This window comes from Catharus ustulatus, chromosome 1 (assembly GCF_009819885.2).
Source record: "Catharus ustulatus isolate bCatUst1 chromosome 1, bCatUst1.pri.v2, whole genome shotgun sequence".
NCBI lineage: Eukaryota > Metazoa > Chordata > Aves > Passeriformes > Turdidae > Catharus > Catharus ustulatus.
Window position 1 is genome coordinate 45,737,610 of NC_046221.1, and position 270,819 is coordinate 46,008,428.

The window sequence follows — 270,819 nt, forward strand, 5'->3', positions numbered from 1 at the left end:
AGTAAGTCTTTGGTATCTACCTGTTCATGTTCTAGTCATAAGAAGAAATGAGTCCTTTGTGTCCCCAAGCCAGGAAAAATTACTAGTTTCACTGCTGCTTTTTCTGTCTTAAAACAGAAGCCTCCACAGTGGGAGTTTAATTATTGAGCTGATTTTCACAAACTATTTCATTTGATTTGTTGCTGTCCTTTGAAGTAGCTGCTGGAGAACAGCACAAGATCTGCACAGAAAAATGGATGAAGGATATTATTTTGATTATAATTCCTCATATGAATACCCTCATGAAACCAACGTGTGTGAAATGGGTGACTATTTCACATTTAACATCTATCTCACTGCTGTCCTCTACAGTCTGGTATTTTTTCTCAGTCTGCTAGGAAACACTTTGGTGTTATGGATCCTATTGAAATATGAAAACCTTACATCCTTAACAAACATCTTCATCATGAATCTCTGTATCTCTGATTTAGTCTTCTCCTGCATGCTGCCTTTTTGGGTAGTGGACCAGTCCTTTGGATGGATTTTTGGTGAGTTCCTTTGCAAAGCATCAAATGCTGTTTTCTCTATTGGCTACTACAGCGGTGTTTTCTTTTTGACGCTAATGACTATCCTGAGGTACTTGTTTGTAGTGAACCCCCTTTCAACTCTGAGATCCCAGACACAGTGCTGTGGTGTTCTGGTGTCCTTGGCTGTTTGGACTGTTAGCATATTAATTGTGGTTCCTGAGGTGATTCACACCACTGTGCAAGAAGCCTCGGAAGAGCACAGGTTCTGTGATTATGCTGATGGGAATTGGAAAAAGGTGGACATTTATGTGAGAAATGTACTCTTCCTGCTTTCCTTTGGAGTCATCGTATTCTGTTACTTCAAGATACTCATAATCCTGCTTAGAGCAAGATCTCGCAGAAAACACAGAACTGTGAGACTCATCCTCATTATTGTGGTGGCTTTTTTCCTGTGCTGGGCACCTTACAACATCCTCAGCTTTCTGACTACTCTTCCACCACCTACCTGTCAGTATGCGAAAGACTCCGACCTTGCCTTTCACATCAGCCGTAAAATTGCCTTCTCCCACTGCTGCCTCAACCCTGTGCTCTATGTATTTGTTGGAGTCAAGTTCAAGAAGCATTTGGCACAGTTATGCAGTCTGTGTTTACACTGCAGCAATGGTCAAGCCTCCAGCCCCAGGACCTGCTATGAAGGCAAATTCCATCATGAAGTGACATCCGTCTACTGAAGCAAGATCTAACTATTAGGACTAATCCTGTATGAACTCGCAGATTTTGCATGCCATGGATAGCCTCTAATTCTTAGAGGCACTTCCCTGAGAAAGACACACAAATTTAACCTTTGCAAGCATGCTGTGTATGGAAAATAACAGAATGTATTTAGAGTGGGATGAAGAGATGAGAATGCCAAGAAATTACTTCACTGGCCTGAAAATCTGAAGTTCATAATTTTTTGCACAGTGAGATGGATTTTCTCTCATTTATACTCTCTTTTGAAAAGAAAAAAAATAATTTTTCTTTTGGGCATTAAAACATCAGGTTTTAACATAAAAGTTGTTACCTATCTCTTTCTTACCTGACTTCAAATATTTGGACTGTATACAGCAATGGACACATAGGTATTTTTGTAAATTTTAATGCTTTTCAGTGTTTATCAGTGTTTATCAGTTTACGCATTGGTCTTTTCTTTGTGGGGGGGTTATGTCTCTGGATTAACTGTCATGACAATAGCTACAAGAGTTTCTGAACTCAGAAGTTTCTCAGAAAAGTTCTCTGGGCAAATGTTCTTTCATCTTTTGGCAGATAAATATATATAAAACTAACTTTGTGTAAAAGTAGTCTTTTGGGTCAGAAATGGAAACTTTGTGAGAGCCCTAGAAGGAACACAAGCTGTTAAACAGATACTTCACTAGGATATCAGTTTTCCATCTGTTACTGCTCTTTGCCACAGGATTCTTCCAGTCTTTGAATATAATTTCAGTTGATTGCAGCAGATCAACAGTTCATCTCCCAAGCAGAGTGGGAGCATATTTGCCTCTAATTGCTCTTTCCTTCCTTTTTCTCCCTTTGCCATGCTGCTGAGAACACTTGAACTTATATAGTGCAAAAACAAATGGTTTTTTAAATAGCAGGATAACAATGGCTTGGTTTATTTGTAAAATTGATGTTTGGGTGCCTTTTTTTTAAGATAAAACTGATATCCTTCTTCATTCTAGCTCAATAGGTATTTTTTTCCCCAGGCAGTGTAACATACAGTGCATATTCCAGTGTAGCTGAATGACAAAGTCCCTGGAAAGCAGAATATTTAATTTCCCAGCATTTATATAGAGAGCCAAGGTAGTTTTCCAGTGGCAGCAAGCAATGGCTTAGCAATATTTCTAAGCAACAATTTGGCTTTTTGTGCGTCTGTCTTAAAATGTCTATGCTGTTTCCACACTATTTTATTTGATCTCTAAAGATTATCTGGAGCAGACAACAGATTCTTCACAGCTGCTGTGTAGTTTACAAAAAGCAGAAACTCAGGCCCACAATACAATATCCTATTTCTAACTATACCCAGAAGCAAGAATATCTAAGGAAAAGTGTAAGAATAGGGTGAGCATATATGACATAAATCCATACAGTCTTTCTAGGGCTTGCTTATAGTTTCTAGTTTGTGCTTTGGTTTAGTTGCCAGAACAAAGAGTTCGTATCATGTCTCTTGTCATCAGATGCACCTTTGAACAGATCAGTCCTGGTATCTCATTTACTACAGTCACTGCCTAAAATGTAAAAAATTTAAAAGGGGACTTATTCATTCTGAAGGGTTCCAATTCACTTGTGTTCAGACAAACCATGAAAAGAGAGAAGTTGTCATTTTTCCTGGTTGTGGTGGAGACCAGCCTGGCTATTGCTTCCTGACAAGAAACATTTGAAATTAATCTGGCTTCAAAAGACTTTGGGCTGGGGAATACTGTCAATTGTTGAAGAGATAACTTATTGAAGGACAAATTAGTCCAATATCTTCTATTTTGGTAAGCCAGGACCACTTCATAAGTGCCAGCAAATCTACACAAGAGGAAAATACTGTGACCATGAGTACCAAGAAGGTCTTATGCACCTACATAATTTCAACAAGCTGTCATTCAACTCATTGTCCTAGAGCCACATGACTGTGAAATCTTTACTGTTCATCTATTTAACATCTGTCTAAAATGAAGTGGAGAGTTATAATAGAAGCACAAAAACTGAAATGATCCTGCTCTGCCCAGTTTTTAGCAAATTATTTAAATCTGTTTGTAACTTCAGCAAATTTTGTTACAGTGTATCTGAATATGTAAAAAGAATTCTCTATATTACCCAACTGTATTGCTGCCATAGCCAAAGTAACTCAGAATGTAAATATGCTGCCTCCTGATATAATGAAGTTGTACTAATAAACATTCACAAATTCAATGGAATTCTATCCTGTGACTATCGTTCTCAACCTCTGATAACCACCTATTAAGGTATTTTCAATTGAAGAAATAATTGTGATCCACTGCTCCGTGCTGCTCACAGAACTTTTATCTTCCTGGTCAGACAAGGTCTCTCAGGGCTTTATCTGGTCAAACTGATAATCTGTAAGAACTCCTCCAAGTCCTTGCTGCAATGCTTAATAACTCTTATGGTGGATGTTTTTACTTCTATGCAAACAAAATTTCTTTTGCTGTAACTTGGTGATGCTGCTTTTTCCTTTCCTTCTCTGTGTCTTCACATTACAGAATGGAAAAGAGGCATCAGATCTCCCATAAACCTTGTTTTTTCCTGGGGCTAAACATATTCCAGCCAAGTTAGTGTCCTCATAGGTCATGCGCTCCAACTCCCTGTCCATCTCCGTGATCCTCCATAGGGCTGACTTCAGTCAGTCAATGGATCTTTCTTACCTTGGAGGCCCCAAAACTAGATACGCTACTGAAGATGTGACCACAAGAATGTCAGGCAGAGGGGAATAAAGGTTTCCTCAGCCTGATGGTAGCACAGGCCCATAAAGAGTTAATCCTCACTGTTGCAAGGACATATGCCTGTGCTGTGTTCAACTTTTTGTCCACTCGAAATCCAGTACCTTTTCTGGCAAAGCTGACCTCTAACCACACATTTAAGGAAACACCCTGTTTCCACTAAAATCAATGATAATTTTGTTTCTGATCATAATCAGAGCAAGAATCAGACTCATAAATGTGTGCAATTTTGGCAAAGCGTAGCCTGTACTTCTTAACTGCCAGAAATGTTTTCACTGAGAGCCAGGATACCTTCATATTCTCAATGTTTTGAAATACTGAGTTTACTGAAATCATAAAAAAAATTCTATTTTATCTTCTTGTGGTTACTCTGTAGCTATAAATGCCCTTGCTCATTCAGAGAAGCAAAATACTGAGAAGGACAAAGAAAAGTGTGAGGAGTGGAATACTCTCTCCATATTTAGGAACTGCTCAGGTAACAAAACCAGAACACTTGTTTCATTCCTCCAAACAATGCTGCTTTCTTCCAATAAAGAGAAGCAGAGATAGTATGCTCTTTATCCCTGTGCTGCTCATGTAGATATATATAAAAGACTCTTTTTCATTTAAACTGCACAATCCAGACCTATGTCTTGGCTCTGCCACATTGTTGCTGGAACAGCTGAACCACCAGCAAACCAGACAGAATTCTTGGTACCTATTTTGTCCACACAGGAGTGAAATACAGCCAATTCAGGTTAGTGATACTTACTAACCCTGATATACTCTGGTGGAAGCCAGCCTCAGAAGCTGACCTGATACTTAGCAGAATATTCTTCCAAGCTCCTCAGCCACTTTGTTTAAAAGGCCATATTTGCTTCTAGATGTTTTCCAGAGCTTTGCTGGTTCTTTTTATGTTGCCTAGTCCCAGCTTTATACCTACTGACAATTATTTGTCCACCTATTCAAAACAGAATGCAAACAAATGCAAAAAGTGCTTCCAAAGCTTTCTCCCCACAATCACAGAAGGTTTCTGATGATGAACAGCAGCCTGTTGTTCAGCCTAGCTACAATGGTACGTTAATCCACTGAGGGTGACCAGGGAAACTGGGAGTTAGCTACCCTCATAAAATACCTCAAGTGCTAGTGGAAGCAAAGCCCTTCCAGTCATTATATAATATCAATTAACTCTTGCAAAAAATTTAAAGAAAACACGTAGCACATATAACACTAACATCAGACAGATGGGAGGAAGGCATTCTATGGACACATACTCAGACACCACCATAAAATACTCATCTACTATGCACAGGAGACCACTAAGCAGCAATTTAGTTCTTTTAGTTGATTGAGTTGGCTATCTCTCTTACACAGTGTAAAGACTTTTCTCAGAAAAGGCTTTCCTTTTGGTGGGGTGACTGACATTGCCTTTCCTGGCTAGTAAAATTGAAAATAATTCCCATCTAGCCCATCATGGTTTATGAAGAAGTTAATCAACAAATTTTATCAGAGTAAACATACAGGAAAGCAACATGCATGGAGCAGACAATGTGTGGTTTTTTGGGTTTTTTCCTACTGCAGCTTCCAAAAAGGAAAGATCTAACATCTTCTACTGCTAAGAAATGAGGAAATATGGAAAATTCTAAGGAAGTGTTGGTCAGCTATGGACCTAGTTGGAAAGAGCCTGTTTTTCTCTGAAGAAACTGATGCGTACATAAACAGGCAATAATTCAGTAATTAACATAAATAATTAAATATTTCTGAACGTAGCTTGTTGCTACATAATTAAAAAGAAGAACAATCCATTCTAATCAATTATTTTTGAGTGAAAAGTAGAATTTCACACAGACTTCTTGAAAATTTGTAAAATAAAATCCATTGTAGTGAAATTACATGGGATTCGATTTACCATTATTTGTGTCTGATGACCCTGAGATTACTTTTGGAAGACACCCAGTTGCCTAGAGATCAATGGAAAACAAACCCTCATTTTCAGCAGATGCTGTTGGCACTGATGCATGATTCAGCAAAGTGTGCCAAGAAAGTAAGCCTGAAGGTTTCTCCCAAATGGTGTAAGACATCCCACTGCATTTTACAAGTCATGTGCCTGCAACATGCATAGCCCTATAACCTTCATTTCTGAGGGCACTAAAATGCTTTCAAGCTATTAAAAAAACACACATTAGATGACGATGAATCACCAAAACTTAAGGTCACTTAGTCATTCTTATGTGTGAAGGAAGATGGAGACATGTCAGTGACTACATACTACACATATTTTCTCAAGACTCTTGAAAATTTGATGCTTTGATCTTCAGCTTAAGATGATGTTTATGACGCTAACAAAGTCACAAGCATTGTGGTGAGAACTGATGGCAAACTGCTTGCTCACAAGTTTAATTTAAAATCGTTTATTTACCAAAGCAATGTGGGAAAAGAAGCAAAGGAAGTTTTTCAAGTCTGAATTTCAAGTGCAAAACAAGCCTATTTCAGGCACTGAGAAAGCAATGTCCTTTCAGAGAATCATACGCATTATGGGAGAGACAAAAACCTGAAAGGAGGAAATAGCCTACTTATAGAAGGGGCCTGGTGCTGGGAGTATTAGGAACCCTGTGCCTCTGTACTCCCCCACACCCTGCATCAGGAAGCAGCCTCTTGTTCCAGTTTCACACTTGCTTTCTCCCAGTCTCTTACTTTATGTGGACATACTAATCTCTCCCTATGTCTTTCATGGAGTCACAGAATCAATTAGGTTGGAAAAGACCTCTGAGATGGAGTCCAATCATGACCAAACAAACCACCGTGCCAACCAGATCATGGCACTGAGTGCCACATCCAGTCCTTCCTTAAACACCTCCAGGGATGGGGACTCCACCACCTCCTTGGGCAGCCCATTCCAATGTCTAATCACCCCTTCTGTGAAGAAATTCCTTTTAATGTCCAACCTAAACCTCCCCTGGCACAGCTTGAGACTACGTCCTCTCATCTGTTCAGTTTAGGGATGAGGATTTTCCTTTCATCAACTGGCAGGAGCAAAGAAGGGAAATCTGCTGCGTTCTGGATTCATCATGCCTGACTTTCACATTTGCCTCAGTTGTCTGTGCAAAGAGCTTGATGAACTGATGTGCAAACGAGAAAGAAAAGGAAAAAAAAAAGTAAAACACCCATATAGAATAGTCCTAAACGCAACAGCCAGTACAACGTTAAAACGTATTAAAACAAACAACAAACATTTATTAAGTTGTTTTGGTTTTTTTTCAGTGGTGCCCAGCAACAGGCCAAGGAGTAATGGCCATAAGCCAAAACACAAGGAAGTTTTACCTCAGCGTGAGGAAAAGCTTTACATTGAGGGAGGCAGAGCACTGAACAAACTGCCCAGGGAGGCCATGGAGTCTCCCTCTCTGGAGACATTCCAAACTCCCCGGGACGCGCTCCTGCGTCACCTGTTCGAGGTGACCCTGCCTCGGCAGGGAGGTGAATCAGGCGTCTCCAGAGCCCGGTCCAACCCCAACGACCCCGTGGTTCTGTAAAAAGCGACCTTGTGTGAGGACACCAGAAACAGCAGCCTACCCGAAAATAAACCCCGCCAACGCTGCAGCTGTAGCCGAAAGCGGCGACTTCTAGCCCAGAGCCGCTTTGTACCCCTCAGTTTTCCCCGCGGCGTCGCCCCCGCCACGTCCGAGCCGCCGGGCACTGCAGCCGCACACGGCCCCGGGCGTGGGGCGGCCCCTGCGCGGCCTCACGGGAGTTGTAGTTGGGCGGGGAGGGCCGCAGCCTCACCCCGGGCCGCCTCTGCGCGACATGGCGGCGGCGGCCGCGCAGGTACTGGGCGACCCCTCCCGCACACCCCCGAGGGAGCGCGGCGGGGCCGAGGGCGGGGAGGCGGCGGCGGGCGGAGGGAGCTGACGGGGAGAGGGGGAAGTGATTTCGGCGACTTCCACTTGTTGCCTCGCCGAGCTTGGCTTCGAGGGGAGGAGCCCCGGCGGGGAGAGAGTTGTCGGACGCTTTAGGGGGTGCCCGGGTTGGCTCAGTGGTGGGGTGAGCGCGGGTATGCCAGGGGCACATCAGCCCGGGGTGGGCTGCATGCTGACTGTCATCGCCTGGGAACTCCCCGAACAGGGGTCCCCGTCCCTCAGGGCTACCGTCTAGACCCAGTCCCCTGAAGTGTTATCATGTCCCCCGGTGAGCGCTGACTTTAGGCCGACATTAGCACTGCCCTCTGTTTTCGGCCCTCCTGCAGCTTCAGGGGGAGCGGAGTCACCCTGCTGGAAACCAAACACTCGCCCGTGTCCGTGCCCTCACCCCGCTGTAAAGTGCTGACAGGCAAATATTTGCCGCGGCCCTAATCCCACTTTGCCCTTGTGTCGGCAAATCTCCGGCGGGTGGATAGGGAGAGAGTTTTGCTGGCACACGGGACGGCTGGGGCTGTCTCCAGGGCAGATGCCGGGGTTGCAACCGGCCCTCCTCCTCCGGCTTATGTTGATCCTGGTAATCCAGAGTGAGCAAGGAGAAGGAAAAAACCCAAGGTTTTAGTGAAATGGTTGTCTGCCGCCTTTGGACGCTGGATTCCACACGGGCAGAGGTGCTGCGGCGGTGAGTCGGGCTGTGGAGGGGTTGTGCTGTGTTCTGGATCTGGTGAATCCCCTGCAGCTGCCCCAGCACAGGGCCCTGCTTTCTGTCCGGGTCACTGCATCCAGCCTGCTGCTGTTTTTTGTAAGGTTGGTTTGGCACACAGAGTTGGTCAGCAGCAGACTTCACTCTCCTGGTTCTGTCATTTGAAACCAAGCTTCAAGTTTTAAATTTCAAGTTGAAACAGAAGGAGAAGTACCAGGCTTTTGTCTCTTTAATGCTGAAGAGTGAAAGTGGATGATTTTATCCAGCTCTGACTTTGTATGCTCATGAAGGCAAACTAGGATGAAACTTCCAGGGTAAAACATGTTCTCTGTCTTGTCAGTAACATGGCAATATGTTCTTTCTTACTGCCATGCGGTAGTGTGTTTTGTTTTCCAGAATTTACGGTGTGCAAGGCAGTTTCTTGGAGTCTTCCAATGTTCCTCATGGGGATGCTTGAATTTAAAAAATGTTCTAAATGTTCCAAATAGTGTTTCCCAACATTCACATTTAGGAGACTGCACTGCTGTTAAAAAGTTGTATCTTAAGATACTGTGGTGCAAAACAACTGATAGTCAACTTTGCTCTGCTTGTTGTAGCATACATATGTATACTGTAGTATATATATTTGACAACATTTGTTATAAACCTGCTTTCACTGCTACTTTTCCAGAACCTGTTAGTTATTGAGCCTGATTTTCATATGCAGAGGAGTCTCTTACGTACACCAGTGAAAGAGTGTATTATGTTTGCAGTCCCTCTATCCAATGCTAGAGGGTTACATAAAAAGAATAGGAATTTGTCCTAACATCCTGGAGGCTAGGTTCCTTTAAGACTTGTTTGGTAGGTGATCAAGACCTAAAAAAACAACTAGGGAGAGAAAACTAGTCAAGATAGTGTCTGTAATATTGCAGCAATTATGCAGTAGATCCAAGGAAAAGTAATGCTGAAAGTTTTTAAAGCCAGATTGTTATTTGTTTTTCTTAGTTGATCACATTTAAAAATTAACAATTGTTTATTTGGCAGGTAAACACCAAACTCTTCTACTATTCTTTACATGTTTTTGAGATTATTAAACTTAAGGGAACTGTAAGAGCCATATGTGTTTTTATTGTTGCACATTATCATTTTAATATATTTATTTATTTATATTACTTCGTGTTTATTCATTTGGTTTTGCCGATGCAAGGACACTAGCAGCTTGTATCTAGTCTAGTTCATATTTTGATGTAGTAATTCCATTTTGTCCATGGAGAGGTGGCTGTTTGTGTCCAAAAATTCTCTAATAGTTGTAATTTAAAATCCTTTGCCCAAATGTATTCTGAAGAACGTTTTACAGTTTGTAACACTGGTGGAAAGAGTAGAACTTTGTATGCAAAGTGCCTGAGTCTTAGTACAAGCACAGGATCTTGACTTGTATGCCCTTCCTTTGGTTTGATATTTTTGTCCATGTTGGTTGGTGGTATAGTGACCTCAGCAGATATTTACGAACAGTTAACCCCTGAATGAGTCCTGCTGGGAAGAAGGATGAAGACAGGAAAGGTCTTGCTACTGCTACAAGCCAGTTTAAGTTTCTAAAGTGAACTGGTTGGATCAGGATGTCCCAAATAACTGGGCTCATGCCAAGCCTGCGTCATCAATGAGCCTGTCTCCTCCCAGCCACCCAGCATGACAGTCTCATACAGGCCTCTCCTCCAAGTGCTTCTAAATCTTTGGGATTTGTAACTCTGAAATTTCACCTTCCCGCCCAAAATGGTGACCTTCACTGGAAAACTCACAAGAAAAAAGGGAGAGAGGAAATACTCCATGCTTCCTGATACAGAGGGAGGAAAACAAGAATTCTTTCTGTTGATTCTGGGCAGCATGACTCACTCAGTGGCCTGTCAGTTTGGGTGTCTCAGCGTGGTTTTTACTTGCCTCGCCCTCTATTTGGTTGACATGTGTGTGGTCAAAACCTGTAATTTTCAGTGTTGCATGTTGGTATTTCACTGGGAGCTGCATACAAGCTAGGAGTTATTCTGGGGGAGCTGCTGGCTGGAGGGAGAACATGTGAGGCGCTACAAGTGGGCAAGACTCAACACCCATCTGCCAGACTTCCCAAAACCATTAGCTGGAGGAAACCTTTTCAAGTACCTCTGAAACCTCAGCTTGGAGGGACAGTGTGCAGCGGTAGATATAGAGGTAAAAAGGAAAGGTTCTCTTTAAAGCCAGGATGTAATGGTTGTTGCTTTTAATTATCCTGAATTCTCAGACATGGCTGAGAGACTTTAGACAGTTCAAGCTTGTTGGGGAAGTTGACGAGGCTCAGAGACCAGTTTTGGAGACCTGAAAAATATGAGATTTTTTGAAGTCCCCAAGCTTGTACAGTGAGTGAGTTGAGTGTCATGAATTGCCAAATGCTCCTCTGCAGCTAGAAGTCCTCTGTGTTTCTGTTTCTATAGGTGTCTGTGTGGTGCTCCTCAGAGTAGCTTCTGAGTGTCATGTGCCTCGCTTGAAAAATGTGTAAGATATTGAAATAGTTGTATGAGCTGTAGAGAGAAAGAGCAGATTTTGTGGCAGGGAGGGACACAGGGAGAATTGTTTAGGAGAATGAGAGCATGAAGGAGGGAAAAACCTTTTCACTTTTGAATGAATTCTGTCTTTTCAGCTCACCATACAGGCACTGAGACTGCTGGGGTACCTTCTCCCAGAGGGGGTGGAATAGGATGGGAGCAGCCATGGAGAACCAAGTCTCTGGGGGAGTTATGGTTGGGTTAATTGATTGATGTTAGTAAACAAGGTGTAGCATTCCTGACGTGTCCTAAGGGAAAAGGGCAGACAAGTTTGTTAAAAGCGATACTTGTAAAATTCCTGTTACCAGAAGAGAACTCTTCTCTTTGTATACTGACTGCTTCCTCAAACAGGGAAGTTATGTCATCATGAGATAGGACTGAGACAAGGTTGTCTTTGTGAGATATGTACTAGCTCATCCCTGTGGTGTTGTTTGCAGAAAGTGGTCATTTGAGTTCATGTTGTTCAACAGTTACTGATGTGAAGGAATATCAGAGACAAAACACTGTTCTCCAAGTCAGAAATCTGTGTCCCTGGTCTGATGCATCTGGTCCAGTTTGGCAAAGTACAGCGTAAGGTTTTAAAAGGTTTCAAGCCAGGTGTTAGAGTGGAGATCCAGTTCTGTAGGTGCAGCATTAAAAGAATTTGTTAGGGTGCCAGTTTTGTCCACTCAAGGTTAAAAATTAACTCTGTCTCATGGAGTTCTTATTGTGCCACTGTATGTTGCCTAGTTTTCATCTTTGTCTAAGAAGAGGTTGCAAATACAAGGAATAGGGGTGGAATGTAGGTAGGTCAGTTGTCCATAGAATAAGGAAGATTGCTCAAAAAGACCTTTAAAACTTTACTGATTATTTTGTGTCAGTCTCTTCTGTCCAGTTAGGGGTACAAACAGTATTTTATGAATGTCATTAGTTTTTGTTCTTATGCTGTAAAATGCAAATATTCTGAGAGCACAAGAGCCTTCCCATGTAAGGCTTTACTGTAAGGAGTCCTTAACTATAAAAATACTCAATCTCTGCCAAGCATTTGTGAAATGTGAATGTTTTTATGCACTTCATCTAGTTACCCTCTTCCATTGTGTTATGGTACTCTGAGAATTTGTTTTTCTGGGCATGTGTTTTCTGTAAGATGTCTTTTATTGCTAATTGTTTATATTCCCAAACCATGTTTTGTCACTGAAATGTGAAGGTTTGTTGGTATAGAAAATAAAGGGGAATGATTAATTTTGAAAGAAAATTTCACTTCCCAGAATGGAAACCCTAGCTGCCTTTCAGGCTGTGCCTGCCTTTTGCTTTCAATCCTCCTATTTAATATAGTCCAGTGTGTGTTTTTATCAGTCACGTATCTTTGTAGGCAGTGTTAAAGCACAAAAGGGTGAGGTGCCCTGTAAAAAGCACGTGTGTGCATGACAGAAGAATCATGCTGTCCTTTTTATACCTCAGACCTTTACTTCCAGCAAATAGTTCTTCAGCTTTATGGATATGCAGCTCTATGTGCCTGCACAGTACAAAATGAGAAAAGCTGCAGCACAGCTACTGTGAATTTCACTGAGGCTCTATGTTTGCTGCAACAGCAAAGTATGAAGTAGTTTTTTCAGGCAATTACAGGAATGAAATTATTTAACTAAATCATGCTGTTACCATGTTGAGACTTAGCTATTTTCTTTTCCCAGTTCTTCTTTTATCTTTGCCGTGAGATTTGCATTCAGTGTCTTTTGTCAGTGTATCTTGTAGCCAACTGGATGACCAGGTAGGTTGTTCGGGGTTTTTTCCCCCCAGTGTGCTTTGCAGTTATCAGTCAGTATTTGCTTTTATAGAACATACATGTTCACCCTACACAAAGGAATAATGCAGTTAAAGTTATGACTCACAAATGTAGGATTTGTCTCAGTGTACTTACTTGCCTATTTTGTTTCATACAGAATGTTAGAAAGGCATAGGATTGTGGGCACAAAATAATTAAAGGTCTTGTGATACCATTTGGGGCCATGTGATGAAGTGCCCTTGTTTGGAATGACTAGACCAGAGTAATCATATTAACAAGAAATATTTTCCTAAGGAGTAGAAACTACTGGATCTTGGTTTTCAATGAATATTTTTTGCAAATCTGATTTACTTTTTATCTGAATTACACCGAGTCTGCAGTGTGAGCTCTGCTCTTACTGCACACTGAAAATGCACTTGGGTGGATTCTCTGGTATCAGTCTATAATGGAGGTCTCACTGTAGCATTTTTAACAATGCAGAGACACTCTGCTCATGGACATCCTCCCTGCTTCCTGTTTTCATTTCATGGAGAAGTGTAATATTTTGAAGATGTAATATTTTGACAGATACCTTCTGTCAAGGCTGGCTAAAATTGACCAATTAACAGAAAAATAAAAAGCTAACTGCTGGAGATGCAGATATGATGTAGAAAATGAAGGTAAATTTTATAGGATCAGATTAAATGTAGGTCATTGTAGCTACTTCACTAACCAGCTTAATTACAGTCATTTTACTTTGTTGCCTGTTTTATATGTGTCTCACTCCCCTTCAGGTAAATCTTTCTTTTTCCTGTATGTGGGCTATTTCCTTTCTGCTTCTTTCTTTAATCTCCAGGATATCCTCCTCTGTAAAGAAGATTGCCACCCCCACACTAGCACTTATGTCAGCAGAGAGGGCAGGAACCACCTTCAGAGATCAGCAGGCAGGGCCCAGGAGAGCGAGGAGGGACTGGTGGCATGGCCTGTCTCGCCTTCTCTGTGCCAGGTCCTTAGTGTAGCTGCACTGGTGTCATTGCAGCTCAGCAGTTCTGGGCAAGTTAATGCCTTCAGCCTTAGTCTAGTGCTGTTATATAAGAGGTAACAATGCATCATCTAAAAAGCTGTCAACCCACAGCAGGTCACTCGTGCCTGAGGAATGTATCATGCTGTTTTCAAAAAGCAAGTATTTATAAATGTGCACAGTAGGATAGGAAATGCTGGAGGAACAGGGAATTCTGGAGGAACTAAAGAATTCTGGGCAAAATGTTCTGTGATCAGAAAGGACTAGATCAGGTGTTTAAAGAAGCTCTTCCTGTTTTGAAATTTTGGAAAACAAGTTAAGATACATTATCAGTTTTCTTGGCCATAGGAGGTGAGAACTCTGTACCTTACTGTGGGATGAACTGTATTTTCTAAGAAGTGCCAGAGTTGTTCTCTGGAAGGACCACAGAGGGGAGAAGAACCTTTCTCCCCATTTTGTAGAGGAGAAGGCAAGTAGAAATTGTTGCACCACATTTGCTCTATACCATAGCCCAGGACAAAAGATCCCCTTCACCTCTGGGAAGAGAAGGGGATAAATGTGTGTCTCCTCTATGGGAGCTGATGCAAGGAAGGGGGAAGCTCTGAGACCTTGCTCCAGGTATTGAGGAAAGAGGTGACAAGGGAGTAAGCAGAGGAGTGGGCTGTGCAGCTTCATGTCTCCAGCTGAGTTGTGGTTTCTTTTCACGGTTCTCACATTCTACCTAGGAGATCCAAACAGGAATAAAGATGCATATCTTGGGCTGTTTTGGCACAGCAAGATCAACACACTGGGAGCACAGAACCTTCTCTTGCACTGTGCCACTGAACTGTTGTGCACCCAGCAGTTATTTATTTGGGCATACACGCTGATTTAAACAGTGTTAGTGGGGCTGGGGAAAGTCTGAACAGCCTTAGTCCTCTTCCAGTGAATGTCTGCTTGTGTACCCAGCTGGGAATTAGCACTTGACAAGGTCCGTGCTGTGCCTGGCTGCCATAGGATGCCCGATGTCCCACTCCCTGCTGTTTTTTGCAAAATAAAGGCTCAATTCCCAACTTCCTATTCTCCTAGGCTCTCTGTAGATGCCTGCAGTTGGTCTGGTCACTGTTTTCCTGGCATGCCTCTTGCAAAGCCTTTGCATCTCTGGAGCCTTGAATGGAAGCTTATTCTGGCCTTTGGGAAGCACAGGCAGGGTCCCCTTGTTGGTCCTTGCTCTTTTCCCTCTTTATGTGAGGAAAAGCAGTTGGTTTGGCAGCACTTTTTGGCTTCCATTGCCCTCATGGCACAATCTTCTCACTTGAGCTCCTTTCTGTAACAGTTGCCAAACTGATCTGATACTGCTGATATTACTCCTCTTTCCTAGAAAAGGAAACATTGAATCACTCAGTTTGTTACTCTTGCTTTTTTTCAGTAGTACCCAAACTGGGCAAGTCGCCAAGAAGTGTAGTGCTTTGTGTGGTCTCTGGGTAGCATCGAGATAGGAATCTTGGGTATGTCACACTGTTGATTTAAGGTTAAAAATTGTGTTTGGCACCACAAGGTCAGGTGGTCTGTGCTGTTCTGGTCTTCTGTCCCTGAAGCAACTGGTTGTGATGGGGATTTTGAAGGCCAAGGCCTTTCCCCGGACAGCACATGGTCCACTTGACACTTGTGTCGTAACCTAACAGCTAATCTCAAAGCATGGAAATGGAAACGAGCATGTAACAAAGCACAGTTTATGCAGAGAAACACACGAGTTTCAGCCTTCTCTTTATACTTAATGTGCTTCTGTCTCTACGGCATTGTTAACGTTTGCTTTGTTTCAGACAGAAAAGAATACGAGATCACATCGGGATCACTTCCTAGCAATACCTTAATGCACAGAGTATGAAGGATGATCTGTTTGATTAATTCAGACACCTAGTTCAGCTGTGCCAATTTACCTCTTTTGTAAATGAAAGAATGGAAAGAGAAAGGAGATATAATAATGTGACCTAATCACATTAGATTCAAAAATTTGTAAGATTTTAACTACAATTTAATTTCACTGTAGTTCAGCTTAAGTTATAGGAAAAGCACTAATATGTGACAGCAATTTTTCTAAAGGTTCAGTACTTTGGGTGTTGTTTTTGCTTGAAACTTTGGCTGTACCTCTGCAGACAGAATTCTGAACAACCTTTGAACAGGATGCTTAGTAAGTTCCTTATGTAGTTTCTGTGTGGCTTTTTTCCTTTGAATCATTCCCAGATTAGCCTTGGAAAGATTGCATCCCCAGGCATGGTTGTTTTAGTAGTGCTTGAGGCTTGTAATTAATTTTACCTTAAGAAAGATTTTCTCTGAATGAGTATAACTCATCCTAAGCAAAGAAGGTGGTGCAAGGTATGTTGGTCCAGCCAGGGATGCTGTAACAGAGCTTAAAATAGAGTGGTGTTGTCTTACATGTGTAGGGTACAGTGGGTTCTGAGAAGGAGTTGAGAAAATCACACTCCAGTACTAAAGATTTTGATAGCTCTTGCCCATTAAAAATATGTTCTGGTGTCAGAGAGTCAAACATGCATCATTTTTGATTCCTTGGCCTGTGCCTACTCTGTATCTTGGAAGTCTTTCTGAAATGGAAGAGATGTCTTATCGTTTTACTCTGCAGCCTGTAGGGAAGATCTGGCAGAGGGTTTGGGGAGGGAAAATCACGTGTCATTGGAACCTCCCTCAGGGTCACAAGATAGATTGAGTGAAATGCCAGCCAGAGCTGAGTTGTACTACCAACTGTGTTGTAACTCCAGCCGGAGAAAATTGCTTTCTGAGGTTTGCTTAGTAGTTTTGAAAGATATAAGTGAAGAAATAACTGAAATGGAAAGTGATAACTAGAAGAAAATATTAAGGAGATTCCTGGAAAAGGGTTGGCCGTGGAATTCATTACTCAACAGGATCTAAAATGCCAAAACACCTCTCTTCTACTCATTTGAGCTGATAAAGACTTTCATTTTATTTTTGACTTTTACAATTGCAGGTGTCACAGAGAAAAATAATCAGCGTCAACCCAGTGGTCACCAAGGATATGAGCTCTGCTGTTTTTATCTAGATGGATGAAAAGGTTAACAGCCCAGAAGGGGAGTTCCTTTTGTTTCCAAGATGGCAGCAACTAGTGGTGAAAGCCAGCTGCAGCGGATTATCAGAGACTTGCAAGGTACAGTGAGTACCATGCTGACAGATATGTTCTGGAGCAGGACTGCATCCTCTAGAGTTTAGATAACAGAGTAGGTGTTTTCAATTGTGTAACTCTTTCCTGCAGCATTGTAGCAACATAATTCAAGATGTACAGTGTGACTGATTTTTATGTGAGACAAGAGCTGTACCTTCTGCAGGATCCTGAATTATTAAATCCTGTAAATTTAAACGTACAAGACAAGACATAAGTTTTACTATTTGAAGACAGCTGTGTGTGAGATGTGCATTGTGATCTAGTGCTTCATTGACATGAATAGGGCTGTGCTGCTACAAGACTTCGTGTGAAGTAAGGAGAAAGGGCCTAAAACTCAGCCTTCCTTAATGGGAGGCTGGTGTGGAGTTGATGCTAATGTGGGAAGGCAAAAAATCAGGAGGCCAAACCTAGCTGGGAAAGGAGACCCGGAGGAACGGTGCTGCAGAATTACACCTGCTGCAGTGGAACCTGTCTTCCTCTAGAAGTAGCCAACCTCATTTTCACCTCATTTTCATAAATTCTGTTGCAGGCAGAATTCTATCAAATTCATAACAGTTTTTCCAGTCTCTTTCTGTCCTAATCAGCTGCCTATACCAAGATTCTGATATTTTTCCTTTAAATTTTTACTAAATTAAAGATATATGCACCAAAGCTGAAAATCTAGATCTTCCTTTAACAGAAAAAAGGAGATCTATGTGACTACTGACAAGAAGAAATTTTAATTTGCAAAGGGTTATTGAGTGGGACTGGAAGCTAAAGCTCACTCAGTTACCTGAAGTAAGTGTAAGACCAAGGGGGAAAGCAAGCTCAAAATCAGTAATTTCTGATGCTGAGAAGTACATCCTTTGGGGGCTAGAGTGTCCAGGGAGGCAATAGAGTGTATTTTGACTTGAGATTTCCTCACCCACTGTGGGTGTATGTCTCAGGGAGTTGCTACATTCTTATTTTTTATGTAAATTATTTTTTCATTTGTGTTTGTAACCAGCACAAGCTGAACCTTCCTGAATGAAGCATGGAGAAGATAAATGTGCTGACTGAATGACTGTTCTCGTGTTACTGATCCCCTTTAGCAGATTACATGCTTTGTCCTTTCTAATCAGAATTCTGTTTGTCCTGTGGCAGTACCTTAATGTGCACATGAGACAGCAAAAAGTTATTTCTCTTCCCTCTGCTGAGGTAGCAATTAGCAATTTTCTGTTAGCAGGTTTTGCTAAGTGTCAGAAATACTGGGTGTATTTAAGAAGAAATAATCCATACAACAGACTGACACAGTTTGAACTTCTGTTTTTTTACAGATGGTCTCAAATTGCAAACTATCAGTCATGTTTTTTGTAAGACATTTCAGCTAAAAGAAAATTAATTCACATGCAGAATGCCCGTGAAGAAAGCATTTTAGTTGTTTGTGGATTCAGTGCTGTATGTTCTTTGCATTAGTTAACTATTTTGGTGTCTTGTTTTAAAGATGCAGTGACTGAATTAAGTAAAGAATTTAAAGAAGGAGGTGAACCAATCACAGATGACAGTGTCAACTTGCAAAAATTCTCCTACAAGCTTGAGTACCTTTTACAGGTAAAAAGTGATTTATGTCATTTGTAATCCACCAGCAAAGCTCGGCCTTATTTTCTCTTGCTGACTCTTCAGTATGTGGGGTTTAACTCAAATAATTATAAATATCCAGTTGAGTCTCTCATTCTATTTTATTTTGGTGTAATAAGAGGATTGAAATATGTGCTGCCTATTATACTTACTTCAAGTGAAAATAAATGTAATCAAAATATGGTGCTGGAAGTCTGAGGAATATAAGGCATTTCTTTGCTTGAATTTAAATACATATCTTGCTAAATTATCCTGAAAAAACTGTGGTAATGATATCTTGATATTTTAATGCAAAATAGATATTGGATGTGAGTAATTTATAGAATTTTCAGCAATTTTGCTTTGGAAAGTGTTTTTTATTGTATGGAAGGCTTAAGGCAAAAGGCTAATTTTTAATCTGAAGTGCTGCTTTTTGTCCATCCTTAAGGTTTAGGTAAAATAGGACACTGCTGGGCAAACTGAAATTCAGTTTGCATAGTGTAGTGTCCACATATACCATAATCATGTCACTGATTGCAACAAATGCTAATTTGCAACAAATATTAATGTAGCCTTAATCTAGGTAAGGGAGTTTTAATGAGGTTACAGAGCAGAAACTGAAAAATCCTTTGGGATTTGAATGGTCCAAGGTACAGTCCATACCCCTGATGCATTGTTGCTCTGAACATGATTTAGCTGGAGCAGGTTTTTCTGGTATGTAGACGTGTGCTACTGCCATGCTTAATTGCAGGTCTCTCAGCAACTGGTTGTTAGTGCCTTGCTCTTGAACAGCTGCTGAATCTGCTGCTAGTCTTTGTCTCAGGAGTTTTGAATGGATGTCTGTACTTTAAAGAGACCCAGAACATTATTATCTCTTACTGTCAGTTAAGTAGCTTTTGTAACTGCTGGATTGCATCAGTACAGAGCAGTGTCTCTTTCCTTTGTGAATACATTGGCTAAAGCTAACAGGAGTCATGAAAGCACATGCTGCTGGGAGAGGAACAGGATTCCAAGTAGCTATATATATTTCTATTTAAATTTTGATCATTGTATTTTGTTTTCCTGGTTTAAGTTTGACCAGAAAGAAAAAAGCACATTGCTGGGGAACAGAAAAGACTACTGGGATTATTTCTGTGACTGTCTGGCAAAAATAAAAGGAGCTAATGATGGAATCCGCTTTGTCAAGTCTATTACAGAAGTAAGTATATCAGTTAAGAGTATGTGGTATATCAGAATATGTGGTTTATGTTTTGTCATGTTTTTTCAGAGATCAGTAGCAACAAACAAAAAAAATACATTGTATTCAATATATAGCAAAAAACTTGGGAATTTTTTTTTCTAATTTTCATGTAATGTATAGAAATGCAATATGACCTCTTTTACTAGGGCAGTCAATTATGTAGGATTAGAAAGCCTGATTCCTATTTCAAAGACCACTTACACAAGTGAATTGACCTGTTTGTCTCTGGCTGTGCCCTGCCTTTTCATAAACTTAGTGCCATTTTCTGTAAAAAGAAATGAAAAATTAAGGGTAGAGCATCTTCAGCAAAACTTATGGCAGGATCTGACTCTAAGTGTTAGATGAAAGATTCACCATATTTGACTTTTCTTAAGACTTCTTAAACTGGTCCATAGAGTAGAGGAGTATTGATTGATAACAGCAGTTTAATCTTCTGTCTGAATTCTGTTCGTTGTGTGAAATAGCATGATGAAATGACTAAGGATGATTGTCATTATTCCCTTGGGTAAGCAGTCAAAAACAGCACAAAAAGCTTTGTTCCTGTTAGATTTAGATTAGTAATAAAAGCTTAATGTTGAAAAAACCATGTTATGTCTTCAATGCGTGGGTGAAGTAAAAGCTGTGAGAAGCTTTCTGTGTTGATCCTGTCTGAGTCTTTAGAATCATTGAAGAAGATTTTCCTAGTGGGTAGAAGAGGCGGTGGTGTGGTGGTACTGGCCAGCATTGTCCTGATGTTCACTTCCATTATCTCTGAGCAGTGCCAACTTGCATTGGCAAGTTACTATTTACAGCAGATTTTCCTATTCTCTTTGGAATTCTTCCACCGCAGCTCTAGATAATGTTATTTTGATCCATCTAAAAGGGAACCATGGTACTGTAGTAGAGGTAGGCTCTGGGTTCCCTACCTTCCTTTCTTCTCTTCTCAACCTTGACAGTGTTGAATTTTACTGTTCAAGGTGAACAATCTAAGGAAGGGCTCCAGTTTGTTTTACCAGTGGGAAGGAAAAGAGGGGAGAGGCACAGAAATTTGAGTTGGATTTCCTGCTACAGGACAGCTGGAGAAGCAAGGACAGTAGCTGCTGCTGCTGCCAGAAAAATCCTTTGGCTGTAGATGTTGGCCCCTAAATTCTCAGTAGTAGGAGCCACTCAGATTTCTCTGCAAAGGTGGCTGTGCTGTAGTCTTCAGCAGTCTGTTGCCTGTGGTATCACTTGCATATTGCCACATGTAAAAACTGGACTGCTTTTTCCTTCTTCAGTACCCCTATCGGTTAAATTGTTAGCTGATCTGTTAATATCAGAAATTATAGTTTGGAAGCAGGATATTTTCTACTTCGATGTATGTGCAACCATAGAAATTAGCTTGTGGAAAGCTTCTTTCATCTTTATTAACTTGTGGTTTAGAAATATAAACTCTTAAAAAAATAGTCAGTGGTCTGTTTCAGGTAACTGACATGGCAGCCTTGGGCCCAGATATTAAATGACACATGCCACAAATACATGTTTGTCATTCCCCTTCATTAAAGGTAGAAATCAGCAGCAAATTTTTGAACCTGGCTGGATAGAACATAAAGGTTTCCAAATGTCCTTTATTTGCTTACTGAACAATACTAGTTGACTTTCAAACTTGGAAATTAACAAAAAGGAAAGAGTAATAGCAGTTAACTTAAATAACGGTCAAACATTCAGAAGCATAAATGCCTTTTTTGCTCTACTTGCAGTGCTTCTACTACTAGGCTGCACAATATGCTAGAGAGGTGGAGCAAGGAAGCAAATAATACCCTGGAAATGGTTATCTGTTAATTAAGCAAAAGTCCTTATTCTTGAGAGCAGTAAGTGAACAGTGAGTTCTGGTCACTCTCCTCTTCCTTTCAAAAGGTGATTACACTGAATACACATCTTTTCAAATTTTTACATCCATATACTGCACCTTAGCTACAGTGTTTGCTGTCAACATGGAAACATTGTCAATACCAGACACTCTGCCTCCCTGATTCCTAGCAGGATTCCAGCGGGACGTGGCATGGTTTGGTTTCCTAGTCAAATAGTCTTTAGGTACTTGTAGCTGCTTATATGTACATATTTTCCTCTGGTTCTCATTGTGTACATTTTTTCTGGTGTCTCCATATTGCTTTCAGAAAGTATCGCAATTTAAATTGATAAACCGAGGGGAGTAAGGATAGGATTAATTCTGTGGCTTCCAAGATTTGGGGTTTTTTGACAGCTCTTAAAAACTAAACGTGCCTAGTTAGGAAAAAACACTTGTAAGCTTCTGTGAACAGAGTAGGGATAGCATCTCCCTGAAGAAATGTTCAGATATCTGCAGGTGAATGAGGGTGAAAACCAGGTGGTAAATTAAATTTGCTGTTTCTGGGATGCTTAGGGACCATGGTACTTTGCAGTTTGTATCCTGTAGAATTCAAACCAAAAATCAGTAAAGGGTGTTGCTTTCTATGCTTCACATTTAATTCAGGTTCCATTTATAAGGAACGTTTTTGTATGTAGTGGGTTGCTGAGCTAAATGAAGAACCTATGTTCCTTCAGAGCAGAAGCCCAGTAACAGCAAAAACAGGGAAGCTGAGGGTGTTGCTCTCACTTCACCACAGTGGAATACTGATCAGTGGGAAAGAAAGCTGTGTGACCTTTGAGCCTTCTTTCACACTAACCTTTCAAGCAAAATTTACAGTAACCTACTAACCTGTGCCTCAGACTCTCATATTTGCCTTCTATTATAAATCATAAATGTCCTTGCTTTGTCAGTTGGATGAGCATTTAGGTGAAAAATTCTTTCATCACACTCCTTTTCCGTTTCTTAATTGATTACTGACTTTGAAGGAAAGAAGAAATGAAACACAACTATTCAGTGTTTCACTATTTTGCAGGAAAGAAAATGGTTCAGATGTACAAATAAAGTATCAATTTTTCAAGTCAATGGCTATAAAAAAATTCAGTACTGAGCTTTGTGATCCCCCTTATCTTGATTTAACAGCTGTCTTCATAAAAAGATCTATTAATTTTGGTCATGCAGCTGTTCTTGGTCTGAAGAAAGAATGAGATTTTAATCAACTTAATGGCTAAGTATTGAGAAAGGCTTTTTGCATTGTCTGGGGTTACTGTGTCCATGGGGATGTGTATTTGTATATTTGGACATCTTTGTTGTATGACTAAATCTGTCCTAAAGCTCTACCAGCTGTGGCCGTACACAGTAACTTAAGTTGTCACTTCTGCCTTTGCTGGGCACATTGAGATTTGCCTTACGTTTTGAATTGTCCTTAGCATAGTCTGTGCTTATGTACTCAATATGTTAGATGATTCATTGGTCCTGTGTTGCCTTTTATATTATTATAAAGTGGACAACAACCAGCTGTAGAAACAAATTCATCATTTCATAAAGATTCCACCCAATGACAGACTTAGGAAAAAGTGTTTCTCAGTGACAATTCTTACTGGCTTCCTTTACAACTTTTTCCTTTACAGTAGCTTATTGTGAGTGCTTTTGTGTTGTTTTGCAGGCTGTTCTGGACATGTCTCTACATGATCACAAATGATACTTAACTTTCTTTTCTTGTGGTTTCTCCCTTCCAGCTACGAACCTCTCTTGGAAAAGGAAGAGCATTTCTTCGTTATTCCCTGGTTCACCAAAGGCTAGCAGACACCTTGCAGCAATGTTTTATGAACACCAAAGTGACCAGGTGAATAGCAAAGTGCTTTTTTAACGGGTGTTTGCTCAGTGTGAGCAAGCAACATCACCTAATAGCTATTGAAAGAAATTGAAATGCTTCCAAATGTTTGGCTTAGAGAGCTGGTAATAGGATATGAAGGATCATAGACTTTTTGGCCTGGGTCACTGGTTCATACCTATCTTGGGTTTGTAAAGATTGAAAATTATTACAGCTTAATATTAATATTAATATTCATATTAATATTGTGTGGAGTGGGTTGTGCTAATGCTTCTGTACATCAGTTTCAAAGGTGATGTATTTATAAGTATTGAAGATCCTGGGTTTGATGGCCTTTTCATCATGAGAGAAGATTAATTTGGATGAGTTGCACAAAGTCCCAGAAGCATTTGCATATATCTGTGGATGGTCACACAAAGGAACAATTTGCTCTTGGCCAAAAAATTCCAAAGATAGTTTGTATTTGGTTGGAGGGACGCTAGTAGGGTTTTAAGAAAAAGCCAGCCATTTTCACGATGTATTTAACTCTGTATGCTGCTTTCTGTTCCTAATTTTTGATGTATTAAATGTGTGCTGTAGGTATTTACTGTGTTTATCCAACGTATAGCAAATATTTTGTTTTGTCAGATTTGCCGAAGCACTAAAGGAAAAAAATATTTTGTGCAGGGACTCCTTTAAAGATATTTATGTGGAATTAATTAAATTTGTTTAATTTCATTTACATTGAAGGGATGAGATATTGTTTGGTCGATCTGGTTGTTTTCATTTGTGTTTAGAATACTGTATCATAGTTTTTCTGAGCTAGAATGAATAATGATGTAGGGGTTTTTTTTGTAAGAGAAACTGCTGTTTCCCTTTCGCTTATGAATGAGTATTACTTATCTTTTATTTGTTTGTTTTCAAGTGACTGGTACTATGCAAGAAGTCCATTTCTGAATTCCAAAATGAGTTCTGACATTGTGGGTCAACTTTATGAGCTCACTGATGTTCAGTTTGACTTGGCATCAAGAGGCTATGATTTAGATGCTGCTTGGCCAGCATTTGCCAGGTAAGATGAGCCACATTGTGATTTTGTATTAACAAGTACAAAAAACACCTGTTTGCTAAAGAATCTATAAAAGCTTCTGCTTTTGAGGGTAGGAATACTTGTGTTTGAGCAGGTATATGCTTTTTCCAATATAATTAATCCATGACCAAATTGTCCTGTTTCTCCTTCAGTATACTGAGCACCAGCAATGAGAGATGATGTTCTGTAATATGGGACTTCAGTAGCTGCAGTTTAGGCCCAAATCCTAAGCTGTTCTCATCTATGCACGCACAACAAGAAATGTTTTTAGCTTCCTCTGTTTCAAGAGCTGAGACATGTAGTGACTGTACAGCCAACTAGTGTGCTTCACTTGCAGCCGTGGTGATCCGCCCTACAAGTGGGGGATAACAAAAACTACGAGGTCTGGTCCAGATCCATTTGTATCAATGGGGGTTTTTTAGGGTGCTTTGCTGCCACCATCTGATTGAGCTGCCACCACACAGCAATACAATTCCTTAGAGCAAGGCTGCCTTGGATGAGGGAAGTGACAGCTATCAGCCCCATCACCTTTTATAGATGCCTTGGATAGCCCTCTTTTTTTTCATCAACTTCAGTGGTTGTTGGCTGAGACAGCAGGTGCAGTTATGTCCTTTTTTTATGTGGTAGTTACCACTAGATAAATCTTACATATACAAGTAGAAAGACACATATATATGTGCTTAGACTTACCTTAGATATTGTTTCTCTGTGTGACCAACAGGAGGACTCTGTCCTCTCTTGGATCTTCAGCATATTTATGGAAACCCCCAAGTCGCAGTTCCAGCATGAGCAGTTTAGTGAGCAATTATTTGCAGGTAAGCAAATTGCAAATAAGCATTTATATGTCATGATAGGTCTTTGGTTGGCATAGTTCCAGAGAACTTAATGGTTTTATGATGGTTATGAGTCTTATAATCTAAACTATAAAAAACATTTTTAATTAAAAGTAAAGGGAATTGTCTGTCAGCTCCTTCAACTTAACATGCAAATTTTGTAGAAGAAAAAAGATATGTTCAGAAGACTACCTGCAGATAGATATGTTTTTATTTATCTTTTGGGAAAACAAGCCCCATTTCCTACAAGTTGATATCTTGTAGTGCTATGAAGGCAACACACAATGTCACTGTGCATTAAGAACTTGAACTTGCTCTCATTTGAGCACACCATTTAAAGCTTAAAATTTCTGATTTTCCCTTCTGTTCATTTAGGCACAAGAGTTTCCTTCCAGCCCTGATGTAAATAACTCACTAAATGTTGAACACCTTGAAGGCTACGAAGAGATGCGTTTAGAACTTGACCAGGCTGAGCTGAGGCAGAGGGAGCTTCAAGACCGTATTCACCAGCTAGAAATTGAGAACCAGGAGCTCCAGGCAGCTGTCAGCCTTCAAAAAGAACAAGTACAGGTAGAAAAGGAGAAGAGCAATAACTACAGTGAGGAGAACTCTCGGCTGACAAAGATGATCACAGAGTTACAGAAGCACTGTGAGGTCTCACACTCCACTCAGAGCACTGTCCGTGACCTGCAGAAGTGCCTACAGTCCCTGGAACTGAGTGCAGTGGAGCAGCAGAAGGAACACTCAACAAAGGTGGAGCAGCTGTTGACCAGCAAGGAAGATTGTGCCTCAAAATTGCAGGTTTCGAATCAGGAGCTGGAGACCTCTAGGGCTTTGATTGCTGTGAAGGATCTTTGCATTGATGAGCTCAAAGCCAAGCTGAGTTCCACAGAACAGAAGAACCTCAGCCTCCTTGCAAAAGTCGATGCTGCCTTGGACGAAAAGGGACAGCAAGCCACAGCCCAGTTTGACTTTGCCCTACAAATACGGGCACTGTTAGAGAAGCTTCAGGAGATGGAAAAGGAAAAGGCAGATATGCAAAGACTCAATGATGAACATGCATCTCAGCTGAAAGCAGCAAGGGAGGAGCTACTGCTAAAAGAGCAGGCACAGAAGGAACTGGAATCCAGATACAGTAGTCTCACTGCTAACTCCAAAGAAGAGAGTGAAAAGCTGATTGGGAGCCTGGAGACCATGGCAAAGGAAAAGGATGCGCTTCAGATGGCCCTGACTTTGAAAGGAAAGGAGATGGCTGAGCTGCAGACCCAGGTAATGGGGTCGCTGGCTCAGGTGGGTTCACTGGAAAAAAATCTTGAGGAAGCCAGGAAGGAAAAAGAAAAACTTGAGGAGGAGTATGGTAGGAGGGAAGGAGCACTGAAGCAGGAATCCCAGTTGCAAGCAGAGCAACTTGAACTACAGGAGGGTCGCTTAACAAAGGTGAGTCAGACTGTGTGTAACCTTCAGGAGCAAAACCGGAAACTCTTGTCTGAGAAGGAGCATCTTGGGCAGAAAGTCAAGGAGCTGGAGCAGCAGATGGAGCAGCAAAACTCTGCAGTGAGTGAATTGGATGAGGAGAGCAGGAAACTGAAAGCAGAGAAGGAGAATTTGCAGCAATCTAAGAAGAAGATGGAAGAGAAGCTGAAAAACCTGGAAGCTTCTAAATCTTCCCTAGAAGCTGAAATAGCCAGGTTAAGAGCCTCTGAGAAACAACTTCAGAGTGAAATAGATGATGCCCTGGTGTCAGTTGATGAAAAAGAGAAGAAGCTTCGGAGTGAGAACAAACAGCTGGATGAAGACTTGCAGAATGCCAGGAGGCAAAGCCAAATTCTAGAGGAGAGGCTGGAGGCTCTGCACTCAGAATATGAAGAACTAAAGCAAAGAGAAGAGACCTCCAAGGAGTCTTTTGCCTCACTTGAAGCACAGCTGAAGAGTGCCAAACAGCATAGTTTACAAATGGAAAAAAACTTGGACACTTTGAAGGAAAGCAAAGAGTGTATCCAGTCACAGCTCACACAGAAGGAAGTAGAACTGCAGGGCATGGAGAGCCAATGTCAACAGCTAAGAGCAGAATCTGAAAGATACAGGAAGAAAGCAGAAACTCTTGAGACAGAAAAGCTCGGTGTTGAAAAGACATGCCTTCATCAGACAAAATTTATAGAATCTCTCACATCAGAAAAGGAATCAGTGGAAAAACAGCAGCTACAACAGGCAGCGTCCCTGGAGAAGGAGGCAAAAGAACTGGCCTTCAGACTGACCATGAGTGAAGAGCAGCTGAAGGTCAACCGAGGTGAAGTGTCCAGGCTGCAGGCAGAAGTCCTTGATCTGCGAGTCAAGCTTCAGCAGGCCATTGATGAGAAAGAGAGGATAAGAGGTGAGCTCGCAGTCGCTGAGACTGTCTTGAGTGAGCAGAAGACGCTTGTCCAGCAGCTGAAAGAGCAGAGTGAGTCTCTCAACAGAAATCATGTGCAAGAACTGGTGCAATGTAAAGAAAGGGAAGAAAAACTAGAAAAAGAGCAGGAGAGAACAGCCCATCAAAAAGCTGAGCTGGAAAATAATTTGATGAACCTAAAGGAAGAGCTGTCTAAGGTTAAGCGATATTTGGAAAATGCTAGAGTGGAAAATGAAGAAAATAAAGATCTCCTCCACAGGACCAACACTGATATGGCTGAACTTGGAATTCAGATTTGTTCCTTGACCTCTGAAAAGGTGGATGCAGAAGAGCAGTTGGCCCAGGCCACAGAAAGATTCAAAGAACTGGAAAAACAGGCAGCAGAGCAACAAGACCAGCTGAATCTTGACATCTCTAATCTCAGAGAGGAGAACAAGAGCCTGCAAGAGAAATTAGAGGAGGCTCAAATGTGTGCTGCAGCTGTCCCAAGTCTGCAATTGCAGCTGGAGACACTAAAGAAACAGGCACAGAGTTTCCAAGAGACCAGCCAAGAAGAGCTGTCTGCAATAAAATTTCAAATGAGCACAGAGATTCTAAATTATCAGACAAAATTCAAGGTAAATTAATGTAATTATTATAGCTGAGGGAGCTGCTTTACCATCTGCTGCAGCAATTACTGCATGAAATCCTAAGATTTGTGTGGGTCAGGCTCTGAGACTAACATGCAACTAGCCTTAGCCTGGGAGTCTGAAAATGTCTCTGTGCTCATGACCTAGGCCTATCTGAAGTAAAACAACTCTTCAGAGTTTATGGATGTGTGTAGTGGAGAGGCCAGGTGATACAGAAAAGCAAGTCAGTACTCATGAGGGTGATGATTCCTTACATTGGCATTGAACCCCTCTGGTCACAGCTGTGGTTGTTTCCTTTTTTTGTAGGAACGTTTCAAGACCTGTTCCTCACACCTATAACCCTGCTTATCCTAAGAACTGATTTTGATGAAAGAAAACTTAGACTGACACCAGTTGCTTTTGCATTTAATTCCCTCATGTATTTTTGCTTTCAGCTGCTCGAGGTAGCAGCTGGGAAGATCAAAGTTTTGCTTCCAAAAAGCATGAGTCAGCCCTGCGTATATGAAACAACACACCTAAAGGCTGAAATTTCATTGTGTTTGCTTTGCCATTCTGCAGAAATGTCTAAGATCGGTGGTTGATCAGAGGCTTATGCCATTGCATGGGTTTGACCTTTTTCTTGAGAACTGCAACAGCCTATGCAAAATGACAGTAAAAGACAGTTAATGTGCCACCATAAAGTGATTTTGCTTGATTCCAAGAGTTGAGTGTCTTTTCAGCTGTCTTTCATGAGCCAATGGCGCTGCATTTATCCCATGCATGGCAGTAAAAGCACTCATAATTCACAACTGGGAATTTTGTAGGTGAGGGGGTGGCTGCTGGAGAATTATTAACTACTGGCTCAATCTCTCTGCCAGGCTGTCAGTGAGGAGTGTGGGAAAGTAAGAGAGCAACTTGAGGAGCAGAAGCGACAACAACATGCAGCGGAAGAAGAGATTACAGAATTACAAGTAGGTGCTTGATCTGAATTAAAACCAGAGGTGTGTGTGTCAACATATATTAGTGTTACAACTGGGAAGGCAAGCAGCATTTCTGATGACTGACTGTGAGTCTGAGAATACCCTTGTTTAAAAGCAGGTGCTGCAGACAAGGTGCTTCAGACAGCCACTGAAGCAGAGATTCTGAAAAGCACAATGTCACTTAGGATTTGTCCTGCCTTGAAAGCTGGCCAGGTTTTATGTAAGATCTGGCTGTGTGTTCTCTTCTTAAATGGAGATGTGGTTTTTAAGATGTGTCTTTCTTAGGCCCTCCCTTCCCGTACAGCCACATGGGTAGATCTATCTATTTGCAGGCTGCAAAAGGCTCTGAATTAGAGAATTAATGTGACTGAGAAAGAACCTAGCCATAAAAAAACGGAATTTTTGCAGTAAGTTTATCAAACAGTTGAGTTTGGGTCATACTGAGTTTTAAGGAACCTGGAAAGAAGAAAGTTAAGATTACTGGATGTAGCCTTGCCTGCTAGGAGAAAAATGTACCTTTAGATGCAATTAGGTATGTCCCCTGAGGACTCCAAGTTTGGCAGACTTCTCTGGAGAGTCTAGCTGTGAAAGAAGTTGGATTGTTTCCAACTGTCTTTCATATTCCATATGGGCTTTAATAAACAACATTTTCCTCCTATTTAATTTTTCTCTTTTGAAGCTTTTAGGTGGTGACAAAGCTTTTAGAGTGTATTCTTTTACCATTATTTATGAGAGATTTTTCTTGATAAGGAGGCAAAAACTCAACTGACATGGACTAACAAGAATTACAGGCTTAACACTGTCTTGCTTTAGCATGTATCCCTTATTCAGTGTGACAGAAGTAATCAGTCACTAGTACACAACTAATTACTCCCTGCTTATACAATAATATCTTAATTGGTCATTTGGCTGTAACTGATTCTTTTAAAACTTTGGTAGCTATCTTGGTAATTGTCCTGTTCATGGTGTAAAGTCTTGTTTTTATATGTAAGGAAATACAATAATTCATTTTACTAGGCTGCAAACACGAGTTTGTGTAGAAAGCTGGATGAAGCAAGAGAACAGCTGTCAGAATCAGAATCTGCTCGGCTGCAGAAGGAAGAGGAAGTGACTTCTCTAAGAGAACTCTTGGAAAGGTGAGTTTGGGTTCTTTACAGATGCTGTTAATTTGTAGGCCAAGCAAGGGGACAATAATCAAAACATATTGAAAATTGCCATGGCTTATGAAGTACCATATGTCACAGGCTTTATATAGAACAAATAGTATGTGGGCAGTGGCAGGGAATATCAGATTGACACTTCAGATGATAAACATGGAAATTATCCAGCATATGTGAATGCATAGCTTAGTTTTTACTGTATTGTTAATTTAGCTGATATAAATTCATGAAAGATATTTTTATAACCTGTTTTTACCTTATAGGTTTAGCACAAAATTTAAACAATATTGAGTTTTTTTATGGAATGGAAAATTTTTACTTTTGGACAGCTTGTTTTTTATCTCCTCTTCATGAAGTTTCAGGGAATCAGTAAGAATGATCTGAATGGGACCACATTCTGCATGTCTTTGTCAGGTTTCTTATCAGGTTTAATGATCTAACTCAGGATGTGTTTTCGAGGTCTGTAGTGTGGGCCGCCTGTGTGGTGTGGATAAGCTGACAGTCAGAAATAGATTTTCATGAGGCGTGGGCTCACACAGTCTAATAGGTTAACCAAAGCCTATGTATTTTTATATTTTTGTGCTGATATCATCTGTATTATTCCTAGTTGGTAGTCATCATAAGCTTTACTATAAGCAAGGCATCCAAGAAATTGCTGGTTGCTGGCTGTGTTCACTAGATAATGGATCTATGTGCATTTTCTGTGATGCAAAAAACTGGGGAGATTCTGTCTACCTCTAAAAAATACGCACACTGAGAAGAATTTCACTGAAACTACCTGTTTATCAAGGTGGAGGAGCCCTTCCTTCCACAGGGAAGACTTGAATTTACATGAGCTAAAAATTATTCATAATTGCCTTTGTATTTGATCAGGATCCAAAAAGAGGCTGATGAAGCGAAAGAGAAGATCCTGGATTACACTGAGAAGCTCAGCAAGGTGGCAGCAGACAAAGATAGCAGTGACCAGAAGTTATTTGCTGAACTAGATGACCTGACAAGAACAAAGCAGTTCCTCGAAGAACGTTTGATAGAACTTATCAGGTAGGCATCAAGATAAACAGCAAACAGAAATTAAACTCCTTGCATAGGATGTTTAGGGATACTTCTTAGGTCATTCAGGCTTATATTCTCAAATTGAAGATACAAGTAAAAGCAGTTGAAATTTTGCATTTCCATCCATAATATAGTCAAAAAATGTAATACTCAATAATATCTCCTTAATTTGATGTCTGTTTTGAAAAAATATGTAGTTCTCTGCATGGCATGTGTTCTTCTCCCTGTCTTTGCAGAAGCTTCAGTAGGTTTTCTGATCTATCTTTACATCTGAAAGCTCCTCAGAATTTTAGGAGCAAAAGAATTTTTGCTGTAAAACTTTCATCAGCATTCCAGTTGAGGTTGGCTGACAATAAACCAACACTGACAACCTCTATGTGTTTTTCTTTCTTTTAATTGTGTCACTGCAGAGATAAGGATGCTTTGTGGCAAAAATCCGATGCTCTGGAGTTCCAGCAGAAGCTTAGTGCAGAGCAGAGGTGGCAGGGGGACACAGAAGTTAATCACTGTCTGGACTGCCAGAGAGAGTTCTCATGGATGGTACGCCGACACCACTGCAGGTCAGTTGTTGAGCTGTATTGCACTGTAAACTCAGTAAAACTCAGTATGATCATCTACGTGGAGGAAATATTTCTTAATGTTCACAGTTCAGTGATCAAAATTGTTGATACAGGATGTCATAGAGGCTAAAAGAACACATGAGCTTGTAAGGGGATAAGACATTATTGGAAAGATCCCTTGACATGTATTGAGACAAAGTTTTGGATGCAACTCTGACTTGGCGAGTCTGTTAGTTTCACATTTCTGGAAACAAAAATAATCACACTCTGTATAATGTGTTTCTTTGAAGGACTGTGCACTACTCTGTTCTTGCTCTAAACAATATTAAATAGGATGGCTTTGCTACTGTGAGTATTCCAGAACAAGTTTCAACATACTGTGCAATTATAAATTTGTTTTTTTACACTAGGTGTGTTCAGAGATAATTAACTATTGCAGAGTAATCTTTTTTTAAAAAGTGGATATTAAATTATTTCCCCTACAGTTAGCATTAGTTATCCAATCTAGATTTATTAAAAAGTATTTAAATAGATACCTTTCAGGGTCCTGGTGACATGTTTGCTTTGGCTCTTTACTGTTCCTTGTCCTCATGACGCGATTTGTCATGTAAGGAAAGAAGGAAGTACTGCAACTGTTTCCATTTCATGTGAATGTAAACAACATTCTATAGCGATTAGTGAACGGTGAAGTAATTTTGGGTAACAACTTCTAAATTACTAATTTCTGCTAAGGTCTCTGAAAGCTGCTTGTGTCTTCACCCAGTAATGATTTAAATGACTAAGGAAAACAACACCGTTAAAATTTCCTGAGTAGTAGTCATTCCTGATGGATACTTTTCTTCATGAAAATCTCAACATGCTCATTAAAAAGTAGCTGTCAAGCTTAATACTGTGAGACTTCAGAGTGGAGAGGGCAGGAGGGATGAATGTACACCTATGTGTCCAATACTGGATTTTTTTCCTTTCTGAAGGAAAGAGGGGTTGTTATCAAGCAGAGATATACAGATGTGTTTTGAGAGTCCTTATAATTAAATCGAGTTTTGTTCTACCTGTCTGTGAGATCTGGCCTGTGTAGTATTATGTTCGTTTTCTTCTTATGTACTTAATATAAATATTATTTATTTGCCTTGTATATTTGTGGATATTTTATTGGGGTTTTTTGTTGTAGTTTTTTGGGTTTTCTTTAAAGTTTTTTCTGTTTTACCTGTTTATTAAGGTAGGAAAGTGTGAATGTGAATTTCTGTCCTGTGCTTGTCAAGAAGACTTGTCTCACTTTGGAAATGAGCACAGTCTGTTATGAGTTCTGCCAGTGCGTGTAGCTTTCATGCTTTTGCAGTAAACAAGACCACTTTGAGAGAGCCCCAGACTCTGTCATGGAGATATATTCTGGACGTATGTGGTACTTTTCTAACACCTTTGGTTTTGAATCATTTCTAGAATGTGTGGCCGCATTTTCTGCTACTACTGCTGCAACAACTACATGGTGACCAAGCCTGGTGGAAAAAAGGAGCGTTGCTGCAGAGCTTGCTTTAATAAGCCTAGAGTCATTGTGGACAGTACAGATGACTCTGGATCCAGTGCCAACCAGGAAGGATCACCAGCTTCATTGGAATCACCTGTGTCGCCATCTGAGAGGGCTTTTGGTTAGTTTATAGTTTGCATGCTGTGGAGTATAAGTACAGTTCTTCAACAGTCTCCAAGAAATCCCATGGTCACTTCCTGCTCCAATGATCTGTAGGAGGTCATGGGGTGTTATCATGGTGGGAATGATCCCGTCTTTGAATTTGATTGGTATTGAGAGAAATGTTCATGTATATTAAATGAATGTCAGTCAGACCAAGATTTTCCATTAGTTTGAATAGCTATTTAATGTTTCTGCAAATGATGAGGAATTGCCCAGGCTTCCCCATTAAGGGTTCTGCTTGTTTGTTTTCCAGACAACCAGCTAATAGTGTTTATGTTTTTTCTCTTTTTTTTGGCACAGTTGCAAGTGAAGCCTCTAAACCACCAGATGATGCAGCTTTTGATATAATCACTGATGAGGAACTGTGCCAAGTACAGGAATCAGACTCTCTCCATAATGAAAGTCAGATGGAAAGAGACTCTCTGGATCAAAGCATGACAGATCTGTGAGTAAACACTGCTTCTCAAAGAGGGGCCTCTTTGGGATTTGCTTTAGAGTTTTTTTTCTTTTTTTTCCCCTGTTTAGTCAGAGTAGTCAGCTCCTCTGTACAGTGAAGACCTCTGTTCCCTGGCCACATGTTCATGAGAACAACACAAGATAATTTTGGTCTATTTGCACAGTCAGCATTCAATTTAGTAAATATAAATGACTTCATGCTCTCTCTCTACCTGCTTCACCACATCACAGGGGAGCAGTCCCAGCTCTATGCTGTCATCAGGCCAGCTGTCACCACTAAAGTCAGCATTCAGGTTCTCTTTGTCTATAGACTTCCTTACTACCTTAGAGATGACAACTTACAGAAAAGAACAGTTGTGTAGCTACATCTGACACAAGTTTGGTTTTTTTCTTTCTTAAGAAAATGAGAGTGAGTGCAGATTTCAGTATTTCTGTTTCTACATAAATTTCTGTTTCAGTATTTCTATTTCTACATAAATTACCAATTAAAAGGATTTAAGGCCATCTGAATATCCAAATACAGTAATTTCACAACTATAAGGCACACCCTTTTGACTAAAATTTTAATCGGAACCTGGAAGTGCGCCTTATAATCCGGTGCACCTTATATATGGACAAAGTTCAGAAATTTGCCAACCCGGAAGTGTGAGTCACGAGCCAAGCCGTGAGCAGCAGCAACCGCGCCAGCCGGCACTGGGGGTGGGCAGGAGTGCCGGGGCCCGTGGCATGGGGAGGGCGCCTGGGGCTGCGTTTAAAGGCTACGCCAATCTGTGAAAAATGTTTGCAAACTGAGCACCTGCCAGTAAACTCTGCGATCATGTGATTCCATTACTAATTCGTTACTTTGTTCCATGTGGATCCTTGCTGCAAAAAAAAAGTGCACCTTATAGTCGTGAAATTACTGTACTGGGTTTGCAAATTACATTGTAGTATTAAAGTTTAATGTGTATCCGTTTTCAGGCAAAGTATTGTTTTACTATTGTTCAGATATTTTCAAATGTTTTACAAAAATTCTGTTCTTTAAAAATACATTGTCTTTTGAGAAGAAAAAACCAAAAAAGAGCAATTTCACCTAAATTATGTACTTGCTTTGCTTCCAAGCAGAAAAATAGGATAAATATAAATGCTAAACTGAAAATAGTCACAGAGTAAATAGTCTGCTGCTGTGAAAGCAGAACTAGACTCCTTTGCACTTAGCAGACCCATTTCCGGCATAAACCACAATGACTTGCAGTTTGACTTGAAGACAGACAATACAGACTTGTTTACTTGGTAAAAATATTTTCAAAATTCTACATATTTGTTTCTTGGTAAATACCTTAAATGTATTCTGCCTACTTTGTATACAGTTAACACGGACAGTATATTCCTGCTTATTATGTGCTGGGCAGACATGAATGAGCTGAGCTTCACAGTGCCCCTGTGAATTAAGTATTGCTTTTATTTTGCAAAAGGACAATTTGTGGTGGGGAATTTTTGTTGATTTGTTTTATGAAGAAAGAAGTGAAGTGTACTACTTCTTTTAATTCACGCTATCTGCAGGAGGTATATCTGCAGAAGGTGAATTAGCTCTGGAGTAAACAACCACGAGAAGAGAAATGTGTGGGTCACCATTTGTTTTAATTCAAGATTGGTCTAAATTCATCTTGTCAAAGTATTCAGGCAGGAAGGAAGGATTGCCACTAACAAATACTATTCTTGAAGAGCATCCATGGAACAACTTACAGTAATTTCACGATTACAAGCCGCACTGAGTATAAGCCGCACTTCCAGGTGCCAGCAACTTTTTGTTCTTTGTCCATACATAAACCGCACCTGATTATAAGCCGCACATTACAATACAGAGTGTGATAAAAGGTATCTATTCTATCACCATCTGTTGAGGGTGGGGGCAGTGATCCTTATCTCAACGGCAGATATTCTGCTAATGGTCCATCCACTGAAACCAGGCGGGGCATTGTTCTTTATCTTTTCACAACCCATCCTTCCTCCAGCCAGTCATTTTCTGCTAATGGCCCATTGAGTCCCACTGTGTGACTGATAAAATTACTGCATCCCATTGGAAGTTGCTCCAACCAGGGGGAAGAGCCCAACATTTCTTACCAAGATAAAAACAGAGGTTTTGGGACAGTAAAGGAGCCCCTTTCTCCATTGGACTCCAGAGGAAAACCAGATTTCTCCACATCACCACTGGACCTCCAGAGGGAAACTGCACCTTGTACAGGAGCACTGCTCCAACTGAGCCACATCTGTCACTGCAGGAGGATGCAGCCACCATGGAATGGGACTGCTACCAACACCCTGCCTGACGGTGTCAGGTTGTACTCTGACTGTGTCAGGGTTTGGAGTTTGTTTCTTTGTAGTACTGTATTTCTATTTTAATTTCCCTAGAAAAGAACTGTTATTCCTAATTCCCATATTTTTGCCTGAGAGCCACTTGATTTCACAATTATAATAATTTGGAGGGAGGGCGTTTACATTCTCCATTTCAAAGAGAAGCTCCTGCCTTTCTCAGCAGACACCTGTCCTCCAAACTAAAACAGCAACTTTTCATTCTTTGTCCGTATATAAGCCGCACCTGATTATAAGCCGCACTTCGGGCTCGGACCAAAATTTTAGTTAAAATGGTGCGGCTTATAATCATGAAATTACTTGCACCATGTAAAATTTTAAAGTTTGTCCAGCTTCTGTTGCTGTCAGATTATAAGCAGGATACCCAGGAAATAGTGCTTTATCCTCTGTTGCTTTTTGTTAGCAGTTTCATGTGCAGGTGGGAGAGTCCTACTGTGGTTGTACTTTGAACTTGAGACATTCTTTGCAGAGAACACAAATGACACCTGCAATGTTTGGAAGGTCTCACTAGCCTAAGCATTGGAGAGGAGAATGGCCTTCTTGAATTGCAGATGACTTGAGCATCTCGTGTTGATTGTGGGTTTGTGTTATGGGAGAGATCTAGAAATTGATATGAGTCAAATGGTGGTGCGGTACCTGTGGTGCATGTTAAAGAAAAACAGCAGGGCACAGTGCTGATTGTGACAACACACAGGTTTTCTCACTTGTTTCTGTGGTGAGGAGTACATGTGTACCCAAAGCTTGAGTGTCACTTAGCACAAGAGCAGGAAGTGCAGCATGAGACACTTTGGTTGTTTGTGAGAAATGTGCCAGAGCCCTGTACTGAGTATGAGCAAAGGTTCTGCCGACCCTCTGTCTTATCTCTGACAGCAGCCCATGAGAGATGTACTAAAAATTTTCCACTGTGTTTCCTCCCACAGTTCAAGGACCTGCAGTTCAGTGACTTTCTGAGCTACTGGCTTGACTGCTGCAGATTTCTTGGCTGTACTGGGCTGACCACCTTGAACTTCATGTAGACTTACCATTTTTATTCTTTTTCTTTCTATAGTGTCCAGCTACATGAGGCCTGTTTTCTAGGTGGAAACTTCACACAGTCTCCACTGGTATTCCAATAATGTTCTCTTTGCATGAAGTTGAATATTTTGAGTAGAATTTGCTTAGATATAGTGTCTGGGGAACACACAAAGGATCCAAGATTGTGGTTGCTAGATGCAGTCTTAGGAAGGCATACAAATAAGTCAGTTTTCAGGCTCAACTTCTTTATTGAGATCTGAAAATAATCCAAGCTTTTTTGGTTTTGCCAGAGACTTGAACCAGCTGGTGGAGCTCTAAAAATGAAGGATATGAGCAGCCAGGAGAGGAAAGAGAAGGGAGGTTTGCTCTCCCAAGTAGAAGATTTGCAATTGACATGGTCTCTTGACATAGTTTCTTATGACCTCACTCTGACTGACAGCAGAGATTTTCACACTGACCATACGTAGAATACTAGGTGTGAGTCCTTGCTAGACTGAAGATGCAAGTTGGTCCTCAAAGCGGTGAATTATCTTAAAGGACATTCCTGTTCCTATTTGTCCCCCTTTTGGTACCTACTGTACTTTCACTCTATTTTTCACTTGGCCTCTTCACTTAGCCCTGCCTGTTATTCTTTCCTTGAAGTGATGTGAAACAATTACAACAAAATTATTTCATAACAGCAAATTTTGAGAGGCTGCCTTTATCAGTATAGGTCAATTGAGAATCAGTTAAAACTCACCTTGGTCATCAACTGCAGAGGTGTGTGCCAGGATAAAAGAGATGATTCTACTCCCATAACTCTGGCTGGCCTTGAAGCAGTTCTTTCCTAAAGGTTAAGATTAAGCAGAAGTTACCTTTCAGGTTTGTTATGTGTGTTTGGACCAAGCCGATCAAAATCTTAAATGTGAGAAGCTGAGTTTAATTGTGCAATTGTGATATATCCTGCTATTTCAAGGCTTATGGTTTTCTTTTGAAGTGCTATATTTTTAAACTCTTATTTCTAAAGCGTTCACATTTGCATATTGTGTTCTAAAGCAAAGGGCCCCAGGATAAACCAAGCGCAATATGTTTCCATTTTTATATGTTGTGGGCTAATATGCCTGCAAAAAATGTTGCAGCAGCAAAATCAAGATCAATGACAGCAGAAGAGTGGAAAAACCCCTAAGTTGCCACTAGTCTGCTACAGGAACAAAGAGTTTATTCACACTTTGGTAGTGGTAGAAAGAACATCTCAGCCTGTCTGCACAGTGGTTGCTTTGCTTTGGATTCTTGTTTTTCCTTGATGACTCATAACACTCTTTGCTGACCTAAGTGGCTGGGCAGGGTGTGGTATAGTTGAAAGGGGGAAGTGAATGTGGTCTGAAGCATTCCCTGCCCAGTGCAGAACCAGCCAGGAAGGAGAGGGGGCAGGAACACCTCTTGCCATCCTATGCTGGCAAAGCCTGCATTGCAGCTGTGTTGAGATGGCACCTTTACACATGTAGTCACACCACTTTCCTTCGCAGCTTTGTTTTTAAGGATATTTCACTGTAGAGAAATAAGAGATTGTGTAGTAAGGAAAGGATTGCCTAAGCAGCTGTTTCCTAAGGGGAAAAGTGGTGAGATGGGCACACTGCTGCCAAAAAGGGTCGAGTTCCTCTGAACTGTGGTGCTCTGATAGGAAGGCCTGGGTATTAATGGAGAGTAAAGGAGCACCCAGAGAGTGTGGTCTTTGCAAGAATGGTTTGAAGCAGTTAAAACTGGTATTTCAAAGCTGTAATGCAAAGGACTTTGACCCTTTGCACCAGACCCAACCCTGCCTTTATTGCAAGCAGCCCACAGCTGCATAAAGTCCTCCCTTTGCTCCTCTGCAACAGCCCTTCTTTCTTTCCCCTATTCTCCACACCTTTTCTACTACTTTCTGCAAGAGCTTTTGCACACTTTTCTGCCCCCTGCACATCTTTTTGCCTCCAACTGGGAAGGCAAAAGACCAGAGGTGGAAAGGGAGAACTGGTGGAACAATGTTGGAAAACAGTTAAGGAACCCACAGCTTCATGAACAAGGGAACCAAGGTGCCAGGAAAAAAAGACTGCAAAGATGTTATGATGCGAAGAATATGTGGGAAATCAGAGTTTGAATCTACAGAAGCACTGCTCAATGTTGGAGCCCATGTGTGTGGTATGATATCCCTGGTATTTACAAGGGATCTGGTAATCCAGCAACATGAGCTCTGTTATCAGGTATAAGATGCAAAGATGCATATAGGACATTTAGACTGTGAACCTGATATTAGATGAATGGCAGATGAAAATGCTGCTTTATTACAGAAATGTTAGATGAATGCTAAAGATTTTGTGTACAGACCTTGTCGTAGATGGAAAAAAAACCCCAAAATATCCAAAAAAACCCAACCTCACGTGAAACCCAGCATGAAGATTGAAATATATATGGTTTTAATCCAGGAATTCTCATTAAATGAATGGGCTGAACTAAAATATGTAATATATTTGAAACCAATCAGAAAAGCTTTCATTTACAAACACCATTCATAGAAAACCAGCAGGCCAGAGGTTTGGGAGTCAGGAAATTCAAATTACCTTTATGTCATGAAAAGTGGACCTTTATGTCATGAAAAGTGGAGTTTTATCTCATTGTTTTTTATACTTTTGAAGATCTTCTGCACTCTTAACTCAGTTATCAGCTTGGACTAAAAAAGCAAGAAGCAATGAAGTATCATGATGAAAATAAGTTGGTTCTAAGCTGATCACAGTGTTTTTACTAATAGTATTGTATTTCCTCTTTCACTCAGGCTCCCTACATCAGTATTTACAAACAAAACAAAAAGAAAAAAGAAGCTGAAGAATAGTTGCCAGATTTTCTAGTTTTATAGTGGTTACATACTTGTGGAATCTGTCCTATATAAGCAGTAAAAGATTTAGAGTCTTCCTCTTCAGTGGTTTGCCACTCTTGAGCTATAACTTGTCATTTGGTATATCTTGATTTTTTAATAATTTTGTGCTAGTACTTCCTGATTTTCATACCTGCAATAAGACAGCCATAAAAATAAGCAAGAGCTTTTGTTATAGTAATTGCATATTCAAAGGTACTGTTCAGTTTAAAGCTCCACTCCATGATCTTTATGAATCTGAAGAAAGTATAGGGTATGTGGGTAAGAATAAATAGGACGACTATAGGGAATACTTTACAGATTTGTTCTTTTGAAGACTTTTAGTACACCGTACAGTTTTAATAATTAGTGAGTGACAGATGATCAGGGCTAGCATGGGAATAAAATAAGCAAGAATCACTTCAATCACTTCAAGAACCAGTTCTGTGTGATAACTTGGGTATTCTTCCTGACATGTTGCCTTATCAAAATTAACACCTCATAAAACACAAAGTATGGTGCAGCAAATGCTTGTGAGATCACCCAGATCAAGACAGAGATTAATTTGCCCTGTGTCATTCATTTGGTTTGACACATGGGCTTTGGTGGCAAAAGTAACAGCAATAAGCTGATCAGAGGTGATAGAAATTAGAGTTAACACTGAAGTTTATACAAGCGCCACATAATATGACATGCCACAGTGTCTGAAGTCCACTCTTGAGCAGCAGAGTATGCCCAGAGTGGCAGCATCCAAAGAAAAACCCAGTCAGCTATAGCCACATTCTGCCAGAATCTTCAGTTTCATGTAGAAACTTCTGTGACAAAGACCAGTGCATTTCCAGCTAGGCCAAGGATGAAAACAACAAAATACATATATGGCAAGAAGACTCTTGTTAATATGAAAATTCTCATTTCTGTTTTCATAGGGATCAGTGATGGAGAAGTTATGATAGAAGTTAGCAGTATCTGTAGTTGCCATGTTGCCTTCTCTTTAAAGGCAGCCTGGAAGGAGACATATTGAGATTTTTTTACTCAGCAAATAATTAAATTATAATGCGTTCAGGAGACAGACAAAATCCTAAGTGCTAACAGATAAGAGTTGTAGTAAAGCATCCATGACAGACAAAAGCAAATCTATTTATTTGCTGAAGAGGATTGTCTTGACAGTCAAGACCCAAATGCAACAGCTGGTGGATTTGAATACATCATCTGTTACCAGATTTATACTGATGGGGACTCAAAAGCATAGTCAATTACAAAGAGGCTTCTGAAAACAGCATAAGGATTAAGCTTTCTGATACAACAGTAATTCAGTGCTTGGATTGAGGATTTCTGGGGAAACCCATGAGAGAAGTAGAATTTGTTTTGCCAAATTTACCATTTAGGCTCAGGTTTCCGACTCTGAGCATCAGAGTTGTTTAGCTTGGGTTGGACTTGTCCCAAAAGGCAGAGTTTGAGTCTCAAATGAGTACTTCAGAACTTGTAGTTCACTTAAGTCTCATCTTGTTCTTTAGATGACAGTCACATCATCAGATGACAGCACTTATTCCTTTCCCCATTTCAAGTGACTTACTGAAATATGGAGGATTTTTGTTAATGTACTACATTTGTATTACTCTCAGGGGAAGGAGTGACCAATCCTCTGTCAGCCCCTTTCATCACACTCCCTCTCAAGTGTTGATAGGGTTTTGCAGTGTCAGCTCTCCAAGTTAAGGAGAGGCTTAACCCTAGCCTCTCCTTAACTCAAGAGCCTTGCAATCAGGACTGTTGCCGGCACATAAAAGTAGCACCCCTAAGACTAGCAATCTTTGCAAGCTGTTTACCTGGTAAATTTAGTCTTTTTTGAGATAGGTTTATTGGCTTTTTAAAGATTTAGCCCAAAAGCTAAATGCCCTCCCTCTTGAGCTATAAAAAACATGTTTTTGTGAGATTAATCCTACTACAAGATACTCAGCATAAGATTAGAACTCACCTCTGAATACTAAAAATTGGCTGAAGGGCCTCACCCAGTGAGCAGTTCAAGTGTCCCTTGGTTCTGCAAGAGAGGGAAAAACTATTGAGAGAAACAAGCCCATGCAGGCAGATCTCTGCAGCAACTTGTGCTACTGTAGCTGGAGTGCTTATGGGACTCTGACTTGTAGAGCAGTAAGCTTGTACCTGTGACTACTTGAGTTTGGTACCTGCAAATGGGTATAAAGAAAAACAGCACCAAATTTGACTTATTTCTGCAGCATCACTTATTGAAAGAGCACTACTGACACAAGAAACAGCTGTGTAATGCTCTTTAAAAACTGAGTTCTCACTTGTGCTTCATTGCATGTGCTAGCAATTTCTTTGCCTCTAAGAAACAAACTGGGAGCAAGGGGCTAAATATTCACAAACTGTTCTTGTCAAACAGGGGAGCAATAGGTTGTGATAACCACCTGCTTTTATGAGTTATTTTCAGATGCAGAATAAGGTATGAGGATGACACAGCAGTGGCTAAGCTATGTGGTAACATATGGGTTGTGTGAATTTCTCCCATATAGGGAGTAGGCTGAGAGAGTAACTGTTACTCCGGATGGTCAGTCTGAAGAACATTTGATTGTAAAGCTGTGAAGGACCTTGGGTATAGAAACCACCTGGCTGCAGGGAACCTGCAGGCTCAGGGATGGAGCAGCCTCTGTGGAGGTGCAGGCTGGTCAGGGAGGGCTGGGCAGCAGCTCTGCTGAAAGGACCAGGGGCTCCTGGTGGATACTGGTGTAAAATCAGGCCAGAATCAGGCTCTATCTCTCCTATAATTCTGCCTCAGTTTCCCTTAATAGCCTCTAAAGAACTGTATGAAAAGAAACTTCAAAGGCATCTTAACTAGTGTTACCCACAGAGGTGGCTGTAGCCTTGGTGACCTATAGGCTGCAATATTTGGGCTATACTGGCAGCAGCTTGTCAGTATTTTTAGTGTCGATTTCCAGTCGTCTGTTTGCTGCCTCCTGCTGGAACGGGGACTTGAAGGCACCCTGGTAATCCCTAACTGCTTGTTCTGAACATTTTGCAAATGCAGTGTTTGAAAGCTGTCTTCATCTCAGAGCCTTTGCCAAACTGCTTCCCTGTCACAGTACACAAAAAAAAAAGCCAAAAAAACCCCAAAAAAACCTAAAAAAAAAAAAAATTTGCACACTGTCCCCAGCAGCACAGAAATATTCCTTTGTCATGATTATTTCCCTAGCTTGCTTTCTCTGTGTTGTCTCTTGTCTTGAAGATACAGCATGACCAGTTTTAAGGCTGGGGAGTCCTTTTGTATTGTTTGTTGGTTGTTTTTCTTTGTTTCATACAGGATGTAGCATAGCTAAGTTATGCGTACTTTTTTGAGAAATAGCTGGGTTTTCCTTTATAGCAGTCAGCTGCTCACCCGTAGCACCTAGTGATGGATCTTCAAGTCCATCCATCTTTTTTTGTGTAGTTTTGCAGTTGTCTGTGTGATGCTTTCCCATCTCAACATGTACCAGGGTTTGCCCTTAACACTTCCATCCCTTTCCCACCCATACACCTTCATGTAAGACACTGTCTTGCACCCTCAGTGAGCTCTGTATTCCCCTTGCTCCGTCCCCAGTCATGCCTCTTTTCTTGCCCATGTCAAGGCCTGTTTGTGGTATTCTTCCTTCCGATCCTTTACTGTCCTATTTCTAATTTTTCTACCCTTTGTTGGGTTGGAGAGGAAGGGTAATAACTAAGTTAGGGTGCCTGGGGTGGGTCTGACCTGCTAGATAACAGCAGGGAATCATTGGTGCACTTCAGCATAATGCCTTTGATTGTTTCTTTGCATTTTCAGATGTGTTTGCTGGGCTAAGCAGCTGTTAGGGGCTCTGTACAGCCTCCAGTCTCCGTTTCAGGTTTCTGCCTTTCACACAATTCGGTAAGACTCACACCTGGAAGACAGAAGTTCTCTCCAGAAATCATTGCACTGCTGACAGGCAGATGGCTTCTGGGATTTCACTGCTCAGCCACATGAAGACACCTCAGACACACAGCTATAGCTGTTTGAGCTCAGGTGTTTATGAAACAGAAAATTGCTGAGTCCAGATTTGAAACAGCTTTTTTCAGGTTTTAATTCTAGAAGTGACTTCTAACTTTTAACTCCCCAAGCCATTTATGATGTTGGCCACAGTATTTTTAGTATCATTTGTAAGAAATGCTTTCCATGTATGCACACCAGACCAGACAATCCACCTTAAGGATGGGGACCAACAGCAGGTGACTGAGGAAGTGCATAAGAACAAGACAAGCATGAAGCAATAATTCTTCAAAATGCTCTATCAGCTTCCAACTATCTGTGTCTTGAGTCTTTGCTGAATCAGAGCTGTTCTCTTCTTGCTATAGTGTCTTTTCCATGTTTCATTCTTTCTGCTTTTAGCCCCACTTCATTTCACTTTTAAAAAGAAGGGAAACAATACAGACTGTTTAAATAGATATACCAGAGGGTGCATATTTACAATGTGGGGACCAGGCAAGCTGCAGGAACATCCTTAGTGCTGACACAGAGGGTGAATGGGTCATGCAAGAATAAATTCTCCTGTCAGGTGAAAAATGTTCCAGTTAAATCATGGTACTGTTTCTACCATTATAGCTTTCCAGACTTTAGACTGTTAGACTCAGTGAGATATAAAGAAAAAGGAAGATTTTCTTTGTGATTATAAGGCACTTTTGCTTTAATACACAAATTATGAGACTTAGCATTCCCTTAGCCTTAGATGTGTGGTGAATGTATTGGGTGGAACAGCTAAGTGGTAAGCTAACCACCTAACCATGTACTGGGTTGCAGCAGCAGGTATAAGGAAAATTGTGTGTTAGAGGAGAACGCGGAGCATATATTGGTCCTGGAGTTTAACTTACATTTCAGGTTTCCAAATGAAAGGTGAAATTAATGGATTAAATTAAGAACTCTAATGGCATTGTGTAGTAAATCATGGAGTTTGACACTTCTGAAAAGCCTGCATGAATTCAAGGCTGTGAAATTAAAGCTGTGTAGCTAACCTGGTGGGATGGGAGACTTATGTGCATTGCTGTTCCCACTGTGAAAGCAAAATATATGTGCCGGTTTACAAACTACACTTCAGTTTTCTAGGTTTTTTGGGTTTTTTTTTTGGGGGGGGGTGTTTGTTGTTTTTTTCTTTTGTGTTTTTTGGTTTTTTTTTGTGGGGGGGGTTGTGTTTGTTTTTTGCTGGATTCATTTTTTTCAGAATCAGTTTCCTTATCTGGTTGTATAAAGATAGTTAACAATGAAATTATTTGTATGTATAAGTATTTGTACAGATGTTGTACTAACCTTTATGGACCAACACGTGCTAAGTACTTCATTCTTAGTGTCTGGTTACAGCTCAGGTTTTGGCACTTAATTACAGCTTTCAGTCTCCCATGCACATCCCAGCTGTCTCTTTAGGGTATTAATAGTAGTGATGTGAAGTCCAGAGTTATTCAAGAGGCTGCAAGAATAAAAAAACACAATATTGAGATAACAGTTCAGTAAATGTATAGACAGTGTGTGGAGTTTAATTTGCAGTCATAACAGTAAATTCGTCCTGTTTCCAAACAATAATGTCATTGCACTAAACTGACATGTGTTGACACAGTATATTCAGATACTGCTTGTCAGATACCTGAAAGAGATATTTTCTCCTGCTCTTCTGCTCAGCAGTGCCCCTTGCAGAGCAATGTCCCATTGTGTAGGCTGCTATACAACACCACTGGATTAAAAGAAAATTAAAAGAATTGGTCTACAAGCAAGTGTGTCAAACGCTCTCTTAGGGCATTACTGCACTTGGTGGTTCAGATGCACATATGGTATTAAATTTTATTAGATTTCACTGGTTTTTTGGAAGGAACCAACCAGCTGGTTCCCTGTTTTACGGGAACAGCAGCTTAATTGTCTCAAACTGCTGGAATGCAGAGAAACAAAACAAGAATCAGAGAAGCTCTAATTTACTTGGAAACTATCAGCATTTGTTTCCTGACTCTCAAACTCATCCTTCTCTCTGTGTCCAGCCCTGTGATTCACACGTGGTGCTCACCCAGAGCATATACCTTTTTTGAGGTAAGGAGTTAATAGCAGGTCAAAACATTTCTATTTTAGGAAGGCATCAGCATGCAGATCATATTTGATCACATACTACTCAGAGAGTCATGATGTTCCTTCTTTTCCTTGTTCTAGAAACAGCACGTGTAATTCTTCAACCTTTGATGAATCGGAAGACTGGCAAGTTGCTCAAGATGCTGAGATATGCTTGTTGAAGTCAGGAGAAATTATGTAAGCAGAACAATATCATTGCTGTAGAAGAAAGCATTAAGGCTGAGCTCAGATATCAGCTATGTGAGCACAAGCCTTGTAGGCTTCTGGAAGAGCTGCTCACTTGTGTCCCACAGTAGAATTTGGTCTGGGGAGGATGAGACGGTATAACTCAACCATGCAGAGCAACAGCAATGAGCCAGGTCCTCTCTCTTCAGTCCTAGAAAACTTCAGTGCAGCTGAGGAATAGAAAGAAAGATGTAGGTCCACATAACATGAGAAAATATTTCCTATTTTTATTGCAGGAATCACTGTCAACACAAAGGGAGAAGAGAAGGCTGTGCAGTTCTAACAGTCCCTAAAAGAAACTGCAAGGGCAAATCAGGGATTGCAGCTGTAATTGGACCTTTGCCAAAGGGAGGGAATTCATGGCCTTTTGGAGCATGTATCTGTTATTTATTGGTGGCTTCCCAGAATCTGTTTTGCCTGCTCTGGTTGATACATGCCATAGCATAAAATGTTCATCTAAGCCTCAGCTCAAGTTCTGTGTGTACGGTATGCGCACAATTCTCTGCATGTGTACTCTGAAATTCCTAGTTACATGCAGTAGTGATACAGCATGTCACTTGCACAGCCAAGAAGGGAATCCGATGTGTGGAAATGCTCATGACCTAGAGAAATTCACCTTTGCTCACTGTCCCCTTAAACCTAGCTTTGAAATTTTGCCTTAGTCATGGGAAGGGTTTTAAACTTTTGACTGCAAGGAGATAAATCAGTCCATGTTTCAACCTTGTTGCCGTTGTTCAGAGATCCAGGTAAACAAAGCAGTAACTAGAATCATAGCTGGGCTGTAAGGCTAAACCAAGAATGATATTTAGTTTATTAAAATCAAAGGTCACATGAAACACGGCAGGACTGCGGTTTACTCTGGTCTCATTGATTTGCAAACAGTTTGTTTGGCCTGGAGAGTGACAGCTGAGATTAGCTTTAGTTAGGGTAATGTAGGTGAGATCCCATGGATCTTAGAAATTACAGTTTTCTTCTGAAGAAAGTAACCAGTGTTCTCCTGCTTCAGGGCCTCACTGCTCACAGTCTTAAATAGACACCAAAATGAAGTCAGCTCATCTAATGCTGTAGGACTCTGCATTATCTAGATGCTAAGAATTTCCTTTTTAACTGGAAGTATTTTGAGTCAGTTTTTGCAGCATGGTTGGGTAAAACAGACCCAGATGTAGCATTAAATGCTTCAGAACAGAGCTGCTCTTCACATTCCATCCACCTGTCCCCTCTGTAGTCTGATCCCTCCTGTTTCCTGTGCAAATTTTTATATTCACCTAGGAAGGTGAATAAACCAGATAACTTACTTTTTGTTTAAAAAGAACAGTAGAGGGCAGCACTCCTTTCTTATTTGTAGTAACTCTAAAAGGCTTGATTCCAGAACTGATTTTTTAAATTGAAATTAAATAAATAGGTAAACAAAATCCACTCATGCCAGAGCAGTGAAGGTTCTTAATATCAGTCAGCTTTTTTGTAGTTTTTACCTTCTTCTGAGGCTGAATTTTCATGTATCTTGTGGACCTGTCCCAAATATTTTGTGGAGTCTACCTGAAATGGGTGGAAAGTAAAAATTAATGAGTAGTGGTTTTGTCTGAGTAAGTGGATTGGATCTCTTCAAGACTTGTATATTTCTCCCTCACAGGATGAAATTGCCCCTTACAGTAGAAGAGATAATGAATTTTGGAGAAAGCAACAGAGAGCTGTTTATCAAATCCAGCACCTACAGTATCATTCCCATCACTGTTACAGAGATGGGACTAACAATTAGCTGGATCTTCTCATCAGACCCCAAAAGCATATCCTTCAGTGTTGTCTACCAAGAGTCTGAAGACACGCCGCTGGATCAGTGCAAAGTAAGGCCTTTATCTCCCTGCTTCTTTTGGGATTGTAGGGCTCTATACTCATCCAGCCTACACGAATTGACAAGGATTGCTAGGAGGTCTTTCACCAGAATGCCAGTTGCTATTGCATTAAGGATTTGTTTCTCCAGTTAAGCTGCAGTTCTGCTAAAGGCAAAGCTACGTCTTTAATGTTGCCTGCAAAAGTTAAGTTGAAAAGCCCTGTAGCTTCTATTGGTTGCATCTGAAATTCACCCAGTATTATTAAGCAAAATTAAACGTCCAAGTCTGAATTTTTTTTTCCCCTCATTTTCACTTAGCTTGTAAAATCTTTAAGGCTGTTTTTTCCAGACTCTTGAGCAGAAGCCACAGGGAAACAGATAAATTTTTTGGTCTACCTACAGTTCTTACAATGAAGCATATACTTAAGTGCCTTGACAGTGTGCAAAATCTCTTTGCCAGTGCCCAAGGTACCTGGTTTTATATATGCTGTCCATATTTAATGAAGATAACAGATTAAATGAATCTGTTTTACTCAACTATTTGCAAAGTTTTGCTGAAGACAAGGCAACTGTTGGTTTAATCCACTGTGGTAGGGTAAACTTTATGGTTGTGATTTACTGGGGGAATAAACATTTATATAGCTTGTGTTAATTCACTGCACAGTTATTAACTCCATGTAAAACATCTATTTTTCTTAATCTGAAAGCTGAATTAAGTGTGAATGCTGCTTTTGTCTTGATGCATTTTTTTGGGAAAACTTACTGTTTTATAGGGTCATCCTTGATCTATGTCAGCTGCTCTTCTGACAGCTGTGCTAGGGTTTTACAGCAAGACACACATAGAACCACAGATACACACACTTGTGCTGTAAGCTCAGATAAACAATTCAGATTTGCTAAGAAAGCTTATTTTATAACACAGGGAGTATAAAAACATATATTAAAAGATATATTTAGCTAAATCCTGCTCTTGGATATATGTATGCGTTTAATGTACCACTCTCTAAAGTTTCTTAGCTTAACATTTAAAAGTTCAGGATTTGATTCTATCTCTAAAGCAGAGATGAATAGTCATAGGTTAGTGTAAAGACATAAATCAAAGGAAAACAGATGTCTTACTGTGAGATTTTAGTTTAGGTGAGTTTTTGATGCTAATCAGTTAGATTAATTACTTTTGCAGGCCTAGACGTACTTTGGGAGTTTCAAGGTGGCTGAAATCGAGGTTTTTCTGAAAGAGAATGCCAATTTATAGGGCAAATAGCAAACTTAATTTTGATTTGTATTGAATTCCAGGTTCTTATCCCTATGACTCGCTGCAACTCTCATAAAGAAACTATCAGAGGACAGGTGAAAGTCAGAAATGCTGGAATCTACACCCTGATATTTGACAACACATTCTCTAGGTAGGTCTTAGCCAGGCGTAAAAGGTGAAGTAAGCTTGGTTTTACAGACTGGAACTGATGAGATGTACCATCATTCTGATATTCAGAAGTAAGTATAAGAATTTTTTCCTTCCTTGCCAAGAGGTCTTCAAGACTGAGTTTTGGTTTTTGTTCTTGTTGGGTTTTTTTTCCTACCCCGCATAGCAGAATTCCACTCTTCTTTCTGAACCTCTGGGAGGGTTAACAGAAGTAAGCAAGTCATTTGTGACTCATTCCAAGACAGTTTAGTCAGGATTGTCATCTTTTTAACAACAAACCTGACAGCCCTTGCACACGCATAATTCTTTATGACAACAGTGAATTTTTTTGCCCAAGCATAAACTAAAGACTGAATACATTTTTAAGGCTTCCTCTCTTGTTGGCTTCAGCTAATGTGATCTTTTTGCTCTCTTTCTTTCCTTGACAGGTTTATCTCAAAAAGAGTGTTTTATCACTTGGCTGTTGAGCGACCTGTCATCTATGATGGAAGTGATTTTCCATAGCCTTTACTATACAGTGTATTTTTAATTAAATTTTTAAGAGATGCTATTATTTATGTACATGTGTAAGCATTCTGATTACCACTGTGTTTGAAGACTTTGAAACTATGCAATAGTTCTAATGCACTTAAGAGGAGATGTGTACACTAAAAACGGAAGCCTTTTCAGGAACACTAATGGTTCTGTACTGTGTACAGATTGCTGAAAAGCCATGTTGTTTGGTTTAACAGGTTAATAACCAGTTATTTTTCAGTGGGGAGAAAAATAAGTGTGGGGGTGTCTAAATGCAAACTGAAATTCTCTGCTGAAAATTGAGCTATTTTTCTTCCAAAAATATCCTTCAAAAGGAAATTTAAAGAAAAATGCCTATTTTTGACCTCTTCGCTGAGGTCCAAACATAATCATCTCTGTTCTGCTGTACTGCTCTTACAGTCAGAGCAGCAATTATGCAATACTTCAGTCTTCACAGGCAAATATTTAATCCATCTAGAATTTTTTATCTTTTCCAAGTTTTATAAGCAGCAAACCATAGGAGTTTTATACATTTTGGGCTAAGATGTGGTAAGTCTTAACTGGCTTTTTCCAATGCTTTGGCACTGAATACCAGTTAGAAAATAACAAACATGAAACAGCAACTCCTTTTACTTTGGCTCACCATACTCTGTGCATTGGCCCATGGAACCCAGTTCCTACAGTGAGCACCAGTGGCAGAATGCAGAACATCCCCTGTGGAATAAAGTACTGCTCACTGGGTGATATTGGGAAGAGGAGTATTCCTTTTTCCTGCCTTAGCACCTTAGTCATCAGCATTCACAGGAAAGCACAGTTTCTAATATCACCAGCGTCTCTCTCTCTAGATCATGTAGAAGGCAGCAATAATATTTGAACTAGTCTCAAAACGTCCATCCAAAATGGAATGCATATCCAGGCCTGGTGAGCTCTCCACCCAGTAGTGTTAGTGTATTCTGTCCCTTTCCTAAGCCTTGTAGTTGCCCTATCCAACTGCTAACTTTCCATCTCAGATTTGGGGGCTCTTAACACTGCTTTTTAAAGGAAGACTGGGTTCTCACTTTTACAACATTTCTATGCAAACCATCTGCTTTCTGTATAGAATTTCACCTTCTGGCAAAATACCTGAAAGAAGATTTCTCTGTACAAAAAGACCCTCCTGTCTTCCAATAGAATGGCAAAACATTTGGCAGGAGGAAGAAGAAAAGCTCTTTCTCCCAACCAGCCCTCCTTATAATTTAAGTGCGTCTGATTTCTCATGTTACTGTTCTCCCAAAGAAACCTCAGACCCTGGAGGGTTTTAGTGCAGCAGTTGGTAGTAGACCAGCACACCCTATGAGGAACCCTGTAGAGACTTGGTGGAAGCGGTAGCTGGCATACAGGGGTCGTGGTGGGAGACAGAAAATAAAGCAGGAGGGGAAAAAAGAAAAAAGAGCAAGCGTAAACTGAAGCAAATGGTTTGGGGAGAGGAAAGGGGCAAACTTGTAAATGTAAAAGCAAGGAGAGGGAATTGGAGGAACGAGCTCAGCTAGGGAAAGTGGTCAGGAGAGGCCAGCTGGTGTTTATGTTTTGCTGGTCCAGTCCAATACGCATAAGCGATCTCCGATCCCAAAAGACCGGTTGTTTAAAAAGTGGAGATCACAAACCAAGTGTTGGACATTGACATAGGAGCAGCTGAGGCAGAGGGAAATTTATGATCATAGAAAAGAAATTCATTGCAGTTAAAGCTAAAGGTTTATCATCATTCTCATCTTCATCAATTGCTCCAGTTGTTAACAACATATAATACAGTGATCTTGAAAAAGATTGTGAAAGAATGACTACTTGTCATGGAGCACCTAGGATTTAGGTCTCTGGCTCATTGATAGCGTTCCCTTGCCTTCAGCAGCCTTTTGCCCCATGTGGTGGTTTGCTCCCAACCCTCTGCCAGGCAGTGGTCAGTGGAAGGTGCAAGCTCCCGAAGGCTGCAGTGCAGTTAAGCCCTGACCTAGTTGTATGCATGAAAATGAGATGAAAGAGAGACTGATGTAATAAAAGCAATAAATGGCATAATAAATCCGTTAATGAATTACAGCATATTTCAGTCTTGAAGCTATGTTTTATATTTAATTAGGCAAGAGATTATTTATTGCTTAAAAATGGAGTACTATGTACCATATGCTATGCAATTTCACTGAGCTGTTACTGAAGTCTGCTGCAGTTTTCTCTTAAGCTTTTAGGTGTGGTTTTAAAAAAAATTTTGCTGTTGTTTACTTAGAATACTAATTTTACTGGGATATCTTTCTTAAAATGCCAAATGTAAGGTAAAGGGACACTGTCAAGTATCAAAATACGACATCTCTGTTAAAAAATATTTGAAGTCTCTCTACTAAAAATAATTTCACAGCTTTGCCTCTTGGTTTCCTCTCCACATCCACATCTTGACATTTTTTTATCCTGTAACAAATATTTATAAGCCCCTGTTCATGTAAAATAATTGTCTCCATGTACTAAGCCAGATGTTTCCCTGGAGGTCTCTCAAGTAGACAGTCCTGAGACTGGTTGAAACCTATGTTTGGGAGAAGGGGAGTAAATCCATGGATTGTTCTCATTTAGCATTTGAGCCTTTATGGCCCCTTTTCCTCGGGTTTTCCTGCCCTTTCAGATTAATTTTATGGCTTTTTTTTTTCTTTCTCTGAAAGAGGACTAAGAATGGAAGTCAGAACCTCTAGTTTAAAGATGAAAAGAAAATGTTTGCTTCTGACCAAAGACAGTACTTGAGGAGAAAATGTTTCAAGTGATGAAATATCAGGCTGGTAAGGTTGCAAGTGGACAAGAGTGCAGCTGTTCAAAGAAGCTTCCCAGGAGCAGTAGTCCAGTCATAACAGCGGGAAGAGGCTGTGCAGAGACAGTAAAGAACTTGACATTAGTAGAGACCATTTGTTTAAATATCCTAGACAGTTCATTACTGGAATCGTGGAAACCCAATAAAGGACTTTGAACAAGGGTAGGCTTGTGCAAGAGATTATTTCATTGTGCAAGAGATCATTTCATTCAAGCACCTCACTCTTCCATTCATAAAATGCTTGTTCATGTGAGCTATGCCAGCAATGCTGAAAAATCTGTTTATTTATAGGTGCTTAGGTAATCTGTTGAATTGGGCTTTTTATTATCTGTAGGAAAGCAATAAAGAGAAAAATACTTTACATTGATCATGAAATTAATTGAAGGAGATGTCACATTCATAGGACAAAGAGTGGTCAGCATAAGCAATTAGATGTTTTTCTGGGAACTAGAAAGGGTAAAGAGATATGAAGGGTAAGATTTTTTTGTTACTAAGAGGTTTATGCAAAGGAAAGAATGTAGTTTCTTCAAGAAAATGACAGTGTTCCTTTACTCAACATTACTCAACGTTTCTTTATGAAAAATGAAAGAGGTATTGCACAAGAGTGTACCATGTTACAATATAGCAAAGCTACAAAAGCTTGACTCCTTTCCTAAAACTGAAATTGCACTACAGTTTTAATTATGCTCAATCACTGAGGTTGTAACTTGTTCAGAAGCATCTTTTGGTCTTACCTGCCAAAGAATTGCAATCCCTGTTCACATCAAACTTACTGCTCCAGATATGGAAAAAATCATGTATACCAGTGTCTGTACAGTTACAGAAATGTAAACGGTTGTGTTAGAATGTTTTTCTTGATGCTTTTTTTTTCCTTTTTTAACCTCAGGAATTTAAGAATAAAATTCTTTATCATTGCAAACGTTTCTCCCTTTTTTGCCTTGTAGAGATAGCTTTGAGTGGAAGATAAATCTGATGATTGTATCATCTACTTGCGGTTTTTATGAAATTTATATTGTGCCATCCCCTCATTTCAATGTTACAATTACCAATAGAAATTTCAGAGCATCTCCAGAGGCGTCTGGAGTCCTGGCTCCTCTAGGAGAGGAGCAAAGCCTAGAGCAAAGCCTAATCTGGAGTATGAGGGAGCTGCAAAGAATGAGTTTTACTCATAGCCAGTACACGTGTGAGTGACCATACCTTGCTGTACCTCAGCTCTGCAGGGAAATGCTGCAGCCACTGAAAGTGTTTGTGTCCATTTCCAGTAATGCATTTTTCTCCGTAATATACCCTCCCTTGGTGCTAGGGGAAAGGCTCTCCCAACCTTACTTCTGCCTTACATTTCTTGGTCAGTGCCCCAAGAACGCCAAGGCACCACAATGCCTTGGCACACACAGGCTAACTTTTTCTGTGGAAGAAAACATGGTCATTTCTTCTTATCATGTGAAGCTGCTGCAAGGTTGTGGTATCCTCTGTATTAGTCCTTGAAGTGTCACAGGGATGCTCTGAAGTCCAAATATAGTAATAATTCCTGTACTTTCACACCCTTCTATCACTTTTTTGCTCTCTGAAAGAGGTGCTTCTATAAAGACATCTCTGTTTCAGACAGAGCAGGCATCAGGTAGGCAGGTTTGCCTGCAGAGAGTGAAAGTTTCTCATGGGCTCTCCCAGCTTCCTCCCTTGTACCATAAGCAGGCTGGTGCCGCACTACATGACTGCTACATGACATCATGGTGATAGTGCAGCACTTATGGCAGGAACGAGTCCAGCTGCCTCTTCAAAGAAGAGCAACTGCATGAGAGACTACAGCCCAAAACTGGGAACATCTAGGAAAAAATGCCCTCAAAGAGAAGAGAGGACACCCAAGCTATGGAAGATCTCAGGCCTCTCCCAGGACTTCCAGCAGCTGCTTGGTGCCCATCCTGCTAGAGCTGTGTGTAAAGCATGAGCAGAGTGCCCTGGGACTGCTCATAGGACAGAGGAGGCAATACCTTTTGACTGTGAGGAAACCTCCCATCCTGGAAGACAGCATCGAGGGAAGGCTGGAACACCCTAGCCAGGCACAAGAGAGATTGTGGTAGGATAAATTCAAGTAAAATATCAGGGCAGAGGGACAGAGGAGCCCAAGAAGGGTTTGACCACAAGGAGCTGTGCTGTTGGGAGATGGAGGCCCCCAGCAGATGTAAGAGGGAGTAATGACAGAAAACACCTCCATGGCTGAGTCCCTGCTGTGTACTGACCAACAAGAAGGGTTTGTGATGAGGCTGCATCCAGAGGGAATGCAGGGAGGCAGCTTCCCCCTGAGTTTGTGTGGTAAGAGCAGTTTGGGGAGCCACAAGCAGCTGCTGGACTGCAGGCAGCTGTGGTGGAACAAACCCTAAGAGGAAAAACCGGCCCCAAGGAGGCTGGTCCCCAGCTTCCCCTGGCAAAGTGATGGGAGCAGCACCTGACTCAGAGCAGGATGTGCATGACCCAGGGACAACCCCATCACCCTAAACCACTGCAAGTTCATTGCCATTTCACCACACTCAGCAGTTTCCCCTGCTGCTTTTTTTTTCCCAAGCATGAAAATTTCCCACCGCATTTTGGGGACTGAAGAAACTTTACTTTCTGTGAGATGGCCACGAAGTTCAAGTTCCAGGGGCTGGTGAGATGCAGGGCAGGGAAGAGGAGCTTACAGTAGCTAGGGTTTGCACACTTACTTGTTTGCATAACTCAAGGGCTTTTTGGGGGCCAGGAGAGCCCTCTGTGTAAGAGCACCATCATCCCCAGCCTCAGGAAGGGCTAGTGGGGCTGAGCTGCTGTGGGGAAGCATCTGCCCCCAATGTGCTCTCTCCTTCCCTGCCCTAAGAAACCTGCTTTGTGGGTGCCTGTGGGGCTCTCAGCTGCAGCTTCCACACCACAAAGGTTAGATATTTGAAATAAACCCTCTAAGCAAAGTTTTCCTTTTGGCCTCTTTTGAGAGGGGTAAATGCTGTGATTGCAGATAGGTTATGTGTATGGATCTGAACTGGGAATGATGAAGAAACAACCAGTGGGCAAGAAACAACCAGTTCTTCCCCTTGGTGTATGTGGCAGTGCCTTTATTTAATGTTGGCTTCTGTTTGCTAAGCACAAATCACAAAATCCCCCCACACCCTTCTTATACATATAGTAAAAATATGTACATCTTTGACCATTTTTCTTACTAAGGAAAAAGTTAAAAAAAAATCCTAATAAATTTATATGAAACTTGAACTCCATCTATCCAGGTGTACCCTATTAGCTAGAAAAGCAGCACCAAACTTTTTTGCAGAAAGCTCTCGTTTACCAACATGTTTTAATAATAAATGCACAATGAAAACCCTTTTTCCTTGGAAGAGCACGGTACCAGAAGACAAACCAGGTTAAATGATATTATTTAAAACAAAGCCTCCTGAGCCACTACATCCTGCAACTGAAGAGTGGGAGGTGCAGGCTGTGGTCTGACAGGACAGGTGAGGCTATGTCCCTGTGAGGGGATGAGCAAGGGGGAACAGATAAATGACGCCCTGTGGGCTCAGGTTTTGGGTGCATTACAGCATACCACTTCTGGGAACGGCAGCCTCCACAAAGTGATGTTACATTCCAAATTTCATTAGGTTTGACACTTCATTACTAGCTGTCTTGCCTAGGTTAAATATATTTTCCAAAGATAATGGTGCATAACTGGCAGTCAGCTGAACCATGGGTTTGGTTTTTGTGTTCTGGTTTATGACAGCTTTGCACCATATAGCAAATATCCCTGGGACAGACAGCTCAAAGTCTTTGAAGCCCTTAATTTTTTATTGTGAGGGGTGATTTTGCTTCCAGTATCAAAACAGGAGGCATCGTACCTGACATCACACAGATAAAATACAGGAGAAAGACAGATCACATTCTGCAATGCTCCCTTTATGTACATGAACAACCGGCTTTTCTTTGCAGGAAAAACCACCTATGCAGACGAAGTTACATTTGCCCAGGCACAGAGACCAGCATTTCCTCCCTGCAACAAACCACTGTCAGAGCTGAAGACCATTCTCCCTTACATGAGATGGGATCTGATGTAGGTCACCTTCACAGGGGAACCTGGTATGACAGCAAATGAAGGCTGAAGCCCCTCCTGCTGCTTCCTATGGAGAGAACTTCATCTGCCTCTGTTGCTGCCATAGCTGGGTTTATCACCTGCTGTGAGACTTGTTATTTCAGGTTGTGGTCTGAGCTGCAGATGGGCTAGCTGTCACAAAGATAGTTTTTGACATCTCTCAGTTCTGTTTATAGCAAGTATGGTTCCATTTTGCTCCCATCTGACAAAGGTTTCCTGTTCTCTCAGCCAGCACCCCTCCGTTGGGTTCTGCACGTCAAGGACAGGCCCCCAACACTTTTTGTCCCTCTGGGATAATCTTTGGGGAATATAGATGGTTTCCAAAGAGCTTGGTGCTTCTCTGGAGAGGAGAAGGTGAGGCCTAACTTACAGGATGACTTTGCAAGGAGGGGACATAGTAGAGCAGGTCCAGTTGGTGTTAAGGATCAGGGAGTTCCTAACCCGCCGCCTCCCCAGCATGGCAAAGGACCAGTTTGAGCTGTTCTCCTGGCTATCACATGCAGAGGAGTGCTCCTGGCCCCTGCTCCAGCAGCAGCTACAGCTTTGCATCATCCTGCCCAGCGCCATCCTGAACCGCTCACCAGCAAAGACATAGAGGAAGGGGTTGAGGCAGCTGTGGAGGAAGGCGATGCTCTGGGTGACCTGCAGCCCGATGTCCAGCTGGATGGCAGCCTGACAACTGTACACCACCCCGGTGTAGGTGTTGATGGCTTTGACCAGCAAAACAATATTGTATGGGAACTGAGAGAGGAGGAAAGCAGTGATGATCATGGTGATGATCTTCAGTGACTTCTGCTTTTGGGATCTTTTGGCTTGTAGGAGGGTGTTGATGATAAGGGAGTAACAAATCACCATGACAAAGAGGGGGAGGAAGAATCCTATGATGACTTTCAAGGCCAGGATCATAACTCTGAAGATCACACTGACGTTTGGTGGGTACATAATTTTGCAAACTGTTACATCACCCACCTGTGTGCTCTGGCTGTAAATGATTTCTGGGATGCACAGGCTCACAGATGTCAGCCAGACAGCCAGGCACATGAGCCTGCTGCGCAGGAGCCACCTTCGCTTACAAGTTTTAGCTTTCATTGCTTGGACTATAGTTATGTACCTGTCAAAGCTGATGCAGGTTAGAAGCAAGCTGCAGCCATAGAAATTGATCTTGTACATGCTGTTGACAACTTTGCACATGAAGTCCTTAAAGATCCATCCATCAGAAGCAGCCTTGGCCCAGAAGGGGAATGTGAAAAGGAGCAGCAGGTCAGCAATGGCCAGGTGCAGCAGGTACCGATCCATCATGCTCCTCCTGAAGTGGTATTTGCAATAGACAAGCACCACCAAGGTGTTCCCCGCTGTGCCCACAGTGAAGATGAGCCAGAAAAACACAGGCAGGAAGGCTTGAGCAAACTGCCTGACCTGCCTCTTGTCGCACATGAAGTCTGTGCTGTTCACTGGGTTTTCACAGAGGGACAGCACCATGCTGTCATTCCTGTAGTAATCCAGGCTACTCTTGCCAGGATGTGTGACCTGCAATAGGACATCTAGTAAATTTGTGTTGAGAGGCTCAGTAAAGCATACATCTGCCCCTCTCCACCAGATGCAATTGAAGATGCCTAATGTGTTCCATTTAAATGAGAAACTGCAAAGGCTGCCTGTGAAACAGGTAATTTCAGATTGCTTGAAGAGTGCAGCACAGCAGAGATTTATAAAAATGACCCATTGAGTGAGAAACTTACAAAAGAGCAGTTCACCATGTCCTGCCAACTTCAGTTACTAAAATGACACGTGGTGAAAGCATTATCTATGTCAGATTATCAAAAACATTGTTTGCTTGGCTTCAAATACATAACAAAAGGCAAAATGCCCAACTTGGAAAGAGGTTGAGAAGAAGTCTTTGTGTTACTGCTACATTGAGATGGTACCAGTGGCTCAAAAGAGGCAGAAAACTGATGGAGACAAAGAGGGGGGGAAGGAAAACGAGATGAACAGTGACATAGCTGTATACTCACTACACTTGCAGCTGCCATCCTCAGCCAGATCGCTCCTCAGTCCTGAAGCCTGGAGAGGAAAGATGGTGGAAAACAACTGCTTTGAAACAACTCTGAAGCAGACTGTGACTCTCTTCCTTGTACTTCTTCTTCTACCTTTAATAAAAACCTCAACTCTCAGAAACAATTCTGGCCGGAAGATGAAAAAACCACACAGAAATTGATGTCACTGATTTGAATTATTTAGTTATTTCCATTTAAAAAATTTACATTTAGCCTACATTAGGTCTTCAGCTTCTCTATGGCACTGTGCTGATTAAGTCCTTTTATGTACTACAGTCACTGCAATTTCATTTTTAACAAGCTGTAGACTCCCCAGTGTGCACATATAAAAAGTAATCTAAAAGCACTGTATCTTGTAGAAGATTCATGAGAAAAATTGAAACGTTCCTCTTAAATTATCTAGCAACTAAGAAGGAAAAGCACGTGGCTGTAGTACTTTGCAGTCTTAAATGTTTGCATTCTCTGCAGCAAGTAATTAATCTCTGCCTGCAACTTCTCTTTCTTATCTGTGAGTTTAGGCACAGTGCTTATTGCTGTTGGCCTGCAAATCTGATCACTAGGCCCCAGTAAACTAGAAAATATTGGGTTTTTTCTGCTGCAGATTGCTTGTCTAGTTGGTCCACCATCACAAAAGGTAGCTGAGCCTGGTGGGCTCAATGCAAGACAAATGCACCTAAGTATTCCCCATGTTCTGCACCAGCTTGTTCAAAATAATGCCTGGGGATGAAGCCTGGTGACAACACAAGGTGGGGCGGTGATATTGGGGAGCTTCAACTAGAGCAGACCTTTCCTCCAGACGCCTTCAAAAGCAGCTCATGTAACCGAGAGGTTGCCTTGCAGAGACCACAGCAGAAGCGGATGGAGTCAAACCTCCTCCATGGGGAAATGGCCCATGTTCATGCTCTGACTTCCCTCTGACTGCTCGCTGACTAAAAGCACCTGTGGCTGTGGCTGGCAGCAGGCAGTCAGTGAGCTCCTGATTTCTCCCCACAACTCACTTCTAATATGCCATTGCAGCATCTGATGAAGGGTGCAGAGCTGTGTATCCCCAGGGAGCTTTTTTATGTTATTTTCTTCTAGCTGTCAGACCTACCTTAAATCGCAAACAAAAAAGATCATTGAAACTGGGCCAGTTTGGTGGGGGAAAAAAAAAGGGATCTGTAATTCAGTTTATTTTCCATAGGCTGCTTGTGGGAAAGAGAGACATGAATAGTGGAGGTGTGAGGGGACTCATCAGCACAGTTGCTGCAGGGGGGCCAGCCTGGATGTGGCACCCAGGAGTCACAATATGTTTGCTTTTTACACCACAACTACCCTTTCTGTAGGCTGAGTGTGTGCTCCTGGGGCCTCAGCCTGATTAGACCTTTCAGAGACTGTTTACTGTTTTCATGTTTCAGGTGGCTCAAACACAGGTGGCAAACTTCTCTTTCTTTTATTTTTATTTTGGGTTTTTTTTCCTGGTAAGCTCTTTTGATCCCAAAAGGACAATGTCTCACACCATTAATTCTCTGTTTGTGTGCATCATCTAGCACAGGGCAAATCAGAGGTTGCTCCTAGGCTGTGTCCCTGCTGCAAAACTTTCACTGGGGAGAAAAAAATACCCTTGAAAAAGAACTGGGTGCCTTTGGGCAGCTTCCAGTGTCTTTTGGGGAGGCTGGGACAGGAATGAGGAGCTGGGTCTAGTACTGCCCATGGTCACAGCTTCCCACTGCTGCCTGCCAGGGCTGCCAGCAGGCAGGAGCCAAGATCACAGGGTCTGTCTCACACCCTGCAACACCAGGTGCTTTGCAAACAACAGCATAATGGAGCAAAACAAAAGCATGCCTCCTTCAAAAGGAAAGGCCAGGCTATTCCTGCTGCAGAAAGTGGGGAGATCCAGGGCAAGATGGCAGGCAGTCCCATAAAGTCCCTACTCATGGTACATCTTTATGTGACAACCATCCAGAGGAGTGTGGCAGGGAAGAGTTTGAAAAGGAAGGCAGCGAGAAGTGGTTAATAAAAGCATGAACTTGCAAATCTTATGTCTTCTTTCTGGTAAACTGGCATGCAAATAATGCTGACTTAAGTTCCCCTCTCTGCAGGAAGTCTGAGCACCACGGGGTTTAGCTTTAATGATGGTGTTTAGCTGTGACCATTGCTCATTCGACTCACACTTCAAGGAAATATCCAAATCGCAGTTCAGGCTCAGTTCCAGTTATGAAGAAAGCAGTGGTTCTGGCTAGGTTTTGGGTTGGGCTCTGCTGTTACTGCTTGGCATGCTGCTTGGCACCATGCTCATGTCAGCCGCAAAGCATCTCCTTCCAAGGGAAGGAGCCCTGGATGCTCCACACTCAACTGCCAAATCTCCCCTAAGGTGTCAGCATATCTCTAATAACTGGTTGTTGTATTGAAACTCTTCATGGAACAGGCATAGGTCTGTATTATGATACCACTGTACAGGACTTGGCCTCTTCCACCTCCTGGGCCATCCTGTAGAAAAAGAGAAGAGGGGTATAGATCTCAGTCAAACCCCAAGGTACCTGCTAAGGAAAGAACATCTGAAAGCACAGGCATAGTCTCTGAGATTAGGGATGAGTTACTCTGAGCTTGCAAATGGCTGCCTGACAGTGCATCCATGGTAATTATCCTTAATTCAAGCTAGTTTGGCCCTTGGTATAATGTAAGCTGATTCATCATTGGGAGAGCTACATTAACTGCAGTAGGGCAAAGGCATGTCCATGAGCAAAGCCTCTGATGCAAAGAATCTTCACTTTCTTTGGTCTCTCCTTCATGAATCTAAGCCCTCATGTTCAGGATTTAAGTGACTTTAATCAGACCTAGTTTAATTCTTCCTGGAAGTAAAGTAGTAAGTTTAATTTAATCCACCACTTTACAAAGCCAGTCCCATTGTACTAAAAGCCCCCAGGGTAGATAAACCTCCAAACCAGGACACAGGCAGCTGCTCATCCTCTTCATTACTTTCCTGCCACATGACATTTGTTAAGTGAGTGCTGCTGACAACAGCAGCGTTTTTGCCACCAAGAATGGGAACCGAAGCAGACCAGTGTGAATGTTAGTTCTCTTACCAAATTTCTGCCAAACTGGTTCCTGATTTCTATCCTCACTCAATACCACCCACAGTTAAACCCTTTCAAGCAAAACCAGAGACAAGGCAGTCAGTTATTGCAATACCAGCATGCATTGTGAGATAACTTGTGATTTCCCTTCAGCTCATACTGATGCAAAACCAAGCATATCTGCTTTCCTTACAAATATATAGCTTTCTTGTTCATCAAGAGAACTTGCAAGTGAAACACTGTTCTTTATTTTGTTTAAATCAAGAAAAATAAGACCACCAGCATTTATTCTATGTCTTCTTTTTAACTTCGGGGTGCTTAAGCACAATTTGGGGATGATTTTTAAAGCTCTTCATTTATTGCAGATACTATAGGCAGAGAAGTACTTGGCTTAATGTGTTGATCAGATGTTGAAAAGATTTTGCAGAAACAGAACAAAACTTAGGTTTATATCCTCTGCTGAGCCTGACCATGAAGTTTCCTTTTTTCACATGAAAACTGCACCATGTTTGCAGTAAATCTATCTTTTAATGTATCTATTTTCCTTTCCTTGGGTAAAAGGAGGACATTAAGCTGCTTCATTCCAAGCAGGCTGTTTGAGAGGTTCAATAACTCCTCAGATGGTCTGTTTACAGGAGAGGCTGTGGCTTCAATTCACTGTCCTCTATGAGGAGGATATTTGCAGTCAGTGAGATCAGTGCCTCTGATTGCAATTCCAGACAGGTTACTTGCTTGTGCAGATTACACACAGGGATCCCTGGGGATTTCCATAATGAGCAAACAAAAGGGTCTTCATGTTCCAGCATGGGAACACAGCCGTTAAATTTTTCCTTCTCTTCAGAAAAGTGGAGAGTTAAAGTAAAAAAAAAAAACAGCTTGAAAACTTTCTGAATCGCGCTGGCAATTAGAACATCTATCACAAAAATGTATCAGACCAGGCCTGCACAAGTAAACTCCTAACAACAGACGAAATAACAGTTTTGGCTGTAAGGATGGGTTGCAAACGCATAGTTTGAAGGAAGAAAATAATTATTTACATTACCCTAAGTGTAGCAACACTTTTCCTCCACAAAAACAGGACAGATTTAAAGTCTAGGTACTGAAGATACACAGTTTTCCAGCTTCTACCACTATATATATATATATACATATTTCTGTGAACCCAATTCCTATTCCTTTTTGCTAGAAAGGAATGTTTTAGCAATTCCTGTGCAGAGCCATGTCACCAGCAGCATCTTTTACAGAGCACTGGGCAACAGTGCAACAGACCAGACCCCAAAGGCTGGTGTTAAACTTTTTCATTCCTGTCAGGTCTTCATATTCCTGTGCTGTGTATTCTTAATAAACTGGGAGCTGCCTGTGCCTGCTTGCCTAGTTTGGAGTACCCATTTTAGAGTAAAACATTCTTTTGGCTGCATCTTTTCTCAAGGGATATAAAAACTTTACAGATCTCAGGTCCAACTCCTATTTTAGGAGAACCACAAGCTTTGTTACTCATGCTGTAGGCTGGTTCATACTGTGACTTTTAACTCCTGAGTTAACTCTCTGCAGAAGTGTGCAAGGCAAAGGGATAAAACGAGGCTCACCCGGGATGAGCAAAGGAATCGCACACCAAAGACTAGGAGATTGCACATCAGTGAGATCTTTAATTGACTACAGGAGGCACAGGGTACAAAGAACTGCATTTGAAAGCCTTCTAGCATGAGGAACAAGCAAGAGGAGCTTAGAAGCCTTGGCTCAGCCCCACAGATGCACAGTCACTGGCATAAGTGAGCCTCCAGGTAAGGATTAAGGACAAACAAATAAAGCAGATGTGATTGTGGGAGTCTACTACAGGCCACCCAGCTAGGATGACAACACCAACAAATTAGTGTTTAAGCAACTAAGAAGTACCTGTAAATCAATGTAGTTGATAAAACAAGTCCATAAAATTCCTGAAATACCTGTACCACTTGGTACGGGTACTACGAGAACTGACTGGGAAAGCTGCTCTCCTATTTGTTGATTGTTAAGAGAGAGGGACTTGTGGGCAAAGTGATGATTTGCAACTTCCTTGAGTGATGATTTGTGACTTTCTTGGCCAGAGCAACCATGAAGCAATGAAGTTTAAAATCTCTGCTGACAGGAGGAAAAGTGCCAGCAAAACTTCAAGTCTGAATAAGAAGTGAGCAAAATTCAGGGCACTCGGGAAACGAGTTAGTGAGGTCCTTTGGGAAAATGTCTCTTTCTGCCTTTCTGCCCGGCCAAGGCGGCAGAGGCTGCTGTTCTTGCATTTATTTCCCTGGGGAGCTGGGGCAAGTCCTTGGCCTTGGACCAGCTGGAGTGCGTGTGGTGCTGCAGATGATGGTGTGACCACTGAAGGTAAAGGCCAGAATCAACCTTCTGTCTCGGCATCTTTTGTGTGGGAGCAATCTTTGGAGATGCGCTGAGCACTGGAAGTTGTTTCTTGATTTCAGTGGAGGTTTCTCGAAAGAGGGTGACTGATTTAACAGGGAGAGTGCCCAGGCCCAGTGCTTCCTGTCAGGATCATGGGCTGCTCAGGGGAGGTAAAGGTCAGCAAGACCTTTCCGTCTTGACGACTTCTATGTGGGAGAAATTCTTGGATGTATTCAGTATTGGAGGTTGTATCCAAAAGTCTCCTGTGAGCTCCCGACATTGCACGGCAGTGCCCTAACTCGGGAAGCAGCGCACCCAGCCGCAGGGGCCCAGGCTCGCAGGACGAGCTGCCCACGGGGGAGGCGAGGGAAGAGGAGGCCGGGTTCGGAGGGGTGGAGCGCCACTGCCGCGGTGCCGGTGGGGGGAGGAGGAGGAGGAGGGATGCCCGTCCTGCGCCGGCCGTTTCCCGGTGGAGCTGTCAGCTGACGCCGCCGTTTCCTGGCTGCCGCCCGCCATGCTGCGGCTCCTGCTCCCGCTGGCCGCCCTGGCCGCGCTCCTGCGGGCGGCGGTGAGTGCCCGCCTCGCCTCCGCCAGGGACACCCGGGGGCAGCGGGGGGCGGCTCTGAGGGGCGCGGGTGGCTGGCGTGGCCGAAGGAGGCCCGGCAGAGGCCTCCTCCCGCCGCTGGAGGAAGGCGCTTCACCGCCGTCCTTTTTTAAGCCCTGAGCGACTTTGGTGCTCATGGGCGGCGCGCAGGGCGCCGGTGCCGGGCTTGTGGCTGCGCCGAGGGGGAGATCCCGAAGCTGGGGCAGGGAGGGGTCCGTGCCCTTCTCCCGGGCGGGCCGACCCGCTGGAGGAGGAAGGGCTGGCGGTGCAGCCCTCCGGGGGTGCTGGCCGCTGTGGCCGCCCGGCCGGAGCTGAGCTGCCGGCGCCGGGATTCCCTGCGCGCCTAGAGGAATCGTGGAGGCCTCGCTGGGCCGTGGGGGAACCGGTATCGACACTGCTGGTAGATCCCGTGAGAAAACCTGCTCATCCTGTGGCGTGTGAGAGGAGAGAAAGGGGTTTTTCCTGTTCTCCATAGATTTGTTGTAGTCGCCTTGTCGTGGGAACACAATATCACAGCCTAAGGACGAATCCTCAGGCTCCGCAGGTCTCGTGGTTTATGCCTCGGGTTTGAGGCAGTGTCACTATTACCTAGATGTTGTAGTTGGATGGGGCACAGGTGGTTAAAGATGTATGAAAAGCCGAACAACATCACGTGAGACCTTCTGGAAGGGAAGATTGGGACACACAGTGTGGTCTCTGAGGGGTGAGGTTGTGGCTGAGCCTTCCAAAATTTTGAAAGTGGCAGGCAAGAGGAATGGAGAACAAATACTCTTCAAACTTGGTAGTATTAGCACTTTCGGGGGATTTAATGGGTTAGTTTCAAACAGATAAAATACTGTAAAAATACATAGTTTCGAGAATTTGCTGCCATGGGAGGTTGTAGACCCATACAGTCCTTAACAGATTCTTTAAAAATGGATTTGCCAAATTTAAATACATCAGGTTCATAAACAACATCCAGAAATGACTGTGCAAGGATTTAACCTTGTAACATCGCTGGTGTAGCAGCTTTGTTAGCTGAAGGAGTAGAGGGAGCAGACCACAGACTGTGGCCAGGGTCCTGTCATTTCTTCAAACAACATTTTTTACTGCTGTTGTCCAGACAGAGTATTGCATGGTTCCTAGAGGACCTGTGGACTTGAATTTGTAGGGCATTTCTTAGCTTAGCTTATGCTCTTATCTTCCTAGCTCTGTGTGTTTTCTGTAGATACACGTGTGTAAAATAGCACTATTTCTTAAGAGTAGTTTAGTAACAACTGAAAGGGCTTGAGGAGCTGAGGCTGGCAGGCACAATTTCCCTTATAAGCCCACAGTTCCCTGACACAAGCAATGAGGTTGTGAGCTCCCTTTTTAAAACTTAATCTAGTCCTCAGATCAGGGTCCTGTCATCACAGATGTGCTAATGTTCTTTTAAATTAGTTTGAGAGGGCATATGCAGCAGATAAGCAACCTGGCAAACTGGGGTTTGCAGGCTTCTGGGCTCAGGCTCACTGTTGAGCCCTACAATGCTGCTTTTGTGCCCTAGTTTTGAGATATTTTTGGCTGTAATGATTGCTTGCTTTCTCTAAGTATGGATTGAGACACAGGAAGTGTTTTGACAATAAGTATGCTATTATGGGACTATTATGTCAGACATGGTCTCTATTTTATGTTATGAAAGACTATGCAAACTTTTTTCATCTATGATTAAAATAAAACAGTAGGTTTCTTCTAAATAGAAATGTGCAATCTGAGCATTAATAGAAACACTGTGACTGAGCAAAATACAGAACAAACCAGGGAATTCTGCTGCTATTCAAACATAACTGATGTTTGTTTGTTTTCAGTCTGTGAGCAGACATGCATAAGATTCTGTGCTCCCCTCTAAAGGAGCAGGGTGTGGTATTTTAATCCCTTTTGAACTTGGTTGCATCCTGTTGGACCAGGATATACTAACATGGGTGTTGAGTCTTGAAAAACTCTACATGTAGTGGAAGTGAGCTGGAAGTGAGTAACAAAACACAGTGTGAGTTTCACTGATCCTACTGATTTTCAGGGCTTTGGAGAAATCTGATTCACAACCGCAGGAAAGGATATCTGCTGATCATCTGCAGTTTCTGGGATCACAGTTGCATCTGTTCCAGTGGGGATTTCACTGCTGCTGTAGCATGTGTTAGTAGAACCTCTTGCATTTGGTAAGAATGATGTAGGGTGATGCCTGCTTTTCAGACAGAGACAACTGCTTGGCAAGAGCAGAAATTATGTATTAAGTTAATATCAGAAGCAACTTAGTCTCAGATCATGTATGGTATTTACAAATGCTATAATGGTTATGCCAGGACTCATTGCATTCTGTTGAGATGTATTGTCATCTACTACTAGGAAGTCTTGATGAGAAAAAAGCATTTAAAAGAAAAGGAGGATGCAGGGGAGAAATGATTGAGGGAGGCAGACAGGGAGCTTGGAAAGGGACTTCCAACATCCAGTGTTTTCTGCTGTCTGATTTTACTCCAGGACATCTTCATTGTGCCTTTATGACAGTGATTCTGCATGACCCAGCATCTTGTGTATGTAGAGTAGCAGTCCTTTATTACAGTCTGGGAAAAAGGGAATGTGTGTAATATTTTAAAGCGGCTCATACTGGTTCCTGGTTGCAGGCTTTGTTGACCCAAGGCATCCCTTCATAACCACATTATTGACTACTGGAGACCTCTGCAGAACAGAAGGGAACAGTCAGGAAGCAAAGATGATCTCCTTCAAGCAACTACCCATTGAAGCAAAGGCTGCAGTGGCTGCAGGAGTGGTTTTCTTCTCCATGATGCTATCACGGAGTTACCTGGCAGAAAAACTCGATTTCAGGACACGGCGCTGGCTTCTAAGGCTTCAAATGGCACTATTTGCTAATACACTCATGTTGATGGGGTCTCTTCATGTTTGGAGAAGTACAGTCACCACGTTCACCAGGTCTTCAGCTGCCAACTCCTTCTGTTTCATGCTGTGGAAAATAGCTGTGTTCGTGTTTCTAGCTTTGGCTCATTCAAGCTTCTTTACCTTGCTATTTCTTGTTGCAGAAGAACCCTATTTCTTTTCTTTAGCTGCCTACACTTGCTTGGGGGCTTATATTATTCTCATCTTTTTCCTCTTCACTCTAGGCTCTGTAGAGCAGGCTTACAAGTTCTTGGCTGGGAGAGGTGCTAAGGCAGGCACTGGCAACAAGAACAGAACAGCACTGAAACCAGTTCTGGCAGTCTTACTGACTGTTGTGCTGACTGTTGTTGGGCTGTTAAATGCTTCCCAGCCTCCTACTGTGAATTCAGTGGAGATTCCAGTTCACAAGCTGCCCTCAACAATGAATAACCTGAAAGTGGTGTTGCTTTCAGATATCCATCTGGGGCCTACAGTTGGGAAGACCAAACTTGCCATGATAGTGAGAATGGTTAAGGCTTTAAAACCAGATATCACCGTGATTGTTGGGGACCTATCTGATGCTGAGGCAAAGATCATACGACCTGCTGTTGAGCCTCTTGGAGAACTTGATTCCCCTTTGGGGACTTACTTTGTCACAGGAAACCATGAGTACTACACCTCAGATGTTAGCAACTGGTTTGAGCTGTTAAAATCATTTAACATTCAGCCGTTGCATAATGAGAATGTGAAGATTGTTTCACCAAAGAGCACTTCTGATTGGTTCTGTCTGGCTGGCGTGGATGACATTGAAGCAGATGTGTTGCGCTATTCGGGACATGGCATGGATTTGAAAAAAGCTCTCAGAGGTTGTAGCAGTGAGCATGCAATGGTGCTCTTAGCTCATCAGCCAATTGCTGCAAAGTGGGCCCTTCAGGAGAGACCAGACATAAATTTAATTCTCTCTGGCCATACTCATGGAGGGCAGATTTTCCCTCTAAATGCTGGAGCTTATCTTCTGAATCCATTCTTTGTTGGCTTGTACCAAGTTGGGCAGAATACCTTCGTCTACGTCAGCCCGGGGACGATGTACTATGGAATACCTATGAGGCTGGGCAGCAGAGCTGAAATAACAGAGATTATTCTGCGTTCTCCTTGAGGAGTTTTCCGTTTGATAGACTTCTAATTTTTTTTTTTTTTTGGCCAGTGTATTGGCTCTTCTGCTATGAAAGCAAATCCTTTTTCAGGGAAGCCAGAGAAGATGTGTTGGGCTTCACAGGCTATCTTAAGTTTGAGGAGAAAACACTAACTGTATCTTGGACCTATGAAGCAAAATTGGGACATGTTAAATTGCTGAAGAAATTAGATCTTTGAGGTTCTGCATTTAAAGATAACCCTGATGTCATGGTGATAGTATGTGCATGTTTAGTAATACCTGTGTCCTGCAGCTACTTCATGTTCCGCTGTTTGGTATCCATCAGGCAGCTGCCTTATCAAATCTCAGGCAGGTGAAGTTCTGAGCTGGTGCAGTGAAGTCACACATGCATGTTTTGCAGAAAGGCCTGCAGGAATGTGCACTGAGTATGTAAACTCTAGGAGGCTTATGCTAGAGTTGTTATGGGAAAGGAATAGCTTAATAGTTTAGGTTTTTGGGTTTTTTTAGATTGAGGCTGGATATCTTTATCCTGCTAGCTGTCTGCAGCATGCACCAGGGCTTCCAGTCTGTGCTTCTTACTACTACTATAAGTAGCCAGGCATCAGTTCTGAAAGTAGCTGTCTTTCTCAGGCATTTTCCCCAGAACAGGTGGGCATCCAGTAACTGCTTACTGAAAATAGCTCTAATAATAAAGCAAATGAGGAAAATTCCAAAATTAACTTCTGTTGCTGTCTGAGCCTATAGTACCTCCTTATATGAAGCACTAATTCCAAAACTGAAATACTCAGTGTATTTTGTCTTCATTCTGTATTTTTTCTTTCTGCCTGATTTCTTCTCCATCATTTTTCTCTTGCAAGAGTAAGTAGATGCTATTGAAAACAATGCAAATAAGTTAATGCTTGAAATGTGTTAAAGGCTTTAATATTTAAATAAATTATGTCCTCTTTTAATGAGACTAAACTCCATAGCAGGTGACTTTCCCTAAGAGCATTTGCATGTCAGTGTCCTGGTTCTGATGAGCACATAGCAGAGTAACCGCTATAGGACAATGAGGGATGGAGGATTTCTTCCCATCTTTCATAGAAGGGCTTATCATAAATTAACATAATTATGGGAAATTTAAGGTATTGGAGAATAATTGATACAAACATTCTTGTTTCTTGAAAGCCAGGATGTAAAATAATGTGTGACTTTTGTCCAGGCCCATGGAACACTACTTCTGTACATCTTCTCTCTCCTCCTCTCCCACTTCATTGTTGCTGCATGAAACATCACAAACCATTGGAGCCTGGAATTCTGCCTCTCTACTCTACAGCTCTATCTGCAGGGTTTCCCTTGCTCTGCCCTTCTGGCCACCGGTGCCCATGTTCCTCTCAGGCAGACCCACAGCATGGGGCAAAAGAAAGTGGTTCCATGCTCAGGAGACTGAGGATGGAAGACCAGAGCTGTGGTGTTCAGTCTTTTCCTGCCTTCCTGTGTGATCCTGAATCAACCATAAACACTTGGTTTTGTTCTGTTCTCATAGTGAAGGAGATAGATGGGGGTGTGTTTGAAAAGTACTGTAGTCATTGTAAAGTTGAGGGTTTTTGTAAGTTAAATTTTGAGATTTGACTTCATCCACTCCAGACATCTCCCAGCCAGAGTTTCTAATTCCTATGCTGGTTTTGTATCCTTCTCCTGTGTACAAACATCTTACATTTTTTACTCAGGAATAATGAGAAATACTGTAAATGTGTCACAGAGGCTAATGGAATTGTTGGAGAAGTCAGTCCTCCTTCAGTCTGAAAACTGAATACTTTACTTGCCATGCTCTCTGCTTGCCAAATTAATTAATTTCTGTTTCCTACCACTTGTAATTTTATAAACTTTTTTTTATGATTATGTGATAATATCTGCTTAAGTATCCTAAATGTGTTCAAACACTGCCCACTGTCCGTGTGGGATCTGAGGCTTTTTGCAGTCAGTGACAGTGTCAGATGGTCTTATGAGGAAGGAATTTTGATAGCCTGAAACCCTCTGATTACTTGTCAGCATGCCTTCAGTTAAGAGCTGTGTTCTGGGTTTAGTGGTGCAGAGTATTCTTGCTTGGCCAGTAGTCCAGGAGGATTTTTACACTTGTTGCACTGAATATTCTTGCCATGTTAAGGCTAATTGTTAAGCCAGTTTCCTCAGTGTGAGGCATTTGTGGGACTGATTTTAGATCATGTCAGTTTCTCAGTGAGTTGCTAGTATTGTTTACTTTTCTTTTCTGCCCTTTTTATTTTTTTTCTTTGTTACTTTGCATGTGCCTCTCTTGGAAGATAATTATGAATCCTTTCAAAAGCAGATATGCATCCTTTTAGGAGTGGTCATATTGTCATTTCATAAATTTATTGAGTTCTCCTGATGTAATTTAGTTCTTGCCCGTTTTTTTTTTATCTCTCCCTCTGAAAGGTTGTTTGCTTGGTGATTACTTATTACTTAAAATGTTTTATTTCTGGGCCAAAAGACTTCAAAGCCTTTTCTTATTTTGCTTCTTAGTTATGAATGGAAAATATCCTAGATCAACTTTCTGTTTGATAAAAGGAATGAACTGTTTCTGTAATCTCTCTAATCAGCAATCTCTGTCCTTCAAGGTTCTTTTTACATGTTTTTCAGTTTGATTTGAACAATGCAGACCTGTGTTCAGTATTTCAAATGAAAAAAATGACTGTGCTGCTTATTTTGTAATTTAAATTTTTTTTGCAAATTTTATGTGTGTGTATGTAATATATTTAATCTTGAGAACTAAATGAATATATATTTCATCCCATAAAAGACCAGTTCATTGGGGGCTGAGGAGGAGTTAATGTCAGAATTAATAGCAGAATATAATTGTATCATCACTTTGTGAAAATTATACTTCTTATATAATTACTGTGTAATGGATTGGAATATATGTAAATTGTGGTATAACAAATGCTTTAAATGTTGGGATTTAATAAAACTTTATTCTTATAATCAAGCATGAGGCCTCTAATGACCTTTTTATTTTGTACCAATATGCATTGTAGCAGTTTGTGCTGAATAGTTTTAACACACTCATTTTATTTGCCAACAGTAAACCTGACTAGTTTTGGAAACTCTTACACCTCCACTGCTAAATGAGGCATGGTGTAAAGTGGGAAAGGCAAGGCCACTATTACATTTGCCTAAAGCCTACTAAGAGAAGAAGGTGCAGACAGCAGGGGTGAGGATATGATGCAGAGAAAATGGCCACTGAGAGGGCAGAGAAAGGTTACTAAGAGAATTTTTTGGAAGGAACAAAAGAAAACGAGTGATTTGTGCTTATCAATTTTGATACTTAAGATTTGAGGTTGAGAAAGAGGTGTTCTGTGATTGGTCTAAGAAAGGCTAAAACTCTTCAGAGATGGAGGATTTGTACCCACATTTGTTTGCTTTCTGGATAAGAAAAAACCCCGTTCTGTAGATTTGGAGAATGAGATTTTTGCCACTGACAAACAGTTCTGTGTTGAAGATGGGAAAAAAATCATATGTTGAGAGACATGCACATTACAAAACATTGAAATAGCATTAAGAATGCAAAAATAAACTTACTTGATTTAAACAAGGACAAATTCTTTAATTCTCTTTTCCATGTGAGTATACTCTGAGGATGTGAGGTGCAACATGATACCATTGCCTGTAAGAGTCTGGATTTTCAGCTGGGCACTGATATGATTTAGTATGGAGGAACTGGCACTCCAAACAGTGCCGTCAGTGTGTGTTGCATACCAAATGAGCAGACCCACTACCCCTTCTTCTAGGGAGACAAAGTGGGGACGAATTTCCTGCATATTCACAATGGTGACTATACAGAATTGGCAGAGTCAGACATAAATTTATGAGGAGAACTCTTGTTTTTGTTGCAAGCCCTGGATAATCCACTCACAATGAAGTAATGCTGAGGAATTGGTCATGAAAAAGTCTGTTTACAATGAATGAGGTGAATTCCAAGTGTTCTGGTAGCTTTCTCCCTCTTCTCACTCACATAGTAACCCTGTGTCAGGAAGTGTATATGTTGGGAAGGTGATTTACAGCTAAGGTCAGAGCTTTAAAAACCTGACTTCTAAATGGTAACTGGTTCAATGATACCCATTTTCATAATTAATACCGCCTTTTAATTGTTTTAAGATAGCCATGGCTTTCTGCCAGAAGTGTCTGTCCCTCAGGGTGTGTAAACAGTTTTTTCAACATTCATCATCTCAACAGTTGTCTGCCATGAATGGAACAAGTGTCTTTTCCATAGGCCTCTTGATACGGTTTTTCTGAATGAGGGGGCCTAAAATCGTCTTACGGGGGGACACCATAGCAATTTGTTTTGCTTCCCCTTTTCCCACGGATAATGGTCTTTTAAGGTGCTTCTATCCATAGTGATGCTTTTTTTTTGGTTTCTTCTTTTCTCTGTTGTTGCGTTTGATTTCTGACTTCCACTTAGTCATGATCATTTTGAAGCACTCAGCTTTGCATTAGTGCTGTGACTTGTCACAGTGCCCTAGAGTAAAAACGTTTGAAGAATGTGAAACATCTACTTGGTGTCTCTAAGGGTGAATGGTTTCCTTCATGGATACATGCAGAACAATTCCATCCTAGTACAGCGTGCCCAGCCATCAAGATGCAGGTTATAAATGAAAGAGCAGGAAAAAGTTACATACTTTTAAATTGAATGGGAAGTAAGGAGCTGTAGGTACTTGTGCATTCTCTGCAGCAATAGTTTGCTTGAGGTCTAAACACCTGGAGTTCCTAGAGCATTGTAATTTCCTATGGAGAATCCCAACTTTTGAGTTACATTTGTTCTAGAGCAGTTGGCTTGTATTTCCAAATTCTGTGTGGTCCTGATTTTGGAGAGGCCTGACATGCCCATACCTTTGATGAGTCAAGATTTATTCATCTTAATAAAGTTAAGCAATCTTAAGGATGGGTCCATGTTTGTGGAAACAGCATTAAGAGCCACTGCTGTGCAGCACTTAGCAGCCTTTAGCTTTTCCTTTTCCCTGCCAGCTCCTTGCTGTATCCTCTCATATCTGTTGTTACACGTCTGCCACACAATTTCACTTGTTCACTGTTGGCAGAATGCTTTGAATTGTTACGTGTATCTAGGACATTTTCCACAACATTTTTTAAGTTTTCTATAAAATAATGCCTTTGTTGCAGATGGAACATGCTGTTGTCTTCCTTCTTGGACTTTGTAGCGTTGAAATGATTGTAAAGTGTTATCTCAGTTGCTCTGTTTAATGATAATCTAGGGATAGGCATATTGACTTGGCAATTTTGTCCTCCATTTTTCAGGAGAGAGTGTGTTTTCTTTGAACTGTGTCTGCTAATTTCCTTGTTCTTTTGTCCTGTGACACATTGCACTGACTCCCTTTTGCTGATTTGTTGTGCTAAGACTCAGGTGGGCTATAGATAGTTAGAGGAAAGTCATTCACCATCTCTTACTTTAGGACCATTGTATCTTCTGTTGTTGACGAGCCACAGATGTTGTATAGCCTGTTCTCTGTGTTTTTCAAGGCAGAAAAAATTACAGTGTCTTTTTTTTTTGTTTTGTTTTTGTGTACAGAATGTAGCTGGGAGGAGTTTTGGGATTGATTATGATTCCAACTGCTTTGTTAAGGATGGGAAACCTTTCCGTTACATCTCCGGTAGCATTCACTACTCACGGGTGCCCTCGTATTACTGGAAGGATCGCCTGTTGAAGATGAAGATGGCAGGGCTTGATGCCATTCAAACGTGAGTAGCTGTTGACTTTCCAAGTGATTTGTGGTCCTGGGAGCTATGTGAAAAGTCATTAAGAGGACCTTTAACCACATAAATGGGGGCAGCTGGGCAGGTTATAACCAGCAGTCTGTTTCCCTGATGATAAGACAACACCTTTTGCTTCACAACCCAGGGTGCAAATGTGACCTGAAATAAATTGTTGGACTGTGAACTTTGGCAACTGCAGAACAATTGTACCTGCTCTGCCTCTGCCAGAGACATTGTACTCTCTGGTCAAAAGGCAGACTAGGTGAGAGGAGACCAGCCTGGGCTGGTATCACCCAGAAGCCTTGAAAGTGTTGGTGAAGACTGCAGTAACATTTAAAAGCTATTTCAAGTTATTTCACCAGGAGCATTTAAATTTAGATAAATGGATAGGGAACTAGGTGTACTTATTTTAAAAAAAATGTTTAAACAGCTTTCAGTTTTGCATGTGTGTACAAAACCCTTAGTCCATTTTTCTTGTCTTTTCTACCTGGTTGTGTGCTTAATTCAACAGATGAGGCACAGATTAAAAAAAAAATTCAGTTTACTCTTATTTTTGCCATAGCTTCCTTGACAAGGAAAGTGACAGGGATTTGTAAGGCACAGTCTTTTCAGGCACTGTTTCTAATTCCCAAATAGGTTTGTTTTCTTTTCTTAAATCATTACAAGGCTTAGAGCTTCTCTTTGAAACCACCTGCTTTTGTGCTATAAAAAGTGCAGGTTCTGACACTGCAGAGCCTGTAGGCTCAGTGGGAGTGTTGTACCAGCTCTCCTTTCTCACCCTTGAAATCTGTATTGTTGTTAGACCTGCAAATTGTGTGGTTCCTTTGTAAACCTGGGGATGAGACAGAGTTGGAATGTGAAGAACAGACAGCTGGGAAAGAAAAAAAAGTTGAATTTTTCAAATTTGGGGTTCTCTATATTTTTTTCCATCCTTTAAGACTTTCCTGTGTTGAGATGATGCAGTCACTCTCTGGTAAGTGTTTTTTGTGTCTGTTTTTGGAGTTTTCTATTAAAGAATCAAGGTCTTTCTTTGCTGACATTAATAAGAACAATGGAATTAAGTAACACACTTGCTCAGGTCCAGGTTACTGGATTTTCCCAAGTAGTTATTTTTTGCTGAAATAAAAGTACAGTAATTTCACGAATACAAGCCGCAGCAATTTGACAAAAATTTTGGTGGAAACCCGGAAGTGCGGCTAATAGTCGGGGGCGGCTAATATGTGAATAATTTTCTGACATTTACAACCCCAGACGTGCCAACCAGAGTGCCGAGCCAAGCACCTGCCAGTAAAAGCCGGCATTCCGCAATTGTTAGTGTTACTGTGTTGCCCTGGCTCCCTGCAGGCAGCACGGGGGGCGGGGAGAGAGGCGGGAGAGCTCTCTTCTTTCCTCCTCTGCCGCAGCCCAGGGGAGAGACGGGGGGAGCCTGCGCCGCCATTGCCGCGGCTCGGGGAGCCGACGGGGGCCCTGCGCCGTCGTTGCCGCGGCCCGGGGAGCCGACCGGGGGGGGGGGCGCCGCCATTGCCGCGGCTCGGGGAGCCGACGGGAGCCCCGTGCAGCCATTGCCGCGGCTCGGGGAGGAGGCGGGGTGCTTTGTCCATGCCCGCCGCCGGCGCCACGGGCGCGGGAAAGCTCCGTCCCCACCCGCCGCTGCTGCCGTAGGAGCGGGGGAAGCTCCGTTCCTGCCTGCCACCGCGGGGCAGCGCCGACCCGGGGTGACCGAGCCCAGTGGCAGCGGCGGGTGGCCCCGAGCCCAGTGGCAGCGGCGGCCAACCCCGAGCGGCAGCACCAGGCTGGGCCACCTGACCCCGTCAGCAGCCCCTAGCGGGCTGAGCCTGCACAGCCTTAGCTCAGCCAGTAAACCCCGCCCTCCCGCGGTTCAGTTACTAATTGCACGCGGGTCCTCACTGCGAACGACAGAGCGGCTTATATTCAGGTGCGGCTTATTTATGGACAAAAACCGAAATATTTGCCAACACCCAGAGATGCGGCTTATACCCAGTGCGGCTTGTATTCGTGAATTTACTGTAATTTAAAGCGGACCTGAAAATTATACTTTGGCTTGAAGGTCAGCCTGAGTCCAGACAGTGGCTGTGTGGCTCTTGTGATCCATACTGTCTCATACTTCCCTTATGTCTCTGATTTATTTTCCTCCTCCTCCAAACCCATGTGTTTTCAGTGCCCTTTGTTCATTTCCAGTTTCTTCAAACAATTTCTTTTTTTTTTTTAATTGCCTTTTAATTTCTCTGCTGCATCACTAGCATTTTGAGATAGGAATATTTTTTTTTCCATTGCCCTCGTCACCATTGTTCAATGGCAAAATTGCTGCAAGGCCAGTTTTCTTGTTACTTTCTCCCTCTTCATTTGTGCTCTCCTACTAACAAGGTGGGTTTTTTCATTCTTTCTTTTCTGCTTTTTTCTCTTGTTGAGATCTCTTACTCTGCTTTACTGTTTTGCATTAAAGTGTTTCTGCTGTTCAGGAAGGAGTGAAGATTTGTTTTGCTGGTGCCAGGTGATCTCTGTTGGTCTTGGGAGAGCTGAGCTTTGTCTGTTTTGGCACAAAAGGTGCTGTGCAGCTGGCAAGTGGTTATGGCACCTGTGGTTTTAGGTGTTGTTACTGGATCACATCATAACAGCTTCATTAGTTTCCTTTTGTCTTTCTAAGAGGAGACAGATTCCTTGACTTTCTCTCCCATTATTGCTCACCTCTGAATGTTTTCTACTATGGTGAAGGATAAATCTGAAAGTGTACCTTAGAAGCAGAAAGTGCTCCTGTGCTTTGCATTTTCTACAAGAATCAAATCCATGCATCTTTCCATTTGACACTAATCATCTCTCTTTCTCTCCTGATGATAAAAAAGCACCTCACTGACCAAAAACCCCTTTGTTTTTCTTCAAAGTTTACCAAGAATCAAGTCTTACTGCTCTTGAATATTTGAGATAAAAACTATAAATATTCATATTACCCCAAAGAAATAATCTGTGATTTTGGTAAAAAAATAGAAATTGGTCTATGTGATTGGATTTTTGTTTTCTCTTCTTCTGCATACTCTTTCCTGGATCAGTAATACTACTAGGAGGGGACACAGATACGAAATGTGTGAAGTCATTCTGAAATGAATGGGCACTTTCTGGCAGAATGTGGTAGTTGGACTCCTGAGGTTGAGGCCTCCTCTGAAGACTGTGGTTTTGCTGCTTGGGATTTTTTTCCGTAAGATGGAATGGTCCTGCTATAATTTGAAATATGGGAGCCTTCTTACCAAGCCATTCCCAGTGAGGTTTACCACTTCAAGGGAAACAGGATCCTTATATTATAGGATTGTGCTTGTAAAAACCTGGTGAAAAAAGCAACCACACTTGTTCTCCTTCCTGTTCCCTGCTTTTTCGAAAAGGCTCTCTATGCCTTGATGCATATTCAGCTCATGACTGAGGCAGCAGCTCCTCCTGGACTCTGGAGTAGGTGAAGTCGGTACGTGAATATAACTGTCTGCACGTGGTAGCATCTTAAGCAATAAGAGAACATGAGAAAACAGAAGAGAGTAAGCTTGATCTTATATTAAAGCCTAAGAGATCAAGGCCTACCCCTTTTAAAGAGCAGGATGAAATTTAATGTTGTGGTTGGTGTGACATCCCTGAAGGTGGTGGAGGCTGCTGAGGAGCTCACTCCCCACCTCAGCAGAGGTGTCTGGTCACACAGCTAACTCTCCTTGTTTTCAGTTTTTGAACTGTGTCTGCCAACAGGAAATGGATGATGGCTGGCAAAGATATCTGGAAAACACGGAAAATTTGGGGTTTCCCTTGCACGGAGCAGATAAACAATTAGCCACTAGATGGGGCTGAAGATATAGACAGTATTTACTGATCAGTGGAGATGCTTCCTGGAACAATACGTAATACCTTTACAGACTCATAGAAAATTAAAGAATATTGAGCATTTTCTTTGTTTTACTCTATTTGTTGACTTAACAGCAGAAAGGTGTAAAACTGTACAAAGTTCTTCTATGAAGGAGCTGCTGTTTAAAACATGAAATATTTAAAGTTTAAGCACAAATTACTGTTTCTAAAGACTCATATATGTGTAATTTAACTAGCATGCTCATTTAGGAAAGTAGTACAATTTATTTAATTTTACAGTATTAAAAAATTCCACCCTGCTATTACAGAAAGAATTACAGTAATTTCACGAATACAAGCCGCACTGAGTATAAGCCGCATCTCTGGGTGTTGGCAAATATTTTGTTCTTTGTCCATAAATAAGCCACACCTGAGTATAAGCCGCTCTGTCGTTCGCAGCGAGGACGCGTGTGCAACAAAGTTGCCAATTAGTAACAGAACCGCGACAGGGCGGGGTTTACTGGCTCGGCTCGGGCCATGTGGGCTTGGCCTGCTCGGGGCTGCCGACGGGGCCGGGTAGCCCAGCTCAGCGCTGCTGCTCGGCAGGGCCGCTCGGGGCTGACCACTGCTGCCACTGGGCTCGGTCACCACAGCCCGGCGCTGCCTCGTGGTGGCAGGCAGGGACGGAGCCCCCCCAGCTCCCGCAGTGGCGGGCGGGGACGGAGCCCCCGCCTCCTCCCCAAGCTGCGGCAATGGCGGCACGGGGCCCCCACCTCCTCCCCGGGCTGCGGCAATGGCGGCGCGGGGCCCCCCCATCTCTCCCCCGGGCTGTGGCAGAGGAGGGAAGGAGAGAGCTCTCCCACCTCTCTCCCCGCCCCCCATGCTGCCTACAGGGAGCCAGGCTCCACCTGCGGCGCAACAGAGTAACTATTTGTAACAATCGCGAAATGCTTTTACTGGCAGCTGCTCGACTCGGCACCCTGGCTGGCACTTCTGAGGTTGTAAATGTCAGAAAATTATTCACATGTTAGCTGCTCCTGAGTATAAGCCGCGTTTCTGGTTTGGGAACAAAATCTTAGTCAAAATGGTGCGGCTTGTATTTGTGAAATTACTGTGTACCTTGTACATTAAGAAAGTTGAAGTGTGATTTTTTTTGCCTGTTGATAATCTCTGAAATAGGAGAGGTAAGTTGTGACTTCTAAAGAAAGGAAGATTATAGTATGAAGCTTAGAAATTGTGTGTAAATGGAAACTAAAGCCAGATACAGAAGAAATACCATGTTTCAAGTTTGAAAATGGATGAGAGTTTGCTTTATAAATTCATTGTTGTGTAGCTAAAGCAGTACAGGATTAACAACTGACTGTAAATTTTGACTATGGTATGTAACAATTATACTAATTAAAGGTAACAATTTCAAGTAAAATTATTTCATTTGAGACCATCACTAGCTGTAGAGAGTACATTGGGGGATTAAAGTGTCTTAGTAACAATTATTAGACCACTGTTTAAAATAAATTTTTACCATGATTCATTATATAAAATAGCAGTTTCAAGTATTCTTCTTCCCTTTTTCTCCACTAGAAGCTGCTTTTTTTCCAGTGCTGTGGTCAAGCATGTGATACAAATGAAAATTGTTTCTGGAAGATTTCTTTATCTTCTTCCATCTTGAGCATAAGGGAGCTGGAGAAACACTTTTTATCCTCACCTCAGACAGTATTGAGTGTTTTTAAACCATAAGACTTGTTTCTGAACAAACTTATAAAACTTTTAAATGAGTACGTTACTTTGACTCCATCCTGGCACACAAATTTTAAACTTTATCTCTTCAGACAGAGGCTTAAAATTTTGGCATTTGAGATGCTATAATATTCACAAAGGTTGAAAGATTATCATTTTTGTATTTGGTGTTCAGGTACACGTCTGTCTGTGTATGGCCATACTCATGAGATGTTTCCTGTTGTCTTCTCTATTGATAGCATTGTTTTAGGAACATTCTTTCCCTCTTGGGTAGTTTCTATAAAATAAATGTGGAACGTACTAACAAACCCAGGCAGTAAGAAAAGTGTTGTCTGAGAGGATCTTTGCTTGACTAGACAGAGTTCTGTGAATTTTAGAAGTTTTAGAAGAATGAGTTTTCATATTCCCTGGAATCCTTGCTCAGGTTGTACTCATCCCTAATTTTAGTCTGTCTGTGCTAGACTGCTGCTTAGTACCATGGCAAACAACACATGCAGTTGTCAAGCAGGGATCATCAACTACAACGCTACTCATGGTATTTGTTAGATTACTTTTTCTTTGTTGTCTTGCAACCAAGTATTTTTTTTTAAATTTCTGTGAGAAGTTCTCTGCTGAGATTGTGGTCCTCTAAGTCCTGGAGGCAGGAGAGAGATACTCTTTCGAATGGTGGTCTGCTTGTTTGGCACCTTTCTTACTCAGTTGAAATTAAGCTTTACTTTGTCCAAGCTCTTAGGCCCCTTAACATCTCTCAACTTAATTGTTCGTTCAGTGACGGTTTTCCAGAACTTTCGTTGTTCCTGGTCAATGAAAACTTTCAGGACCTAGATGCAGTGTCATTTGAGGCTTAGGTGTTTTTCCAGTTCTTTGTAATTGCAGCGGCATAGACCTGTCAGCCTGGCTGGTGTTCCCCTATTAAGCTGGGTGATCCATTCATGAAGGGTCATGTACTGTTTTGGGCAAGCTGGTTCCTGGCCTCCTCCTTTACGAGTGGTTTACCACATTCATCTCTTCATCAACCTCCCACCACTATGCAACTGCCGGCTGCCTTGCTTCAAAACTGTTTATTTAATTTTGGAACAGACATCATGGTTTCAAAACAGCACTACCAGAACCTGTTCTTCCTCTGATAGGGACTCCTGCAGACCTGAATAACCGAATTTCAGTATTAATTTTAATACCTTCTCCCATATGAAATACCTGATGGAAGAAAGGCTGTAGAGTTACTCCTGTCTTCTACTGATCCGAAGGATCAGCAGCATTACTGATCTCTGGGGTATATAGTGTAAATAGTTGTTTCTCAGAATTCTGGTTTAGTCTCAGTTTCCTAATGGAAGGTGATTTTCTGTCTCAATAGGTACGTCCCATGGAACTATCACGAACCTCAGATGGGCACCTATGACTTTTTCGGTGGCAAAGATCTAGAGTATTTCCTGCAGCTTGCAAATGACACTGGATTGCTTGTTATCCTGAGAGCTGGACCTTACATCTGTGCAGAATGGGACATGGTATACAACCTTTTGTAACAACTCACTTCTAGGGTAAATCTAGTACAAGTGTTTCTTAAAGTAGACAGACTTACTTGGTGTATCCTTGGACAAGAGTCTTGATTTAGTGTGTTAAAATCCATGCATCCTAAGTGACTTCTTACAATACAAACTTGCTCTGTATTTGTTTTTTTGTTAGGAATTACTACTTTCTTGTAGAAAATCAGTTGTCGTGTCCCAGTGCATGTCTTGAAAAAAGGCTAAATTCTTCTTAGGTTTCCTAAAAATGTTACTGAAGTGTTTCCCTTTCTTTTCCCAGGGAGGTCTTCCTGCGTGGCTGTTGGAAAAGAAATCTGTTGTCCTCAGGTCTTCTGATTCAGGTAGAGACATCAAAAAAGGCCATTAAAAATGCACTCTAACAGCAAGGCAACTTTCTGTTTGAGGCCATTACTAGATAATTCATATTTCAGCTCAATTTTTCTTGTAAAATCTTCAGTACTTTTAATTTTTAGTGTGCATTCAAAAAGTGTGTAGAACAAACATAGTATGGGAGAAAGTTTCTGACATACTGTCAGGTTGGTGCCAAGAGGGGAATCATTGTCACCATTGAGAAAAAGGTAGCTTCAGCTTTGAGGTTTTTGGGTTTGCCACAACCACTCATAATGGGCATCCTTCTTGGCTGGTCAGTGTGCAGTCCAGAAGGAGTTACAGCATTCTCATGTGCTGCTGGTAATGGACCAGACATAGAAGAATAAGATGAGACAGGAGATTAACGTGTTTATTGGAGTACATGTAAGGGATGAAAATACAGATATCATATCCAACTTAAATTCTGCTGATTGTGGTTGAATTATTTTTTTAAAAAATAGTACACAGATCAACAGTTGAATTTGTCTTTCTTTGATATGTATTAGGACAACCTTGAGGCATAATGAAGTCCTGTTGGGAAGGATGAATCAGGAAAACCTTATAAATATGATTGCCTGGCAAAAGATCTTGAGAATATGGAAATCATAAACGAGATTGAAATAAAAGCCATCTTTGAGATACTAAACTTTCGTTACTAAATAACTAGAAAATAGCAGAATGGCGGGGTGAAAGTAATCCCCTCTTGATTGAACAATTCCCTCTGCTTGCAGACAGGTCCAAAGGTCAGGGAAGACCCTACTAGCTTGGCAGAAGGGGTCCAAAGAGTAGTTTTTAGGGTTTAAAGTATAACACAGTATGGTAATGTAATAATTCTTATAGGCTGTATGTAAATGCTATGGGATTTGTATCTTGTATTAAATTAGTTAGTGGAAATTAGAATATTCAACACAGAAGAAAATGTATTGTATTGTAACGGGCACCTCATTCTGTTACTCTCTGCACTCTTAGCTCTCTTAGGTCTTTCTCTTTTACCACCCTCCTACGTCTTTCTCTTACCCCGCAAAGTCCCTTTGATAATTTTCCAAGTTCATCAGTATTTAAATGTTTTATTTTTTAGTAAACTGTTCTGGAAGCATTTATGAGCAAGTAGAAGAGCACATTTGTTCAAGTATAAGAGCAATCTGTTCATTAAATGCTGTTCAAATTTAAATAATTAGAACACTATGTAAAGATGACCCATATTTAATTTAAACAAAAGTAAAAAAAAGCAGAAAAGTTGTGGAACATTTATACTTTGTGTATCACAGATTACCTGGAAGCAGTAGAGAGATGGATGAGTGTCCTTTTGCCAAAGATGAGGCCTTATCTCTATCAAAATGGAGGTCCAATCATCATGGTGCAGGTACTTTCTGAAAATCAGATGAACCCAAGTGGCATGAATGCTTATACTGCTCTTGCAGATACTCCATGGGTCTTGGGTGGTGGTGTCACAGGTATTTCTTAAGTTTCTGGTAGCTGCCAGATTCTGCTGAAATACCTTATCCTAAAGAACTGAATCCAGTGTTTCTAGAACTCAGAGAGCACTCGTCTGCTCTGTCGAAGTTGTTTCCCACAGCTGTATAAAGCAATAGGGCGAACTTGTGTAGCTTTTTAGATCCGAGGTTCATGGGAATTCTGACATAAAGCCAAAATATATTACAGTTACCTGAAACAATCTGACAGGAAAAAGGGGAATAATAATATCCTTGGAAGCAAAAGCAGTATGAAGTAAGCCTAATTTAGCACCTAACTTAAGCTGTAAATGTTTCAGGACAGAATTTTGTATGTTCATGGTGGGTAGCTTCTGTCCTAAACTCCTTCTAGATGTGTGGGAGTGATTATCCTTTATTTGTAGTATTTGATCATAAGAAAGTTTTATTTCAATTTCTTTAAACTCCCTGGCACAAGATGATATAAGAAACCCTTCTTGTAATATACCCAAGATGATTTTGTTGAACAGTGTGTTTTGCCTATTGAGCAGAAGCACTGGGCAAAATTATTCTTTGTCAGGAATAAGATGCATATAACAGGATTTTCAGAAATCACCTTCAGGATTGGAACCTATTGATTCTGGAGCTGTAAAGTTCATCTACTTGGAAAAGGGGCAAGGGGCTACTACCTCTCAGTAGTAGCAGAGTTGTCCTCCCTTAAGTCGTTTTGAGTCATTGCAGGGCTTTGTGGTTCATGTGAGCCCTTTGTGGTTGTCTCTGTTCTGATGTCCAGTTTAGTTGCAGTTTTGATCATTTCACAACCTGTTCTATGGTTTTATTGGTCTGCTCAGAAGGTGGGTTATAGATCTCAAAGTTTAGTAGAGACTATATTATGATCACTGTAGCTAAGTAGATATTTGACGGGGTGGAATTTTGCAGGAAAGTGGCTTAGCTCTGCGTGGTGATAGTTTCACTGTAAAATACAGGTGGGAGGAATGAGTTTTGTCTTCTCTTTCTCCTCACATCTGGAGTTAAAATGACATTTTCAACATTGCTGTTGAAGAAGAGGGTTGGACTTGTGCTTTCTGTTTTATCAGATGTGGACTGAATTGGCTATGGCTTTACTGATTTGCTTTTACTCTGCAGGTAGAGAACGAGTATGGGAGCTACTTTGCTTGCGACTACAACTACCTGCGCTTCCTTCTGAAGCTCTTTCGCCTGCATCTTGGGGATGAGGTGGTGCTCTTCACAACTGATGGTGCAAGCCAGTTTCACTTGAAATGTGGGGCTCTCCAGGGTCTTTATGCAACAGTGGACTTTGCTCCAGGTTGGAGACTGCTGTTTGATTCCAAAAATTCTGAATTCTTTGTGTGTGGTGGGACAATCTGACTTGACTGCTTGTCAAACCTGCCTGCTTTGTTTAAATGGGGTAACAGGCATTTATGTGTGTTTGACATACAGTAATTTCATGAATACAAGCCGCACTGAGTATAAGCCGCATCACCGGGTGTTGGCAAACGTTTTTTGTCCATAAATAAACCGCACATGAGTATAAGCCGCTCTGTCGTTTGCAGGGAGGACCCGCGTGCAACAAAGTTGCCAGATAGTAACAGAATCGCGGCAGGGCGGGGTTTACTGGCTCGGCTCGGGCCATGAAGGCTCGGGGCTGCTGACAGGGCTGGGTGGCCCAACTCGGCGCTGCCGCTCGGTGGCAGGGTGGGCACAGAGCCCACCGGCACCCGCGGCGGCAGTGGGAGGCGGGGATGGAGCCACCCTGCTCCTGCGGCGGCGGCACGCGTAGCCCCCTGCCTCCCCCCGAGCCACGGGGATGGCAGCACGGAGCCCCCCGCCTCCCCCCGGGCTGTGGGGCCAGCAGGAGGGAGCTGCCCCACCTTCCCCACCTCCTGTGCTGCCTGCACTGAGCGGCTCCACCTGCCGCGCAACAGAGTAACCAATTTGTAACAACCGTGTAAATGCCAGGTTTTACTGGCAGGTGCTCGACTTTGCAGTTTGCGCTGACTCATTTTGCACTCCCGGGGTTGAAAATGTCAGAAAATTATTCACATATTGGCTGCTCCTGAGTATTAGCCGCATTTACGGTGTGGGAGCAAAATTTTGGTCAAAACGGTGTGGCTTGTATTTGTGAAATTACTGTACTCTAAAACATACAAGAATCAGCCATAGGCACCCAGCTAGAAAGTCATAAGCACTTCCTTGCTTCTTGAAATCATGGATAACCGATTTATGCTGCTCATAACACATATCTCCTAAAATTAGCAATAATAGTTGGCATTGATTCCTTGTAATTTTTTAATATTCTTTTTTGGTGTTGGGATTCTTTAATGTCCTCGGTGTGTCCTGGGATCCAGCCATCCCAATACTTTTTTTTAAGCCAGATATTATTAGAAAAAAAGTACTGTTGAAGATCATCATTAGAAATGCGCACACTGCTACAATTTGCTGTGATATAGGCCTGAAGAATGGCTAGGCATCAGTACTGTGATCAGAGACTACACTTTTGATAGTAGAATTAAGAATTTAAATGTTTGTATACTGCATGGACTTGACAAAATAGGCTTAAGGCACAAGAAAAGAACTCCAATTCAGGTATTTTCATATTTTTTATTGTACAGGCTCTTCTTTACGTTATTCTCTACAGCCAAATGTGTGCTTAGCAGGGATCTGCTAATGAAATTGTGAATGTCTTCATGGGTATCCTTTATGCAGTGGTGAGCCACTCACCAGAGTGGTTATTTTCAGACACTGTGGCTTGGGCCACTAGGAGTGATCAAAAGTGAAACACCTCTTTAGAGATTGCCTGGTTTCTGTTCTTCCCCGTAGCCTTGGTACTGTAACCTCAGACTTAGACTTTCCAATGATCAATAGCAATTCTGACACATCTGAGACTTCTTTGTGCCAGGATGTCATTTCTGAGAAAAGCTGGGTTTTCAAAAGATTTATCTCAAAAGCAAAGACATGTACACAAGCATGCACATGTGCATGTATATATTTAAAATAAGTTTTGCAAATTAAACATCAGAATCAAAAGTACTGATTCCTGTGTTTGCTGGAGTAGCTTTCTTTATGCTAGGCTGGAAGAGAGATAAGACATCAATTTCAGTAAAATGATGAACCCAGAAAGTCATGGATATAGCAAATCTATTTTATTTCTTTCTGTTTGTAGGTGGCAATGTCACAGCAGCATTCTTAGCTCAAAGGAACAGTGAACCTAAGGGCCCTTTGGTATGTCTTTTCACTTAAACTTTTTGTATCATTTCTCGTTCTTGAAATTGTTAGTCAGAGAGGGGTTGACAGGAGTGCATTGAAAAATTATAGGCATCTGTTGACGAAGACTTAATTTCCAAGTCAGAAAAAGTGAATAGAGGAGCTTCTCTGTGTGTTTATCAAATCCAAATTAACTGCTGATCTGCAAATGCTATTTTAGTCTCAAAAAGTATTGATTTTGTTTCAGTAGTTTTCCTTGCTAAGAAAAATGTTTATAAAGCAGCGGAAACATTAAGGATGGTTAAAGATGAGTTAGTGAGATATGTGTGTAGGTGGAAGTTAAAAGAAAAATTAAAAGGGCAGATTAGAAGTTGCTTCCTGTTTTCAGCTACCCTAGAGGTTTTACACAAGCTGTAGTGGGATGTGAGAGCACTGGAAGCCATTTTGACAAAGGGAGAAGGCTCATTGAGGGTATGAGATTATCTCTGTGCTAAGGAGTTGTTTAGAAAGCAATTTGAAATATTTTTCATTACATCCAGTTTGTGTATGCTATTCTGCAGAGAATATGTTAATTCCATCATTTATTTAAATGCCAAGCGTCTGAAACACATCCTTATTGACAGGTTCCCAGGAAATCCATACTCTGATGCTTAAGCAATTGTTTTCAAAGTGTCCCTATAAAATTATTGAAACAATTCCTTTGACCTGTGGTCTGCTGAAAAGGACTGATTTATTATGTCTTTTGCAGTATTTATAGTAGTTTAAAAATGGCTCAAATTAGTCAAGGTGCCTTTTTTTTCCTTCCCTCTTATAGTTAGGAACCTTAATTCACATTGCATTCTGTTCTTGTTCCCTCTTCATGTTTTCCCTTCCTCTTTTGCTCTTCCTCCTTTCAGGTTAATTCTGAGTTTTATACTGGATGGTTGGATCACTGGGGGCACCGTCATTCTGTTGTGCCCGCACAAACTATAGCTAAAACACTTAATGAAATCCTGGCATGTGGTGCTAACGTTAACCTGTAAGTGTGTGTTCAGTAGAGCTTAATTTTGGGGGGATTGCTTTTCCCAGTTCAGCAAAACCTGATTTTTTTTCTTTTTAGGTACATGTTTATAGGTGGGACTAACTTTGCCTATTGGAATGGTAAGAAATTATTTAAATTATACTAGTGGTAGAGGGGAGCTATTTATGAATTAGATAGTAATGTATTTTGTGAAAGAATAAACTGTGCCTACTTGCACATGGCAAAAGACATGACTGCACTAGCTGTTCTTTGTTTATTGCCAGCATGTTGTGCTAAACCCACATGGTATTTGTCTTTGCCAAGGCTACTTCTACTTCACTCAGTCCTGTGAAACAGTTGAAACATAGATAAATGTGTTTCTCTTTAGAATATTTCACAAGAGTGCTGTGAGCTCACAAGATTATTGTCCTCCATCAGGAACAGTTTTTTATGCCAAATCCCAAACATCAAGGCCTACACTGAATCTAAAAATGTAATAGAGTCTGGCTGTAATCAGAAAGAATTCTGAAAGTTGATACCTTTGAATAAAAACAATCTCTTCCACTTTTTGTATTGCTCTTTTTTTTCCTCTTCCCCTAGGTGCTAATATGCCTTATATGCCTCAGCCCACTAGTTATGACTATGATGCTCCCCTGAGCGAGGCAGGAGATCTGACAGAAAAGTATTTTGCCTTGAGAGAAGTGATTGGTATGGTGAGTGTCCTCAGGACATTTTTAGAATGGTTCTTTGAAATGTCCCTTGTGTACTCCAAACTCTCTTGTTCTTGTGTTGGCGTAAATTACTCCTCAGTTTACTGTTTTTGCAGTTGGGGGAAGTGAAATGGAGCAAGACAATTAGCCCACCTAACTGCTTCTCATTACAAAAAGCAAAAGATGTTGCTCCTCTCTAGATATTCTTTCTGTCCCGATGGCTTCCTCCTTCCTTTTCAGAGAAGAGGATACTGGTGTAGGTCTGACACTGACATGGTTCAACTCTTCTTTGTTTACTGTATTTGTTTTCTCTCAAGGTAGTAAGGTGAATCAGCTCACTCGGATGAAATGCAGTGCTGCATAAGGGGAGCAGAGGGAGGTGGGAAGAATTTGGATGGGTGTAGAGATGGAGAAGGAGTATACAGAGCCTTTTCCTCGCAGCATCAGTCAGACATTCAGTCAGCTTAGGCTCATGACCTGATGTCAACCTGATGTGTGCTGCAACTTAGTGCTTTGGCTGTCTATCCCAAGCTTCATGTTCAGGTTTTGGACCTCTGTGAGAAAGACCAGGCTTGCTCAAAAGAACACATTTTGGTTTTGTGTTTTTACAAACTGCAAGTAGTGGGTGGGACCAGCTTTGCCTTGCTGTAAAAATGCACAGTGTCTCCACAAACTGGAGATTGAAGTAAAACATGGAGCCTGTGTCTGGTTTTTGAGTAACCTTTCATTGGAGGCTGAGATGAGGCTTAAAAAGAGGTTCCATGTGAATCTCAAGGCTCAGGCTTGTAGTCACTATCCTGCTGCATACCAGCAACATTCCTATTCACTATAAGACATTTTTATTCTGAGAGTATATCTCTCAAAAGTGTACTACATTTTCTCTAGGGTTGAGAATGCCTTTATCTCTGTAACTGTGGAAGGCCTGCTGTGGATTTGTTTTCTTCAATTTCACCATTATCCCTAAGTCTAATGGGATAAATTGATGGAATAATTTTGATGGCCTTTCCAAGGGGAGTTTCCTGTCTTGATACAGTTTTTCTCACCAGAGAAATCCACAAACTACCTAATTTTGAGTTTTTTTCTTCAAGGTGCAAGACCCCTCTCTGAGATGTAAGTAGTATTCTAGTGCAGTGAGAGAGCCTTCATAAGATGTATAATGTTCATTATAACCTCAGGTGTATTGGGTCATTTTTTAGGTGTGATTCGTTTGTTTCTTACTTTGCATAGATTTTCAGTGAAGTTTTCCTATCACTGCTGTGCGTTCTAAACCTGTAACAATTGATCTACTCGGTTGCAGTTTGAAGTGAAGCTGATGAAAGAAAATAAAGTTGCCTGTAACAAACGACTGTGTTCAACATGTTAGCTGTGATATACGGATAACATTAAAGTCTTCCTTCACAGTTTTCATTAGTTAAAAAATGTAGTGAAGAATTTCAGTCTACAGATTCTTTCAATTGCTGACAGTATTCTCTTAATTTTTACTATTTGGGCTGAAATTTCCTCCTTTTGACTTCTTATCTTGGATGAATGCAACTTTTGTATACTTTAAACCTGGATATCTTGATTGTTTCCCAATACATAGAAGAAGAAATTAACGTCTTACTGGAAATGTAATTCAGGCTTTCATCCATGCATGACTGAGACTTGACAGAATAGCATTGGGAATTATGCTACTGTGGTCTGTTAAAAACAAAATACAAACCCCCCAACTAAACCAAAAACCCTTTCAGCTGCTAATCAAATTTATTTTAAAATCAACCTGACAAGATAAGCACTCCGAAGTCACCAAATTTGTAGAGGGAGATGCTCTTCAGAAGGGTGGTCTTTTGTGCATGTTTATTCAAATGTAGGCTTAGATTGCTTGTTCACATGGGTATCTCATCTGCAGAAGTTTTTTCTCTGATATGCAGACAGGCTATGTCTAGTTAACAAAAGAACAGATGGGAAGAGTGGCTATTAAGTATTGGCAGGAGAGAGAGAAGGGGATAATGGCAAGAAGAAAAAAAGGTACAGAAAGAAGAAGGCCAATGTACTGGCAGAAGGCCACTGGCTGGTCTGGCACACCTCAAAGGTGTCCAGGAAGGTAGTCAGTGGAGGCCCTTCATCCCTTCTCTGCTGATTTCAGGTGATTCTTCTTAAAAGCATAAGACAAGAAGAAACCAGAAATAGATGGTGGTCAGAGCATTTATTTGTCATGTTTCCCTGTGACTGATTGGACAATTGTCTAGAACAGGAACAGAGCAAAGCTAAAGATGACACCTCAGGGGTTAATGGGGCTGTGGTTTCCAGGCCTGTTTCTCAAAGACCCCAGCCTGGGCAGTAATGGAATAGCAGGTGGTGGTGGTGGAATATCGTAACACTGAAAGGAAAGGCACAAGAGGCTAATAATTCCTGTGAGGAAATGTTGCTGACAAAGGGTCAAGTGGAAATACTGTCCTACAGATTTGGAAAGGTTCACTCAAGCTCCCATGAACTGGAAGAGGACTGCAGAAAAACTGTGGAGGACAGTAACTAAGGCTGCAGCCACAGGAGGGCTCTAAGGGCACTGGGCATTTTGGTAGTTCATTTTGTTCATTATGCTTTTTACCTTTACCTAATGTTGCATAGTTATTAAAACTTGCTCACTGTATGTGATCAAGTCAGATTTTTTTCTTTTTAAAAAGACAAATCTCCATCTTAAGAGTGGATGCAGCTATAATCTTTAGGGAGGTTCTTTACTTTAAACCAAAGCTATATTTTTTAAGTTGTGAAGTGTAAAGTGAGAATTCAGTTTAAGTGTGTTTGTATTTAACTTGCGTGTGTTTTCTCCTTCTCTTTCTAGTATAAGCAGTTACCAGAAGGTCTTATCCCTCCAACAACTCCCAAATTTGCATACGGGAAGGTTTGCTTACAGAAGGTAAATTAACATCTCTAATACACTGTGTATCTTTTCATAATACTCTCTGCTTGCTTTTTATAAAAAATGTTTGTGAGGGTGTCACAACAAGCTTTAGATATCCTACAAAATAAAGAGGAAAATCTTAAAAGCAAACTTTGAGGAAGGAGGGAGCAGAGCTTGGGAGTTAGGAATCATGCCCATATTACAGAATGATCAAATGCGTCTTACCTGGCTGTAAAAAGATAGTGTGGACATTGTGCAGTATGTGCCTGAAGCTTTGCTAAACTGAAATTAATATATTTTTAACATGATAGATTCATAGTTGTTAAAGATAATTCATGTATCTGTAATGCAGATAGGGGAATGTTACCATGAGACTTAAAACAAAGAGTGTTTTGGTTGCTGGTGATGCCTCTAAAGTGGAAGGAAAAGTAGGATATACGTATTTTAAATACTTATTTTTTAAGAATTTAAATTTTGAATGTGGAACATTTTTGATAAATTTGAAAGTCTTATTGTTAAAGTTTCTGACAAGATCTGTAGCTGATGAGAGAAATTAAATCAGTTTCCTGCTGAGGGAAAAGTACACAGAACTAAGCACTCAGAACCCAGCCTTGCTTTGTCCTGTCTGACAGTAGTGGCGTAGCTGGTCAGCTCACAAGTATCTGGGATTTGACTATAGCACCATCGTTTCAGGACCAAGGACAATTTTTTGTGAGATATATTTGGGAACTAGGTTTCTGCAGTGAGTGAAGTGGATGGTTTAATGGGCAATAGAAGAGACAGCAGATATGAACTAGTCTGTATTCTTTCTGCTGGGCACAGACAAGTTTTGAGATGGAGGATTACTGCAGTTGATGTGCTGGATACTGTAACTCCTGATTATTTTATTTTATACTTTGTAATTTCAGTTTGGCAGTTATTTTTCCAGTTAGTGATGTATCTCATTCTGCAACTGAAGCATTGCAAAATTTAGTGGTGATAAGACTTTGCAGGCATTTTCAAGTCATTCAGCTCAAGACATCGGCAGAAGTATTTTTTTGCATAAAAGTGGTTCACCTGTGAAGTTGAAAGAGATCTGTATCACTTTCAACAACCTTTGAGTGTCTTCTTGGCACACGAGATTTCACTGAACTGGCAGTTCAGCATGGCTAATTATAGGCTCTTATCGCTACACCCACCACCATGGCTGTTGTCTTTGATTGCAAGCATTTGCAGCCCAGTTATCAGATATTTGCTCTCCCATCTTCTCATGGGTCTTGGCTCTCAGATAAGGCTGTCCAGTTTCACTAGAAGGAAAAACTTTCTCTTTCATGCCTTCAAGAAATGAACTCTTGCGAAAGAGTCAGATGACCAAACTTGCTCAAATACTGCATCTTTGACTTGATCTGCACCTTCTGCACTGTGATTTTTTGAGAGGAAGTGTTTCACTCTCCAGGCATCAGTTTTAGGAATGCAGATGGCGCGTCTAAGATGCCAGATATAAGGTTCCTGTCATGCCTGTACATATACTGCCGTCTGCACTGAGAGCCTGTGGAACTCTTTTGTGAAGAAGGAAGCCTTTTGCTCTGTGACCCACTGCTTAACTTTAGCAGCAGTTTGCTGGGTTACCCTGCAGCACAAGACAAGTCTCGAATCACAGAGGATTTGTACTGTGCCAGCCCAAAGCCACCTTCCCAACTCCACTCTAACCCCAGCTGGAACCAGTTGTTGTGTGGAGAAGCCTTAATGTATTTTGGTGAATATCAGAGAGGGAATATTCTAAATAATAGCACTTAGCTTTAGTAACAGTAAACTTCCTAGCTATGTCATTTGCAGTGACAATCAGTGCTAAGACAGGTACTTTGTGGATCTTCACTTTGCAGCTGTTCAACAGTCTACCATGGAGAGCATTGAATGTACTCCAGTGAATCAACTCCCTTTGCACTTTTGCAGAAAGGATGAGAGAAAGGAGACTCTGAAGTATTTTCAGGGGTCATGTGATGTATTTTACAGAGGTACATGTAACCAGAGCAGGCTGTTCTCTGTCTCTTTTTTCCTCAAGATATTCTGTGGCAGTTCAGTTCTTAAGTACCAACTCCCCTGATGAGGCATTTTGAGCTATTGATTTATTTTAAAAAATCCTCCTGGGTGGAAAAAATACAGTTTATTAAAAAATGCTGGAAACACTGACATTGCTATGTGAGAGCAAAAGCAGGAAAGCAGGTGATAAGGAAAAAATCTTGTTGCGTAGATGCAAAAGAGAAGTGCTGAAGATGGGGAATGAGGGCAAGCAAAGACAGAATTGTAGTAGATGGGCTCCAGAAGTGTGAACAAGATGATAGGTTTTAAGGATTTGAGACCCAGAACCTGGGAAGCATTCTTTCCAGAGGGTAATAAATTAATCTTAGTTTCTGCAATGTGTCTATGTGGCTGTGCAGGCCTGTGAGCAGGTGAAAATTTCTGGTCACCACTTGCAGGGCCCTGAGAAGTGCTTGGTCACAAGGAAGTGTTTGTCCTAGCACAGTAGCCTGCAGACTTGTAAGTTCTGGAGAAGTACTCAGTTCTTAGGATATGGAGAGCTCAAGAAATAGCAAGTAGCAGGCACTGCTGGTGTGTGTTGGGGCTAGAAAGTGCTTAAGCAAACAGGATGCTGCCTGTAATTGATATTTCTGTTGGAGCTATTTCCTTTATTTTTTCTTTCATGCTTGACCTTACGCTTGGGTTTTGAAGATTCCTTTGGAGGATTAAAAAAATAACAGCTTTTTTTTTAGCAGTAATCTGTTGTTTTACAGGTTGTTTTTAAAAATTCCTGACAATATTTATATTTTTTAAGTTTACTGCTAAATTTCTCTTGTGGTACTGATTGTCCATTAAATAACAGTCTACAGGAATATCCAGCAAGACCAGATCTTGTCTTGACTTTTTTTTTTTTGGTATGTACCACCAAAGACTGAAAACCTGAACAAAAATAAACTACTGAAGTTTCAAAGAAACAAGCTTCTACAAATCCCTAAGTGAATCATACCTCGTTGACCCGTATTCAGAATAGAAGCCCCTTTGGTAGCAGGGACTTACAAAGAAAATTCTTAACGGACACATGTACAAGCTACTCATACTCAGGGCAGCGAGGCACAAAGCAGCATTCATTGCTATTTAGTAGCTCATTCAAGTGAGACCATGTCCTAATGCTGCTTATATTAATTTCTGGTTTCGCTATCCACCTAGGGCTAAGACTATTAATGCCCATAGGATTGTTAAATTCTGTAAACTACCTTTGTCAGTGTTTTTGCATCTCTTGTTTACAGCTCTTGTTGAACACCTGGTAGCTAAATCCCTCCTGTGGCCTGGCAAGTCCTGCATAGTGCTGTAACATTACTGGCTCCCTTGGGGGAGCTCAAGATAAGGAGTGGGCCATGTCTGGAATGTTGGTGAAATTTTACTGTATGAAAGACGATTGCTGTTTTAGGTACAACTTTTAAACTGAAAACATAAGAGCAAATTACTTTCATCAAAGTTTTGCAAGCCATGTTTGACCAGCAGTCTTCTTGCCCAAGTGAACATGCTTAACTGTGGGCTAGTGAGGGTGACCCAACCTCCAGATAGTGTTGGTTGTTACCTTTTATACACTTATGGCATCCTTTTACTTGCTTGTTCCTAGCTAGAGTTAAGACGAGCTCATTTCAGAAGTCTGTTTAGATCTGTGTCTACATTGTTCTTGTGGTTTAATCCTGGTAGGCAGCTGAGCACCATGCAGCCGCTCACTCTCTCCCCCAGTGGGGTGGGGGAGAGAATCAGGAAGGTAGAGGTGTGAAAACTTGTGGGTTGAGATAAGAACTGTTCAGTAGGTAAAGAAAAAACTGCATGCAAAAACAAAGCAAAATAAGGAGCTCATTCACTATCTTTGCAGAGGGGGGTGCTCAGCCTTCCCCAGAGAAGCAGGACTCCATCATAGGATCATTAATGTAGGAAAAAAGCTCTAAGTTTATTGAGTCCAAGCATTTACCCAGCCACTACTCTGTTCTTCACAAAACCATGTTCCAGAGTGCCACATCACACACCTTTTGAACAATGCATGCGTGTTGGTTACTTGGCAAGATAAATGCTGTCACGCCAAACATCTTCCTACTTCTTCCTCCAGCTTTTCTTGCTGAACATGACACCAATGGTACAGGGTATCCCTTTGGTCAGTGGGGGTCAGCTGTCTTGGCTGTGTTCCCTCCCAGCTTCATGTGCATCCCCAGCCTACTCTCTGGCGAGAGAAGCAGAAAAGTTCTTGACTCTGTGTAAGCCCTGCTCAGCAATGACCAAAATGTCCCAGTGTTATCAGCAGTCTTAGGAAGAAACCAAAACACAGCCCCGTGTTAACTACTGTGAGGAAAATTAACTGTATCCCAGCCAAAACTGCAGACCTAATTATGTGTGCGTAGACAATTCATGCTGGCTTCTGTTGCATCACTGCAAAATGCTGTGTGTACATTTTAATATTTCAGTACAACTTTTGTGTAAATTCTGCAAAAATTCAATATTCCTGTTATTGAAGTACCTTCAGAAGTTGTACTGCTGAATACTTTTACAGTATAGTTTTATATTATTTTAACCACCTGTTTTTTTCTTTTTTTTTATTAAGCATTTGAATGTAAGTCTGGTCTATGAGAGGTATTTGAATGTCTAATGTATAGTTACCACTGAACAGTGATGACAATTCTGGGAAAACAGACTGACATGAAAAATTGCGTGTAATTGATTTTTTGAGCTTGTAAGACACTGGGCACATTGTGTGCATTTTGACTATAGCAATTTCATGATTACAAGCCGCACCGATTTTAAGCCGCACATCCGGAGTGTCGACAACATTTCGTTTTTCCTCCATATATAAGCCGCACCAGATTGGAAGCCGCAGTTTCGTTCACAGCGAGGATCCCCGTGCAACTTTCCCAAAGTTGCCAATTAGTAACAGAATCACAGGAATGCGGGGTTTACTGGCTCAGGGCTGTGCGGACTCGGCCCGGCTTCCCCACCGTGGAGCTGCCCCAGCCTGGCACAGCTCCCCCTCCCCCGCCATGGAGCTGCCCCGGTCCAGCTCGGCTCCCCCTCCTCCACTGGGGAATGGCCCTGGTCCGGCTCAGCTCCCCTCTCCCCCGCCGCGGAGCTACCCTGGCCCAGCATGGCTCCCCCCTCTCCCTCCGGCCCTGGCCCCGCTCCCCCACGGCAACCGGGGGCAGCCCTGGCCCTGCTCGGGGCAGAGCAGGCTTGGCTTGGCTTGGCTTGGCTTGGGGCTGCTGTGTGCTCACATTTCCGGTTGGCAAATTTCTGAACTATTTTTCATATATAAACCGCTCCGGAATACAAGCCGCACTTCCAGTTTGGACCAAAATTTTAGTCAAAATGGTGCGGCTTATAAGCGTGAAATTACTGTAATCTAAAACTGATAGTGGTGTTTGAGAAAGAATTGTAGATGGATAGAATATTTCATAATGGCAATAAAAGACAATTTAATTGTACGCGTCTAAGTCCTTATTCAACAAGGTATTTATGTGTGTTACTGGCCTAAACCTTGCTCCCAGTTTCACTGAAACCAGCCCAGCTACTTACATATGACAACTTAACTACAGCCTTAGAGTTTCTAAAATAATTTAAGACTAAATAGGGTAAATTCATCTTGGATGGCTGTTGATGAACTTAAACTGTATCCCTACTTATCTCAGAATGATTCCGGAGTAACTCAGTGGGAATTGAATCAATGTTATTTTCCCTAGTTTGATTCTAAGTATAACTGAGCAAAATTTAGATAATATATTGCTTTGCATTAGTCATCTAGAGCAGCTGTGTTTGTTTATACAACTTTTGTGAGAAGCTCCTGGTGTAGTTCTTAGTTAAATAATAAAGGGCCACTTTTATTTTTATGAATGCATAGCAAAATTAGACCATCTGTTTTTATTAAAACAGTGCTCTACATGTGGCATGTTTCTTTTGGAATTCATTTGTTGTCTCTGCTGTATTGTATTTTGAATGTGTCTGCAAGGATGGTGTAAAGATTTGTTAATTTTTCGTGGAACTAACTGACTTGATGGCTGTTGTGTTTGGACTGAAACTTACTGACCTTCATATATCTGCAGGCAAGCACTGTGTTGGAGGTTCTTGATGGACTGTCGCCTTCTGGACCAGTGAGAAGCACTTACCCATTGACCTTTGTTGAGCTAAAGCAGGTGAGGATTCCTTCAGTAGGACTTTGCAGTAATTTTGGTGGAGTTTATTTGAACAACCCTTTGTAGTATTACTCTTCTTATGTCATGTCTTACACTTTAGCTAGCACACAAGTAATAGCATTATAAAGGTATTGAGAATTTTTGCTTTGGAGGCTTTTTCATATTCTACAGTGCTCCTGTTTTGCATCTGAGGTTTTCTTCCTGTGGATGTAGGTGTCTGTGCTGTCTAGGCTTTAACCTTGATTTCTCTCCTCTCTGAGGTATTAATTTTCAGGTCTTAAGAGACTTTTTTTTTATCATCTTCATAGCCCTCTGGCTGGATCTGCTCCAGTAGTTCAGTGTCCTTTTCCTGAGGAGCCCAGAGCTGAACACAACACTCCAGATGTGGCCTCACCAGGGCTGAGGAGAGGGGCAGGATCATCTCCCTTGACCTGCTGTCCATGCTCTTCCCAAAGATCCCAGGATACAGTTGGCCTCCTTGGCCACCAGGGCACTGCTGGCTCAGGGACAGCTTGTTGTCCACTAGGACCTCAGGTCCTTCTCCACAGAGCTGCTTCCCAGCAGGTCAGCCCCCAGCCTGTCCTGGTGCATGGGGTTATTATTCCCCAGGTGCAGGGCCCTGTGCACTTGCCTATTTTTGAATTTCATTAGTGACCTCCCCACCCAACTCTCCAGCCTGTTAAGGTCTCTGGAATGGCTATGACTTTTCCATTCCTGATGGGGAACTTAGTGAAAACTATTCCAAAATGTTCCTGATGTAAATATGTAGTATTTAATGAATAATTAGATAATGTTGACTTGATGAATATATCAATTTATGGGCACTGGGTGAGAAGTGAACTTAAAAGCTTTTTTATGTAAAATTATAAAGAGATTTTCATCAGTTTACCTAAAGGTCACCCGATACCTAAAGGTCAAAGTAAACTGTAATCTGAAATGATGTCTGTGATAGTTGCTGTCTGAAGTGAATGAAGATAGCATTTCAGTGCAGGCATGTAGGCAGAGATGTGGGATATTTTTAATTCATTACCTGAATTGAAACTACAGAATGACTTAGTTCATTAATCTGTTGGGTTTTTTTCTTTTCTTTTCCCAGTATTTTGGGTATGTACTGTATAGGACTACACTTCCAAAGAACTGTGTGGAGCCAACGCCACTGTCTTCACCTTTAAATGGAGTCCATGATCGTGCCTATGTCTCTGTCAATGGGGTAAAAACTTTGTTTGATGGTATTAATTTTTGCCATTAGTGGCCTTCATGGAAATTGAGGATGCAGACTGGTTTTGTTTTCTTCCTTTCTCCAGATCACCAAAGCAACCCTGATCTTATTTAATCACATGAGGAAAATAAGGAAGTATATACTTGATTCATACCAGATGTTCAGATTAGTATTTCAGAAAATATGATTATCTATTGTGTTGCTATTTTTTACATATTTGAATGTTGATATGTATTCATGACTGAGGTGAATAAAAGACCCAGAGAAGGGATTTACTTACAGGTTTATGGAATATGTTAAATATGTTACTGATATATATACTTGGTGGCTTTCTGCAGTATTTGCAAAGATCTCTTTATTAGTATTCTCTTTTTTCTTCCTTTGAAGGTGGAAGAAGGAGGAAGCCTGAGCCTACATCTTACCTTATGAAACTGGCTCCTAACCACAGTTAAAAAAAAAAAAAAGAAGTTTATTGTACAGAATGTGAACTTTGTCTTTCCATAAGCAGGGTTTTAGCCTTGCTTAATGAGAATTAATAGAAATTCATGTATTTTGCAGTCAATTTTTAGTTAATATTTAACTCATATTGACATTCATCACCTTTGTGTCCAGATCAAACTCATCTTTCCTTTTGTTGTCGGAATAGGAATTAATAAAACTGAATATTGGTGCACACATAATTGGAAGATGAAGCCAATGATTAAATCACCAAAATATTGCCAAATCTTTTCAGTCACTGGACTTAATTTGGGAGCTTGTTTTTTGTGAATCAAGTGCTTCAAAACCCACTATCACATCCAGTTGATGTACTGAAATGTGACTGTTGATGTAGAAGCCCTTTGTGTGTGCGTGTGCTTACAGGCAAGAGGCAGAAAGGAAAGGGGTTTTCTTTACTCTTTTTTTTCCTTTGTCACTTTTAATTGCTTCATGCAAATTGAAAAAACAAATAACAGTGCATTTTTGGTTTTCAGTGGTTATTGTTTTCTTCTTGTTGCAATTCATGTAGGTACCTCAGGGTATCCTTGAAAGAGACAAGTCACTTAAGATAAATATAACTGGGCAGGCTGGAGCAAATCTGGACATCTTGGTAGAGAATATGGGCCGAGTCAACTTTGGTAGATACAATAATGACTTTAAGGTGAGTAAAGTCTATTGAGTTACTGTATTGTGATGGCTTTTCATCTTTTCCACGGGTTAAAAAGTAGGTAGTTAATTAGGAAGAGCAAAAAGGTCAGGATTAGACAGCTGTAACTTTACCTAAAATGTAACTAGTCAGTAGTTTCTATCTGAGTTTTTCCAGTTACCAAAATCAATGTGAAATAAAAGCTGCTAGACATCTTTTAAACTTTGTTTGTTCAGTTACATTGTCAGCCAAAGTGTCACCCACAAGATTATCCGGTTCAGTTGAGTTTGTAGATAACAATATTAAAATTGTTTCTATAAACTGCAAAAATGGGTTGGAAATTGCTCCAGAACTTGATTGCGCTTTGAGGCTTGTGAATCCTGGGATTGCTTTTGGAGGCTTGGGGGATGTATGTATGTGTGTGTACATAAATGCACTTTTGTATCTTTCTTCTTGTCCCATTTAATTTGTCAGCAGTGTACCCTTGCAGTACTCTGAGTGTGGCTGGGAAAGGTTGTTAATGACTGGCACTGCAAAAGTGCCAGTTCACCCAGACTCACCAGGTGTTAGAGACAAATATCAGAGAGCTTCCCTGTGCTTCTGGGTGTGTGCTACACTTCAGAACTGTCACCTCCATGCATGAGTGGCTGGGTTGGGTTGACCTTGGCTGGCAGCCATGTTCCCACAAAGCCATGTGCCCACCAACAGGAAAGGGGGAGAAAATGCAGCTGAGTGTTTGTGGTTCAAGATAAGGACAAGGGGATTACTCAAAAATTACTGTCATGCTCAAAACAAATTCAACTTAGGGAACTCAATTTATTCTTAAATATGTCATCAAAGAGGTGCTCCCAGAATCACTGATGGACTCAGCAGTGTGTCTGTTTCAGAGTCAGCTAGAACTGACTTTGTCTAAAATGGGACAGCTTTTGTGATCTTCTCAGAAAAGCTCCCACTGTAGCTCCCCTTACTAACAAACCCTTGGGATGTGAACCCCATACTATGGAGATACCACTAATACAGCACTAGGAAGGTCAGGGACAAAAAGTAAACTTCTCTGGTTTTAGACTAAATGGGATCCCCAGTGCTGTAGGGTAGTGAATAAAAGACAGGAGTGCTGTAGAGGTCAGTATTGCATTATGTTTGTGCTGTGTACAGTTCAGAGCATGTCTTTTTTGATTTTTGATATTAGGATGCAGTAGGTAGCAGTAGTGCCAGCTGTGTTCATACTGTCTCTTCAAAGTACTTTGCCTTTATCTGAGTGACAGGGGAAGGAAGCTGGTACCACAGTGTTTTGCCTTCGTGTGGAGGCAGCAGAAACATTGCTTTTACTTATTTATTTATTTATTTATTTATTTATTTATTTATTTATTTATTAACAGGCCAGATGATAAGGAAACCTATATCCTTAGTTCTAAATTAAGGTAGGAAAATAGAGGTTTAAAGGTTTGATTAAAGAGGTGCTCAGTTGCTGTGGTTGAGCTGAAATTCACCCTTATACCTTTTAACAATTTAAGAGTGAAAACAGTTTTAAGAGACATGTCCATAGTGAAAATAATCCTCTAAAAGCAGAATCTTTCTGTGTAGAAAAGGAAGCTTTCCTTGGGTAGCTTTGGACTATGTGCATTGCTTCTTTCTTTAGAATCCATCTCTCATGCTCTACTTCATGTTGATTTTGAAAATTAGGTATAATTATACCTTGGGTTTTAAAAATACATGTGCTTGTGAAAATCCAGTTAGGGGAAGAGGTTCCTGCCTTATGAAGCCTTGCATTTTTTAGCAAAGAGGATAGGTTTTCAGGGTTTTGTTTGGCTGGAGTTTTATCAGTTTTTTGAGCTTGGAATAGAACTAGGCATCTAGTTTTTGGGTAGAAATCTTGGTTTTTAAAATATCCTGTTGATCTAAATTGTGTTGTAAAAGGACACAAAGGAAGAGTGTGGTTTCTGGTTTTTTATATGTCATCTCACATGCTCACTGCCACCTGTATCTCAGTTCTACTTGGAAAATTTATATCCACATCTTGGTACACTGAGTCACTAGCTCAAGACATTAACTTGCCTAATCACAGAGAAAGTGGTATTTACTTCCAACAAATCTTCTCCAGATAAGGATCATTGAATGTGTATTCTTATGCAGACTTAAGTAAAAATGTTTAGTAGACACTTAATGTAATTTAAATAATCACCCTATTCAAAGTGCCTACAAATGAGCTTAGGGAGAGAGGTTAAAAGATCCAGCCTAAAGTAATGTTACATTACTTAAGTTGATTGCTAGACAGAGTAGAGTCTAGGTTATATTAAAAAGTTTGATCACTTAACTTTGATACTTGTAGATATTTTATTTTGACATAATCAAAAAAAGTTCCTGTTCTATAAAGTGGACATTAGGTAAAGGAAGAGAAAACCACTTAGTGCTCGTACGGACAGTGAACCCTTTGTAGACAGTGCAATGCTTATGAGATATCACAGCAGACACAGACCATAGTATCAAGCTCTCCAAAGCCATGGAAACTGTGGTTTTGCTTGTTCCTGTTTGACGTGTGATGTTTTAACATAACTTGTGTGGACTGAAAACCAGCTTCTATGCAGGGTCTATTCAAGCAGTTAAAATCAACTCCTTGCATTGCACTGAAACACCACTTTAGGAACTATTACTCTAACAAAATTAGGGTGTGTGCAAGGAGTAACTTGATGTTCTTTTCTTTCCTGTTAAATTATGACCTTACCTTGCTTTGGTTGTTGGTGTGCAAGTACCCCGGTGTGCTGTGAGCCACTCTGTGCGTGGTCCCATATAAATGAGATGGGATTCCATGGGCTTGAAGCTGACTGTAAGCTGAAAGTATTTCACTGAATTGGGCATGTGCATTGATTTTATGATACTGTATCTTATCTGGAGAAGATTTGTGGGAAGTAAGTACCACTTTCTCTGCTATTGCACAAGTTGATGTCTTGGGTTAGTGACTCAGTGTTACCAAATGACAGTATCTCAGGCTTAATGATATTTAATGTTATTTCTCCTTTTTATTTAGCCTCAGGTTTTTGGAATCATGGACATGTTAAAACAAATAAGAAGTTTTCCCAGTTACAGGAAAAGAATTTGAAATAAACCCTTGTCTATCAATGAAAACCTAAAACTTTGAAGAGGAACAGATCTTTCACAGAGAATAGATGAAGCCCTTTATTTTTAAGCAAAACTTATAACTTGGTGAAGACCATATGCTTGTTTTTTTCATACACAGATTGATAGCCAGCTGTTACTTTGCTTCAGTTTTTATTCATGACTGATTTATAGTTGCAGCCAAATAACTTCAATAATGTGAGCTAATTATATATTTGTGTTGTTTTTTTCTTCTTCCTCCTAGGGCCTAGTTTCAAATTTAACTCTTGCTCAAGATATACTTGTTGGATGGGAAATCTATCCTCTAGACATAGATGGAGCAGTGAACTCTGACTTTTTTTATCTCCTTGATCACCCGAAGAGATCTGCTGTCAAAGCACTGAGTTATGAAGTACCTGCATTTTACACTGGTACTCTTTCAATTCCTGGCGGGATTCCAGACTTGCCACAAGACACCTATGTCAATTTTCCTGGTTGGACCAAGGTACAAGTTTTTGCTGGAAAAACCTCAAAGTCCACTTAGAAAGCTACCGAAATTTCTATGGACAATCAAAATCCACCTCTCTTAGATGGGTAGAAATTGGTCGTAGTGGTGGGTGTCTCAAATTTATTTAAATTGCTAAGAAACAGATTCTTTGCTTTAAATGAATCTGGAGATAAAACATTAGGAAAAAGGAAACATATTCAAAGATATATGGTGTTGATCTAGAACGTGGAGCATCACAAAAAAACCCTAAAACCAAAGCAACTGAACCAGTCCACCCAAGTTTTTCAACAGTGAGAAAGATTAACTGTCAGACTGTTTAGAAGTGTTGACTTTGGTTGTGCAGGGTTTTTTTGGATCATATTTGAGGTGCTGTGTGAGGAACTATGGATCCTGTTACAAAGCATAAAGAGTGTTGGACTGTGTGGTTGGTGGTGTGCCACAGATATGGCTTTAATGCATGGAGAAGGTTACCTGTACCTGGACTGAATGGATTAGGGAGCACTGCTCTGAGAAGCCTGTGGGTGGATCTCTGTCAGTGGGAATTTCTCACAGGGCTGCAATATATCTAGAAGAGTAGGAAGCAGTATTGTTTTCACAGTGCTGTCTTTGAAACCACCAGCGTGCAGGATGGGTGAGGAGCCAGCTTAGCTACCTGGTGGGAGGCACAGGGAGCACAGTGTGTGCACTGAAGCACTACTCCTGTTGGAAGCCTAAATCTTTAGGTCAGACTTTAGGGAAGTGCCTGTGGCAGTGTTAGGTAGCAAAATTGTTCTTTTCTGGAACAATTAATTTACTGCTGTTAAAATAAAGTGGGAGAAGGAACTGCTGTTGATCTGTCTCCACTGCTAGTATTGTAGTGGTTAAAGCACTTCACAGTATGCAGAAGGCTGTGATTCATTGCATGCTCTTGATTTTGCTGACACTGAGCTTGGATGCGGAAGTCTGACTTAGTCCCTTATACACATGCTTGTCACACAATCGCTGAATAAAATTCAAAAAATACCTTTTTTTTTTTTCATGGCAACTGGAATCTTAGGCTTTTTTAGTAAATCCTGTGACCCTGTCAGTCACAAATCTTCTTCAGGAAGTGAGTTGCCAGTTGGCAAACTCATATTTAAAATGGCAAGGCAGTCCAAGAATTCCTAGGTACTGGTGGAACTTTTTTCCTCTGATCTATGGAAACCTCTGTTTTACATAGCTTGTATACCCTGTAAGGCAGTCCTGGGGAGAGATTCCAGATGAACTTAAGTTTGGCTGTTGAATTTATCCTTCAAACTTTATATGGATTAGATGAGAGTTTTAAGGAAGATACCTGGGAAGTGAGACTTTCAAATAACTTTAGAAATGAGCAAATGCCTTTAAGGTAGAGGGCCTTAGAGTATAAATTCCACTCAGGTCCCACTGTATGTGGGCCTTAGTTCCTTGCATAGCACTGTGTAAATTGCCTAAGTGCGGAGTGGGATTCCTAGCAGGGGTTAAAACTCACGTATCTGAGTAGCTGAAAAACCACAGAAGCACCGCTTACCAAGAAAACTTAAAGTCCTAATGATTGTTCTGCCTTTGCAAAGGCAAGGAATATAGCATGAGGGACAACCTAGAAGGAAAGGTGCAGTATTAACAGTCATGACCTATGTCATAGCTTGCTTGCCTTCCGTGCCTTTTAAACCCTTCAGTACTAATAAAACTTACTCCACCCTCACATAAGGAATCATGATGCCCTTAAGCATACATGCCACTGAGTGAATATTTAGATTTATTGGACCTTTTTTCTTCAAAAGAAAAGAGGATTTGGAGTCAGGACTGTTCTTGTTTTCTGTGGAATCATGGGCTATAATTGCTCTCCCTGCTAAAGGAAATCTTAGTAGTGAAAATGAAGTTCCTCCCTCTTTTACTTTGTCTAGGGCATATTTATTGGTATATACAATGTCATAATTAGCTTGTTTAGTGCATACAAATTCCTGAGTGTGGAGTGTTTAGAAACTGCAATTTTAATAAAGACAGTTTGGAGTTGAGAAATTTAAGTTCTTAGCTTTACTGGAAAAAGGAGTTGTAACCAGTGACTGATTCAGATCAGAAACAGAGACCTGTCTGATCGTATCTCCTGTGCCAGAACTCTAGTGCAGTTGATACCCACAGTAAACACCTACTTCCCACATGTTACTGTCATTCTCTGTGAGAGGAGGGCTGCTGTCTAGTGGGTGCACTCACTCATCCATCTTGTGTGTGGGGAGTTTGCATGTTTTCTTCTAAACTTACTGCAGAAAATAGTGAGCTTGAATAAAGATAAACTTGATTTTAAAAAAAAAGCATTTGAGGTCAAGGTTTATTAACACTTTGGCAGAACAGTGCAAGATAGGATCTTGTACCACGGAAGTGGATACAGAGGTGAAATAATTCAATTGTATTTGTACATTACTAACTTCTTAAAAAGTTTTTCTTGTGAGTTTCATAGAATTTGTTTTCATAAATACCTGAAAAAGGAAACACTAGAAAAATACCACTAAAGCATCTTGAATGGCAGTACTTGTTATATTACATTTGTGCTTCTGTAAATCATGTTAAAATACTGATTTCAGCTGTCCCAACTTTAGAAATCACTGAATGCAGCAAAAGTCCTACTTTCCACTGATTCAGACAATTTTATTATGTTTATCAGTGTACATCCATGCCATGAGTCTAGTTTTCTTCTGTGTTTTGATTACTAAAGACCAAAACAAGAGATAAAAACACGGACGCAGTTATCTGTTCCCATCCCTTTTTTTTTTGACACTGAACTCTTGTTTGATATACTGTGAAAGGGCACTTTGGAGGAGTAAAAGCAAATTGTTTATTCAAATCAACAGTATATCCTCCCTCTGTCTGGCTTAAAAACCAAGACTCAGCTCAACTCAGTAGGAGTCAGTTTACAGTTTTACTAAACATTCTACAGCCTGACAGTTTATAGACTTTTGGAAAAATCTGCCTTTATGTCACTTCAGTGTGTCTGTAGATAAATTAGTGTTTTGACCTTTTTTTCTGTTTCCCATGCCCATTTTTTAAAATCTTTTGAATTTAAGGTATTTATGATGATAGGACAGTATTTTGAGCTAAGAGTTCTGATCACCTCAACTATAAAAATAAATTTTACAAATTTGTATGCTACAGTTTCATTTTACTTCTAGCAGTTCCCAAAACTTTTAATGGTTGTGTGTAACTACAACAGTACTTTCTTGCAGTGGGATTTCACAAGTACTTTTGTCAGCTAAGCTATTACAAGTAAAAGAGACATCTGAATTTCATGTGTCTAGACAAGCTGTATATTGCCCTCGAAATGACAGAGCAGGGACTACCAAGGTAGTGTAGTCTTATACTTGTACAGAGAACCATAACAGCATTAGGATCTGCTTTTTTCTTCTGTGACTTCATTCTCCCTGTAACAATTAGCTTCAAGCAAGTACAGTTTTCAGATTTGTTTTGCTCTTAAACTTGAGGCAAAAATCAGTGCAAGGACCCTACAGCTGTTTTTCTAATTATTGTCATATTTGGAATTACTGCAGTATTCTACCACTTTATTTTTAAATATTAGTGATGACTTTAACTGCTCAAGGAATTCAACTTCTTTTGACTGTCATTAACATTTTCTTATGCAGATTTTCTATCCTTGTGTTCCATCAAACTGAATGGTCAAGGCATGTCAGTTACTATATCAATGTTCTGCTTAAGTCTATTTTGTCATTTCATCTCTGACAGAATATTAAAATGTTGTTATTTTTTCTTTCTCTCTTAACAGGGACAAATTTGGATCAATGGATTTAATCTTGGTCGCTACTGGCCAGCCCGTGGTCCTCAGCTGACCCTTTATGTTCCAAGGAATGTACTTGTTGCATCGGTACCAAACAACATAACGGTGTTGGAGCTGGAACGTTCTCCTTGCAGCACCCAGGCGTGCGAAATAGAATTTGTAGACGAACCTAATATCAATGCAACCCTCCAGCATGAAACTGATAAACCCCCACTCTTTGTTAGAGAACTATCGATGAAGCATCTATAATGATTTGAGTATTTCTTTGTCTTCCCCCTTCCACCCGTTGCTTGCCTTTCCCTCAGACCACGCTGATTAACACTGAATCTTCAAAAAAGGGAAGGTGTTTAGGTGAGGCAACTTCTTAAATTCTTCAAAGATTTTTTTTTTAAATCTCTCAGTTATATATTGAATTTCTTTTTAAAAATAAAGCTGGAGCTTTGAAATTTGCCTTGGACTGTTAAATTGAACTCAACTGGAAGGTAATGTTTCCATCAACCTAGTAAAAGTGTAGTCCCTGTACTCTGCTTACACTGTAGTAACTGTGCTATGCTTTTATTTTTTATCATGTTTTGCAACTGCAGAGGAGCCTACACAAGGGGTGTGCAGCCTCCACTACTTTGCTGGTTTCACTTAAGTGAACTGGTAAGTCAGAGCTGCCAAGAGACAAGACACTTTCAGCATCCTTAATCACCTTGGCTTGGAGTGTGCAGAATGACAGTCCATTCATGTATAATTTAAGCTCAGTACTGTAACAGCTGGGAGTATTTTTATTTGTATGGCAGTGCTGTGGAATTCCTAGTTCTCACTCTGACTTCCGTTTACATCGTACTTGTGAAAACATAGAGTGATCTGTGAGACTTCACTTTTCACCATAACTGTGTAATCTTACCAGCAGAAAGGCTTTGCATCAAGAATTATAAACATGCATCTGATTAGTTCTAAGAATAACAATAACAATGTGGAAAGAATGGGCTTAAAGTTTTTCAAGTAGGTCTCTAGATAGCTTCTTTAGCACACCTGCCTATTTACTACTTTCAGTTAAGTGGTCTCCCATCTACAGAAAAGAGCTGAAAGTTGTGGCCCTGATTCCTAATCATCTTCTACCTACATGGAAACACTGCTGGAGATGTTATTTGAATATGGGGAAGGGAGCTCCCTGAGACAAAGGACCTTCGGAGTACAGCTCTAGCAGGAGGAACCTGCTGCCAGTTGCTGCTGCTTTACCCAAGGATGTGTCTGCATGTGCTACAGATGAGTGTTCTGCCCTGCCTGTGCCCACACTGAGGCACTGTGTCCACACCACATGCCTGGTACTTAACTTAGGTTTCCTGGACTTGGCATGAAGTTCTCCTGGGTCTGAGTGTGATATAAAACATTACATTGTGGCATGTGCTCCTTTGCAGCCTCAGGCAGGTCAGTTATTTTAACCTATCCTCAAATGTAGTTCAGCCATGTCCGAGGTGGAAATATATTTACAATGAAACCTTCTGACTGAGGGCAAATAAGTAAGAGAAGAGGGGCCATAGGGAGTTACCTGACTCACCTGTACCCAGTGGGCAAGGCAGTGGTGGGTCTAGTTTCAGGGGTTTTTTGAAAGGCAAGGTGTGAAAGCATTGTCATATACCTGGCTAGTATCTGTGATGTAGTTGTATGAACTATTCCAAGTGCTGGAGTTCAGAAGGATGGTCTCTCTGGTGGAACCAGCTGCCTCCTGAAGGCTTGGCATGAAGGAATATTCCTAATGCTAGAACTGTGGGTCTTCAAATATTTCCTGATGCATCTCCTTAGAAATTTGCTTTGCTTACACAGGAGCTGAGTAATGAGCACAATGTTCTCTGATTTTGGCAAACTATTTAAGTATGGTATTTGGTCAGAATTAGTTCATTAAAAACAAGTTTTGCACTGATCCCCTCTGGAAGGTAGGCAGATGCTTGCAATTCTTTAGGAGGATGCCCTTTGAAATCTACCCATAGAGTAGCTGTAGTGGCTCAACTTAACACAGATTTATTTTTTTTTCTGCTCTGCAGTGGAGTCTGTAAACTTAAATCTGTAATCCTGCCTATGCATGAATGAAAGTCTTTAAATTTGGGGTTAACAAGCAAATAGAAGAACAAGAACTGGCAGTGTGCTATACAGTCAAATTCTATTTTTTCTCTTATGTATGAGACTCTTTCATAATATAACTATCTTACTAATTGTTAATCAACATTTTCTCGTCCCTGAATGACAGGATTGAGACTTGACCTTGTCCTTTAGACTTTCTGTGCCTTTTTTCATTCTCTGGTGCAGACAGCTCTCCAATCTCCTGCAATCCAATCTCCTTGGGAACTCCACAGTGCCTGTTGTTATCTTTTGCAGTTTTTTTGGATGAAATACTAATTTTTTGTTTTCATCGTTTGAATACTTGCGTGAGGGACTAGAAATAATCCTTCTCCTGGACAGCAAGCACTATCCACCTGACAGATACATGTCAGGTGTTCAGAAATTAGAATTATAGAAGAATGATAATCCCGTGGTTTACAATGTGCCCTGAAGGAGGTGATGCTGTTATTTTACAGGCTGAGAAGGTGACAGCATTTTAACAGATAATATAGGATGAAAGGTTTGTGAGAGATGATCTAGCTGTATGTCTCCCATTTGTGTCATCATTTGTGTTTTCTATATTCTCAGTATGTTTCTTTAACCTAGCCTTCAAGATTTCTTGTGATGTACACTACAGTCTTTCCTGGGCAAGTTATTCTAGTGTTTACTATTGGGAAACTTGTCAGCAGTATTTGAAGCCTTCATTGCTGTATGTAAGCCAGTTATCACTTTCACTGTCCACAGCCAACATAAAGTGTGTATTTGTGCTCTAAGGCTGTTTTGTGCCCTCTCCGTTACTTCCTTACCTCTCTTTAAACTGGATTTAGAGAAATTTTAAGAGGTTCAGGGTAATGCAGAAGATTTAGCAAGGATGTGAAAGGGCAACCAGTTCCTGAATGACTTGGTCCAGGTGCTACAGCATCTCTTTTTGACAGAAATTAGTGAGTTGCAAGAAAGGTGTCTTGCAGGCTGGGACTTAAAGGCACAACAATTAACCTCAAAGTCCTGGCTGGGAGATCATGTGACAGAATAAACTGGAAACTGCAGAAGAATGGGGTCTGTTTTAGTGGTGCTCCTTCAATGAGAAGGGAAAGCTAGGCAGAAATAGGTTTTCCTAGAACTTGGTGCCATGGGCTGAATGGAAAAATGTTGGAAAAGTATGTCACAAGGATCTTTCTTATGCTTTTGCTGAATAAAGTGTGTATGTTCCTTTTTCAGAAGATATTCCCTGTTGCTTGTTACATTATCAAATATGGGAGTAGTGACCTTCCCCTGCTTTGGGGGAAATCTTGAAGCTCTGTGTTATCTCAAGACATTTCACAGAACCAGAACTTATTTCAGGTAATGCAGTCCCTTTTGACTAGGATATATGGTGTGACCAAGGAATTTTGGATATATTTAAGAACTCCTGTTTTGAGCTTTAGCACATACACCTGTCCTTCAGGAGGTAAGTATATATGGAACTCCAAAACCATAGTCTTAGGTGGTCCCACATGTAACTCCATAAAGTTGGAATGGGAAGCACAGTCTTATTCCTGAGACCCCTCAGCACACTTTGATAGCAAATCCTGTGCCAGCATCACTGTATGATTGCTGTCTTGCACTTTGGTGTTGTGCTTACAGTTGCATGATTTTAATTTGGCCTTTTCAAATCTTGTGGTAGACAAGAGAGGGGAAAAAAAACCAGCTCCCTGATGAAACTGAGAATTGAGTTTGAAACTCCAACTGCAGGTGCCTTTGTTAAGTGGAGTGGATCTGTTGAATATCAGTGCAAATTCATATAATATTAACTGAGCATTTTCAGTGTTTGTAAATGTGAACCAGAGCATAGATCTGGGCCAGTGTGGGCAGATGCCTAGCAACTCATCCCTCTGATGCTGTAGCTAAGAAATTAATTTCCTGTTTAATTCTTCCTGAGCTCTTGCTGGTTCTTCCTCTCACAGTAGGGAATTCTTACATGTAGAGAAACTAAAAATATTTCCTACAATATGTCTATGTTTGTCCAAAATGGAGTTGATCTCCAATCCTCCCACTTACCCACAGGCAGTTTGCAAGCTGAATGAAGATGCCTGTACATCCAGCTTGCTTATGCCTGACTCCTTTCTTTCAAATTTCATTCAGAATTTCCTTTTCTCAAGCTCCTCTTGGTCAGGTTTACAGAGTGAACACTCAATGGATCTCTAGTCTAAATTTAGCTAGAAGTCTGCCCTGGCTGTGGACTTGTCCCAGTAGCACTGTCCAAGGCACTTGCCCTGGGAGAAGGTGAGCTGCTATTGTGTGTTGTATGTTGTGGTGTGGAGTCTGGTTTTGTTCCTGTGCTATGAGTGGGGGGGTTGTCCAAAGCACAGGATGAACTATTGAGGAGGAGGAAAAAGAAGCTAACAGCTTGCTCCTAACCTTTCTCACGCCTTGCCTGTTGCTGAGCTTTAGACCTTTCTTCTGTTTGCTGTAAGTGCTGCTCTTTTCACAGCAAACAGAAATGGAATAAGACAGAAACTGTGCAGAAGAAAAATCTGCATTCTTTTCTTGTCTCTTAAATGTTAAATTCTATTTCTGGATGTTGAAACATTCTGTTGTACCATCAAGACTTCCTGGAAGACTTTAAACTCTGAGAGATTGGTCTGGATCCTCCATACACTTCACATATTTTCTTTTAAGCTGTTTTGCTTTTTTGTCCTCAGTTTTAGGATGTGGTCTGTACTAATAATGAATAGGTAGATCCTGTGTGTGAAGAACCCAAGAACCTGATACTGAACTCACAGAGTGTTAGCATGATTTCCTGCAAGTATTGTCTATTCTCTTTGTTACCCTGCAGCCACATCTGTGTTGCTTTGCTTGTCCTTTGATCCAGAGCAGTATCTACTTCAAAAACTGAAGTCAAGACAATGTGTCTTTTGAATGCAGCCAAACAGAGACACTTTCAGACATGACTTTATTTAAAGCACCAAGTCCATCTGTCTTGTGTTGAAATAGAAGAAAATTTAGCAGAAACAACTAGCAGCAAGCTGCCCATTTTAAACTTTTTGTAGCCTAGCCTCTCAGGTCTGTTTGCTTTGATTCAAAGGCTTCAGAGGTGCTGGAAAAAATATGAAGGTAGATCCTGTGATGATTAGCCAAGTTTTCACTCTTCTTAATTTGCTTTATTGTGATAAAAAGGACCACATACTATTACCACCCCAAAACCAAGCTTTTACACCCATCCTAGGAAATAAGGAAAACTTGGACAGATGCCAGTAATTGGATGCAAGAGCAGATGCTACCTATGCTCCTAGCCAGGAGTTTTTTTGTTGTGGTTTTGGTTTTTTAAAAAAAAAATCTGAAAAACTCAGTCTGTGCAAAAGTGCTGGAAAGAGATCACAGTAGTAGCATACTTGACTTGTTGCTCCTGTCCTGTAGGTACAAAGTGCTATAACTGGGGATGTTTAAGCACTATGGAACTATAAGCAAAAAAGAATATTCAGTGTTACAAAACATGATCTGGATGTGAAGCCTAGTGAGGACTGGGGAAGGCATAATAGTGTGTTGGGTAAAGGGTGGGGGTTTTTTTGGTTTTGATTTTGTGTTGGTTTTGCTTTCTTTGGGGTTTTTTTTTTGTTTATTGGGATTTTTTTGCTCTTTTTAAACTAAGCAGATTGGCATTGGAGAGGGGAAGGAAAATAATTTCCCTTCTGCTACCTCCAGCTACAGGCTGTGGCTTTGCATCTCACTAAACTGGCAAAGGTGAATGATGCTGAGCTCTGTAGTTTTCAGATTTTAGTTTTCAGATTTCTTAGCTACAAGTGGGGAATTTTTACATGAAAGAAGGGAGGTGAACTGTAGTAAAGGTTGATTTCCCCAGGCTGGATGTGCAAAGTGGGGAAAATTCATCCAAATCCTAATAAAAATGTGCCTAATTGCAAGATGGGAAATGCCCATCAGTACCTGCTCTGCTGGTACTTTCTCCCCACCTACTCATCACTGTCTTGTCTTTCATTTTATCCAAGCAAGGTAGAAACCATGCTGGTTCTGTCAGTCATGGGTAGGCATCACCTATTTTCAGTTCAGAAAACCAATAGGTTAGATGATGCCTGGTTTGCTTTCACTGTGGTTGCTGGTGAGCAAGCACCATCTTTGAACACATAATCATGCTGTTGTGCTTGTCCTGCAAGGTGGGTGAAAGAACATTCAGAGATTCCCAAAGTTTCTCTGAGTTTCTTCAGGATTTGCACTGCTCACAAGAACTCTTTTGTCCCAGAGGCTGAGGGCTTTAAAAATTCACAGAGCTCAGCTCATATTTTTTCTTGTATTTGCTCTCTTTTTCTCATTTAATAGAGCTTTGTTTTTTCATATAAGAATAAAGGCACTCAGTTTGACTAATGTCCATCTAGCCCAGTATCTTCTTTTGAACTAGAACGTAGCTGATCATCTCCTTTTGAGTTTCAGCACCTGAAAGTTTAAGGTGAAGTCTTATTTTCATACAGTTGAGCAGGAATTTCAGTGCTTTTAGGCTCTTTTCAATACAACAAACTTGGCTTTGACTGCTGATTCAGCTGTTCACTTGCCATGACTCAGTTTGCAAAAATAACCCCCAAAACTCCGGAGTTCACACTCTGCAAGGCAAACTGGAGTGCAGCAACTGAAATAATTTAAAAGTATAAGCTCTGTTCAACAGCCTTGGTTGGTGCTCCGTAGTGTATTCTGATTTGTGAGATTGCTCATTTGTTGTCAGGCTCTAGACCTTTTGATGCAAAATTGTGATGCTGGTTTGGCTTTGAAAGAATGTTTCTGTCCTTTCTTGTGAAGTTCTTTGTTTTTTTCCTGTTACCTGTTTTAGTGTGTTCATGCAAATTGGTGAAACCCCCTGCTGATTACAAATGTCAAAACCTTAAGTAAATTGGCCAAGTTAAAAAGAGATAGGGGTTTAGTCTTCAAACCTTAATGATTCACGTCAATCACCCATTAACTGAGAAATATTGGGAAGAAATTGCTCAAAACCAAAGACTTGTGTTTAGAATAATGTTTTCATCTTCTGTGGAAGGAGGTGAAACTTTCTGGGCTGTGAGTAAATGAGAGTGCATGGTTCTTGATGTCTTAAGACAAAGCAAGGAATCTAGCAATTAATACACTGATTTTTGTTTCTGCAATACTATCTAACTGTAGTACTTTTCATGTGCAAAAATGCCTTGTTTTACAAAGGAGGGCAGAGTTTTGATTTCTGTGTGGCAAATGCAAGACTCAAATTGACCGACATCCCTTACAAAGCTAAATTATTTTATTTGTTTGTTTTCAAGGAGAAGTAGAGGTCAAGGGTACTACAGTTTGTTTTGGATATACTAATTCAGACTGAGAGGTACTGATGGGCATGGCTGGGTTCCTTCTGCCTGGCTAAAGTCTGTACCACCATGATAAGAAAGCCAGTGCAGATAGTGGAGGGCATTTAGTAAGGCAGTGTTAATAAAACGTTTTTTTTTTCCTAAACATGAACATTATCTGCACAAATACAACTGGTGCCAATTACTTTCTGCCCCTTTGTAGCACGGGGAACTCTGTCTTTCTGGGACTCTGCATTGGCAGTCACAAAGGAGACACACGCTTTCATTCAAATGTCACAAATGTGAGGTCTCACCTACCGGGTCCTCAGCCGCTACTCATAATGGAGTGCACTCACACCTCACGCCATTCCATGACCAGACAGCTGTGGCTTTTGCTGTGAAGGATTTCACTGACTTTTTTTTTTTTTTTCTCCCTGTGTTTCATTTTGCTTTTGCAGAAGCAGTAATTTTGTGGAGTCTTGTGGCCTCCAGCCTAGAAAACATGGCAGACTTTTTAGGTGTCCCTAAAATTAACATTGATAATAGCTATCTATTTGCTCTGTGTCTCAGCGCTTCCACAGCTATATCTGTACAATTAGTTGACAATTCTAGAGCTTTTTTTTTTAACATTTCTCCAGGAACCTGGAAGTCTATATGCCCACTGAATTATGCTGGTATAACAATTAAAGAATTTGGCATGTGCCCTCCAGAAAATTCAGGTCACATTCAGTTGCATCATATTATGACTGAGGTCATCATTGTGAATTACCTTAGAGAAAAGGTGAGCACTTTTTCTTGCCCCGTTTCTTACAATATTAGTCATTGCTCTGCCTCTGTGCAAACCCATTCCTGAACTTTAAGAAAAAAACAACATGCAAATTAAAAATTCGGCAGAACCTTGTGTATCTAGTACTAATCTTGCTTTCTCAGTCTCTGACACAAATTGTAAATAGCTATTTAAGTTACTTAAGAATTGACCTTTCATAAATGATAATACGTTTGATTGTTTAAATTTTTTTCACATAGTCTCATGTTGATAATCTATAAAATGCTGTAGTCTTTTACACTATAGGCAGTAGATTTAAAAAAAAAAAAATAAAACAACAACAACAAAAAGATCCTATTTTTGTCCAGTAGTCTTCAGCATTCATTACTTCACTGAAATTTTGCTTCTAATGTTAGCTTATTTCCTAAATTCTCGTACATTCCTATGGATATGTGTAATAAGCTACTTATTGAGCAATGTAGTAAGGTAGTAGATTTATTCTATTTAAACTGTTTAAGTGTGTTAAATAAGACAAATCCTTGAATTTTTTTCTACAATTTTTGGTTACATAAGGACTTCTGAAATTATTTCCTTCAAGAAAATAAAATTATAATAAGAATTCAGAGCAGAATTAATGAAATACTTTATTGTAGTAATGTTGACAAGTAGGCTTGGCTTACTCTAAAATAGTTTTAATGTGAAGATTAAATGAAAATGCAGAGGAATTTTTAGGCTAAAAGGTGTTTATCATTAGCCAATGCACCTGCCATCAAAAATTTGCCCTTACCATATTTTCATAGAATCATAGAAGTTTTTGAGTTGGAAGGAACCTTTGAAGGTCGTCCTGTCAAATTCCCCTGCAATGAGCAGGAACATCTTCATGAAGCTGCCTTGTCAAAAGCAAAACACTCTGCAGTGTCATGACCAGACAGGATTCCCACTGCATGACCTGTGCATGCAGAGAATCTGAGCTTAAGTGAGTGAGGAAGTGACTGGATTAACCCCCTGTGGCTGTGGAGACGAGGTGGCAGTGTGTGGGGCTCATGCAAAAAGCCAGAACAGCAGCAGACAGGGGGACCAACCTCCCCGTGGGAGATTTTGGAGATTCCCTGAGGAAAGGAAGCGAGTAGTGACCTGCAGTATTCAAGGATGGGCTGATAAAGAAGAACTGAGGAGAAAACAGCCAGAATCTTTCCTTCTGTAAACCCCTCAACCCCTTCTCTGTAGGACTGAGGAGTTTTGTGTGACACCTCATACTATAGGTTTCGCTGTTGTAGAAAGTGTAAAATTGATTCTTGATAGTAAGAGCAGACGTGTTCTCTGCAACTTCTCAGTGCTGTTTGTCTGCAGGGCCTGCAGAACACGTCATTGCTCCCTGCAGTCAACCAGACATATTTTCTTTCCATTCCCAGTGCTTGTGAATTAACAAAAAGGGTATGAGCAACAGCAAAATCTATCCTTGTATTCCTTCTATGCACTTTTTGCAGCTTTCCACGTACTTTGATAGCAAAAGGCAAGTCGCTCAGCCTGCAGTCATGGTCTTGCTTGTGGTCAAATTTCAGTTTACCAGTTATAAGCAAGTACAGAGATGTGTTGTGGTCTTTCCTCACATTGATTAAGATGCTTTTGTGCTACTATGAGCTCACACTGATCTCTCTGTTTGTGAGTAATGGTTGACAGGTTAAATGCTAGGGAGGCCCCCCTCTTCCATTGTCATGTCCAAACCACAATACTTCTATGGAGGTTCTTTAAGGCGTGCAAAGTTCCTGAGCAAAAGAGACAGATGTGCTTTTCATGCAAGGATGTCCCCTCATTGTTCCAATCACTGTCCCAGATACAAAAGTCTCTTCCTGAACTTGGCTGCTTGGACCTTCTTGGAAAATTCTGATTAAATGCCACTCTTGTCTCTCTTAAGAGTGCATTTAGTAATGTCAATCTTCATTCAGTCTCTGTTGTCTTACATGTTGCTAGCATCACCAATAGCATTTCATATCTATGGAAAAAGATCTGATTATTGATGATCAGTTTCTTGATTACTTGCCATTGTTAAATGCAAGCAAGCAAACATCTTGGAATTAAAAAAAAATATTAGTGCCTTAGTAGTTTTATTTTGTAACACTTGAATTCACAAAGAGCTTGCATTATGCATTTGCAAAGCTACTTACACTGGATGTTTTCTGAAACAAGAGATTAAAACCCAGAGAAACTTCAACACTTCAAAGACGACTTGAAAAATAAAAAATAAAAATAAAATGTACAAAAACTAAAGGAGTGTGATCCATTGATCAATTATATATTTGGGCTGCATTGATATGGAGGACTTGATTTTGTTGGCCTGGAACAGATAAAGAGCTTCTTTGTTTATGAGCTTAATTTCTGTGAGAAGTGTCTTTGACTCAATGACTGTCCATAAGATGGGATTTTGTTAGATTTTGTAATGGATATTGCTCCTGCATGACTAAGAAAATCATCCTGTGGTCTTCTAACTTGGTTTCTCCTCAATGGTGGGGCTCACTGCTTTAGGTCTGATTTCTCTGTGATTGCCATTGACACTTATGTGAATCGTTGCTGTGTCACAGTAAGAACACATACAACCACCAGCCCTTCTCCTTTGAATGGTCTTATCAGTTATACAAATGCTACAAATCTCAGCACTATTCTATCATTTCCAGTCTCCTTTCATGACTGAAGTAGCCAAGTTCAACTTTCAGTAGGCATTGCCTTAAGCACTATTTTAATGATTATTTTGATTGACATTTCTGAAGAGCCCTTGATTTTTAACTGTAAATCAAGCCAGATGGAGATGTTAACATAAGAGGCAGGATGTGATGAAGTTGGTCTCTGGTTGTGTTAAGACAGAGATGTTGAATAAAACTGCAAAGAATTAAGAGCTCTTGAAGGAGAATGTGTGACATAGATCTCTGCTGGCAGTTTAGAAACATCCTGGTAACAGAGGAGCACTATGGTGCCTATGGAATTGTACTCCCCTTCAAAGCAGGTGTGCAGAGCTGGTGCTGGGACAGTGACAGGCAGATGCAGTTTAGGAAAGAGAATTGCAATTCCTCACTGACTCTCAGACTGAGAGGAGCAGATGGACTGCGAGCAGGCTGCTGACCACAATGCTGCTTCTGCACAATTAAAAGGGTAAAGCTGTCCTCTGGAGTAAATGTGTAATTCAGCTTTTTGTTTAGGGAGTGACTGTGGCAGTCTAAGCACACTATGAAAACCAATCAACTTGTTGTTATCTTTTCATCATTATCTATATTTAATCTAATTAGCTGATTTCCCCCTCTATCTACCTTTCTATGGCTGCTTAACATAACTGAAGAGAGGATGTAAGGTGGCCTTCTGAGGAACCTTGATGTAAAAATGTGGCTTTAAGAATGAGTCAGCTCTGCTTCACTCAAATGTCTATACATTTTATTTCATGGTTCAGTGGGTTTGTACATAGATTCTTCACTGCTGGAAACTCTTTTTCAGCTAAAATAACACCTTTGTCAAGTGACATTTTGAAAATCCCTACTTTATTTTTGTCTGTGTTAATACTATTATCTCGTCCTTTCTCATCAGCAGATTTGAAAACCCTCTCTCAAAAGAGGAGTAGCATTGTCCACTGCAGCTTGGTGCATGGGGGAGGGGGGTTTGTTCAGATGACAGGGGAGGAAGCCACCCATGTTCAATAAGCTCCAGCCCCAGGACCTGAATTCTGGAACCCAGCAATTTAACATGAGTTCTTCTTTGCACCCAACACAGCAAACCTGCTCAGAGCACAGCTTTCAGCTCAGTTGCTCATCCGGCATATGCGTTGAGCAGCTGTGAATATTACTGGGAGAACTGGAAGGGGCTATTTGGCACAGAGGAACAAGACAACATTCACCTGGGAGGAGTTCTGACTGCACCAGGCACCCTCTGTGCCAAGTGAAACGTGCACAGGCTGTGGGGCACAAAGCCAAGTGGTGACATGAGGCACATTTGAGTTCTGTGTGGGAGAGAGACTCTGCACTGGCTCTGTTGGTGGCATTACTGCATGGTCGCTGGGTGCACCCCGTTAATTCCAAGATTCAGCGTCCTCCCTCACCACAGAGTTTGCCCAGACCTGGACCAGCCTGCAAGCCATTCCCTCGTACACTCTTTGCCCTGGACATCTCTTATATCACGGCTGTCAAGAGCCTGCAGCTTGTTTGTTCCTTGTTAACCATCATTTTTGCCAGGCCAGCATAGGCAGCCTTTCCCTTAGTCTGGAAAGCAATTCTTGCTGACTAGAGGGATCACAGAGCAAGACAAAGAAAAAAGAAGCTCCAGTGGACGCTGTCTGACTTCCAAGATAGTCTGTGCACCAGAAAGTGCATAGCTCAGCAGTTCATGTGCCTCTGCGATATATCAGCATCACTATCTGAGAATGATGTGCGGTGCCACCTCGGGATATCATGATGGCTTCAGAGGCATCTGTGAGAATTTGAAGCACCTCACACTTGAAATTTGTCTTCCTTTTCCTTTTCAAAAGAGGTGATAGATGGTGTAACCCAGTCTTTTTATCAGTTTTCCCATATGATTTATGCAGAGGCTTCTATGGTTTTGAGTAATAAGAATTTATATTATTTTTCTTGGAAATAAAGGCTCTTTCTTACTTCAAGTAATGTCTTCCACAGCTATTATTATTATTAATATCTGTATTAATGCAGATCCTTGCTTGTCTTCCTCAGCAAACTGCAAATGGTAGTGCATTCCCAAAATTATGATGGATACATGTGTGAGAGAGATTTAAGTGTACTGCATTTAAGTGTATTGCATCAGTCTTGTATCATGAGAGAGATCACATGGAAATGAGCTTCTCCATATGTCTCTCATTTAGAGTGATGAGTACAATGGCACTACAATATTTTTACATTTCTTCTTCAGCCCTTTCCTGATGCATTTTAAGGCCTTGTTTGCTCTTTGCAGCCTTGGCTGAATGCAGACCAGGCGCTTTATTATTGACAGTGTAAGAAAATAATTCATCTGGTTTGTAATAAGTAATCTGAATTGTTGTTTTCCAGCAAAAAGACACATCAGAAATATCTTCTAGTATATATTTTTTAACTCTTAATTTTTCTGCCACCACATTACTGATTTTTTGCCTCTTTTAAATCATTTTTATGCCAAAATCTAAACACTGCTGTGTGTTTCCTTCCTGTTACAGATCTCTGTTTAATTAATATCCTGTCAGCGGCTACTGGGGTATCACTCTGTTTGCATTTTGCTGTTATCAAATGCAAGGATTTTATGTGTGGTTACTAAGACAGATCCTTTCTACGCAATCTCTGTTTTTACTTTTTTTTGTTTTGCCAGATATATCTCCAGTGAATGAAAATTGAGTCTTAGGGCTAGGTACTTTTGGAAGAAAGGACATTCATTTTAAAATATATACTTTTAACCAAGATGCTTCAAATTTATTTACACATGCTGGAAAATAAGGGTTTTTTAAAAATGCTTTTATTCAAAAATATTCAAAATATTTTCTATGTTAATTAAAATACAGAATTGCTATTCTGAGTTACAGTGATAAAGTAATTCAAAATGCTTGTATATAAACACACATATACACCTGAGAGAAAACATACTTACAATGAAAAATAATGGCTTTTCTTTGTGTCTTTGTGCACATAGAGAATATATTTTGCCCTTTTTCTTAATAACAGGGGATATATCATCCCCCCTGAAATGAAACATTTTAAAGTAGCAGGCACTGCTAATAGTTACCTAAGAGTCATGAGTGAACAAGTCCTCCACAGGTAACTGCAGAATCAAAAAGTGTGGTTATAATCATCCTTCTTGAAAACATGAATATGTTTTCCAAGTGCATGTGCTGATGTCAAGGTGCTGTCTCACATCTGCCCCTCCATGCAGGCCAATGTCTTGGTGCTGGAGAAAAAGAAGCCACACAGTGCAGTGCTTTGCACAGAGCTGAGCAGTAATTTGTAATCACAGCAGAGAAACCTTGCATGTCCATCTCCCATGTTCCACATTTGGGACATCTTCTGTCATAATACTCAGAAAATCTAGAGGCACAAATAAAGCTGAAGTAAGTAATTGTCCAGCACTAGCTTATTGTTAAATGTGTCTGCATTTGCTTAGCGTTTCAAAATTCCTGCTTTTCAAAGTTGCTGCTGTTGTCAGTTTGCTTGCTGCTGAATTCAGTGGCTGGTGTGAAATGCGTTACAGACCATCTTGGTCCCCTGTAGACTGTGTGTGGAATGAGCTAGTAGATTCAGTGTGATAAGTGATGTGAACTCCACACCACTTGCAGAAATACCCAGGTAACTGCCAGTTCTTGAAGAGCATCTTCAGGTACTTCTTAAACTTCTCCCCCATGAAGAAGTAGATGACTGGATTGAGGCAACAGTGAAAAAGACCAAGGATTTCAGTTACTTGGAAAGCATAGTCCAGACTTCTGCTCACCTGACAGTCTTTAATGACTCCCATAAATTCCAGCAGTTGTAAGAAAATAACAATGTTGTAGGGGGTCCAAAAAAAGAAAAACACAACCATGACAGCAAAAATCATCTTCACAGCCTTATTCTTTTTGTCATTTCTACAGTGAACTAATGTTTTGATGATCATGGAGTAGCAAAATGTCATAATTATAAAAGGGATTAGGAGCCCTAAAATGTTGACTTCCAACGTGGAAAAAAGCTTCCATGTTGTGAAATTGCCTGGAAATACCGGCTTGCAGGTAGTATAATTATGTTCATTAAAAGACTCTCTAAATACAAGCTCAGGGACTGAGGCAAAAAGAGCTACTAGCCATACAACAAGGCTAGTAATCAAGCCATGGAAGGCGGTCCTTGCTTTCAAGGAAAACACTGCACGGACAATTGCCAGGTATCTGTCTATGCTCATTAGCATAATAAAAAATATCCCACTGTAAAACCCTACCAGGTAGATCCATGAAATGATTTTACACCAAGGAGTCCCAAAAACCCATTGGTCTACTGAGAAATAAGACCAGAATGGCAAAGATAAAACGAAGAGCAAATCTGAGATGGCGAGGTTTAGCAGGTACACATCAGTCATGCTCTTTAGCCTCTTGTACTTTAAGAGAACCACGATGACCAGAATGTTTCCAGTGAGCCCGACCAGGAATACCAGGGAATACAGAACAGGTAGGAAGGAGGCTGCAAATCTCCTGACACCTTCTTTACTGCATAGTTTTGGAGCATCATAATAAGTATCGTAATAGTCATAAAAGGTTGAGAGTTCAACTTCAAGGGACTCTGTACTTGAAGGATTCATGTTTTTTCCCCCAGTTCTGAGAAAAGAATATAAAAATGTCAGTAACTTTTAGTGCGTCAAGAGAGTGTGGTTACTCCGCAAACCTGAATCACGAGTGACTAACTCTCAGCTTGGCACACGACTCACTGCAGGTTCTCAGACATTATGTAACCATTATGGGATGGATGCATGTGCACACTTGAACACACTACTGTCCTTAGCATGCATGTGCTCAGTCCATGCAGCACTGTGCAACTTGCATGTCAAGTACAAAGCGATGTTCAAATGGATGACAGGAAAGCATGGGAATGAAAGATGTGGGTCACAGGTGTCAAATCAGAGAGGGTTAAGTTCCAAAGTAGAGCAAAGTAAAAATCCAACTCATTGTTTATAGCAGTTCAGAATTTCACTCACCCACCTTTCCCATCAAACATATCTCACCCACCACAAGAAGACAGTGATAAACATGCATCAGACTTTTCTTATGAAATTACATTTACTGAAAGATATCATGAGCTTTCAATAAGTGCTTATTTTCCGTGGCTAAATGACTAACAGGTGTTTGTCATCTTCATATGTATGTTCTTTTCTAATAGGCAGAATTTTAAGTGATGTAAGTTGGACACAGGGCAAATATTATGCTGACTTATGAGTCTGTGTGTTATTCACATCACAGCATTATTCTTTTAGCCTAACATACCAGAAATTCAAGTCTGAGTACTGTTCTTACTTGTGTGTATTATTCACATCACAAGTGGCACTTTTTTAGCCTAACATATCAGAACTCTAAGCCTGAGCTATGTTCTTCCTCTTTGTCTTCATTTTATGAATAGAAAGCAGAAGAGGAGTTTCTTAGCTTTGCTTGTCTGCTCTGGGTGTTGCTGCTACATACCAGTGAACACTGACTATCTCAGATTAATATCTGAGACCTACTGTGTGTAGTCTCAAGCATGACACCTTTCCAGCCTACGGTTCTGTTCCATTCTACACAGAGAGGAATTTAATCTGATTTACAAGTCACAAAGTTACAAGAACCGTTTGACACCAATGGTGTAGAAATGACAGCTTTGCAGCAACTCCACCCAGACATACCTGAATCTAATCTTGGTTCAGCATAATATATTTGAATACTTAAAAACATATACTCACAAATTACACCCACTTCTGATGATGCAAGAATTCTTAAAACTGCCTAATCACCTGAGCAGCTATAAAAGGTAAATGAAAAAGCGTTACATTCACACATATCATGAGTGTGCATGATACATGAATGTTTGAGCAATTGCATTTTATGTATTTTACCTTTTTTCTTCCTTTCTTCTTGGATGATGTGAAGACGGTTCTTTACTCTAAGGGTGCAGAATCACTTGCTTCTCTTCAGGTAGCTCTCCCAGGGAGATGCTACCCACACAGCAGTAAAAAGCAGATGTCACTAGGTAGCTGCGTCTTAGCGGAAGCTTCAACTTCCTTAGATTATATCACAAGTACTTCTCTCCTCAGTGCTCATCAGAAGTAGTCCCTTTAAGTCAGAAATAGAATTAAACACATCTTAAAATGTTTTCAAAAATCACAGTTTCCACTGGGAGCCCTGTTACTGAGTTAAAGCAGTTTCATCTCATCCAGCAATCATTAAAGCTGATGTCACTGAACATAGATGTCACTCAGCTCTCATCCAACTGAAACCTTTCTTAATCTCAGGGAAAAAAAATCGAAGAATCAACTGTAGTGAGCAGAAATGAGGCAGGCACTTCGTGTGTGTGTGTGGGAAGTGTATTTCTAGTCCTTCTCTGATAGATAGCTAATTTTTCAAGTTGCATAATATAACTGTAAAAGAAAAAAGCTGTGTAGATTTAGTGTAGGAAAGACTCCTTTTAATCACTGTTGTTTGATCTTCCTAACTCCTACCTACCTTACAGAAAAAAAAAATGAAAGCATGTTACTTCACACTACCTTTTTTCTTGATGTTTTCTGTTGCAGGTTTTATATACAGCAAATCTACCTGCTACCACTGCCCAGCACAAAACATAACAGTGGTCAAAATATTGAATAAGAATTAGGATGTGCACATGCATGAGTGGTCTAAGGACAGAGCATGCAAAATGCTGAGGTTTACTGTGACTCTCTGTAACAGCAGGAAGCTCAGTGGCTTCTATGAATTTCTCTTGAGAGTGAGACCAGCCTTATTTGTCTTTTGGAGGATCCTGAGAAGGGAGAAGAAAGCACAGAGGACATATGGTAGTCAAGCAGGATGGTTGTGAGTTCTGCCAACAGAACAGCTGTGCTGGCAGCTGGCAGGTGCTGGTCTCCTCGGTTTTCCAGAAAAGACCAGCCAAGCAGAAGTACAACCATTTCACAACAGGGGAGCCTGCTTTCTTATGATCAGCAGAAACTGAGAAGACGCAATGAGAAGCAGAAACAAGAAATCTACAGAAGGTGGTAGTGAGAGTAGGAAGAATCAGACATCTCCGTTCACAAGAGATTATATGTTTTCTTGTTCATTCTCTGGTGTTATTCCAGACACAGGTATAGCTTTTGTTCAGTTATGCTATTTTCTGCTATCTCATATGCCTCTGTTATACTGCCCAAAACTTATGTTTAGCTGAAAAGCTTGATGTGAAGATAGCATGAGATGCAGGATCTACTGGTTTCAGATTTTGCCAGAATAAAACAATTGTATGGGAAGGACCTTGCCAGTTTTAAATTGGTCTCTGGAAGATGTTCCTCCAGTATAGGTTATTGCTCTGCAGATCACGTACAATTTCTCTTCAGTTTACTAGCAATCCTTAAAGGATGTGGACATCAGATAAGCAGACTGTTGTTCCCTGTCATCAGCTCTGCTCACAGAAACCAGAAGCTGTTCCTCTTGTTGTTCTTTTGTCTCTGTAAGGGCTTCATTAATCTCTTCTTTGGCCTGTTATTGCACTAGGGCCACAAGTTCAGCTCTTTAGCCACAATAACTATGACAGAAAACCTTTCTTTGAGTACATGCTTTTCAGGAAAAAAACACCTCCTGCTCTTTACAATGCTCTCTTAGGCATTGACGTTTCTTAGTTCTGGCTGTAAATTTTTTCTCCTCTATAAACCACCATGCATCTGCACACTTATCTTGTCCCACTCATTATTTTCAGCTCTATCAAACTAGGTATCTTCCTTGAATTTCATCAGTGACGATTTTTCTTCATTTCCAGATGAAGAGGTGGATAGAACTGAATCCAGATATTAAATCCCTTTGACCCTGTAAGAACTCTGTTTGGTTAAGGAATCTTTTCCCATCAGCAGCAACATTTTGCGAGATGTGTTGACCATCATCAGCAGTCTTTTGAGACCTGTCCTTAACACACAGGCCACAATTCTGATCTTTCAGGCATACTGTCTGCAGGGAAAATGTCTGCAGCCATGTGAATTCCAGTTTGGAATGATCCATATGGCACTCGCCTGAAGAAAGCACCTACCTGGCACAGTGCCTTTTTCCCAGTCCTTCTCTGGAAGGCTTTTGAGTAACAAAGGCACCTGCCATAATACCAACTCACTTCATGGTAAATCACCAAATGGGAAGGGCTGTCTCTGGAGACTGAGCAGCAAGAGTGTTTCTGAAGAAAGAGGAATGCTCACCTACAAAGAAGAGAAAAATGGTTACAACTTCAGATGCTGAAAACTTATGATGTGTGAACTCTGGGAAATGAAGATTAAAAAATATATCTACCAGTTCATAAAATCAGGAGGACATGGAGGAATCCTGAAATACCTTCTGATGGCTTACCAATAGACAGAGATCCTGGGAGAGCCTGCAAAGAAAACTGGAGAGAAAACAGGGGGAAAAAAGAGCAAATGAGACAATGCATAAAATAGAGGAAAGATGTTGTGAGTGCAGGTCCTGCAACTGTTTGGAGAGAAAGAAGAGTGAAAGGGACTGAGTATAACTGTAGTGTGCAGTAGGGGAGTTCTGAGGTCCCCTTGTAACACATGGCAGCCTGACTTTTCAGACGCTTCTTGGAGAACCTGGCAGAGACTAAGAAAAGGAGAATGGCAGGAGATGGCAAGATTATGGGAAAAGGAGGAAGCGTTCTTAGTGATGTTGCCGTAAAACTAAACGTTTTGCAGGGGAAGAGAAGGTCATTTTACCTCTGTACTAAATGGTATCTGGATATGTGGCACTGACCAAATAAATCATGAGTGCACAAGGGTGGACCAAACCTGATTGGCCTGACTGAAAGGAGAATAACCTTTTATATGAGATGGTGTGTATGGGGGGAGGCACATTAAATGCAACAGGAAGGAACTTAATAAAAGCAAAATGTGGAACTACATGCCATAAAAACTTTGCTTCTCACTAAAAGATTATTTCAGCCACTCCTATCTTTTATGGGAAGTCTTATCATTAATTTGTCATTTTTTCAAGAAGCATAGGAGTCTTGCCCAAGGAAGGAGTGGAGATTAACATTTACCTAACTCACTAAGTAGGTTGTGAGATACCACTGTTATGGCAGTGCTCCATCCATTCTGTCTGATCTCAGTGCTGGCCAGGGACAGATGATTCATGCAAGCCCTCTTTTGGAAGAGGCTGGCCCTCAAGAGAAGCAGATGACAGCAAATAAAAAGGGACAAATATTGCAAGAAATAATGTTTTGATTGATTGTGTGTGATTGTTGCAAGATCCAGGCTGCCAAAGTCACACATGGACATTTACCTTTCTCATGAAACCATCTTCTCCATCAGGTGGCCAGCTCCTTCATGCGTGGTCTGGGCTTGTGGGGTTCTTCTTTTGCAATTCAGGTGAATTTGGATTAGAGTTTGCACATCTGTAGTTCCCATCCTTCCTTATCATCAAAGTGTTTGAGCTACCAGTTTATTGTACTGTTCCTTTCTTTGTAATTTTGAATGTATTCCAAATTTACTGCAGCAAAACCGAGAACAATCTGAGATAGAATTTAAAAAAGGATGTGAATACAGTAATTTCAAGAGTATACGCCGCACCCTTTTGACTTAAATTTTGGTCCCAACCCAGAAGTGCGGCTTATACTCTGGAGCATCCGATATATGGACAAAGTTCTGAAATTTCTCAACCCGAAAGTGCAAGCCCGCAGCAGCCCCGAGCCGAGCTCGCAAATTGAGCATCTGCCAGTAAAACCTGCGATCACGCAATTGTTACAAATTGCTTACTCTGTTGCGCGGCGAGGGGTGTGGACTCCTGCCAGCAGCGTGGTGCAGGGGAGAGCCTGGGCTCCTGCCAGCGGCGAGGCGCAGGGAAAAGCCAGGCAGCACGGCATGGGGGAAAGCCTAGTCTCCTGTCGGCATCGTGGGGGTGGGCGGAGCTGGCGAATTGAGCACCTGCCAGTAAAACCTGCAATCATGTGATTGTTACAAATTGATTATTTTGTTGCGTGAGCATCCTCGCTGTGAATGAAAGTGTGGCTTATATTCTGGTGTGGCTTATATTCTGGTGTGGCTTATATATGGACAAAGAATGAAAAGTTGCCAACACCCGGAAGTGCATCTTATAATCAGGTGCGGCTTATACTCGTGAAATTACTAGTACTCGTGAATTTCCTAGTTTTAGAGACAACCACTGTTGTTGTTTCTCAGGTGATTCACTCACAATTTACTTCAATATTTTCGAATGCATGAATTCCCTTTGGCTAAGATAGCTGTTTGTGCCGACAAGGAAATTATTTAAGCCAATACCGTCTTTTCCTTGTTCAACGCTAAGCTGCAATTCCCTTCATCTTTTTTCCTTTCAGTGGACCAGCCCTGTGCATTCTACTGTTTGTATCCACTGGAGATTCTGTGAATGGTGTCAGTCATTCTTTTCCTTGGCCTAATTTGCTTTCTTTCTACATGCTGTGCTTGCAAAGAGAAGACAGAACTCCTCATTAAAAAAAAAAAGGAACTGAAACTTCTCACCTCAAACATGACAGAAATAGTCATTTTGTATGCTGAATTTTGTTTAAAATAAAAATCACTGGTGTAAAAATGTGAAATGTGAAGTGGCACAGCAGGGAGCTTTCTTTATCATGTCCAGTGATCTGTTAAATGTTACCAAGCTGTTTCTACAGGTAGGTAAGAAATTTGGGCTGTTTCCACTCTGAGGAGCAGTTGATACCTCAGATTTAATTATTTGTTTTTCTAAATGTCCCAGCCATCACTTAATCATAACTACATCTTCTTAAAGGCTGGTCTTTCTGAAAACAAAACAAAAAAAAGCAAAAACCGAGGCAGTGGTGAATAGCAGAAGTGTTCTCAGGCCACTTTGTTGTTTATTGTGATGAGTTTAGGTACAGAGGAAGGATGACAATGTGGCGTAAAGGCTTTGTGTTCTGTGTGTTTTGTGTTAGTGCCCCCAGGTCTCAAACACTTCAGTTGCTGGTGGTCTTTCAAAGCTTATTTAATTACTGGCATCCTAAATATCTACATCTTCAAAGTCTCTCCTGACATGTTCCTCCCACAGCAGATGTAATATAAAGTAGGCTAGTTAAAAAAACTAAAGTATTTGCAGAGGATCATGAGTGAGAAAGAACTAATACTGGATCTTTTCGATTACTAATCTTTCCATGTTTGCTAAGGCCCAGGCACTCTGTTATCCCATGGAAAAGCTGTTTCACTGAAAAGCCCATTTCAGTCAATCTGTACAGCCAACTTACACAATATTCAGTTCACTTTTAGTAGCAGGGGAAACCACTCGACACCAAAATGAAACTGTGACAGGCACAACAAAGGGTTTTCATTGGACCACCTCTGTCACCCTTGTGATTCACAGGACATTGTGATGTGCTTTGTGAATTGTTGGTGAAAATGCCTGTAGTTAATTTTACATCCACAGACTTTCATTTGCTCACAAGCAAATAAATAAAACCTTGCAGAAATTGATGTTTCTTCCATCAGCACAATGTAGTGATTAATTTCTTCTGACTTTTCATAAACATATTTTTTACACTCTGTACTTGCTCATCAGTGACTCCTCTGGCTTGACTGGCGTGACCTGCTTTAACCATGAATGACTTTCAAGTCCAATGGAGTTTAATAATGCCCCCTTCTGGAAATGCAAAGAAAGAACTGACACTAAAGATGGGCAGAAGGAGTACTGGAGCAAGCTTTAGGCAGAGGGTTCTGCATGAGCCAGGGTAATTACAGGGATAGTGAGAGGCTGTGGTGACTCTGGAAATATTTGGCTCCAGGTGCTGTGAGCCTTGTGCAAAAAGATGTATGCCACTGTCTACAGCTGCACCTTCTGAATCTGACTTGAACTGTAAACCCTGGCCTGGGCATTCTGTGTTGTTTTTATGCTTAAAATGAATTTTGTCCATCCCTTCACTGTAGCCTCCTGAAACCTGAACTACCAGGAGGATCTGGAAAGCAAGGCTGAGCAATGGGACCAAGAAAAAGAAACTGAGCAAGATAACAAGTGAGGGTGAGCCTTAATGATTCAAATGAGGGCTTCCTTGGGAAAAAGAAACAAACACAAAACCCAAAATAAAACAAAGCAAAAAACCAGCCAACCAAAGAAATACAAACAAAAACCAACCAACCAACCTAAAAAAAAAAAAAAAAAAAAAAAAAAAAAAAAAAAGAAAAAATAGCTGATCACAGTATGAGGATAGCTATTTTCTAAGACAGGAGTCCAAGCAGGAGGGGGACTGCAAAGGGGCTCTGAAGCCACTTAGAGGTTGAGACCTGGTAAATTTTAGGCAGCTTTATTACTGCCATTCCTAAAACAGGCAAAACCAGCTTTGAGACTCTTCAGACACAATCCTTCCAGGGGAAAGAAGTGAGGTGAAAGTCCTTCATCTGTACCAGAATGCCTACCATGATGTCCCTTGGAAATGCTGAAGAAGCAATTTCTGGGCATGCTCCGGTTCTCCATCCCTGGCTGGTTACAGGGCATTAGCACTACTGGTTTCCATTGCCAGGAAAATTAATCCACAAACACCAGAGGTTTATGTCCAAAAAAGAGACAGAGGAGTCCTTCTTTTCTTTTATTGAATAAAGGGGTAGGCCATGGGGCATTCCCCTGGGATCTCTCGAATTTTTGGAGGATGCAGCCTCCTTTTAATCCTATTTTCCTGGTTGCATTTCCCTCTCTCTTTCCCCATTGGCTGAGGTACTTGAGAGGTACAGACTTCCTGGAATGCCTGACACCTGAGATTCTCCTCTAATGTATAACCCTCCCTTTTAATTTTTAATTCTTACAGAATTCATAGTTTTCCCCCATTGCTTCTTTCATCTTTCAATATTCAGTTTCATTTATCAGCAAACCTACAGTTTATTTGTAAAGGCAAATATCTTTTCCATTAATCAATCAGTGGAATGCATCCCACTGTTTCTTTTATCTCTCAGTGCTAGACTTACCTACCAGCAGATCCACAGCTTGTTTGTAAAGACATTTTCCAGTGGGAGGTGCTCCCATTGCCTTTTGCTGTACCTATGGCCAAACTGGGATCTGTGTTGGCTAGCAATTGCCTGGGGCAAAGTGGGTGGCAAAGGGCTGTGGCCAAAGGTGGTTCAACAACCTGCTCCAGGTGCATTTCAGATTTACCATTTCCTTCTGGCTCGCTCCTTCCTGGCTGGAGACTGGAAAAATGATCGAAGCAGCAGCTCGGGGTTTCAAGCAGCTCTTACCTGTAAGGAAGCATCCTGCTCCGGGGCACAGGGGATTCCTCTTGGGAACAGTAGTTCGTGTCTGACAGCAGGGGGAAGTGTTTTGTCACAGATGCGTGGGGCCATCGCTGCTCTGCTTCCTCAGCTTTGCCGGTATCCTCTGTGCCACTGCTACCTCTGCTGACATTGCTACGCCTCTCGGTGGCGCTGGCTTTCATTTCAGTGTAGCAAATTTATGGGCTAAGCGTGAACTCCTCATGGGAGAAAGGCAGCTTTCAGTTGCCTGCATCATCCTGGCATACTGGATTTATGTGTTGTGGGGCTGCTGTGCTGCAGCTGGATGTGGAGCAGCGACAAATGCAAGCAATTTATCAGAGACTTAAAATCTGAGTGGAGTGGGAAAGAGACTGTTCAAGTGACAGCTGCAGTTGGAAAGTGGATTATATCCCCTGTATAGTGAAACAGCGGGACCAAAGTCCTTGCTTGTATTCTCTATCCCATTTACTAACCTCTGCCTTCAGTGATACAAAGTTCATGTGCTCCTTCCTGATGACTGAAATATCATTATTAGAAATGTGGTAAATGCAAACTGTTCTTCAAAAGCAAACTCTTTTTCTCATGTCCAATTGTCTTGGGTTACAATACAGAGTGTGATAAAAGGTATCTTTTCTATCACCATCTCTTGAGGGTGGGGGCAGTGATCCTTATCTCAACGGCAGATATTCTGCTAATGGGCCATCCATTGAAACCAGGTAGGACATTGTTCTTTATCTTTTCACAACTCATCCTTCCTCCATCAGTCATTTTCTGCTAATGGCTCATTGAGTCCCACTGTGTGACTGACAAAATTACTGCATCCCATTAGAAGTTACTCCAGCCAGGGGGAAGAGCCCAACATTTTTTACCAAGATAAAAACAGAGGTTTTGGGACAGCAAGGGAGCCCCTTTCTCCACTGGACTCCAGAGGAAAACCAGATTTCTCCACATCACCACTGGACCTCTGGAGGGAAACTGCACCTTCTACAGGAGCACTGCTCCAACTGAATCACATCTGTCACTGCAAGAGGACTGCAGCCACCATTTAATGGGACTGCTGCCAGCACCCTGCCTGACAGGGTGTCAGGTTGTACTCTGACTTTGTCAGGGTTTGGAGTTTGTTTCTTTGTAGTACTGTATTTCTATTTTAATTTCCCTAGTAAAGAACTGTTATTCCTAATTCCCATATCTTTCCCTGAAAACCTCTTGATTTCACAATTATAATAATTTGAAGGGAGGGGGTTTACATTCTCCATTTCAAGGAGAGGCTCCTGCCTTTCTCAGCAGACACCTGTCCTCCAAACTAGGATACCAATGGGAGTTATTTCACAGTATTTCTTTAGGGAGAGGAAGGAAAATTGCAATGTATTAACATTTTTGTGTTGCATATTAGTGTAACAATCAAAATCAGGAAGGAAAATTGCAATGTATTAACATTTTTGTGTTGCATATTAGTGTAACAATCAAAATCAGGTAGGAACATTTGGTGGATTTTGTTTTTTCCCATATGAAAACAACGTGTTAACACTGGCTCTGTAAAACACAGACCATGAGGTTTGGGTGTGTATGGTGAAAACTAAGCTCTTACAGTGGCTACCAAGTAAATTAGGAAGTTCTGCTTACAAGTGGTAGCAGAATTATTGCTAACTTGAACAGAAACTATATGTATGTGGTTAAGTGTTCGAAACCAATTTTTAATAGTTAGAAATTGTTCTCAATTTTTGCTTTGATTACTGAACTTGAATTTCAAAATAATAACTCTCGATGACACAGATTTTCATTAGAGTTTCAGGTGTCCTACAGAGTTAAGAAACTGAACTGAGGCCTGGAAAGGTTGACTTTGAACAGAGACCAGACAGAGCAAAAGGAATAAAATAGGCATTTATTGAAAGGATACACTTTGGGCAGTACAAGAGCCTGGCCAGGGCTACACCCAAATCAAATCCAAGATGGATCCCTGTCACAAGTTTTACACTTTTATAAGTTTTGGTTCATCTAAATATTGGGATCAATTATCCAACTACAGCCCCAGTCCATGAAGTCTCAGCTCCCTGGCTTGCTCACTTCCCTCTCCATTGTTTATGCTTTTTGGGTACCGGTTGTCCTTGATTCTCTAGCTAGAAAGAAATTGTTTTGTCTAACTACCCCATGAGGAGAACTTACTAACACCTAACATGAAGTTTCAGTTACACGCTAAGCAGCAGAGAATCTGAAAAATATAAAAGCTAAACCCCAAGGCATCATAACTTCAAAGAGTAAAACTTTGAGCAGGACTAAGTATGTTCTTAATGCAGAAAATATTTCATTCAGTGGCTATTTTAGAAGTGGTGTGTTAATAGCCTTTGGAAAATATGCATCATGCTTGGGCTATAACTACAGAGGAAATATATCACCAGATGGGACCTGAAAAAGCAACAGTGGGTAGATGTTTTTTCAGATTTTCTTCGAAAAATTCTCATTTGATTTTTAGTGATAGCATGACTTGGGATTTGCATGGATCGGACTTGTTCCCTCGTTGTCCTGCTAAGACAAAGGCCTTGTGTCACTCACAAAATGGAAATGACGGAACTTAACTCAAAGCCCATTAATTCATTAATAGTTCCTCTGTGAAGCACATCATTAAAACTTCAGACTATCCTGGGCTAGAACTTCAAATCCACTCCCACCAAATGCTGAATGCAGAGGAAATACATGGGTAGTGACAGGCTCCTTCTAATGCCAGTGTTGAAAATGACAGTTTTCACTGCTGAACAATTTCCTAGGCGAATGGGATTTGAATGGCTGCACTTCTAAGCTTTCTATACAACCTTTTGTTAAGATATCCAAAAATCCACAGTGGTTAAAAAAAAAAAAAAAGGAAAGGAAAAAGGAAGAAGAAATATAAATCTATTGTTTTGGAACTGTGTTGTAATATTTGAATGAGATGCATTCACAGTGGCACCTAAAAAATACTGATGTCCATGTATCTCATTGCAAGTAGTTCAGTGATATATATGTCTTGTTCATTCTATTTTTAAGTAGAATATGAAATACAGTCATGAACCTGCCGAGGAAATTTGGATTCAGGTTTTATTAGTTCCTCAAACTTTAACTCAGCTGGGAAAAGATTTATGGTAAGTGTCAGTGTGATTTTCAAACAGGAAAAAAAGTTGATAATAATGAAAAATTAGGATGCAAAGATAGCTCATCACCCCTCAAAACCCCAAAGCCCAACACCCACCCCCCCCAAACCCAGCGATTTCCTCACCTCCTTTTTGTACAACTGAAAACTGTTCAATAGATACATACATAGATAGATACAACAAGTGTGTGTGCATTTCCAAGTGTAAATGTGACTTGCTAAGTAAGCAAGAGTCTGTCCTTAATGGCAGATGAAAAGGTTTTATGTCATACTGAGGGAGTGGTTTACTTTCTCACGGGCAGTGGGTAGAACAGGATGTTGCTGATCCTCAGGGATGTGTTGATCCAGTCTAAGGATAAAAGTATAATTAGTAATGTATATATAAAATCTTTGCAGGTTTGTAAACTAACCAGGCAGTTAGAAAACACCAGTTTCCTGCTGCAGAGGTTTTGAAAGAGAAGTTGTATCTTTAAATAAAGGCTACAATTAACTGAAAGTCCAACTCTTAAAGAGACATCAGTGGGCTTTATGTCAGGCTTGAATGGTGCAGTGCAGCAAAGGGCAGCAATGCCTGTCTCAGCTTGCAGCTGAACCCAGAACTGGTAAAGTTTGCTACTTGCTGCTCTCAGAGCACAGGTATGATCCATGGAGGCTAAAGTTTTTTAAGGAACAATTACAAGAATACTCTTCCTGCTAATACAAACAAAATGAAAATGGTGATTTTGGTTTTCATTTGAGTTTCCAAAGGTTTACCACTGCTCGTATGAGGAGGAACCTGCATAAACTAGCAGTTTGTTGTGGAGCCAAATGCCTAGAAACCCCCTGAAGTTTTTAATCTCATACAAATGCTCATCTATTGAGCAATAAAAGCATGAAAATAAATGTCAAACAAAATAACTTGCAAATACATGTCATAAAACTTGACAATGTTATGCTGACAATCCTTGGAAGTATTCCTAGCACAGTGGGGCAGAGAAGACAGGAGTGCAGGTTTTCAGGAGGCCCTTGACTTGGAAGTGAAGTTTCTTTGCAGCTTGCAGAGGACCCAGGACTGATGAGGCAGTCTGACTTACAGTAGCAAGTGTGCCCTGCCAGAGAGAGATGCATCTGGAAGGAGAGGGATGCATTGTGCTGGTCATGGGTAAGATTGCTGGGGAACCATTGGGTCCAAGCAGCAAAAATCTCTTTTCCTGGAGAGCTGGCATCAATCTCTGGGTTTCCACCTTTCATTCTGAAGGCAGAACGTGGATAATTTTTAAAGGTGCCTTTTAGTCTTCCCACTCAGTAATTCACAAGTGTCTGGAAAATCAAAGGGAAGTTAAATAAACCAAGCACGATTGCATTGTTCAGTTGGGCAACCCACTGTCTTCAGGCTGACATGCAGATGACTTCTTGTTTAGTCTCAGAGCCTTCCTCTTTCTTTCTGCACATCTTGGCATTTCTTTAAAAAACATTGTAAAAATACCATTTCTTAAAATACCACTTTTTTGGGGGGTAGGAGCAAAAAAAGTTGTCTTATATCACTCGATTAGGCAGAGTGAATTTTGAAAAATAATTTATTTTAAGTGACACTTAATCTTAGACAGCAAGGCTGGAATCTGGAAGTCTACTTATAGCTGGAAATTACAAAATTGAGCATAGAAAATATATTTCCCCCAATTCAAAGACTTTTATGAAAATGTGGTTTGGTTGTGATGAATGTTCAGTGGCAAAAAAACCCCTGGAATATTTGTGCAAATATTGCCATTGGAAAATTGCTCAATGGACACACTCTCCTCCACATTTTGTAGGAAACAAGGTGGTACTAAGGTCCATAAAGAAAGGCCCTACTCCTCCCCTGACAGTCTGAAACAACTTTTTTGTGTTAGTTCAAAAGTGAGAGTGCTTCTTCAGATTTGACATATTACCAGTTCCATCAGCATACAGAAAGAGGGTTCCACTTCTATGGACTTGTTTTGTAAGACTGGTCCTTGATTTTTCCTTGTAAGGTGATCTCAGTTTCAGTATTGGCAACAGTCCTTTTTCTATTCACCTAATTCAAGTCCACAGTGCCAACAAATTCTCCTTTGCTTTTGCAGCAGATGATGACAGGGATGCTCAGGTAAAGGACTCAGTTGTCTGATGGACATTTTGTGTCCCCACTGCATTGTTCCTGCATGAGTAAAAAGGGTATTTGGAGGCTGTGGAGTGCACATGGGAAATGTGTCCTTTGCGATGCATTGTCTGGGTACAGCTGTAGTTTTCCCTGGGGAAATCAGCTGTGCTGGGAGAGGCCCCAAAGCTTGAAGAAGGTTGTGGTAAGTAGCATGGGCAAGTGCTTATTTTATCCCAAAGCCATTGTCTGTGACAGTGTAGACACAGCCGGTGATTACAACATGTGGCAAACAGGGCATGAGTGAGAGGCAGGGACTTACCGTGCCCAGCTTGATCATGTTATGTTTGGACCAAGCACAGGGATATCCAAACCCATACTTCTAGTTCCCATTGTCCCAGAGGGTGCTGACATCCACTGGCCAGAGCCCTTGGGGATGTGCTGAGTGAAGGGCTCCACTGAGTTCTGGCATTTGGCTGAGGTCAAGCCCATGGAAATCAGGAGATACACCCACTGGCATATCTCTAATCCTAAAGGATGGATTAGAGATACTTGCTCTGATTATTGCATGCTATAAACACAGAGTGAACAGGTGATGCTAAACACATATTCAGAAAGGACTCCTTTATTTAAAAAACAGTGAAATTTTATTACACATGAAAGCACAGTTTAAAATTTGTTGCAATCAATAACCACAAAATCACTTCCTTATGGATATATAGCATCAAAAACATACCCCTTTGCTATCAAAAATATTCCCCTCTCCTAAAAGTCAGTCACCATTCATTAAAGAGATTTCTCTTCCCTTAAGAAATTAGTTTAGGTCTATATACATCAGTATCACATGCACATACACTGACACATGCACAAGTTCCAGCAGTGGAACTGTTCAAAAGGCTCCCTACTCTTAAATTCTTCTCCATCTCCTTTTCTAGGCACAGAGTGCTTCTTGTGTTTCTACTTTCCCTCTTCCTTGCTCTTGATTCCATTCCATGTCCAACACTGGCATATTGTACTGCTTTTGTTTTTAAAATTTTTACAATTTTGGAATATCTAATGCTTAACTAGAGGCATGTCAGTAATTCTGTGCAGCCATTAAGGCTCTTCATACAGGTAAATGCAACCCCTCAGTGGTCGCTATCCCTGCAGGAGACACATATTGCTACACTTCTCCTTCTCAGAGCCTTTTAGACCAAGACAGAGGCATCCTGGTCACTGGTGTTCAGGGTTATGCTGCTGGGCACCACACTTTCTGCATAACTAACTGAATGAGGGACCTGGTAGTGACTGCAGGGCCCACAGTAACACAGGAACGGACAATACTTCAAGCAGACATGATAAAGGTATTTCCTGAATTTTTCCCCAGCAAAGGCATAGATGAGTGGATTGAGACAACAGTGACTGAATGCAATGGTTTCAGTCAGGTGCATTGCATAGTCCAATGACTTAATTTGGTTGCAATCTGTGAATAACTCATAGTGATTTAAAGTATCTAGAAAAATCAGTACATTGTAGGGGGACCAAAACAGAAAGAATACCACCACCACAATCAAGATCAGTTTTATGGCTCGTGCTTTTTTCTGATTTTTGCAGGACAGGAGGGTTTTGATGATTCCACAGTAGCAATAGAATATGATACAGACTGGGATGAAAAAGCCAATGGTGTTCAGCTCCATATTGCAGAACACTGGCCAGATGTTCTCCAGCTTCTCTGGGAAGACAGCAACGCAGTCATTTTCTACAAGCTGGGAGAACACAAAATGTGGCACTGACACTAAAACCGCTACTGCCCACACTCCACAGGTTACAAGAAAGCCATGCCTTACTGTTCTGGATTTCAGAGAATAAGTTGCCCGGACAATAGCCAAGTACCTGTCAATGCTGATAACAGTGATAAAGAACATGCCCCCAAAGAAACCAATGTAATACAGTGAGGAAACAGCTGTACATGCGATAGTCCCAAGGCTCCATCCACGGACCGTGTTGGCTGCCCAGAATGGGAGGGAGATCACAAACAGAAGGTCAGAGACAGCCAAGTTCAGGAGATAGATGTCAGTGATGCTTTTTTTGTTGCCTTTCACAATGGCAAAAACCACCATAAGATTCCCTGTGAGACCAAGAGCAAACACCACGATGTAAAATATTGGCAGAAATATTTTCCCAAACTCTTGGATGTCAGTTTTATTGCAGGAAAAAGCATGTTCATCATAAACGTATTCAGCTGTGGTTTCTGCATATGCTTCTGTCATGTTGAATTTGCTGGCTAGAGGCAAAATGGAAAGAGTAAAGAAAATAACATTAGAGTGATCTTATATATGCTATGGTAAAATACTGAGGTACTGCACCAAGCATGCTTTGGGATTTTGTCACTGTTCATTTTAGTGAGGGCTGTGTGGTACTTACGTTATGACAAAAGCCCAGACTCTGCTGTTACATGTACTTCACCGAAAATTAACTCTTTAAGACAAGAAAAAAAAAAAAAAAAAAGAGAATTTCAAGGGCTGTCACATAAGCCCCTACTTATTGAAGTGCAGCAGAGGCAGCAGCAAACTGAGATCTGACTGAGCTGTGCATATGGTGCATGGCAGCACCACAAGGAATGCAGGCACTCTGCCAGTCTGTGGGCAGTGCCTGGCAGGAAGCGACAGTTCACAAGTAGATGTTTAACAGATTCAGTGCCTGTCAACACCCCAACAGCCCCAGCTGCCCCTCCCACTAACTCTGGGCTGGAAGGGTGGCAAGACACCCTGTTTGGCCAGGCCTGAGCTGATGCTTGCTGAAAAGGGAGGAGCAAGTCTGCACCAGGACATTGCTGGCAGCATGTGTATATTTGATGAGGCTTTTCTAAAAATTATCCTATGATCAAAAGTAGAGAAAATATATTGACCCTTTTCCTCAGACAACAAAGCATCTCCTGACTGCTGCTGCTCTGGCCGTGAGGCTGGAGGCAGGAGTTCACCTTGGCTGAACCCAAAGAGAGTATGGGGTGCAGGTGTGTGTCCTCTGGGCTCACTGGTCTGCACACCCAAAAACCCAGAGCACCTGTCAATTTATCTGCTCTCCTTTGGGATGTGGTGTTCAAGTCTCTGCAAAGATTTCTGTTTGTAAGGAATCAAAAACCCTAAAGCAATGCAGATGTTGCTGTACTCGGTCTGCTCCCTGGCTGGGTAAAGAGCTTGGAAGTATCCATTACTTGCTCTTGCTGTAGGAGATGAAAGAAAATGAGTGTGATACAGCTGTGCAGAAGCCCAGGGAGATGATAATATGGCCAAGCCAGCCTGTTAAAGCTGAGACTGAAAGATAAGTCAGTGATAATAAAACTATGACTAATAACTACCCCTTGGCCATAGTGTCACCATCTTCTTACAGGAATCCCCCGCTGCCTGTACAGAAAGGACTCAGTTCAGTGGCCATAGGCAGTCTCTAATAGAGATGTTTACATCTCCTGTTAGTGGGAGATACAGTCAGTACAGACAATAAAGAGCAGTGCATCCTCATCCAAGGCAGGTGAGGCCAAATCTGCTTTAAGGACAAGACAGACTGCTTTCCAGACTGCTGACCACACCAATGAAACTTCTTTTCCCAAATATAAGGTGAGCATGGACACACTGCTCAGAGGTAGGCGTCAATGGTGTAGAGCTACTCTGACTCCTGACACTTATAGCTAAGTGATTGAAATTCCAGCCTGCAGGTCCACATTTCACCAACAGCAGTAGTTTTTATACCTTCTATTTCAAATAGGCCATGCAAAATTAAGCATGAAATAAAGATGTCCTCATGTGTGAGACAGTTTTCTATGATACGGTATCTGCCCACGAGTAGCTACTGTGACCATACCACATTTTCTCCTAATGCTTCATTGCCAGAGTATTGTTTGTGGTGTAGGCTGTGAAGTTCTGGCCTATTATTTTGTAGCAATATCTTAAAGAGGGTATTCTTTTGTGCTAGTTGGAAATGCAGGCTCTCAATGTTAAAATATTTTTAAAATCTGAATGCTCAAACTATAATAATTAGTGCCTGCAGACTCTAGAAAACATCTTTGTGGTTTGCACAGGAAAAGTGGGCTAGAAAAGGCTGTCTCAGCACTGGTAGCTCTGGGGCTTGGGCACAGTATGGGGAAAGCTGTTTGCAGCAGGCAGGCACACCCATGGGCAGAGCAGCTCTTGCAGTATCTGTCCACTTGAACTGGGAGCTGAGTCTGCATTCAGAATCTGTTCAGCTCCTGCCTGTCAGCCCAGTTCAATCCTCCAGCCTCTGGAGAGTGTCCAACACCAGCAGAGTTAAAGGGATATAAAGAGGAAAAGCTTAGGTGCTGGGGCAGAAGATGACAGCAGCTGCAAACGAGATACTTATTTTCTACTGGTGAGATTAAATAGAGTTGCCATCTCTTTATCTGACCTGTTAAGTGATACAAATATGAGCAGAAGACATTTTACATAATCTCAATAACCCATCATTTTCTGCTCTCCCATCCTCATTTCTTTTTTTCCTTTATGAGACTAAATGTATGCAGCAGAAGTACCAGGGCACACCAAGTCTCCTGTGCCAAATATGTGTCACTCAATCAGCCCTTTGCCACTGAGCTGTTACTGCACCCATCAGCGCAGCGGCAGAGCCTCCGCCTTCCTCTGTGGGCTCGTGTGCTCCACAGCTGGCTCTTCACTGATGCTGCCACAGCTGAGGGCTGCAGTAGTGATAGACTGGGGCAGGAGCACCTGGCCTATGAGAAGACACTGGGTTTGGTCAGCCTCAACAGGAGATGTCTCAAGAGGGATTTAGGGAGAAGGTGTAAAGGTGAAGCAGACAACTTTTCTCAGGGGAATATATAGCAATAGCCAAGGGAAATCACTACTTAATGTATTGGAAGAAAATTTTTGCCATGATTGTGGTCAAACACCAGGCTAAGGCTCCAGGGAGGTTGTGGGATCTAATCCCCGCAGGTACTTGAAGCTCCCCTGGCCTTGCTCTGTGCATGGGTTTGGACAAGATACCTCCAGAAGTCCTGTCCTATCCTTGTGACTCTGTGACAATGCCAGACAGAGGTTATGCTGCTTCTGCAAAGTGTCCCAGCTTTTTCTCTGCCAGGTCAGCTCCTGTTCCAGACATATCATTGCTGGTGTGACAACCAGAAGTCTCATCTGACAAAGAAGAAAAAACTGATCGAAGCCTGCTGGTATCCACTTAACACTTTTGCTAATTGTGCCATCATCCAGAGAGAGCTGTTTGGTGGTGCTTGCCTTAACTGTCTGTGCTTTGTAAAATCCCTGCTCTGGAGAGAGGGAACACACACTGCTTTACTCTCCTCTCCAAGAACCTCTAGCTATGCTGTTTTTTAACATGCTTGCTTCCTTAATTCACATTTAGAAAGGCAGCTTCTCTGTCTGGAGAATTTCCAGATATATATGTCCGCAGAAGTCACTGTGCTCTGTTGGACACAGGATATCACACATATAAGGAAATGCAGCTCCTACAGGGGTTAGCCCTCAGGTCTGGGAGACTTCTGCACAGACTTCTGAACTGGCATTGCCTGGAGAGAAACCTGGCCACCTTCTTCACTGGAGAGCATTTACACATATGTGCAGGAGAAACTCCTGGCCTTAAGTGAAGTAAACAGAAACGTCGTTTGTGCTGGGATATTTCCTGAAATACCTTTTCAGTCAAGTAATCTTCTCTAGCTCACTGATGAGAATAATTTATTTCTACAGTAGCAAATTATTTCTTTTACCCTTGTATGGGTGCTTGTGGGGTCTGTGGCACCTACAACAACAGGAAGGCTAAGATTCTGTATTGCATGTCCAGGGGCAAGCAAGGACTGCACTTTCCAAAATGATGGATTGGTGTTCGAATTTGCTGGCAGTCTGTGGCTTATTCACACTCTACTGGATTTCATATATCAGCAGTCACTCATATCCTTCCACCACCACTCATCCTGCACAGGCAATGCCACCAGTACTGTTTGACTATTTAGCTCCTCTGATACGACTTTGCTCAGTTTAAATTGATGATACCCAGTAGGAGGGCTGCAAATTTCAAAGTGCTCCCAATACCCAGCCCATGCCAGATAGGGGTAATGTGTTGAAATGATATTGCACCTTTAAGAGAGAAACTTAGATCTGACCATCATCCATGCTTTCTTGACAGATACTCTCTGTCTACCTCTCCAAGTCCACTGCAGCACATGCTACAGGTTTCTCACCACCAGCTTCAACCCAAATTCATCTTTTATGCTTACAATAAATGTTCACCTAAGGGACAGAGTGAACTGAAGATTGTAGAGGACACAGGAGGATTGCAAGGCTTTGAGGTTTCTCCACCAGATATTTTCCCTTGCTGACTACAAGAAATAGTAGATTCACTTCTGCTTCTCATGGAACTGCTCGACCACTTTTCTCTCTCTCCGGATTTCCCCATCAATTTTACACCCTGCTCTTCACAAACACTTCTGCTCTTAATCATGTTTATAGCTATCTCAAAGACCACAGTCTGCAAGATCAAGACCCCTGTTTCTCAACCCAGCTATTCCCAGCCACTTTGTAATACACAGGGAAGTGAAATTGTGAGAGGTCTGCAAACTCCTCTAAGGAACATAAGTTGCATTTCAATCTTCAAACAACACTGGCACCAGGCTGGGTGACACAAGAGCAAATCCTGTTTATATATCTGATCTTTCCAGGTGTCATCCCTGGCACTTCAGCCAAGTGCCATGTTACAGGCTTTACTGCTGAAAAGAGGGAGATCTACAAGCCTCCCTGTGATGCTGTTTCTACCACCAAATTAAAAGAAGTGAAAAAAATGGCCAAATCCAGGCCTCAGAGACACTTCAGATTTGCACAATGTGCTAATATAAGTATTTCAACATCAGAAAGATTTTCACACCTTACTCAGCATTTCTGATGCTTACACGCTTTTCTCATGCTGGCAAAACATGTTTTCAGTGCACACTGAATGGTCTGATGAATCAGCTGGCCCTGGGATGCTGCAGGCTTTGTGAGAACCTCTTTGAAACTCTACAGGTGTATGCATATCCCCTTTTCACTCTTAGCTCTGAGCTGCAATCACCCTACCCAAATATAAATGCTCTTATTTTTTTTGCATGTGCAACTACACTTACCTGCTTCTTACCACCTGGTGATTCTCAGCAAGAATACAGGGATGACCTCAGGCACCTCCAAATTTCGTAGCTATTGTTGCATTTCTAACACACAAAAGAAAGATTAAAGGAAAAAAACAGAACTGTGTGAGAACTAGAGGAGATAGCACTCTGGGTAAAACTTAACTAGCTTAGCCAAGCAGCTACCACAGAATCATTAGACAGCCACAAACACCTCTACCCATGGTTTAGATGGTACACCACCCAAAACTTAGGCTTACGATTAATACATTAACCAGAGATGGGGCCCAGTTGCTAGTCCTATGCCCTGCTAGTTCCTGTAATTCACTTAGTTTATTTTTCAGAGCAGGATGGTTCCATTCATAGGAAATGGCTTCTGGAGCTACTTGGGATCATTTTAGATAGCCAGGGTCAAAAGCAAGCCCATCCCATCAAATGTAGTTACTTTCAAGCTTAGATTTCACTTTGATTCAGTCCTGAAGTGGGGAGATGTTCTCGCTATTCCACCTCTACATGCAGATCTTTGAAAGTGGGAAGCAAGGTGAAAGGGCTTATCTAACCTAACCTTTAACTCAGACAAAACAAATTGAAACTGTTAAGGGGCAGAGAGCAGCTAAGCTAAATCTGTGTGGCTTCATAGAAGAGGAGTTTTAGTTGAGGCATCTGATGGGATTTCAGGGTTGAAAAAGGGGGGTATGTGGGTGAGTTGGTGCTCTGACTTGCACTGCATGCTTATTTGGTTAACACACATCTCCAGCCCAAAGCAAGACCAACAAAGCATTGCAATGAGATTTGGATTGGTTAGACAACAGATCTCTAAAGTCAGACATTCGTGGAGGAAGCCTTGCTGAACTGGGAATATTGCTTGTAAAATGTCTGTGGAAGTGAAAAATGGAAAGCCAAAACTCTTTCGTGATTTCATCATTGCTCTGAAAGCACATTGGCAATGAGAGCTGGCAGAGGCATGTGATAAAAGGACTGGAGAGTGATTCAGACACCATTAATCTGAGTAATCTGGGGCTTCCTGAATGATTCACATTGGCCCTAATGGATCCAATGTAACCAAAGATATATGCTTGGGAGTTAAATAACACAGGTCACGTATCAACATGGGGGGTCACATCTCAGTGGGTGCATATCTGAAAGGAAACTTGACTGTAAGAAAAGCTGATGCAACCCTCAGGCGTTAAAAGAGCTTCCAGATGGGAAAGAACAAAAGAGGGATGACTTTTCCATTGCAGAATTGATAAAGGGGCTGCAGGCATAATCTGGTAACACCTGATTTCACTTCTGCTTGTGTTAATAATCTTGCTAATTATTTGAGTGGGATTGTCTATCTGTTACTGTGATGCAGGGAAATTCAAACCAGAAACATGCAAGACAGGAATAATATGAACACTTTGAGCAGTGAGAGGCTAATGACTGGAACAGACTTCAGGTTTGCATGTCTGAGGGTCTTCACTTCAAGACAAGGTATTGGTCTGGGAAATGGATTTAGGCCAGACATAGTGGAGAAGCTCGGCTGGAGGGTGCTCGGTTAAACTCTACAGCCCTTGACAGGCTGGGAGGCAGACCAGGCTGGGGCACAATTCTCTGAAAAACTAAACTGTCCTCTGCCCAGCACTAGCTAGCTGAAATCCTGGGATGCAACCCCTGGAAGGAAGCAGGGTCCTGTGAAAACCATGGAGCAGCTGCTGTGTTAGGTTAGCAGTCATGATGGCTATGGAAGGAAAGCAGCACAGTTTGGGGATGTTATCAAATACCCACTCTATTGAAACCTGTGCGTTTTTCCTCCTAACCAGTTGTTTTTTCATTCCTCCCTAGCTTCTGAGTGAGTGTGGAGTAGTGCCACATGCTTGCTGCCCCTCCAGTTCTTCCTCGATGACTTTAAGGTGAGGAAGTTCCTTTCTTTGGTGTTTCTTCTTTCTTCTGTCATTTATTCTCAGACCACCAGGACTATTTCTGTAGCCCATCAGAATCCTGCAAACCTAATAATTGCTTTTCAATTTGAGTGATGTAATTTATGGAGGCTTCCCCCAGTAACTTGAGGATATGTTTTTTTAAAGCAAGTAGTTCTCTGGGATGTTTTGTTATTGAATTTTCCAATTTAAAGTGAAGTTGAAGGTGCAAATACATGATGCTGAGGCTTTCAAAGAATTAGGCCACTTAAAGTGTCATAAGTAAATGACTAAGAAACAGAAGCTGATAAAACCACAGCTGATAAGAATATGATTGAATATTTCAGAGGCCTTGGATCTCTTCACAATGGTATTTAGGTCAAAGATATTTTAAAAAATGTCACTTCCCCAATCCAATTCTACAGTTTTTACACCAATGTCACAAACTAAACTAGAAGCAGAGAGCACTAGCTGAAGATGACAAGCATGTAAATCTACAAACTTAAACCAATGGGTTTTGGTGAAAAAATACATTTGAAAAGATCAGACTTTAATAATGGAAGGCAGGAGGAGATAATGTAGAATCCAAAATCCCTAGGGTCCCTCTCACTTTTGCTTAGGGCATAACAGTCTTAGAAAGTTCTTTATCAGTGATGCTCCATGCACACTTGGAGGTAACAGCAAATAACAAGAGCACAAGATTTAGATTAGCTCATCACATCAAAATTAGGTGTATTCATGATTTATAAAGAAAACACAAAAACATGGACTTTCTGCTGGATGTCTCTGCCAATGTCAAGGGTTTTATCATCTGTCTTTCAGAGCAACAACAGAGGTATTATTTTGAACAAGATCTTGCCCTTGCACCCTCAGTGCACTGGCCAGGCTGGTGGCCAGTGCAAGTTGTTTGTGCTACCACCGCAGCAAAGCAGGCACAGGGGACTGAACCCAGATGTCCTGGGCACATCCTGCCACCAGCACCATTCCCCTATTTGCTGGGGGTTTTTTTGCCCCACCAGGAAGACTTGCTCTGAGCCAGTTGGCAGGGACAGCTTTACCACAGCAGTGTGTGGTTTGCAGGGGCCAAAGAAAGCCCTGCCAAAACCCTAGCAGCTCAGCCCCGTGGTTGCTGGCGTATTTATAGATAAAACTTTCAGTGGTTTCAACTCTTTCCCTCAGCACTGGCGAGGACAAAGCGCCTCTGAGGCTGACAGGTTGGACATGCAGGAGCCGTGGTGCCTGCACATTTAATGGAGCAGGGAATAGGTTCAGGTTTCAAGCCATGGTCAATTGTCTTGAGCTCATGAAGCTGTTTCAGAAACGACTTCATGCATTTAGGAAAGATGACCTGACAGTATGACTCAGACTCCTGGGTCTCTCCTGCATGTTAAAATTGAGGTCCAAAAATCATTGAAATGTTTGTGAAATTTGCATCTGTGTCTCTCAGGGTGGTCTTGATCCTATGACCAGAAGCAAGGGACCTCTGCAGAGCTTCTGCAGCCTGAGATGGTTTCCTGGCAGTGCCCTGCTCCCAGGGATCAGCCAGGGCACAGGAAATTAGGTAAATGGTGAGTATTGTTGTAAACTGTATTTATTTTGGCCCTCACAGAAGCTGGGAAGCACTTTAACTCAGTTGCTGGGGAAGCAGTGGCAGGGCTGAGGAGCAGGTGCCCTCCAAGGAGCTGCCCTCCAGGGAACTGGATGTTTGGGGTTGTCATCTGACAATGGTGACTGGATGGTGACTGCCAGGATCAGGTTTTTCTTGGAAAATTTATTCCACAGATACTTAATCTAGCCTGTTAGTTCCCCTAATTGCCCTTTCTACTTGCACGGTTGCTCAGGCACTCTGTATCTACTTTTTTTAAATGTATAGCTGACCATTTTGCCAGTGTTTTCTCTTACCTGCACTTCGTCAGTGTTTTTTTCCCAGGCCTTCTCTTCTGAAGCAGCATTCAAATTTCTTTTGTATTTTCTGTTGAAGGGACAGAAAAAGCAGATGATTATTTGTAGCTATGAGCACTGTTTCTACTTGTTTATGGTTAATGTTGGCTCTGTCGCCTCACCGCCTTTATTGTGGCATCTATTTGCTTCCTGCCCCCACCCCCTTTTTGTGATTAATTATTTCATGTTGCCTCAGCATCCTTGAGAAATCAGAGAAGGCTCTCTAGCAGTGGGAGATCTTTTAAATCATCTTCTCCATCATTTCAGACAGCAGAGCACATTACCTTCTTGATTGTGTATGGATGAGATTTAAGTTCTGGAGTTGCCAGCTCCTTCGGGAACATCAAGTTTTCTATGGGATTTACTCTCAATTTGTTACATGTTGTCTTTTATCAATTTTTAGCTTTTTCTTCTCCCTTTTGGACTTTTTCTGCGCTGCCCAAACCCTTTTGATTCATTGCAGTTGCTGTCTTTCATCCTGCCATCCAATTCCATGCCTCTGTCTGCGCTGCCTGCATACAGGGCTTGCCCCAGCAGACCAGATTTTGGGAACCACTGTTGTAGATCTGTGTTATATCACACAAGTAATTAGCGGGTTGCCACTGCTGTATCACCCAAATGTCTCACCCAAACCAGCAGACATTTTCATATAACACCTTTTCTGTGGAAGCTGAGTCACATAAAAATCAAGTATGTTATACATAAAGGTAAGGGTTTTCAAATGTCTTTAATTTCCATTGCCCTCTTGCTGTTCTGTCAGTATTGGATGCCTTCCATTGACTCTACCAGATTTTCTGCTTTGGGCTGTCTTTCAGTGCCAACGATGTTCTGGATGTTGGATGTCTGACCAAAACTAGAAGCAAGCAATGCTAGTGAGTTGTGGAATCTCTGCAGACATCAAACAAAAAACTTCTAATGAAAGTAGAAGGGCTATATCTTCTTGGTCTGTCCTTGTAGGTTAATGTTGCACATTAGTTATATATCAGCATTTACTAACCTTGAGGATTTCTATCCAGGGTGAAAATTCCTCTTACCACAAGATGCCACAAATAATTAGTGACCGAGTAAAATTTATCTGCCCTGGTTCACTTTGTTAACAGTAGTGCTTCCCTTTTTACTTTCACAATTTGTAAACAGTACCATCATAATCTTTAATCAAATTAAATATCATTTAGGTACCACGCACTAAGCAGTGAAGAATTTCCTTAAGTTCATGAGACATCATTTTGTCTCATCTTGCTCTGTCAAATTACAGGGAAAATATAATTGTCTCTTACCTTACTTCATAGCTGTATTGAAAACCAATGCTTTCTTCAAGCTGAGCCTGTTTGAACTTAAGTGTATGTTTCCTCTTCTCTAACGCTCATGCCTGCATGAACGTGTTGGCTTCCTGGGCTGAGCTTTGGGGCTGAGCTGAGAAAGTATTGATGTGCTATGCTTGGGTCCTGGTGGCTTCTTGTGAAATTGTGAAGTAGGATGCAGCCCCTCAGAGGGGTAGAAATACTTAGAGTGGACAGGATTTGCACAGAGACAGAGATGCCTGAGGTGCCATGACAGCATGTCAAAGCTGTCACCCCTTTAGCTTCCCCTGTTCTATGCAGAATGACACATTTTTCACTCAGACACAGTACCATGTGTAGAAGTACAAGCTCGGTACAATAGCAGGGGCCTTGAGCTGTGGGGACGAAGGATGCAGCACAGAGGATTACAGGTAGGGGATGGTAAAAGGTGGGGCACAGGCTGGCACTGGGGAGCCCCACAGCTCTAGACAGCTCACTGATGGTCAGTTAAAAAAATGCAGATCTGGAGCTGACAAAACTGGGTTTAGTGGTAACAGAGAGAACAAAATTAGTATCTAACATACATAAGGGGCACTGCCTATAGTAGGTTGTGTATAGACCAGTGAAGACAGAAGAAGGTATAGAAAAATGATCCAAAACAGATCCTAGAAAAAGACAGAAGGAAAATCAGGGTGAACATTGCACTCATCCCAGGGAAGGACTGGAGATGCTGACAGCTCTCTCTGACACCTCACTTCACCACAACCAGCAGCCTTAGGACCCAAAAGAGCAGGGAAAGGGTGAGCATAACACCAGGAAAATTAATAGAAACTATGAGTTTGCAAAAAATTGAAAATTCAATAATGTTCTTGTTTTTCTGCTACCAGCAGATCTAAACTGATAAAAATTGGAGCCTTGAGAATGCCATTACACTCACAACAAATGCATGGCTCTACCTATTTGTCCTCTTTGCCTGTAAAAACCATTTTAATCATGATGTCTCTCTACGGCCCAGAACTAGGGGAGTCTGAGGGTTTAAAATATTGGGATGCTCTTTAATCAAGGACCCTTCTTGGTCCCTGACCCAAGCATCCTGCTCAGGGTTGCACTATAAGTGCAGCACAACTGGGATACAGCAAAGCCCATTGCCAGGCAGCACTGGGGCACACAAAAAGCAGTTCCTCTGGGGTGAAACCAGGCAGGAGGCTGTGCAGTGGGGTGTGTTGTGAGAAATAAACACTGCGTCCAGTTGGCTGATGTACCAATAGCAAGGCCCTACAGGACACGAGGAATGTGGTCCTGGAAACATTCCCAGGTCCGCCCCTGCCTCAAATGTCAAGGGAGATTAAAACGCCTTCTCTCCAAAGGCAGAATTGTGTTGTGTCCAGGCAGGCTGACCTAGGTGGGATATCGGGGGTGGAGAGTATCTTCCAGGTTACCTGAGCTGCTGCTTGTGGATTGGTTAGCAAGTTGCCAGGCAAACACCTTTGTATAAACTCAGTTCCGGTATTTCTGCCAATTACATTTTGCATTTTTTACAGTGTTATGCTTTATCTAGCAAATGTTACATCCCCAACAGCTACATAGCAATGTAATTAAGGTAAAACTATGGGCTTCCAACATCAGCCAAATAATGCAATTGATGTCAACCAGGTGGGTCAGGACAAGAACCTGTGGAAATAATCAGGGAACCGACTCCTGGATAGGTATTAGTGAGGGACAGCAAAGATACACTGCTGGGAATAAAGTTTAAAGAGTAGAAAATTATAAAGGGCCAGAGCAGTAGATTTTCAAAACTCACCACTTTATCTGACAAGTGCAAGCAGATCCATCCCACCCATTCTTTAAAAACAGATGTAAAGTACTCAGCAGTGTTTTCAGGAGAACATCAAAAGGCTGGTTTGTCCCCACACCCTGAAAGTAGGATCTATGACTGCAAAAATTATGAATTTTTAACTTGCAGAAAGGTAATTTCTGATAGGTGGTACTAAGGAAATGTTCTCATTGTGTGAGAACCATGAGATTCAGAAGCTTGAACGAAGGCTTCCTCAATACCAGTGACAGTATGATACTGTCAGAGCAGCTGTTAGAGCAGCACTGCCCTATGTGTAGATTGCTGTTATTTAGAGGACATGCAAATCTAAATTTGTCTCCCATGTCCTCAGGGAATGATGAAGGGTACTGTCCCTCCATCCTCTACCTCCCTGAGCCTTGTAAAGAAGGCACAGATAGACCAGAAGGAGCTTCCCCAATGGGGACCTGCACATGCCAAACTGGTTTGCTGCTGACCTGTAAAACATGGGCAGAACCCACACACACACGGCCACCCTCAGCCTGGTGGGCACCTGCTCCTGGGTCACCAATACTCAGCACAGTACTTCTGGTGCAGCTCTTTGCAGGCAAAATTCTCGAGAACGGGGGTCAGAACTTCCCATACGTAACAGCAGGAGAGGCTTCTCCAGGCACTGCTTACCTCCAGGTAGAAATAATCTTCTAGCAACAGAGTTTTCCTGAAGGTGGTCATCAACCACTTCCTCCTGTGCTGCTCAGAATTTAACTGGAACTGAGCACAGGGTAGGCCATTATCCTCAAAAAGAAATGAGGTTTGCCAAATTTTACCCACACAGGTTTTATCTGGAGACTTCAATTAAAGAGAAACCAAGTCAAGTTGACTCACAGAGATCCTCAGCAGGTGTCTCTGGGAGACAGAAAAGGCTTTCTTCTATATTCTCCTGTGAGTGATAAACCTAGATAAGCACGCTACTCGTTATCATGGTGTGCACTTGTAATGCAACATAGACAGATGTGAAACACATATCACCTGAAAGACAAGTGCCACATCAACCATATCTCTGCTCTCCATCTTCAGCCTCTGTTCACATTCTGGTATTGAGGACAGCTCAGGAATAAAAAATTCTGAGGAAGCTGCTGAAAAGACTTTCATTCTGGTCCATACACAATGGAGGAAAACATCTTTTGTTTCTCCAAGCTAAAACAAAATAGACATTGCATCCCTTGTAACCAGAGAGATTTTTTCAGGGAAGGGCTAGGTACAATGTGCTGCTTTCCCGACTAGGAGGCACACAATGATTTTACTAGAAGAAATCAAGAGTAAAGGATGTATGTGCAGGGACACTGTGGGTAAAGAGTGGCAAACACCCTGTTCTTTTTATTTCATCTCCCTCTGAGTAGCCTTCCAAATCTGAAAACTCTCTCAATATCTGGGCAGACCAGAGGTACTTCAACACCACTGGCATCTCCTCCTGCTCTGTGGCCAGGCTGTCAGGTCGGGGAGGCAGGGTTTTGCAGAGCACCACTGGCAAATTCAAGCTTTGTGGACTAAAGCACTTGGTAAAGAAATGTCTAAGCCTGAAGGATCAAAATGCTGCTCTCCCCAGCACATTCTGCTTTTGCTGCCATGGAGGAAAGCCTGATGGTGGTGATATTCCACAAAATGAGGGTCTCTTGGGTCTCAAGAGTTTCACTGGAGTGCCCTCTGCAGGGCCAATGGGGAACAGTAATGGCCCGGGGGAACCTCCCAGGATGGAGTCCTGTCACAGAAGCTCTGCGATGCAGAGCTGCCCTGCATTGCTCAGCAGCATGACACACACCATAGCCATGACTGCACTGGCCCCTGCTGGACATTTTTTCTCCTAATTTCTCCAAAACGCTCATCTTTTCTGTCAGCTGGGTAGAGGTGCTTCTGGAGGTGTATCCCTGCCATATCCTGTTCCTCCCATGCTCTCCTGCAGCAGAGCCTACCCACCAGCTTTTGGTGCAAATGTGAGCATCAGCTGCTCACACACAGACACACACAAAAATCACAGAAATAATTCATGTGCCTCACTTTTGAGAGAAAACCCAGCAGAGAGAGCCTCATCCCTTCATGCCGCTATTCTCTAGAGATGTAAGTAGACAGCTGAGCTCTGGCATCTTTCCTGCCACCAGTGGGAGATGCATTTATTCTGCATTAAAAAGGTGGGGATGCAGAAATTACCCAGAGTGAGGAAGAGAGAAATTATGTCTAGGGCTGAAAATGTTTCATCCTGAGGGCTGCTGAAGGTTTGCACAGTTTCTACAAGCAGAAGGAGCATGGCTTGAACAGATATCAAAAATTAAGAGAAACATTTATTCTCATATTAGAAATGTTACAGAAGGGATAAGGGCATTGAAACTATTTAGTGCTTAGATTCACTCATGCCTTGGTGACCCCATCGTGTTCCTGAGCTCTCACACAGATATGGTGCTGTCCTGCCCTGGAGAGGTGGCAGAAGCTCAGCCAGGTCTCCTGCAGAGGTGTCCTCCTCCCCTGGGAGGTGATGTGCCTGCGAGTTGCTTGGACCTGCCTGTTTCAGGGTGTACCTGCGTTACACTGCTTGTTACCCTGCTTGTGAGATCAGCTCCAACAATAACAGCAAGACCAAGAAAGATGGGAAGAAGCCTTTGGCTGGGCAATCAGATCCCTTCCCTCCCAACCTCATCCAGGCAGGAAGAATGGCTGCAGAGCCACACTCCAGCAAGCTGCTGTTCAAAATGCTGAATAAAGAAATGCCCTTCCTCCCTCCTTCCCTCCTTCCCCCCGCAACTTGTGCTGCTTGTGAGAGCTGAAGCTGCTCGGTACATTTGCACCGGCACCACCCATCTCTCTGCAGGGCTGCAGCTGAGCACAGGTCAGGGTAGTGTAGTGCTGGGGACACTAAGATGTGCAGGGATGGTGGTGCAAGAGACAGATGCAGACATTTGGACACAGAGGAGTGGAAATGCTGCCTGCCTTGCAGTGAGCATGGACAAAAGACCCAAGGAAACCACCCAACACTGGTCTTTGCTCTCAGCCCAGTTGGATACCTGAGCATTAGGGAACACGACCCATTTCCTCTACTCCTTGTTGTATAGGAAAGACAGCTGGTTTGCAAGCATTTCTTGCTACACAGATCTCTTTACCTTGCTGAATGCTGCAGTCAAGGTTGGTGCTGACTCAAACACCAAGGGCAATCAATACTTTTGCAATATCCTGGCAGTCTGTGCCTGGCCAGGGCTGTGTCCTTCCTTCTGTCTATCCTCACATTCTGCACACACATTCACATGTTCTCTGAACTCAGGCATGTGGAGGATCACAGAGACTGCACATCCTCCAAGGGTGCCAGGTGAAGAAAGGAATGAATGTCTTGGCAATGCAAATCTCCATGCACATCACAAATTCATTAATCTTAGTGGGAAATCTGCCTGGATATCAAAGGTGAGGAAAATACATTTCCTGAGGTGACACCACAGACACTGCTGTTTGCTTGGTGGCACTTTTCTCTTGCATAGAGCTCATCCAACATGGTAAGTCTGACCCAGTTGCTGATACCAGCATTACACTGGCTGCACTGACTGCTGGAAAGTACAGCAGACCTGCAGGGACACCTGGCAGCCCAGAGAGCTACGTGGGGTCAGAATGAGGCACATGTCAGCAGAGGCTGTAGGAGCCCAAATCAGTGCTATTCTGAGGTGGGGATTTCTGTGACTTGTCTCTGTACATTTTGGCATTTCAGCCAAGTCAGCAGAAACACAGATTTACCTAGAGCAGAAGCATACTGCTCAGAAGTCATGCGTCAGAACTGACGCACTACAGTAGCAGCTTTGCTTTGCCCAGTATTACTTGCTGCCTTTAAGGGACATTAACATTTAAGATATATTAACCAAATATGAATAACAGCCCACACATTACAGTTAAACCTAACACATTCAGAATAAAATTATGATTGCTTTTTAATTTACCAAACTATTTTTACATCTGGACAGAACACCTAAAGTCATGGGGTTTTTTTTCTGTCATGAGGCATCTTTCTGGATCCTCTTCTGGCACAGTCAATAATTTCCATGCTGCTTCATAACTGGTATACATACTTATGTATATTATAATAAGTGTTTTCAAGAGGCTGAAAATAAAGCAGGATTCTCCTGGATATGATACAATTAACTTGGGGAGTCAGCTTGAGGCGTTTCATGCATGCTAATGTAGGCCTATCCCTGTGCAGGAGCATCCTTCAGCTAAGAGAAGAGTGGGACAAAAATACCTGTTGGGGAGGAAGAATCAGGAAAACCTTATAAATGGATTATAAAAGGATTTTGAGAATATGGAAACCATAAGCAAGATAGAAATGACAGCAGTTTTTGACTGTGTGCCTGAGAGCAACAATGTGGATACTTGAAGGCCTACTTCCTTTGTTTAGATAATGCCAGATGCCACAAATACCAAAGAGCCAGCAGAGACCCTCTCCAGGCGTAACAGGAAGGGTCTGAGATAAGGTTTAGAGATAAGAAAGCAGTAAAACATGGTAATATAGCAATTTCTATAGGTTGCATGCAAATGTTAGAGAATTTGTATCTTGTATTAGATTGGTTTGTGGAAATTAGAATATTCAACATAGAAGACAATTTATTGTATTGTAACGGGAAACTCGCTCTCTCTTAACTCTTAAGCTCTTAGCTCTTTGTTCCTTCTCTTAATCTCTTAACTCTTAGCTCTTTATTCATTCTCTTAACTCTCTTAATCTCTTAACTCTTAGCTCTTGTCTCTCTTGCCTCGTCCTCTTACTTAGAACTCCTACCACCCTACACTCTCCTTCTGCCCTGCTCTGAGCTGCAGCTGGCAGCTCCAAGTAGGGCCCTCTTTACTCACGCCCCATGCAATAAACAGCAAACTTCAAGACCTGCCTAAGAGATCTCTCCATTTGTCCTGTCCTGCCCATTGCCATCGCCCCCCTAGATAATCCCACAATACTTTTCATTAACCTTTCTTTTTCCCCTCCTTAAAGTTTTGCCTGGTTCGGACCAACAGGTGTAGCTGGATGTTACCACAGGAGAAAGAGGCAAAATTGTGCTCCTGGCTGGCAGGGCTCCACCAGAAGGCACCGAGTCAGTCAGTCCCATCCTCATCCCCAGACTCCATGCACTGGCCTGAACAAGAGACCTGAAGGTCAGAGATTCTGCCAAGGATTTATTAAGTTTGTCTCTATGTGGCTTTGGAAGGAAGCTTCAGCACAATGCCAGAAAAAGCTAGATATGGACTAGTTTCTTACTCCAGGATACTGTTTTGGGATAAGAGACTATGATTACCTGAGATAAAGGGGCAGTTCTGCAGCTCAGAGCTGAGATGAGGAACAATCTGCTAGGTCCCACTTCACACTTTTTTGTAAAGGGATCTAGCAACATCATAAACTGGCTGATGCCACTGCAGTGCTCCAGCCTATCAAGGCCTTTCCATCTAGACATTCAGAAAGCATCACGAGTGACACCAGACAAAGTCTCCATCTTCTGCATCATCTCAGCAAAAAGAAAAAGCAAGATCAGGATATGAAGGCAAACAGCAGATATAAGCAGCAGCAATACAACAGTTGTGGTGGGACACCTGTGGTGGAACACCTGTGGTGGGTACCTTTTACACAAGTCAGTGAACAGGCACTGGGGCTTTGCAGGATGTTTTAGCCTCAGCTTCTTGTGCTCTCTGCTCTTGGGAAAGCCCTAAAATTTGGCATTTTCCTCAAGCTGTCAGCTTGCACAGATAAAGGAAGATGTCTTCTGCTCTCAATGCTCTCACAGGCACTGGAAGGGCAGCAGACTGCTCCAGACTTGTCCCTTCAGAAAGCAGAGGACCTACAGGGGTGCTTCTGACTACCAGAACAACACAGGGTAGCTCTTGCCAGCCAAGCACCCTCCGGATGTGGGTCTCACCTCTCCCTTTGCACAGGAAGACAGCAATACCAGTGTAAAGCAGTTGGGCAGTGAGAAGCTGTGGTCAGGTCCAACTCAGAGCTCCTGGTGTTGCTGATAAAACAGAAGCCAGCTGCCTCTGGCAGAAAAACCCTTTAAGCTGCAGAAAGCATCTCCTGCCTCTTTGCTAGAAGGGCTTGGGAGTGGTGTTGGGACAGCAGCAGGGCAGGATGTCCTCCAGTGAGAGCTCGAGAAGTGAAAGACTTTGCAAAGAAGGCTCTGTATGTTTAAGCTACCCTCATGCCACTGGGTTACAGCCCTTGTGGGGAAGCCCTGGGTCACAGCCTCACTCCAACAGCTACACAACAGCAATCAATGAAACAAACCTCTGAGCAGAGGGAGATGTCCCCTATCAGACATGCTCAGCAACTAAAGAAAGGCCATCATCATCTTGCCAGCTTGGGCAAATGTACTCCAGCACCTGTCTCAAAGCACTCACACAAGGGATGCAGGGTGAGACGGTTGAGGCTGCAGAAATCATTCCCATCTCTTGTGTTTCAGCTGAGTGAATTGTGCTTTAGAGGGGTCATGCTGTGAATCTGCTGGGGAGACAGTTGATGCCATTTTCCTGCCCACCACCCTTTGGTTTTGCCCTGAATTTTTGTGAAAGCCCTTCTAGAGAACCTGAGGGTTGCACATCTTAAAAAATGCCTGGCTTGCAATAAGGCACGTAAAATGTAGAGACTGTACTGCTGCACCAGGAAGCGATCCTGCTGCTGGGAGCCAGGCAGCAGCTGAATTGAAGAGGAGGCAGCTGGAAGGACTATCAGTTGTGTAGATCTGTCCGGGACAGAATAAAATTCAGGTGTTGACACAAATAATGATGTAACAGGTTCCTCAGGCTAAGGATTGTACAATTGCACTGCACACAGTATTTTTATTATAGATCTTAAAATACGGTTATATCTTGTAGGGACAAATAGAAGAGTTTCAGAAAAAAAAAAGAAAACCATTGCATTTATCTAACAATATTTGCACATATAAAAGTATATGTATGTATACATATAGGTATATGTGTATTTGTGTATATATACACACATGGGCATGTATAGATACGCATGTATATGTACATACCTCTATAGATACATATAGATACCTCTGGACAAAAATGGGTAGCCATTCACAAATATAAAATCAGTAATTCCAAGCTGGAACAGCAACTGGAATATCACACCCCGCCCACCTGCTCAAGAGCATTGACCACACTGGCACACCAGCTGCCAGTTTAAAAGGTTTAAAAATGTTCAAAAACGTTCAGAAAGTCCCCTGAAGGAGATGTGTGATGGCTCACACCCACTACTTCTTCTGCTGTTCAGCCCCTTTCCTGGTAACAATTTCTCCATCCATTCCTACAGCACTTGTTGATTCCCGTAAGGGTTGTTCCTTGACATCCACAGCAACATTTGTGACAGCTTAAAATCCTTCCAGCCAAGAAGCTGCAGGCCCTGGTAGCAGATGGTGAGTCTGGATCATACCTAAATATTAATTCAATATTAATATTAACATTGATTTTACCAAAACACATGGACAGCATTTATTTCTTGGTTGCTTATCCAATTACTCCAATTACTAATCTCTTCTGGGGCTGGAAGATCTGTCAACTGGGAGCCAGGCCCCAGCATGACACCTTAATCTTGGGCACCATTTCCCTCCAAAGAGCAGGTTCCCACTCCTTCTGACAGTTCCATCCCTGCTCACAAAGCCAACACACTCTGCTGAGACAGGGGAAGGAGTGGCCAAGTGTCCAGGGGTTGGAAACATAAAAAGCTCTTTTTAGTACTGAGTCTGAAGGGGAGAGGATATGTTTCTAAGGCACATCTCTGTGCTGCTCTAGCAGTGTGGGAATCTACTGGTAATTTCACAAAGCAAGCAAGGGGGGTTGTGCCTAGGGAAAGGAAGGATGATTTAAAAAAAACCAAAAAAACCCCCAAACCTCAAAAAAAGTGGGAACACCCAAAGCAATCACGATAAAATAAAAAACAAACAGCTGCTTCCACTTTTCATGTCCTAAAAGGTTGCCCAAACAGCCCATAGCTGTGGATGCCCAGTTGAGGATTTCTTAATTTTAGGTCACCTGTTCAGGATGATAGTTTTGGACTTGTAGTTCTAGAAGACAGTGCCAACAGAAGACAACTGTGAGGACTTTGTGTGCAGAGAGGAGTGCTTGTCCAGGCTGCGCCCACTGTAAGCCCTGTAGCCTTTGCAGCTCAACAGAAAACATGCAGATTTTTTGAAAGCGTCACGGAGATGCTTCTTGAACTTCTCACCCACAAAAGCATAGATAATCGGGTTGAGGCAGCAGTGGACAAAGGAGAGTGCCTCAGTGAGCTCTGTGGCTAGGTCTAGCCATTGGTGTGTCTGGCAGTCATCAATGATGGACATGTTCCTCAGAGAGTCCAAAAACAGCACAATGTTGACAGGAGTCCAGGAGAGAAAGAACACAATGACAACAATAAAAACCAGTTTTATTGCTTTGTACTTGTTCTTGGTATGGCACTTCTGCAGGTTTTTCAAGATGCTGTGATAGCAGAAAATTAGGACAATAACAGGGATTAGCCAGCCCAAGATGTTGACTTCAAAATTACTGAAAGTCTTCCAGCGATAGTTGCCATCAGGATAGTGACGGAGGCACTTAATCTGGTTATTGTCATTCACTTGCTGGAAAAAAAGTAAGTCTGGTATTGATGCTAAAATGGCAACTGCCCAAACAACCAGACTGGTGATAAACCCAATGGCACGTGTCCGAATTCCTTGAACATGGAGAGAGTGGACTATGGCCAAGTACCTGTCGATGCTCATGATGGTTATGAAAAAGACATTGCTGTAGAAACCAATGAAGTAAACTGAGCTGATGATTTTACACAGTGCATTTCCAAAAGTCCACTGGCTCACAATGGAGTACTGAACCAAAAAGGGCAGGGAGAATACCAAGAGGAGATCGGAGACAGTCAGATTCAGCAGATACACGTCAGTCATGGTCTTGATTTTCATGAAGACTGTCAGAATCCAAACAACCAAAGCATTTCCCACAAGGCCTGCCACAAAGAGTAGGGAGTACAGCACTGGAAATAAGGTAGATGCAAATGCTGGAATACTTTCAGGATAGCAGATGATGTGTAGTTCTGAGTAGTCGAAGGCATATTCATAGGCTGCAGAGGAGCTAGATGTTGGTGATGTGTAACTCACCTGTTCAAGGACAATGAAATTCATATGAGCCAAATCCCACATTAGTAGATATACTGGGCAAGAGTCAGCTCACACCAAGCTGCATGAGGACAAAAGAGGTGCGCCTCAGCCGTGGTATAAGATGCAAATGAGGAATGAACACAAGTGACTGGCCATCCCCTGCAAGACCCAGGATGACATCCTTGCATCACAGGGGCACTGGAGATCAAGGAAAATGCAGCTGTGGCAGTAGAGGTTACCAGCATCCTCCTGCTGGCGCCATATGGGGCCATGTCCCATCCCTGAGTCCAGGTGGGGCACTGAGGCTAGAGACAGGGAGCATCTTCAAACCAGCAATGACATGGGCATGGCCAGGAGACTGAGAGGCCCCAGTATGGATTTTGGGGTCCTATTTTATATTTTCTTCTGAAAGGAGAAAGGGAGCATGGCCCAGGGAGAAACTGACATGTTAACACTCATCTCCTAAAAGCTTTGTTTCCAGTTAGCTGAGTGCCAGTAACGGGATACACCAGCAGAAGTGACATGCCCCCTTCCTACTCACCAGCCCCTTGCAGCTCACCTGCCCCCCAGCAGTAGCCACCACATCACTGGACAGTGTGACAGAAAACAATTAAAGAAGATGGATAGCAGCATCCCTGTCAGGATGTCCTCCAAAGGACACTCCGAGCACTACCTCTGCCCTCAAGGGCAGTCATCTTCCACAAGCACAGTGTCATCAGCTAAAGATATTTTCACCCTGTGTTTTGGTTTCTCTCTAGAGAACAACAATCGCACAGATTTCTTCTAAATCCCCATCATCTCCACCCCCATAGGGTAACATAGGGGGTGCCCCTATGTTACATAGGTTACATAGGTACTGTGCCCCCATAGGGAAAACTGGACCCCTAAGATGTGCTGCTAGTCCTGGCTTGCAGGAGAGCAGCAGGGAGTGACTCACCAATATGTCATCAGAGCCACTGCTGCCCAGCAGGTATGTCAAATTCTGTTCCATAATCCAACACTGTGTCTGAAAAAGGACAAAAAAACTGTCTTTTAATCACATATTTTTAAGAAGCAGGCATACCTTTGTATATATAGGGTGACAGTATTTACCTCAGCTTATGCTGCAATGCCAAGTCACAGGTGGCAGTAAGATCCTTATTGCAGCAGTGTGCAGTCCTAAAATAGCTTTTCCTCTGTGTGACCTATGCTACAATAAAGATGTATGAAACCTCAAGCCAGTGAGTTCAGCCTCTGTACTTAACACACACAGAACGGAAATGTCAGCTTTATCTTCTGTATGATCAGAACCTTTTCATTATGAGTTCTTATATTCTTCAGGGGAAGAGATCTGCAATTTCCTGCACGTCTTTGAAGCGTTCCTGTCTCCCACCTCTCCCACCTCCATGCCCTCTCCCACCTGCTGACTCTGCTCTGCACTTCCAGTGTCTAGGAGAGACAACGTGGTGCTGTCTCTTCTCTGCTCCAAGGACTTTTGGTGAAGATGGCTGAAGGGATGGTCCAATGCTGCCTATAGCCAGCAATGGCAAAGGGCCCCATGTTTGCTTTAACATTTCATTTTTCCTTGGAAGGCACCTTCCTCCTGCACCCATCCAAGCACAGACAGGAATACCTAAGGGAAATGATCATAGAATCATAGACATTTAGGTTGGAAAAGGCATTTCAGAGCATTGAGTCCAACTGTAATCTTAACACTGCCAAGTATACTTGAATCTTTCTTCCCAGAACACACATGCTGCAGGATGCTCTCACAGACTAACACTGAAATAAAGCCCTGAACAGCACTGAATTTCCACCTACTGTACCACATACCTACTGTGACCTCATCCAGACCCAACACAGCTTCCATCCCACAGCTGTCTCTGATCTTCCCCACAACATAAGATACAGGGGAAAGAACAGCACTACTGAGCAACCGACAACATTAGAAGTGTATGTTATCTCCTTAAATACTGCTGCTCCTCACCAGAGCTTGATGCCATTATCGAAATTTGGGCAAGTCACATTACCTTTTTGTTCATTTTAGAACAGCACCTCATTGGGCATCAGACCACAGAAGTGCTGCTAGAGACTCCCATATGGAAGGGTCTTGCTGTCTTTCTCAAACCTTTTGGATGTCCACCTTCACTCACCATCACTCCACAGGCAGAGGGATAAATTTCTGGGAACCAAGAAAATCTGCAACTATTGCATGTGTGGCAGTGGATGGCTTTCCTTGGCTGTGGTAGGCAGTGTGACATTTGGGCAAACTTTTGTGTGTGAGTCAAGCCATGACAGACAAGCTCTGCTGGGCCTTAACCCTTAAAATACCTGAAACTAGGAATTAAAACCAGAAACAAACTCTTCTGTTACAGGCAATGTTACAGGCAGTTGTAATAAATCAGCTGAGACTCCATTTTCTTCATGCAGAAAGAGCCCACTCTTTATTCACACAACTCATTTTACATAGTTTTTATGGACCTCATGGGCAACTTTAATTGGTTAATAGCTTTCTTGCCAATTACTTTCTTGGTTAGTAAAAGGTATTTTACTTGTCCATGAAATCTCTCTATTCTTGAATTTTTTTACATATTTTTCATTGATTCTCATGGGACAGATCCATTGTTTACCCAGGTGCAGTTGTTTTTCACCCAGGAATAGTTTGTTTGTTAATGAAGTCTCATTCCCAAGGCTGTTTTCACATGGGAACTTGCAAACCACTTAGGTGCCCTTAGAAGAAGTGACAAGCCAGCTATTAATTTAGCAGAGCAAGGCCTGATTTTATGAGGCCTTTCTTTTATAATTCTACCTGTCTACAACATCAGTTGCTGGCAGTGTTGAAGCTTGATCTCCACTGCCCTTATGCAGGTTTAAAATGGCATTCACCACTCTGTTGCTGCTAAAGCAGCAAAGTATACAACCAGGAATTATTCCATGTGGAAAAAGATATGTCCACCAAATGGGAATTCGTCAGCTCCGTGCCTCTCCTCTTTCATGTCCTAAATAGAGATGACAGGCTATCAGAGTGCAAGGACAGCGACATGAAGGGACGCGGCTCCCTCTGCTGGGCAGAACTGAGGCACATCCCTGAAGAAATGTGTGTGATCAACAGTGCTGTTTCATCTCCTCATTCATAATTTCTTCCTTATTTTAAGAAAGAAAACGCTTCCACAGCAAGATAAGAATGTGGACACTGCTGTTGTTTGCAGGGTATCATGCTGGATGTGCTCTTTCTTGGAATGCATGCCATTTGGCCAATATTGTTGCAGCCCATTTTGCTTTGGAAAACTATAAAAACGTCAACTGTTGCGCCACTCAAACATATGGAGGGAGAGGATCTAGCCACGCCATCCCCAACTCCATACAGAAACATTTCAAATACATAACTTGAGTTTGTTGGCATTACTAGAGCTAAGCTTACTTCTCTAAATTATCTACTTACCCAGCTACATCCAGAACAGCCAGAAACATGCCAAAAGAAACAGTCAAAGGGGCTTTTTAAAAATGACACGTATATCCCAGACAGCTTCCTTATAAAATCAATAGTATAACAGGTGATGATGCATTAGGTTTACATGGAAAGGTTTTGGTAGCAAGGGGGCTGCAGAATTGCCTTATGTGAGAAGGTGCCAGAATCTGCCCCTGTGGTGGTAGTAGTCAGCTCCAGCCAAGTCCAAGACGGCCGTGCCACTGGCTGAAGCTGAGCCCATTGGTGATATTGATAGTGCCTCTATGATTCAGAAACACTGAGCAACAGCAGTTGTGACAGAGTGATAATATGTGAGGGAAATGCCCTGCAGAGTCCACAGTCAGTGAAAACGGAGGGGAAGGAGGAGCTCCAGGGAGTGGAGCAGAGACTCCCATGCAGCCTGTGATGATCCATGTTGTCCCTGCGTTGGTGTAGTGGAGCAAGACGTGAGGTAGGGAAAGAAGTGCCAGGAGGGAAGGGGATGAGCTGATCTTCTTTGTCATGTCAGAAAGCAAAGTCAGTTAATGAAATAAAAGGCACTCACTCACCCAGGGAGGGAACTGCTTAATAAGAGAGGCGCTTGCCAAAGGGAAGAGGGAATCCGTAACGAAGTGCTTTTGCTAGCCTGTCTTTCTTCCAGGGCTACCACAAGGCAAAGTGAGCACAAAAGAGGAAGTGGTTTGTGCATAATGGCTACTGCTGCACACAGGCTTAGGGTGTTCCTCCTAGGAACATCTAGAGTGTGACGTTCTGGACGTGTCATTCCCTACTTGGTCAAGGATGGCAATCAGGCAATTCTTAGAAAAGCAGCTTGCCAAAGCCATAACTTGCTCCTCCCAGTTCCTGCAGTTTTGCTGTTGATAAGCAGTGTCTGGCTCTGCAGGCAAAGTGAAGCCACAGTCTCAAGGCTGGCACAGGTCTAATACCAAAACACTTGATTTTGGTGCCTCACTTCTTCAATGCTCTGGAAAGCCAGCCTTCCTCTGCTCTGGGCCCAGGATGTGGATGAGCAAGTGAAGACACTAGAAATTGCGGTAAGGACGTGTCAGTGGGTGTATCAGGTTTCTGAACAACATGGTATCCATAGAAAGCTGGTTCTGTGCGGAAGTGGGAGGTGTGAACTGAGGGAAGACCCAAAAGCTGCCAGTTACAAACCGACCCTTCCCACTGCCCATGTCTGACGGAGCGCGCTGGGGCTCAGATGCTGGATACAGCACACAGGAACGGAATAGAGTACAGTTCTGACCACAATTCTGGTGCCCCCAACTTCAGGCCATGGAACTGTTGGATAAAGTCCAGATGAGGCCACAAAGTTGATCAGCGGACTGAAACACCTGTTCTATGAAGACAGGCAGAGAGCACTGGGGCTGTTCAGTTTGGAGAAGAAAAGGTTGTGTTGACATCCCATAGCGGCCTTCCAGTATATGGAAGGGAGCCTCCAGGGAAGCCAGAGACGGACTCTCCATCAGGAATTGCAGTTATAGGACAGGAGTAGTGGGCATAAATTGAAAGAGAGGAAATTTAGGTTAGATATTAGGAAAATTTTTTCTCTTCTGTGAGGGCGGTGAGGCACTGGAACTACTTGTCCAGAGAAGCTGTCGATGCCCCGCCCCACCCCTGACAGCGTTCAAAGCACACTGGATGGAGCCTTGAGCAATGTGGTCTAGCGGGAGATGTCCCTCCCCGTAGCGGAGAGGCTGGAACTAGATGAACTTCTACGATCCATTTAAATCTCTTAACGTGCTACGATTCTCTGTAGAACGTCCAAAAGCCGTGACCAACACGCAGTCCGGGGACAGAGGCTGCTGGAGGACAGCCGGCTGGGGGCGAGTACACCCGGCCCGGCCGCTGCACCAGAGCCAGGCCTCGGCGAGCGAAGAGTTACGGGAGCCGCATAGCGCCAGGCGGGGCGGTGCTCCGGAGCGGGGCCGGCTTGGGGCTGGGCCTCGCCGGCTGGGGTTGGGCCTCGCCGCCGCCCGCCGCGCTCTGGAGCTGCGGGCGGCGCTGGGATGCCGGGCCGAGAAGCGGAGGTACGGCCGGGCCGGGCCCTCCTCGCAGGCTCTGCCGAGGAGAGGCCGGGGGCTGCGCCCCGCTGGGAGGCGAGGGGCGGCTCGCTGCGCCCCTTACGCTGCTGCGTCGTGTCCCGTGGCCTCGGGGCAGCGGGGGGACGGGGGGCCAGCGCCAGCCCCGTGACGGTGGGTCCGGGCGAAGTTGGGGAAACAACCATTGCATCCTTGGAGTGTGTCCCACGCTACTTCTAATTTGTCCGTGCTTCCTAATCTGCCGTGATTCTGCTGCGCCGAGAGGCGCAGAAACTCGTTCTCCATTAGCAAACACCGTTATGTGTTTATAAAAACAAAAAACTCTCTCGAAACATCAAAAAATCTTCACCCTGCCTGGGCTTTGTGCCTCCTGCCTCATTATTTCCCAAGAAGTGCCGGCGGTGGCGGGCGCTGTGGATAGGAAAGGCAGCCTGAGCTGAGCAGGCCGTGCAGTGCTCTGAGCGCGTTTGGGCCAGGCTTGGCTCCGGGCAGCGCTCCCCGGCAGTGCCCCCGGCAGCGGGGGGACCCTGGTGTGCACGGGGGGACCCTGGTTTGCACGGGGGGAGGGAAGGGATGCAGCTGCCGCCAGCACAGGGGGCTGGGACTGCGGCAAGCAGTAGATGGGAAGAGGACACCTATTTCCTTTGTCGTGGCTGCTTGTACATTTGATGTTCAGGAAACTTTCTCACCATCGAATTTCAAGGAGGTTCTGGAACATTCTCCCAGATAAAGCAGAGGGACCAAAAACCACAAATAAAACTTGGTCAGCCTCAGAAAAGATCTGGAAAAGCTTCTTGTGCCCTAAGCAGCTGTCCTTAGCATGCGGGGTCAGCTCACTTTCCTTCCTATAACGTGATGTATCCGCTGAAATTTCCTTTTGTACCATTCTTACTTAAACACTCATTTGAAGTTCTATTCTTCCTCTTCCAGATGCATCCAGTCCTAAAGGCCTTTGTGTGCGGCTCCATCAGTGGCACTTGTTCCACCCTCCTCTTCCAACCCCTTGACCTGCTGAAAACCCGCCTGCAGACTCTGCAGCCGGCTGTGAATGGGTGAGAGGGAATGGGATGTGTCTGCCATAGGCTTCTGCCTTATTTGCTGGCTGAGGCTTAGAGTTCAGAGTTGTAATTTGGGAAACTGTTCTTTCTGAAAGGAAAGGTATGTTTTTATGTTACAGAAAAGGGTTATTTTGCTCCAGAAGAGCAAAAATGTGTGTAGTTGTGAATGCTACCGGAATAATTTATAACCTCAACATTTGTTCTCATCTGAGAGACTGGTGTTTGCTGGAGTGGCTACCATGCTGTTTCATGGGGTATCCTCTGCCTGAAAAAAATCCTGTATGGTTGTCAGATAATTTTTCATGTGTGCAGCTTGGTGTAGTCAACCTACAGTCTGCTGCTGCTAGCAAAGGGAATGAGCAAGTAAAAATAGTAATGGTTATTACAAGTTGTGAGATACAGAAGGTGATGGAGAAGCCTTGGAAAGAGCAAGACCAAGAGAAGCAGACTGAAATGAGGAAGAGCACCTTGGAGGTGCTGAGTTAATGCAAAGAGATATGAGTGAAAGGGGTGGCTGTGGAGTACATCTGCCAAGGAGCAGAAGCAGGTAATTTCTTCAGTTTCTGTTTTGTCTTTCTTTCAGGTCTGGTCGTGCTGGGATGGTAACGCTGCTCTTTAGGGTTGTTCGTACTGAGAGTATTCTGGGGCTCTGGAAAGGTGTCTCTGCAGTAAGTGGCTGGTTTAACTCTGACTTGTAAAAATAAGTAGATAAATAAACTTACTGTTTATTGCTAATTATGCCTGCCTGAATTTAAATAACCAACTCTTGTACAATTATGAGTGAAATCACATGATTTAGATTACAGTAATTTCACGAATACAAGCCGCAGCAATTTGACAAAAATTTTGGTGGAAACCCGGAAGTGCGGCTAATACTCGGGGGCGGCTAATCTGTGAATAATTTTCTGACATTTACAACCCCAGACGTGCCAGCCAGGGCACCGAGCCAAGCACCTGCCAGTAAAAGCCGGCATTCGGCAATTGTTACAGTGTTACTGTGTTGCCCTGGCTCCCTGCAGACAGCACGGGGGGCGGGGAGAGAGGCGGGAGAGCTCTCTTCTTCCCTCCTCTGCCACAGCCCAGGGGAGGACGTGGCGGGGGGGGGAGCGCCGCCATTGCTGCGGTTCGGGGAGGATGGGGGGGGGGGGGGGCGCCGCCATTGCCGCGGCCCGGGGAGTGGGGGGGAAGTGCGCGCCGCCATTGCCGCGGCTCGGGAGCCGACGGGAGCCCCGCGCAGCCATTGCTGTGGCCCGGGGAGGAGGCGGGGTGCTTTGTCTGCGCCTGCCGCTGGCGCCACGGGTGCGGGAAAGCTCCGTCCCTGCCCGCCGCCGGCGCCACGGGCGCGGGAAAGCTCTGTCCCCGCCTGCCGCCACTGCCGTAGGAGCGGGGGAAGCTCCGTCCCTGCCTGCCACCGCGGGGCAGCACCGACCCAGGGTGACCGAGCCCAGTGGCAGCGGCGGCCGGCCCCGAGCCCAGTGGCAGCGGCGGCCGGCCCCGAGCGGCAGCACTGAGCTGGGCCACCTGGCCCCGTCAGCAGCCCCTAGCGGGTCGAGCCTGCACAGCCTTAGCTCAGCCAGTAAACCCCGCCCTCCCGCGGTTCTGTTACTAATTGCACGCGGGTCCTCACTGCGAACGACAGAGTGGCTTATATTCGGGTGCGGCTTATTTATGGACAAAAACCGAAATATTTGCCAACACCCAGAGATGCGGCTTATACTCAGTGCGGCTTGTATTCGTGAATTTACTGTACATCCTATTTTAAGGAGTTAATGCAAATTTCACTGATTTAGTTATGACGGTCCTGAGCAGCTGAACACTTGAATACTTTTGCAATTGTGGTGTGGCAACTACAGGAACTTCATTTTGGTTTGGAATATCTTGTTCCTAGAAAACTGCCATTGAGGAATGCATTAAATCCTGGCATCATTTGAATCACTTGTCTGTCAGTGCCATAAATGATTTCTACGTTATCTTCCTTCCTCGACATGTTAACTTTAGTGATATTTTTGTCTTCTACGAAGCTTCCTGTCAAGTTTAACAGTCTCAGAAAAGTTCTGTAGTATAATTTGTCTTATGCAAGCTCTTTCTTTCTTCATCTGCTTCTGTTTCTCCTGAAGTCCTTTGCAAGATGTATTCCTGGGGTTGGGATTTACTTCAGCACTTTGTACATGATGAAGCAAAAGTTTCTTGTGGACCGTTCGCCCACAGCCCTGGAGTCTGTCTTTCTGGGTGCCACTGCTCGTGCAGTTTCTGGGATTTGCATGTTGCCAGTGACTGTAGTGAAGACCCGATATGAGGTATGACTTTCCAATTAGTCTCCTGTTAATGGCATCACACACCTTCCTTGTGATGCAAAGTAAATCCTTCTGCCTGGAGAAGGTTGCTGCCACTTCAGTACAGCCAGGAATGTCATCCTGATTTCACCTCAGTTCACACATTGTGCAGGAAATTATATTTAGGCAAGAACTCACCCTAAGATTTATAAGTTTCAGTTGTATACAATGTTTGTGTAGCATCTTTCATATATTAGCTTCCTGACGGATTCTTTTAAAGGCTGAGGTAGATGAAGTTTTTGCCTTGGGTTGTCCTTTGTGTTGCCATTTGTTTAGGTATTATATCCTCAGGTGTGTGTAGGGCTCCTCGACCTATGCCTGGCATGTGGATGACTGACCCTTTTCTACTCTTGCAGAGTGGAAGATTTGGCTATGGGAGTGTGTATGGAGCCCTGAAGGATATCTATCAGACCGAAGGGGCTCGTGGCATGTTCAGTGGGCTCACGGCAACGCTGCTGCGGGATGCACCCTTCTCTGGCATCTACCTGATGTTCTACACACAGACCAAAAACCTGACACCTCAAGGTGAGGCTGAATGTTGTAGGCTGGAGTGGAAAATATTCCTCTTCTCAGATCTTGCTCTGCAGCTGACAGCCTGCATGCTCTGCTTGTTGCCCTCCACTTGAGAAGCTAAATTAGTCTCCTGTGGGGCTTTGGGTCACACACTCACATTTACCTATGGAGAACTGTAGACCCATAGCTGAGGTCAGTGTGGAAATGGAGAACTGGCCCTAAACTGGTCAATTGTCTTTATGAGGACTGATGCATAAGACAGGGTGTCGTAAGCACTGCTTGCTGCTTCTACTTGTCTTGCATACTGCTCAGTTTCCACTAAACTGAGGCTCCTCTGATATTTGAACTCATTTGTACAATATTTTCTTTACTGATTTTCTCTCAAATTCACTTCCCCAGCAAGTGAGGCTTTTCCATAGTGCTAACTTTTGGCTAGTAGCCGCTTTTCCCCTTGAAAGGTTTATCTAGCTGCATGGATCTTAACTTCTCTTAGGCTCTGATGTTGATTTAATCATTCAATAGCTTTCACTTTGTCACGCAGCATGAGTGTTCCTGGCCTGAATGGGGTCTGAGTGTTCCCTTTGCTCTGTTGCAGACCAGCTGGATCCAGTGCTCGTGCCCTTGCTGAATTTTGGCTGTGGGATCTTTGCAGGAATCTTGGCCTCTCTGGCAACACAGCCTGCTGATGTCATCAAAACACACATGCAGCTGTCCCCCCAAAAGTACCACAGGACTAGCCAGGCCATTGCCTTTATCTACAAGGTGAGGTGAATTCCCTTCTTATATGTGCAATCACATCCTCAATTCTGATCCCCTTGCTCAAAGCACAGCTATGCTGGGGTAGTTGTTGCCTTTTAGAGGAGGTGAACAAGTAAGTGTCAGTGCTTCATCTGTTCTTGCGGTTGGACAAGTCAGTGTCAGCATTTTCAAGATGATGAAGGGGTGGTAGACCAAAACTATAGAGTGCAGTGGGAAATGCTGGTTTCAGATACAAACCACCTACAAAATAATTATTTGCTCTTTAGACATCAGAAGATAAATAAATGCCCAGGTCTTTATGCCAGGAATGGGATGGAGAAGTAGTCAAAGCCCACCTTTCCCTTCCTGCTGTCATAAGGGCAGATCTTGGCAGATTCAGTAATCTGTTTATTTGTGTATGTATTTTTGTGTACCTTTTTTTTTCCTCAAATCATTATGTTTTTTTGCTTCACTACTTAGAAGTCTTGGTTTTTACAGAATAGCTAAGAGACTTTTGTAAATATGAAGCTCTAAAACAAAGACTAATCATTTTCCTGTGGTGTCTGGAAATGATTACACTCTTGCCTTCTCTTTGTTGGACTTGAGTTTGGCTTTCTCTATCTGTTGTCTCCATCCTGGCCTTCTTTTTTCCACTCGCTATTCTTCTGCTTTCCTGGGTAGCCCTGCAAAGGTGCAATACTACAGGTTCTTCCTAAACACTAAAAGCTATTTAAGTTCTTGTCTTTCAGAGACTGTTCTGGGTCTGAGCAGAAATACATCCTGTGCTCTTCCATGTCATAAACTATGAGAAATTAAAACCCTCCAGGCAGATTGGGATGAATTGCTGTTTATCTCCTGTTGCAGGATTTTGGGCTGATTGGCTTTTTCCGAGGTGGTGTGCCCCGAGCCCTCAGGCGCACTCTGATGGCAGCAATGGCATGGACGGTGTATGAACAGATGATGGAAAAAATGGGCTTGAAGTCCTGACTGAGCTGCATGAGAAAGGACCAGCTTCACTCCTCCTGTTTGCTGTGATCAACTGGCACTGAGAAGTTCCCAGTTCCACAGAGGAATAAGCCTTCCTCAGCCAGGAGGAAGAAAAGCCTTCTGACACAGGGGATTAGGCCTTTTGGCAAGTAGAGGAAAGGAAGGATTGGATCTTTGCGTTGTTTGATCAATGCATTCCAGAAGGACTGCACTTGCAGACTGCCATGGGAAATGGCAGGGTTTTCACAACCTGGTAACAATGCTGAGGAGCCTCTTTTAAAAATAACTCTGTGCTCGCCACCTTAATGTAATGAGACAGTATTAGAGCAAAAGCATTTGAGGAGAAAACAGTGATGGCAGAACCTGCCAGTCTGTTTCTTCCTGGCATGATCAGAAAGACCACAGTGACCAACATCTGATATAGATCCTCCTTCCTCACATGCTTTATTCTCACAGGGGAACACTAGGCCCTGATGGGAAACTGGATCTGTCTTGTGATGCTTATGTTGCAGTAGTGGGTGGAAGAGAAATGAAGTGCAGAGGAAAAGCTACAAATATGGTCTTTGCCATCACTTTTCTACTGTGGGTGATCCCAGAGAAAGTAACTGGAACCGCCTTGCTGTGTTATGTGTTATTATGTGACTGAGCACCTTAACACTCTTGAAATATCCTTCTGCCTCTACAGCAGAGTTTGCACAGGAATTAAGAAGCATAAGGCACTTTAGAATTGATTGCTACCAAAGTTCTACTTGTTCTCTGAAAAAAAAAATGCTGCTGGTCTAACTATAGCAGGAATATTCAAGTGGGTTTTGTTGGGGTGTTTTATGCAGTTGTCATAGAGACTTACTTGCTTCCTATTCCTTATTTGTTAATCCCTGATCAACACCCTCAGTATGAAGTGGTCATTAGATGTAGCTTTTAGGGCCATGGCTCATAATGCATAAATGTGTAATGGAAACAGGCACTTCAGGTTTCCCTTAAAACCTTGCTGAATGCATGTGGAGTATGTTTTGGTTTGGAAAGAAAAGATTGCTATTTCTGTAAGCTTTCTCCAAAGTTTGAGCCCTATGGGTTCTTGGCAGTGACCTTTAGTTCCCTTACGGCTCCACACAGACCCTTGACATTTTCCTGGCTGATCCTTTTCTCTTATCCGTGTTTAAGTATGCCTGAGTTTCATCCTCTGTGCCTTCTTACTCTTTCCTACTGTGTTACTCAGACCTCACAGTGCGCACCAGGTACAGCCCTCTTCACTTGTGCCTCTATCGTAGATTGGGTCCCTCGCAGCTCTGTTAGCATAGCTATGAAGCTGGCTTGGAAGTGTGCATCCTGTTCTGTAGTGTGTCTTGCAGAAAACTTAGCTTTGGCTTTTATTTTCTTAAGCATCTAGGGATATTGCAATTCACTTTAGAACCAGAGCACCTGTCTCTAAATATGAAGATATGACACTGTTGTTCATAAATATTAGAGGGTATTTGGACAATCACTGCCTGCCCAGGCAACTTCCCAAGTGCAAGAGCAGAGGGGATTTGGGTTGATAAAGGTGTTCTTTACCAGATTTCGACTCCAAGAAGGCTTGATGACTGATGTAAAAGTTGAATGAAATGTAAGAGGACAGGCTGGAGGCTTGGAAATGTGCTGCCTGTTTTCAGATTCAGCCCATCTGTTAGGAGAGACTGGTGCTCTGCAGTGCAGAGTCTCCAAGAATGGTGGTGGAGGGTTCTTTGTGCACATGTCTACATGTTAGCAATAGAGCACATGTGTCATATTGGCATGCAGAACATCATTTGCTAAATCCTAAATGTGAACACTTGTTCCTTTCTTTTGCTCTTCCTTCTACCCTTAGTGACCAAAACTTGTGAGAGTGCATGAAACCACGGTAACTGCACATCCTGCTTGTTTGCTATCCTGAGCACTACTGACACAGAAAGCTGGAGAACCAAGTCTAGGATTGCTGACCTAGTGGAATAAGGTGGCAATTAGATGAGTTAACCTCATTTGTCCTTTATTCCCCTATGTATGGGATCAAACCAGCATTGTGCTGGGAGCCTGAATTTATTCGGGGCTTTTTAAATCTGGCACGTGAGTTAGATCTGTTGATCATCCTGGGCTGTGGTAGCCAAAGGCAGTGTGTGGGGTCATCTGCAAGGTGCTTCACACATTTTTTTCCTGATTTAGCAATGGCAAAGCAATGCACAATCTGTGCAGACAGAAACTTAAGCTCATTTTTTAGATGGAGGCAAGCAAAGAATGCAAGGTAATCTGGAATTAAATAAAGTCCTCATCAGAAACCTGAATTTTAGAAACACTTTGGTGGCTTTTATATCTCTGTACTACTGCCTGGTCAAGTAACAAAGGAAGAAGTAAAGAATTTATTCCCATGTGCTAATATTTTAAGGTCTGCTGTGGGGTTTGTTTGGGTTTTTTTAAAATAAATTTGAAATCAGGCCTAAAGCAGTGTTAGCTTCTTCTTTGGGAAAGTTTTTCTATTCTGCTTTGGTGCTTTGTTATTGGAGTAGAGTGAAAAACTTCATGGTTTTTGGCTTGTCAATTCACCTGGGTTCCTCTGAGTTCAAGAAACAGAGAATCTAAACTGCACCATGTTTCATCTACCATTGGTGCTACAAATCCTAAGGCTTATCTTCCTGTGAGTTGGAGAGAATGAATTCTGTGGTGCAAGTTTGTTGTTTCTCTTTGCCATTTCTTTTGTTGAGTGTCATATATGGGGGAAAGGAAAGCCTGAAGTTCCGCTTCACTCTGTTCTGAAAGCTTTATTACATGGTCAGGCATAAGACTATTTCTCAGCTCTGATCCTTACTGTCCTTCACCCTTTTCCCCTCTTCAAAAACATTCTGTTTCTGAAGTGATTTATTGAAGTTACTCCTTGATAGCTATAGCAAGTCAACACAATCAGGTGTGTGCATTTGAAGTTTGGATGTATTCCCCTTGAGGTTTAATGCTTCTACTTAAAAACAAATTGTCATTGTACAGCCTAAAAGTAAAGTAAATCAAATAAAAGATCTGGACAGAGGTGCTTAATCACCTACCTTCATCGTGCCAACATTTCAACACTAACAATCTTGTCAGATAATCATTTCCAAAGCCATCTTAGCTTGGATTCCAGAGACACTGGTATGCTCCCTCTGTGCACTTCAGGATTGCAGTTGGATCGTGCACTGTCTCTGCTTGCCCCTGTCTGTAGCTGTGGCTAAGAACACAGTTGCCTGGCATGTTGAGGCCGGCAGTGTTTAAGTGAGTTGTAAGGTCACAGGAGAAATAGCCTGATTATTCATGCTTTAGAAACTTTGTTTCCACTCTTCCCGTGTGATCATTAGTTTGGGGGTTTTTTTTCAGTGTCTTAAACAGAACTGGAGCTTGGGAACATTGCATAGCTTTGAGTGTGGTGAGTGTTTCTTTGTCTATATAAAATATTTATTTGAAAAGGTGTATTATATGTTTCTATTAAAAACTGGTTGCTAAAATGAGGATGTAATCTTTTCACCGTTTCTTTTAAAAAAACCCAAACAAACAAGCCCCGTACTGATTAAATGCACAAGGGATTGGATGGAATAGAGGTTTAAGAAGGCAAAAGGAGTTTCCCAAGAGGACAGGACTGTTGTATGTGTTCAGAGCCCATAAAAGGCAAAGAATATTCTCTTTTTCTGTGGTGTATAATATGCACAGGTTGTGCTAGTACAATCTGAATCAACTTTGCTTAAATGGAAAAAACACACAGCAGTGGTAAGTGTGTTTTACACAGCTTCCTCTGCCTGCCTGCTGTGTGTAAAGACAGATGGCTGTTGAATTCCTGTACTAGCTGGTGAAATACCTGCGTTGAGACGGTGGGGTTTTAAACTCTGGTGAGAAACTGTTTTAGTCTCCTGCTGATCACATTTTCGCTACTCAGGCTGTTGGATCTCAGCAGGGGACCAGAAATTATGCCTGGGACAATTGTCTCCTGCAAGGCATAATGCAGTGGGATGCTGGATGGCTGGGATCTCCTCTTGCTGTCGCAGTATGGTCCTGGGGTTCAGTAACAGGCATGTTTTGCTAAGCAAAACATTGTTGATACTGAGATGTGCATCTTCTAGATGTGAAGATCCCAAGCCTCTTCTCTTTTCTTGCTTAGGGATACATTCTCATGTGGAGCAATTTTCATGGAGAGTTACCTGTGTGTAACAGACCTGCCAGACAGTGCTGAGGTGCAGCCTTGTGCCAGCTGAACCTGAATTGTTTGTGCAGGTTCCTGATAGCAAGTTAGGCCTGGGCCGGTGCCTGCTCCTGCACACAGCGCTCCCCAGAGCTCTCCTGCTGCCCTGAAGAGCTATGTCCTGTGTAGTGGGTGTTGCTATCCATGCTGCTGACAGCTGCCCCAGCAGTGAGAAGAGATAGCAGACAAGCTCCCTAACCCTTCTGGGTGGTAGAAAGTGGGCAAGATTGAAAGTTTAAAGGCATTGTAGTTGTAACAAAATATTGAGTTACAGATCTCCTTTCCTCATTAAAAATGGGCAAACACTTTTCTTGCTGCTTTTAAAATTTTTAATGAGTTTTGTGCCACACATAAGCACTGACACCAGAATTGAGCAGAAAAGGTTCCTGCTCTCACACAGACATATATATGTTTACCTTTGCCACTCCGTGTGGGTTTCTTGAATATGCTTATCCATTCTGGCTTTGGTGCTCATTTCAAAATGGCAAGCTGATTTTCCACATGGCAGTTTCTTAATTTGTGATTTTATCACTGTTAAATGCTTTAGGAGTTTTTATCATAATGCATTAAGGAGTTTTAGTAAAAATGACACAAAATCCCAGTAAGAGGTTAAAATGAGACCAATGCAAGTTTTGTAATTCTAACTTTGTAGAACTAGAAATAAAAAGAAATTTGCCAAAGTATGTTTCCCCAAAACATGTAAGAAGTAATACAAAAACCTTTGAAACACATGTCAAAATGGAATTTACAGGAAAGCACAGTTATATTGGTGCGGTTTCACTGAAAGTGGGTTGATTCACAAAGGTTTTGCCTTCTCCAGGGATGCCACACTATCTCTTGGGTAACACCCACTGTCATGTTTGGTGGGGAAGATACTGCCTGAAAGCTTTCTGCCTGAGCCTCTTGCCCCGACACGCAACCCAACCCCTCCACTGCCCAAGCTGTTCTGGCAGCACAGAACACTTCCTCTGCAGCCCTGTGAGGAGCCCTCTCTCCCAGCCCTGGGGGTCCTGGTACAGCCCCCTGCTCAGAGGCTTCTGGCAAGGGCTGCTGCTCTCTGCTGCAGCCTGGGCTGGCTCTCTGGGAGATGCTCTTTCTGGGGTTTTGTGACCACCCCAGGCACCTGTTTGAGGTCCTCAATATAGTACCCAAAAGCCGGTGGTAGCTCCGTGATGCTTCCAAGTCTCCTCGGGCACTTTAGGAGGACTGGTGGCTCAAATCCCCTTTCCCTGGGTTTGCTTGCTGCAGAGAAAGGCTGTTCCTAGGGGCTGCCAGCATGTAATTGTGTAACAGAGTTCATTCAGCATGAACTTTAGACCAGGGAAACCTTGTCTAAAACATGTGATAATGATGGATACACTTTGACCTGAGGGACATGTCCAGTAGTTAAGTGATCTATTTTAAACTGTCTCAGCACACAGATAAAAATAGAAAATTAGCTTTTTCCAAGCCTTCTCATGGACTGTGGGCCTCATGATCTACCAGAAAGGGCCCAAAGTATAACAGCAAGAAATAAATTGAGTATTGTAGATGCCAGAGGATTCTATAATGCTTACCAGTGGCATTCGTTTGATAACATCATATTTACTACAATATTCATTCCTCAATCTCCAATCATTATGTTCAAATACACTTTTAATACTGTTGGGTTTCAGTTTTGTGCAGAAAAGCCCTCCAGACTAAATCCACTGCACACACCATGGTGACATCACCACTATCTCTCCTCTTTCCTCCCAAGCTAATATTCACACTGCTCCTGTCTCCTTAGGCTGTACATATCTCCATCAGATCAGCTCTCACTGTCCACAGTGCATTTATCGAAGTGCCACAGATATCTGTAATCTCAGGCAATAATCGTTCACTCTATTGCTAAGAGTTCACTGATCACTTGCTGAGTTTTATGTTACCTACTTTGTCACCACCATGTGGCAAATGTTTGAATTACTCTCTTACAGAATATTCTAAAGCTGATCTGGTTATCTATTTAACACCATCTAACAAGCACGAAGCCATTTTCCAGGAGACAAAGAACATGAGATGATGATGTAACCTGCAACTTAAGCAAATCACTTCCAGAGTAACTCGGGGCTCAGACATTGTAAAGGGGCTATCAGGAGAGTCCAGGCCCAGTCACACTTGAGGTGGTTATATGAGGTTAAAATAGGAGAAAACTAGAGGACCACTGTTGTCAGAAAGATGTGAAGATAAATTTTCACTTGCAGAAGGCACTGGAAAGTTTGCACAGTCCAGAAATTGGTCCAGAAATGTGTCCAGATCTTGATGATAGCAAGCATAGTAAAGTAAGTATTGCTACTTTTTTTCCCAGGAAATTCCTTTCTCAGGCCTGTGTCTGAGAATAGGACAAGGAAGATAAGACAGACGATGAAGATTCTTAAATCTCATAACTTTATGTTTCTTTAAAGCAAACAACAACAAAAAACCTCCTAAACTCAACAACACACTCAAAGAAGGGGTAAGTACCACAAGAATGTCTATTGCAGAGCAAGGATGTGTAGGTTCACTGTCAATTTCACCTGTTTTTACTGTCATTTCTGCAATGACGTGCCATGGCTGCCCAAGCTCTGCTGCATGGTGCCTGCAGGGAGGGGGAATGTGGGTGTAGGGAAGATGCTACAGCTCTTTAGAAGCTTCCCCCTACAGCAGTTAATTGGAGGCTAGATGTAATTAACCAAATAATCATCTGCCTCTTGAGAACACATATTTCAGCAGGAAAACGGAATTGTGAAATGATTAAAATAAATCTTTGTTTTCTTCTCACTTCAGGACCTCAAAAACAACCTTGATGTTGGTTGGAGCACAAGCCACAGGATGCTCTGAAGCAGCCCCAGAATGAGAGCGCCACGGAATCAGTTCGGCTGGGAAAGGCCCCTGGGATCAAGGAGTCGAAGTCTTGACTGAACACCATGGCACTGAGTGCCACGTCCAGCCTTTCCCTAAACACCTCCAGGGACGGTGACTCCACCAGCTCCCTGGGCAGCCCATTCCAATTTCTAATCACCTCTTCCGGGAAGAAATTCGTCGTGATGTTCAACCTAAACCTCCCCTGGTGTAAGTTGAGGCTATGCCCTCTTGTCCTGGTGCTGTTTCCGTGGGAGAAGATGCCGACTCACACCTGGCTCTACACCCTCCTTCAGGGAGTGGTAGAGAGCGACAAGGTCAGCCCTAAGCCTCCTTTTCTCCAAGCTAAGTATCTCCCGCTCCCTCAGCGGCTCCTCATAGGACTCCCACTGCAGACCCCTCAGCCCTGTTTCTTTTCTGTTCTCTGGATTCGTAATCCTACAAACTTCATTCAGAACTGGTGTCGGGAAGGAGCGAGAGCAGCGAGGATCGCAGTCAGCCGGGGGATCCCGGGGAGGCGCCGCCGGAGCGCGGCACCGCCCCAGCGGAGCCCCGCCCCCGAGGCGCCTCATTGGCTGGCGAGGCTATATATTGCCGTCAGGCGCGGGCGGGCTTCCTTTCGGCTCCGCGCCGCCCGGGCCTCTACACGGCGTTGTCAGCGTGAGTCGGGGCCACCGGGCGTGGGGCGCGGGGACGGCGGGGGACGCGTTCCCCGCCCTGCGGTAACAGCGGGGATGCATTGTGCATCCCGCCGCAATGCCGGCGACCGGGCCGGGCCTGGCTAGGCCGCAGAGAAGGCCGAGGCCTGCCGAGTGTAGCGCGGGAGGCGGCCCAAGATGGCGGCCGGGGTGGCTGGACCTCGTGGCGCGTCCCTGCCGGTCTGAGCCGGGTCCCTGTGCCCGCAGGTTCCCTGTCGTTGCTTCCAAAGGGAAACCCCACAATGTCCGGAGGCCTTGATGTCCTGCAGATGAAGGAGGAGGATGTCCTCAAATTCCTCGCTGCCGGGACCCATCTGGGAGGTACCAACCTCGACTTCCAGATGGAGCAGTACATCTACAAGAGGAAGAGCGATGGTAAACAGGCGGGACGGGTGGCCTGGGTTGGGCAGCTCCGATCCTGTGGGTACAACTGGGAGAAGCAGGGAAGTGCGAGTGCTTAATCTCTTAAGTATGGTTTCTCCATGACCTTTGCATACGCCAAACAGTGTTAACTTAAAGAAATAGAATGAAATACTGATTTTGGATCAATTCTACTTGTTCTTGACTACACTGATCTTGGAATTTAGTAAATCAATCATAGCCGGTTTGCGTAATTTACTAGTTCTTGACTATATTAACGGAATTGTTTTAGTATCTTAATAATTATTTCTCCTTGTCTGTATTGGGGTTCAATCTGAGCTACTCTTTGTTAAAAGATTCAAAATCATACCAGGCCTGTGTTTTTGATAATACATGCTGAAAGCGTGTGACAGTAAAACTGTAAGGTGAAAATTTTCTTTGAAATACTTTCCACTAGCTAGAATGAGACTAGAATGTCGTCATTTCATAAAGGACATTGAGGTGTTGGAGCATGTAAAGAGAAGGGCAGCAAAGCTTTTGAAAGGTCTAGCAAATGTCATGAGGAATGATTAAAGGAGCTGTGTTTGTTTGGTCTTAAGAAGAAGATGCTTAGGGGGGATCTCACTGCTTTCTACAATGACCTGAAAGGAGGGACCTCTCTCTTCTGCCTTCCAGCAGTCAGAGGACCCAAGCAAATGGCCTAAAGATAAGAGAAAGGAGATTCAGATTATATAATAGAGAAAAATATTCGCTGCTTGGTTGGTCAGACAGTGGAATAGGTTGCACAGTCACTTTTAAGGGGGACCTGGATATGGTGCTTGGTGTTAGGGCTTAGTGGTTATACTGGCAGTGCTGAGTGAACAGTTGGATGGGATGATCTTGAGGTCTCTTCCAACCTTGATGATACTATGAATTTTGGAGTAACCACAGCCATGTGACAGGGTTAATAGCAGAGGAGTGCTATCTAGTTTTGGATCTTGATTTGCTGGTTGCTCTAAAACCTTTTGTTGTCAACAGGTATTTACATCATCAATCTGAAGAGGACCTGGGAAAAGCTGCTTCTGGCAGCTCGGGCCATTGTGGCCATTGAGAACCCAGCTGATGTGAGCGTCATTTCTTCCAGGAACACTGGACAGGTATGGACATCAGGAAACCTGCAGTTTTGGGAGCAGGACTGCCTTGCCATGCATCATTGCCTGCCAGTTACAGCTTTATGACAATAGGCAGTAACACCAGTTTTTAACTATAAACATGGTTTTTGTGTTGCACTTTGCAGCTTAAAACAATGAGTTGAAACCCACTCCCCATTTCAGGGCATTTGATAACTTGCTTTTCTTCCATATCTTTCTTCTTCCTCTTGGATTTCTGTCATATTAGTGGTCAGTCTCTGGTGGCCCTTTCCTCCCAGAACTACTGTGTGTAACTGGCACTGATTTTCTGGGGACACTAAGCCCCTGATATGAAAGTTGTCAAAGAAGAAATTTTCTGTTATTGAGCAAGGTATAGTAACCAGTAATTTTTGTTCTAAATTTTTAGTAAAAGCATTGTGTTGTAGAAGGTGATAACCTTTAATTACTGGAGTTTGTGAGGCTATTTTGTTTAGGTACCTGCAGGTGAGGCCACAAATGTTTAGAGAGGTTCAGGGGTGGGTTTCTGAAGGAAAAGCTTGGTATCCCATGGGTTTGATGTGCACACTGTTAAAGCTTGATGCTGAGGTCAGTTTCTGGCCAATGAGCTCTCAAGTGTCGGAAGTGTGCGACAGCAAAGGATGGCAGGGTTTTTGCTAACGCCAGGAGAGGGGCTCCCTCTAGGATTGGAGTTTGATAGTAGGCCCTGCCATATGCCTGACAAGTTGGAAGCTGTTGCAATTGAATAAGAATTGCCAACTGCAGTTTCAATAGACAGCTTCAATTTGGTATATTTATTTACTGGGTTTTTGGGTAGTTGAAGTTCCTGGATAATGAAAATATGTAGAAATAATGGAAGAAAATGTACTTTGCTTTTTTTGAAAGCTTTTTGTTTAATTCCCCCTTCAATGATTTGATTAGGAGAGTTTGGAGTAGAGCTTACCAATAACTTGAGGGGAGGAGAAGGCTTTTTTACGTATCCTGACTTATTACTTTGCAGGTGGATATGGTCTTTTAAATTCATGGTGTAGTTCTTTTCAGTAACATTTTTATTTTGAATCCTGAGGTGGTGAGTCCTGATTTCACAGGAATGGAAACAAATAGTTCAGTTAAATTTCATGCAAGTTCACTGACAGTGCCTGGGTGACCTGGCTGAAATGCACTTTGCTGGCTTGGTTGAGATGCACTTTTTCTGCTTCACCTTTGCCATGTCCCTTTTGCAGCGTGCAGTTCTGAAGTTTGCTGCTGCCACTGGGGCTACTCCTATTGCTGGGCGTTTCACCCCTGGCACCTTCACAAACCAGATCCAAGCAGCTTTCCGTGAGCCGCGGCTCCTGGTGGTTACGGACCCCCGGGCTGATCATCAGCCGCTGACAGAGGCATCCTACGTCAACATCCCCACCATTGCCCTGTGCAACACCGACTCCCCGCTGCGCTACGTGGATATCGCCATTCCCTGCAATAACAAGGTAATGCTTCTCTGTGGCATTCCAGGCACCTTCCTCTAGAGCATCCCCTGGGCTTCCAAGATGGGTGCTTTCTGCAAGGGAGGGTTGGCTTGTATCTCAGGGGATGAGCTGATTAATGTCTCTTGCAGGTGGGTGGGAAGGAGAAAATAAACTGCACACAGTTGGAGCTTGGAGCTGAGGCTGGTTTCTGGCCAAGGAACTCTCAAGTGTAGGACGTGTGCTATAGTAACCTGGCAGGATTTTTCGCTGACACCATGAGGGTCTTTGTGGCCCAATGAGTGGAGTTTGATAGTCATTCTTGCCACAGATCATGAATATGAATGAAAGATAAAGTGAACTGATGGAGAAACTGCTCTGAAACATTACCTTGCCAGATATCACCTGAAAGGTAAAGTCTAGGAAGATGAGAAGCTATCTTTGATCACTGTCTAGATATCAGTCACCAAAACTAGTGTAAACCACATGTTGAGGAGGTGTGTAAGCTTTGTTTATTTTGACAAGTTTTCAATTCCTTCATTCTTAAATATGTGGTGAGCATCATCCCTGTCTTTTGGATGACATTCATGTGGGGGATGGTGAGCAACATGAAACTTTAACAGGGAAGTTACTTCAGGCCATGTTGTAATGGCATGATTTCTGCAGAGACCTGAAAATGTCACTGGGAACTGAAAAGTTGCCCTTTTTTCAAGTTCAGGTACATAAGTCTGGCATTGGCAAGTAATGTCTTTCACCAAGCATAAGCCTTGGATGGAGTACAAATAAGTCTGCTCCTTCTGCAAAGGTTTAGCAACTCTTACCTACTTTCTTCTGTTTCAGGGAGCCCACTCAGTGGGCCTGATGTGGTGGATGCTGGCTCGGGAGGTCCTGCGCATGCGTGGCACCATCTCCCGTGAGCACCCGTGGGAAGTCATGCCCGACTTGTACTTCTACAGGGATCCCGAGGAGGTAGGAGCCTCGTGCCTGGGAGTGTGTCTCTGGGATGGTCTGTTTGTGCTCCTGTCCCATGGTCCTGTGTGTCTGCTGTTGAGGACAGGTTTTGCCAATACAATGATGGCACTTCACACTCTACTGTGGTGGTAGGTTAATTGTATTGCCAGTTGGTGCCTGTTGTCTGATATGTGATAGTAAAGGTTGTGTTCTGGGATGTGTTCCTGGGAGACTCAGGCTGTGCTCTTCCCTTGCAGATTGAAAAGGAGGAGCAGGCGGCTGCTGAGAAAGCAGTCACGAAGGAGGAATTCCAGACCGAATGGACAGCCCCAGCACCAGAATTCACTGCTCCTCCTCAGCCAGAGGTTGCAGATTGGTCTGAGGGAGTGCAGGTCCCATCTGTGCCCATTCAGCAGTTCCCCACAGGTCAGTTTGGGGAGGGGTCTGTGGGAAAGGGTAGTGTGGGGTGGAGTTGGTGGAAGGAGCTGGGGAGCACTAAGTGTTGTTGTGTTTGTGATTGCAGAGGACTGGAGTGCCCAGCCTGCCACTGAGGACTGGTCAGCAGCTCCCACGGCCCAGGCTACTGAATGGGTTGGCACTGCCACAGAATGGTCTTAACTTCAGCCCTGCTGTACTGTGAGAGAAATAAAGGCTGGTTTAGTACATGCTGTTCTGGTACTGTGTTTGTGAAGTTGCTGGTGACACGTGGGTAGCATGGGGCACAGTCCTCAGGCAAGAATAGTGTGTCTGTTACACCCTGTTAAATGGAGCTGGGGGCTGTGGGCTCTCTCCCTGCCTGCAGCAGCTCACTGGGCTGCCCCTCCTGTCTTCCTTAGTGTCTGGGGCTGGTCTCACATTCCCACCTTCCCTGGCTCTACCCCAGTGAGGAGACAGCAGTTGGTATGCTCACAGGACAGGAGGTGGTGACTGGGGCAGAGCCGTTTGCTTTTGGCTTTTTTTTTTTTTTTATAGCAGCTTGTCTGGGTCCACCCAAATGGGCTGTTTTTGTTGTTCTGCCCGGGGTTTCACAAGTTTGCCGGGTGAGTAAGGTTCTGATGACCAGGTGTGGAAGGTGGCCTGACTGTACAATGTGGTGAAGAGAGCACTTGAGTGGGACCTGCTCCTCTGATGGAATCCCAGCTTTAGTATCGTCAGTATTGCCAATTCCTTCCTCAAAAACACTGCTGTAATTTTCAGGAAAAAAACACCACATTAATTCATCTGCTTTAGTTCTTGAGGATTATATTGCTGTGATTATTAGCAATAAAGTGAGGTAGACCCTCCACCAGGAGAAGTGGGGTTTTGTTTGTTGAAGGTGAAGATTGTTCAGATTGGATCCTTTTTTCCACATCGGTGGTGTCACAGATGCTCCTTTTTGTACCTTCAGCACTGCCAATCTACCTGTAAAGAATGTTTTCTCTTGGCACGTGGGCTCATTTCATTTTACTGTAATAGTACATGTTAGGAGTAAAAAAAAAACCTAAAGCAAGTTATGCATATTACTGCACAGTATCTGTCCAAAGGAGACTGATCTTTATTCCTCTTTACCCATTACATGCAAGGTGACTAAAGGTGTTGTTAATAATGAATGACGTTTAGCCGAGAGGTAGGTGAGCACTTCACCATTCGTTCCTGAAAGAGCCCTGTGCTTGTGGCACGTCCTTCAGTACTTCACTTTCCAGAACGCAGCAGAGGGAGACTCCTTCCTGCCACCTGAAGGTCTGTCACTTCTGTGTCAGGGTGTGCTGAGAGTCTAGTCATTTTGGGACTGTGTATGGGCGTTGTAGCTGGATTAAGAACAGCCTGTAAAGCACCTGCTGATTGACTCCCCAGACCTGAGATTGCCCCAAAAGATTTGTTGCCCTGGACTTTGTTTTTACTCTGCCACATAAAAAATTTCCAAAGTCAAAGCAGAGTCTTACCCTCTGTACATTGAATCCCTGCTGTTGCTGCTTCACCGTTGTCCCATTTCTTTATCCGTTGTGTAACTTATTTAATGCAAATGTGTTCCTGTTAATGAGTGTGTAGAAGTCATCAGCTCCTGTGTGGGTGATGGTGTGTTTTAAATCAATTGTTTCTGAGTAATTGCTGCTGAAATATTCCTGGTGTGTTACTGAAATGTGGTTGTTTCCATTTAAGTGTTTCCTAAAATATCACTTTGATGATTGTCATTCTCACAACTGATGACGGGCAGTGACAGGTGGATCTGCACAGCCAGAATCTCTGCATGTGGTTTCAGAATCACCTTGTTGGGGTAATGGGCAGAGTGGGAGAGCTCATTTGCCTGCAGCACTGCAGAGGGGTTGAATAGCCTTTTACAAAAGGAGGCAGCCTTAGCAGTGACAGCAGAGGGAGGATTCAATGCAGGAAGGCTATGATCCTCAGCATGCCAGAGGCACAGGGTAGGAAAAGTCTTGGCACAGGAGAGAAGCAGCAGAAATGTAGCAGAAGATCCTATGCCAGAGCTTCGCCTGTGGCAAATACCTGGCAGATGTATCTATTGAGGCAGTGGTAGAGGATTAGGGAGAGGAGGTAGGAACAAGTCCTTGAGACACTGGCTTGTTCATTATTGCATTTTTTTTTTCACAGTGCAGTGTTGGTGTTGAAAAAGAACATCAAAGAACTTGTAACTGTTGTTCTGGATTGATCTGATTTGACCCAAAATGGTTTAGGTGGAGATCTCTGTAGTGGTAGTTTCCACTGAGGGTTGTAGTAGTGTTTGCTTTCTCTGTGACCTTCTCTTTGTATTTGATTTGGGTTGATGGAACTGGGTTGAATGGGGCTAGGATAGCCTTCTTCCAGAGTTGGTCTCAACGGGAGCTGGCTGGAGTTGCTGAGCATTGTAGAACCCCTTGGACAAATAAGTTGCAGTCCTTGCCAATATGCTGCTGTGTGATCCATGAATGTCTCATACATACAGGCTTTCCAGTTCCCTCTCTAATTTATATGCCACCATTCACAGATGTTCCTTTTCCTGTCCAGTCACTTTGCCCAAATAATCACAGTATTTTTAGTATCTACATACTGTCAGATTGCACCAAGGTTTTTCTTCTGCAGGAAGCAAAGGGTTTTATGCACAGCTGAAGAGATTAATCTCTCTGCTTAAATCCAGGTTGCAAAAATGTTCCACTCTTTGCATCTGTAGTCTGTTTTGCTTTGTGAAACTAAAAATTGCTGTAAGGGTGTTTGATGCTGACTTCTAGGAGTATGATATATTGTGAGCCTGTTGATTAAAATCAGTGCACCAGGTAAGTAAGCAAAGGAAACTGAGGTGTGTGTGACGAATTCACCTCACTGCTCTTCTTATGAGGCTTCCTCCCCACCCAGAACTGTGAGCATGCATTTGCAGTGCATCTTGTAACATAATTTTTTTTTCTTGGATTACTAGCAGCTTGATGCAGATAGACTCTGCATGTAGTAAATCTGCAATTGTCATGAAAACAGCAACCCCCCAAGCTGTGTATCTTGTATCTTTGGACAGATGAAGCATGGCATCTTGGATACGTGTCCTGGCAGGGGGAGAAAAAATAAAAACATTGCACATTTACGTCATTATTGCTGTAGGACCAAGGTGTTGCTGGAGCTTGTCCCCACTGCACTGCAGCTTCCAAAGAGACATCAGCCAGCATTTCAGGCAGTTTCTTTCCTCCAGCCAATTGCTTGGCACTACAAGCTCCCAGCCCTTGTGGCCTTGTAAAAAATCACAAAACCTTAAGAGTTAGTGAAAACCTGATCTGCATTGAGTCAGTATGACAGGCAAGGGTAGAACAGTGTTAACAGTTGTATGTAGCACTGGGAATGAAGAATGTGATTGATCATCAGCCTTGCAGACTGTGGGTAAAATCTTGCTATGTCACAACACTGATTTTCTCAATTTCTTGCTTTATGGGGCACTGATTTCTGAACTTTGGTTTTATTTGGTTTTTTAGTACTTGTGGTTTTAAGAACACTGCCATTTTCCTGCTGCCTAACTTTGGAAGCAATATAATTTTCAATTACAGTAATTTCATGATTATAAGACGCACTGAGTATAAGCCACACTTCTGGGTGCCTGATTATAAGCCGCACTTTACAATACAGAGTGTGATAAAAGGTATCTATTCTATCACCATCTGTTGAGGGTGGGGGCAGTGATCCTTATCTCAACGGCAGATATTCTGCTTAATGGGCCATCCATTGAAACCAGGCAGGGCATTGTTCTTTTCACAACCCATCCTTCCTCAAGGGAGTCATTTTCTGCTAATGGCCCATTGAGTCCCACTGTGTGACTGATAAAATTACTTCATCCCATTGGAAGTTGCTCCAGCCAGGGGGAAGAGCCCAGCATTTCTTACCAAGATAAAAACAGAGGTTTTGGGACACTAAGGTAGCCCTTTTCTCCACTGGACTCCAGAGGAAAACTGGATTTCTCCACATCACCACTGGACCTCTGGAGGGAAACTGCACCTTCTACAGGAGCACTGTTCGAACTGAATCACATCTGCCACTGCAGGAGGATGCAGGCACCATTTAATGGGACCACTACCAACACCGTGCCTGACAGGGTGTCAGGTTGTACTCTGACTTTGTCAGGGTTTGGAGTTTGTTTCTTTGTAGTACTGTATTTCTATTTTAATTTCCCTAGAAAAGAACTGTTATTCCTAATTCCCATATTTTTGCTTGAAAGCCCCTTGATTTCAAAATTATAATAATTTGGAGGGAGGGGGTTTGTATTCTCCATTTCAAAGAGAAGTTCCTGCCTTTCTCAGCAGACACCTGTTCTCCAAACTAAAACAGCAACTTTTTGTTCTTTGTCCGTATATAAGCCGCACCTGATTATAAGCTGCACTTCGCGTTTGGACCAAAATTTTAGTCAAAATGGTGCGGTTTATAATCGTGAAATTACTGTATGTATTGTTCATTGTACATTCAGTAGTCACCGATGAACAAAACTACATAATGAAGACACCTTTTTGATATTTCTGTAGCTAAAATAACACGTCTTTTCTGGGCTGCTGCTTTAAACCTTCAGTTCATAAAGTGCTAATAAAGACTTGAGTTTACCTGCTATGTCTTCTCATGTGACAGAGTCCTAAATATTTCTGTCACTGTTTGTTTCACTGGCTACAAAATTGCTTTTATTAGTTCTGTTCAAACATGAATAAAATAAATTCTAAAGGTTGAAATTATGGCTCCCTAACCTAGCTTTGAAGGCCAGAGAAACCTGTTTTGGTAGGAAATCTTCCTCCTGCTAAATGCCATTGCACCACATGCAGAAGTGTTCCTGGGGTAGAGTAACACAGCTCACTTCATTTTGGTACAGTCTTGCTGGTGACTTTTGGGCAGGACAAGGGGTACCACAGTGCACAGGCACAGCCTGTGCTCCCTACCCTTGATATGGGGCTTGGGTTTTAGCAGCTCAGAAGAGGGGAACAGGGTCTATTGCATGGGCAGAGCTGGATGCTGAGGTCTGAAACAAGATTTTGCCTGCTCAATGGGACTGTACACCCTCCTACCGTGAACGTGGGTCAGGTTTAGGATTTTGCAGTGCAGGGAGCTCAGCACCACAGGTGTGGCACGGTTCAAAAGTCAAAGCTGCTCTGCCATGGGGAACAGTTGTGCCAAAGACTGTGGCAAGCTTTTGCCATACCCAGGGCATGCTGGCACTGCTCCTTCCTGTACTGAAGCTGGGAATGTAAGAGTGCAACCATACAGACTGGAAAGCTGCTGTAAACCTCAGGTTCTCACCTGGAATGCTCAATTTGTTAGCGTTGCCGAAGGAACTGGTTCCAAAGTGTTTGCCACCTTGCCTTGTGAGATCCCAGGGGATGCTCAGAGTGAAGGAGACTGATGTTTGCCTTTCGGGTCTGACGACTCTACCAGCCTTTTCCACTCAGACACTGGCACGGTGACACGAGGGGCTTTCCGGGAGCAGGCTAACAGCGCAGCATTGCTCCCACCTGGCAGGTGGCAGGAGGATGGCGGTGGAACCTTGCCCAAGTGCGGAATACGACGGCGGGGATGGCTTCCCCGTGCCCAGTAGATGGGGCTGCGGTTCCTGGTTTCTCCGCGTTTCGGCCGCCACTGGCGGGAGGGCTGGACAGAGGGACACCGGGGAGGGCAGGTACAAAGCTGCCCCTCACCTGGCTTTTTGACTCCCCTGTACCAGAATAGCGCCGTCTCAGCGGGACCATAAGATACCTAAAAAATTCCCAAACGACCAAAATCCTACTCTTTTCCTGTAAGTATCTAACATGTTGCCTCTATGCTCAGCTGCAAATCTTGATTTTAAGTTCCCTAAAGGAGCAAGTGTGGGATGCCGCTGGCTGTGAATGCTCCTAGTTGAAGAAACTCCATGTTAGAAATTTTCTAACTCATTTTTTCTGTTTGGCTTATTGCTTCCAGCATTTTCTAGAATGGCTCATCTTCTCCCTAGTACTCCCAAAGCTCCCAGGTGTACAATTCACTGCACCTGTTGGCTTTGTTTATATGTGGAAAAATTAGGCAGCACATGTACAGATGGAATTAGGTGTGTGAACCATTTTCCCCCTCTCTTGTTATTTTGCTGTTAGAGGATATAGTTTGAGAGGAATTTTTTTTTTATAAAGGCACCACCACATCCCTCTCTGCATCGTCTTTTCTGAAGGCTCCTTTAAGCCTGATTTCTGCTTCCAGCTGGGTAAGGTTTTACGAGCCCCAGGTGCCATAAGCTGAAGTGTCTCCTACCATTTTCTTACAAGGGCTGGTGTGGGATTGGAATGAATGCACTGTTGGCTTTTCTTCTTGGCTTTGTGAGGCAAATCTACTTTGTCTATGTGCTGTAAGCATACAGTGGTTCATCAGCTCTTTCAGGAGGGCTGAGAAGTCTAGCAACTAGTTTTTCTGATTTCAAGGGTTCAGCCCTTTTAAAAGTTTTGAGATAAATTTTAAGTCATAATTCTTTTCCCTAAGCCTGTCTTGGATTTCTCATTGACTCCTATGCTGGCCATGCTCATTTTAAATTTTATTTTTGTTCTGTGAAAGCTACATGTTTTGTGTTTGTTTCAAAATGAGAACTTCAAAATGAGAACTGAAGTATGATTTCTCGAATCATACCTTAAATACAGAAGAAGGAACTTCATTAAAATGTCAAATCTGAGACTTGTGATTTAAAATATGCCAAATTATCAACTCTGCATGGTCCCCAGGGTGGGATGAGTGCTCTGTGAAGCTATTCTTTTGTGGCCTGTGCTGTCTCTACTTCCGTGGGATCTCAGGGATGAAGCTTGCTCTGTTAAGGTAGGTGTTATGCTTCTGCATTTCTTTAAATTTTATCTTAAATATATCATTACATGAATAGTGAATTGACCTTTCCTTCTAGTGTCCATTTGGTAGGCACTGCTCTTCTGCTGTTAAGATAATTGCAACGCAAAATACGGAGGCGAGCAATGAGTGCCTCCCATGGGACAGTGAAAGCCAGAGGGGAGCAGGGTGGGCATCAGGCACAGAGTAGCTGACTCTGTGCTCTCCTAGGCTGGGGTGAGCTCAGCAGATGTGGTAGCTGTTCAGGAAATATGTTGCTGGTACTATAGGGACCCCTGTGGCAAACGTGTGCTTGGTACGTCTCCTGGTTAGATGAAATTTAAGGGACGCTCTCTAGGATACATCTAGGTATTGTGGAGCTCCCAAAACTGCCCAGAGGCTCCCTTCTCACCTGGAAGGCCAGGTGGAACTGTAGTCTCATAAATAGTTTAAACAGATGTTACTTTCAGAGGCTCTGCTTTGCCTTCTGTATTCTTTCCTCTGAATTTGAGGTCTGGTGGTGGTGGGAAAGGGGAAACCCTTTATTTTAGGTGGAAATTTGTTCTTCCTCCTGGACTTTGGTTTGGAGGAGTACTGTGAGCAATGTATGTCTGGATCACTGGTTCATCCCCAATAATGGGATGGTTTTGGCTGTTTGGCGGATAATCAGTTCAAATACAATACTTGGCTTCAGTGGGACCATGATAACGTTGCATACCCAGGTTGTGACTCGTCCTGTTCCAGCAGGACTAGTTCAGCTCCTCAGAGCCAGCTAAAGGTCTTTAAAAGCTATGTGCCCTCCATGTTACTGGCATAGGTGCTGAGAAGGACATAAAGTGCTGAAAGGGCATGTGCATGATGCTGGGCTTTCCCTGGAGATGGGTTACAACAGATTTCCACCACTTCTGTAAAGGGAACTGCTTTTGTTCATGGATCAATGTTCAGGGCAGTGCTGAGGCAGATATTTTCCCACTGTTGGCTCTCTGCTACTGTGGCAGAACCCCATCCTATGTGGGCATGATGACAGTGGTGTGGAAAGTTGAGCAGAAGCTGTGGAGAGTTTCAGCTTCCACAGGAGGAGTTACAGCTGCTTGTGAAGAAAACTTGTCAGTGGCTCATTTGTTATATTTTCAAATGCAGTATCAAAATAGTTCTGCAGCCTTTTCCTCCAAAAACTGCAGGGCTTCTTGGAGAGCAGAAGCTGAGTTTGCCAGGGACTTGTGCAAAAGCCCTGCAGCCCTGGCCTTGGAGCTGTTTCCATCTGCAGCAGCTGCAGATGGAGCTGGGGGACCTGCAAACTGCAGTGGTGGACCTGCAAACTGCAGTGGTGGTCCTGCAGTGGCAGTGAAGCTCTGCTGGTGTTCAGGCAGTGTTTGTGCTGCTCTGCTCAAGCTGCTGTAGCAAAGTGCTCTGGCTAATGAAGAAGGCATGGTTTTTATTATGGTGGTTTTTTTCGTTTTCCATCTCTTCCTGGCCCTGAGCCCTCTAGGTACCTTATTAAAATAAATCTGATAATAGCCTTCATATTTTGAAGACCCTATGTATCTGCCAAGGCACTGAATTATTTACTGATGCTGCTATCCAAAAAAACCCCAGAAGTCCCATATGTGTGAAATGTTTCTTTATTATTAGAGGAAGGTTTGGATCTGCAGGCTTTTGTAGGAAAAACTTTGGCTCCCCCAAACAGCTTTGCTTTAGGGGAGGGAGAATGGAGGAAGGGGGAGGACACAGCTGCTTGGGATGTTTCTGCAGCTGCTCTTCCCTGGAAAAAATGAGTTAGTAACACCATTAAAATAATGTTCCACCTCCTACTAATATGATCTGTACACTTGATCACTGTGATGGTTTGTCTGTCCTCAAGCACTCCAGGTAACAGTGCTGTGCTGCTATGGTTGTTTTCATTTTATTTCCAACTGAGCTGAAGTTGTTTTTTCTCCCTCCCACATTGCCAGGAGAGAGATGCCACTGGCAGCTTCTGCAAGCATTGCTGGGTTCCTAATGGAGAAGCTCTCCTGCTTTTATCTCCTGCAGCTGCTTCCTTGCAAAGCTTTTTCACTGCCTTTTGTAGCAGTGGTGGGGGCAGTGTGCCCTTATCCCCATGCTGGCTCTGAGGCATGCGCAAAGCTACTGAATTTCTTATCTTCCTGATTTTCCAGCTCTCTGAGCTGGGTTAAAGAATGCTAAGTCCCACTCTTGTTACCTTGGGCATTAGCCTTCAGGGAGCACAGCTGAGATCAGCACTGGGGATTCTTGTGTCTCACTGTTGCTTTCTTGCCTGGGTCTGGTCCCCAGGAGGTGAAGACTCTCAGTGGTTGTCCCTCTCCTCCCCTTGGCTTCTCTGCCACCTTCAAGTGACTTTTGTCCATTGGGTCTTTGGAGGTTTGATGCTGGTGCACATAAAGACTTTGCCTGCTGGGAAATAGTATCTCTCTATCCACCCATCCCTGGGTGCTTGTCAGCTCTCCTCCCTCCACCTGCGTGCTTGGAGCACCAGCTGCAGAGAAATCTCTGTGCTTCAGTGCTTTCTAGTTTTGCTGTCAATCATGGAGGAGTGGTGCAGAAAATATTATCAATTCTGAAACATTTTTAAAATCTCAGTGCCTGTGTGGATACATGCATACACAGACTGTCTCCTGATACGTGGGAGATTAGTGGCCTCTGCTGAGGTAATGGAGAACTTGGGTATTCTCTGAGGAGCACCATGTGCTACCAATTTAAGATTTAGTTTGGATGTTTATAGATGTCTGAATGGAAGGGGACCCCAGGGAGCTGGGTCCTGTGATTGGAGCAAAGCCAAGCCTCCCTGCATTAGTTCAACACCGCACAGCATCGTGTTGGTATAGTCCATTTAAACCACAAGGCTGAGTTCTGATTCAGCACTGATTACTACATTGTGTGAGAAATGGCCAGGACCTAGAAATCCTGGAGTTTCAGAATCACTTTTTTCCCCAGGGGAAAACTGAATCTGAGCATTTGGGAGTGATAAAGCCTTGGCTGCAGATGAAGCTGGGCTGCCACCTGCCAAAGGACAAGCTGCTGCCTCAGGGCTGAGGCAAATGGCAAGAAAACCATGACAGAGAACAAAAATATCCCCACGGCTGTCAGGCTGGAGAGCTGATAACATTGCCTGCAACATGAATCAAAATGGGGGAATCACTAGTTTAAAGTCTTTTGGCAAGCACTCAAATTTTTTTCTTACCAGGACATTTCTACTTTGAAGGGTTGTGATTTAGAGAGGTGGTGGGGTGAGGCTCAAAGGCCCCTGTCTTACCTGCTTCAATGCCAGCAAAAGCACTGATATGTGGTTGCAGAGAGAGGTCTGGACATGCTGGGGTGCAGGAAGGTGGGAGACCTGCTGTACCCACAGCTGGGGTCAAGGCAAGGGCCCACAGGACATTGCATTAATTCTTAATGCATCTTCACCAGCATAGAAGCTGCTCTGGTGCTCCTGACACTGGCAGGGGCTCTGCCTTGCTGGGCTTCTGCCAGTGCCAGTCTGTGAATGTCCTCCTTTGAGTGGTGCAGTGTCCCGGTTTAAAGGGACAGTATTACCAGGAAAAGGGAACCCAGGAACTCGCAGGCACAAAAAAGGTATAGGTTGGGAACAACAGTTCCTTACTGAAATATTATAAGACAAACAAAAACAGCATCAGCTATACGAAAGAAAAAAAAAAAAAACAACAGTGACAGAACAGAATGGAATTCAGTCCGAGTCCCTTTTTCAGTCACCGATGGAGCAGGGCAGGCGGCTTCTCAGTCGCGGCTGCTGCAGGGGCAGGGGAGGGGGCCAGGTGGCCTCACCGCCCCAGGTGGAAGAAAAGGGTGAGGAAGGAAACTCTGCTCACCGTGGGCGTCCCAGTTCCCAGTTGTTCAGAGGAAAGCAGGAAGCTTTAGCAGTCCAAATCCAAGAAGCCTGATCCCAACAGGAGAAAAAGAACCTCTCTCCTCGAGTTCGGCCGGCGAGCTGTAGAGTTCTCCTACCCCCAGTGTCCTCTTACTTGCCGAAAACAAAAGCAGGACTCCACCTTTCCCTAATGGGCCATCATTGCTTCAGCTAGTCCTTTGTCTCCAGCTCTTAACGGCTAATAGGAGAGCCATCCCGGCTAGCTTAACATAATAATGGGAAAAAATTTCTAAACCTCGCCAACCCACAACATGCAGCTATTTCTAGGAATAGCCCCTTGGGTTTTCTGTCTTTGAAAGCAAAGCTCAACCATCTGATTTTTGAAGAAATTCTGAAGTCTCTTTTTATCTGTCTCTTGCTTGTATTTCCTGGGAGCTCTTTTTTAAGGTTCGGGTCTCTTTCATAAGCCAAAGATATCAAGAAAAGATCTAGGTCTCTACAAATGAGCACAACAGTATTTAAGCTCTTAATTCCTGTGAGGAAACAGATATTTTAGTGTTTTTCTTGGATTAGACCTTTAAAGCAGAATCTTTTTAGAATTTGCCCCATGTCTGACCTAACCAGACTCCTTTGCTCAGTTCCTTGAAGGTGGACATTCCCAGATTTGCACTGGCAGAGCTTTTGCCCAGCCAGACAGGAGCTTGTGGGGCTCCTCAAGCTCGTGGGGCAGGATAAATGGATAAAATCCCAGTCTCCATAATTAGGAATTTTCTCTGGGAAGTGATTTTTCGTTGTCTTTCTTGCCTGGAGTTGTCAGAGGAAGTTTCTTAGGGTAGATCTGAGAAACTGGTGCTGAGAAACTGCCAGTGCTTTGTCATAGTGCAGGGTTAGTGATAGGAGAAGAGGATGAAAGCTCAAGATGATCTTGACTGCTTGTTTAGAATACATGAGGTTATCAGGAAAAAGAATGCTGTCAGTAGTGGTGGCATCCAGTGCTTGTTTCCCTTTCTCTCCTTGGAAAGCTTCATATAAGCTACCTTAAAATACAAGTCCAGGTGTTTCAAGGTTCCCTTTTGAAAAGAAATTACTGTCCTTTTTCTGCTTTGAAGAAGCCAAAGTGCCTTGGTACCAAATACAAAATCAGTGTATTATTTGCATTCTTTTCTGGGTTTATGAGCAAACCTGTTTAATGGTGTCTACTATTTTCTGTTCATTGGGAGTACAGAAAGTAGCTTGTCTTGTATTCAACTGAGCACATTATGATAGAAATGTCTTAATTATGTTTCCAACTCTAAAAGAGAAGAGTGCGCATTGTTATCCCCTTCACAGCTCATGTATAGCCACATGCTTTATAAAATTGCTCTTTAAAGGTCTTTTATTTTGCTGGAGTTCCTGTTCATTAGTAACACAGTGCAGATGCTCTGCTGGGCCATGCAAACTAAAAACTGATGCCCATGAGAGCTCCCTGTTTAAAAACAAACCTCTGATGAGAAGAATAATAAAATAATTAAGCTTAGATATTTCCTTGTTTTTTTACCAAAACCTTTTGGCTGCAGCATTTGAGCTAGTGGCAGCACAAGATATGAAAAATTTGCAATGCAGAGGGCTCTTCTGTGAATCCAAGCTGAGAGCTGTGAGATGTTACTAGGAGCCTCCAAGTACTGGAAGAAGATTGAGATGGATAGATGGATAGTCTTTCAACAAATGTTAAGGGATTGGAAATCAATGCTCAGACAAGGACTTTTTGCTGTTTCTAACAATAGAAAAATAGGAATGAAACCAAACACTACTGAATATTCCAGTGAGTTTGTGGAGTTTAACCTTTAGTTGCATGTGACGAACTGGTAAATGGACTCAAAACTTCAAGAGACAAAGAATCATTTCAGTCAGTATGAGGACTAAGGGTTGGCATTTTTACATCTTTACATCTTATCTCTTGTGCTCTGACAGGGGACCCCACTGTGGATTGGAGTCAGGGAAGGGAGCTGCCACTGGTCTGCAGGAATTGTCTGGCTGATAATATCACCCTTTTATCCTAGGGTCTCTGAGCTTGCAAAACACCTTGATCAAGGGGTGAACCTAATGTATTATAATTAGAGATAAACAAGCCTTGGTTTAGCTAACGGGCAGAGATGACAGAGATGACACGGTGCTTTGGAGTGCTCCATATTATTGCTCAGAGAGTATCCAAATCCTGTAATAGCTACTCATGTGTCAAAGTCTGCCTCTGCTTCTCTGGTTTTCTAAATTTGTCAGGAGTTCTTTAAGGCTTCTTCGTAATGCTTCTTGTTGCCTTTACATGTGTGCAGACATGTATGCACACACACACTTCCAGCCTATTCTGGTTTGCTAGCAGAGGTGAGCAAGATCTGAAGCCACATTCTCCCTTTCCAAACTGTGTTTCAGTGTGAGCTGAGGAGTGAAGAGGAGGAGAGTGCTCTTCCTTGATATGTCCCTAAGATACCAGAGTCTGCAGGGTGGACAGACTGTGCTAAAATCAGAGCACTGCAGTGTTTCTGTGACATCTTTCTGGGTTAGCAGGCTGGGAACACCTTCTCCCAGCACTTTCTGAGCACTATGGACCCCTCCAAGAAAGGATGTCTCCTGGAAAAGGCCTTCTCTTGTCTGACTTTGCTCCAGTTCAGTGAATGGGTGTCTCTGCAGAGAGCTTACCACAGCCGTGTCGTTTCAGCAACTCTCACGGTTAAGAGGCAAGACAAGACCTTTTCTGTGGGACCCAGATCAGAGAGAAATCCTTCCAATCCCAGGAAATAAATCTGATGAGCAGCTTCTCACATGGAGGCTCCCTGGGAATGCGACCAACCCTGACCACAGCAGTGTCCTGGGAACAGCCAAACTGACTTTGAGCTGTTCTATTTCTAGAAACAATCCACTAACTTTTCTGTATTTGAAAGCAAAATGCAATGATTTAATTTTTGAAGAAATTTCAAAGTCTGCTTTTATTTGTCTCTTGTTTGCATCTCCTGGAAGTACAGTAATTTCACGACCATAAAGCGCACCTGACTATAAGGCGCACCCCCCCGGAGTTGGCAAAATTCGCAACTTTGTAGATCATATAAGGCGCACCGGACTATAAGGCGCACTGTTTTTTGCAGCGAGGCTCCGCCCCCAGCTCATCCCGCGCGGTTGCTGGCCAAGGCCCCGCCTCAACCCAGCTGCCATTGGCCCCCGGCCCGCCTGTACCCAGCAGGGGCAGTGCCGCGAGCCACCGGGCCCCCCTGGACCCGGCTGCCATGGGCTCCCGGGACTGCCTGGACCTGAGAGGGGTGGTGCCGTGGGCCCCCTGGCCCGCCTTCACCCAGCAGCCATGGGCCCCCAGGCCCGCCTCTACCTGGCAGGGGCGGTGCCGCGGGCCTCTTGGCCCGCCCCCAACCGGCTGCCGTGGCACTTCCAGCTGCCCCCACGGCTCACAGCTCACACTTCTGGCTTGGCAAATTTCGCAACTTTGTACATCAGATAAGGCGCACCGGACTATAAGGCGCACTTCCGGGTTCGAGGGAAAATTTTAGTCAAAAGGGTGTGCCTTATAGTCGTGAAATTACTGTACTTCTCTAGGGCTCTGGTCTCTGTTATAAAGCACAGATATCAACAAACAAGCTAGGTAAATAAGCACAGCACAATATTTAAGCTCATAATTTCTGTGAAAAAGCAGATACCTAAAACTTTTTGTTATATTAGACTGAAAGAGTGAATCCTTTTTCCAGTCTGCCTCATGTCTGACCTAACTGGACTCCTTTTCCCAGCTCCTGAAAGGTGAGCATTCCCAGGCTGAAGGCCTATGCTCTGCCAAGACATAGAAGAGAAATAAGTTGAGCTTCTTGTCCTGAACACAGCATTTCACAAGATTTATGGAATTTAGTAGAAAAAAATTCAAAGTGAGGACCTGTTTAAAATCCAAATATCCCAGTTTTAGCAGAATTGTCACTATCTATGGTTATGATTTGGTTTTATTGAAAAATTTGTATTTCTATAGACATTTTTATGAAGAACAACACCCATGTGAACACCAGATCTAAGCTGGCCAGGGTGGGTTTATGTCAACAACAGGAAGAAACTGTAGGTGTAAGAGAGCAGGTCAACCCAGAGAAGGTTTGTCACAGAGTCCTGGGAACTCCTGTAGATCTGAATGGTACTGTTCTTAAATTGCACCAGGAATTTCTAACTGGTTATAATCATAACCTAGGCCGAAGCACTGTTAGTCTCTCAGTTGTGCTGGGTGGTGTTGCTAGACTAGTAATCATAGCCAGGGGCTGAAATAATGGTGCAAGCTGCTGTCAACAGACTGTGAAAAGAGGAGTGGAGTGGGAACCTAGAGAAAGTGGTGGTGAGATTGAAACAAAGAGATGGAAGTTTGGAGGAGGTAGACTGTAAGAAAGCTATCACAAGGGACAAAATGCAGCTGACAAAATCCTCTCTGGTAGGAAACCTCTACTTGTAGTAGTAGCTGCCTTGTGGCTGAGCAAGGACGCTCAATATTTTATAAGAATACTAAATTCTTCAGGCAGAGGAACAACAGAAAAAAACTCTCAAAAAAACCTCTGTTTAAATGACAGGTAAAATCACACAATTTTTATTTATCAAAGAAGCCTTTGAAAATGCTGTCAAGCACTTGCTCCACAGAGCAAGTTCACTGCTGTTAGTGGCCACAGGGCTGCATCCTGTGTGAAGCAGTTCAGCAATGTCACGGCTGATTTTTGTTCTGACTGCCTCCCATTTCCCTTGGGCTCAAAATCAGTGCAGCCTTTGGGGGTTACAACTCAGAATTACTAGCAGGTGTCTAAACAAATCTATATTAAAGATTTGTTGGATAGATACAGAGCACCACAAGTGGATGTCCAGCATGCAGTAATGATTTCCTACCAGAACTACATCAGTTCATGCAGCACCTCTATTTTAATGTCAGACAGGGGAAACTTTGCTGAGGTTATCGAGCAGCCCGTGGGTAGCATGGCTGCCCTCTCCCTCTTCCAGGGACTGGTCTCAGGGGGTGCCCCCATGGCCTGGGCTGGCCAGGGTAGGGTGCCCGAATGCCCAGTGTCCGTGGCTGTGTCACAAACACTTGTGATGGTGAGGTGAATGCTGCTCCTCTACTGTTGGCCATGGGGCTGCCAGGCAGGACTTCTCCTCTGCCTGGTTTCCCGACAGGGCTGGTTCCATTTGGAGACTCCATTTTCTTGTCTAGAGCAAAGATTATGAACGTTATTTTCTTGGGAGCAAAAACTGTTTTGCGTCCTCTCCCCAGTGGCTGTTGTTTCTTCTCTGTGCAATAACCAGCATGTCTGGGAATTTGTGTTTGAGCATCTCAGTGAAGAAACCAGGAATAAGAATGTTCCTCCCCCTCCCCACTCAACAGACAGTACATGTCTCTGCTTCCCATTCTCTCTTTTCAGGTTCTTACTGATGAATTCAAGGGAGTTATGGTGGCACTAGTCTGCTTTTCTTACCTGTACCAGGATAAAATCAAAATCTTTCAAGTGATTTTCACAAATGAGAGCCAGAGGCTGGTTGAGATTGAGCCTGGAGGATCCATTTTCTTTGAAAATAACCCAGTCCTGGTGCTAATGCCTCCTCCTGGTTCTTTCTGCCCAGCCATGGACCACTACAGCAGAACTTAGAGCATTCATTTATTTACCCAAAGACTTAATCCTGTGAAAAGTTTCTGCCTTATTCATGATGAATTTTCCAATGAAAAGCCCAACTCAGGGAAAAAAAGTCTGACGCAACCCATCAGACCTGAAACAACACTGAGTTTAAACATTGTTCCCAGAATAAATTGCTCGTTTCATGACCAGCATGGTTAATAGCTGGGATACGACTCATAATTTTGGATTACAATTCCCACTGTGACAAGCCTGTGAAAGATATAATCCAGTCTAAAAATGTGCCTCTCCTGTGTGTCCAGGTGGACTTCTGTGAGAAGGACAAACTCTGCTAATTAGACTCATCCAATCCCTTGCTAGGGTATATCCCTCCAGTTTCTCAATCCTATCAGACATTTGGGTGGCTAAATGAGCCTTTTCGGAAGTGCTATGGGGAGATAGTTTAATTTTTTACCTTCTGCTTGTTTGGGGGGACTTTCAGTCTTTGTACTTGGTGTAAGTAAATCCTCCAGATCTTGCAGCATAGGGTTGGTATTGGCTTTGTTGTTTCTCTTGTTTTTCTCCTCTTCGCGTTGCTGCATCAATAAAATCCATTTGGTTTAGTTAAAAACTGCAGCTGTGATCTGGGAAATGGTGGCCTGGTGTAATGTTTGCCTGGCTGAGTGTTTGTTAGTATGAACGAATCTCTTTGCTAAATTCAAGATGCTGAATCCTGGTCTGGTTATCAAGTATTTCCAGGAAAGAAAGTAATCCCAGGAAGGACTGGAAAACAGTGTCTTCACTCCTGTTAGGGCAAAGCACTTGCTGATAACATGGTTTAGGTCTGTCAGGCTGTCTGTGTGCTGCTGCAGCTACCAATCTTCCCTCTCTGGTGTATTGGTTAGTTTTAAAGGTGAGCCTCTTGTGAGAGAGGATGTCAGGGATAAACGTCAGAGGAGGAGGGTACGCAGTACAGGGATGGGCTTTAGGGCAGTCTTTGGCTTTACTTACATACATTTAGGGCTGTGAAATATTTTCTTCTGGATGGTAGAGGGAATCTGAACTTCTGGATAGTGCTGAATTCTGGTTTGTGGTCCCTTTATCCCTGATCCCAGCCAGGTTGTGCAGCATGAAATAGACCAAGTGCCCCAAAATCTGAGTGTGCTGTCGCACGTGTTCAACTCTCACAGTATTCAAGGATGCCTTTGCACCAAGAAACTTCCTTTAAAGCTGAGTGATTAGTTCTGAATTTGAGCATTTGAATGTAATTTATGGAGTCCCATTTCTCAGTGCTCACATCCTCACTTTTAATGTTGCAGGAATCTCTGCTTTATACAATGTTTTGCTTTATGTGGCATGGCTTCCTAGGCTTGGATCCTGTCCCATGCCAGTAAAATGGCTGATACCAGTCCTTTGACAACATCACATCCTCTCCTGATTCAAGACTTGGTATTTTGGGCACATCTATGTCATAAAAAACAACAATAGGATGGAGACCTACCAAAAAAACTCTGGAGGAAACTGATGTTGCCAGATCAGCATAAGCCTTGGTACCAGGACACCTTTGCTGTTTCTCATTGACACTCATTCTCTGAGCAGAGGCTTGCTTTTGCAGGTATTCTCCTGCCAGACCCAGTTCATAATAGTTCAGGGATCCTTGTATTATAGTCTTGTACATGTTGCAACCTCTCCCAGTTCTGGATATTGTGAGCTCCAAATCCTATCCTGCTAGTTCAATTTTTTGCATCTATCTTTATCTTGCTTTTCACATGCACACAGCAGAAACAGCCTCTTCTGAAAGGTTTTTGGAGAATCAGTGATAAAAAATGTTATTGCCATATTATTAGTTATGGCTCTTTGCTCTTCAGCTTGTACAAAATCTGGCCATGGTTTTCATGGACTTGTCATTGTTCCTGGGAAATCTCAAACACCAAAGCATTGCCGGAGCTTTGTGGTAACTTACTTTTGTACGTGGAAAGCACGGTTTATGGGAAAACCAACTGTAGTTCTGATGTACAAAATAGCAAGCTATTATGGGATGTGACCTCTCTGTGCAGCTAGACATTAAATGCCATCAGAGGGTACTGAACAGGCATAAAATATGTCATCATCTTGTGTCACCAGTGTGTTTAGAAGTGAAAAGTCATTTAAAAGCATATGCTACGCATCAAAATTGAGGTGCACACTATTTCAAAGGTGACTTTGACAGATCAGTACTTACCATTTGCATTTTCTTCTTCAGCTCTGCATTGGCGCGCTGATATGCTTTAGACACAGCATTCAGGTAATAAATGGTGAGGCTAAAAAAGAAAACATTGCTGAAGTGATAGGATCAGAGGAAGGAGAAAGTTTCACAAAGAGGGAACATGTAATTTTTTGCCTATCTTCTGATTCATAATTTTCCCACCAGCTGTCTCCAAACTTCTTTTTGAAGCTCAAGGTTTAGGAAAAATTTAGGCTGCCTGTGGCATGGTTAGCTGAGACAGGCTGAGCCCATCCAAAGATCAGTTCTGCTCAAACAGAAGCAAAACGACCAGCCTGCCCTTGTGCACCACTTTGGCTGGCCATGGGCTCTCTCCGCTTCCTTTGTACCAACCTTGGGGAAATCAGGCACCATCCTTGAGATGGAACTGTCACCAGGTATCACAGGAACCTCAGGAAAAACTGGGAAACTGGGGAAACAGTGGTAAAATGGGGCCTTTACACCTCTCCTGTATAGCAGCGCTCAAGGAACAGTTCTCCTTTCCCCTTTTCCAGGACCAGCTGCATCCTGCATCCTTGCAAGTGAGCAGAGACAGAAACTGAGGACAAGCAGATGCCAGGTTGGAGTAGAACCACAGGCTTTTGTTTTGATCCTGTCTTCTCCAAAAAGGGCATGCCAAAGCCAGGGGAAAACTGAGCCAAGCTGGAGGGAACTGAAAGGCAAGCGGGGATGGGAGAGGGCGTGCTGACTGCTAGCCTCTGGCACACAGGGAGGCTGTACTTTGAAACATGCCAAAGTGTCTGAGTCTGTCTCGCCATTTCTGACACTCACTAGCCAGTAACATTTCGGTAGTAAAAACATGTTTCCTGCTTTTGTGGAGTGCCTTTATTTTTCTAAATTATAACTGTTGTCTGCTCAGTGACTCCAAGCCATTCCCAGGAAAAGAAGCGGCTGTTCAGTTCACTGCTATAGTTGTTTGCTTTTTAAAAATTATTTTTAAATAAAGTAGAAAATTCTCTTACAAAAGTCAAAAAAAAAAAAAAAAAAGGTAGGGAAAGAAGAACTGTTTCCTGACCATTCATAACCTGTGTGTGTTGTGCCAGCCCAGGTTCAGCAACCTCAAACCAGACTCAAGGATTTCATGAACGGAGTGCCTGACCCTAAGCCCAGCAAGGCACCATGTACTGGCGTGAGGGTTTCCAGGTGGAAGATCAGGAAGTGGTGCTTAGGATTGCCTTTCTTGAGGCTTTTTACAGGAGTCTATGTAGAGGAAATACGTTTACTTCCTTTTGCCTAACATTAACCCAAAACTCAGTCTTGGTAATCTGGGCTCTCTGTTCTGCAAATCCTCTTGGAAATAGTTTTTTTTCTTTTTTTTCTCCTGTAAAGGTGTGATAGTTTTTTTTTTCTGTGTTATCAAGCTCATTGTCTAGAAAATACTACTTTGTAATCAGGGCTGTGAATAAGAATGGTGTTGATAACACACTGATGTTTTAGTTTTGCTGATTCTTGTTTATCCTAAGTTGAGCAAGGACCTTTGATTTTGTCTCAACCTCTGCCAGTAAGGAGGTACACAAAAGAAACTGGGAGGTGGGACAGGTGACCTGAACTGACCAAAGGGATATTCCACACCATACAATATCATGCCTGGTGTATAAATAGTTACCTTTATAAAGGAGTTAACTTTAACAGGGGACAATGTGGCTTTGGGAAGGGGAGTCTGGCATTGGTCAGTGGGTGGTGAGAAGCTGTATTATGTCGTTGTTTTTTCCTTTTTATTATCATTTACCATTATTACTATATTTTACTTTGTTTTTGATTATTAAACTGTTTTTATCTCAATTTCCAAGTTTTTCTTTGATTCTCCTCCTCATTCCACCAGGACTGGGGAGAGCGATAAGAGGTTGAGTAAGTAGCTGGGTAGTGCCTGATTTCCATGTGGGTTTAAACCATGACACCCTGGCACTCACTCCTCTTCTCTGATGTATTGCTTCTCCAGTTCTGGGGAGAGTGTGGGTCACTGTCCTTTTCTAGCCTGCATAGGAATTTTAATTTTCACCCCTTCTTGACACAGAAAATGCTTCTATTTTCTGCCAGGAAGCTCTGCAGGCCACAGCTTGAAATCCTACTCTCCGCCTGGGTGGGATTAGGTTATGTGCCCATGGGTACAATGTCTTTCATTCTTCTTTCTCTGTATTTCCTATTTCCTTTGTCCTTGGGCAGTTAAAAGCAGGACAGTAAGCTTGACATCCATGTCACTTGCTGGACCCCATCATTGTTTGGAACCAGGAGCTAAGAACTGAAATAAATAGAAGATGTGTTTTGGATTGCACCTGGATAAAAAAGAAGGGGTTGTTGTGGCTAGAGAAAATTACTTAATTTAGTCCATAGAAGTGGAAAACACATTTTTTGAGAGGCTGCAATCAAAATCAACAGACTGTCCATTTACGATCCACCTGTTGCTCTTTGTAGAGGCTATTTTTAGTTAGGCTGGATTGTGGGTTGCCTTGCCTGCTGCTTTGAGAGCTTCTGGCTCTCTGCTCATCAGGACTAAATGTAGCTTTTCCATTTCCCTGGTTTCAAACTGTTGGAAAACTGGGTGGGGTTCATTACAAGGACTAGCTCCAGCTTAACCCTGTCTGCCTGTCAGCACCACAGCAGGAGTTGAAGATTTTCAGAGACAAGGCATGAAACTGGGCACTTGACTGAAGAGGTGAAGAGAAAAGGGCCAAAGCCTTAAGAAACAATCTTGATTGGTTGCTGTGATTTTGTCTGGATTATCACAGGCAAGGTGAGTATGTAGATAACAAGCAGTGCCTCTGCAAGACACCCAAAGGTCTCAGGGCATGTAAGAACTATTGCCAAGGGGCCGTAGGTCTGACTGGTCCAGCCACATGGGGGAAGGCACTTCCTTAGGGCTGTGACTCTCTTGGGAGCTGAACAGCTGGAAATCACAAGTATGCAATACATACAGGCCATACAGGCAGTGTATCTGGGTGGAAAGCGAGGACGTTTTAAGTAACATGGACATAAGGTATTTCTCAGTTCTCAGAGGGGAATCAGGGCAGAGACAAAACTGTGTCTCGAGGAAATGGACTGATGGTAAATCTGTGGCATGGGAATGGCCAGCACTGGAAAGGTGTGATAAAAGTTGTCTCTTCAACAAATAAACTGAATTGGTGCTGTTACTTTTCCCAGCTGACAGTGAAGGAAAGGGTAGGAGCTTGTCACTGGAAAAAAAAACCATTATTTTCAAAGGTATTACTCTCTCTCATCGGCTTTTTTGAGGATTGCATCTGAGCCTCAGATGGGCTTAGGGCTCAGGGCCTGCAGCCCTTTTGTAAAGGTGGCCCACTTGGGATGTTCTGCAGTCTTCATTTTGTGTTTGCGATAGCATCTGCCAGTGCTACTGTGAGCCCACAGGAATAGAGTTTATACTTCAATAATATGCTTGGCCATGCTAGGGACGTGGTGTGAGACTTCTTGTCTCCTGTACAGACCTGATCTGATTTGTACAGGTGTAGGATCTGCCTGCACAAGTTACAGTACCTGATCATCCTTTTTAGGTTAAAGTGAGCAAGTAGTTTGAGGCAGGTTGAGGAGTGACATGTGATCTTGAGTTTAATTAGGATTTTTCTCACGTTGTTTGTATGAGTAACTTTGTATGGAACTTTTATTTGATATAATTTAATGGCATTACGTTCAGTGCAGCTATGCAGGATGAAGCATCACAATGCCCAAGGGCAGCTGTGCTGGATCAGTCCAGAGGCTCATCTCCAATGTGCATGGATACCCCAGAGTCAGAACAGGAAGCTCTGTATGTAACAGGCTCCCCAACTCTCTTCCCATCTCCCATTGATTAATCTGAAGTGCTCAGAACTGCCTACAGAATTTGGCCACAGCCCTCCTACTCATTTTGATAGCTTTGGAAAACCTCAGAACAGTGCCAAAAATATCTTTTTTAAAAAAGGAGAACTAATCCTAGTATTGCTGGAGGTGCTGGGGATTTAAGTCTGATTTCAAAGCTGAAATGATCAAATGGCACTAAAACAAATAGCAGATGTATTATTTGGAAAATGAAAAAGTACAGTAATTTCACGAATACAAGCCGCACCGTTTTGACCAAAATTTTGCTCTCACACCGGAAATGCGGCTAATACTCAGGAGCGGCCAATATGTGAATAATTTTTTGACATTTTCAACCCCGGGAGTGCAAATCAAGTCAGTGCAAACTGCAAAGTCGAGCTCCTGCCAGTAAAACCCTGCATTTATGTGGTTGTTACAAATTGGTTACTGTGTTGCGCGGCGGGTGGAGCTGCTCTGTGCAGGCAGCACAGGGGGTGGGGAAGACGGGGCAGCTCTCTCCTGCTGGCCCCGCGGCCCAGGGGGAAGGTGGGGGGCTCCGTGCTGCTGGCCCCACGGCCCAGGGGGAGGCAGGGGGCTCCGTGCTGCTGGCCCCATGGCTCGGGGGGCTCCCGTCCCCGCGTGCCGCCGCCACAGGAGCGGGGTGGCTCCATCCCCGCCTCCCACCACTGCTGCGGGTGCCAGGGGGCTTTGTGCCCCCCCTGCCACTGAGTGGCAACGCCGAGCTGTCGGCAGCCCCAAGCCCGCATGGCTGAGTCGAGACAGTAAACCCTGCCCTGCTGCGATTCTGTTACTATTTGGCAACTTTGTTGCATGCAGGTCCTCCCTGTGAACGACAGAGCGGCTTATACTCAGGTGCAGCTTATTTATGGACAAAGAACGAAATGTTTGCCAACACCCGGCGATGCGGCTTATACTCAGTGCGGCTTGTATTCGTAAAATTACTGTAAAACCCCCAAACCCAAACAAAGCTCACAAATCTTCATGATTTTGGAACATGTAATTTTTGAATGCCCTGTCTTGGCTGTGCTCTAAATGCCACCAGCTGTGATAGAAATTGCTTCTCCAAAAAGGCACCAGGCTGAGACTGTCCATTTATTTCCTGCTGGCTACAGAAAATTTTTCATATGGAAGCTGTGACAGTTTTGATATCTACAAGGCCTCTGTCAGCAATATTGCATCCACAAAGTTGTGTTTAATTGGGTAGGGTAATTAAATTTTAGGAAATTGGGTTAGGCAAAGGTAAGGGGGGTAGGGAGCATGTGTCTGCTCTGATCCATGCTGTTATCTCAGCAGAAGCTGTATTTAGACCTGACTAATATCCCAGAATTTTTTTTCCCCAACCTTCTCCCCTAAGCCAGGCATGTAATATTGCAAGGAAAACTTACACCATTAGCAGAATTGCAGGTATGATCAGTCCTGGATTTGCCACATAGCTGAAGATCTTGGCAACAAAAAGTGGAAAATCGAGCTCAATGGTCTCTTGAATGACATCATACATCCTTTTCTTTCCACTGGAAAGACAGATGGCCAGTTAAGGAGTGTAGATATCTTCTGGAAGGATAAAATGCTTCATAGTCTCATGGTGCTAATCAGCTTGTTTCACCTCTTAATGAGCACCAGCTTGCAGTTGGCCACCAAGTGTTTAAAAGGCTTCTATTTTAAATTATCTATTGGTTAATTCATTCCCTTCCTTTCTCCCCTCATTGATTATACAAATAATCTTTGCTAGGCTTACTTGCTCCTGGAGTCAATACATTTAATTCCACATTTAATTTATGAGTCGTGACTATTTACCCCTCTGAAATAGATAAAACCCTACAGACCACATATTTCTGATGAATATCTTGTTAAGTATGGCCTTTTCATGGTAGAGATGACTTTCCATATGCAAATTCCATCTTTCTGAAATAATGAGCCAACTTGAAGAGCTGCTAAGTAATGACAAAAATAGCAAGCTGTGATTATTGCTTAATAGGAGACTCAGTGAAGGAGTAATTTCAAACAGGATTGATAAAGCAGATGAGAGTATTCTGTATGAAAGAAGAACAAATCTGTAAAGGGCTGGATTATGTAATTGACCTTCTTGTCTCCCCAGCATCTCCGGGTCTAGGAATTCAGCTGCATCAGTGCTATTCCTCCCATTTAGGTTTGGTGCCTCCCAGGAACTTGTGGAATTCCTGTCAGGAGGGTTCTGGACTCTCTGTCTTGATGATGAGAGTCAATAAAGAAAACTTGGATAAACAGTACCCAACCTCATCAACTGCCAGGAGCTCAGGAGAGCTGAGTTTTCCATCGAGCTGCCAAGGGTCTGAATCAGGCTGAGTGGCTTTTGAAGGGTTGATTGGGAATTGAAATAGCTCTTTCACATTGCAGATTAGTCATCTCCAAATGATAGTGTGCGTGCAACAAGTCACTTGTCAGATCTTCTGACATTACTCGTTGACACCTGTCCTTGCTATAGAACTGAGGGTATTTTGGTCTCTTGCCTTTCCCTCGAGTCTTTTAGCTTTCTGATGTCATTCTCCGTCAGCAAGCAGACAACCTGAAACAGTGCATCTACAAGAACAATTTGTTCCAAGCTGGCTCCTTGCTGAGTCAGATTCAGCAGGCCCAGAAAGTACTGTTATTCAATCAAATTACACTTTATTGGCACGTTAATCCAGTCCATTAAATGCTTTGTGCAGTGCTGATTCTGACCTAATTAAAAGAAAAAAAATATCCTCACAACACTTAAAAACACTCCAAACACCAAAAAAAAAAAAAGTGCAGCAATTTTACAGGCTCACCCCTATCCATTTCCTGCTATTTGCCAACTAAAGTCAACATGTAAAATAAATACATCCTTTGGACTAATTTTGTTTCCTCAATGTTCCAATGTTTAGGATCCTTTAGTGGGGGTTTTTTTGGGTTTTTTTGTGGTTGTGTGGTTTTTTTTTTTTTTTTTTTTTTTTTTTTTTTTTTTTTTTTACTGGGGGCTGCACCTTGCTGTTCCCCCCCACCCCCTGCTGTTCTCTGGTGCTTTCATCACTGTGTGTTGGGAAAACACTGGAAATCATGTAGCAGAGGAGACCAGCAGACAGGAGCAGGTTCAGTGCTCCCACCTGACTGCACCCCACAGCTGGACATGACCCTTTGCCTCACATTGCTAAGGATTTAAACACTTCACCATCTCTGCTGCAATCCAGTCCTTCTAACTTCATGAAAATTTTGTTCTTGTATACCAGAGAACAAGAATATCCTTTTTGGTGTTTTGGTAGTACCTGAAAGGTCCACAGTCAAAGGAGGGAGGCAGGGACATGATGGTGTAAGCCACAGGCAGGAGGCTGAGGAAGAGGATCAGCAGCACCAATCCCATGTAAAAATTATTAGACTTGGATGCTTTGAAGACTCTTTCATGAGGGACATTGCTACTCATAACAGCCCAGCACTGAAAATACATGGAGGTTAATAAGCGCAGCACATTTATACCCACGAGCCCTGGCGCGTAAAAGGATCCCATCCTGAAAAGGAGAAGAAAAGGACAGGCACTGTTTTTGGCAGACTGAAGGTTTAATCCTTTCAAGAACAGAAAAGGAGATGTTTGTGTGGTGACAGGTTTGTTCACAAATGAAGGCTGAGTGGGCTGATAGGTGCTACCCTGTGCTCCCACAGTAGAAGCTATCTGCACCCACAGATTATGGTAGGTCCCCCTCATTGAGGACCAGCAAGGCTCAGACTTCTCAGGGGTCACAAAAAAAAAAGTTTCAGTTTGTGACAAAAATTTCTTGGAGATGGCTTGGAAAATGTTATGTGAATATAACCATGGAGAGAGTCCCACTTTTATGGTTAAGCACAGAAAGCCAATCAGTCAGAAAAAAGCAGAAACCAAAGGTCTATCTAGTTGGCTTGGAAGCTTTCTAACTCCACTAACAGGTTTTCTAAATAAGGTGAAAAATTTTAAAAAAAGGAAATATCTTACCAAATCATTCCCTGGTTAAAAACCAAACCCAAAACGTTGCCACTAATGTCGAACTCTGCATAGGATGGCTGTATGGGGAAAGAAAAAAGAAAAGTGTGTTGTTGCTAGAGGTTCCTGCTGTTTTTTTCTGCTGGGTGCATGATGCTTATTTGAAGCTGGCAAGCAGCGATTCCTGGGAGGGCTCCTGCTGCATGCACACTGCTTGGATGACCTGCAGCAGTGTGGGGAAAGCAGAACTGGAGCTACTGCGCTGTGGGTGGCTGCTTCTCTCTTGGCTTCCTGAAGATTGGAAAGATAGATTGATGCTCTGTGTTTCTTGCTCCCTGCTAATATGACACCAGCTGTGAGCATGGCACGGGACTACATCTAAACTCCAGCTGGTGCCTGGCTATGGACTTACAGTTCCACCCTGGTAAAATATTGAATCCTGAAGCAGTGATAATTATGAGCTGGAAGGCAAACGCTACGCTGGATTACGTCCATGTCCCTGGGTCCAAGCTGCTGAAGAACAGAAGCACAGATCAAAGGGAGAGAAATGCTAGGGAATATATGACCTGATGGGTATTAGGTGATATTTTACTCTGTATTAGCTGATTTGTTGCTTCATATAAAGCAGTATTTTAGCTATCTGATGTGGGTGCTAATGGTGGCAGGTCCAGAACAGGCTGATCAGATCTACTGGCAGTATTTGGTGATTTATAAATTATTATTTTGCTAGATTTACCTATGATGAAGTTATTTCTTCTATGTATATCTACTTCTGTGTCCACAAAACTCAAGTGATTTTTGGCAGATGAAACTTTGTGCAAACATTTCCATGTTATGTTCTCTTGAAAAAAAAACCTATTTTTTTGTGTGGGGGGGTTTTGTTTGTGGTTTTTTTTGGTTTGTTTTTTGTTTTAACTGCAATGCAGAAAGCAGACTTCTAAGAAATGGTAGGTGATGCTCTTATATCTTTGGAATATCCTATAAGGTCTGTCTGTTTTTCAGACCATTTGCATTTACTTCATACTCTCAGCAATTCATAAAGTTGAAGCTAAAGATATTTGTGCTTTATGATGGAAACTCAAGGGGAGCCTAGTCAGTCTTGCTTAGCTGACTGCTCACAGCTTTGGGAAGGTATACACGTAAACACTGTTTTCTTTGTTCTTTTGATTCTGGTCCATTTCTACTTTAAATCTTTAGCTAGAGGTTAATATTGGCTTCTTTTTCACATGAAAATAAAGACAACTATCAGTGTCTGCTGTCCTCTGCCTTGAGTATTCCTGTGTGAGAAGGCTGGGTTAAACAAGAATCTTATTAATTTTCTGCATTAGAAAAACACTTCCAAACTTGTGCTGGTGTCCCTGGCTAGGTTGGGTTAGATGGCTGTCAGCAAACCATCTTTGCACAAGCAATGGATGTAATTTCATGCTGCTTGGCTGCTGGGTGGTCCTCCCTAGGCCACCCTGGGAAATGTCCTCTACCTCTCTTGGAAGAAACATAAAGAGCTCCACAAGAAGCAAAATGTGCCCCACCTGCTGTTCCTTTACCAAATCCCTCCTTTTTGCTCTTCTCCAGACCACTCCTGGGAACCCTCCCAACATGACAGCTAGGCAGTGGGTGCACTGATCTGCTCGTAATCTTGCAAGATGTTTTCATCTCTGTTGGAATCCATTGGATTTTGTTTCCTCTCATGTGAATCAAAGGATTTCCTTCCATCCCTCCATTATTTTATTTCGTGTTTTGTGCAGCTCCAGTACTGACTGCTTTGGTAATGGAACCTTTAGGAATACCAAAGAGCCCAGTGGTGATGTGTGTTACACACTCATGAGAGGGGAAGGAAATGCTCCTTGCTCTACTGCAGCAGAAGAAACTCTAGCTTCCAGCAGTGATCAGAAGACACCGCTGTGAGAAGAGCAGGCTCCTGCCTGCAGGGTGGGCAATGAACAGGAAGGTCTGGGGCTTTGAAAAGGGATATAGAAAGGCCCAAGGTTTTGGGGTTATAACAACTGAATGAACACCAGATTATTTATTTTTTAAGTCAGCTTCATGTTTTAAAGGTCTCAGATGGAGAGGAGAACTGGCTTTTTCTGGAGTTCTTACTGGGATGGAGCTGATTGACCCAGAAAAGTTTTGCACAGGCTATGTGCACTAATTGTATTATCAGGCAAGGTCAGGCAACCACTGGAATAATTCAAATTCATTTGTAGTGCTTGACCAAATGTCCCTAAATTAATTTTATCTTCTTGGCTATAAGATACTGACTCGGCTATAAGATACTTACAAATCCAGCCTCTAGGTCCCAGCACCAACAGTAATTCACAAATCTGACAAAGCAAGCTCGGATGAAATCTCCCACCAGAATGGTTATGTAGGTCACCAGGATATCAGACACAGTGAGCCTCACGAACTCCTGCAATTTAAAAGAAGGAAAAACCCAACATTTAACTTCTATAATTTCAGTAGCGCATTCAGGACTGTATTTTTTATTTAGCCATTTGTCTTTATATGACAGTAATCTTCAGAAAAGCATGCCATTAGCAAACTCCCTGCCTGTTTTCAAACACTGTGCAGTGCCTAAGCTTTACCTCTGTGCTTGGGGGCTACGAACTCTGTTATAGCTGTTAGACCTGATAGCTGCTGGCATTATTGACTGCACTGCATGGTGAGGCAGCACAGAAAGTGGGAGCAGAATGTTAATGCTGCAGTAGTGCTGCTGTAAAATATACATATGCCCTCAGTCGTTTTGATTTGGCATAGTGCTGGTATGGTTCAGCTCCGTAACTTTTACAAAGACTGCAAGGAAAATTGTTCACCTATAAATGAGCTGTGTGTAAGTGTAGAGAAAGGAGATAGGAAGACAAGAAAGATAAAATTGCAGGCAGAAGGAAGACTCACAGGGTGGAAATAACTGGTGGCCCAAGGGTTCAAAAGGAAAGACACAAGAAAGGTTTTTAAAGTATGAGGGGGAGAAAACAAAGATCTGCTGAATGACTGCTCTGAATGACTGCTCAGCCGCACCAAGGATCAGCTCCTTCTGAGGGGTGACAGCGGCTGGTCTTTTCCCACATGACTGAGAACCACTTGGCTTTTGAAGATGCCTTGAGTGTGTACAGGAATGCATAGCGTTGTAGTTTGGCAAGTTTGGCTCTGTCAGCCAGTAAACAACTACTTTTACTTTTTAAGTTGTGCATAGTCTGACTGCAGATCTTCTTGGTGCGAGGTAAATGTTGCAGGGTGGATTTGTGTGGTGAAACTCTGAGGACCTGAAGGCCACCCTGCCTGCCTTTCAAGGGGGGTACTTTTGCCTAATTCTACTTTCATCCCATGGCCTCATGCTGCATTATGGACTGGGACATGTCAGGAGTTCCCTTGAGGCATGTCCTCTGGTTGGGTTTTACGCCTGCACCAAAGCCTCTCTGGAACAAGTGCAACAATAAATGGAGAAGAGAGGTTTGCTTCAAAGGCACAGTCATGATCTGAACAAAAACATGGTGCAGGTGTGGCTGCAGACTGCCTGGCCTTTTGAGCTCTTCACAGCCAGTGCATCAGAGCTCTGCATGCCTTGGTTGCTTCCAGCTGAGGATTTCACCACCATGGCTTGAGAATTCTGGCCAAGGGCTTGCATTGCTTTGGTGATGCTGTACAAGAGTGGTGGAAAGAGCTGCTGTTTGTGAAGAAAACATCAAGCATGGAAATGTTAAAGATATCAATGAGAGTAACAAAAATGGACCATCCCAAAACAACACAGAGACTTGCTACATAATGAATTTCTTACGATGCCAACAGTTGTCTCCCAGCAGGGTCCCCTGGGCACATCTGCAGGGTCAAGGGGACGTGGGGTGACAGTGCTGTCATTCCCTGCAGACGAGTTGTGGTGACCAAGCAGTGTCCAGTGTGTGATGTTTTTTACCACATCCTCTTCTGCCAGCTGCAATGAAGAGACCCACCCCCACCGTCCCCCCCCAAACAAAACCATTAGCAAATAGATCCAAGGCATTCAATTCCTCCCTCCTCCATACCAGCTACCACCCCTTGTATAAACATCTGTCCACAATGGAGTTACACTGCTGGCAACAGCACAGAAACTCCTCTTTTGCCAGGAGCAGGGGAGCAGCAGCTGAAGGTGTGTCAAGGCTCCGTGACTTTTTGGGGAACAAGCAACGTGCTCCCTGCACATGGAGGTGTCTGACCTCCTTTGAGACTCCTGTATGCAGACATAACCTTCATCCCAGTCCTTCTCCTTTGCATTGTTCATAATTTTTCAGGGCAGAGCAAAGTGCCTCAATTCCTCTAATTCTTTTCAGTTTAAAACAGAGTAATAGTAATTTTTTTCTGTGGATAAGTTAGACATATATCCTTTCCTGCAGTTATCTGCCCACAACATGCTACCAGGATAATGTTAAAAAGGGGAGGCAGGGGAAGAGGATTATAAACTGTATCCTCAGGGTCTGCAGTAATAGAAATTTCACACAGTGTCAGATGGAGGAAAAAATAGAATTACCCTAACATGCTGTGATTACAGCAAAACAATAACTATGCTCTTTTCAGGGATGTAAAGAGAAGCTAGACACTCTGCTTGGTGAGTGTCCCTGGGGTACTGCTCAAGAGGGTTGGGGACAGAGCAGGCACCTGCTGCAGAAGGGGTGATTGTCCCTGCTGGCTGTGGGGACAGGCTGTGTTCACCCTCAACTCTGGGAAATGCTATTTGACTGTGGCTTTTTGGCTCAGCTCTTACTTTTTCATTGACGTCATCCATCAAGGCCAACAGGAATGTGTAGAGGTTGCCCAGGAAGAGCGCAAAGATCCGCCCCAGCTGCCACTTCAGCCCAATGCGGGGATGGTAATTTTCTAGTGCAGCGATGGTTTCAAACAACGGAGGGCAAAACATGCCCAGCAAGGACATCACAATTTCAACCTGCCACATGAGGAAAACGAGATAACTGCTAATAGTAACAACAGTGACTATCTTACTGTGAGCAGAGCGGGAGCTGTCGGCAACTGGTTGGATATTTGTGAAGGATTTATAGAGGGGAGAAAGTCAAAGCAAACTCAGCTTCTGACTTTGCTTGGTGTGCAGGCAGCACAGTGTCAGACTTCAGGGCCGGGTTTCATGACTTGCTCTTGCAGGAGCAGTTTTGCTCTTATCTCAAAGGGATGAGCTCCAAAGAATTTGCTCCCTGTCAGTCCAGACTCATGAATATTTAGGTTCCTCAAGTACAGTAATTTCACGAATACAAGCCGCACCAATTTGACCAAAATTTTGGTGGAAACCCGGAAGTGCGGCTAATATTCCGGGGCGGCTAATCTATTAACAAAATTCTAAAAGCTGCCAACACGGAAGTGAGAGCCCGCGGCAGCCCCAAGCCAAGCTGGAGCCCGGCCGGCCCCGGCAGAGGTGGGAAAGCCTGGCAGAGGCGGGGCCAGCAGTGTCGGGGGCGGGCGGCAGAGCCTGAGCCAGCAGGGCGGGGGAGCCCGGGAGAACTGGGGCTAGCAGTGCAGGGGAGCATGGCAGAAGCAGGAAGGCCGGCGGGTGGGGCTGCCTGGCAGCGGGGGAAGCCCAGCATAATCGGGGCCAGCAGCGTGGGGGAGCCCGGCGGTGCGGGGGCCTGCAGTGCCGGCCAGGGCGAGGAAACGCGGCGGCGGTGCAGACGGGAGGGGGCGGCCGGCGAGCGTGGTGGCGGCGGCGGCAGCCCTGCCGGCGGGGCGAGCGAAAGCGGCGCTCGCGAAAGCGCCGCCCGGCGAGCGAAAGCGCCGCCGCGAGCCGCGAGCCGCGAGCCGCGAGCCGCGAGCCGCGAACCGCGAGCCGCGAGCCGCGAGCCGCGAGCCGCGAACCGCGAGCCGCGAGCCGCGAGCCGCGAACCGCGAGCCGCGAAAGCGCCGCGGGGCGGGCGCGGCGCGGGGCGGGCGCGGCGCTCGCGAGGCGCGGCGCGGGGCGAGCGAAAGCGGCAGCGGGGCGGACGGCGAGCCCGGCGGCGGCAGCCCTGCCAGCCGGGCGAGCGAACGCGGCAGCGGGGCGGTGCTGACGGGAGAGGGGGGCCAGCGAGCCCGGCGGCGGCGGCAGCACCACCCGGCCAGCCCCGCCGAGCCGTGGCGCTGAGCTGGGCCACCCGGCCCCGTCGGCAACCATGAGCGGGCCGAGCCTGCCTGGCCCCGCCCCGAGCCAGTAAAGCCCGCTATGCCGCGATCCTCTTACTAATTGGCCAATTTGTGAAAGCTGCGCACGGATTCTCGCGACGAACGAAAGTGCGGCTAATATTCGGGGTGCGGCTTATCTATTGACAAAGACAGCAACATTGTCGAGGCACCGGGGGTGCGGCTTATAATCCGTGCGGCTTGTATTCGTGAAACTACTGTACCTTACAGTACAGCTTGCATCAGCTCCAAGGTTCTTATTTTAGTTTCAGAGGAAGCGCAAGACTTGGCTTGTGTGCATAAAGATAATTAGTCAATGCTAATGTTTATTTTCCACATTCAGCACCTTTGCTTTTGCAGAAGGCATTTACAGACTTGAACGGAAGCATGTCAAGATCTCAGTTTTTCAGTTCAAGAAAATATGTCCCAGTGGTATCTTTGATCCCCTTAATCATGTCAGGTACTAGGTTGTACTGTGGTCAATGAGGTCATTGGCCAGTCAAGGTTAGCTCAGGCATAACTTTAAACAGGCTTTAAATTTTTTCATCGCCCTAAAGGCCCATGGCCTGTATCTGTACAGGTGCAGGCAGTCTCTGACTCCTCTCTGTGCTTTTCTTTCCAGAAGAAGTAACAGTACCCAGCACTATATTTATTCAGAGCTCACATTATCATCATGAAAGAGTGACATCAGACATTAAACTGCTTTTTAATAAGATTTTTTTCCTTTGGGAAAAATCTATAGTGATAAATCAAAGAATTTCGTAAGCAATTGCTATCTTTCTAAAGTTTTCTGAAGGAATTTTGAAAATGTGTGACTTTGAATTTAATTTGGCTTTGATATATAAATACATGATAATGCAGTAGGCATTGAAATTAAACTTTTCCATAGGTTGAAATATTTTTTGCTGTATATGAAGAACTTAAAGATTTGAATTTCTCATTCCAAAATCAGACACAGAAAAACTTTGACAATTGAATTTTTTTGCAGGTTCTAAAATTTTATTCCCATTATTCAAGGTGGATGACAAAGATTTGATTTTAGGATTATGTCTGATTATGGACATTTCTAAAACCCAGAGTGCTTTCTAGTACAACAGACTTTGTAAGTGTTGTAATGCAACCTGATTCATAACATGGTGATCAGTATTGGAAGGGCTAAAAAGCCATTGACTTTTCCAGTGATTTATTATAAGAGTATTTTTCCTTCTCTGCAGGTGTTGTTAATTTGCCCTAGGAACTTTCAGTGAGATCAATGTGCATTGCAGTTACAACAAGTGCAAAGGTACTGAAGGAAACTCCTGGGCCCTGGTAAGGAATCCCCATGCCTTGGATGCTGTCCTCAACCTGTGGCAATTAATTTTCTGAGGTCCAAAGCAAGCTATCCCAGCAGAAGACTGGAAGCAAAGTTTCCTTACCTCATTTCTTTCATACCACCCAACGTTTTGCATTTTGGAAAATGTCTGGGAGCGTTTCACTACAAAATAAATGAGGTAGCCACTCCCACACAAGCAGCATATGATGAGGACATTGGCCAAAACCCGCAGGAACCTCCTCAGGTGGATATTCTCATCCTTGTTGCTTTCTTGCTCATCTACAATAGACTCCTGAAAAAAACAGGGATGCTCAAGAAATTGGAATGGATATCTTGCAGCAGCAAGCATAAAGCAACATCACAAGGTTTTTCACCCTATGAAATGAAATCTTCTGCTATTCTGGCTGTATCCAGCTTGGTAGTTTTGGTCAAATTCAAACTAAGCTTTATAGAGACATCCTGGCTTGACTGAAATATGTCAGAAGGCAAAGAGCCTGACATATCCCAGGGGAACTGCACTCTAAATTATTACAAATTATTTTAAAAGTCGAAAGAAGGGAGTTAGAGGAAGTGGATCATGGAATCTGGAGCTGCCATGGATCAGTACTATGCCCTGTTCATATGGAGAGATGCTGAGTAGATATCCAGATTTCCCCTTACATCTCTGCAATTGGTTGGTGCTGGGAGTGTCTCCAGGAGCCGGCAGAGGACAGTTAGGTTTACCTTGAAGCTGGTGGTGATGGATGCAAACTTGTTGTCTGCTGTCTCTGGGTTGCCGATGAGGTAGTCCCAGCTGGTGAACATTTTCCAGCTGAAAATGAAGTTATCATCATCCCCATCTGCCGTGCTTTCATTGGCATTGCGTGCCATCCTGCGTAAGGATATGTGCAGTGACGAGGTCAGACAGTGCTCCACAGAGCCACCATGTACTCTTCAGCTTTGCAAAGCTTGGGTAGGATGGAGTGGAGCAACCATTCTTGGGTGTTGGGAATGACTAAAATATGCCATTGGACTTTAGGTCTAAGGAGGACTGAACTATCAATTGTCAGGGCTACACAGTTCTTCTATTAAAAATAGTGATACAGAGAAAAAACAGCATAGATGATTAAGGAGGTTAAGGATTGCTATGTCCAGCTGGTGTGCCTAAGAAAGTCTATTTATGGTGCTTCTGGGTCCTAGGCTGCAGTATATGGTTATGGCTACCTTTAGTTAGTTAAATTTAGTCAAAACCCCCATATTCTGTCCAGTACACCCACTGCAGCACAAAGTTTTAGTGGGACTTCACTTGCTGCACAATGCTGGAGCCAAAGAGCTTGCAGCAAGTCATGCAGGGAGGGAAAAAGGATTATTCTTGTTAATCAGCATAGGAGCAGATATGGCTTCTGCTGTTTCCTCTCTATTATTTGATCCCTGAAATCCTTCTGTAAGTCCCCCTAGAGTTCCTAGCACTAGTCCCTCAAGGAAGGCAAGACAACAGATGCTGCAATTTCATGGCAAATGTACAGCAAATCCCCATGTCCCACTCTAGCTAAAGGCTTAAGAGGCTCTTTATGCTGCACAACAATATGGCCTGTTTTAGCAAGCGGTACAAATCCATGGCCTTATCCTTTCTTCCAAAAAAGGAAGACCTTTTCATGGTGTGTCCTTCAGGCAGAGATAAAGGGGCTTATTTTTTTTTTTTTTACTTTGCAGAGACCATTACAGCTCTGACAAGTGCTTTGGCTGCATCCTCAGTGCCCTGACAGTGCACAAGGGACACAGAAATTGTGGCCACTTTTAAACTCCACTGAATTTGTTTAGAGACTCAACAAATACAGTCCTGTAGCATTTGGCTCTTTTCTGCAACCCTTGGACTATCTGTGGGACCCATGTTGTCTTTCAGAAATGTTTATTTTACAATGAAGGCATGCAAAAGGAACCTTTGCAATGCACTGCAATCAAATCCTCCTTCATGTACAAAATCTACCTGTTTGATGACCCTGTAGTAATCTTGGAGAAAGGATTAAAGAGATTTGGAGAGGTGGAGAAGGAAAAAGACAGCTGGAGTAGGAAGGGTTCAAAATAGTGCACAAGTACATGGATGAGGCAGGGGAGTGCCCAGGTCTCCCCTGCCCACCAGAGCCAGGATGGTGGATGGGGAGGCCAAGTGCATGAAAACAGCAGGGACACACTCCCCTTTCCCCACATTCCCCCAGCCATCCACCAAGGCTGGACCAAGTCTGGGTGCCCTTGGAGGGGAACCCAGCTGTGAGACACATTTGGGTGGATTTTGCAGAGGGCACGGTGTCAGCTGCACTTACGATCTTATAACAACCATAAGGCTGTAGCCGAACACGCTGATCCCAACCATGAAATATGCCATTGGCAACCTGTACTTCAACCAGCCAATTGTCCTCTGGTTGTTGTAGTAGCCATAAAAGAGCGCTGAGTATTTGATGTAGCCCTGAAGGTAAAGCAAAAGCAATCCTGTGTAAGCTGTGCAGCTTTTCTTCTGCAGGAAAGGGGTTTCTAGAGAAAACTGAAGATTTAAAACAAGGAAAATAAATTTGGAAAAGTTTTTAGTGTCTCGTTCTGTTTGCTGCCCTGGCACCTTTGAAAGCCATATTCTTAAGAGTTTATCTTACTAAGAGAGGTAAGATGAGGGAGAACATGTCAGAGGATAGTGGCTTAAAACTAAAATGTGGTTTTGATTCATCACTCTTTCATCCCTCCCAGAAAAACATTCTTACTGCTCTTTGTGGCTGTAGCCCACCTGCTTCTCTAAGCCAATAATCAAATACCTCAGATCTTGTAGAAAAGCTGCAGCTTTCCTACCATGATATGAAACTTTTCCTTTCAGGTAGGAGGCAGCTGATGCTCAGTGCCTTGCAGATTTAGTTCCTTTTACTGGTTGCCACCTGCAGAGCAAATATAACTAAAGAGTGAAATCAAAGCATTACTTTCCTGTGGAAAGCAGAGCTCAGACGCAATATCAACTATGTTGTCTCAAGTAGATCTATTTTTTGCTGTGCAATCTGCTAGACATTCAACGAGTGCGCAGATCACCTAATCTGCATTAGCAATCTCTCCCTGTTTTTCTGTCGTATCTCATCCAAGTTGATATGTGTCACTGCACATTGTATTCTCTATTTTTTTGCCCCTTGTCTTTCAGCTCCTAAGTTAAGTGTACCAAGTCTGGCCATGATAGTTGAGCAAGTTCCCCTCTGATCAAGCCTTTGGGAAGACATAACTTGAAGCTTGTATCAGAGCCTGTGTAATGGATCTTGTCTAGAGACATTGAAAGGTTTACATGTAAAGAGGCTTCTGGGGGCTGTCTAGCCAAGCCACCCCCCCACGCCCTTCAAAGCAGAGCCACTCGCAAAAGGAATTGTGGCTCGGGGCTGTGTCCAGCTGAGCTTTAAAAATCTCCAAGGACAGAGCTCCCATGATCTTTCTGGGCCTTTCTTCTTCTTTGACCAGCTTCACTTGATCAATTAAACTAATCTCCCCCAAAATTCTAGGGTTTTTATTCCTAATAAAAACCTAATAAAAAGCTTTGGTTCCCCCAGGTGCCACGGAAGCTGTATTTTTTCCCTGCACAAAGCACTGTGCCACAGGTCCAGGACCACTCTCTGTGTGTTTCTACCAGTGCAGCAAGCCTGTGGCTGGCACACTACTGCACGGTTGCTTGGGGCTTATAGCCTGTGTAGACATGCTAAGTCTGCTGGGGAGGTGTAGAGGAAGAAAGCCTTGTAAAATACAATGTCCCTGGAAGGCACTAGTGAAGTTTGTTTCTCGGGTTGTAATTCCTAATCTTTGTCTTCTTGATTCATCAGATGCTAGGGACTGAAAAATTAGTTTCTCTGCTCACATCATCCGGTATGTTCTTTAAACTCCATTTGTGAGACATGGTGTCTGTTGTCCAAGTGGGATTTATTCCTTTCTACTCCTCTAGAAATCTGTGATGTGACCTTCTTCCTGCCAAAGCATACATTTCCCCAGTCCTGTCTCCTGAAAGGTTTTTTCAGGGTAATGATACTGACTCTTCACTTATGCCTACTCTGATATATATTTCCCCCCTGCACCTCTCCTGTGGAGCATGCTGGCATAAACCTCTATTAATTTTCAAAGGGCAAACCTCTGCATGGGGCTTCATTTCACATCTCCTGGCTGCAAAGGATATTGGTGTACAATGTTGCCCCATAGCTGGAGATGCTTCTTGAGCTTGAATGATCACTCTCTGATGTCAGCCAGGAAGGGAATGGGTAATGGACGGGGATCTGTACAGTAGAGGGGTTCAGACAACCAACACCTCAGTGACAGCAGGGGAATATAGATGTATGTACCAAGCCAGAGGCAGGAGACTGGCAGGTCATGGGAGTAAGCCTTTCCTGGAAGCATACAGCCTCACCCAGAGACAAGTTTCCTTACTGATAAGTCTATTACTTATGGCCTCCCAGAGAAAATCATCAGCTGCTTTAATCAACATTCCAACATTCCTCCAGATTTTTTTTTGTATGTTTGTTTGTTTTGGGTTTTTGCGTGGATTTTTTTGGGGGTTTTTTTTTGGGTTTTTTTGTGGTTTTTTTTGGTTTTTTTTTGTTTGTTTTTGTTTTTTTGTTTTTTTTTATTCTGGCTTAATGAGTTTAAATGCTACCTCATATTTTTACAGTGCACTGCTCAAATGAACTTTTCATTTCTTATACTGCTATTAAAAATGTCACTAATTCGCCTCTGGATTCTGGGGAAAGTACTGGCAGAGGAAGAGTTGAAAGGATCCTCAGCAGACTATGGGGGGGTAAATGAAGACCTGGCCCTGGCAGGTTCCTGGACACCAGTATTTGAAGCCTTATTAATAAAATTATTTTAAATAATCTGGTTTACAAAAAAGTAGCTTTTATTTTTTGGTTGGTTGGTTTTTATTTGGTTGGTTTGTTTTTTTCTTTTTTATTGTTTTTCCTTTTAGCTCAGGAAATGAGCTAAAAAGTCCTTACAGAAGGACTGGAGCATGTGGTCCCATGCTTGCAGCATGTGGGCCAGTGCTGAAGCATTAAAGAAACTATTTCCAGTTCCAGAAGTAACTACTTTGAAAGTCAGATCCCAAGGCACTGGTGACATCTGAAAGTCTTCACTCCCTCTACACATACCTTTTCTTGGGCTGTCACCTAAAAATGCTTAATCCCCTTGGTTTAAATCTTCAAAGTAACTGGGGTGGGAGGTGAATCAGTATTGCAGGCAAGCACTCAGAGATGGCTGGAAACTTGGGATTTTCCTTTGAATGCCAGGCCTAAACTTTGGTTCCCACTTCAGGCTCATGTAAGTATTTGAGAGGAACAGGGAGGGCAGGGACATGGGGAGCAATCCCCTCCCCAATCACTTTCAGTGGTCTGGCAAGGTGCTCCCTGCTTGTGAAGGGTCTGCAGCTTGAAGTCTCTGTCTGGCTGCATGGTTTGGAGCAGCTCCAAGTCTTTCACCTAGATGTTTGCTGTCTTTCCAGCTGAAAGCAAAATGGCTTTTGTGTCTGCCCACACACGTGATGTACACCAGGAAGTGATTCAAATCCATATGCAGGTGTCTGCATGTGGACATGCTGCTTTGGCAAGAAATCTCATCATCCACAAAGATTTTGTTGCAACAAAAGGCTTTCCAGACATCTCCTAGAAGAAATAGGTGCTCCACTGGTTTATCTTGGAACAAATTCATCCTTCTAGCGCCATTAACTTCTGAGGGGTTTTAGGAGGCATTCAACTGATCTTTTATGATTAACACTCATGTGCTTACCTCAAAATCCCAAAGAACTGAAAAATCCATAGCTGTTGCTTGTTCAGCCCGGGGTACAGTTTTTCTTGGCAAACTCCCATATGGCATTCCCATCAGGACCTGTAGAACATTAATAACAGTGATGCATATATGCTATAAAACACCAAAGAGTTCTAAACAGGTATTTTTTCTTAATGAGTCTGTTTTGGTTTGCTTTTGCTTGGTTTTCCTTTTCTGTCAATTTTCATATATATTTTATTTCTTAAGGCTAGAGCTTTAAGTTTTAAAAAAACACTTAGCTTTAATTTAATTAATAATTATTTAGTGTTAATTTTGTATGATAATATTTAGTAATAAGTATACTTATTAATGTACAGTATTAAATTTATTGTTAATATTTAGTATTAATTTCACACAAATAACCAGAGGACTTCCCTTTCCCTGGCCACATCCATTCCACAGGAAATAATTTTTGGAGAAACTGTATTCTTCAATGAACAGCTGTAGCTGAAATGTCCTTAGTTTAGCAAGGAGTTCTTTGCTTGAACTTCATGGGCCTAATGCAGTAAAGGGATTAGCTTCATCTATTTATGCAGAGCTCCTCCTCTGAGAGAAGTCAAGAGCACTGGGTCGAGCTTGCAATATAATTTGTATTTTTCAGTCCTGAATCAAAAGATGTTCTCAAGGTAAGGTAAAGGCAATTGGTTTGGGAAAAAATATGTATGACAAAAAGCTGCAAAGAATAGTTTTCATGGCATAGCCTGTCCCAGTGGCACCATGAAAAGCAAGTCTTGCAGCTGGAGCAGTGGTAGAAGTCCAGACAGAGAATGCCAAGGGCTGTGGAGAATTACTGTGCTTACAAGCTGACTGGTGCCTATACCAAAATATCTCATTAGCATTCATCGCCTAGAAAGGTCCTAGCGTATCATCTATCACTTATTTTTTAGGGCTAATTACACTCAAAATAATTTATGATTAAATGTTTATTGCCCAGCTACTCTCCATATCATAATAGTTCAGTAGGCAGTGAGTAACAGTGTTTCAGAAACGAAAGCTCCTGCCATATGTGTGGTTCCTAACCAAACACATTTGTATTGTTCAGTGCTAATGGTTATGTCTCCTCGTCCTGGGAGGAAACTGAGCTTTCCCTTTGCATAGTGTGAGCAAGCACATTAAGGAGAACAAAACCACGGTCCTCAGGAGACATTCTGCAGTGCATATTTGCTCCATAAAATTCTGCGTTAAACAGAACAGATGCCTCTGTCTGTGGATTGCACAGCTTTAAATACTGCACTGAGTAATTTAGCCAGAGCTGTAATGGCTACATTCAAAAAATTCTTCAATAAGCCATCATATAAAGTTGGCTATGAGATCCTTTTCATTCTCCAAGAAGAGTGAGAAATAGAAAAACTAAGAATAAAACAATTGCTTGTGAATCATATGAATTGGAAGTATGAGAAAGGGTTATTTCCCAAGCAAATGTTAGTTGGCAAAATGCTGGGAAATTGTTCTTTACTGCTGCTGCCCCATGACCATGCCCCTCAGAGGGCTAAAAGTGAGGGTATTTAATTATTTTCAGAGCACAATCCTTTTCTTGTGGCTCTTGCAGACAGGATCTTGTGCCTTGGATTGGAATGTCATGTTCTTCACTTCAGTCAAAATGTAGAACTAGCCTTGAATTAGATAGATTTTTGAACCCCTGTTTCAGCTGCTGGATGGACAGGATCTTTGATAGCATTTTATGTCTCCTGATATCAATCCGACTTCTGCTCCTGTGTGTCAGGAAGTCTTTGTAAATAATTGTCCTCAGGCATTTCATTTTTCTAAAGCAATGCCTGTTATAAGGCATTTTTCCTGTCAATGTCATGTTTGTGTCAAGCAAAGGGCAAGATATAATGGAAAGGAGAATTTAGCACTTACCTCTGGAATTATAACCAGTCCAAATATTAACCCAAAAAGGACAAGATTTACTCCATACATCCACCGCAGAAATATGAAGTAGGAAGCCACAGAGGAGCCAAAGTGACCTTAAAGCAGAAGACATTTAATGGTCAGGAGTTAAGGAAGGTTAAACTGTCCTCAGCAGCCCTTTACCCTCAGGTATACCTTTCCCATGAGCCTCCCAACAAGTCCCCACAACTCCTGGAGAGAGCAACACCTGGAGCTGCCAGGGGTGTGTGCTCCTTGCTTGGCACTGATGAGTGGAGACTGTGGATCGGGAAGCTGGAACATTGTTTGTATGAAGACAAGGCTATATTAGAGAAGGTCCCACTGCCACCACACAGCGACTTCAACTTACTCTCCACTTCCTTTATCTTCATCTCCCAGGGTATGCACTGAGTTTTAAAATTTTCAAAGTCTCTCTTAAATTTCACCCATTTCTGAAACAAGACAACATTGCAGTGAGAAGAGAGGTGTTCCAGGGGTCTGCTCTGAAGCAGAGCTTTTTAATCTCAGTTTGGTAGCATGGTTAGGTGTGCGTGTAAAGTCCAAAGCAGGAACTCTGGTGTGGATCTTATCTTTCGGACTATTTCAGAAACTCTCTTCAACCAAAAATCGCCCCCACCCCCCGCTCCCAAGTGTTCACATTTATGATTTGAGTTTTAAGAGTTTTAACCTTTCTAGGCTTTTGGAAAGCTGCAGTTAATGCTATGGATTGATCAGATTATATAGGAGTAGGAAATTCAGGCCTGGTTCTGTTTTGAAAGAATTGGTTCAGAACAAGCTCTATTTAAAACAAAATCCAGTTTGATAGATCACTGAGTTTGAATCTTTCCTCACCAGGCCAACAGCTAAACTCCCATTGATTTCATAATCTTAAGTCTGGCTCTGTTTTGCACTTCTCAATATACAGTAATTTCACGACCATATGGCAGACCACTTGGGAGCTGGCAAATTTCGCAACTTTGTAGATCATATAAGGTGCACCGGACTATAAGGTGCACTTTTTTTTTGCAGCGAAGATCCACGCCACGCGCAACAAAGTAACGAATTAATAATGGAATCCCACAATCGTGGAGTTTATTGGCATGCACTCAAATTGGAAACATTTTAACAGATTGGTATAGCCTTTAAACGCAGCCCCAAGCGCCCTCCCCATGCGCAGAGCCGGCACTCCCGCCCCCCCCTGGCTGGCGAGGCAGGGCTTGTGGCTGCCACGGTTTAGGGCGGCCACAGCTCACACCTCAGGGTTGCTGTGGTTCAGGGCAGCTCGGGACTGTCTGCGGCTCAGGGCGGCGTGGCGCTGCCCACTCCCTCTCTCCCTGTGTGGCTCCTGCTGGCCGGGGGCTGCCCACCCCCTCTCTTCCTGTGCAGTTGCCGCTGGCTGGGAGCTGGGCGGTGCCTCTCAGCCCGCATGGCCAGCGGGGGCTGGGACGGGGGGCCGGGCGGTGCCTCTCAGCCTGCGCGGCTCCTGCTGGCCGTAGCCCCCTGCTCCCGCCCCTGCTCGCAACTTGGCTCTCCCTCGGCACCGCCCCCCCATTGCGGCTCACACTTCTGAGTTTGTGAATTTCACAACTTTGTCCATTATATAAGGTGCACCGGACTATAAGGCGCACTTCTGGGTTCGGGGGAAAATTTTAGTCAAAAGGGTGCGCCTTATAGTCGTGAAATTACTGTAATCTCCATGACAACATGCAACTTGGCTACCAACTTCAGTCTCAAAACACAGCCATCCTTCTCCCTGTTACTTCCTCATCACTGGAGAAGATGAAATTCTACTGGACTAGGGGTAGTGCAGGAGTTTGGCAGAGCCTCTTTCCCCTTTGGGGATATCTCTTTTCACCTGTCAAGGTTTTGGAGATTGCAGTCAGAAAGCCATGGTTTTCCCTGGTCCTATAAATCCTCCCTTGCTTCAGGAAAGGTCACAATGAGGTTTAGGTTGGGAAAAATTTCCCCCTGTTCTTTCTGCAATAGTCATGGATACTGGTAGGTTTTTTTTTTAAAAAGGCAGGAAGTTTAATTCTGACTTCCTTGTGCCTCTTTCACCAAAGAGAGGTCAATAAACCTAAAAATGTGCAGAATACATAACTGAGTGTCCAAGTCTTTCCCTGACATCACTGTAGCACTTACCTTTGCCATCATCATCTTATATGCATACAACTTTTTGCCCTTTCCTTTTCCCAGAGCTCCTTCAAACTTCTCTACAAAATCTTGTGCCTCCCTAAATGGAAAATAAACAAGGTTATTAAAACAACAAAGGGGTCTTTAGCTTTTCACCCCTGCCTGCACCAGTGGGATAAGCAATGTGCTTGTAGGAAGGTGGGGACTTGGTGTCTCTCCCCATCTGCTCTCTGCTGGTCACTTGCTGTGTCCTGTAGAGGTCAGACACCCACTCAGGACTAGCTGTCAGGTCCCTAAAGGATCACATTCATGTAGAGATGTTTTATGTTAGCTTTAAGCATTGTTAGTGCCCCAAATCTTGCTTCACATTTCTCCCTGGGTGCAAACTAAAAGCCTGCCCATTTCTCCTGCTGCAGAGCTCTCTCAGCCTGCATGCCTGTTATAATTTCTCTTTCCTGATGCATTGGTCAAGAAGAAAATAACACTGCCTAGTGAAATAAACTCCAAGAGGATGCAGAGTTTCCTTTTATGAACACCTCCCAGGATAAATATCAGAGATGTGTAAACAGCCCAAGGAGGTAATCTCAGTGACAGAAGAATGAGTATACTAGTCAGGAGTAAAATCAAGCTGCAAAATGAAATTACAGTAATTTCACGAATACAAGCCGCAGCAATTTGACAAAAATTTTGGTGGAAACCCGGAAGTGCGGCTAATAGTTGGGGGCGGCTAATATGGGAATAATTTTCTGACATTTACAACCCCAGACGTGCCAGCCAGAGTGCCGGGCCAAGCACCTGGCAGTAAAAGCCGGCATTTCGCAATTGTTACAGTGTTACCGTGTTGCCCTGGCTCCCTGCAGGCAGCACGGGGGGCGGGGAGAGAGGCAGGAGAGCTCTCTTCTTCCCTCCTCTGCCACAGCCCAGGGGAGGACGGGTGGGGGGGCGCGCCGCCATTGCCACAGCCCGGGGAGCCGACGGGGGGGAGGGCGCCGCCATTGCCGCGGCCCGGGGAGGGGGGGGGAAGTGCGCGCCGCCATTGCCGCGGCTCGGGGAGCCGACGGGAGCCCCGCACAGCCATTGCCGCGGCTCGGGGAGGAGGCGGGGTGCTTTGTTCGCGCCCGCCGCCGGCGCCACGGGCGCAGGAAAGCTCCGTCCCCACCTGCCGCCGCTGCCGTAGGAGCGGGGAAAGCTCCGTCCCTGCCTGCCACCACGGGGCAGCGCCGACCCGGGGTGACCGAGCCCAGAGGCAGCGGCCAGCCCCGAGCGGCAGCGCCGGACTGGGCCACCTGGCCCCGTCAGCAGCCCCTAGCGGGCCGAGCCTGCACAGCCTTAGCTCAGCCAGTAAACCCCGCCCTCCCGCGGTTCTGTTACTAATTGCACGCGGGTCCTCGCTGCGAACGACAGAGCGGCTTATATTCGGGTGCGGCTTATTTATGGACAAAAACCGAAATATTTGCCAACACCCAGAGATGCGGCTTATACTCAGTGCGGCTTGTATTCGTGAATTTACTGTAGTTTTACACTAGGATATCTAAGGGAAATACAGAGAAAATAGTCTAGGTAGATGCTGTTATGCTGAGTATGCTGAGCTTTTGAATAAAATTATATTGTATATTGGCATTGCAAATGAGAAGAAATTAAATTTCAGGAGCTGGGAGGTTTTTTTGCCATCCTAAGGCTGTGGGAAGGATGGACTTCCCCTTGGAATAAATAGTTGGCTAGGTCAGCCTGTAACCTTGGGAAAATCACCTGTGACTTCATTTGCAAACATAAAATTATATTTCTATGTCTTGAACATATTGTTTTGCTCTCTTTGTGATTTACATCCCTCTTTGGGGATAATAATTTCTTCTCTCAGGGTTGAGTTTATGCAGCCAAAAAAATCTAATGAATGCGTGCTGATAGTCTTTCTGGACACCCCTGCACAAGCAATGCAACAGTTTTGTCTAGGTTCATTAGTAGGTAATGATTATTGCTATAGCTCAGAAATAAGATTAAAGTATGGAGGCACATTGTCAAACATGATCCTAAGTAGAATTGTATTCAGAATACTACACCACAGGGAAGAAATGAATCAGAAATAACTCTGCTTTGGTCTTTTTTTCTTTTCTTACAGAAATTTGGAATTTTAGGGCCATAAGAATTTATTTGTTATGACCACAGACTCATAGTCCAGCTGTGAGGTGGAAAAGCTACTGTTGCAGACCTTTACCCAGATTTTTAGAAGTATTTGGCAGAGTTCACAACTCCTGATTTTATTGTAAGATGGAACAGGTCTTGGCCTTTAGGACATAAAAGAGAGAAGCAGAGATGCATGGTGATTGTCAGCTTTCACTGCACAGTCCCTGCAGCTCCGAGCAACCTCTCAGCAAACATGGAGCAGTGGCATCACTGCTCCTTTTGGGCTGTGTTGTGGTTTAACATAGATGGGATTTTAGTTGAAAAGGAAATGTATGTGTGCTTTGCAATGCTATTTTGAAATCTCTTCTTGTAGAAAGGGTTTTCAGAGGTTACTTGAGCAGTAGAGCTGAATTATTGTCCTGAGAGGGCATAATAGTTTGTTATGAGCCATTGCCTGTCAACCTGCAAGTTTTGATTCCCCTGGTCTGCTCTGCCCCACTGTCCCCCACTGCCCAGCACTAAGGGGTCTCTGCTGCTGCCTGACTTGCTCCCACCTTCACCAAGGGCTATGGCAGACTTATCTTTGCTCCATAAATAACACTGCGTTTTTTCCAAGAAGCCCTATCTCAGGACTGTGTACTAATACGGCACTGTGCTGCTCTGATTTCTGTCTAACAAAAGACATGAATAAGCAAGCCAGGGTATGGAGTTTGCTTAACAAGTGGACTGACTGTAGTGAGTCATTTGGTTTTAAATACGAGGGTAGAATGTCCTGGCCATGGGTATCAGTTGAACAGATTTGCACTTTGTCTGTTCTTTGGTTACAGAGGCTGAAAACCAGATTGCACATTTTAACTCTGATAGTTTGAATCCAGACTGGCTGGCCAGGTTCTGCTAGTCACTTTTTCTGATACTATGGTATCACAGCAGCAGCAAATATGTACTTTCAAAGAAAGACAAAGTGTATCTGACAACAGTCAGCAGAGATGCCAGGAGTGGGGGTTCCCGTATTGATGGGTACCTGAGCACTGAGAGCTTCTTCACCATCCTCCAGGGCTTGTTCCTCATGGTGGAAATCAGTTTTTTCTTTTGCTCCACCTGCTCCTTCAGCATCGCGAGCTCTTCCTCCGACAGTGACTCCTCATCAGATGAGTTGGAGGAAGAAGAAATACTGGAAGACACACAAAATCAAGGACATAGAAAAACTCACAGGGATTAGAGGGAAGGTCTTGCTTGGGGCAGGCAGACTGCTGCTGGCCCTGTGGATTCCATTGTGATGTGGGCACAGTGCCCAAACATCCCCTGTCTCAGTGCAATTCCCCATCACACCCAGAGCAGGGTTGTTTCCAGCCAGGATAATGAGGAGGCATTTGTGCCCCAATACAATTCACTCATTGTCATGCTTTGGGCCGTATTTCAGCTATAGAACATTGCCTGCAGCTACCAGGGCTACAGCTGGCTCCAGAAAAATGGGAGATATGGGGAGAAATCGAAGGTTGGGACTAGCAAGAAGAGGAAGAGACTTGAAAGCACAAGGGATCCATTTTAACTAGAATGTTTCCATAGACTGACCAAAAAAAGAGTCTCCACACCCAAATTTCTCAAGGTACCTTCTTCAGGGGTGCTTTTCTACTCCTGGATGTAGTTACTAAGATTCCACTACATGCATAGACCTGATCCTGCTTGAGAAATTATAATGACTTGGAAACAGTTTGGTTTTGTGGAATTTTACACTGTTTTCCATTGTGCCTCTTTTAGGAGAGCAGGAATTTATTTTCAGTCTATTGGTTTTGCCTTTCTGATCCATATGCCATTGGCATGTCAATATTGATGCCAGTCTGAACAAGGCACAATTGTCAAGGATTTTTTAATTACCTGTTTTTCCTGTCTTTCTTCTGTTTATTCTCCCCTTCCTTCCCTCTCTTCATTGTTTTCTTTTCTTTATTTTCTGACTCCTTTTGATCTTTGTTAGGAGCCGTTTTACCTCTGTCTCTCTTCTGGCTTCTTTCCCCTCTTGCCTTTTTTTCATCTCCATTTCTCCTTTGGTAATTTTTTCTCCTAGAAGTTCTGTTTTGTTGGCTGCCATTGTCTTCCTCTTTGTTCTCATCTTCTTTGTCTTCTTTTTCTTCTTTGTCTTTTTCTTGGTTTTTGCTTTGAAGTGTGCTTGCTCTGCCAGTTTGCCTGAGGGGTTGTTTGTTAGTTTTTTTGTCCTTTATTTCATCTTCTGCAAGTGATAAAAAACAATTACATTGGGAAATCCATGCTGGCAGAATAAAGATTCATCAGAATAGCATGGGTAGCTAGGACACCTGGTGCAAACCCTGGCAAATTCAAAGAGTAGGTGCCTGTTGATCTTGTTGGATTTTGTGTTATGCCCTGTCCAATATCCAGGTGGAACTCTTTGCTTGTGCAACTCTCTTGTAAGACAGCATGATTTAGCACATCAGTGTCTTATATGTGACCATAAGAAAACTGGAAATTAGTTACAAGTGCAAAAGCCCATCCATCAGGCAGCACAGACAGATATCTCCCTGACCGGTAAACACATCAGAACAAAGGAAACAGAAATTGCAGTCTGTTACACAATGTGTAGTTTGCTTGTTGATGTGATGTCCTTGAAAGATGTTTACTTTTCAAGGCTGGGAATGGAGTTCTTCTATTTATAGGGAGAAAAGGCACAGCATAGGCAGTATCTAGTTGTTTTTCTTTGAGCTTTCTTTTATATTGGATGGTTTATATTCAGAGAAGAAAAAGACCAGATAGTCTCTGAAGCACATTTCATTCTTACTCGCATTGCAAACTAAAAACCTCTTCTTTCCAGCTTAAAGGATTGAAGTAGAGCATGATTTAATTGCAGAATATTATGGAAAGGGGGAAAAAAATTCAAAAGCCCCCAAGTCTCTCTGTCTCTTTCACTACCAAGCCTGTTAAAATGAATAGTAAGTTTTCCAGAGTATTCTGGCTTCTTTTTTTCCAAAATTTTTGCCTGATGAAAGGAAAGAGTTGGAGTTATTGTAATGGAAGAAGGAAATTGTGAAAGAATGGGATCCAGAGTGTAAAATGAGGAGCCTAAAAGGTGAGAAAAATAGAAGCAAAAAAGAATTTTAATATTGACTTTTTAGTTTGGTGAAAAGCTAGAAATTAATGACAAGCAAATAGTTTCTGGTTTTTAGTGGTAAAAAAATTAGTAGGCAGTGGTTGTTGCATTTGGCACTGGGAATGAGAAGGAACTTCCAACTAATTTCTCAGGAGCAATTATGCAGGTTTCAGTTACTATGTAAAGGTCCATCTAAACTGAATTTTGGTCAATCATCTAGATCAAAGGACCACCCGTTCTCTTTGGGAAAATGTTCATTTTGGACAGCCAATGATCTAGGATTTTTTAAAAATTGCAGTCTATCAAGTATTAGGTTGAATATGGAGCATTAATTTGTTACCTTTATCTTATCGCCTCTTTTGCCTATATGGAAAAGGCGGATATGATTTTGTGCAAAAAAAATTAAGTCCCAGTAGTTTGCTGTTTACTTTTCATATTCTGTGAGCAATATAGGCTCAGTTATGAACTATTTTGGCAGTAACAGCTACGTTTGTATCACCTATCCAGTGCTGTTATGATCCTACCTCTTAGCTCTCTCAGTTTAGATACACTATACATGCAGAATTAAAGGTGATTTTAGTCCTGTCACAGGCTTTTCCTGATTTCCCTCACAGTCATAAGGCTCCCTTCAATCTGTTTTCATCATTATCTTCTTGTGGTCATGATTCATGAAGAATCCAGTGTATTATGGTCTAAGCAAGCATTACAGGGAAGGCAAGCAGGACTTCAGTATAATGCAAAGCAGCCCCAGCCTGCACAGGGTGGTGCTTCACTGCAGTGCCTGATTTACTAGGCGCTGACTCCCAGGAGGTGTGGGCTCTGACAGCCTCCGACTCTGGAAACATGGATAGAAGAGGAGAGACTGCTTAAGAATGGAGGTTTACATATCACTGTTGTAAGTCAAACCTCAAGGGAAAAATCTGCTTGCTTGCAAGTAGCTCATGAAAGAGTTCATGCTGCAGAGCAAGTCATAATTCAAACTAAGAAAGAAATGGTATTGTGTCTTGTATTTCAAACAAGACCACATTTGTTAATCTCTACGTTACCTTCACTCTCTGTGTCAGTTTCCACTTCTCCATCAAACTCTATTCCGGCTGCAAAACAAAGAACAAAGAGTAATTGTATTTGTTGCTGGAATGTGATGCTTTACACAGCTGACCCTTAAATTCCAGCCGAGCTTGGCAGAATATCCCTTATTGATTATACATTATATTCTTTCTCTACTGCGGTGCTCTTAATATTTACTTTAGTCTGGCAGACTGACAAAAGTCCCCTGCCCAAGCAAACTGAAATTGAAATCTTTGAGAGACACAAAATGGTGGGCTCAGGAAGCCCCAAGAGGTTTAGTCAAGTATTTGGCAGCATGCAAACCAAAATGGTCTCACAGTGGTACCAACCATCTTCCAGGATGACCTGTAGAGTACTTTTCTTTTTCTTCCCCATGGCAGCCTTCTGTCTATTGCCCAGATACTGTAGCTGCTACGCTGCACACACACCCCAGTCATACACAGGTTACTCTTTCTTCCAGTGCCCGTGTGCTCATCTCCTTGGCATTGCAGACAGATGGGCACATCCAGCTGCCAGTGACCTCTTGCTCATGAGCCATGAGAACAGGGAGGGGTGGGAGAGGCAGGAAAAACCTGGGCTCTGCCACAGCCTACCCAAACATTTTCCTGTCTTCTCCCTTCTCCCCGTGAAAAAAGCACCTGTTGGCATTACATTGCATTTCATTATTTAAACATGAAGGAAAGCCCTTTGGTGGGTACTTGCTGGTGTCGTATGAAACACAGACACAAGTCACGTCTGGTTCTGACATAAGCATGTGGCTGGAGGCTTTCAAAGGATCAATTTTCTTAATGCCATATTCTTTACTGACCTGCGACAATCTGTGTAACCCCATTAGTCATCCTCCTGCATCTTATTAAATCTCTCAGCCAGTGCCCCTTGGGACACAGATGTGGGTCACCTTTTGTCCTCCATGTGTGTCCCTTGGAGGGGACTCATGAGCTAATAGATGCAGCAAGGAGTCAGGATCTCTTTTTCCTTTCCTCCTCTATTCTGTGTGACCTTTGCATACTCATTGCACTTGCTGGTAAAATAGGATAGATTTTCCTTCTAGGTGCTCTGAGGCTTAATTAATTAATGTGAGACCCTCATTTGGAAAGTCCTTTAGAGCCACAAAGTATTGTATTGCATTCTGCAGCTTGGAGTTTTTCAGTGGGCCAAGAATAGGTTTGTCTGAGTGATGTCCAGAGTAAAACCTGCACTGTCTGCCTCAGCTGTAGCTTCTGCAGAGAGCACCCGAGGGTGCATTCTTGATGTGGGGTTTCTCTTGGTTTAGCAAAAGGAGGGCTTATCCTCACACCATCTGTGAAACATACTGCAGACCCCTGGCTTACACAGGTGTCCCTCAGGGACCTGGCATAATGACTTTCCCCCAAAGATTAACAGGAAGAGCGTTAGTTCCTTCCTTTCCTTCCAAAAGAGAGGACTGTTTAGGAGATCAGCTTGAGGCTGTTGCCACCATTGACATGTGCTGATGACTCCTGCTTTGGATCGGGTGTAGTGACTGAGGAGGTGCCAGCCTGAACCTCTCTCCACTGCTTTTTCTCACTGAATGTGGGTCCAGCGGCACCTTTCAATTACTTTAAGTCCAATCCCATGGATTGCTTGATCTATGTTTGACTTTAGCTCAGCTCTCCTGAGCTTAATACATAATGTATGGTATATGCCCATACATTATTAACATCTCTGACCCTACAAGTTCATTGTACAGGGCATTTTCACTGTGTGTGTCCCACACCAGTGGTCTTGACTGCGTCTGAAGACAGTGACTGTGTCTGAAGGTCTTCCCAGTGAATGAGTTTCACCTGTAACTCAATATGTTGATGTGGTTTGTTTCCAGTGTGATTGCTAGGTCATTGAATTAATACTGCTCCAGGAAAAAAAGGAGAAATTCCCAGCTTCTGGATGCTACTGGAACAGATCTTTTGCAAGATACTTCAGTTGCTTCAGTCCCAAGCATATCTTTCCCAAAAAGAGGATCTAGGGATTTTCTAGTTAAATGAAGATTAAATTTCTGAAGAATCGTGTGACAGAAAGCAAAAGGGCTGTGGATGCTTATCACAGCCCCCCAGTACTGTACTCAGTGATAGCACTGCTTCTACCTCATGGAATCACAGAATGGTTTGGGCAAGAGCTGACCTTTAAAGGCCATCTGTTCCAAGTCCATTGTAGAGAGCAGGGACATCTTCATGTAGACCAGGTTGCTCCTAGACCTGTCCAAACTGACCTTGAATGCTTCCAGGGATGAGACATCCACTATCTCTCCAGGCAACTTGTGCCACTGTTTTACCACCCTCATGGTCAAAAAACTTCTTCTTTGTATGCAATCTAAATTGACCCTCTTTTAGTTTCAAACCTTGTTCTTTCACGGACCTTTCCCTTCTTTCCCACAAGGCATGCTCAGAGGCTTTTTGCATGCTCAAGGACTTTTTATGTGAGAATCTCATTGGCAGAGTTCAGTGTCTTGGGTTCTACTCCACCACAGAGTCAGTGATTCACCTTTGATCTGCATTGGAGCTGGGACAGCCACAGGCTCCAAAGCTGCTTATGCCACTTGGCATGCCCATAGGTACCGAGTACCTGAAGTGTGATGGGGACTGCAAGTTCATTTTACTACCAAAATGCATTCATTTTACTATCAAAATGTGTGGCCAGGTAATACCTCTGTCTTCTGCCCTGAGATGAAACACCTGCTCTTTGATTTTACAGTCTGTTCACAGCAGTGCAGGCAAGGTGTGGTGTTTCCACAGCAGTCACAGAGGCCCTGGGCACCCCTTGCCACATGGGGGGATAAGACTGCCCTGCACTCCCCTCACGGTGGGGGTGACAGCTGAGGGGTGCCAGAGTATGGGACACAGCAGAGGGCTGTATTATATCATTCCCATGAAGCAACACGTCAGTATGGACGAGCATATTTGCAATATGCTCTGCTTGGCTGTTGCTTTGCTCCCCTGTACCATGATAAGACTGTACTGTTACAGGCTGGGTGGCAGCTTTTCACTCACGTGTAGTAGGAACCTTTATCTTTCACACTTCTGACTCTGTTGGACTCCCTCCCATGAAGAGGAGGGAATTGCATAATGCCTGGCAATTATTTTCTAGTGAAGAGTGTTATTAAAGTGTCTGCCCAAGAATTTACTCCTAAGGAGAAATCCCTGCATTAACTTTCCAACTTAGCCTGTGGTGCAACAGACCCTTTGCATATGACACACTGCTCCCTTTGCCTTAGACTCTCAAGAGAAATAAATAACATACTCCATCTGATGCTGCCTGACTCCTCTGGAAGTGATGGTCTCCCTGAGGCCGATGTGCAGCCTCACAAACATGATGAGAAGCCTTGGAATCTTGATTCTTTGTGGTGCATGTCCTTGGGGGAACACGTGGCAGACTTGCAGAGCCACTGCCACTTTTGGGGTGGACCAGGCAGTGCTAGAGGCTGTGATGCAGAGGAAGGCTGGGCAGCAGAGCCTGGGGAGGAGTGCGGTTCAGTGCAACAAGCTGTTGTCACATGAGATGAGACCAAGGAAAAGTGAAAAAATGCTTACGTTGTCTTGCCAGCCTTGTCTGCCTTGTTTTTTGGTAAGTGCAGAGAGAGATTCCCCCCTAGAATTAGGCTGATGGAGATCTTGCTGTACCTCCAGACTGGCTTAGCCTGTGTGATAGTCTGCTTGTAGTTTGTGGACACTGAATAGCATTGTTAAGAAAAAAAAATAAAATAAAAGGAAAAAAGATATTGCAACATGGGTTACTAATGGAGAAAAAAAATCTTATGGTGGGAATTCTACAAAAAGCTGTGTGTGAAGTAAGAAATGAGACTCCAACAGAGCAGGCCTGGGAGAGCAGCAAGACACCTCATGGGCTGTCAGAGAGGTGGCACACAAGGACTTTCCACATCTATGCATCCATCAAACAGACAACAAACCCGTGCAGGGCCCACCGGGGCTTGCATAGCCCTACAACAGGGAGTTCATCAGCTTGCTTCAGCACCAAGCACACCACCATCCTCAGTTCAAGAGCCTGATTTTCCTAGGCGGATCAAGTGTCTTGCAGGGCTTAGGATTTCTTAGGATTATAGACTGGGGGGAGGAGATTAATGGATGAATGTTTTACCTCTTGAGTTATTCCACACAAGGTGTGAATAAGTAATGCACAGCCATGAATCCAGCTATTACTTATGTAAATATCACATGTATGCAATTTATGGAGTCGTAGAACAATTTTTTTTTACTGTGTTGTTTAGTATTTTTCTCCTCACACTGGGGATGACTAACACTATATAATTTGACAATTTTGAGTTTGGCATACAAGGACATTGGGTGTCTCACACACATCCAAGTGTTAAATAAAAAACAGTTGTGTTATGGAGAGAGGGTAACTGAATCCTGGAATCACATACAACATACTTGTAAATGCTTAATGAGCTAGTGTTTCTCCCTTTCTTGCTTTCTGATTAACATAGGGCTTTAGCTAATTAATCCATGGATTACATTTATCCAATATTCATCTCATCTATAAATAATCTTTACTTGAGAGGGTTTTCGGGCAATAATTAAAAAAAAAAAAAAAAACAAAACCAAAAAACCTGACCTGTGTGTGGATATTTTGATGTGGACCTAAAAGTTGTGAATTGCTGGAGGCAACTTTAACAATGTATCTGAGAGAGACATTTAAAAGTGAGAGATCGCTTCCAAACACTTACTTGGTTCTGTTGAACTGCTAAAGAAAACGAAATTCTTTTAGAAAATCCAAACCCACCATAATCATGTTTTCCAAGGTCTCTCAGGCATGCTTCATAAAAATGGATCCAGCTCCCACCTGACCTTTAATCATGTCTGAGTTTAATTTCGCAAAACCAAATTTCTTATGAATACATGAGAATCCACCAGGGGCTACACGCTAACCTTTGAAAATAACGTTCTGGCTCCCATAGAGAATGGTAGGTCTGGACTGTGGCTGAAGGCAGTAAAATGATGCCAAATACATGCCCTGTGCTCTTTGTTCAGGGTGGGCATTAGTTACTTGTAAAGATGATGAAGTCCCAGTGGAAGAAGTTGTGCAAGGCTAATCTTGTGGTGCTGGGAATGCTCAAGTCAGTGCCTTGTTATCTTGTGCTTGGCCCATGAAAATGAGCTTTATCTCTGTAATCCCAACCCAGGGTGTGGAGCACAAGGTCCTCAGAGACATAACTATTGTTTTTTTATTACTTTCCTGTTGTTATTTCATAACCTCAAGACACAGCTGGGAATTTGCTGTGAAGGAGCACAAGTTCTGTTAGCCATTAGCCTCTTTGAGCTGAAGAACTGCCACAGAACTGCTAATTCAGATGCCCTGTCAGAAAGAATTAAACCAAAACGGGGGGAAGATGTGCACCAGCAGGTCCTGGAGGTGTGCCAGCTCAGAGAGATATCAGATGTCAGATCAGTCATAGGACAGAGCCCCTCAGTCTTCCATAGTCTTCCACTGATACTTTTCATGTAGGAAAAGTAAAAAAGTAAAGATTTTATTTTTTCAAACTTGCTCATATCACCCAGCTGTATAAGATTAGAGCCCCCCCATTTGCAGCAGCCTTGTGGGAAACATTGCAGTTATTAAGACCCCAAATTAATGCAAAACACAAGCAGTATCTGCCAGCTCACTTCCATTTTCACCTACTCCATGTCTCAGGCTGAGCACATGCTTGGAGTCCTGGATCCAGGTGAGCTTTCAGTGTTCTCCAAACACAACACAAAGGTGTTTAGCAGTGGTGCTCGTCAGATGGTGTGTGTGGCTGCTGTATCATCCCTCCTCATTGCTGACATTTTTGGGGAGAGGCTTTGAGAAAAACAGGCTTTTGTTCATCCAAAAAGTGGGGTGTATCACAGTCCTTTGAACCTGTCACTGCACAAGTAACCGAGTGGCACTGGAAAAACTGCTCTGATTTCTTACCAGATATAGGCACTCCTACTCATCTCCCACACTCCTTTTAGGAAATGGAGGCAACACAACACTTTTTTCCAATGCATTACTCCATTTTTGCAGAGTAAATGAAATCCAAAAATGAAGTTCTTGTGAAGTTTCCAAGGACAAGGAGAGAAAATTATTAAAGCAACAAATTTCTGGACTAATCTAAAGCATGAAATTAATCAACACTCTCATGCAGGACTTAAGTAGAGAATGATTTTGTCATATAGGATTCATATGAAAAGATGTGTGGTTTAGAGAACATATGCGCAAAACCAGAAGAGAGAATGTTTCTTGCAGATTCTGAGGTAGGAGGGTTTTTTTGGAGGAACATTTTTGTTGGGCTCCTTTTCTGCTTTATACTCCTGCTCTTCTGGAGAAAAATTTCAGCATGGTCCCCTCAGCTTTGTAGGAGGTCTCTGAAAGGGCATAAATGAAGGTCATAATGTGAGAAGATCAGGAGAGGATTTCTGTGAGAGAAAAAAAGAAAAATAACATTTTTTTTTAGAATCTCTTTGCCTGAAAAGCAATTTTTTTTAAAGAAATCAGAGAGAAAGCTACCATGGCAGGAGGATCTTGCATGCTTTAACCTCTTCCTGAAAGCTCCCAGAGAAGCTCTGCTTTTATTTACATCAGCCAGACCCTCTGCTGCTACAAAAAACTTTGGTGACTTCCATGAGGATTTGGCAAGTCACACTAGCCATGATAGCCCTAGGGTTCCTGCTGGATCATAGGCTCAGAGATGCACAGGATTTTAAGGGGTCTCCACCTAATGCTGTTTCAGAGTCAGATGATCCCTGTGAAGGTAACTGCTTATGTTTGAAAAGAAGAGATAACAGAGTGACTGGAAGTCAGAACTAGTACCTCTGCTTAAATTATATCAAGGGCCTATGCCTGGTTGATTTATACTGGACAAAAAAGTCCTAACCCACAAGCTTTTGTGCCACTGTTGGAAATGTAAAGCCATATTAATGGAACATGCTGGATTACTTTTTAAAATTCGGTTTTCCAGATAAGTTTTTAAAAATAATAAATTGCAGCATAATGGTGGAGGACAGAAGTCGTGTAACATGATAGCTAGCTGAGACAAAAGAGGACCAATTTGTTTGAGGAAGAGGGCTGCAATGTTTTGGCATTCTAAGAGATTTTTTTAGTACATTTATATCATGCTACATTAACCTGCCTCCTCCTTTTCTCGGTGTCACCGTGAAGAACAGCTGTGATGAACAGATACTGCCCACAAGAACTGTATCCCTCTTCTGCCCCTGTGAAAACACGATTGCTTGCCTGTAACATGCTCCTGCTGTGTTCCCTGTTAGTTCAGGAGTGATGTGCAACCAAATCGAGTTTCAGCCCACGGAGGGTTCCGGCACAGGCAGGGAGAGGCGAGATGAGGTCTCAGGGGAAGGGAACATTTCAGGGGGATGGCGTCCGTGTTGTGCAGGATGGGCTGGAGAACCGCAGGAGGAGCAGGAGCTCCCAGGCTCTCGTGGCCGGGGATGGAGGGCTGGGTGATGCTCTCCGCAGCGGAGCTGAGCGAGCCCAGCTGGGTGCAATGGCACCTCCCTCTTGTGGCAGCCCCTTGCACAGCAAATTCCCCGTCTCACCTGGTCCTCTTCTGCCAGAGGCAGCGCACTCGATAAACCAATGGGGGCTCGCCCTGTGTGAAACTAGGATTTATTTTTTTTCCCTAGCATACTAACAAGCCAACAGCCAAAGGATTTCCTACATCAACCTCATCTGTATTAAAATCTGAAATGGCTGTCTTCTGCTCTCCTAGACAAAGTTGGAGCTACATCCCCAAAAGCAGAAAAAAAGTAAAGAAAGTGAGAGGGTTTCGAGGGCTTAAGCTTTCATTTATCCCAAACAACTGACATGCCAGGCCATTAGTAATGCTAATTTCATATTGCATAAGTTCTTATTAGAAGACTTTTTATATTCTATCTATTCTGTATTTTTCTTTATTCCCCCCCCCCCCATTTTTATACATTTGTGTTTCCTGTACTTAATAGAACAGAGATGGAGTTGGAATTCTCACTTTGTTCAGAAAACCAGATCAAAGAAGTCTCTTAGGACTATTAATCTGAAGTTTTCAAAATATTTATCACAAATATCTTTAGGAAGAGCCCCAAACTACTGTGGGAGGGGCTGGAAGAAAATAAACTTGCTGTTTCCCAGCAGGGTGGTTTGATGAGGCATCCATCACAGCTGAGCTCAGCAAGTCAGCCAGTCTGCACAGAAAGGCTGAGCCTGGGATCTGAGGTCAGTAATTCAGCACAGTAATAGAAAAGTATTTAGATATGAGGATAAGGCTATGCAAGTGTGAGCAGCTGAGGCATTCACCTGAGTGCAGCCCTGCCATGTAAATATTTTGTGTTAGACATGGTTTTAGGAACTTGGTCACACTGAGTCTCTGATGACACACAAGGCCAGAAATGATACCCTTTTGATTTCTGGTGTAATTCTAGTGATGCTGGAAAGATCTCTTTCAGAGGTACCTGAAGCCCTTGTTGCTGAAAAATTCTGAGTTGTGTCTCTAAACTATTCCAATTTGCTTTTATGATATTTCATTTTAAATATATTACTGATACACTTAAGTATTAAATGTTAAGGCCAGAATGTCTTCAGAAACATCTTGATTCTCATTCATAGAAAAATGCTCCTTAAATTCAGTGGAAACATTTGTTGTTTGGTCTCATGAACAAATAAAATTTCTAATAAGTAGCAAAGATACAAAATCACCAACAAGTTACATGACTTTTAAATGTTAATTATTTTAAATGTTAATTTTGTATTAGTAAATAGTGACTTAGAAAAATATAATGATAAGGGTCTGTCCTTTAGCTAGCTTGGAGGGTGTGGCAGATATAATTGGCTTATGAGAAGCTATTGTTTTTATCCGGGGTTTATTTAAAGTCACTGTGTATCTACTGGTGCATTTATTCCTTTTAAATGGTTTGTGAGGAAGCTCCCTTTGTTTAGAGAAGTAAGAAGAGGATAATTTGTTACTATTATTAATAATATGTGTGTGTGCCTATGTATTTGTGATCATGTGTTTTTGTGTGTGTTTATGTCATAAAACTTCATGGCTATCCTTAATACAGTGTATATAGTAATTAATATAATGTAAAACATATCTGCATGCCTCTCCTACTGTATGGCCACGGCTTCATGTTCATATTCTTTTGACCTTACAAATATATAAATTGCCTTCACGATCTGGAGGATTCAAGTTTTGAATTGGGTAAATCAAGTGTTAAAACTAAAATGGAGCTGGTATGGATGAGACTTCCAGTTCCACAATGAAACTGGATTTTTTTGTAAAGCTTTAAAATAAATATTGAACGCAGGTGTGTGCAAGCAACCTTTCCAATCATCTTGGTCTATGTCACCATTTGGGGCAATTCATGATCTTCTGGAAGATGAAACAGGCTGGCTTTAGGCTGGGAAAACAGTTTCTGGCATACTCCTAGGAAATGTTTTGTTGTTCACTGGGCAGATCAGCCTGAATGCTGTTGCTGAGCCACTGCTGCTAAACTTGGCTCATGTAGTAGTGTACCAAGGAGAAATTTACTCTGATGCTTTAAATTTTATCAAGTCACATAGACACCGTTTTTTGGGTGCTTCTCTGATCAAAGACTTTTATTACAGAATTTGTTAAGTCACCCTTGAGTGAGATTGAGATAAGGTGAGCTACACTGCCATGAAGATCCAAATGAGAGGGTTTGAAAGATAGATTATTTAAACAAGACAAAACCCCTGTTGATTGAATTATTAATCTTGTGTGTGCAGTGCAGAATGGATTTTGGTTTTTGTTTTTGCTTTAACTGCATTGGCCTGCTCCTGAGGCAGTTTGTCAGCAAGTGCTCATTTAGTGCCACTACACAGTCCCGCTTTTGCCTTAATAACCTGCCTTCTGTCTTGTAGTTGCTTGCTGTGACTGCAGGACTCCTGTCAAAATCAGTACTAACTTGCTCTAGCCATTGAAGAGAGAGATCAAACTGTGTCTATCAAGACCAAATGGACAAAGTCCTAAGAAACCTAATCTGAGCTCCTCTTGGACCCTGTTTTGAGCAAGGGGTTGAACTGTAGACATCCTGAGATGTCCTTTCAGCCTGAACAATCTTACTTTAAAATATCAGGCACTTGTGAGTTAATGGGAACTGTTTTGTAAGGCATGAAGGAGGGGCTGATAATCCAGATGATATAATCTAAACTTTTATTTTGGGCTAGATTTCTTAAACCCACTTTTTCTTCGCAAAAATTAATCTAGGGTTCTGTCTGCATGACAGAGAGAAATGTTGATTACATCTGCTGCTTCCAGCCTGAAACCTATTCCTGTTTCCCCAGGGCATCAGACTGTTTGTTTTTGTTGGCTTTTCTCAAAACCTCATGTCTTTATGAATATGAAAAAGATCTGAAAGACCTTCATTTTGACCTGCAAAACTCGGAATCCTTCTGGGGTTTGCCTAAGACTCAAATTTTTTAAGTTAGGCTAAAATAATTTTCAATGTGTTGCATTTTAAGTTATGAGAATACTGCTGCTCATATATTTTGTATTTCTAAAGATAAATATCAGCAGAATTTGCTCCAGGAGAAATCTAGCTTTATTCTTGTTTTGCTATAGGGAAACTGAGCCTGCAGGGTGTTAAACTAGGAGTCCCAGAAGGTTAATGAAGGTTTTCAGCCTTGGTCCTCTAATTCACAGATTTGTCCTTTACCCACGTTTAGTTGCAGGTTTTGCATCTCACCTTTGCTTTCATGAACATGTCTTCCTTCTGCTACAGATGTCTAAGTAGGACCTAGCTTCTGTTTTTATTAAATTGCATTTCCTAAAACCATTATTAAGACATTCCCTCCTGAATAGGCCAAGGTGAGAATGCAAACTATGTAGAGCAAAAATGTCATTTGAAAACACCAATATTATCAGTATCTGACTATGGCCAGAGAGGTATCTGGAGAAGTGGATGTGGAAGCATCATCCTGGGGCCAGGAGCTCCACTGACTCCTAGCATCTCTTTGAGTGGCAGCATCTTCTGTAAGAGCACTGCTTACCAAAAGGAGATGTTGTGGTAGAGTGAACTAAAAATGCAAGTATCTCAGGTGTGTTCTCACTCCTGGCTGTATCCTTGGTGGGTTGAGCACAGGGGCAGATGAGTAACAGCCAGTGGATCCCTCATTGAGGTATTCGGTTATTTCCACAGCTCTAACAGTGACCCAGGAAGGCAAGCTACCAACTTTTCAACCGAGACAAACCTAGATGAAACAAGAACTAATTCTGTGTGCCTTTTTGAATCAATATATTCATTGATGGCAGTGTACCACTTCAGTGGGGTTTCACTTTTGACCCCTGCTCCCTCAGATGCCGCAAATTGATGCTGTATCAAGTGGGTTTTGTTACATTGGGAGGTAGAGGGAGTATTCTTGCTGCTTTCTGAGAGAAATAGTGTTGAGTTGTGTTACTGCACTCACTGAAAACAACTTAGTAATTTACTGGGAATGAAGTGTTGCTATTATAATAAAATATATAAATTATAAAGATTAGATTGCTCTGTCAAGAAACTCAGATATTCAAGTGCCTATTTGAATACATATATATATGCAAATCTAATGGATGCAAGGCTATAAATGCAGAGGAGAGAGAATGATTACAGCAGTAGATTTTTGTAGTGATCTATCTATAAAAGTCAAACAATCAAGGCATTTTTAAAGGAAAATTAGGATATCATTAACAGACGAATAAGTTTTCAGACAAGATAGAAGGAAGATAAACTGTGATATTCCCTAGATAAAAGGAAGAGATTTGTTTTCAAATCTTCAGGCCTCTCCAAAGTTGCTTGAATAGATTTTCACCTTAAAAAACATCTTGGTCTCTCTGTCAGAAGGGCCCTTCTGGGTCCCCACAGATAAAATCCAACCTTTTCTTCACATAGCAAACTTCCTTTCTGTGTTTATCACCAGCAGCAGCTGTCAGGATGGAATTCAGGCTGCCCTTCTTCACTCCCTTGAGTTTCTTACAAGCTTGACTTGTTGGATCCTTTTTTTTTAAATACTTCTCTCAGTTTTGAGGCACACAAGCATTGTTTGTGCATGGTTTTAGTAGAGGGATTTCACAAACAAAAATTGCAAGCATGAAAATTGGTAGCAAAGGTTGAAAGCACAATAGAGATCCCATGTGAAATCAGAACAAGCTCTTGTGGATGATCTGTAAAAGGAAATTTTGAAAAGAATCTGTTTCTAAATGTCAATTTTTTTGAAAGATTCAGAGCAGGATGAAGAGAAGATTTCTTTCAGGAAATAGGACGCTTGACTTTAGATATCTGTAATTAATCTCATTTTAATAGAAGGTAAATGGCATATGTGTATATTCATATATTGACTAACACAAGTCAGAATTTTAATGTTTGTAAGACTGAAGCAGAAAAAGGCCAGTGTATGTTAGGTCATAGAAGATGAATTGAAGAACCACCCCCGGTAGTCAATGGCACTTCTTGATCATAAGCAAATCCATCAATAAGCAATTACAGTTTACAATCCCATGCTAGAGATACTCTTGTATCATATAACTGTACTGGAGTACAAGCAAGAATATGCTGGGGCTCCTACTGGCTTCTCAGTAGTATTTGGTGGAAATAAGGATACTGTGGAGTATTATTTTGTTAATTTGCTGTCAATTAAAATGTTATGCTGGAACGAAAGCAGTCACAGGAAAGTACACCAGCACAAGGAGTGCTGCAGTGAACTTCACAGTGAGCACAAGGCGCTTGGAAATCTGCAGTGTGAAGCACGAACACCAACAGGGACATACATGTACAGGAGTAGGGACACAAGGATGTCCTGTGGGGCTCCTGAAACCTCTGGGCATTTTAAATTTTGTGTTTCAAAGTGGTGGGAAAAATCGTCCTTTTATATGAATTTATTTATTCCTGAGCTTCTTCAAGAGTTCTGGTATATGTTCAACCAACTTGCTGCGATGTGGAATGCTTTGGAAATTCTTCTCAAGAATCACAGAACTGCAAAACAGAAAGGTTAATCTTCTAAGTTCTTGCAGATTCCTTGCTCTGTGAATATATACATATATATGTGTGTCTGTGTGTGTATATGTATCTGTTTCATTCATGTGGAAATAAGGTTGTGATTCATATATAAGGATGAAGACCTCAATGATACATAGAGGTTCAGAAAGTAAAAATCATCTTGTCGTACTGAAGAGCAGCAGATCATTACCATTCCTATTCAGTGTTAGTAACCTGGCCAGATCTGTATCCAGACACCCATACTGCCTCCTTTAGTTAGCTGTGCATTTCCCCAGACACCTCTAGTTTAGAAATGCTGACCAAAGCAGGGTTAGAGTAAATGCTGGTTTGAGTTTAGTCAGTGTTTTTACGAGATGTCATTAATATGAAATCACTGTCATATGTTCAAGGCCATAGTTCAGCTAGGCCATTTTGCTAGCATTAGGGAAAGCTATGGTCAAGCTTCCCAGATGGAATTTAAACATGGGGTTACACAAAAAGAATCAGCTTTGGATACAGTCTAGAAAAGTGGAGGTGTTAGTTCTCTTGTTAAGTACTGTAGTACTACTGCAGTTTCTGTACACTTACAAGTATCAAAAAAGTAACTTTCCAGCACCATATGAAACAGGGAAGTCCCTTCATTCCCCAGAAGAAAGGAAAGCTGATGATGTGTTTGCTGCCTTAACCACACTGTGGTACAGGAAAAGGTGCATGCTGGCTGGGCCATGGCAGTGAGGATATGGGATTCTGCAAGCTGGCTGGGCAGAATTCACCCTGGGTCATTGCTGTCACCTCTGATGTGGCCTGGGTCTAACTTCTGTCTTCTTTCAAGACAGAAGAAATGCACACAGGCTTTTCTCTCTGACTGCACTTTTTCTGGCTGATGTGTTGAATTTTAAACAAGCTATCTGGCTCTTCCTTCAGTTTACTGTGGAGGGAATATTTGCTGCTTGACTATTGATGTGTTATTCTTAAAATGGAATAGAAATAATTACAGTATCCAGTATTTCAAAATACATGCTGTCTAGCATGGCCTGTGAGGCACATCCTTGTTCTCAATAGAGAAAAAGCAAACCTCTGATCATAGTTCAGTGCATTTAATGCAGGCACATCTCCTCAGGAGAAGTTTCTAGTGGAACTTGAGTGTTAGAGAAAGAAAAGAGAAAATTATTGGAAAGACTCCTGCTGCATACTGGTTTTCTTCCTTTCCTTCCCCAATGTTTGAAAAATTACTGTCTCTGTTAACGGCCAGGACCTCTGATCTCTAATTAGAGAGAATGGTCAAAATGAGAGGCAAGATTTCTGAATAACAAAACTAACCTGAGTCAAGAATTCTTTTAACCACCAGCTGTTTTTCTATACCACGTCTCTTGTTCCATCACTGCACCTTGGAAATACTAGATTTCTTTAAAAATCGCACTTCCTCCTTCTTATCCCAGCCATACAGTCTGATCTAAACATCTCTGTGATGCCTCCATTGCTGCCATCAGTTCAGGCTGAGCTGCACTAGGGCAGGATCTTCCCCATGGCTGCAGGGAGACAGAAGAAAGATTTCAGGCTGCTCATCTGTAATAAACAGGTTTCCCATGGGCACTGGCCGTATCCTGATCTTTGTCTGAATGCTGAGCTCAGGGCTAAGATATGGGCTGCTTGTGGTGAAATACCCAAGGTCATGCACAGCAAAGCAAGAAGTGCAGATTTTGAAATGCAACACTGACCATGAGGAAGGACAAAATTGTCAAAGAAAACAATTAACTCGTGAGGTTGGAGAGTGATGATCTGCAGGGAGCTTGCCCAGCTCAAGGGGCTGAGTGCGTGATGCTGCTGGCACACGACTGGGTCATTTTCCCAGAGGGAAGGAGGCAGCACAGAAGTCCTTCTGAATTTTTTATCCTCCCAAACTTAGTGGCTACAGACCCACCTCCTCTGGTTCTACCTGCATTTAAGCAGATGAGATCCATAATTATTCTCTTGGTTATTGCATAAATACTCCTGGAGGGGCAACATCCCTCATGTGCGGAACAGTATTGGTCAGTTGGGTGGAAAATAAAAAAAAACAGCATGAGGTGGTAATATATGGAAACTGGGAAAAAAAAAAAGAACTCTGAAAGCCTGGAAAAGCATTTGAGAAGTGCTGGCATGTTTGGCATTACGCAGCACTGGCAACATCAGCGTTCTGTGTGCATCACTTGCTTGTGATGGCTTGGTTTTCTTGGAGTTTTCCATAGTCCCATAAAGGATAAAAGCTTCTTGTTAGCTAACAAAACATGCTGGGGAGGGAAAATCCCCATGGATTTAAAATACTGGAAGACTGGTGGATTTAAAGAAGCTCTACAAACACAAACCACATTTTTGGCTGGTCTTCTGACATCCAGTTGCAGAGGATATTTTTTGTTCCTCTTATAAGACCTCTGTGCTATCTTCCTATGTTTTGCAATGTAAAGGAAGCAATGGTTTTACTTAATGTGGGGTTTTTTTGGTTTTTTTGTTTTTTTTTTATTTTTTTATTTTTTTTAATCATTCTTGACTGAAGTTAGCGGAAGCCTCCACCTTTCTGCCCCACCACTGTCAATTTGTGTATCCCAGGAGGAGGCTGCTACCCTGCTGACTGGAACATCACTCACAAAGCCGTGTGCTGATCTTCCTCCATGGGAACCCTTTAATGAGAATCCCACTCAATTCTTAAACGTCTGGCAACAGATTATGGTTAACTGTGTTTTCAGCAGTTAAATCCAAAGTTGCCTGCTGCAAGGGACTCAGAAAAAGGAGAGAGCATCTGTTACTTTGTCTTGAGCTGTATTCCTGTACCTTTGTGACAATCTGTTTCTCAGTTCTGAAGTGCAGTATCAAATATTCTCACACACATCTTAGGAACCAAAGAGCCCAGAGAGGTGTGTCCATCCCTATAATCCTCTTGCTTTTGCAGTTTGTGTCAGAAACTGATCTTCAGTCTTGGAATTTCTGTGTTGCTTCTTACAGTCTGACCTCTGTCTTAGGGAAAGTATCAGAAGTTGTATTATTTTCTGATCAATGGTTAAAAGTTCAGTTCTTGGGGCATTCACTAGTACAGACATCTGGCTTCATTCTCACATTGCTTGTCTTTGAAACAGCTAATATCTATTAATTAGCTAGTGTCTGGTTTCTTACCACAAAAAGAAGACTTATGTCTGGACTGAAAAAAATTAACATTTCTATGGAAACTTGAATAAACCTAGCATAGGATCACTTTTAGAAATAGTATCTGTGGGAATGGTAAAAATTCTGATTTTGGGTAGTTCCCAGATCATTAAGGGGGAACAGATTTTCACAATTGTGATGCTGTAAATTAATATCTGTGAATGGGGAGGTGCTAAAAAATAAAAAATCTTATTGTAGCCCTATTCAGGGGGTTTCCCACTGCAACTAGAGCCTGAGGACCTCCCATCCCTGAAGAATTTCTTCTGGCAGAGATCCTAATCCTGACCATCAGCAAGACAGGCATGTTAAATGCTGGCAAATAATTATGAATCTTGAATCTGGCTTTCCCTGTCATGTGGGTCAAGTAATTTCATTTTACTTATAAATATGCCTAAAATTTTGGCTGGGTTCAAGTATTTTTTCCTGAAAAGCTAATGACTTTGCACAGCTAAGATCCAGCACATTTCAAGCCACCTTATTCCATCAATCATTGTAGAAAAACCTTCTTCTTCTTTTTAGTCATTACTTGGGATAAATCTTGTTGTCATAAATATATTCTTTTCAATTTTACCTGATAGTTTGGTTCATCTGTAAATGTATGTGTGTTTTTCTCTGTGAGTCCAAGAGGATTTTTACCAAAAATAAAGTTCTGGATACAGTTTCTAGATTGAATTAATTAAAATATTTAAGCTACAAATTGTAAGTTCAAAAATTATCATTTTCTGAGCTATTTCCAATTAATAAAAAATCTTTCAAATGTGTTCAGAAGCCATATCCTATTATATATATCCTGAAGCATTGTGTTTTACAGCCTTCTTCATTGCTATGTATAGTAATGTTCACAGCTTACTTCAGCTTCGGGTGTTCCTTCTCTCCTGCTCCAGATTGCCTCTGCTGTCTTTGTAAGTGCATTATTTCCCACCTTCTTCACAACTTTGCTGGCCCCTTCAAGTTGGGTACTTTGGGATGGCAAGGAGCATGGGAGTCCTCCGCTCTACGAAGTGCAGTGCAGGAAAGGTTCTGTGGCAGTGGCAGCTTGAGCTGGGCTTTGAGGCAGTGAAACCTGGGGAAGGCACTTCAAAAGAGCACTTTATGATGAACAGTTCCCTGGTCCTTGCAAGCACCTGTGCATTTAGCCTTGGGCTTGCCTTCGAACATAAACCCTGCAGTGTTTTTCTAGTCATTACCTGGTTTAAGTGGGTACCTCGAGGTGACCAAACTGCCCACCATATGAATTGTAGCATCCCCACAGAACACTGATGTTTGGGGCTGCTGTTCACCAATGGATTAAACTCAGACCAGCTTTGGAGAAGATCAGAGCTTTCAAATTTTAACCCCCTGCCATGTTCACATCCACTCTGATCTTTCTTTCTCTCTCATTCTCTGACAATACAGGAGACAACAGTTCTGATTCCATGACGTGTGAAAGAAGCACCCTGCTGTCACAGGAGGAAAGAGACAAACACTGCTGTCACATCCTCCATGTCACCTCACCAAGGCAAATTGTCCTCTAATCTAGGACTGAGTGGCAAATTGAAGCAGAGGGCCATGAAGCAAGCTTGCAAATTAGTCTACTTAGAAGGTTGTGCTTTACATATTTGGACATAATTGAACCATCATGACTAATTCATGGAATAATTCTGTGTTGGCAGAAAAGAGTCATCCATTCTCCTAAGACTGAATATCAAGGAAGTCTACTTTTTTAATCCCCTTTCTATCCTAATGGATGTGATCATGAAACAGATGTATTTACTCCTTTTGATACGTAAAGGAGTCTTTCTCAATTCTGCACTACAAAGGCATGAACAAGGCAATGGACATCAAGGATACTTATTGTTGTTTATGTGTCTTTGTAAGAGACGCCAAGGTCATTTTTCCTATTGTATCCCAGGCTTTTTCAGTAATGAAGCAAAAAAACCCCTCATGCCACAGCTTTTTCTATTGTGAATAGTGCAGCAATCATATTTGCAGAGAGAAGCCTTCTGTTATTCCTACATTGGCTGCATCAAATTGATGGCAATTCTCTTGTAGATGGATATCTGTCTTGCACAGTTCCCTTTCCATTACAGCAGGCAACAGCCGGCTGTGCTGCGATGGGGCTCTGTATGGAATAACTTGATGCCCATAGTTATTCCCAGAGAATTTCTTTCAGATTCCTCATTAGCCATTCTGAACAGGTGCAAAAACAAATACTGAAAAAGATTTGATAATTCCTTTGAAAGTAGCCTGCTGTAAATAAAGAAATAATTCTCTCATCCATCTTTAATGCCTCGCTATAGGCTGATCCTTAAATGTGATACGGTGCCTTTAACACCATGAAAATCAGTGGAAAATTGGAAAGAGGAAAGGAAGCAAAATAGCAAGAACCTCAAGCTTCTGTGCCTTGAGGGTAAACAAGCAGTTTTGCTAGCAATCAGTGGAATTAGACAAGCAGGGTATGATATAAGACATCAGTGACTTTCTTTCCTGTCTTATTTCTAATAATTCTATCATGTCTTAGGACCATATGTTCAGCTCTATTAACTGACTAAAATGCAAATTAGTTTTGTCTTTGGTGAATTATTGGGCTGATAAAGTACAAGTCCCACCTTCTATCACCCCTTGGTTTACTTCATGCTTGCTAATGCTCTTGAACCAGTTGTATCTGTGAAATAGATGTTCCCTTGTATTGAGTGGAATTTTACAGACCTGGACACTAGCATAGGAAAGCAAACAAGATTCCTCACATGATCTTTTCTTGTATCCAGCATTTCAAAATTTTTTTTAATTCATTAATGTCTCATCAATCTTTGTTGCATCTCTAGAGACTCTGCACTATAATATGTCTGATGTTTTCATATCTTTTCACTTCCAGGTATTCCAATTGATCTGTTTCCTTAAGCCGTTGCTTTTAATATTTATTCTTCTCCTCAGTCTAGCCACTGTTTTTTCAGCTCTAACACCTTTGCTTCTCCCAAGGCAAGGCTTGTGTGATCTCCCTCACTGTAATTCTCTCTACGATTTCCTCTATCATCTTCCAAACAGGTGTCTTCACCTCCTTCCTCTGTGCCTGGTTTGAGGTCCCCCTGTCCAGGTTCCTGGCACCTCTTGCAGTGTCACTCCACTGTCTTTAGCTCAGATGAGTGGCTGGGCTTGTGCACACCATGTTTCTTTTTGATCTGCAAAGACATCAAGTCATCTTGCTGCAAATTCCTTAGGTACCACAAGTGGAAATGCAGCCAGGGCCAGCATCCTGATCACATAGGCACTGGTAGCCCCAGCCAGGATGCACAAAGTTATGGTTAAGGGACCTGGAGCTGTGTGAGAAAAGAGTTTGGGAATACCTTACGGTTAATAAAATTTTGCCAGGAGACTAAACTTCAACTGAAAGACCCTGCTCACAAGTGATGGTTTCTGGGTCCGTATGTGTATTTTCCTCCCATGTGTAATCAGAAGTAAAGCAAGCTGCCTTTTCATCCCAGCCACAGGCCTTCTCAGCCCTGTCACACCAATCCCCACTTCCTCTCTTTCAATGGCTAATTGTTAGAAAGCAGATCTTGCATCTGGACTAGACTTTGCTTTTAACTTTCCAGGTGAACCAGTGCTGCTTCTGCTTCTCAAATTTCTTGTTCGAGCCCAAATGCTTTCCCTGGTGGCTGCATGGGGCTGCCACCCAGACATGGTGCTGCTCACAGGTGCAGGTGGGACCCTTTCCTCCCATTTCCCAGCATGGAGAGGGCCACATGATGAACATAAAGCCCTGCTGTGAGCCAGGGGGTTGTGATGTGACCTGATTTTCTCAAGTGCTGCCCTGCCAACCACCCCAAGATGACCACTGTCTCCCCTCTTTCTGAGCAGTGTTTCTCTTTCTGTGATGTGGAGCCTGCTCATCAGCCTGTGCAACCTGACTGCTATTAAAACTGCAGGTAGCTGTGCTGATTTGCACCTCCCAAGGAGCCAGCCTGTCCTGCTGGTGCATTATTTTAAATGATGAAAGCATCAAAAGTGCTTGACTTTTCCTAATCAGAATTGCCGTAATTTTGTGGTGATATCGCTTTTAATTAATTATTTATTTACTTGGTTTATTTTTTTAAAGGTATACTGTGAAGGTGAATTTTCTTCCCACCAATGCCAGGTTCACTGTGACACAACTAATAAAAATTGGGGGGGGCACCTCTATCCTTGTGTACTGTTGATGCAAAAGAAGCAGGGTTTCACTAAGCACTCAGGCAGCAGCACAAGGGGGTGTTCCCTGACACAGCTCACCTGGAAGTGCTTTGGAGGAGCATCAGCCCCAGCACTGCTGGGTGGTCACCACTTGGGGCAGGCTAGTGGCCACCCCCAGGCTGCAACCATTGCTCTTTTTGTGAAAACTGTGGAATGTGGGAAAAGCTTGCAGTGTGGTTTCAAGAGCCGGATGCAGAGCGGTTCATTGCTTATGCCAGGGTGAAATGAAAGGAAATCAGTCTCCAAGGGGCAGCTCTGTGAACATATTTCTTTAAATAAAGAACTCATGTTATGAGAGCAAGCGATGCCATAGGTAGGGAGTGACAGGCTCGTTGCCATGGGAACTGCTCTTTCTACTTGAATAGCAAAATCAATAATTGCCTAAAATCTCCACTGTGTGTTTGGAATTTGGTCCTCTTTTGTCATGTAGTTTTTATGAGAGGGGACATGATGAATTCTGCAAGAAAACAAAATCTCTGTGGATGTTCTTTGCTGTTTCCTGCCCATTCTGGGCTATGTGCATTGACAAAATAATGCCATACCTTAATTTAAATAGATGGAGGCTCTCTCCTGCCATGCTGCAGGCCTAATTCTGTAACCCTTGCCTTTATTTGAGGGGAGCAAAGCTTGTGCTGCTAGGAATGGTAACTAAAATACCAGCAAGGTTATCAGTCATGGTCAAGATTGCTTGCAGTAGTAAAGACTGTGTAGACAGAGCACAACGTAAGGATTGTAGAGGTTGCAGAATTTGACCAGGTGGTCATGGTAATTACCTATAGTTCCGAACTTCTGAATCCCTCTCTATGGAGAAAGGAAATTCTGTTTGAGGATAGGTGAGCCAGGCTCTTCCCTGGGAGAACTTCCCAGAGCTGTGGACATGACTCTCTTATGTCCCAGACACCACCTGGGAGCTGGCACTTCTCCATCACCATAGTACCAAAAAAAGATATTACTCCAAGTACGTGATGTAGGTTTCTTTTTTGCTCCCACCTGCCCCACTTTGGTCAGCAGCGAAATAATTTCCGGTGTTATTGGGTTAGAGGCTCATTACTGGGAATGACACTAATGCCCTACAGAGATGAACAGAGGTGATTCATGCTGCTCTGAACTGCTGGGTTTGCTTGTTTACAAACTCAAGCTGCTGGTGTGACAGCTCAGTAATGTCCCAGGTTATGAGTTAGCTTTTTCTCATCATGAATTTCCTTTTTGATTTTTTTTTTTTTTTTTGGGGGGGGGGGGGTGGGGGGCAGGGGGAAGCCTTGGAGGGACCTGTTAAGTTTCCGCATAAGTTTTGTGTATTTGTGCTAGCAACATGAATAGATAGATGAATTGATTTATATGTAAATATTTGTGTTTAGCATTTTGATGTATTCAGCGAAATGATTTAATGATGACAGGATATAGTTCATGAACATTCCCTCCCTCAGCTACTTTCAGTACTGCTGATCTTTCACACCTGGGAACCCCAGGGATCTATTTAATCTCTGTAGTTTACAAAATATATCAACAACCTGAGAACAAACACCAAAATACTCAGAAAAAAAGTGATTTCTTTCCCTTCCCATCATAACCAACTTGTTTATACTGGTTGGTTTTTTGTTTTGTCAGATTGCAATATCACACATGGGGGGCATTTACACTCTCAACATAATTTTTTTTTTAAAGAGAGAATAGATTTTATTGTTTATATGTTATTTTGTCCACAGGGAGTTTGAGGAAGGCAGATGTCAAGGCCTGGAATCTCACTAGAGCCAGCAGGCATGATCTGATCATTGCACCAGGCAGATGTAGGTGTTACAATAAGGAGACCACTGGAAATGGCAGCATATGGGATTGTAACACATTTTCCAATTGGTTTTTTTCAAGACTTTGCCTGGGCAGGCATACAAACCTGATATGAACTCTTGCTCAGTGTCTTAGCCCCAGAATAGTGTCAGTTTTTCTCTACAAATTAACTGCAGGTTGCTCTGACTGTTTATGTGGCATCTATAATTGTAGGAAGCTGGTAGTGAATCTATCGGGAGTTAGTTTCCAACTTGTGAAATTTGTTAAGCTCAGTCGACTTTATACATTTGACAAATTATTTTTTTGTTGTCTTCAGAACATTAAGGCCATAGAAATGGCCTTAGACTGTGCAGGTAATAGAGATATTGAGTATAGTATCACTTATACTGGTCTCCATTTATTTGACAGGGTTGGGAGGAATTCACTATGTTTATGAATTGGCAAAGCTGCAGATTGGAGTCTAACTTCAAGCTGGCTTTTTTTAGTCATAGTTTTAAGTAATTAATGTGACTCAGACAGTTGGGTCCACATCTGCTGCACAACCTACTGAAGGCTGATGGCATAAGCCAACAATACCTGAGCTGGTGCAAATCTGTGTCAGGAGAAACTTTAGAAGCCTTATAAAGTCAGCAATGACTTTAAATTGTCTGTCTTATTTTGGGTTGGCAAAACAAGTCCAGAAATGTTTTCTTTCCAGATGAGTGGCTAGAAGCAGAAACCCTTTTATGGGGGGATCATTTTTTTGGATTTTTTTAGCTTACTATGTGTATTAGTGGGATTATTTAATAAGGAATATGAATATTTTCATTGATTCATCCTTCCAGTCTTGCTGAAGGGAAATGCTGTATTCTGCCTCCATTCTCTTTCTGGTAGGAGCAGAACTCTGGTGCCCCCTCCAACATCTGGTTTCATAGTCGGAGTTCCCATTCATTATTTACCTTTGTCTAGCAGGGCTGCCAGCTGAAATATCTCCTATTGCTCTTAGTGATTTAGTCCGTTTTTCAACAACTACTTAAATTTCCAGAAAGATACCATTAAGGAGTTTCAAACATGTGGGATACTAATAGATTTTTCAGAATTTTTTTCTTTTTTTTCTGTTTTTTTGTTTTTTGAGAATAAAATGGTAACTTTCCAGTTAAGATGTAATTCAGTGAAACGAGCTTACGAAACAAACAGGCATCTGTAATTAGGATGCACCAACCATGAAAATCATGAGTCACAATAATTTTTGTTATCATAGAAAAGACACTACCACCAGTCTAGAAGAAGATGGAGCTCTTTAAGTACAGATCCCCACCTTCTTCCAATTTCCCATGCCTTCCTGGACTGAGTATCTCCTGGAGATCTTGGCACACTCTTTCTGAGGAACAGGACAAGGATAAATACCCCACTGAAGAGATTACAGAAGACTCAGTCTGAGTCTGTGGAGTCACTGTATACCAAGATGTTTTCTCGTACTTATTCCCCTCCAGAATACAGGGATCCCTCAACAACACGGGCAGAGATGTCTCCCTCTGGGCAAAACAAGAAGGGACAGGACAGTGAGATTTAAAAATTCCTCTCTCCCCTGATTTTGAAAGCAGATCTAGGAATATTCCTTTTCAGATGTATTTATTTATTTTTGTGTTGGGATTTTTGTAGTTTTTTTCTTTTGTTTTGTTTTTTTGTTGATTTGGTTTTTTAAGATTTTTTTTTCTTTTTATGGACATGTGTTTGTTTCCAGCTTCCTCTGAGCCTCCCCAGGTCTTCTTGATAGGCTGACCTTGGCTCAGGCCACAGAAGAGCCTCACTGACATGTCCCTGCATCCAAGCTTTTTGGAGAGCATCTTTTTTGCTGTTACAGAACTGTCAAGTTTGCCAGAAAAACAAACCCTCTGACACAGAAGGCATAAAGCTGACATGAAGCCAGCATTGGTCTGCATTTAAACTCTACCCCCTCCTGGATAACTGGGAGTAATTGAGGCTTTGATGGATGAATTCTATTACTCCAGTCACTTACTGATGAACCTTTGCACCTACTTAAAATTCATAGGAATTCCTGTTATTGAGCCTGTTTACTGTGTATATGATGAATATGGGCCTGGCTTGCTCTAATACACTTTTGCAGTTTCCCTTATACTTTATTTTACTGAAGATCTTCCTTCTCCTTTGTCTTGATGGCTGGCAAAGAGCCAGTTGCTGGAGCAGGCATCATTCCTGGGGGCCATCAGCTTTGATTTTCCTGTTACACGCTGTGTTCCTGCTGCCTGCACACTGGAAAACTGTGTTATAAATCTAAAATCTGTGTCTAAATCAATATGATTTCTATCCCTACTACTGACAGGAGCTGCTACCAACTTGCCAGTACATTGCTGTGAATTAGAGAAATTGCCATCTAAATTTCTTCAGGGAATGGAGCAAAGATAACAAGAGACCAGGCAGGACAGTCAAGGAAATTGGGGGGTGTTGGGCTGGGAAGCCAGCAGTTCAAATTATCCCCTTTATTACAGAACAGCACCAACATACCTGGTAGAATAATCACAGTGACTATATGTTTCAGATTTGCATAGTGCAACCTTTATTGCTGTGGAAATGGAATTAGTGTTTTCAGAATGGTCTGCAGTAGTTTGCTCCACTTACAGTGGCAAAAAGAAATATGCTCAGGGTGCTGAGGGCTCATTACTTCATATCTTCGTGGGATCTTAATACAGAACTATGTGAATTTGTTTTTGTTGTGGGCTGAATGCCAGATGCCCATCAAATCTGCTCTGTTGCTCCCCTCCTCAATTGGACAGGGAAGAGAAAATAACAAAAGTCTTGTGGGTTGAGGTAAGTGCAGTAGCATGTCCATCTTGCAGACATCTGGCACTGGGTCTATTGGACATGGAGAAACTTCCAGCGGCGTCTCCAGAATTAATACAGAAGCCTCCCACTACCAAAGCCTTGCTACTTAAACCCAACACAATTATATATTTAGGACTGTCTGAAATCTAAAATACCTTTGCATTTTTAACAAAATCAGGGGTCAGGCAAAGCTGATAGTATCCTATCAAGGAGGTCAACTGGTTTTCACTTATTCATATTTTTCTTACAGAAATAATACAGAGAAATTCAAGTGACTATATACCATGTAGTAGCACAGCTTTAGGGTAGGAGCATCCCTAATTTCTGCTAACAGCATCTTTGAGAGAAAGCCTTGAGGACAGGAGAAATAAATTATGTGGGAAGTCACAGTGCAGCATCCTGTGATGATAAGTCACAAACGTATTTTCTAACACACAGACTGTGCCCAGTGGCATTTTTTCAGCTTAGTTGATGGACAAGGCAGTGACTCCAGTGAGGGCAAGATATTATCACCTTCTATAAAGTGATAATCTTTCATGTCTTATCACCTTTATAGACTGCCTCAGTCCCTGCTTCCCAGGAGAGCACGCAGTGGAGCATTTCCATGGACTTGCCCCATTTCTGCACTTTGCCTTGGGCACTTGTTATAGAAAAAACCTTCTGGGAGGAGCTGGGTCACCTTTGGTCCCACACTGTACAGCCATTCCTATGTCTTTCCTTTCATTTCCTGACCTAGACATGTGGGGACAACCACTTGCATACTGAGTTAGCATGTAAAACAGGTCTTTACAGCCACAGGCCTGAGCCTTTACTGTTGCAAACTACCCCATTGAATAATTCCCACTATCGATGAATCCAGATCCACTTTAGAGTGTAGTGTTTTTCAGGTAGTTTGAATTACATGTGGAAAGATACAGTAATTCCAGAGGAGAACTCCAACAACTCAAAGGGGAAATCAGAGTGCAGATGACTACAGTGCTCTTCTCCCATGAGATGTGCATGGCTGCAGCCACCACAGTTGCTGATATATAGAATATATATAGATCATATAAATGCTGTAAATTTGAAAATATGGTAGTCCAAATAATTTGGCTTATTTTATTAATTTTGGATGCTGCTTTAACACCAGTGTGCTCTTTAACACCAGTAGTCCTCAAGTTACATTTATTCCTGGCCAATTTATTCTTATACACATATACTTTATATATATATGTGTTGTTCTACTAAGCTTTGTGCTTCCAACCCCTCTTTACAGAGGGCAGCTGTATGTCCACTCTGTCCTGTCTTATGGCTTGAATAGAACAAACCAAGCCTTAAATAGCAATTGTAAACCAGCTCCCTCTTCCCTACTCTTCTTGGCATCCAACTGAGAAGTATCTGATTCACTATGGCATTTAAGTGCACAATCCAGTACTTTTTATAATTAAATTTCCATTGTTTCTCTCTCCAGGGCTCTCTAGTTTTTCTTAGACAATTTTAAAATTGTCATCTTTACTTAACTGTGAGTTCTCACTTTGAAATCGTGGTAAGAAATGTGCTGATTGCACAATGTAAGCAATGAAAACACTAATGAATATGAATAGAAAAAAAATGGAAAAGATTGATCAGTAGTGAATTCTGCTTATAATCTTCCTCTGGCCTGATGAAACCTTTCTTCAGCCCAGCTGGTTGCAGTCCCTTTAATCAGTTGAAAATTCTTGTCATAATTCTCAGTTTATGTCTTAATACTCCATAGTGGTTTAACAAAGTTCCAATGAATGCAATTTACCACATTTTCTTTCATCTAGAAAATAAATTTTTCCATCAAAGAAAGACAAAAATCTACTCTGACATAACTGGAATTGCTAAATATATGCTAAATGTTATCCCCTTTTATATCTTCAGTGACTCTTTTTGTTCTCTGCTTTCGTCTGAACACTTGCTGGTGAATCAAACTGTTGTATCTCAAAGTTCTGTTCATCCCTTTCTTAAAAAAACCAAACTCTGCTCCTCTTCCATGTACTGCTGCACAAATTCCAGTGATGGAGGTCACTGTGCTGCCTCTGCCTCTAACACGATTGTCTGGAAAATGGTAAAACCATCTCAGTTTAGATTTTGGGTGGAATCTAGATACTCCTCAATGTTTTCAGCCTCTAAATGCCATACTATCCCATCCTTGGTTTTAGAGGGCCAAATGATGTGTCCTCCTTCCCTCTGGGAATGCTTTCCCACAGGCTTCTTTTCTGTCTTTGTGTGGAAACTTCAAAGAGCACTTCATTTTCCCTTAGATATATGGAAATATCAAGCCTTTAGCATTCCGAAGGCTCCAAGCTTTTCAGTCCAGCAGACTTTCATTTCCAGAAGATCTCTTTATTTTTCCACATATGCTTTTCTAAGAGACTCCCATCTCTATCTTTGATTATTTAAAGAGAAACAGGTCAGGATTTCTCCATTCCAGACTATTTCCTTCAAGTGGCTCTCTCACAATCCCTTCATTAAGTGCCAAACCTAACTTCAAAAGAAAATCAGCTCTTGCTGGCTCAGTGCCTACGTCTTCTGCTGTCAGGTCTCAAATTCAGACACCCACCTCTGAGGGGAATCACGCACAAAGCAGAGTCTTCACTGTCATGCCCAGCCTCACAGCAGGGCTTGATCTTCACAGACACTCCAGTTCCTTGGCAGGAGGAGTCACTCTAACTATCTGGCAATTATATCAGCCCAAGTTATAGCAAAGCACTGCATGTAGCTGGTTGTTTTCCATGCCAGGTGTCAGAGGGTACAGTACAGAGCCAAACATCTCACGTTGAGGACAGGAAATGGGACCACTTCTGTGATGACATCAATCATGTCAATAGTGATGAGTAAACAAAAGGTCACAGCTTCTTGGCAAGGCTCCTGGAGCTCAGTAACAACAGTGGTTAAACTAACTTGAGGCTTCCGCAGTTGTGAAATACCATCATGCTAATTTTGGAGAGGCAATAGCATTAACTGAAGCCTAGATGACTTGTTGAATTTGTCAGATTAGGGCAATTTGCTGATGTGATTCTATTTTCCTTCACTGTAGTTTTGTCTTGGAACATTTAACTTCATGTGTTCATTTAATCTTGTATTGCAAATTGAATCTCTTATCTTGCATATATCTAGCCTAGATTCACAGGCCTTTGGAGAAAAGAGGCTGTTATTTTCACACCTGATCTGAAAATTCTGATATTCTGGCTGCATTTTCAAAGTGTTTCCATGATCAGGGATAAAAAGGGCTTTTACTGGGTGGGGGAATTGCTGAGAACTCAAGAAAAACCCTCTGTGCTTCTTTCAGTGACATTAACACTTGCCAAATGCCTGGCCCTGTGGTCGTGGGGACATGCCCATGTGTGAACTGCTGAAGTCAAATTAAACTGTCCCCGAGCTCCTACACTGACAGATAAACTGCCACTTTGAGTCTGGCCATCCAGGGTTGTTGAGCACAGATCACTCGGGATTTGGATGGGGTGTGCTGACCATGTCTAGAGACTGGCTCCTTCCTCTTTTCTCATTCTCATTTTGGTTCAGGCAGAACAATTTTGGCATTACTCTTGACAGCAACTTTGGTACCCATTTGGTTTGAAATGCCTTATGATGCTGTCAGGCTGGACGCTGGATCCACTTCAGGGAAAGCATCCTTATCGAAGAGCATTTCTCACCGCCTTTTGGGAACCAGATTCCCTCTAGATCTCAGAGCTTTGGGCTGCTGGAGGAAGGGAGGGATAGCCCAGAGTGTTTATTGCCATCACTGTGCAGAGAACTGGGCATGCAGCAACAGTGAGAGCCAGTCCCTTGTCATCAGTGATGCTGTGTCAAAGTAAAAACACAATGCACAAAGGAGGCTGGGAAACATGAAATTGAAGGCTTAAAAGCTTTTTTTGCCTCCTTTTTTGTTCTCTCTGGAGTCTCCTGAAAATAAAGCAAATACTCCTTGGCTTGAAAGGGTGTATGACTGCAGGATGCTGTAAAGCAAAAGCATCATGTACCCTTGAAATAAAATTTTGCACAAAGGCAGCTTGCATTACATCCCTGTTTGAATGCTTTTTAGAACTACTCCACATCAGCAGCCTTTTGTAATTGCTTTAAGTCTGCTATTCCACTACTGCAGGTCTAATCTTTGTTTTCAAAGTAGTGACAGTGGTTGCTCAAAGCTGCATGCAGTCTTCAGACAAAAACTTTGTCATTTTGGCACTTGTTGGTTCCTAAAATCTGTGGGTTTGGCTCAGGTAACCTGAGTTCCACCTCCATAGATAGAATTTGTCATCAGTTCAGTCACAGAAAAGTCATCCACACATTTGTGGGAGCCTGCACATAACCAGGGTTACAGTTCTGGATCTAGTCCTTTCATCTGCAGGACAGAGTTTTTGTGAAATCAGTGTAACTGAATATCCAGAAGTGTGAACAAAAATTTAACTTTTGCTCTGAAGTTTGCTTTGACTGAAGCTGCAATTTCAGAGACTTGCTAACTGAGGCTATTCTTCACAGAGATGACATTAAAAACAAGAATTTGAAGAACTTTGAATGATTTTTTGATTCTTATTTTCAAAATTCATGAAGAAATCTGATTTCTAGAAAGGACACGCTAAAAACTGTTCCTTAAAATAATTAATTTACCTTTTAAGGTATTTCAGACTTTGGTACCTGAAAATTGGAGGCATGCAAGATCATTAATTAGTCGCGGTATTCTATTCTGTGTCTTATTTGCCTTTCTTCATAGGATGAAGTTTGCTGCACAGAACTCATATAGGAAAAAAAAAAAGAAAATGTGAGAATTTTATAATGAACACAAAATCTGGGCTCACTTCAACCCTGTGCAATTCAGATCCAAATTGATGCCTCTGGGTTGCAATTTTTCTTAGGAGTATTTTTATACTCATACAAAAGCAAAAATTTCTACTGGAAAAGATGATCAAATAACCTTAAATCCTAGTTTCAGAGTATTTCAGGTCCACATTTGATATTTTCCAGACGTGCCCCACTGTAGCACCCACAATGATTTTGCTGCATAGCCCTGAAAAGGGAGAGCCTGCACGTGTCCTTCCTGCCCCTACCACTTCCTCAGCAAGGTTTGTGTGTGCTCCCTGCCAAGCTGTGTCCCAGCAACCAGTAAATCCTCTGACTGAAATGCCATCTCCCCTTGCACTCCTGCCTGCTGTGTTACAAGTTCAGTAAAATGCTGGCAATTTAAGCAGATGTTATTCTGCCTCCTGGAGAGCAGCTCCTGTCTGGAGTGCTGTGAGGCAACAGTGATAGCAATCCAGCACTGTGAGAGAGTGGGCACAGCCTCCTCTGAGGTGAGATTGTGTGAGCACTTGCGTAGGGCAGCAGCAGGCAGCTTCATCTCCTCCATTGCTCTGATGTTCCCCAGTCCCCTTCCCCAGCAATGGGAGAATGTGGCTGTATTGGCTTGAGACCATCCACTCCTCTCTTCTGGTAGAGCTGTTGCCAGCAGTATTTGCTCTCAACTTGCTGCAGTGCCCTCATTTTATATGTGACTCCTGGAGAAGTAAAAACTGTTTCGAATCACTATTCCCCAGCAGTTTCCCTCCTATGTCTGTGCTGCTGCAAGGCAGCTCCTTGTCCATGCTCTCTTAGCAGGCATTGCTCATACAAAAAGATGCTTTCTCATGCCTTTCCAGACTTTTCTGTCCTCTGAAAGGCTCACGGCAAGCTATTCTCTCATGTTAAATTTTATTGCTTTTCCTTCCAGTAGAGTCACTAAGAGGCAGCAAAATGTTGGATGTTTGTATTGTCTGTCTTGTAAAGACATTTACCAAGGGACGAAGTGTTTCAGGTTCTCCTTAACACAAGTGCAGACATATATTACCTCCCATTATCTGGATCAATGGGCTGAGGCAAATTGCACGAGGCTCACGAATAGCAATTTCCAGGTCCTGCTCTTGGGTCACAACAACCCAAGGTAGCAGTGCAGGCTGGGGGAAGAGTGGCTGGAAAGTTGAATGGTGGAAAAGGACCAGCTGATCAACAGCTGCTGGACACGAGCCAGGGTGTGCCCAAGTGGCCAAGAAAGCCAATGGCATCCTGGCCTGTGTCAGGAATAGTGTGGCCAGCAGGACAAGGGCAGTGATTTTCCCCCTACACTGGTGAGGCCACAGCTCAAGCACTGTGTCCAGTTCTGACCCCTCAAAACAAAAAAAGACATTGAGGGGCTGGAATGAGTCCAGCGAGGGTAATAGAGCTGGTGAAGGCTCTGGAGAATAAATCATATAAGGAGCTGAGGGGGATGAGGTTGCCTAGCCTGGAGAAAAGCAGGCTCAGGGATGACCTTATCTTTACAAGCACCTGAAAGGAGATTTCAGCCAGATGGAGGCCAGCCTCTTCTCCCAGGCGAACAGCAACAAGACAAGACGAAAAACTATGCTGGGGGAGGTTCAGGTTGGACATCATGAGGAATTTCTTCACTGAAGAACGGTCAGGAATTGGGACAGACCAGACTGCCCAAGGAGGTGGTGGAACACCACTACTGACCCTGAAGTTGTTCAAGAAACAATTTGATATGGCACTTAAAGCTGTGGTTCAGTTGACAAGATAGTGATCTAAGGTTGGACTCAGTGATCTTGTTTCCAACCTTAGTGATTCTGTATTCAGGGAAGCCTCTTACTAGCTTGCAGTTGTGCTTTGCTGTAAAGTCCTGTCACTCTTGCTTTGCACTTCTCGCTTTTCTTCAAAGATGGCCAAATATTTCCTCCCAGTATTTTTCCTGGAGTACTTTTCCATGTTTACAAATTTAATTTTGGTTTGTTTGTTTCTCCTGATATCATGCCTTTTGAGACCACAGATGTATTTTGGAACTTGTTCAAGCATTGCTTTTTGACTTATCTCCAAGCCAGTCTTGGAGAGCCAGTCTTTATCTGCTTTGCGCTTTTTGGTAAGGCTATTCATCATGAAGTTATTAGTTTTAAATTATCTTCCCTCCTGCTTTCCAGGTCCTCTTACTGTTATGAACAAAGTTCTCCACTTCTTATTTTTGCCTGCAGATACAATGCTTTATTGAATATCTGAGCCCTGAGTTCTCAGTTTTATTTCTACTTGTCAAATTTATGCTCTGAAATTCCAGCTATGGACACCACTTTACTTGGCAGAATCTAGCACTACTTCTTGAAGACTTCTGTATCTGTGAGGGTTTTGCAGCTATTTAACCTTTACTGAGAAATAGCTTAGAAAAGATAACTGCATTCTTAATGACAAACTCTTCTAGTTGATGATGCATACATTTTTGATATGTTTGATGTTTTACATATCTTATGTACTAGCCAAAAAGAATCTCTGCATATCAGGAATTAGTTAACCCATCCCTCCAAGGACTAAGAGACTCATGAGCAGGTGGCTCAGTTTACTTCAGCATGACAGGTGAAGGCAGTTGCAGGACATTTATGAACAGAGTTTACATCCTCTGAGTTTATCTACCTACAGCTTTGATATATCTGTCTGAACTTGTCTTTATTTCCATTTCTGGGCTTTGGTAGAGTCATGGTGGTAAGAGAGGGCTCTTCAGAGGGCAAGTCAGTGTTTTACAGACGAGCCTCTAGCCCTTTTATGCAGCAGTAGAGATCAAATATAGTTACACTTTTTTGAGAAAAGTATTTATTAGTCTTCGTGATGAACGTACAGACCATATTGGTTTTACCTTGACATTAGAGAGCAAAACTGAGGTCACAGCAAAATACAGTAAGGACAACACAGAACCAACAGACTGAATCAGAGATTTCCTAGAAGTATAGACAGCTGAATGAGCCTGATCACAAATAACCAAGCAGATATGCTTGCTTTATATGTGATAAGGTAGCTTTATTTTAGTAGGTGTCATGGTTAAACCCCAGCCATCAGCCAAGCCCCACACACCCACTTGCTCACTCCCCCACCAGCAGGATTGGGGAAAGAATCAGGAGAGCAAAACCCAAAAGATTCATGGGCTGAGATCAAGGGAACTTAATAGAGAAAGCAAAAACTATCCATGCAAGCAAAGCAAAAAAAGGGATTAATTCACTGCATCCCATGGACAGGTGTTCAGCCATCTCCAGCCAGCAGGGCCTCATCACACAGTGACTTGGGAAGACAAACACCATCACCCCAAATATCCCCTCTTCTTCTTTTTTCCCTCCACTGTATTGTACACTGAGCATGCTGCCATGGTCTGGAATGTCCCTTAGGTCAGTCTGGGTCACCTGTCCCAGCTGCGTCTGCTCCCACCTCCCATGCACCCCCAACTTCCCGGCCAGTGTGGCAGTATGGAAAGCAGAAAAGGCCTTTAGTCTGTGCAAGCCCTGCTCAGCAACAACAAAAATGTCTTTACATTATCAACACTGTGCGCAGCGCAAATCCAAAACACAGCTTCATACCAGCCACTGTGAAGAAAATTAAGTCTACCCCAGGCAAAACCAACACAGGAGCACAGATAATAAAAGAACAGCCCCACTACTGAGTGAAGCTTTCATATTTTTTTCATTGGTGCACATGTAGATTCTCTTCTGTACACAACCCCAGCTCTCCACAGAGAATTAAGTGAAACGTCTGAGTTAATTGCATTTAATTTTTTGTTCAGCATATAATTGGATAGAATTTGTCTCCCCTCCATGTACATTATGTATATTACATTTATTGTTTCTTGACCCCTTATGAAGAGTAGTTAAGGTTTTCCATCAAGTACACAGGTTGTTTTTCTTTTGCTCTTTTAAAGATTGTAACAAGCAGCTTTCTCCTCATGGGAGGGGCATTCCTTGAAAGTTTCTTGAAATTGTACATGAAGGACAACAGAAGAAACTGACTCTATTTTGGAAAAGAGCTCCTCTTCCTTCACTGACTGGGACAGAGAGGGAGCCACAGAGGCTGTCTCCCCTTGAAATAATACACATTATTATTAACCTTGACAATTTTTGTGGATATCTTCAGGCAGATGGGATAACTCCTCATGTGTTTACTCTGTTTAGCCTAAGACAAGAGTAGCTAGGCAGCAGGTTTGTCAGCTCATTGTGTGTGTCAACTATGGTAGCCTGGGTAGGGGAGACAGTCCTGAAGGAGGCACAGCTCCTTTCTGTCAGCAGCGATGCTTCCCTATGTCCTGGTATGTGTCAGCTGTGGCACAGAGGATTTGATACTGGTACCTGCTGGTACCTGTTGTTGAACTGGGATGCTGGATGTACTCTACTCATTCTTGTGGCGTGGGGTGGCAGCTCTTCAGTGACTGGGGTTCCACGGACATTCCCGTTTTCAGGGTGGGACATCTTTAGCACTCATGGTCCTCACATGTCTGTCAATACTGTCCCAAGCCAAGGTGCAGTTCAGAGGAGAGGTTTTATAAAAATGTATGTTATTATTTAAATATCAGAATAAGATTTATCTAGTGTGATATTTTAAGACTGTTTAAATACCAGATTGTCTTTATCTAGTCAGTATTAATGACTAGAATTTATTAATGATTTCACAACACATGGCAAGAAAACATGCTTCAGCAGCATATTTTCTTTTCCACATGACATAATAACAAGTCCCTTCAGGAGCATATCAACGGCTTTATCTTGGCTAATCAGTGCAAGCCTTCCATCTGTCCTGTTACAACTACATACACGAAACAAGCAAATTAAAATAGTTTATATACGCTGATTATTCCTTTGTGCCTCAGGCCTGAAAAGAGTACATATTATTTCACTAAAACAATGTTTTTGGCAATATCCAGAATTGAAATAGCGGGTTTCATTGCTTGTTTGAAAGTACACACAACAAGCTCCAAGTTCTTCACCACTTAGCTCCATAGACATGACACATATGCTCCAGACCTTCAGTAACAATCATGTTTATTGCAAGTAAGTCAAATGTTCACCAAAAACATGTAAATAGGAGCAGTAGCAGCAGATGTCCAAACAAAACCAGTACTGTGCTATCCAAGTTTCAGCTTGGCACCCATCTTAGACCAGCTCTTTAGAGGAAAAGGTTGTTCTATCTACAAAAACTATATTAAAACAGTGAAATAAATCTGTCCAGCTGAGCTTTTGCCATCTTTGAAGCTACTGCTCTAACTTTATGCTAATTCTTCCAAAATTTGTCATCCTTACATGTAGGCTGTGGTACATTAGCTCATCTTGCATAGTTTTTAACATTATATTCCTCATATTCCAATTAATTTTGTTGCTCAGCTGTTTCCACATGATCCTGTCAGTTACAGAGTCCCACAGCATGCCTTACTGAGGTTGACTCCAGCTGGAGGCTTCCCCTTCAGATTTCCAAAGAACAGCGAGCAAAGAGAATTTAAAAAAAGCTTCAAGACAAGAGACATAGTGAAAAAAATTACAACCTCCTTGGAGAAAGTGTTTGATGTAAGTAAAATACATGTCTGGACCATCTTGTCAGAATCTGATTTGGGCACCCATCTTTGCACTAGATACACAGGGCAAGTATTCACTCATCTCTTCTGGTCTTCGAATTTCTATGTGAGGCAGTCATAGAATATAATTTATGATCACCTCTTCTAGGCAAGTGGGGTGACCCAAGACACTCCACAAAAACAGGTTTCAAGCAAGGAGGCAGGGAGGACTGCCAGGAGAAGGTGCAGAGGGATTTAGAAAAGTGAAAAATCCTTAAGGCAAATGTTTGAGAGCCAAATTGAGAAAATCTTCGAATGAAATTTCACTAGTGTTTTAGATTGATTTATTAATAAAATCAAGATTGACACTCAGCTGTTTTTAAAGTCATACAAATAGGCTTGGCTGCAGGGCTTTCAGTACTGTTAGACTGATTTAACTGGAGAATAAGACTCTATTTCAAAGTCTCTGTACTGTATTGAGGGCTGTGTGGTAGCTATTTATTGGCAGTGTATTTCCTGGTGTAGTGCATACAAGGGGCAGCTGTTGAGATGGCTGATTGGTTTTCTTTCCCAGGTATTTCAGCAAATAATGTTCACAGCTCCTCTTGACACAAGCGGATCTTGATATCCCTTTTCTAGTGTTACTCTCATGGTATTCCTGTGAAACCCTTGGCAAAGCTTTCACAGTAGAGTTTTTATATTTGTTTTTAAATAGGAGTACGCTGAATGTGTGAGACATCAAGACACCAAGTCTGATTCCACCTATGTTTTTATGGCACAGGTTTAACACTCCTGACAAGTAGCCATGTTCTTGATTTTGACACATGTCAATGGAGTAAGGTAAAAAGATGACATAAATTTAAAATCAGATCCAAAATCTTAGTTCTTCTGTTGCATATCTTTACAGACTTATCCACAATCATGATGTGTTATACACACTCATAAAGACTGACCATCTCTTTGGTTGACTTTTATTCAGCTTTAAAATTATCATTAGAAAAAATAGTGTGAAATGTAATTTTACATTTTCAAACACAACTAAGTATCTACTTCAGGCTATAACTATTTGACAAGAGACATACTGGGTGAGGGTTGGTGAAAACAGTCAAACTGTTGCTTTAGCTCACTAGCAGAGGTGTCTAGAAAAGATGCAGAGAAGGAACACAGTCTTGCACCTGTTGCTCTTGGTTCCAGAAACACTGCTGCCCCTCGGTACTGCATTGTTGGCAAAGGCATGCCTTATGGAAAAGGCAGACCCTGGATTTAGCAGGAAATAAGCCCTAGGTCCAATTCAGCCCAGAGAGATAAGTGTTGTCTTCTCCACTGCATTTAATCTAATCATCTCTCCAGGACCAGAAAAAGGCCTGTCTGTAAATCCCTGTTTGCTGTGAAGAAATCGGCACTGACGGAGATTCACTGTTTCAGGATAGAGCTCTATTGCCTTCTGTCCCCCACTGGTTTGCTTCTAAAACATAAGAAAAAATATAGCTACATGCGGTGCAGAATACAGAAGGCAGCAGTAAGCTCTCTCTTGCAGAGTAGCTTGAGAAAGTTTCTCCTGCAATAATTTTCTATGCATGTACTGCATGTATTCACTCACCTCCTTCTTCTGCCTCTGGCTTTTTTTTTATTTTAATGACTGCAGCTTCTAGTTCTGTTGTCTCAGATTTTATTGTTTAAAGATAGAACAGATGGTGTTATGTCTATTAAATACTAAATTGTGTCATGTAGAAATCATTATCTCAGCTGAATTGGCTCCTTGTAAGAGTGGTTTTATCCTTTAAAATAGATTAAAGGACTGGGAAGAAATTCACTGCACTGCTGGATGCAAGTGATGAGACTAAATGGATGACACTCCAGTCTTGGCCAAAAACATAGTGTGGGTGGACAATCAGTATTCTCTCCTACAGGATCAGATTTACCACAGGTTTCTGCATTCTTGGGTGCAATGCAGCGTTGCAGCACTGAGAGGGAGTTGACCTGAAGAACTTCCCCTAGGGCATGGGGTAAAAGCCCTACCAGATACTGAGATGCTTCCT

The 270,819-nt window shown here is 42.6% G+C and overlaps 11 protein-coding genes and 2 non-coding genes across 25 annotated transcripts; 8 read left to right on the plus strand and 5 right to left on the minus strand.

Moving 5' to 3' along the window:
• Positions 1-232: 232 nt before the first annotated feature.
• Positions 233-1,237, plus strand: XCR1 (X-C motif chemokine receptor 1). The gene has a single exon (XM_033075082.1). The coding sequence runs from the start codon at positions 233-235 to the stop codon at positions 1,235-1,237; it is 1,005 nt and encodes a 334-aa protein (XP_032930973.1).
• Positions 1,238-7,726: 6,489 nt separating this feature from the next.
• On the plus strand, positions 7,727-54,409 carry FYCO1 (FYVE and coiled-coil domain autophagy adaptor 1). 3 transcript variants are annotated; one of them, XM_033058469.1, is made up of 19 exons: positions 7,727-7,789; positions 16,876-17,052; positions 18,530-18,636; positions 19,715-19,840; positions 23,465-23,571; positions 24,464-24,607; positions 25,347-25,440; positions 25,834-28,464; positions 29,334-29,426; positions 30,453-30,571; positions 31,469-31,636; positions 32,059-32,208; positions 33,646-33,851; positions 34,193-34,337; positions 44,389-44,472; positions 46,765-46,860; positions 48,539-48,749; positions 50,030-50,139; positions 50,585-54,409. In XM_033058469.1, the coding sequence occupies exons 2-19, from the start codon at positions 16,998-17,000 to the stop codon at positions 50,658-50,660; spliced, it is 4,722 nt and encodes a 1,573-aa protein (XP_032914360.1). In that variant the 5' UTR covers positions 7,727-7,789; positions 16,876-16,997; the 3' UTR covers positions 50,661-54,409. The 3 variants fall into 3 exon arrangements, with proteins under 3 accessions (XP_032914360.1, XP_032914375.1, XP_032914368.1); XM_033058477.2 differs by lacking the exon at positions 7,727-7,789 and adding an exon at positions 8,057-8,560; XM_033058484.1 differs by lacking the exon at positions 44,389-44,472.
• Positions 54,410-57,958: 3,549 nt separating this feature from the next.
• Positions 57,959-65,591, minus strand: CCR9 (C-C motif chemokine receptor 9). Its single transcript, XM_042779032.1, has 2 exons — positions 65,391-65,591; positions 57,959-59,119 (listed from the first exon to the last, which is right to left on the minus strand). Exons 1-2 carry the CDS (start codon positions 65,589-65,591, stop codon positions 57,959-57,961), a joined length of 1,362 nt encoding a protein of 453 aa, XP_042634966.1.
• On the plus strand, positions 65,488-111,404 carry GLB1 (galactosidase beta 1). Its single transcript, XM_033084113.2, has 16 exons — positions 65,488-65,643; positions 75,297-75,466; positions 82,407-82,557; positions 82,856-82,916; positions 84,213-84,307; positions 85,521-85,701; positions 87,559-87,617; positions 88,496-88,617; positions 88,699-88,739; positions 89,200-89,312; positions 92,131-92,205; positions 98,286-98,375; positions 99,472-99,585; positions 100,601-100,732; positions 104,076-104,315; positions 108,088-111,404. Exons 1-16 carry the CDS (start codon positions 65,590-65,592, stop codon positions 108,346-108,348), a joined length of 1,959 nt encoding a protein of 652 aa, XP_032940004.1. The 5' UTR covers positions 65,488-65,589; the 3' UTR covers positions 108,349-111,404.
• On the plus strand, positions 65,563-72,701 carry TMPPE (transmembrane protein with metallophosphoesterase domain). Of its 4 annotated transcripts, XM_033084288.2 has the most exons (3): positions 65,913-66,116; positions 67,715-67,830; positions 68,316-72,701. In XM_033084288.2, exons 2-3 carry the CDS (start codon positions 67,827-67,829, stop codon positions 69,719-69,721), a joined length of 1,410 nt encoding a protein of 469 aa, XP_032940179.1. In that variant the 5' UTR covers positions 65,913-66,116; positions 67,715-67,826; the 3' UTR covers positions 69,722-72,701. The 4 variants fall into 4 exon arrangements, with proteins under 4 accessions (XP_032940245.1, XP_032940179.1, XP_032940256.1 ...); XM_033084354.2 differs by lacking the exons at positions 65,913-66,116; positions 67,715-67,830 and adding an exon at positions 65,563-65,643; XM_033084365.2 differs by lacking the exon at positions 65,913-66,116 and having other exon boundaries at positions 66,151-67,853.
• A 10,402-nt stretch (positions 111,405-121,806) lies between the features above and the next one.
• On the minus strand, positions 121,807-127,395 carry CCR4 (C-C motif chemokine receptor 4). 4 transcript variants are annotated; one of them, XM_033084485.2, is made up of 3 exons: positions 126,945-127,395; positions 124,795-125,011; positions 121,807-123,529 (listed from the first exon to the last, which is right to left on the minus strand). In XM_033084485.2, the coding sequence occupies exon 3, from the start codon at positions 123,511-123,513 to the stop codon at positions 122,437-122,439; it is 1,077 nt and encodes a 358-aa protein (XP_032940376.1). In that variant the 5' UTR covers positions 123,514-123,529; positions 124,795-125,011; positions 126,945-127,395; the 3' UTR covers positions 121,807-122,436. The 4 variants fall into 4 exon arrangements, with proteins under 4 accessions (XP_032940376.1, XP_032940508.1, XP_032940290.1 ...); XM_033084617.2 differs by lacking the exon at positions 126,945-127,395 and adding an exon at positions 124,642-124,700 and having other exon boundaries at positions 124,795-125,205; XM_033084399.2 differs by lacking the exon at positions 126,945-127,395 and having other exon boundaries at positions 124,795-125,205.
• A 10,547-nt stretch (positions 127,396-137,942) lies between these two features.
• Positions 137,943-149,733, minus strand: CX3CR1 (C-X3-C motif chemokine receptor 1). The gene is made up of 4 exons (XM_033082389.2): positions 149,561-149,733; positions 148,245-148,314; positions 144,445-144,528; positions 137,943-139,596 (listed from the first exon to the last, which is right to left on the minus strand). Exon 4 carries the CDS (start codon positions 139,580-139,582, stop codon positions 138,521-138,523), a length of 1,062 nt encoding a protein of 353 aa, XP_032938280.1. The 5' UTR covers positions 139,583-139,596; positions 144,445-144,528; positions 148,245-148,314; positions 149,561-149,733; the 3' UTR covers positions 137,943-138,520.
• An 8,683-nt stretch (positions 149,734-158,416) lies between these two features.
• Positions 158,417-161,851, minus strand: LOC117000469 (C-C chemokine receptor type 8-like). Of its 2 annotated transcripts, XM_033068121.1 has the most exons (4): positions 161,597-161,851; positions 161,442-161,510; positions 159,393-160,504; positions 158,417-158,793 (listed from the first exon to the last, which is right to left on the minus strand). In XM_033068121.1, the coding sequence occupies exons 2-3, from the start codon at positions 161,493-161,495 to the stop codon at positions 159,425-159,427; spliced, it is 1,134 nt and encodes a 377-aa protein (XP_032924012.1). In that variant the 5' UTR covers positions 161,496-161,510; positions 161,597-161,851; the 3' UTR covers positions 158,417-158,793; positions 159,393-159,424. The 2 variants fall into 2 exon arrangements, with proteins under 2 accessions (XP_032924012.1, XP_032924006.1); XM_033068115.1 differs by having other exon boundaries at positions 158,417-160,504.
• A 2,102-nt stretch (positions 161,852-163,953) lies between these two features.
• SLC25A38 (solute carrier family 25 member 38) lies at positions 163,954-175,113 on the plus strand. 3 transcript variants are annotated; one of them, XM_033080243.2, is made up of 7 exons: positions 163,954-164,986; positions 166,925-167,046; positions 167,636-167,720; positions 169,170-169,349; positions 169,742-169,910; positions 170,494-170,660; positions 171,501-175,113. In XM_033080243.2, exons 1-7 carry the CDS (start codon positions 164,912-164,914, stop codon positions 171,621-171,623), a joined length of 921 nt encoding a protein of 306 aa, XP_032936134.1. In that variant the 5' UTR covers positions 163,954-164,911; the 3' UTR covers positions 171,624-175,113. The 3 variants fall into 3 exon arrangements, with proteins under 3 accessions (XP_032936134.1, XP_032936142.1, XP_032936126.1); XM_033080251.1 differs by lacking the exon at positions 163,954-164,986 and adding an exon at positions 166,044-166,147; XM_033080235.2 differs by lacking the exon at positions 163,954-164,986 and adding an exon at positions 166,165-166,821.
• Positions 175,114-179,240: 4,127 nt separating this feature from the next.
• On the plus strand, positions 179,241-183,935 carry RPSA (ribosomal protein SA). 2 transcript variants are annotated; one of them, XM_033080224.2, is made up of 7 exons: positions 179,242-179,349; positions 179,595-179,762; positions 180,765-180,883; positions 182,098-182,343; positions 183,160-183,288; positions 183,528-183,696; positions 183,794-183,935. In XM_033080224.2, exons 2-7 carry the CDS (start codon positions 179,630-179,632, stop codon positions 183,886-183,888), a joined length of 891 nt encoding a protein of 296 aa, XP_032936115.1. In that variant the 5' UTR covers positions 179,242-179,349; positions 179,595-179,629; the 3' UTR covers positions 183,889-183,935. The 2 variants fall into 2 exon arrangements, with proteins under 2 accessions (XP_032936106.1, XP_032936115.1); XM_033080215.2 differs by having other exon boundaries at positions 179,241-179,349; positions 183,528-183,935.
• Positions 181,434-181,591, plus strand: LOC117009246. Its single transcript, XR_004420451.1, has one exon. It is a non-coding gene; the product is annotated as a small nucleolar RNA SNORA62/SNORA6 family (small nucleolar RNA).
• LOC117009253 lies at positions 182,494-182,652 on the plus strand. Its single transcript, XR_004420452.1, has one exon. It is a non-coding gene; the product is annotated as a small nucleolar RNA SNORA62/SNORA6 family (small nucleolar RNA).
• Positions 183,936-199,047: 15,112 nt separating the features above from the next.
• On the minus strand, positions 199,048-233,893 carry TMC2 (transmembrane channel like 2). The gene is made up of 20 exons (XM_033052544.1): positions 233,836-233,893; positions 233,497-233,544; positions 231,229-231,577; positions 230,375-230,524; positions 227,242-227,332; positions 225,470-225,551; positions 225,091-225,197; positions 223,192-223,290; positions 219,732-219,874; positions 218,155-218,302; positions 217,535-217,723; positions 214,723-214,902; positions 213,763-213,915; positions 212,269-212,397; positions 210,003-210,070; positions 209,305-209,544; positions 207,430-207,555; positions 202,196-202,274; positions 200,450-200,570; positions 199,048-199,573 (listed from the first exon to the last, which is right to left on the minus strand). The coding sequence occupies exons 1-20, from the start codon at positions 233,891-233,893 to the stop codon at positions 199,320-199,322; spliced, it is 2,814 nt and encodes a 937-aa protein (XP_032908435.1). The 3' UTR covers positions 199,048-199,319.
• Between the last annotated feature and the right edge of the window lie 36,926 nt (positions 233,894-270,819).

Coding starts and splice junctions, on each gene's coding strand:
- XCR1 (XM_033075082.1), top strand. CDS start 233: ATGGATGAAGGATATTATTTTGATTATAATTCCTCATATGAATACCCT.
- FYCO1 (XM_033058469.1), top strand. CDS start 16,998: ATGGCAGCAACTAGTGGTGAAAGCCAGCTGCAGCGGATTATCAGAGAC. Junction 32,209..33,645: donor GTACGCCGACACCACTGCAG/GTCAGTTGTTGA, acceptor AATCATTTCTAG/AATGTGTGGCCGCATTTTCT. Junction 48,750..50,029: donor CGCCGCTGGATCAGTGCAAA/GTAAGGCCTTTA, acceptor ATTGAATTCCAG/GTTCTTATCCCTATGACTCG.
- GLB1 (XM_033084113.2), top strand. CDS start 65,590: ATGCTGCGGCTCCTGCTCCCGCTGGCCGCCCTGGCCGCGCTCCTGCGG. Junction 92,206..98,285: donor GGAAGGTTTGCTTACAGAAG/GTAAATTAACAT, acceptor ATATATCTGCAG/GCAAGCACTGTGTTGGAGGT. Junction 104,316..108,087: donor ATTTTCCTGGTTGGACCAAG/GTACAAGTTTTT, acceptor CTCTCTTAACAG/GGACAAATTTGGATCAATGG.
- CCR9 (XM_042779032.1), bottom strand. CDS start 65,591: ATGGCGGGCGGCAGCCAGGAAACGGCGGCGTCAGCTGACAGCTCCACC. Junction 59,120..65,390: donor GCCTGGGCCCCTGCGGCTGG/GTGCGCTGCTTC, acceptor GTCCTATTGCAG/GTCACACATCCTGGCAAGAG.
- CCR4 (XM_033084485.2), bottom strand. CDS start 123,513: ATGAATCCTTCAAGTACAGAGTCCCTTGAAGTTGAACTCTCAACCTTT.
- CX3CR1 (XM_033082389.2), bottom strand. CDS start 139,582: ATGACAGAAGCATATGCAGAAACCACAGCTGAATACGTTTATGATGAA.
- LOC117000469 (XM_033068121.1), bottom strand. CDS start 161,495: ATGGAACAGAATTTGACATACCTGCTGGGCAGCAGTGGCTCTGATGAC. Junction 160,505..161,441: donor GTGGCTCTGATGACATATTG/GTGAGTCACTCC, acceptor GTCCTTGAACAG/GTGAGTTACACATCACCAAC.
- SLC25A38 (XM_033080235.2), top strand. CDS start 166,615: ATGGGAAGAGGACACCTATTTCCTTTGTCGTGGCTGCTTGTACATTTG. Junction 167,047..167,635: donor CTGCAGCCGGCTGTGAATGG/GTGAGAGGGAAT, acceptor TCTTTCTTTCAG/GTCTGGTCGTGCTGGGATGG. Junction 169,911..170,493: donor CAAAAACCTGACACCTCAAG/GTGAGGCTGAAT, acceptor GCTCTGTTGCAG/ACCAGCTGGATCCAGTGCTC.
- RPSA (XM_033080215.2), top strand. CDS start 179,630: ATGTCCGGAGGCCTTGATGTCCTGCAGATGAAGGAGGAGGATGTCCTC. Junction 180,884..182,097: donor CTTCCAGGAACACTGGACAG/GTATGGACATCA, acceptor TCCCTTTTGCAG/CGTGCAGTTCTGAAGTTTGC. Junction 183,289..183,527: donor TCTACAGGGATCCCGAGGAG/GTAGGAGCCTCG, acceptor CTTCCCTTGCAG/ATTGAAAAGGAGGAGCAGGC.
- TMC2 (XM_033052544.1), bottom strand. CDS start 233,893: ATGGGGAAGAAAAAGAAAAGTACTCTACAGGTCATCCTGGAAGATGGT. Junction 225,198..225,469: donor GAAGATAAAGGAAGTGGAGA/GTAAGTTGAAGT, acceptor TTCTGCTTTAAG/GTCACTTTGGCTCCTCTGTG. Junction 223,291..225,090: donor GACTGGTTATAATTCCAGAG/GTAAGTGCTAAA, acceptor AATGTTCTACAG/GTCCTGATGGGAATGCCATA.